The following is a 288,358-nucleotide window of genomic DNA, read 5'->3' on the forward strand; positions in this document are numbered from 1 at the left end:
ACGAGGTGCATGGGGTGTCAGCACACATGAGGTCTGGAGCAGGTCCTCCAAAGACGTCTGGGAAAACCAGTGTGCATGAGTGCAGAGACTTACCTGTCAGGGTTTGGTGTCAAACTCCTTAGATAGTAAAACCTAAGCCAGAAAGATTCAGCTACTCCAGTGAAAACCATAGGTTATGAATAGAAGGTTGATTCCCAGCATAGCTCTCAACAGTACTGTGTATGTTCAGTCATAGAACAGGACCCTGATACAGCCAAACTCCATGGCATAATTCTTTGAAAGGGGAAGGAAAGCTGTGCTTGGGACATGGTTGAGAGACGATCCAACTCTTTACCTTTCATAAGGGGAAAAATAAAATCAAACAACAATATCTGAGTTCAAGAGCCATTCATATATGTGTGATGTTTGGAACTGGAAGGGCTCATCAGGAGCAAGTGCTTCCTGTTCTAAGGGGTATGGATGTCCAGGGTGATACTGCCTGATGATTTTCACTGCATAGTCATCGGGTAGCTTCAGCTTTCTATCATTATTATTATTATTTATACAAAAGGCCTTGGCATAAATAAAACAAAGCCACTCACATTTGTGTCTATCCACATGTGTGTATATCGTCCAGCTTGATTCTAATGATGTAAAGGGTGGAGCCTGATGAGAGGGATTTCAAATGCTTTGATGAAGAAAGACAGTAGACTCGTGGTTTGCAGAGAAACCATCACTAACAGAATATAACACCGGACAATGCGGCTCAGCCTCCACCGAGTCTATGGGAAACACAGGAGGAAGGAAAAATGGGCTAACAACCAGGACCTGGCCTTGAGCCATCAACCCTTCCTCACATGTTCGCTGGCTCAAAATTGGTGGGTGGTTTTATCATTACTAATGGAAACTATTTCCCCTGGTCAGGAGCCACACTTCAGAGCAGCCACATGATGGCGGGGAAGGTGGAGGCACAGTGGGACTTGGCTATGAAAAGCCTCCTGCCTTCCTACACATTTTCTTAACGTTTTTTTGAAGTAGCAGAGAGGTCCATTTTTCAAAAGGTCTCTAGCATGTATTTTGTGTTTCTCCAAGTTTTTACTCTTTCTTTTCTTCTTTTAAGTGATTTTAGTGGACAAACATTGCTAAGAAAACACAAACAGAAGTTCTACTTGAAAAAGAAAAGCTTGGATTGTAAGTGCAATTCTGGGGTGTTTTCAGTGTCTGATGGCACCCTACTCCCATTATAGCACCCAGCAGGTTCAGAGATGGCAGCTTCATCCCCTAATGCATTAACAAAGACCCCAACAGTTGGTGGTTACTTCTACAGGATAGCTCCACAGCCCCAGCTCCCATCCTGACCTCCAGGAACACCCCCCACCCCATTCTTCATCTCTCCACCAGGAGCAAGGATATGATTTTGCTTTTGATTTGCAATCGTACTGAACATCATGGGGGGAAAACCCACAAAGACTCAGGTGACACAAGCAAGTTTGGGCCAGTGCAGTCACTGAGTTAATGGGTTCAGGCAGAGGTCAGAGCACTCACTGTTGACCCTAGGGGTCATCCTCCCGAGACACACACACACACACACACACACACACGCACGCACGCACGCACGCACGCACGCACGCACGCACGCACGCACACACACAACTTCTATGCCCTTGAATGAAGTCTTTAAGAATAGGGGACAGCCCTTTCTGCATTTTCTTCTTCTCTGTCAGCTAGTGTATCCTTTGTAAAAGGCTATTCTCCCTCCCTTGGGTAGCCTTCAGTCAGAGTCTATTCACATGCATAGTAGCTCACCCCAGGCAAATAAAAGCCAAAGAAAACCAAGATACCACTTGCACAGTGAAGCATGTGCACAGCTGTATGAACCTGTGTCCTTCCTCATCCACACGTGTGTCTGACAGGTATGAATCCGCCTGCCTGGTAGGAAACTGCCATTGTTGGGTTTGGACACTTTTCAAATGGGCAAATGCCAGTGTGAGGGGATGACCAGTGATGAGGAAGCGACCCAGAAGGACTAAGAAAGCAGTGCTGTCCTGAAGGCAGTGGAACCGGCTACCTAACTTCAAAACACAAGACTTCCCTTGTCTGTCTGCCTTCTATGGGCTACTCCCATCAGGGCTCATTTGCACAGCAGTAGCATAAATTGCTTCAAGATAGATCAGCTGGCTGAGTTTTGGGTTCACTGGACAGAGGGAAAGTACCAAGTGACAACAGCAATTCTGTGTGTGCTAACATATAATGGTCTCCAAGATACATAGCCAAGAGGCCAGCTGCATGGCAGAGCAGGCGGAAATATTCAGACTTGAGAAAGGGAGTCAGTGGAGAACTGCCTTGGTTCTGTCCTCCTGTCTTGTGACTTCTTAGGTGTTACTTTTCCAAGAGGTTAAAACTGCCTTGGTGAATGCTTTCACATAACACTGTGACTTTCAAGTCAGTCAGGACTCAAAAGAGGCCAGCTCCTCTATACTGGTGACAACAGCATTGCCTTGCCCAACAGGAAGCTGGGAGAATGCAGAGGATCCTATAAGGAAAGGTTATCCAGATCCTGGGAAATTCCTCGGAGACAATGAGGAAGCTGACCTAGGTCATCTTAAAATCTGGGTTCTAGTGCAAAGACCTGTGATTTTCATTTAATCTGGTTTATTTCCCCTAAGAAGCAGGGAGAATGCAGAGCAGGGCTCCTCATACGTTCTCTGCAGCCCACCAAACATTCTAGAGTCACCCATTCAAAATAATTATACACAGAATCATTATTTACATATACTCAGAGCACACAGTTTATTGAACATTTTATGGAGACAGCTCATACGGCAGGGCAGGTCTCACCAGTGTGTAACGTGAGAACTCTGGGCAGATGGCTCTTTCAGTCTGGACACTAGAAATCCGTCTCCTTCTCTCTGGGAAATGTAAAGACAGCCATGAAACCATGGATTTATTCACACATCAGACAACCAAAGTGCACAACAAGGAAGAGTCCTTTCCTGCTCTGATTCTGTGAATGAGTCCTACAACAGAACGGAAATATAGCTTAAAAGCATTAAAAGAGAAATCAGGAAAGAACAGCATTCTAAAACATCCTTAAAATGCTCAGTCCCTAAAATGCTGATGTATACTGAGGTCAGAATTGACATGCAGAGTCACAGGCTGCAGAGATTTTTGGAGAAGAGAAAGAATGAAAAACCAGACAGGGATGACATGAATTATTGAGATTGTGTCTCTCCTCCAATGAGGAGGAGGCAGTGATGGGAACACTATCTTGTGTTTATTATAGGAAGTTCCAAATGCTAGCAGCTCGTATATTTTATTTAAAAAAAAAAAAAACAGAATAAACAAAAGAAACACCAGCCACACACACACAAAAGAGGCCCAACGCATTTTGCATTCGACTTAAGACTGTTTACCAGTGAAACACACACTCGCTAAATGACTCCTGCTGATTATTTTCTGAGCACCTCGCCATACAGAAAATAGAGACAGCGCTTTAGGAACGTCTGCTACATGGATAATGAACAGAAGGCAGTTTTGTACACATGGTTTCACTATCACAGACAATAAATTCTTTGAGGCCATGTAAGAGACCCAATAGGAAATGGCATTTTTAAAAAAATAAATGCTGCACAGGGGGGGTTGCGGGGTAGCCAATGAATTTAGTTTACTTCTAAGAAGCAAAGAGATGGGCGTGCAGGCAGCCCATCCATAAAAAAAGATGGAGGCCTCTCTGTGTTACAGAGAGAGCTGGTGAGTGGATATGTGGAGTGTGCAAGCTAATTCGTCACGTCTGCAAGTCATGTAAGCTCTGTACTCTTGTTAGCATGGAGCCTTAATGAGATTGTATTAAAAGATTTGTTTTTGTCTCCCATAGTTGGTGTCTTCTGAAGGGAGACAGAAAGGAACGGGTACTGTTTCATTTCAGCTTTTGAGCATCAGGGAGGTGAAACTGCAGCTGATGGCTAGTGAGGCTCATCAGGATGCAGGCGAGGAAAGCAGGGCAGAGCATCTATCCTGTACCCACATCCATTAGCAAGATGATTAAACCTGCATCAGCCTCTCACTGCAATACAGCAACTGTAATAGGGTATTGCTATGGGATCAATGCTTCCTGGTTCAAAATAAACAGCAGCGTTTAGGCGGCAGGGCTCAGTGCCCCACAGTCACTCTCCTTCCCAGCGACATCTTTTCATCAGTGGAATCCACACTGTGGCAACATTCCAAGTAGCATGACTACAAATATTTGTGGTGAGGTGAATAATAGCTATGTTTAGACTGTTAACTTTTCTTCCTTTTCCGTACAGCAGATGCACATATCTTCTAATGCATTAATTCCATTAATGAAAAAAAATTAAGGTAATTATTGTATTCACTGAAACCACCTCTCCTCCACCTTCCCAGTATCTCTGAACTGTAACACACAGATGCTTGTGTGTTATGCCTTTGAAATTTTTACATATACCTGTGTACAGGGAATAAATGAAAACAACATCCATAGTGCTGTGGAAATGGCGCCTGGCTCCCTTGTGGACCCCAAATAACAAATATTCTTAGTGGCTGAGCCTCAAGTATTGAGCATGCAGTGACTGTTAGAGGGCTGGGAGCCAGGCAGTGATCCACTCACAGCCCCCAAGCTGCTTGCACCCTACACTCCTGTGACCATCACCTGTCATGCATTTTTCCACAGGTTTAGAGACAGCCCAGACACCATAAGCACAGCTGCTTTCAAACCTCAATAGGCCACTTCTATAATGCCAATTTTAATGAACTTCTCTCATTCACATTTAATTTACAAGGAGCCTCCAGACACAGCAGCCTCACCTCACTGAAACACAGTGGTAATTTTCTTTCTAAAGCTTCCATAATTCCCCAAGCACATGGGCAGTGAGCGAAATGGAAACAACCGTACACATTCATCATGTGGGATATGTTTAGGCCACACCAGAGCCCTGGCTCTTCCTGCTCAGCCAGGAAACAAAGGTTGGATCAGGGTGGCAGACAACAGGTCTGGTGAGCTGAGGAGCCTAAAGCAAATACCTCCCGCACCTTGTTCCTTCCATTGATTTACAGATCTCTAACAAGCAGTGCTTTAGCACACACACACAGGCTGGGGCTAATTTAGTTCAGAACTAAAAGGTTGCCTACCTTAATGCAGTGGGGCCTCTGTACCCCTGGTGTACAGCGCAGAGATTATCATGGAGTGTTGTGAGGTGTTCTGCAGTCAGGGTAGCATTGACAAAGGTTCCTACACTAGTAGTTTTGTGCGGGGAGAGTAAAGGTCTCCTCTACATCCAATCCGGCCAGGGAGCCCTGAGGGAGCCTGGGGCCATGATCCCAGAGAGTGATAGCAGTCCCTAGCTGCAAAAGGCAGGCATCTAGAGGCATCTGTCTATGCTCTGCAGGAGACTTTTAAACACAATTGCATTTCTGCTAGGCTTTGAGGAGCAGTTATTCTCAGGAACAGCAAACAAGGCCAAGTGTAATTAGGATGAGTCTGGTGCCTGTCTTCTGGTTACTTACAAAGTTTTACTCATCCCCTCTATCACAGTAGACAGGGTCCACAGGAGACACAGCTAGGACAGTATGGGGACATGAATTTCTATACTGGAGAAGGCCTGGGGAGGAGAATGTCATCCATGTGTACAGAATGACCTAGATCACAGAATCAACTGTCCTGTGTCCCTGTCTCTGCTTTAAAATAAGGGTTTTGCAAACTGTAACTAGAAATCTGCACTCGGGCCAGTTAATTCTGAAAAGCCTGAAAATGGCACTACATTTTGGCATGGACTCCCGAGTTTGAAAACACCAAAATCTGTGTGGAAAAAAAAAAGATGCTGATACCATTTGGGAGCCGTCAAGCTGTTACACACAGCACATATGCTACACACAACACACATGCACACACAGGGCTTGTTTTCAAATTAATCTGAAGGGCTATTTAGCTCTGGCTGCATTCAGTTCTGTCTGACTCAACACAGCCTGCAGGCTGGGTACTGCTATCTTCACACAGCAATGCTGTTCCTAGGATTTGTTTGAAAGCAGTTAGCTTTTCACGGCTCACTGGAGGCTCTTCATCCCCCCTTCTGTGTTATGTAGGTATAAGCCGTCTCTCTAGGCATAAACTGTCCACTGGTAAAAATCAATTTTGATTTTATCAGTATTTATTACTGCTGGTGCCAGCAGTTTAAAAGACCAGAGAGGGAAAACATGCAAAGTAGTAGGAGAAGAAAATTAAAGCCAAGGCCTCACGCGGACGGATAATAGTGCTCGCTGTCTCTGAGAGGTGCTCTGTCTCTCTCCAAGCTTAAATTATCAACTTGGAAATTCAATCAATAGCAGTTGGTGGGAATCTGCTACTGTGTCCATCTGTGGGCATTGTAGCTGGTACTTCCAAAGCCAGGACACCTAACAAGGAGAGCAGTGGACCTCGTGACCATGGAGGACCTGTCCTGGCTGCCTCACGGTTGCTGTCCCACTAGCTCTCAGCTTCACACCTTCCAAAACACCTGACTCTCTGTCCTCTGGACAGCAGACATGTGGTACAGAGGGACACTCTCCTCCTCTGTGCTTTACTCAGGATTTTGTGCTCTGAAATTTTCAGAAAAGACACCCCAGATGTACACAGCAGTTAGCTTTGTGCTCTTCTGAGTACCCACATGCAAATACTCTTCCTGCCAACATCTCTCTTTCAGCATTTTTTAGTGACAGGGGTGACTTGGGAGAATTAACCATTCTGCCTAGCTAACCTCCCGAGAGTTCCCATCGTCCCCCTGGTCAAGAAGCCCCAACAACTGCCTGCCACACTTGGCCAGTCATCTTTCAGAGGAAGGGCTCCTGAGGGCCAGACAAAGGAAGGGTACCTTTGTATCTGGAGTTTTTGTTGTTGCTGCTACAGAGGTGTCTGCAACCTCTGGCCCACTAAGAGCATTCTGACAGCGTACACACAATCATCTTCCACAGCCCAAGCCATGGCAGCTCCCAGACACGTTTTAATCTCGGCCGCTGGGTATGCTTCTCAAGAGTTTTTATGGCACAGAGCCATCCCTTAAGAACACTTGCAGACCCTGGTTCCCATGTCATAGAGCTAGGTGACACTACAGGTGACACCCAAGGTCCTGCTGGAGGCCCTGAGTTACTCTGTTCTCAAAGTGGCAAAAATATTATATAGGCAGCACCTTAGACTGCTGAACCTCAGTTCACCAAGGGAAGCAAAGTAGCAGCTCAGTCCTCTCAGCTCAGCTGTGCCCTCCCTTCCTCAGGTACTTGGAAAGGACCTGGAAACACACTAATAAGGGACAGACCAGGGCTGCTTACCACCCAGTGCTGTCTCAGCCGTCTCCAGGTTCCAGCTGGCTACTTAGGCACAGCAGTAGTGTGGTCCCAGGTGTCTGGGCCAGTCTTCCTCTAGATGGGCTTGTCCTCTCAGACCCAGGCCTGTCACTGAAGGGCCAAGGTCACAGAAGGGTAAAGACAGCCAGCCTGAGATGGCTCCTGCTGTTAAGCTGAAGCCAACCAAAAATATAATAATAGAAGTAACAGTAATATATGTGTGTGCGCATGTACACAGATGTGTGCAGAGTCAAATCATTACACATGTGTTTCCCACTGATAGAGCTCATTTTAAAATCAACCTTCCATTGCACGCTAACGATGATTGATAATAACCCCACACACAGCAAATGTGACAAAATGACAAAAGGACTCTTAATTTGGGGCTTTATTTTAATCTCTTCCTTTAAGATGCTACATAGTTGAGCAGAACTGGATCGGTCTTTTATGGCATGAAATTAATTCACAGTCAAGACTCTTCATCACCAGCAGATGGGTTTGCTGAGGGGCTCCCCCACGCCCACCCTACCCCCTCTATGCTCTTCACCCTCTGCTGCCTGACTCATTCATCTTGAGAAGGACAGGTCAGACCTGGCCTATGTTCTCGAAGGATGAGTAGTAGGGATAGTGGGGAAGAACAATCTAGAAGACTGGGTAACCCAGAGCTGACTGTCATTACAAAGCGTGTCCCTCCTCAGGACAGCTGTTACTGACCTACAACGAAGAACTTCCTGACTCAGAACCTCCCCATCCCTCAGACCTCCAGAGCCAAGAGCCATAGAGCCCACAGCAGCAGCAGTTCTTCACTGGGGATCTGCAGCACTCCCTGCCTGTGCTCTGGTGGCAGCAGGAACACAAGATGAAATACATGAAATAGGTTAGATATGTACCGTCCATCTCCGCTAACAATGGTCTCACTACTCAAACCAATGGTAATTTAGCTTGGTCCCTTTGAGAGAACAGAGCACAGACTTTGATTTCCCCTTGTTGGATCCGTCAGTCCAACTAATGTCTCTCCCACACGACCTACAGGTACACAAGACATGGCCGCTGTACAATGCACTTTGGCTCCTGCAGCTTTGTAGGCCTGAAGAGACAATGCCTGGTCGGAACAGCAGGCCCAGGGAAGCCACCTGGGTAAGAAGAGACAGCACACCCCGCCTTGAAGGGCTCCTGCTCCCATGGACCAGTCCCAACATGTGAGGCAGGGCTTCCTGCTGTAAGAGAGGTGATCTAGCGACATGTGCCAAGGCCTACCCGAATTTAACGTGACAGCTACAAGATGCCACTGTGGTTAATCACGGTGTCCGTCCTTCAGCAGTGGACCATTCTTTCCCCATCCATTTCCTATACATCTTCAACTTTCTAAAAGATCATTATATTATGCTATATTTGTGTGTGCATTTGTGTGTGCATGGGGAGGGGTATTTAAAGGCAAGACCTGTGAGATGCCGTCATACATTAATTTCTTTTTACGCATGGTTATGATAAATTTAAATCCCATGGTGTGGAAGATCGATCCATCAATCCAATCTGCCATCCTCTGCATGCGGCCTCTACAAGGCAATCTTCCCTATAATGACACCAACAATAAAGAACAAAACCACCAGAGCCAGCAGCCTGGCACTGAGGCCTTCCTCCTTCCCAGTGGCAGCCAGAGCGGCCATGGGGCTGTTGCTCGGCAGCGCCTTCCTCATCCGAAGCCCGTCTTCTTCCTGAGGAAATAAGGGTACATTTCAGAAGGAGCTCATGGCTTGGAAGACACAATCTAGCCAAGCACACTATCAGGACCCTCTTGGCCTGTGTTCCTACCAGAGCTGCTGGCACACTTTCTCAACCCCCACCCCTTCCTCTCTCCTCCCCTCTTCTCCTCCCTCCCTTCCTGTTCCTCCCCCCCCTCTCTCTCACCAGCCTGAAAACACCCTTTAGTTCTCATTAACCACAGATGGGCAGCCAGGCCTTTCAGCCATGTCTCAGCCTCACCTCTGCCTACCTATAGGTCTGACCTCTGCTGTGTCTTGAACCTACAAGTTTGTTCAGTCAACTTGTCTCTGAGTGAAATCCCAGGTATTCCTAAAATACAAACTACAACCAGCTGTCTAGTGGGGACCTACATACCCTACAGCTCTGGTGGTTTGAAACAGGTCTAGGTAGGCTGTCAAATCAAGTATCCCTTTGACTTTTAAACACACACTATGAGCATCCACTGTCACAATAGGTAAAGAAGAAACCCTTCATTTGCCCACCACAAATACCTTCTAACATGTAGCTTCTGGTTTTCAGGCACATAGACACCAGACCATACCCACCATGGTCCCCGGGACAGGTGAGAAATGAGGTGCCTGTCTTCCTTTGCTTCTGGCCCTATAGTATCCTTTGGCCTTCCCTGGGCCCCGGTGCTGCACAGGGACAGTGCCAGGCCACTCTATCCTGATATCCCCCACATTGCTGACACTCTCTGTCCTTTTCCTCTGCTTCTCTTATCTGCCCAATGCCACGTGGGGTCTCCCTAAGACCCGCAGCTCTCCACGGATCTACTAAGGACATGGGTTATAACCATTACTGTCTTGTCTGTCCCTCAGCCCCACTAACAGGAAGCTCTCCAGGGTACCTGGCACACAGCAAATCTCACTAGACAAGAAGGCAGTGTCTAGCAGGATAAAACACCCCTCACCGCCCCACCCACATGCACATCAAGATGGCTCTGACATTATTTTAGAGATATTCTGCTCGTGGGCAAGACCAGCACCACAGCACAGTGATGAATGAGCTGCAGCATTCGCTTAACTTAAAAAAAAAATAATGGGCACAGCAAAATGCATTTATTTTATTGGGTTTACATAGAAGCTATCCCTACCTATAGATCACTTTAAATGGTGCAGAACTGTTTCGGAAGAGAAACAAACTCAAAAAGCGGCTTCTGCAAAGACGCTGAGGCCAATTCCAAGCTGCCATCCTCCTGCATCTACCTCAGAGCTAAGGCAGGGGAGTCGGCTTACAGAAGTGTGCTATGTGCGTCTGTTGCCACAGCAGGCAAAGAGGGGAAACCTATTACATGCTTGGGTGGTGTCATCAAGATTAAGAACAAATAGGCCTCAAATTTAAGCTGCAACAAAAGTTCCTATACTCAAATGTTCAGGTACATCCACATCCAAGACAGACAGATTCACACTTCTCCAACTGAAGTCAGCCAGAGAGGCTCAGCAATTAGCCCTGAGAAATGGGCCTGGAGTCAACCTCATGCAAACTGTGTGGACAGCAACATGGGGTGCTCAACCAAGGGAGCCTGTGGCCTCCCTAGTCAGCCTGACATATCTACAGCCCAGCCAAGTACCCGGGCTATTGTCTTGTTTCCCCAGCACACCAGCCCTCTCTGGGCCAGCATGGTGCTTTCTTTTTACTACCATGAGAACAACCTGAGGAGCTTCTAGTACCCAGACACACTTAGACTTCAAGACTCACTTGCCAACGTTCAAACAGTAGGGCAGGACTTGGCCTCTAACCAACATCACCCTGGGATGGGGCATAGTAGGCTCTGACAATGCCTATTCAAAGAACCAGCTCAACTTAGACCAATAGGGGTGGGAGTGCAATGGGTGCTTTGGTAGACACCAATTTGGCAGGTACAGTCTGAAGACCCTTTTGAGAGCTGGAAAAAAGCTCTGCAGATGCAAAGAAACAAACCAAACTCTCTAGGTTCCCCCTCCCCCACTTCCCAGCCAAGATCACTGATCCCTGTGAGGGTGGGCATTACCTTGAGCTGCCTGCTCTCCTCCCGGAGCCTCTGCACCTCCCCCTGCAGCCGCCTGCACTCTTCCATCACCTTCTTAACTTCCGTGTCATCGAGGGGCGATGTCAGGGACTTAGCGGTCACCGGTGCTTCTGTCTTGGATGCACTTGTGGGTATAATTTTATTTATTTCTACATCATGCTGTTCAGACATAAATAGGAGTCCAAGTGTCACCAACTATGTCAGAGAGGATTTTATGCAAAGTCGTCCTCGGCACACAAGACACAAGGCAGCATTTCATCCACACTGTACAATGTCACATTTACTGTTTAAATGGATCACTTTATCTAATATCTTGATAATCTAAAGCTACTGGGCCCTAGAAACTATGAATAAGGGCAAATACTGAAGTTGGGCTGAGGCTAATACTTCAAAGAAGGAAAAAAAGGACTATGCATATTGCACTATCAAATTCCTGCCATGCAGAAATGAGCATGCTGCAACTGTGCAAGCTCAGCAAGTATCAGCTGCATATCACCTCTGCAGGAGCTGAGCATGCCAGGCCGGGGGAGGGGGGCGTGCGCTGGGACGGAAGCCCAAAGAGTGCTACAACAGGCCACCTACAAGCAGGGCTTAGAGTAACCACACCATGAGTGAGTCGGCACAGTTGTGTTGGGTGTGTTGAGGGTGTCACACACTCCTCTGTTTCCCTGCATAAAAGGGGCCAAGGTACCCTCTTGGAGGATGAGCCAGTCAGTGGAAGCAGGGCCAGAAAGTAAGCATTCAGGATGGTCCCTGAGGTTCTGGGCAGCAATCTGAAAACCAGGCACCTAGCTCTATCCTGTTCATTTCCCACCGCAGAGACAGGCCTGGAAGACAGAGCCCAGGACAAGTTCACTTATGGGGCTGGGGTCGGGATCCACGTCTCCTTGCTTTTAAGTTAACTTTCCTGCAACAGGATGCTATTCTCTCTCCATTCAAAGAACTAAGACGCCAGTAGCTGATTACAGAGCAGAAGAAAACACGACATAGTTCTGACCCCAATCAACAGCATTCTTGGTGCTCATTACGATCATGTGAAGAAATACTGCAGAGCATTTCCTTGTCCCAGCTCCTGCCATCACTGGTTCTCAATGAGGGCAAAGATGAAGTACCACAGGGAGAGGGGGCAGCCAGGGAAGCAAGGGACAAGAAGGGCTTCCAAAGGGGCAGTGGGCACACAGCAATGTCTGTGAAAAACTGGAGGTACCCTATCGTCTGGAGAGCAGGGTCTGGTTTGTGTCTGACACTTCACAGTACACAGGGTGCTGCTCCCCAGTAAAAAAACGCCAATCCAGCACAAAATGCCAACAGCACTGGGGCCAAGAGAATCTCTCTCATCTCGAGGCAGACCTGCACTGAAGGGGTGTGTGGGGATAGGACAGAGGGATGAATGCTCAGGGGGACACTGACAAGCATACTCTGAGAGGTGACCACCTGCCCGATGGATGATAAAGGCAAAGTCTTCCATTTTGGTCTTCCCACTTTACCACCCCAGGATTCGTGACCTTGGGAGCCAACAGGCAGCACTTCTCAAGGGGAAACTGTTTCCGGCAGCTGCCTCCCCAGGGCTGACTTTATAAAGCCTGTCTGTTGACTTCAGCTTATTTTCTTCTTCACACATTAGAGGGAGGAAAATAATTTGCCAACTTAAATCTTGGTTTCGCAGGAGACAGCATGCAAATAAGTATCAGCTTGCAGCACTCGATCACCGCTAACTAGAGACATACTTACTGGTTTAGCGTTTTCTGCTGGCAATTCAAACACACATCTAAGTTTTGAATCCATAAGGTCTTCCGGTTTTGCCTCCTTCCACTAAAACAATTTAAATTTAATAATCAGGATATTATCAAGCTGCTGGAAGAATAATTCTCCTCCTATAACTGACAATTTCAGAAAAATACTCTTAATGAGAAAGCCCTGATGTATATCAAATAAAGAACTTAAGTCTGCTGAGATTTCAATATTTTTAACATGACAAGATTAAATGCAGTAGCTCTCCTGAATATTTATCACACTTTGCAAACCCCGCAGTCTTGCTGCCAGGCTCCTCAGCCTGTCCGAGATCACCCATTGCTGCTGGGAGGGCAGCAGAGGCCCAGGGGACACAGCTGAGCAGGGCCACCCACCTTCTAACAGTAATTCCAAGTTTTCTTAAGAAAAGGGAATTTATACGGCAGGGCAAATGCTACCCAGAGAACTGGAGGATGAGTATCTAGCTTACCTTGGCAACCGCCAATGGGGCACATTCACCATCCACCATCCCACTTCTGTGATGGCATCAGGATGGCCCTGCCCAAGCCACCCCAACCATCAGTGAGAGGCTTTTCTGGTATGTGCCCCTGAGGAAGACGGGAATCCAGGAAGGGTTGAGAATGACAAGCCAGTAGAGCAGCAAGGTGACAACTCAGAAAAGGGAGACACCCATCCTCACCCTCCCAACCATGCATGGCAGCCAGGGCCCTCAGTGTGTCTGGCACCAGAGCACTGCCACCTAGTTGTGGCACAAGCAGTCAATGGGACAGCATACCCCCACTCACAGGACCCTAAGAGCACAGAGCTACACAGAAAGACACCGACACACACCTGTTATTCTGTGCAAGGCCCATGATTGTGTGCCCACATGTGTGTCAAAGAGGATCATGGAAGGGCCAGCTCTGGGTACTCAATGCTGGTCAGCAAGACATTCTCAAGTAGTCTCAGAGACCTGCCTACAAGCAAACTACAGGGCAGACAGACTTCCACGATGTCTGAGCCAACTCATCAAACCACCCCAAAAGCTGGACAAGCCAGCAGAAACGTCCCTTTGAGTAGGGGGCCATTCTTACTGCCAAATCCGAATCTGAATTTAATGAGGAAATAATGAAAGCACTCCAAGCCCACCAACCGGGACCCTAAAGCCGGACAACTCAAGGTGCTGTGGAAATAGTCACTGGCTGCTTTGGAGTGCCCAGAGAGCATTGGACAAGTGAGCCTCTTTAGGCTACTGATGACTGCATAGAGTACTATGTAGTAACAGCGTCCTTGCTCTGCAGTGCTCAGGGATAGCCATCTTCCTGTAGGCAACTGGCACAAGAAAGCCTATGACAGCCTAGGCAGTAAATGCTCACACACATCGAGGCAGAAGCAATCAGCCTCTGCTCTCAGTTTCCTGCTTAGTGTCAGCTTAAGAGTAACACAGGCTCTCTGAGCATCAGGGCCTGGTGTGGGAGAATCAGCAGTCACCTGCATCCGCTCAGCTTTTACTCAGTGGGGCATGTCCACAGTGCCCTTCAAAATGTGCTGCCCAAACACTTAAAACAGTTATTAAAGAACAACCCACCGAGAAATAAAAGACTCTTTATTAACCTGCAGCGCCCAGCCCTAATTGCTTGGGTGACGTGTCGGGCGTGGGCACACACTCCTCAAAATCCTGTGGGCTGCATTTTTATGCCCAATTCACAGGTGGCCAAACCTCAAGAAGCATCAACAATGCCTGCTTAAAACAGACCACAGCAGAAGTAAATGCAGGCCTCAGCTTCAGATGAGGACAGCCAAGCCCCGCCCTTCCAGCTACACCACGGTGAAAGCCAGACCAAATCCACGGCCTGTCAACGGTCCACCGTCTGTGCCTGTCATGTATCCCTTCAACATACAGACTAACACAACACAAATCTGGAAACGAAAGGTCAGAGAAATGCCCGGGGTCTGTCTTATGACAAGGTCTCGCTCCAACTTAATACTTGACTCAACCTTCCCTTTCTGCCCCAAGGCAGGCAGGCACCAATGAGAACAGCTGCTCTGCTTTCCCAAGCTCAAAGCAAAGCCTGAGCCATGAGTGAGATGCCCCCCTCCCCCCACCCCCACACACAGCTTGGAAATAGACAACTGCTGACATGCTGTCTCTGGGCTGGCCAGATACTGAGGGCCAGTGCCCGACGTGTGTGCCTGACATCAGTGTGTAGCACCCAGGTCCTTGTCACCTGGAATGGGTAAAGAGCCACCTTTGGGGAGAATTGCCATTATAATCCCTCTTTTCCTGAAAAAAAATCAATACTATAAAATATTGTTTATTTATAAAAACAAAGGCATCTTAATTTTACCAAAATTAGGGACACTGTTAAACGTGTACTCACACGGGGGAGGAGGGATGGAAATGAAGGCAATTAAAGAACAAAGAAGCAGGCTCTGTTCAGAGACAGACAGAGCAGATGCTTAGTGTGAACAAGACCCAAGCTCCATCCTCAGCCAAGAACGGGAAGAGCTATGCTGACCAGAACCAAGCAGAAGAGGGAAGCAACACCAGGCAGTGTCATGGGGGGGAGGGGCATCTCGTATTGAGCACTCCCTTCTGGGTGTGAGGGCTAGGGGCAGGAAGAAGCTTCCTGATATGGAGAGCACACTCTGCTGGATGCAGGAGAGGGAGGAAAGGGTCCATAAGAGCAGAGAATTGACAAGTTCAGTTCATCGAGTCAGAAAAGAACAGCCATGTAAAATGTTAAAGCTATTCATCAGAGTTAGGAAGGCCGTACAGGGACCGAGGGCACGCCTCCTAACAGCCCGGCGCCCTGTCAACAGCAGAAAGGCATGCACCCTAGTGGGCTGGAGAGGAGAAGTGTTCGTACTTACTACTGCCTCCATATCGGAAGTGTCAGGCGGAGCAAACATAGACTGAACCATAAACTTGTGTTTACTTTTCTCATTGGGATCATAATCGAAAGGCTGTAACATCACTGAGAAAAAAAATATTTCATTAGGAGGGTCACAATGTGGTTATCAGAGTCGTTTGTCACGTAAAACAGCTTCCCAGTTCTCCCATCTGGACCCTGAGGAAGGACATGAGGCAGCAGGGATGTGTAGCTCCCCCCACCCCTCACCCCCCCACCCGTTTTGCAGGTCAGCAGCTAAGGCCAGAAAAAGGGGGCTGTCACGGCCTGACAGCAGGTGCCAGCTGACCTGTAGGCCATGTCTGGAACCTGGGTGTCTGATTTCTTATAGAAAGGTTGGTTGTGCGTGCCCATAAAGCCACCCCAACCTATCTTATAGCTCTTACTGAAGACATAAAACGGGAGAAACACCAAAGGCCTATTTTTCTCAAGAAAACATTGCCAAATGATATTTTCAAGAAAGAAAACAGAATAACTCAAATCGTTTTAGGATGGTTTTCGCTTCTCTCCACCCCATTTCCCACGCAGCTCATCAAGGTAAAGCTTGAAATATGATTTTGCCAATAGAATTCTTAAAAGCTGGATTTCCCACAGCAGGAGGAACAATTCCAGCTCCTGCCCCACTCCCACCCAGAACCCAGAGAACACTCACCCAAGGCACCCCGCTGTACAGAGGGAGTCTTGTATTCTGATTCACTTCCTTGGACCAGTTTCCCCGATGACCCAGGCCAGGCCCTGTTATAATAGGGCTGTTTGCTGCACAGCTTTTGTAAACCTTGCCCCTAGCCACCATCCCTGAAACCTAAGTTCACGGTCAGGGGGGAGCTGCAGAGAGTCAGTGTGGGCCCTAGCGTCTCAATACCAGAAACTGGCTCCTGCTCCCCGGCATTATCATCACCCTTGGTCCCTAAGAGGCAGGTACTGCTGTGGGAATCTGATTAAAAAACCAAACAAAACCCCTGAAATATCACCTAGTTTCCTCAGCTCACAAACCCACACACACTCAAACCCAAAGATCCACTTCATAGTTCCTGCTCTCCATGCACCAAAGGATCTCAGGCCTGTCCTCTGCAGTCTGCCCGATGAGACCTTTCGCCTCCTAGATAGGTCAAAGACTACAAGGGGCTCCTGCCTGGTGGACTCCAGGGTCACATTCCCACACTATGGACCTGATCTGCCTATAGTTGGTGGCCCACACCTTTAATCCAGCACTCTGGAGGCAGAGGCAGGTGGATCTCAGTTTGAGGCCAGCCTGGTCTATATAGCACATGAAAAGCCTGGGTCAACCCTAGCACTGAAAAAAAGAAAAGAAAAGCAAAACAAAGAAAATACTTCTCGTCCGCCACAGAGCTGTCTAAAGATGCTATTAACTTGCTGTCTGGGGGACACACCCACCTTGACAGCGATGCGGCACACTGAATGAAGCAGACATGAGAAGCGGCCTATTAAGACATCAGATTTGCAGAAGCTGTCAACAACGACAGCCTTCCAATTTCTTGAGAATAGCTATTTCATAAAAGTATTACTACTAACATGCAATTGATGGATTGTAATTTTTAAAGAAATTAGTCATTTTTAAAAATTCCTAATATAATAATTATCACTATAGCTCACAAAGACCTACACTCTTTGGGGTCTTCAACTGTCAGTAACACAAAAAGTTCAGAGACTACACAGCATGGCTGCCATATACACTGCCTTCCTGGCCCTCTTTAGAGGGACTTGACCGGACTAGTGCCTATGGACTAGTGCCTATGGACTACGACAGCCTTTCCATAGGCAATCTGAAGAGAAGCAAGCTATCTGCACCTATGTTTGAGCCACAGTGGCAGGGTTAAAGCCAGCAGCGAAGATCTGAGCAGGCACACACCTCAAGGCCAACTGCAGCTTTGCCTACAGCCATCACTGCCCCACTCCTGGCCTACAGCACCCTGGCCTACAGCTTCACTGCTCAGTACCATAGTGGAGGGCCCAGAGAATCCCCTGATGGCAGGGCACACAGAACAGGCCTAGTGGTGGCCGGTCACACTTCCTGAGTCAACACACATTAATGTTCAGGGCCCCGGTGATGCTGACCAGAGAACCTCAGCCAGGAATGGGAACCAGGGCCTCTGGAGTGCTCTTCTAGGAAGCTCTGGGCATAAGGTAGAAACTTGCCCCTCCCCCACTGCAGAAACAAGTAGAGAAGCATCTGTCTGCCTCCACCAGCTGTCCTTTGTGTATGTGACAAGCTAGGATCGCACCCTGCTTCACAAGCCTTTCACGTACACCGCCCAGTCCCTGCTCCTCAGCTGCCACCATCATGTCACATCCAGTTTCAGTAGAGACTTTATGAGAACACGAAGGAATAAATGTTGGTCAGCGCTAGCTCGTTGCGAATTGTGGCACAAATTATGTACTTTTTCCATGACAGGCTATAAAAGAGCTTCCCATTAACTTAATTTATTTCATTTAAATACCAGAGACACTGATGATAAAAACCCTAAGTGAACGTCCCTCCTTTCAGAGCGCATCTGCTGACAGAACATTAAAAGAGGCCTGTTACCAGGAGACAACCTGGGCTCAGGCACCCCTCATCCACACTGTGCTCAGGACACAGCCTGCTGCATTAGCCACGGAGGCAGGACCCTTGTGAAGAACCTTCAGGGACATAAAGAAGTGGACCAATCATACCGGACTTCCCTCAAAAGAGGAAAAACCAGGTCACTTAAAACACACACTGGCTTAGAAAACGACGAGCTGATTAAAGGCAGCATAAAGGCTGCTTCCGGGAAGCTGAGAGTCACAGGCCGTTTCATGTACACCACAGTGGGTCAGGCAAGTGAGTAAGGAACGTCTAAAGAGCCCCACTGCTCAGTTTCTGAATCTCTCTTCAAGGTGTCTCCACATTTGACGAGCCACAACCAATCTGGCTCACTCAGGCTCTGCAGACTTTCTCTGTTTCCTACCGAATTAGCTTTTTAGACCCAGGAAGACACAGGACAGCCCCCACAGCACTCAGATGACAACTTCCTATGACAGCAGTTACTTCCCAAGCAGAATACACCAGCCTAGTTGCTCATGCCCTCTGGGCCTCCTGCTCCTTTCACAGTCCTCGGGTCAGAAGAGCATGCCCTACCTACTCAATGCCTTTGCAGCAAGGTCAGCGCCACTGCCCTCTTTTTAAACAACAGAAGACAACCTTGAGCTTCCTTCTCACAGCCAGGGTGGTCAGCATGGCTGTGAATGCTAGACTCTAGCCTGAGACAACTGGGTAGCTCTCACATGAGTAAGTTCATTATTTCTTTCAGAGGTCACAGTGGCTACTTTCCTGGGCCTCTACTATTCAAACCAAACAGATACATAATTAACTTCACCTGGTTATAAGAAGGTTGCTGCTCTATCTGTGTTCTCTGTGGGCCTCTCTGGCTCATATGCTCAGCTCAAGTAACAAACACCTGGCAGCCTGCTCCTCTGTGCAGAGGCTGCATTGCAGCCCTCAGCCTTTCTTCAGGATCAACAGAAGAGAGGCATGCAACAGGCTGTGTAGACCAAACGGCAAGGCCATCACCCTTCCTTCCTTACAAAGGCTTTCTCAAGTAACTAACAACAGAACACAGCCTGGCCTCTCCTTGTGCCTCCAGTATAACTGTGCACCCTGCGCCCCCTTCAAGTGTTAGCTGATCTCAGGGACCTGTGAGCCAAACCTCTGAGGACTGACCATCTGCAACAGAGACCAGTGTGTCCTAAGGCAGGGGCAGTTCCCTGTGCCTGCTTTCTGAGTGCTCACAGACAGTACTCTACCAACTATCTGCTCCTTTCCTTCCTTTTTGCAATGAGTTAGCAGTGAAGTCACAAAAGGTAGAATAGGACTTCAAGGGGAGCCGAAGACACCGCCCACAAGGACAGACTGAGGGAACTTTCAGCACTTTCTGCTGCACCAAAATATACAGACTGTACTCCTAACTCACCTTGTAGAGCTAAAGAGTACCTTTCAGCTAAGGATCTCTTGACCAGTCTAGGTCAGGCCCTTGGGTCAGATTCATAAAAAGATGGGAACAGTCTTCCTAAGAAGCCTGCATCCTACAGCAAGTTCGGAAAGGCTGTAAGCACAATTAAGCTGAGTTTTTGTGGTAAAATATTTTAAGCCATAATTTAATCTGGTGAAAAGATTAGAGACTTATCTTAAACTGCAGCACAGGCTGCTCTTATCTGGGAGTGGTGAGGACGGCTCATGGAGGCCATCCAGTTAAAAGGCTGCGCTTGATTATCAGCGCCTTCCAAAGCAAGGACCTGTTCCAAGGAAGGCCACTGCTGTTGAAGTCCCCATGGTAGCCCTCTTGTCCACACCGGAAGACAAATGCCAGGCTTCTTTATCAGCAGGTTAAGTACACTTCTGCCCTGAGGCTCAACACCTGAATGCTGCAGCCCGCAGCTGCCTGGTCCAAAGCCAGTAAATTGTAACATTCACCCGAGCCAGCACCATCATAAACGGATTAATTATCAACTGCAATACTACCCGCTTACATTAATTGACCAACATCTCCATCCCAAGGGCTGCTGGTGTGCATTCTGTCCTCGGCGCTGCACTGAAAGAACTTTATATCTAAACATAATTAAAAAGAGCTCTGAAGGGACTGTCAGAAAGCAACACGCCCCCTCTGCTCCGAATTCCAGTTCAAAACTCAGACACTGGGAGTCCTGCGTTTAGCTTTAATCTACCTTTAATCCCAGGGCATACTGAGTAAAGTGAGTCTGTATCCAGATACTGGAGTCTTTAATGACTCTGCCCACGCCCCTGTGGATACTCTGCATGTGTAATGCACTCGGCACAGGGGCAGGCAACGTGCACAACCGAACTGCAGATGAAAGCTCACCACTTTGTGGGATTAGAATTCACAGAGGTTATACAAATACTAAATTTAATGTCATATTACAGGAAGTCTAAGTATTTCTGATGGGCCCATAATTCTACCTCTTTACCTGCTGTACGTGCTGGCAAACATGGTCTGGAATAGTAATGAAAAGTTCCTCATTATTAAACTGCATCATTAAAAACAAGATCTGCCACCACTAACAGCCTTCTACAAAGACATCTTCAGAAATTACACGCCTTAGAAAATATTTCCCTACCGTAAGTTTAAAAGATACTTGGTTCTGTAAGCTAGAACTCTGCCCCCAGCCCCCGGAGAGATGAAAGCAGAGGTTCTCCCCTCCTCGTGACCTCCCGGAACTCTGCTTCCTTCCTGCGGGCTCATCTCCACACGCCTGTGCTGCCAAGGTGCAGATCCACAGGTGCAAGCCCAGATCCGAAAGCTAGTGTGCATCAGGAGCCCAAGCCCTGGCACTCTGGGAGCAACTGCTAACTGGGCTGTCTCAGAACAAGCAGACTGCTGAGCGACACAGAAGATAGAAGACAAAGGAAGGCCCAGAGCACTTCTACTTGGTAATGTCCACACGTCACACTTTATCCTCTTGTCCTGCTGTAACTGGACTGCCTAGGTTAATGACAGGAACCCCATGCACATCCGCTGTGTTCTGAAAGAAGCAGTGCAACTCAGAGCTTGAGCTGTGGAGGTAAGACTTAAGGGCCCCTGAATGTCAGGTTCCTTGGGAAGGCAAGCCCAGCACCACAGGGTGTGGCTGGGGAACCACTACCCAAGGCTGCACAGCCAAGATGCAAAAGACAATGCCTTTAAAGGGCCAGCCCCATCCCCATCACTCCCATTCCCCTCTAACCCCTGCTCCTTCCTCCTCCTCCCCCAGCCTCTTACAGGAATGATTTATAGCCTCCTCTAATAGCTAGCACCTCCCAGGGGTCTTCAGAAATGCAAGGATACACTAGTTCTGTCCTTTCCAGGGCTCCTGTGACACTCTAGGTACTAAGTAGAACCGTGCTGATACAATTTTAAGTTCATTTGATGATCACCACTTTGTAAATTACATATGAAAATTCACTCATAAGCAAACGTGCTTTATAGGAATTCAGAGACCATGCATACATAAAAATGCATAGAATTCTTTTGCTTTCTTAAGGCAATGCAAATAGTACACAACTCGTCTCCACTCACAACTGGTTGGCTTTGTGCATGTACAGTGGCAACGGCAGAATGTGTGCAGGTGACCAGGCAAGATGTCAGCCAACGGCTCAAGGACAGACCTAGCTTCACACCGAGGTTTCCCAACCTATCAGCTAGTCATAGGTGGGAGTGAGCAGACGGGGGACAGTGTTCTGCTGTGTACCTGCCTTCTCCAGGGATTCTGGCTCACCATGTTGTCACCCCACTAGCTGTATTCTTCAAGGAACAGGCCTAGACAAGCACAGCGCTTCCCAACCCGAGATGTACATGTGTAAATTGTGACTTCTGTACACCCAGCACCTAAGACTGAACAGGCTGTACCACTCTCCTGGTCCCCACGAGACTACCTCCAACAGAGAGGGGCTCCACAGCAACTCTTCTCATGTGCCCTCCCACTGCAGCAGGGGAAAGCTGCAAACATGTTCTGTATTCAATCATTCCTCCTGCCTCCCCAGCCCTATGATGCATTACATTTCAGACTCATTCTCAGGCAGCCAACCCCTGACCCGGCGAGGCAGCAGCACAGAACCACAGAAGAACATACGCCTCTAACACAAATAGCTGACAGTCACATGACAGAGACCATAGGACAGGGAAGGAGCACATCCTCACTGGCTTCTTATGTTCTAAATCTGCAGAGGAAAGGAAGCCTCAGCACAAAAGCTGCCTTTGACAAGGAGCCACTGATCAGTCAAAACTCTCCTGAGATAGAAAAAAACTTGCTCCTGGTGAAAGATACACACACGAACACATAGGCAGGCATGGACACATATGTACACACACAGGCACTCAGACCCCCCCCACATTCATACACACACATGCATGCACACACACATACACAAATACTCAAGACACACATCATCGGTAACATTCATTAGAAGGCACACATATACTACATAACTATCTGCAAAATTATTTTATTCAGATAACCAGACTGCCTGTTTCATATGAAAATTGGTGATTTTCATCTGCTAATAAACTCACATTTTCTGAAATGTGTTAATAATTGAGAAATTGGCAGATGGTGATTAAAGAAAGGAGCAGGCCTACACAGTTCAACACAAGGCCCTTTGGCACTACACAAAAGGGGGTCAGGATATAAGAATCCAGCTTATATACCCTAATCTCAGGAAAATCATAGGACACTCAGAGGTATCAGATGTCATATCCTGACCTCTCCCTATTTCCAGCAGGCCAGATCCAGAGCGCTGGCTCTGTCAAACACTACTCCAGGATTCAAAATGGGCACAGAATAGAAGGGACAATGTGTCCTTCACAGTGCACACAGTGGGGCTGTGTGGGGACAATGTGTCCTTCACAGTGCACACGATGGGACTGCGTGGGGTCCAGCAGTGGGAATCCTTCTACAGGGCTGGCTACCAGTTAACTGCTCCTGACTAAAAGTCTGACTCACAAGTCCAGACCCAGCCTTTCGACTCAGAGAGGGACACACAGGGGGAGCTGGGGCAGGTGCTCCATAATGAGAGGCACCACCAGAGGCGAGGAATCTGAGTCTGAGATAATGAAACACCTTGTATCTTTCCAAAGAGGTGAGTCATTTTCTTTTAGGTGTCAAATGAATAGCCAAATGGATCACAATCAAAATCTACCATGGAAAAACCCAGACAGGCACTCACTTCAAACGAGAAGTGGCCTCTAACGATGCCGAAGCTGGGGACACTGAGTCACCGGTGTCTAAAGGACATGCACTCCCCCACAGCTCCTCTGAGCATCACGAGTTCTAATGATACAAGTTCACCAGTTTCTAAATACACTTAAACCCTGACATATCACTCAGACTTTCTTAGTTCTAAGACTCAAGTCTCAATCTGGGCACCACCAGCATCTTTTCAGAAGTCAGCTTTGGAAATGTATACAGTCTCCCAGAGAAGGGGGACATCAGTACACACAGGGCTCACAGCCTTGCCTGTGCACCTCCTCAGATTTCAGGGGGCAAAGTGGACCTCCAATTACTAGATGGCATGAGCAATGTTCGAAAGCATTTAGCATTAAGGAAATAATGCTATTTAGCATTCTCCCACAAAGCAAATTTGTTACTCAGCCCCTTCTGATTTGTAAAGGTGCAAATTTAATTCTAAAAGAAGAGAGTCCCTGCTCTACAGCCTCCACTTTAATTCTGCACAAGCTACTAAGGTACAAAGACTTGGGGACATAAATTGTAGAAAGTCAGAGATGATAAGGCACCAAGTGTGATACCCAGTGGTAAGACAGGAGAGGTAGAGAAGTCTGTAGCTTCCTGTACTACCCCTGAACTACCAGCTGAAAAGGCCCTGTGGATCTGGGGCCTCCAGAACTCACCCATGACCTCTAGGTACAGGACTTACCAGACACATTGAGAGAGGCCCCGGCATCAATGACCCCACTGTTGGGCCGCACGCAGTACCTGCGTGGTGCTGTGGTCTTCACTTTAAAACACACATTGCGGTCTGTTGGGTTGCCGAGCTTTAGGTTGGTGGTGACGACATCAGTGAAGGGACCTACACGGAGACACAGAAACTGGTTGGTGTCCTGTGAGAAGAGTAGGAGCTCAGGAAGACAGGAGACCTTTGTGAGAAATGAAAAGACCTAGACACACCATCTAAATCCAACAGTCACTCAAGATCAACACTCACTTCCACGGAACCACAGTGGAATCTGGCAGAAACTGTACAAAGGACCAGGCATGGGACCCAGTGACTATTAAGAGCAAAGTGTCAGGTGGACTCTGGGAGGGTAGTATTCTGTAGACAAAAAAACTCCTCCAGTGTGTCTGTAAGGACAGCCAACTTCATTCGGAGCCCTGCTAGCAGCTCTAAGCACTGAGGCTCCCAAGAAGCCTGGAGCCACGTTTCGTGGCCCTAGGCTGTTGTTCATTACTATTACTTATTCATTTCCTACTTTATTAGATTTTTTTAATTAAAAAAGTAAAAACATGCTTCTTAAAACAAGCCAGGCATTAAAAGATGTATAAGGGAGTTAATAAGGTTTCCTGTGTACCCGAGGTAACTAATGTTAATCATGTGGGAGTGTGTCTAACCACCTATGTTTAGTAGCAATGTACAAGGGTACATACCACACAACTGTTTCTCTTTGGCTAATTTACACCCGAGCAAGTGAACATTTGATCACGAGGCTTCTTAGGAGTCAACTGGGGAAAGGTAAGACCTCTTTTTCTTGTTGTGTGCACATGCACGTGTGTGCTGACAGCTGTGTGTGTGTGTTGCTATGGAGCTAACCCAGGAACCTGTGTGTATACCCAGTCTCTGAGTCGCATCCCCAGGCCCACATCCACTTCATGTTTACCTATTTTCAACAGGAGTGGCCTATCTTTGTTTCCTATAGGCAGGCTTTCCACTCCTGCCTTCATAGTTACGAGAAAGCAGGGGAGGGGACTCTGTTTCCATGGTTACAGAAAATATCTACTAGCTCACCTGTCACATCTCAGAAGGCCCAACAGACACTTGATGGTGTGCTCTAAATGCTTGCAGTGACTCTCAGCTGCCGAGGGCAGGATTATCCTTTGTCCATCTCAGTCCCAGCCCCATGTCTAGGCTCAGTAAAGGTCTCCAGACACATGCACCAAGAAGAAAACTACTCACCAGTTATTTTCAGAAAAATGAGTGCTTCAGGCTAGCTTCCTCTGAGGTACTCAAAGTATGAAATAGCCACTGAATAAAAGCTTAAACACAATGACAGCTGAGAGGAAGGGGCTGGAGTCCAAAACCCACAGTTCCCCCAGATCCCAGTGCAGCTCTAAGGAAGCACTGAGCTGTCCACGTGGGACAGATGTGAGCATAAGACAGTTCTCACATTTGCTAATGCACAATCTTACCTGTAAGGAGCCCCAGACAAACAGGCTGTGCCTGCAACCTCACTGTGCCAAACATGAGCACTCCCATCATGGCTACTCAGCTTGGCTCCTTCGCAGTGGTCACCAGCCACACTCATGCAACTTCAGAATGGAAGCCTGGTGCCATCTCCATACAGGAAGCTGGGGTAGGTGACAACTCTGTGATAGTACCTGCTATTCCACCAGCTCCTCCTCTACTGGTCCTGTGGCTGCACCTCACGGCCTGGAGGGATGCATGCACACACTGCAGTACATGTGGTAAGATGGCTGCATCACCTAGTGCTTGACAATCATTTACCTAGAAGCTCTTCTCATCAGGAACAGCACCATGAACATCTACACACTTGGAGGGGTCTCCTCCAGCTTCCTATCTTTCATGAAGCCTTGACTCTGGTCCTCTAGGAACTAGGATAAAGTCAGGAGAGAGGACTTCCTGAAGGCTCCAAATGTAGCTACATCCAGAACTGACTTCACTGCAAACCAACCCCTTTCCCAACTGGGAAAGCATGGGAGACAGCTAGCCTGTGGCCCAAAGGGTTTGCAGCCACAGGGAAGGAGAGCTAGATGCTGAAGGCAACAGTTCTTGGCCTCCAGAGAGAAATGAGATACTTGGTGATGAGACTGTCCGGGGCATGTGGGATAGCAGATCTCTGGAATCCTACCCATCCCACCTGCACTGCATGTAGGCTGACTCATGGCAAGATGGGAAGGCTGATACCCCTTTACTTAAGGTGGGGATCACTTCAGTAAGCACAGTCTATAAAAAGGAGAGCTAAAAACAGCTCTGCTTTTCTAGGGCCAAAGAAAGCGGTAAGCCCTACAAGCCTGCATGGGTACAACTTGCAGGCATGTACCTCATAAAACACACCAAACCCTCATCTGCAAATGTGGGTCTTCAGGCAGGCAGGGAGTTCTGAGGGGAGGAAGTCGCTCATGAAGGGGCCCATTTCCACCATTTCCAGCATCTATAGGTCTATAGGAAAAGGGCCAGGCATCGTGGGTCATGCCTATCATCCACGAAGGTGGAGGTGGAAAGATCAGAAGATGAAGGTCATCTTTCGGAACATGGCAAATTCTAAGCCAATCTACAATACAAAGATAAGCCCTGTCTCAAAAAAAAAAAGAAAAGAAAAAGAAAAAGAAAAAGAAAAAAAGAAAAAGAAAGAAAGAAAGAAAGAAAGAAAGAAAGAAAGAAAGAAAAGAAAATATACAGAAGAATCATTGAGTCTCAAGAGTGTGGACACACTGTCAGATCAGATTATCACCATGGAGAAGACAGAACACTTACTATGCCCACAGCAGTTTCCAGAGTCTCCCCTTCTGCTCCCCCATTAAGCTGGGGTGGGGAGCCCAGTTGTAGACTTCACCAATATCTCCTGGGATTCTATAAACATAAGCTAGATTCTACTGACTGAGCACACTGTGGCAAGTTACCCAGGTCTGCCTATTATGTGGCAATATAAATGGTATTTCAATTTACATGAATCACATAAAAGATGGCCTAAATTATTAAAAGACAAGCAATATTGGTAACAGTGAGGGGGATAAAATAAGCTGTATTTCTCCCCTAGCATCCCGCCTTGGGTCTGGGCACTAATTTGTAGGACTCTGGAGGGAGCCATGCTGGAAATATATGCAGTGCAGTCATCACTGGTAGAACAGCAAAGTCTCATGGGTAAAAATCAAGGCATTTTGCAAAAACAGGCCAATCCCCTTCGCCCCACTCTGGGCAATTTACTTCAAGAATTTTATTGAAAATAAATTCGATTTGAGTAATTACAGGAGATAAACCATGTTAGTGCTTGCCTTTCCCCTGTACTAATGAATTAGAACACACAAAAACCTCAATAAAAATGATGGGAAGGCTTATGAGCATCATTCAGATTTTTCCTAGTCACTTTCATTTCATAAAACTGCCATTTCCATTAAAGCATTATGTAAAAAATGGGATTTTATTCCACAAACATGCATATTTATCACCAATGAACTTAAACACTGCTTATAAAATACAGTCAATTTTACAAATGAAATCTTCAAAAGTTAAGTTTTTTTTTTCTTTTAAGAGATTGAACAAAATGATTTGTGTCTCCAGAGTGGGAGCACTTTAATTACTTTCTTCCATGTCCTCTATCCCTTGGTCCAGATGTCTGCGTGAAATTAGAAGCTCCACATCTCCCAGCAAGAATGAACATAGAGAAGCAACCCCAATCTGGAGTAGACTCCCAGTGCGTTTTAGCATTCTCTTCTTCTATGTAACAGGCTGAATGGAGTCTTTCTTCCCTTGTACAGCTGTGTGCACCTGCAAGCATTTATTAAGGTTGATAAAGATGCTCATAAAACAGCACTCACTAACAAAATTAAACTTCTCCACTTGTTCTTGAAGGGATTAGGTCCAGGCAAGCATGGCATAAACCACCTGCACCCTCCCCAGGCCCTGTGGCTTGCCTCTCTGTCTTTTTAAAATTACTTAAGAAAGATCAGAGTTTCACCTGATGAGGAAAGCAAAGATCACAGGCCCAAAGAAACGTGCATGTTTGTAAAAGGCGACGGGGAGGATGAGTCTTGTGTTTCAAGTCACAGGATACAAGCTCAGATGTAAAGCTCAAGTTCAAGGGAGAAGGCTCCAAGCACAGAAGTTCTCTCCAGACACAGTGAGACTCAAACCAGGAACCAGTGGCCCACATGTGCAAGAGGATGAGGCAGAAGGACCGTGAGTTCAAGGTCAGCCTGAGCCACATAACACACACTAGGAAATTCCAGGCTACAAAGTAAGATCCTGTCCAAACAGAACAAGAGGCAAGAAGTCTGGATGAATTTACCAATCAGGAAAAATCCAGGGAACACAGAGTGTTTCCCTGAGCCTTAGAGATCTGAACACTTTTGGTGACTGTTGCCCAAAGAGCATCATTAACATGGAACTCCTCCTGTTAGGAAATCCAAACACCAACTTCCCAAGCCAGCCATGTGAGAGTTCACATTTGGCAACTATACAGACCACAGTGAGAAGTTTCAAGCCTGTTTTAAGACTCTGACCACATGTTGGAAGAGGAGAAGATTTTATTTTTAACATAGCAATTCAATCCTACTAGAAAGTAAAGATTAGCTTGTCTAATACAGCTGGGCATGTGGCTCCCTCTTCAATCCCAGCTCTCAGGAGGCAGAAGCAGGAAGATCTCTATCAGTGAATACAAGTCCAGCCTGGTCTACACAGTAAGTTCCACCACCCAACGCTACATAGTGACACTCTGTTTCACAACGAATAAGTAAATCCTAAGACTCCCAAAAGGTACTATGAAAGGGAATCTAAATGACTTGGGTGACTTTTCAAGAAAAAGCAAGGTGTAATGCAAGGAAGAATCAGCAATGAGCTGGACTTCATTAGAATTTGAAGCCTGTGGGCTAGGCAGGGCTCTGAAGAAGGAGTGCCTAACACTCAAGAAGCCCCGAGCCTGTCCCCAACAGCGTAAACAAACAAACAAACAAACAAGAAGAGAAACATCTGCCCTGCTGAGAAATATTGCCAACAGGATGGAAGGACAAGAGCCACAGACCAGGAGGGCTGTGTGTAAAAGATGCATATGATAAAGGCTCACCTGCTGAACATATGTGACGTTCAACAGCAAGGAAACATGCCACTGGGTTTAAAAATGGACCAAAGAGCTTCAGGCATCGCACTGAAGATGGCCAGAGGAGAGGGTTAAGAAAAACACAAACTGAAAACAAGGAGGTGTCAGTGCTGCCTTCCAGGCATGGCTAAAATCCAAATGGGAGGACTCCAGGGCACGAGGCTTCCATTGGCGTTTGGGGAACGTGATCTAAGCAGCCACCTTGAAAGACAGTCAGGTGTTTTTTTTTTTTTTTTTTTTTTTTTCTTTTATGGTTCTATTCAGTGTTGAACTGAGGGCCTTGCAAATGCTAGACCAGGACTAACTGAGCTGGGTGCCATCTCCCTGGTATTCCCATATTGTAAATGAACAATGTCCACCACAGAAGCAAGACAAAGTCCTTCAGAAGGAGAACACGATAAACTATGAAACATTCAGATGCAAATAATATTCCCTATAATAATAATAATAATGATGATGATGATAATGATAGGAAGGAGGAGGAGAAGTGATAAATCCATGGAAAGGTATGGCAGGAACCTGAACTCATAATCTAAGTGACAGTCACCATGCGGCATTCTGGAAAGAGCACATTACAGAGAGGGTGAACAAGTTCTGGGCAAACAATGAGCACCTGCCAGCTGCCAGCAGACCCAAGGACAGACAACAAACTTCAATGGGCAGCTGCACTGCTGGGGGCTCCCTCTGCTGCAAGGTCTCCCGTGAGCCACCACTGTCTACAGAAGTCATGTGTTATAAAAGAGGAGTGCCTGGCATGCTGCAGCCATGGTACACTCCCAACCGGCACTGGGACTCTGAATTCCAATGCACATGGGCACAGGTGCCCAGGGAAACTCACCGACTGTTTGCTACAGGAATCCCTTCTCTTCCTCTCGTAGAGCTCATGAAATCTTAGTTTATACATACACATCTTTCCTGTGTAATTTATCTCCTGGTGTGTTTTCAAGCCTTTGGAATTCACACTGCATGTACTGCCACACAAGTTACACACCAACCTGACATGTAATATACAGGGTCTCAGCCTTCCAGACAGAAGCTTAAGTTATCAGCCTGGCTGCAGCTGGAGACTACACAAAAGGCTGCATCAGTTTCCTCTCCTACAAACACTCCCTCTCTGTAGCCCTCCAAACAATAAGTGGTCACATTCACTTCAACCCTACAGAGAGCCTTCAGGCAGAAGCAAAGACTTTTGATGGATGTTGCTGGGACAATAAAGCAGTCCTTGAGGTCTCAATACAATAGACTTTGTACATGGGAAAATACATTAAAATTGGGAGACATGGGCCTTTTAAAGTCAAATCTGCTGTTTATGTTTACCCTGCCATCGCCAGTTTTCACTGAATACCAAGCCCTGCCTGGGGCACTGCCTGACGGCAATGCCTATGCTTGTTCCACTAGAATGGAAACCACAAACACATAATCCTGCCTCTTGTTCACACTGGTGGTCAGCACCGAGAACAATCCCAGGAGCAGTACAGCAGCTCAGCAAGGCTGGATGAGGAGGACCAGGCAGAGGACCCCAAGGCTGGGCTCTTTCCCAGGTATCCCCTGGAGTGTGGCTCACCTTTTAACCTCCTATTCTGCATGTTTGCTTCTGTTTCCATGGATTGCCCATCCATCACATCTAGGCCTTGAACAGGCCAGTGTGAGGTTTTCTATGCTGCCAAGTGTGCTACTAGCAGGAGCAAATATAAAGTCCTTTCATGTGTGTATTGTTCTCATGAAACGGTCTGTATCAGAAAGGGCTACTGTCAGAGCTCTTCAGTTTTTAAAGTTTCCTTCCTTCTAAAGACAAAGAAAGAACAGGCTTAGTGCACTTTCCTGTAATCAAAGGAGGCTAAGAGGGAAAGAGGGAGAGATTGAGGTCAGCCTGGGCTCCAAAGTGGGACACTGCTGAGGATGAAGGAGCGTGCGGAGCGGTATCAGGTCAGACAGCATGTTCACAGAGGGTCAGCTCTTCAACAACAGTGAACTCTCCAGTTGGTTTTCCTACATCTGCCCCTTGACTGATCATTAGTTCACACATTAATTCATTGCTTTAGAAGCATTGCAGCTTGGCAGTGGTAGCACACATCTTTAATTGTAGCACTCAGGAGGCAGAGGCAGGCATATGTCTGAGTTTGTGGCCAGCGTGGTCTACAGAGTAAGTTCCAGGACAATCAGGGCTACACAGAGAAATCCTATCTCAAACAACAACAATAACAACAGCAACAATAGGAAAAAAAATAAGACAGAAAAAAAAAAAACAAAAACAAAACAAAACAAAAAAAAAAAAACAAAGAGGACCACAGGCCTCACATGGACCCACAAGTTCACAGAGGCCCAGGTCCAAATCCAGAGTCCTAACCTCAGCAGCTCATACAGTGTCCCTGGCAGCCAGGAATGACCTGGAGGCAGCTGTCCTATACAGTTCTGGCCAGCCTGGGTCTGGTAATGCCAAGCAGGGCACCGTGGCTGTGAAAGACTATACCCACCTTGTGCAGATGGTAGTCAGCCTGGCGCAGATAAACCTTGCCCTTGATGAGCAGTGAGTGGGTAGGGTCCTGGCAGGAGGAGTCCCTGTAGTAAAACTGGTAGGCTCGGAAGAGATGGTTGGAGTAGAAGGTGTAGGAGTGAATGAAGAATTCTGGTCCTGGGTGAACCTGAGTTCAAGGCCAGCCTGGTCTACAGACTGAGTTCTAAGACCATCCAGGGCTACAAAGAAAACCTGTCACCAAAAAACAAAAAACAAAACAAAACAAAACAAACAAAAAACCCAAAGAAACAAAACCCACTAAAGCATCACAACCACTATGTTTGAAACAGTACAGACTGAAACCCAATTCCATGGCTCTTATTTTGAAATAATCACATAAAGAACCCTACATATAGACAAAAATGTTTCAAAGAAATTTTAGACCCAAAGTATTCTAAACTAATAAAGTACCCTCCTCAATATCCTCAGGAGACAGGAGGCTGCCAAGCCATGTCACACCCATTATTACAGCGGAGGAATCAATACCCACAGCTGTCAATGACAGGGCCATCAAAGGGACCTAGGCCAACTTGGCAGAAGTAGATGACAACCCCCTACTGGAGGCTCACCTGATTCCTAGCTTCCTAGCCCCCTTAAGCTGCCTGCCTGTGGGTCCTCCACGGTGGGAAAACTGGAATGCAGCCAGCACTCTCTTAGCTTTAAAAGCGTGTGGTCAGACTCAGGAAGCTACCTAGAAAACACAAGGTGTCAGGCAGGAGGGGTGGCCCAGGAAACAAAGGAGCTGAGACTTTAGAGAGAATTCTTGTGCACAACACATGTACTACATCTTACTGAAGGAATATGACAGCCATTTCAAAGAATGACCTGTGTCTGTATCTCAGCTGTGTCTGAAAAGCATGTTGAGAAACACATAGCTCATAGCTAGCTGATGCAGAAAATACAGAAAGAGGCCACAAACTCCTCTGGTGAGTGAGGAAAAGCAGGAAGTGCGGGCTGGCAGCCAAGGAGTAAAGACACCTAAATTACTCAGTTTCACTTAGCTTACTACAGAAAGGTTTAAATTAAAGTTATCGTGCATTAACATATAGCTACCCTGCATCTGGGACTTAATCCATTATCTAGCTATTTCTATGTCTTCTACATAAAGAAACCTCCTGTGGCCAGAAGTGATGGCACATACCTTTAATTCTAACACTGGGAAGGCAAAGGCATGTGGATCTCGGTAGTCTGAAGCTAGCCTAGGATACATAGTGAAACCTAGTCTCAAAGAAAAGCTATGAAGTATGAGGTCCAGACTATGGAATGCTTCTGCAAGAAGGCTCATTCCCAGAACATCCTGTGGGTACAAAAAATTGTCCTAATTCATTGGCTATCCAAAACCAACAAACTTTAAGGCAATACTCATTATAATATAATTTATAAAAGTCAAAGTTCCTGCTTAGAACATATTCAGCACAGCAGTGGTCTCTGTAATTCTAGAACTTAACTTCCAACTTTGATAGTTGTTATCAGTATAAGAGATACCCTCGCCTACCTAATGATAGACATTGCTCAGATCAGTCTGGTGGATCACTCCTGAAATTATACTACTTGGAAGGCTGAGGCAGGAAAATTGCTTTGAGTTTTAAACCAGCCTTGACTATAAACCACACCCACACCACCACACCCACATCACGCACTCACGGGCGTGGGGGGCAGACAGACAGACACAGAGAGATAGACAGACAGACTTGGTGTGATATTCTGGGGTTTTCTAAATAAAAAAAATGGCTGCCTATATACAGCATAACCCTTTATACTTCTTTAGGACATCCATCAGGACAGACCCAATGCAAGCTGAATTTTATATATCCATCCCCAAAAGATCTTCAAAAAACAAATTTTCCTGAGCATAATCTTTACCCCATCAACTAACAAACATCTAGTGATTTTTCTCTATATACAAGACCAAAAATCCATATTCACTATAACCATATAGAGCAAGCCATTCCCTATAAACACAGTCTGTGTGAACAAAGGGGTCATCTGAGGGACACCCACATCAGAGGCTAGAGGGATTGCAAAACGAGGATCCCAACTTCTTTGGGTTGCAGCTACTGCAATACAAATAATGGCTCATGGTATATTCAATCTCTCGGGCTACAGGATTCCCCCTAGTTGCCCCTCTTCACTACAGACAGCACAGCCCTTTGAGAACATGGCTGGACTTCTGTGTCTCTACTCAACTGGACTTCTCATGTCACCAAAGTGAGAAAGGGTAGCATGTAGCTGGTTGGTTAGGGTGGATTCTGGTCTGGTTTCCCTGATACAGAAGAAACCTAAGTAGCCATTCCAAAGCTCTCCTCTCTGCTTTGGCAAGTATACTCATTCTTCAAGGCTCTGCTCAAACACCTTCTATTTTATAAAGGGTTAGGGAAGCCCTCCAACCAGGAGAGATTACTCCTTATTATTGTGCTCTAACAAGCTGCTGACTTCCATGTGTGTGCAGCCTGGGTCTAGCTTCTAGGCTTCCCAGCCTACTATCCATTTCCCATCTCTATGGGTATATTTCTTTACATTTGTACTTGTCACACGTACCCAACCTGCCTGAGACCCACTCTTCTCATGCTGCCCCTCCCCAAATCAGTTACTTTAGCTCCTATCACCAGGTTGCCAGCAGGTTCTGAGGGCTCCACCCTCAAGATAGTCAGAACCTGAGTACCTCTCAGCTTTCATTGCTGCTACTCTGGCCCATCATACCTGTCTTTCTTGTTCTGAAGCCCAGATTGTCACAAAGCTCCCACACCTAGTCCAAATCACCAGATATAACAGACAGGCTGTTTTAAAAACAAATCCCTCCAAATCTTCTTCATACCCATCACAGAACATTCTCATCTCTCCAGCAGTCTCCTCGTCTGTGCCCTTAAAAGCTCACCTTACCCCTCTGTCATTCAAGTTTCAAGGCTGCTGCTATTCCTTAACCTCAAGGGCTCACTGCCACCTCCTCTGCATTTTCCATTCCCATGGTCTAGAATATCTTCCCTCAAATATCTCAGGTTTACACCAGTTGTATATAGGTCAGCCTTTCAGCTCAAATATCACCAACTCCAGTGAAGTGGCTTACCTAATGCCCTATTTAAAATGGAGCCCAGGGGTCAGGATACAGCTCAGTGAAAGTACATAAGTCAACCATGGACAAGACCCCAAGTTCCATTCCCAGAACCACAAAATCTTTTAAATATTTTTAAATGTAAAAATAAAACAAAAATCTTCTTAAAATTTTAAAATAAAACAAAAATAAAAATAACTAAAACACATAAAAAATAAAAAGATAAAAACAGAGCTGTTCCTAAACCCTTTAACTCCTGCCTGTCTTCACTTAGCATTCATCTCCAGCTGACACCAGAGTCCAATTTTCCTCACTAGAAGACGAGTTCCATAAAAAACAAAGATTCCCCAGGGTGTCCTTCATAGGAGCAGAGGCATACTGCAGGCAGCAGGAATTGGCAAACTAATAGTCCAGGCTCTAGGTTGAACTCTTAAGCTAGAGAGATAGGCACTACTGCCTCCCAAGCAAATGCTAGAGATGAGACAACTGGTCTGCTGGAATGGAGGAGCCCATCCGGAACTAAGACTGGGAATGAGCATGTGACTGAGACCAACATGGACTGTCTCTAAAGTTCAAGTATGGCCTGAGTCTCGAAGTCTATTATAAGTTCTTCACACTAACTTACATTACTCTCCCAACACAGTTGATATGTGATACAAGCTTGAAGAAGCCAAAGAATGTTTTTGAATAGAGAATTTTCAAGGCCACATTTCAATTAAGGATTTTCTGAGCCAGGCCTGTAATGCCCATCAACCTAGGAGGCTGAGGTAGGAGCAGAAAAAGCTCAAGGCCTGCCTAGGCAGCTTAGAGACACTTGTCTTAAAATAAAAAGTTCCCTTCCCTCACAAAGGAAGGCTGGAGATGGAGCTCCACAGTATAGCACTTGTCTAACATTCATGGGAGCCTGTCAGTCCCCAGCACTAAAGAAAGGAGAGTCTATGCAACAGTTCAAAGTGTAACAGAAGCAGGAAGACTGAGAACACCGTGCTACATTCTGAAGGGTATGTGCAGAGAACAGACTGGTAATTTACTGACTGAAATAGACTGACAGGTGTGAGGAAAAAGGGAATCAAGGATGTTTGTCTAACTGGACATGAAAGCATTCCCAAGACACGGGATCACATACAGGGGTAAGAATCACCAAGGAAGGTGGGACAGGCTGAGTCTACAGTTTCCATGACAGCCAAAAGAGCCAAAGAACCTCCTGGAGCCACAGTAGTCAGGGCTGATTAGCCAGGTGAGGATGGAAAGAGAAGGGCTCTCTTCAGGGAAGGGCACCATGAGTACATATGGAACAAGGATGGAAGAGACAGGAGACAGACGAGGAGAGGCCTGGAGAAGAATCAGAGAGTAAGAAGCTCTGGGCTGAATACACTGTATCCAGTCAATGGACTGCACACAGCTGAGCACTGTGCCAAGCACAAGGCTAGGGGAGGAAAGAGACAGGCCCCCAACTCACACCAAACACCAAGGAAAACACACAGGGTCAAGTGTAAAGCCTCATACTGAAGCAATGAATATGAGAGAACAAGAGAGCGAGAGGGAGGGAGGGAGGGAGGGAAAGAGGGAGGGAGGGAGGGAGAGAGAGAGAGAGAGAGCCTCAGAACTAAGCAGGAGAGCAGGGAAGATGGTCTGTGTAGAAGTCCTATGGCCAAAGAGAGCACAGGCTGGAAGAGAGATGACACTGACCAGGTGGGAAGTGACAGCCATACTTTATCTGTTAAAGATTCAATTTATACTCTACTGGCCACCAGACAACGTTAACAAGCTTAAGCAAGATATGATCAAATTTGCATTTCTGAAAGTTGTGCCAATGTGGAGAAAGACAGGCTGGAAGATCTGTTAAGATAAGAGGCTATTAGTCAGCCAGAGCAAAACGAGCATACCACAGAGGGAACAAGGTAGAGGGGGCCATGGCAGTCGCTGTCTCTCTAGGCTGCTCAGTGAGATGAGGAAGAGATGAGGGCAAGGAGAATGTGGTACCAAGGGCATGAATGCTGCAAAAGGAAGAAAGTGCCCAAGTACCACAACAGTGGACACAACAGGATGTGCCTCAGGCTGCCCTGAACTCGCCACCAGCTTAGTTGTTCTGGGCACACCACATACAGAACCTTAAGTTGCCCTCTAGCCATAGGAGGGACCACTTGTCACCAAATAACTCATCTTGTCCCACTTCTTTGCTGAGAGCTCACATAGAAAGGCTCAGGGATCAGCTAGGAAGGACTGTGTTGCACCAGGAAGGGACGTTTACCTCAGACAATGCTTTCCGGGTGCACTCTTCCACTCACATTTATTCAATCTCTGCAAGCTGAAGAAGCCTCTATCATTCCAGAGTTCTGCTGACACCCAACAGGGGTTTGAAACCCCCACTCTCATACAGGGTTTCTGGGGGAGGCAGTTGTAAGTACTGAGAACCCTTACAGAATGGGCTGAACAAGGGTTGGTGCACATGCTGCAGTTACTAGCATCTGTAGGGTCAAAAGATGAACTAACATTAGGAAATTACACCTGAAGGAGTGGCAGGTTTCTAGCCACTGTGCTGAAGTCACATCAAAAATCTGGAAGGGGTTCTTGCTCTAAGTGAAAATGCAGCCAGGATGGATTTGTGCCTGCAATGCTCCCATCAAGACTCAAAAGACACAGGCTTTGTTTAAGTTGAACCAATCGACCTTTCTTGAATCGATTATTCAAGACTACCCATGCAAGTCTTGTACATAAATTTTTAAAAAAATAGCAGGGCTGGAAAGGTGGCTCAGCAGTTAAGAGTACTACGTATTCTTCAAGAGAACCCTGGTTTAATTTCCAGCACCCACATGGCAGCTCACAACTGTTCTGAAACTCCAGTTCCAAAGGATAGGACATCCTCACACAAATGTACATGCAGGCAAACACCACATAAAAATAAGTAAATCTTTTTAAGAATTAAACAAGGTAATAACTTTAAGATAAATTACTCCAATAGCCATTCCTTCATAGCTGTAAACTTTCCACGTCACTCTACAGAGAATGAAACTGTGTGAACCAGCACGAAAGAACTGTCAGCAGTGGGGTTGGGAGACACATATTAAATATCCTTTTAGAAAACCAATTTTGACCAGTGAGTATGTATTTTTAATATTGTATATAAATAATAAAAATTTTCTTATAAGACTATACATTTTAACAGCAGTGACTCCAGACACCCCATGCAGGGGGAGGAACCCCAAAGTACCCATGAGGGTCTGTTTCCAGCCAACAACAGCTTCTGTTTAAAGAGTGCATTTAGCATTTTGAAAAATGGAAATTCTAGGAGGTATTTACTACCACACCATTACTATTTAAGATAATGTTGGGATGACCATCAAGTTCAGTGAGCAAAGGTCTGTAAGCCACTCGTTTCTGAGGCACAGCTGCCCTGGTCGCCAAGGAAAGGCTTCAAAGAAGCAGTGAACACGGCCAAAGCTCTCTGGGTGTGATGTGTTGACCGTGCGTGGGCCTGGAAGGCCCTGAAATGACAGAAAACGAGACATACCGGCACTATAATGCACCCTTGTTTTAGTACAATTCAAGGCTCTTACTTTATGAAAGACTCCACGGCAAGCCCATCCTGACTAATGGAAGGCTCGTCTGTGTTCATCTTCTGTCATCTTGCAGACAGTAGTGACCCTTCCAAGCCAGGTCAGCCTTCAAATGGCAAAGTTTTTACTAAATGAAGAGACAGAACCGTCTGGGAGGAAGTTCTTCATCTTAAAACTCAAGTTGCTACTTCTAACATTCTCTGGAACTTATTCCCTAGTCCCACCTGTCATTTCCAACTACTAGCCGAAGACTGTAGGCGTGAAGTACATCTCTGTGGAGGAAAGTGCAATAATAAAATATGGTGTTGATACGGTGTAAGAGTCGGGTTCTTTAAGAAGCATCGGTTCAGACTTAATTACTTTGATAAGTCAACCCAGGGATGGAAAGTTAATAGGGAGCCGCCAGGCTGCCCAACACAAGCCCTTACAGAGAACCAGCCTGCTTCCAAGTACAAGGTCAAGGACTGCACAAACATTTTCAAGAAAAACAAGATAACAGAAAGTTACCTTCTAGTTCATTTCTCTCCTAGGGATAAGGTTTCAGAAGTAAGTAGTACTGTCAATGAAGATTTAAGTTTGACTCGAGCCCAGTAAACTTAATGCCACTTGCTTTTTTGATGAGCAAGCTGGTTAATAATTAAAAACATGAAGATGATCTATTCAGGATGGATTTAAACCACGGCCATAAAGAACTTTAAGCATGCTGCTGACATTTTGTTGTGCTGTAAAGCAGTCTGCCAACAGAATCCTGAAATGTTAAGGAAACCAGAGCTCTGACCCACTGAGCAAGCAGTGGAAAGGTAATTACTGCCAATGAGGACTATATCCTCTGGCTGGGAAACTGCTCGGATCACACCAACTCTACCACCAAGACCAATGAGCCTAAGCCTCTTCTCTCCATACAAAAGACAGTCTACGCACAACCTTAGAGTGCTCCAGTACCTCTGCCCAGGTACTTGAGCTGCTTCTGACTTCCCATATGTCACTGGCTTTGAACCAGCTTTTGCCAGAACAAGGCAAGGAGGCCTCAGACCTACAAGGGGCTAGTGCCTCAACCCAATGAGGGGCTTAGCTATCATTCCCAGCTATGACTTCAATAGAAATTGGGGTGGAGGACTGATTCCTAGACAATGACCCAAAATATACAAAACACCACACACCACAGGGGAGATCTGACAGAAAAGAAAGGAAAAACAAACCTTTGAGAGGTCGGAGGCAGACACAAGTCAGAGCTCCCAGGAGGATGAAAGAAGCGGTCAGACCCTACAAGGCCTAGACAGAGAAGAGAGAAGGGAACACTCCTTCCACAAGCTTCTGAAGTTTTCCACTCTCTCAGAAAGTACCCTCATCTGAGAGAACTTCTATTCTGACTCCATAAAAAGAGCACATAAAGATCAGGAGTCTAGGAGACCCCACATACTCAATGTCTTGCCACCATTAGCCTTTCTCCTCTGGGTGTTTACTGCAATGCAATGTAGCATGGTCCATAGAACTAAACAAAACACAGAAATGGGTGGGATATTTTCTTCTGTAATTGTGTGTGTGTGTGTGTGTGTGTATGTGTGTGTGTGTGTATGTACGTGCACATGAGTTGTTGGAATCAAACCAAGCGCCCACTACCACTGACCTATAGCAAACTTCAGCCGTTTTTGTGCTTGGTTTTATTTTATTTTTGTTACCTTTAAATGTAGTCCAATCTGATCATGAATTCACTATCTTCCTGCCTTAGTTTCTAGAGTACTAAATTACAAGCATGTGTCACCATGTCCGGCCTATAGCACATTTAAATTAACACATCACACAAAATTCCCAAGATTATGACCAGTACTAAGTCCCATGGCATCATCTCCAACTCAGTAAAAGATCCACGGTTCCCTTAACGACAAGTACTCTGATTAGCTCGTAAGTGTAATTCATTTAGACGAACCTCAGAAATCAGAGTCATTATTCTGGGTAACATGAAGGAGACCAGTTAAATCTGAAAGTTTTCACCATGAAATGAATTCCATTAATACAATGAGCCAATTTACTGGACCTCTCATTTTACTGTCTCAGCACTCAGCTTAAAGCAAACAAACCAAGAAACTGAACACCCCAGTTGGGCTTGGTGGTGCTGAATACAATCCCAGCATCAGGGAGCTATGGCAGGAAAACCAGTCAGTCCATACCAGCCTGAAAGGCTTAGTGAGATTTCATGTGCAAGGCAAGGGCTCCACACTCACACATGGCTGACACTCACAAGATCACCATCAAGTCTCCACACATCCCTGGACAACTCTTCCAGAGCAAGGACATTTGGACACCAAACCTCTGGACTATCTCCTTGGCAACCAGTGATGTTGGCTGGAGAAGTGTCACCTTCTTAGCACCACCACCAACCCAAAGCTAAGAGAGCAAATGGCAGCCAAGGTCACCCACGCTGAAATGGAAGAGCTGAAACAGTGGTGTCGCCTCCTTCAGAGGCAGTAGTGTGTGAGGGCTTCGGGGCATCAGCCCGAGGAAGGTCAGTCAAGTCATCACACTTAGTGGGTGTGTAGACCTGACTCTTGTGTACTAGCCAGTCTGGTCCTCTACTCTGACCTGCACTTCCTAACCACAGCATCCTTAAGAAGCAAGTACTCCAGCTTTTGGACCTCTATGGCCATGCCCCAACACTCCCACTTACTTCCCCCTGGCTGTCATTGGACATCTGTAGGCAGATTCAGTGATGCTCTGTCACCATCTGACCGCCCATGCCCTGGGAAGTTGTTTCCCCATACTCTCTGGGTCTTTTTTAATCTGCCCTCTTTTTCCCTGCATGCAAAGGACAGGTGGGTGTCCGGAGAACAGCAGGCGAGAACAACCAACTGAATTTGAATTGTCCTGGGTTCTGACACACGGAGTCAGACCAATGGGATAAATGTGCCATGTCACGGAGAAGAGCTTCAGACAACTCCAATAAAGTTATTTTGGCTACGGTCTTCCTTTCCCAGTTTCCCCCTCCAGAGAAGCCACTGAGAACATCACAGGAAGTCAAAGATGTCCCTCAAAAAAGTTAGATCCTGACAACCCCTTCTCCTAAACTAAAAATATGTTTATGTAAAAGTGCATTCAGCCTACTTGACCTTGCTGAACATCACAGCTCATCTCAACATGCTCTAGACTTACATCAGACTACAGGTGTTGAGTCAATAAAACCAGCACCGGGGATGCAGAGATAGGAGGATCATCTCAAGACTGAGGTCAGCCTGAATTGACCTCAGAACATGAAAACTACACGTCTCAAAAAGAGAACAGCAGTATGGCAGCTCAGGAGGCAAAAGCACTGTTGTGCAAGACAGGGCGGAGGGGATCTAAGTTCAATCCCTGGCAGCCACATGAAGGACAGAAATGATTCCTGCAAGTTGTCTTCTGAGCTCCACACACACACTGTGATACACATACACACATACCCCACATACAATACATAAATGCACAGGAAGTAAAAACACATGCCAAAGAGCTTACGCACGCCCACCACAGAGATGGACACTTTGTAGACATGGCAGGATGCAGACACACAAAATAGACAGAGCTATGGTTATAACCTGATGGCAGCTCACTGTTTTGCAGTCATGCATGGGATCACGCAACACCATACGTAACCTGGAAAAGGATCAGAATTCAAAGTTCCAAATAGTTGCTACCAAATGCACACCACTTTCTTGGCACTACTAAGTGGGATCCCGGCAAATGGGGGAACCTCTGATGAAGATGTACATTTAAGTGGATGCTTTTATTTAAAATTTTTGTATACGCGTCTGTGTGTTCACAAGTGCGCCAGGTTGCGCCTGTCGGAGGTCAGAGGACAACGTGCAGAAGTTGGTTCTCTCTTTTGATCCTGTGGGTCTCAGGGATTAAACTTAAGTCCTCAACCTTGGCAGCAAGAGACTTTATCTGGTGAACCATCTCTTCAGTCCAGTGTTAGGCTGCCTGAGGTTTGTGTTTTCAGGTTGACCAAAGGGCCTTTGCTTCCTTGTAAGAAGAGTCTGCACACTCTGAACCTGGAAGGCAAGGTGAACAGCCACAGCTTTGAAGCATTTCCCAAAAGTCTGTGGGTACAATAGCTAAGTGTCTGACCGCCTGAAATCAGAACTCAAACGTGACAAACAGGGAAGGGTTGAGATCCTACGCGAATTTCCAACAGCAGAGAAACGGGTGACTCTCAACCACCCAAAACCGTGAGCACCCACCGCGGGCTACGTGTAGGCGATACACAGAGGATCACATCAGCCAACCTAAAGTACACTTCCACAGAGTCCGGCTTCATCGTTTCCTTCTTAGTACTTACCACCGCCTGCTGCCATCTTGCTCACTGGTTGTTGAGCTTTATAGGCCTCCAGTGTAGTCTCATGACTTAAAACATGCAACGGAGCTAGGAACGGCCGGGCATGGACCCCCTTGCCTCCTGGCCCTTAACATTAATGAATGTAAATATACATACACACACACACACACACACACACACACTTGTGTGTATATACATATTTATATGTACCTGTATGTATACACACTATCTATAACATGCATATACATACTGGGCATACATATTTGTATAAATGCACCTTTTTAACCACCTGTGCATGCTTGCATGTATAAAGTGCACCCTTATACTCAAATGTATACAGAAAGTGTACTACACAGAAAGTGTGCACAGACTTTGTGGGCTGTAGCCCCGGCAGCTGGCTGCCCCAGGGGAGCTGAAGAGAAGGGTACACAAGCCGATTCCATGCACAGACTCCACATGCATGCATTAGGCGCCTGGTGCATGCGGGCCTCAGGCGGACAGTGTCCTGCCCTCAGGGCGCGTCCCTTCCGGAGCCGGCCGCTGAGTGACAGCTCCCGGGCCGGCCGCCCTCTTACCTCGGAACTTGAGCTCGTGCTGTGGCTCGAGGCTCAGGACCTGCTCCACCTTCGCCATGGTCCTCCCCGTCGGGGGCGGCGGCGCGGGCGGGGGGCGGCGGCCTGGGTGGCGGGGCACAGGGGCGGAGGGCGAGGCCGCGGTGCCGGGCGAGTTCACGGCACGCACGTACGTACGCACGCACGCCCCGACGCACGCACGCACGTACGCATGCACGTAGCAGCTGCCGGGCTCCGGCAGTGGCCAGAGGCTGGAGCGGTAAAAGGGAGATTGCGCATGCGCATGAGTTTCTGGGCCACTGCGCAGGCACAGTCCGGGCGGCAGAGGGCGGAGCTTCAGCGGAAGGGGGCGTGGTCTCTCGAGGCTTGGGAGGAGGGGCGGTCTCCAGCTAGAAACTGTTCAGTAAGAGCCTGCAGGGAGAACTGTTGTTAAGTGCTTTGCTTAATAATAATAATTAACAAGAATAAACTTTCACTTCCCCCACCCCGCATGTGTGGTGCCAGGCTCTACTGAGCCTGAATATAATAAAGTACTTATTATTCTTACAAACACAATGTTTACGGGTTAGTGATATGTGCCAGGCCTTGTGACAGTTCATAAATAACAATTATAAATATAATAAACTGGCAATTATTGTTTGCTTATTTCGTGCCACTCTGCTGAATGCTTTCAGTAACTGTCATAAATAAAAGCTATTCTGCATTCAGTGTTTACCAAACCGCAAAGCGCTGCACTGAACCGTTTGCTGATAGCATTATTTGTTTATGCAAGAAATATTTAGAAATACAATAACCAGTAAACGACCCGCTTCACACCTTGCTAGGACCTCAATGAGAGAATAAATAGTTACACATATAAATCACATGATTAAAAGTGACTGGGAGCCTAGCTCTATCTAATGCCCAAAATAAGCCCTGCATGCTCTTGTTAGCATGTGACATAGTACATTGTGTAACATATACTATGTAAAATAGACCTTAATAGCCTCCTCATAAAACATTTGTATATGGAGTAAACATGACTCTATATGGCAGGAATATCCATGTTGTTCATGCATTTCCCATGTTCTATATACCTGAGCTTATTTCTATAATAAAAGTTTTCAAGGGGTAATCTCTGTCTTTTAGCTTATGCATCTAGTCCATTTATACTTATTATATTTGCCAGTGTAACTGGATTTATTTCTGCTACCTTATGTTGATTTTCCTGTTGGATGTACTGGTTGTTTTGTTGTTACTGTTGTTGTTTGCCTCTCATTTCTTGCTCTTCAGAATTGTTTTCCTCTCCATCTGTTCTCTCCTATTGCTGCTTCAGCGTTTATTTTTTTAACGTGTATACTAGTTTTGCGAAAGTCTAGCTTTTGAGACATTTTTGTTCTACTCTCTTGAAGTTTAGGGACATCAGTTCACCTGCTCCTCAATTATACTCCCTGTTGTACTTTTGAAGGAAACACATTTCTCTCAGCCTCCATTCTGTGTTTTGCCACACTGCCTCTGTGTTTGTCTAACTCTGTGGGCTTTCTAAATATGTTGACTGAGTATCTTTTATCAAGCGCAAAGCTTTTCAGTCAATATTTTCCTTACTTTTATTCTTTGTTGTTGTTGTTTGCTTGTTTGCTTTTCAGACAGGATCTTTTATATTCCAGTCTGACCTTAAAGTCACTATGTAGCTCAGGATAACCTTCATTCTCCTGCCTCCACCTCCCAAGCAAGGAATTCCAGGTGTTAGCTTTCACACCCAGTGCATGCAGGGCTGAAGCTGGTGCTAGGCTGTATGGAAGCCAGGCACTACCAGCTGAACTATGCCTCAGCCTCTAATTCTCTGAAGTAGGGGCTCACTGTGTAGCCATGGCTAGCTAGAACTCACTGTATAGAGACCAGGCTGGCCTCAGGTCACTTTACTTTTATTGTTGTTGTTGTTGTAAATTACACCTAACACAACACCTCCCATGTGCCATTTTCAAGAATCTGGCCCAGTAATACTGACCACTTTCCTGTTTGCCTGTAACCTATTGGCTCACCCATCCCAAACATTCATCTTGCAAAGCCGAAATGCCAAGTCTCTTAAACAATACAGCTGCATTCCCTCCACAGCCCCAGCCCTTGGTAGTCATCATTCTGTTTTCTTTTCTTTTCTTTTTTTTTTTTCTTGTCTCAAGTTGATTTGTAAAAACAGCATAGGACACTGGTCATTTGCAATAGTGTGTAGGTGGGTGTCACAGCAGTCTGTCTGTCTGCACTTTGGCAGGATCCTTCTCTATGGAGCCTTCACAGGGGCCTGGGCACCTTTAGGGGCCTGAGCTGGAGCCGAAGCCTGGGCCTTAGCTGGAGCTGTGGCCTCTGCCTTGGTTTGAACCTTGGGCTTTGGGTGGCAGAGCCTACGACCCTTGGGCATGTGGCTTCGAATCCTCTTCCCAAGCTTGGGGTGAACAATGAAAGCCAGACGGCTGAGTTTGTGGCTGGGGCCCTTTGGCATCTTGAGCTTGAAGGCCTCAGGCTTCACAAAGGCCTTGATGGCCTCTGCGCATGCTCTCACTGTCTTTGCATTCTTGGTCTGCATCTTCTTCAGGCCTTTCTTGTTGTGCTTCTTGGCAAAACACATGTTCCTCAGGAACTAGGGGTCAACCCCCTTAAGAGATTCGTGTCTTTGTGACTGGGGTTTCTTGATGCCATTCCCGTGCCATTTACAAGACTGGTTGTGTGTGGTGTGGTTCTTAGACTTGGCCATGTCTGCACGGTAACCCACGGTTCCCTCAGCGCCTGGGACCAGAAAAGAAAGAAAAAGGCCTGCAGTGCAGCACGGGAAATAGAATCATTCTGTTTTCTGTCTGTGGATTTGAGTGCTCTGGGTACCTAGCAAAAGATGTGGGTCACAGTTTGTGACTGAGTCACTTAGCACTGATATCAGAAGAGGCTGGGGTGGGAGCTAAGGGGATGTGGGAAGGAGGGAAGGAACCGCTCACCTCCCTGGGACATAATTTGCTTCTCTTTCGGACTAAAAGTCAACATTCCTCCACACAACTGATCATCCATGAACAAAGTGGTCCTCTCCACAGAGGACTAAAGGAGGTAATTATTCTGATGCTAACAGAAATGACCGTGGTGATAGATGTTGCTCTCCCCAAATTCCATGTTCCGGTGAACTGGTAACCCTATGGACATTTTTTATATCAACAGAACATAAAGTAATACTTTTCAAATACAGACATGAGGACATCAGGTAAGTGGGTAGCAGCAGAGTGGGGGAAAATCTATCTACCATAGATATCATCTGATGGCATTCTTGGCCATTTGATTGGTAAAACCTAGGGGTCTGTTCTAGTGGTCACAGAAGCTGTTAGGTCAGGTGAAGAAGGCAATAGACGGTTGTCAGGAGGCATACCATGTCCTGTGGTGATTGGCTCAGGATCCGAAACCTTCCCACCTCTCCTCATCACTGAGTGTTTGCTCAGTCAATCGGCCTTGGGAGATACAGCTTTTGTGCAAGAACTCTGGTTCACATGATAAGAGCCAAGATAGCCAGAGAGTTAAGGTGCGTTTCCCTGAAGGCACCTCAGACAAGGATTTAAAAAAAAAAGAAAAGAAAACTAGCAAAGGTGTGTCCTTTGATAGAGGCACCCCTCTCACATACCGTAATTGGAAGTGTGGACCTCAGATGGTCCCTTACAGCATCACTGATCCCTTACAGCATCACTGACACAAAGCACAATCCAAATAAGATTTTTTAAAAACTTAGTTTCAAGCTCTATTAATCTCTAAACCTTGTAATAAATTGCTTCCTCTGAGGAATGTAACTCAAAGCCACAGGATCATGTACACAGTCGCTGAGAAGCCACCTAAGTGTTATCAGTCACGGGGAAGGCGGGAACCCATGCCGGCATTCAAGGTCCTCCTGGTCTACAGAGTGAGTGACACCATCTAAGAGAAACTCTCCTGAAGAGCACAAACCCATGACTTGAGCAGGCGCTGCCTTTTTTCTAGGATTCTGTCTAAGTACTTAATATACTTACTGACTTTGCCTGTAGTCTGGCTCATCTTGAATTTTCTGTACCATTGTCAAGCATAAGGCTTTACCTGAGCAGAGGTCTCTGAGGGGAAAGGAAGCTCTTCAGGCTGTTGGCAGCAGCTCTGGCCCGTGTCTCCCTGCCACCACTGCTGACAGCATGGTCCCTCAGGGCTCATCCATTGTGCAGCATGTGTGACAATATCGCTTTCAAATGCCACCTCAGCCTCTCACTCTTAACATCTGGAATTCCGGTTGGCATTTTTATTCATGATTTTTTTTTTTTTAACTGTAGGTTGTTTTCCCGAAAGGGGCTTACAAAATGAGTCCAGTCGTCATCCCCAGAATCTGGAAAGGACAGGATGTACTGAGATGTCTTCTGCTAACCAGGAAACTTCTGTTTGACCCTGCCAAAGTGCTTGTACTCATGGCTGTGTATGGTGTCATGGGTATTAGCATCAGACATCTATTACTGGGGCTTGATAGGCAGGGAGTAAAGACAGGAGTGAGGAATAGAGAGGGAAGGGAACGGGTACAATAGTCCCAGTTTTTCATGCCAGCCTTCATGTCTCTTAAGATAAACACACTGCCACCACTGTCATTATTACTTACTGGATTTGGTTTTCCCATGTACCTCAGCTGGCCCAGAAGCCACATCATAATCCAGGTTGGCTTCAGATTCGTGATCCACCTGCCTCAGCCTTGTGAGGGTAAATGTCGTAGTCTTGGATTATTACCCTCAGGTCCATATACTTGCTGGTCTGACTTTCTTTCCTCTGTTTGTTTATTTATTTAGGCCCAGGATGCTCTTAAATGCTAGTAAGTGCGGTACAGCATACAGTCCAGGCCTCTGGATTCCACCCTGACCTCTCGGATAGCTCAGATTGCAGACAATTCTAGACCTTTCTTTTGGGCATTTGTTGCCCCTTCAGCTACCGGTAACCCTCTCCATTTTTCATTTGTCGCTTACAGTGTCTACAAGTTCTGCCTTGTCCCTTTATCAATCTGGTCAGGTGGTCAGGTGGGTTTGTAACAGACTTCATACTCCCCTTCCCCCAAGGTGTGACAATAACACAGTGTTAGTGTTGGCTTTCTAGGTACTCAGCAGTAACAGTACCCAGATCAGTTTGGGGGAAGGAAGATCATATAGAACCTGAGCAACCTGCCACAACAGCCACTTTGTAAGTGGACCCATTGAGCAGGCAGGGACACAAGGGGAGAATATTGTCCACTGAGTGTCTGCTTTGTTACTATAGAACCACTGCTGCAGATGACACCTTCTTATGGCATTGTCCTACCCTGAGGAGCATCCCCAGACCAGGTGACCAGACTTCTACATCTCTACTCTCTGTCCACAATCACACACTGCCCGTGGCCATGAGGCTGTGTAGTTGCTCATACCCCTGTATTCCTGTTCCAAGCACCTGAGGTCATAACTTTGTGTCCATTCACCAATGGCTCCTGTTGTCCATTCACCTTTATTCCTGACTGTGCACCTGGACTTCTATTCCATGCACCTGTGCTCTAAGTATGCAACTATGTTCCCGTTCCATGCACCTGTGCTCTGAGTATGCAACTATGTTCTGTTCCATGCACCTGTGCTCTTCCTGTCCATTTAGCTGTGTTCCTGGCAATAGACCTATGTTCCTGCTCCATGTTCCTGACCATGCACCTATGCGCTTGACCATGAACCTCCTGGCCATACACCTGTGTTCGTGACTATGCACCTGTGCCCCAGGCTATGAACTTGTGTTCCTGTTTATGCACCTGTGAGCCTGACTACACACATGTGCTCCTGCTCATATACCTGTAACACTGATTAGCTCTGCCCCTTGTTCATAAATCTGCACTTCTGACTGTGTCTCTGTGCTCCTGTTTACCTCTCAGCCAACACTAGTAGACAGCCACAAATACTCTTGTGATTCTGACACATGGTGATGTCCAATTGAACTGTTCCTATGCAAGCCTGTTAAATCATGGGTGTGATTTTCATCTAGGTTGAAAGGGTTGCTTTTCTATGGGATCCCCGTTTCTCTGGATGTGATTCAAGCTGGAAGTACAAAAGCTGGAGCATGTCATTTGCTTCCCATAGCTGCTCCATGGCCTCAGAATAGCCAGCTGTCCCTCCCCAGGTCCTACAGTCTTCATTGCTCGATCACTACAGCAGCTGCAGGGCACTCCACATCTGTGGCAGATGACTATATTGTGCAATTGGCAGTGATGCTGGTACCCAGTGTTTCATAAAAAACTGGCTTTGTAGGAGCCAGAAGAACTCTCATTTGTAGTGTTAAGATCTCTATAGCACATTTACTCCTACCACATCGATCAACATCAGTCAAGCCAAGTAGATAGTAGATGTGTTTGGTTGGCTCTCAGTAGATGTGTGGACCCCTGTTGGTGCCCAACTCAGCCAGACTCTGTTCCTAAAGCCACACAGGAATCTGAAGATATCAAAAGGTGGAAGAACTCTGGGGGATACTACCATCCGTAGGGCATGGGAACCCACGAAAGAGACAAAAGACCGAGACCTTAAGTGAGCGTTCAGAAGAGCCTCATGGAGGTGGACAGAGTCCCAAGAAAGAACTGTTGTCTTACCAGGGCCATGTTGCCTGATATGAGAATGCCCTGAGGCTCTGTTGTTCCTGGGAAGATGACAATCAACACCCAGTCATCCCAGATAGCACACAAAAGACATACTAAAGGAATGAGTCTACTCTCTTACTGCAAGCACATCTCGTGACTCATTTAGTTTAGAGGGTTTACTCACAGGAGCATAGATGGTGGGTTACTTACAGGGACATGGATGACTCAAGACTACCACAGCATGAGTAACAACTCAAGTAAACTGTATCCCTGGAGCTGCTGGTCCAAATTTGAAGCATCCCCATTGAAGAGGCCCTTCCCCCTCAGCGGGTTCTTGATGCTTCTATAACCTTAGGGAGGGCCTTGTGAATTTTATAACTTTCTGACCTTCCAGAAGCTTGTAAGTTTTATGGACTTTCTTTACTTTGTAAGTTTCCTGAACTCTACCAGATTTCCTCCTCCCCCAGGGTGGGACTGCTTTGATGTGGAGGGGGAAACTCACACAATAGGTTACTTTTGGGATGATAAGAAGCATCAGGAGACTGAGACACTGTGCTGCTGGAAAAGGGGCCGTTGCTAAGCTAACAGTGACAGACATGAGCAGCAAGTCTTTCCCATGCCTTCCTTCCTGCTGTAATGTCTTTCTTAAGTACCTGTTCTGGTAGAATATGTCAGATAAGACACAGTAGTTGCACCAGTTCCGCATCTTCTACCCACTTTCCTTTCTTTAAACATGATAAACATATTTTTCCTTAATTTGAGAGCATGTCTCTATATAACTTGGTCTTGCGTTCTCCATTCCTCTGCCTCAGCCTCCTGAGTCATGGAATTATAGGGGTGGAGCTGACATTGCAATTACTGACCGCCCTGTAGCTTAGCAGCCACAAACCTCACAGTTTCAGTAACAACCAGTTGTGGGTTTTTTTTTTCCCTTCCCTTACACTGGCAAAAGCCGGATGGTGACTCTCATTTGTGGGCTCTTGTTGCTGCCCGTCCATCACGCAGGGCAAGAATGCGAGGGGTTGGTCTCATCGTATCCATGGTGAGGAACCAGAGATGATTGCTGGTTCTCAGCTTGTGTGAGCTAAAACTCCTGAAGAGAAGCTGTGTCTGCAGAGAATGACAGGCTAATTAGAATCTCAGCAATGAGAGGAGATTGGAATGTTGCAGGTCCAAGGGCTGCTTCCTTATTTCAGGCTAGTTCTAGGCCTCTGGAATAGCCAGCCCTTCCTTCTCTGCCTCTGAGCCAGAAATAACAGCCTGTGACTAACAGGTAAAGACTGTTTAGAATCTAGTAACTTAGCAGACTACTAGCTTCCACCAATTCAAGCGCTAAGAATGTTGCAGATGACATCATGGGGCTATGGAGAAAGGTCCCTCCATCTCACTGTGCCTCCTTCTCTGCTGTACCTACCAATGTATTTTAACCTTGCTCTGATTATGCCTTTCTTTGTTCTGTAAAACTATAAAAAATTCGTAAAACTGCTTACACACTGGGACATGGAATTTGGGGTAACCTAAATCTGTATTCCCAGGCCATGGCCAAACAAAATGGTTCTTTTAAATGAGAATTCTTTTAGATTTCTTTTTCTCTTTTGTGATGACAATTGCTTTCACCTTCTATTTGGTCCAGGAGCCCAGCCCACAGAATGGGGCCACCTGTGTTTAGACTGGGTCCTACCTCACCTGCCCCATCTAGAAGCTCCCTCATTATGAATACTCAGAGGTTTGCTTCTTAGGTGACTCCAGAGGCTGTCTAGTTGATAATCTTAAGAATATGACTTGTTTTTAGGGATGTGTAGGGTGATGGTGGTGTGTGGTTTTGTGCACATGAGTACAGGTATCCACAGATGTCAGAGGTATCAGATCCCTCTGAAGCTGGAGTCCCAGGAGGTTGTGAGCCCCTTGACATGGGTGCTGGGGACTGAACTTGGGTTCTCTGCAAGAAAAGCTTGTACTCTTAACTGCTGAACTATCTTTCCAGCCCCGAGTGTTTTTCTAAAGACACCTACAGGCTCAGGCATCCTCTGTGTTTTGTTATTAGTCATCATCTGTCTCAGGCAGGTCTCCAGTGAAAATGAGAAAGTGGGAGGAAAGGAAATACAAAAGGTACAGTTGAGAAGAAAAAAAAAGACAAGAGGAAGTTTACTGCTGAAGCCAGGGCTTGTGCTGAAAGACATAAGAGGAATGGGGGTGGGGACTGCCGGTCTGTGATGAAGAGAAGAGAGAGAGCCTTCAAGATCCCACTCAGCCGAGTTAGGAAGAGACTTTGGACTTCGAAGTTGTGTTGAGACTGTGGAAAACTATTGGGACTTTTGAAGTTGGACAAGGTACATTTTGTATTATGATAAGGCCAGAAGCTATGGTGTCTAAGGTGTGTGGGATGTGGTGGTTTGAATGGTGATGCCCCTCATAGACTCATAGGGTTGAATATGAATATAAATATAGGGTCCATAGTTGATAGAACTGTTTTGGAAGGATTAGGTTGTATGGTCTTATTAGAAGAGGTGTGTCACTGGGGACAGGTTTTAACATTTCAAAAGACTCAGCCCATCCTCTGTCTGTTCTTTCTATCTATCTATCTATCTATCTATCTATCTATCTATCTATCTATCTATCATCTATCTATCTATCTATCATCTATCTATCATCTATCTATCTATCTATCTATCTATCTATCTATCTATCATCTATTTATCTCTGCCTCATGGTTGTGGATCAAAATATGAACTCTCAACTGTTCCTTCACTTCACCACCTGAACCTGTAAGCCAAACTAAACATTAAACAAATTAAGCCAAACTAGAACATAGAAGTTGCCCCAACTATGCTGTTTTATCGCAGCAGTAAGAAAGTAACTCAGACAGTGCTGATGGTAAAGGAGTGTTCTTGCTCTCAGGTTTCTATCCTATTGTCCTTGAACCAATCCATCCCTAAGACAATAGAAGTTCTTGTGAGCAAAAGAATGGCTCATGGTCCAGGGAAAGAACACAGGAGACAAGCCTTGAGATAACAGACAGGACCAGGGAGCAAGGGGTTTCTTCAAAAGCCAAAACAGTGTGAGCAAGAGCCAGCTGAAGGAGAATTCCAAAGCTTAGAGGGTCTGAGTAACAAAGTCACATGACATAGCAATGGAGCTTAGCAGGAACTGCTAGCTGCAAAAAGAGATAGCCTTTTGTGAGCTTTAAGCCAGCCTGGCCTATTTGTAGACCCTGTGTCACAAATTTAAAAAAAAAAAAAAAAAAATATATATATATATATATATATATATATATCACATATATACACATACAAATATAGATACAGATGCAAACACACACACACACACACACACACACACACACATATAGGCAGTCAATGCTAAGCCTGATGGGTTGAGTCTGACCCTTGACCCCTGACCCCTGACCCTGGGACCCACATGATGGAAGGAGACAACTGAGTCAAGTAAGCTGTCTTCAACCCTTACCCCACCACCTCCACCCCTGCCCATCAATCACCAATCAATCAATAAACAAATCATGTTTCAAAAACAAAAGTAAAGAAAAGAAACTCTAACTCTACAAATAAATAAAGGGCTGGACAGAGCCTGGTTTCTACCCTTTGAGCTGTGACCTCATATCAGGATGTGCAGCCGAAGGCAGGTTTAGGAAAATTTGGGCAACAGGAAAGGATTCCTGAATTCAGAACCAAACACAAAATGAATGCAAGGTGTTTCTGGCTGCGATGGCTTGTGTTTCCACACGAGGCCTTGGTTCTGAGCTCGGGACAACCACTGCTGGTTCAGCTCTTTACAAGCTCACGGCTGCTCACTCACTTAACCTGAGACATGGTGCCTCAGGGTTGAGACTGTGAAATGCTACAAGTTTCAGTGCTTTTCCTGTGTGCATAAAAAACAAAACAAAACAAAACAAAACAAAAAAAAACCCAAAAAACAAAACAACATCCCAAACCATCTGCTCTTGTAGAAAGTGAATGGTTTGATTAGGAAAAACAATATTTAATATGTTCTAATGTTACTTCTCAGTCTGTGTCAAATTAACGTATGTTTGTATAATATCATGCTAGAATGTTTGATTTTAAAAATAGCACATACATACATATATATGTATGTATGTACGTATTCATGTTTGTGTAGATGTCGGTCTGTTTTTTGAGGCAGTTTTCTATAGCCCAGGCTGTGTGGCTGTGTGGCTGAGGCTAACCTTGGATTTCTGAGAATGCCACCTTAGCCTCTGAAATGCTAGGATTACAGGCATGGACCACCAGGTCCCACAAACCAAACAAACAAATACAACACTGTTTGACTTGCTGACTTGTGTGTTAGAACTGTTGGCTGTTAAGAAAGCTCAGCAGGCAAAAGCATTTGCAGCCAAGCCTAACTACCAGAGACTTATCTAGGGAGACCCCACCATAGATGGAGCAACTCACACTCATTATCCTCTGACTCCTGCATCCTACTGTGCACACGCACAAACATGTGCATACGTGTGGCTACATGTGACCCCTCATGCAAATGCACACACAGAATAAACAGATGTAATAATAAAACTTAAAAATTGTTATACGTAGTGGCACACCCTTTTAATGCTAGCACTAAGGAGGCAGAGGCAGGCAGATCTCTGTGAGTTTGAGGCCAGCGTGGGCTACAGAGTGAGTTCCAGGACAGCCAGAGCAAGACTCTGTGAGCCAGGCATAGCGGCTCATGTCTCTAGTACCAATGCGAGGGAAGCTGAAGCAGGAAGTTTGTCATGACTGTGAGAGAGAGTCCAGAGTGAGATCTTGTCTCCAAACAAATGAAAATACAACCATCGCTAAGTGAATTCTGACTTGTGATTAGGATAGACTTTCCAACAGTTTCTGAAATGACCTTAGACACTCCTCTACCATTGGATACTCTGCAGTTATGTGAAGCAGATTCTCAGAATTGATCATTTTAATATCAAAATATCAATCTACTCTGAGAAAAACAATCTGCAAATACTTGTTCACTCATTCATCCTTTTAAAAATGTACTGTATGAGTGTGTGTCTGTGAGTGTGTGTATGTATAAAATATGTAGTGTATAAAAATGTGAGTGGGTGTTTGTAAAATGTAGTGTGTGTAAAAAATGTAGTGTGTATGAGTGTGTGTGTGTGTGTATAAAAATGTAGTGTATGCATGTGTGAGAGTGTGTATGTGTGTGTGTGTGTATGTGTGTGTGTGTGTGTGTGTGTGTGTGTGTGTATGTGAGTGCTCATGCCATGGCACATGTGCGGAAGTCAGGGGACAACATTTAGGCATTCTCTTCTTCCATCACATGGGTTCTGGAGAGGGAACTCAGGTCGTCAGCTTGGAGGCAAGCACCTACACATACTGAGTCAACTTCCCAGCTCCATAATTTCAGTCTTTTGTGGGGAACAGGAAATTGATTCTCTCTGTATCCCTGAATGTCCTAGAACTCGCTCTGTAGACCAGGGTGGCCTCAAACTTGCCGAGATCTGCCCGACTCTGCCTCTGGAGGGCTGGGATTAAAGGTGTGTACTATTTAGCCCCCCAGCTCCAATTTAATTCTTAATGTAAAAATAAATGAGCACTGTTATCTCAAAATCCAAGTTCGCTTTCATCTTTAATATGTGGTTAAAAAAAAAAAAAAAAAAAAAAAAAAAAAAAAAAAAAAAACCTTGCATGTGTACCAAAGAGTTTTTTTCAAAATACATCTCTTTATGGTTTTCTTTCAGGACGACTTTGTTTTGTATACCTCTTTCCCATGCCTGTACACCTAGAGTCATGTGATATTTCCCAGGTGACAAGGGATTATAAGAGGAGATCATGACAGAGGCACAGAAGAGTTTCAAATGTGCCAGTCAGAGGAGTTGGGCAGGACCTTCCTGTGGAGTCAACAAGGGTTGAAAGAAACTACAAAGTAGCTTTGAACAGGCCTTGGTCAAGGTCAAGATCTAAACCCACAAGGCCAGTTGGTGGAAGTGCCCTTGGTGACAGGATGTGACAAGAGGGAATACTGCCTCTAGTCACAGCTTTGACACAAGACCAGAGTGGAGTGACACACCTTCACTCCCAGCTACTATGGGGACTGAAGTAGGACCATCACTTGAGTCTAGGAGTTCAAGACCAGCTTGGCAACTCAGTGAGGTCTCTGTCTTGAAAAAAAAATAATTTAATTAAATCAAATCCTAAGAGAAATCTCTGGGAGTTTGAGGCCAGACTGGTCTACCCAGTAAGTTCCAGGGCAGCCAGAGCTACATAGTGAGACCAGACAGGACTCCTGAGACCGTCAAGGTCACCCAAGAGAAGTCGAAGAGGCTGACACAGCCCAGAAGAGCGGAAGGAGACATGACAACTTACGGTTGTGTGAGAAAAGGACATCCGGGGACAGCCGAGGAAATCGGTGTAAAATGTGGAGTTCAGCGAACAATAACATATTACTCGTGTTAATAATGCCTCATTAATTGTGATAAATGAGCCACTCTAATGGAAGGCTCCAACAATAGGAGAAATGGGGTGTTGGGTAACAGACAATCTCTATTGTCTGTAACTTTTCTGTAACTCCAAACTCTCTCAAATTCTAAAGGTCTCATTTATTTTCTCACTTCAAGGATGGGTGCATGCCAGGCCAGGATCCCACTGCTCAGCCGTACTCCCTAACCTGAGGGAGAAGAAGGGCTTTTGACACAAACTCTCACTATGTAGCCAGACTGGCCTGAAGCCCGCACTTCTCTTACTACAGCCCCCGAGATGACAGGATTGCAGTACCACCACATATGGCCCCCAAATTTCTTTTTAATTTATAGAAACTCACCAACACCATGCTAGGCTCTGGTTGGTGAGCTCCAGGAATCCACCTGTCTCTGATCCCCAGAACTGGGATTGGAAGCACTCTCTACGACACTTACCTTTAAAAACAACAACAACGAAAACCCTCTGCTTTTTCACAATTTCATATATATGTCACACGCGCACACACACACACACACACACACACACACACAACTTAATCTGATCATAGTCCCTCCATGAGATTCTTATTCCCTTCCCACTGAACTTGTCTTCCTGAGTCCTCTTTCTACTCTCACATCTATTTATCTACTTATCTATCTATCCATCCATCCATCCATCCATCCATCCATCCATCCATCCATCCATCTACCTATCTATCTATTCATTTATTTAAATACACTTAATTATTTACTTACTTATTTGTGGTCCACTGCATTTAATTATGGCTGCTCCCGTGAAGATGGGGAACTCACCAGTGGCTCTAACACTAAGAAATAATACTCCCCTCTGAGTCCCTCCCACCATGATGGAGTGAGTGTTGATGGGCCTAATCTTACACTAGTAGCATTGTGGCTGTGGGTTCATGGGTACAGCCTTCATGCCACATCTAGAACAACACATTCCTTCTTTCCCTCCGTGGAGATAAACACAAATACTCAGAAGATGGTTGACACAATGCCCACTCAGCAGAGGAGCAGAGGTAGGATACCTATAGAGGTTAGGACCTTTCCAGCCCCGGACTTTGGATGAGCTTTGTGGTACCAGGCAGAGGTTCCTCCAGTGGGGGCAGGCCTCAAATCAAATCAAAAAGTGATTAGTTACCCATAGACAGTTACAACACTGCTGCTTCTGTAGACATATCTTACCAGGCAGGTTCGCATCACAGGTCACAGGGCTCACAGATACGCAAGACCATCAACTCCCTACTTGGCCCCCACAAAGGCACCTTCCTAGCTTCCTTGCCTCCACAGGTACTCCAAGATCTAAACATTCAAAGTTAGGATCCTCATAGGAAAGAGAACATATATAACACACACACACACACACACACACACACACACACACACACACACATATATATATATATATATATAACATATATATATATATATAACATATAACTCAGTATAATATTTTCCAGTTCCATTCATTTTTCTGTGAATTTAATTTTCCCTCCCAATTGAGTAAGATTCACTGTGCGTGTACCACATCCAGGCTGATTCCAGTCTCTAGGTATCATGACTAGAGCATGCTGTTCAAGGGCCTCTGTGGTAGGGCTATAAAGCCTTCAGGTGAATATCCAGAAGTGGTAACTCTGGGTCATAGGGCAGTTCAAGTCCTTGTGCTTGTGAACCGTGACTTAGCCATCTCCCCATCCTCCAAGTGGTATCACTCTGCAGGCCAAATTGTGACCATTGCCCTGTGCTGACTGGAGCCACTGATGCCCCAAAATGACTACAGCTGAACCATATCAAGGAGACAGGTGGCTGTTGAGTTTGTCTTCATTGTCTTCAGCCCCTTCTCCCTCTTTGGAAAGTCCCTCCCCTCGTTCACATTCACTTATTTGTCTTATGGTTTTCCTTTGTTTGCTTTGAGACCTCACTCTGTAGCCTAAGCTGGCCCAGTCCACACACTGTAGAGTGGCCTACAGAGGTGTACAAGGGCACCTTCCTAGCTTCCTTGCTTCCACAGGCACTCCAAGATCCAAATATTCAAAGCTAGAATCCTCATAGGAAAGAGAACATATAGTCTTTCTGGGCCTGGGGTGACCTCACTCGATATAATATTTTCCAGTTCCATTCCATCCTGGCCTCATAGTCAGGGTAACCCTCCTACCTTCTGCCTTTTGCATGCTGAAACTTGCAGGTACATGCCATTATACTTGCTTGCCTTCCTCTAAGTGTTAAGTAAGATTTTGTATAGAATTTCACGTGTTGTGTGTATTTGGTGTGTGTGTATGTGCGTGCGTGTAGGTCACAGGGTGTCGTTCCCCATCTTCCATCTTGTTTGACGGAACAAGAGTCTCTCTCTCTAGTTCTTGCTCCTTATGATAGGCTGTCTGGCTCCTGAGCTCCTGGCGATTCTCCTGTCTTTGCCTTTGCTCTCCCAGGGGAGGCACACTGCATTGTTGTGCCTGGCTTTGCATGGGGTTGGGGGACCTGTGCTGAAAACATCAGGCATGCACAGCAAGTGGTTTACCCACAGAGCCCTTAAATAGAATGTTCTCCCCACCGCTCCTGAGCCATGCTTATTTCTCTGCCCTGGTATTTACTGTTTGCATTGCTTCAGAATCTACTGTTTGAACATCCTGCAGTGCATACATTTATTGTGTTTATTTTATTCTATTTTTGCAGTCCTGGGAATTGAATCTAAGGTCTGGTGCCTGTAGACAAATGCTCTTCCGTTGAGTTACACTCCCCCCCCCCCAACAACAGTAGATGTGTTTAGGCCGGGCTGTCAGTGAGAGCTCCCTTGAAGGAAAAAAAAAAAAAAAAAAAAAAACCAACGTGATTACAATCCGTGATGAATGGCAAAAGAGATGAAAAGAAAACTGAAAAGAATAAATACACTTCACCTTGGAGTCTTGGAGAATGATACGCTCAAAAGATATTTTAAAGGGGGTTCAAAAGTCACAAGAAATGGCTGGAAAGGTGGTTTAGTAGGAAAGGGTTCTTGCTGTGCATACACTGCATGAATACACACACACAGAGACACACACACACACATTCTGTATGGTGCAGAGAATGACCTGTGGCCACCTGTGCTTCAATTCCGAGTGAGTGAGTTTATTAAGTGCACAGCAAACAGAAGTGCATACACAAATACCAAAAACAAACAGCGAGGAACAGACGGAGAGGCAGCAAACGCCATCCAGCCAGGAGCTTACAACACACAGGATGTGTGACAGGAGTGGCCAGATTGGGAGAGCAAACAAAGGGTAACCTCATCAAACCAAGGCTTACAGCATCAAGCAGAAAAGGCCCGGAGAAGCCTGTGGAGGCAGCTGCTGAATTCTGGATTGAGAGTCTGGAAAGAGCAGAGTTCTCTTTCCATGGCTTCCTCTTTCTCCTGCAGTTCTTTTTATAGTGTGGGGTAAATAAGTACAATTTAAACAATATGGCAAGGTAAGCCAGTCAGGGTGACACATGCTGTTAAACCCAGGACTTGAGAACAGAGCCAGAAAGGGGCTCTGTGGGTTCAAGGCCAGCCTGGTCTACACAGGGAAGTCTAGGCTAGCAAGATCTGTATAGTTAGACCTTGTCTTAGAAAAAAAAAAAACATACAAGAAGGGTCTTGGTGGACAGAAAAGACAGGAAGGAGTTCTTTCAGCAGAGGAATGATCTATGCAAAAACCTTGGGATTTAGGGGCTCCCGGGGACATGCTTGTGGAAAGGCAATGGGCAACGGCAGCTTTCACATTTAGTTAGCCCGACTATATGTCAAGCATTATAGTAGCATGTATGCTGACTTTAGGTAGCTGCTGGGACACCCCAAACCATCCACAGGGCTTGAGCTCCCTGTTCATCTTACCACTGCGAAGTCCTGACATCCAAGACTGAGTGTGATGGGGCAGCCATCAAGGTGCTGTCAGCCTAGAGCTTGTGTGAGCCTTGAGGACATATTTGTTAGCATCTTCTTTGGTTCACAACCACTTTTTCCATGTGAAAAATCCAGGCAAGTGTTACTCTGAGTCTTCCATTATTTGTGTCAGGGCTCTGCCCAACCCTTATGCATCTTTCTTGTCATGGCTTGTCTTTGTCCCCGCTCCCCTCTATGTGTGTGTGTGTGAGAGAGGGGGCGGGCTATGTATGTTTTGGAGGTCAAAGGTTGATATAGAGCATCTTCCTCTGTCGCTCTCCAAATTGTTTTGTTTTTTTCTTTTTGGAGATAGTCTCTCACTGAACCTAGAGTTCACGAATTCAGGTAGAAATAAGCTTGGCCAGTAAACACTAAAGAGCCCCCCGACTCTCTTGTGCTGGATGACAGGTATGTGCTACAGGAGTATGAAGCTCAGGATGGGAATGACGTGCTGCACAGCTACAGAACACCCGGCCCACGCACGTGGCTTTACCTTGGCCACAATGTGTCCCAATATTGCCTTTGGTGTGTCTCCTGCAGCCTAGCACCTGAGGAACCTGCCTAGTTCTGATGCTACCTTCTGCTTTGATTTATAGGTACCTACTCTGTGTGCGTGTGTGAGTGTGTGTGTTTCTCTGTGTGTGTGACACACATACATGAATGTTCACATGTGCTCACAACCCACACACAAGCACAGGATGTATGTTTGTGTTTGTGTGTGTAAGCTAAAGGAAAACCTTGGGCCCTGTCCCTCAGGCGCCACAGGCCTATTTGTGAGGCAGGTTCTCCCACTGTCCTGGAGCTTGCTGAAGGAGACAAAGCTGGCTGCTCTGTGAACCTCAGGGAGATACGTGTCTTTATTCTCCTAGTGCCCTTTGCACCCCAGCCCCCTTTAATGTGTTCTATATACCATCTTAGGGTTTCTATTGCTGTGAAGAGACACCATGTCAATGACAACTCTTAGAAAACATTTACTTAGAGCTGACTTACTGTTTAGAGGTTTTTGTCCATTGTCATCATGGTGGGACACATGGCAGCATCCAGGCAGGCAGACATGTTGCTGGAAAAAGAGCCGAGAGTTCAACATCTCAATGGGCAGGCAGCAGGAAGAGACAGTGACCCACTAAGCCTGGCTTGAGCTTCTGAAACCTCAAAAGCCTGCCCCAGTGACACTTCCTACAACAAGGTCACACCTCCTCATTGTGCCACTCCCTGTGAGCCGATGATGGCCATTTTCATTGAAAGCACGGCAGTACCAAAACTCAGGTCTTCATGCTGGCAAGAAAAACACTTTACGAGTTGTCCCCCAGCCTTGCCATCCCCCATTAAGGACTCAGCTGTGTAATCCTGGGCCATCTCCCTATACCTCAAGGTCCTGAGTGGCCATGTCTCCCACACAAGGTGTGGCAGTCATGGGTATGGGGGTCAGAGGGGACTTTTCTGGGGAGCTATTGTTCTGCCTGCCTCACTGATCAGCCTTCACAAGCATCACAGCCACACGCAGGTCCATCTTACCGAGGTAGGACCGGAGGTGGGTGAAAGAGAGAAACTTGGGCATCACCACAAGGCATCCCGGTAACCAAGTTGTGGAAGCTAAGGCCATACGTCTGGAGTGTCCTCTGGTTCAGATAGCACACAAAAGGCTTGGTGTTCCAGTTGTGCCCTTGCTGTGTAGCAGGTGAAGAGGCCAGGATACTGAGAAGGGCAGCCCAGCTGGGAATGAAGGCTCCTGTTACTCTCCAAGGTCCAGAGGGTTTTAGTGTCAGAGATCGGACCTTTCTTTGCCCCTTCCCCTATCCTGTCCTTTCCTCTCTCCCCTTTCTTGTTGTGTGTGATGATGATCAAACACAAGTCCTCTTGCAAGCCAAACATAGCTCTACCACTGAGCTACATCCCAGTCCTAGCCAATGTTTTTGTGCAGATAAGCAAGAGATGGCCAAGCAGCTCAGCAGTTAGGGCTGGGGACAGCTCCGTCAGTAAAGAGCTTGTCTATGCAAGCATGCGGAGCTGAGTCTGATCCCCAGAACCCATATAAAGAATTCTGGCACGATGGTACCTGCTTGTAATCTTGGGGGGGGGGCTCCCTGAACAGACTAGCCCAATAGGTGAGCCCAGGTACCAGTAAAATGCCCTGTCTAAAGATCAAGGTAGATGGTGCCTGAGGAATGACACTGAAGGCTGCTCTCTGGCCTCTACATCCACGTGTACCATGTACACACATACCCACATATCTGCCCACAGATGTCGTCTTCCAGACCTAACCTGTTCCACCTGTGCTTAGCTTCCAAGGTCAGTTGAGAAGGGGCACCCTGAAGGTTGGTCGGGCCACGGCGTCATTCCTGGACCTTCTATTCTTCCACACCTTGTCCTGAATGCACAGTTCAGGCTTTTTCCTCCTGTTTCTCAGTTTGCTCATCTGCATAGAGGGCCCAGGTTTCAAACGGCCCCAGGCACCTTTATTTCTCTCTTGCTTCCTTCTCTTTCTGATCTATTTCCTATCCTGGCTTCAGAAAGCCTCCCAAGCTCCTGGCCGATCCACGTGTTAATGTGCACACGGGTGTTCTTGGCAAGAATCTGGTTGTTAGTTTGCAAGCTGACAGTCATGGGGACCTTAGTGGTTAAACAGAATTCGTTGCAGAAGCTTCCGGCTTTTACCCTGTGCAATGGTTAAATTATCAGTGTGGCAGAGTCTAAAACGACCTAGGAGATGACAAACCCATGAACAAGCCCTTGGTGGGGTTTCTGGTCGGGTTAGTTGAGAAGGAGAGACCTGTCTTATATGTGGATAGCAAGGCTCTCTTGGCTGGGGTCATGGAATAGAAATAAGAAAGGGAGCAGAGCTCCTTCTGTTTCCGACATGGCTGCTACAAGACTAGGATGGCTATGCCCTGGCAGACCGCATCTCCAAACTGTGAGCCAAGAAACACTGTCTTTCCCACAGTGCTTCTGCAGGCATTGTCGCGGTGACGAGACCCTGGGGAACGCATGTGGACTATTCCTTTGTGAACAGCACCCACATCTTGATATGCACAGTGTCAGTTCTTCGGTAAACCACCTCTGCGCCGACCAGGAGGCCCAAAGACCGTGTCGGAAACCCTGCCTCTTCCCCTCGGAAACCCCGCCTCTTCCCTTCTGTGCCCATCATTTGAAATAAGTTTGTGTTCTGAAGTATGTTTTTACATCTTCAGAAAAAAACCTCTTAGGAAGCCCGGTGTCCCCGCAGTGTTTCCTCATACCATCCGCTCACACCAGCCCGCTGTATCTGTACAAACCAGCGAGCCAGCCCTCGCCTGGTTTCATCAGCCACACTCGGAACTGTGGATAACCATACCTGGCCCACTCACTGTGGGATCCAAGCACACACACGTACAAATGGCTCTCTTGAGAAGATGCCCTGGGATCTGCCTGCTGGATAAGGTCGTCATAACAACCATAACCACTCACCACATCCAACAGGGGCTCTGGCTGCCTGAGCGCTTTGGTCTGCTGTGTGTACGTTTCACGTGGGCAGCGACTCCAGTGTTTTCTTTGTTGCTCAGTTCAGGACCCTGAGGCATAGGGAGTTCTACAAGTTGGCCTATGGGAGTGAGAACCTTAAAGCAGAGGCTGGAGACTGGTTGTGATGGGCTGCAGGGCAAGAGGGTGCATTTCAGAAGGGGGCCGTGTACTTAGGTATTGTCTGTATGTCTGCCAGGAAATGGGTTCCTGAGAGGCCACCATTTTTTTTTTTTTTTTTATATGAGTACACTGTGGCTGTTTTCAGACACACCAGAACATTATAGATGGTTGTGAGCCACCATGTGGTTGCTGGGAATTGAACTCAGGACCTCTGGAAGAGCAGTCAGTGTTCTTCACCGCTGAGCCATCTTTCCAGCCCGAGAGGCCACCATTTTTGTGAATTTAGTTTTATGGGGGCAGAATCTCATGTATCACAGCCCAGGCTGCCTTGAACTCCTTACATAGCCAAGGCTAAACTTCAGCCCCTTATTCTCCTCTGTTAACCTGGTTAGACTCTGTTACAGGCATCTATCTCCATGCCTGGCTTTATTTTTCCTTATTTTACCCCCAGCCCCATCTGCAGTACAGAGTGAGACCTGTACCCAACAGACACTCAGTGGACGGAGGAATGAAAAAGGGAACTGGGGAGATGGCCTAGCCAGTAAGAATGCCTGGACCACAAACTCAAGGACTTGAGTTCAGATTCCGCTGCCTACATGAAATACTGGGCATGCTCTGTAGAGCACAATTGGGACTGGCTGGCTGTTGACATAGCTCCAGGTTCAGTGAGAGACCCTGTCTCAAGGGATTAAGGAGGAGGTGCTGAGGGACAGAGTAGGACACCTGACATCGTCTGTAAGCACACATGTATGAGGGCATACACACCATACACACATATTCATACACACATATTCATACACACATGCACACATATTCATACACACATACACACATATTCATACACACATACACACATATTCATACACACATATTCATACACACATATTCATACACACATACACACATATTCATACACACATGCACACCTATTCATATACACATACACATATATTCATACACACATACACACATTTTCATACACACACATTCATACACACATACACACACATTCATACACACAGTGATAAATAAAACCTCTAGGGTTGCCATGTCAAGACAAAGCTGATCTTAGTATTTGTTAGTACCTCAAAGACCTGGCAACTCAAGAACAAGCCTAGGTGGGTTTGGGGGTGATCACAGACAATATGCTTCATAGACTCTTTAAAAGGGGGTTCATGAGCCTCTCCCCAGGAGACAAGGCCCCTTCAGACCTGGGCAGGAGGACCTGGGAAGGGCTCCTCCTCAGCTGAGGGTTTTGATGGCCTAAGTGGCTTGGACAACTGTCCAGAAGTTCGGGACTCTGTCTCTGGAAGAAAGCTCTTTCCTACATCTAGCTTTCTTGGACCCTTCTGCCGACTGAGAGAAATCAGAGATGGATTTCTGGGCTCCATCTCTGTGCTTTGCACGTAAAAGGTGTTCAATAAATGTTTGATGAATGAACGAAATAATGTAATTAAGAATTAGAGAGGGCGGGGGTGGAGGGAGGGAGTCTTTCAATCCTTAGAATTTGTCCCCAAGCACCCAGAAGGCCACATTTGCATACAAATAATTGATATTCTAATTACAAATCATTCCTATTGATTTATTAAGCAGATCCCCAAAGAATCTCCAGATGATAATTAGATTCTCTCTCCTTAGGGGTGAGGGAGGTGTGTTTACCTCTGTGGGCGCCCCCACCCCTGGGCAGCATGGCAGAGCTGCTTGAAAAATGCTTTGAGCAAGCAAGAGAGCATGGGCGGCAGCATTGTGGAGAGAGGTCTCAGGGCTCCACAGCTATTGTGTTGGAGAACAGGAGATGCGCCCAAGTGTGTCTGTGTGTGTAGGGGAAACCCTGGTGACCGTACTCATAGTGTTGATGCTTGAGGGGGTATGTGCTCACACAGGATGGAGAGACAAAAGGCAAACAGCAAGGTAGGCTGACTGGTCCCAGTGGCTGGGAGCAGGACCTAGACCTATCCTTGCTGTCTGTGTGCCCCTCCTGGTGAGCTGCTGAGGGCACGGCAGTAATGCATAATGGCTTAAAAAAAAAAAAAAAAAAAAAAAAGGATTACATATCCAGTGTGAGAGCACACCAAGAGCAAAGCCTCCTGGGTACATATGCAGATCAGGAAGCAGAGGCACAAGGAGTTCCAGGAACCAGCCCAAGGGGAATGAGAGTCACTGATCGATTGCACTGACATCTGTCATTCATGTCACTCTCAGTTTTTTCCACCTTCATCTCCTCTGTCCTGATTGGATGCCTACCCCCATGGTCCCTGAGAAGAGCTACAGTGCCTTCAGATCCCCAGCTGTTGAAGGGCAGCTGAAATCTTGGAATGCAGACAAACATACGGACACAGAGATCCAGGGCATGAAGAGTGACCATGACAGACATAGGCCATGGCACGTTAAAGCTCTCTCTCTCTCTCTCTCTCTCTCTCTCTCTCTCTCTCTCTCTCTCTCTCTGTTCGAGTCTTTCTGCTCCTAGGAATGCTCAGCCTATTGCTCAGTGACTGACAGCATGCAACTTTTCTAAGGGAAAACCAGGAGCTCAGAGATGATGCAACTAATACCGGTGCCGGCATGCAGCATCAGGAGACATGTCACATATGTCCTGGAAGAACAAGAGTGGGTGCTAGCTGCCTCAGCCCCCGTCTGTCCCTTGGTCTAATGCCAGTTACCACCAGGACCGGCTGCTTAGGTTATTGGCAATGCCTTGCAGATAGGGAGCCCATTGACATACCTATAGTGTGGACTTCTGGGCAATCCTTGGGGAGGTGAGAGAACACTAGAAATGGGGTACACTGATTGGAGGTAACTGTGGAAAGGCGTAGATGTAGAAAGGATGTAGAACTTTGTCCAGGCGTAGATCCTGTGCAGCCGTGTGGACTCGCACTTTGCATAGACCATCGAAGGCAGACAGCAGTGAGCTGGTGGCGTGTCCTGGCGCCACGGTTTTAACATCAGCACTTGGAGGTACAGACAGATGGATGTCTGGGCTCACGGGTGATCACTGAGGGGGGTCTTGTGTGATGTGTATTTTGTGTATGTTCTGTGGGTCAGTTTGGTCCTTAGTGTCACCCTTCATGGGGAGGGGAACATAGGAAGTTCATGTGTGTGAGAGGCGGGACCGCCAGAGGAACAGAGGCCATGGGGCTGGCTGATGTCAGTGGGGTGATTCATGCAGGAAGCCTCACTATGCGGATTTCACTTAGCTACCCACACCTGTTGTCAATATGAGGGGGCAGGAGAGACAGCTTCAAGGGCTAAACTAGGGTGGGGCTGAAGTTGTTGCATGGTGAGTGTGTCAGTCACTCGTCATATATGAAGGGCATAAGTTCAACAGTTCTGCTGGTGACCTTCCTGGGTTCCAAACATACCATCAGCATCCAGGCACCAAGGCCTGCAGAACTGGCCCATCACCAGTGTCCCTAACCCTGAAGACATGCCTCCCTCCTCAACCTTCAAACGCTGTTAAACAGAAACAGACGATTCTTGGCTTGTAGCAGCAGGAACCACAAAGAGTAGTAAATATCTTGTTATTATTATTTTTTTTCTAGGGGAGAGGGCCCACAAAAGAGCTGTCTCCCTTCTCTTTATTTCTCAGAAGCTTAATTCCCTACGGGGGCCCTGATTTGTTTGTGCTCTGATAATGCATGGTGTCTGTCTGGACTCATGAAGACCTGTCCTGATTTCTCATTTATTTATCCCTCTGAGCCCGGGATGTAGGACTTTGCAGCGGCAGGGATGTTTTAACGTTTGACAAACCAAATAATAAACAATGATGGATCAGCACAGGAGCGGTGGTACCAGGGAGGGGAGGGAGGCGACCTTCGGTTCTCCGTGGCTGTCAGCTGCTGTGCCATCTGCACTGTTCGCAGGGCTCCCCGCCTCTTCAGCTGTTCTGTCCCTTCCTGGCTCCTCTGCTCCCTGCTCTGAGCCTCAGGTCTCCTGATGACACCCCTCCCCTGATCCTGTTACTGGGGTTACAAGAAACATTTTGTCTTTTTGTCATTTTTCTCTATAATCTAAACATTTGTCTTTTCTTCATTTTGTGTTTGTGTTGTGTACACAGGCCTACGTGGGTGTATCTTAGAAAAAAAAAAGAGACAGTATTATGAAAAATGAGGAGAAGCTTTCATATCGTTTAGACTCATACAGAACCAATAAAGAAGCGCCCCACGGACCTGTGGTGGAAGAGGTAGGTGCCCACCGTACATGGCCCTGTTATGAGCAATTGCATGCCAGGCCTGAGAATAGAATATGTGTGTGTGTTGTGTAAGTGTGCACATGGGTGCCTTGTGTGCATGTTTGAGGTGTATGTGTGTGTGTGTGTGTGTGTGCACATCTGTATGCATGTGCATGTGTGTTTGTTTATGTGTGTGCCCACGTGTGTTTGTGTGCAAGTATATATGGTGTTTATGTGAGTGTGTGTGTATGTGTGTGTGTGTGTGTGTGTGTGCGTGCTGATTGATGCTGATTGACAGACACTTGGCTTCTAGTCATAAAGTTTGCATCCTCATTTAGCAAATAAATCCATTCACCAAAATCAGATGTGGTACCTCACACCTGTAAAACCCCTAGTGCTTGGGAGGCTATGGCAGGAGGATTGTCGTAAGTTCAAAGCCAGCCTGCGTGATACAGTGAGTTGCAGAATAGCCTGAGCCATGTCTCAAAGAAAATCCACATGCCAGATCACAGAAGAGGAAACAAATGCTATGTGTGTGTGTGTGTGTGTGTGTGTGTGTGTGTGTGTGTGTGTATGTGTCCCCTAATTCCAACTCCTAGGAGGCAGAAGCAGATACAGCAGGACTTTGAGGCCATCGTGAACTCTAAAAATGGAAGGAGGACCTGTGTGTACTAACTGCCCTAAATTATGTACATGGCTTAGGAGAGTCCCAGCCTGGAAGCCAACAGGAAGGGTGTTTGTGCTTGGGGCAGTATCTGAGAGGAACAGCTTAGGTCTTCCCCACAGAAGCTTTGTAGCCAGCCACTTGAAGGCCATTACTGTGTTGAGTCCTTGCATACACTTGACTTTTGAGACAGGGTACAGGGTGTCATTATGCAGGCAAGGCTGGCCTGTAATCCACTCTAGAGCTCAGAAGACTAGCCTTTAATTTATGGCAATCCTCCTGCCTCAGCCTCCCAGTGCTGGGGTTACAGGTGTACACCCCTGTGTCTGGCTCTCAGCAGGGCCCCTCTGCTGGCTCTTCCTTGTTGCCAGGTGTCTGCCTTTTGGGGGAGAAGCAGATGGTCTTTATGTCTTCCTACAGAAGCATCGGAGGCTTCAAACCTTGCTGTCCTTTCTGCAGCCACCAGTTTCTGGGGTGTCATTTATAAACACTGCCTCTCAGCCCCCCACAATTCTATCACCTGTTACTTTCAGGAGGAATTCAAGAACAGGAAAGAAAGCCCACTTGGATCCTGATCCTCTAACTTGGGGTTCATTTGTGTAGCAAAGAGATGTGTGAAAACCCACTGTCTATCCTAGACAGGCTATTTGGTGCCTGGGCAGTGTGGGCACTGAGAGCTGCTTCCAATAGCCACCCAGCCTGTTGACAGCCTGTGGCTGGTTCCCACTACCAGGCTTCGTCTACACAGGCTTCTGACAAATAAAAATGACAAAACAAAACAACTTGGAAGTTAAAGTGTGTTCTCATTTATATTCAAACAAGCCCTGGCTGACCCCCTTTTCTAGGCTGGAGACCTACAATGTGGATGATAGTATACCCCCAGGTCTCGTTGTCCTGTCCCCCTAAAAGGGACATTAACATCAAATTAACACTCTTGACTTCTCAATTTTCTCCTTAAACAATGCTCTTTTCTAAGGGAGTGGAGCCTTGGTAGCTTTTTCATTTTCCTTTCCATATATGTGATTTCGCAGAGACCTGAAGCTTCATTAGACACTAAATATTAGGAAAAAGTGACCCCCCACCCAGTGTCCCACCCCATTAACAGCAGTGTCAGAGACTGGTGCACCTCTGTGCACACTTCCCAAAAGGTGGTCTCCCAGTTCCTACCTCGTTTCCAAGGAAACGTTGAAAATAAATCTAAAGTGACTAGAGGTCTGATGAAAATCATAATTAACTAAGCAATTCATCTTGACAAGGTGTTGCCTGGTAAGGTGTCCCCCCACCCCCCAGCCGTAATTCTTACAGGCTCAGCCAGCAACTAAACAGAGAAGTGGTAACTTCCTACTCCTGGAGAGTATATTCTACAAGCCTGAGGATCTGGTGTCTGGCTTCCCAGCTGACCGACCATGGCTATTTTTCAGTGGGGAGTCATGACTTTGAACATTATTATTAAAAGATAATGTTTATCTTTTTTTTTTATCCTCCTCCAAACTTAAAAGATCCATGTTTTGTAATTTGTCATCTCAAAGGAAGTACATTTAAATTCCAATGTATTAAAAAAAAAGAAAGAAAGAAAAGAAAGAAAGAAAAAGAAAAAAAGACCTATCTGCAAACAACTCTGAGGTTGCCAAGAAACCTAGACAGGTAACCCAGCTGCTGTGTGCTTCCAGGCAGGCAGCCAGTTGTGAAGACCCAAGCCATTGTTCTGTGCACTAAAGACGTCCGCTTGTTTGGGGTGGGGTGGTGGTAATCTGTTTCTTCCTTTTCCTTGCTTGGGCTCCTTCTGTTTCTCTAGGCGTCTACGGCCCTGATGCTGGCTCCCAGAGTAAGTGCTGCCTTGATGGGCCAGACACTAATTTGTTCTCTTCGTACGCGTTTACACTTCTCTATCCCCTTGCTTCCATGAGGTGTTAAGATAGCTTGAAAAGACCTATGGCAAAGGAGGAAATGAAAATAAATGTGCCCTGTAAAAAGTTTTACACGCTGTTCCTAAGCCAGCTCTAAACTTTATAGTGAAACAGAAAATGCTCCAGTGTGTTCGAGCAGCTGCAAGTGTGCAAGTTTGTATGTGCACGTGCACATGTTCCGGTCTAAGGATGACTTTTGGTTTGAGATGTGATTTTTCACTGGCCAGGGTTGTAGGCTGGGCTGTCAGGGATCTGCCTGTCTCTGCCTCCCTAGCGCTGGGATTACAAGCATAAACCACAGCTGACTTTTTATAGTGGGCTCTGGGGATCAAACTCAGGTCTTTGTACTTAACTCAGCTGTCTTCCCGGCCCCATGGTTTTGTCTGTCTTCTGAGGCAGAGTATTACTGTGGAGCCCTGGCTGCCCTGCAACTCTCTGTGTAGAACAAACTGGCCTCGAACTCAGATATCTGCCTGCCTCTACCTTCCAGGGGCTGGGATTAAAGGAGTGTTTCACCATGACAAGTGGCCATGGTGATCTCGAATTCTAGGCCTTTCATCTTCTACCTCCTGAGATTTCAGGTGTGTGGTACCATGTTTATTTTGTGCTGTGCTGTGTGTGGAGCCCAGGGCTTCAGGCATGCTAGGGGAAAACCAGACAACTACACTTTGTGGTTTTTGTTTTGTTTGTTTGTTTAATTGATTTTCATTGATGAGAAGTGTAGGAGGTTTTTAAAATTTTATCTGTGATTTCAGAGGCTGTGTAAACACTTTGAAGCCTGCAAGGTGTGGTGAGGATTTGGTTAGCTGGTGAAAGCATTTGCCAGAGCAGAAAGAAAACAAGTTTATTCAGCACACTGGGTGGAGAGCAGAAGGCATGGAAGTGACACAGTGGACAGCCCTGACTTCTTAAACATGTATTGTTCTCTGAGACATGAATTTGGGCACATCTCTGACACAGCATGCATGAGGAGGTTGGAGATCAACTTGGAGGATTCGGTTCTCTCCTCCCAGTGGTTGTGTTTTGAAAATAAGGGCAATCATGTGCACAGTAGGAGCTTGCACAAGAATAGATTTATTTACAAAATAGGTGCTTGTCGCCCAACCTCTCTCTTCAGAAATAACTACTGCTGGATGTGGGGTAAGGACTTCTAGGCTGTAACCAGGGAGACTGAACAGTAGGGATTCGCTGCTAGTGGGTTCTATGGAGGGGCCACCTTAGCAAAGTCCCTCTGATAAAGAGCAAAAACTGTGTATAAATACCACATGCCTAGTGGGAGCTAGGGGCGCAACTTTGAGGATGTGCCCAAGAGAAATGCTATGTGCACACCATAGAATGCTCATTGCAGCAGGGTGGGGGCTCACACCTGTCACCCCAGTATGCAGAGGTAGGTGGCTCTTTGTGAGCTCTGGGTCAGCCAGAACTACAGTGTGAATTCTAGGATACTCAGCACTAGAGTAAGATCCTGTCTTAAACCCAAAACAAAGCAAGCAGCAGTAGACCAACTAGGCAACCAGGAACACTCATCAAGGCATCCCCATAACAGCAAAAATCTGGAAGCAACCCAGCACCTATGGATACAGGATGGACAGTGCAGGAGTCTGTTTACAGGCAGTGTTCTATAGAGATGTAGGCAGGAGTGAATGTGAGTGCTTCGTGCTATTCTGACTCAAGGCCAGATCCAACAGCACTCATAGCTGGTGCACGTAGATGATGTCTCAACATACACGCACACAAAATGTGAAAGGAGACAACAGTTCTTTGCTGTCAGAAAACCAGAGCTGAAGACGTGCTCAGCCATGACATGCTTGCTCTTCAGGCATGAGAACTTGAGTTTGATCCCTGGCACCCATGAAAAGGACATGGGGGACAGAGTGTGCTTGTCTCCTCAATGATGTGGATGTGGAGACAGGAGGATGTCAAATTTGCTGGCCAGCCACTTTTACCACATGGTGACCTCCAGCTTGGGCAAGAGATCTTGTCTCAAAAATTAAGGTGTAAAACATGGTTGAAAAAAATTCAGTGCTTTCTGGCCTTCACATGTGTGTGTGTGTGTGTGTGTGTGTATGTGTGTGTGTGTGTGCCACCTGACACCAGACACCAACCTTCCACCCGATACCACAGACACACCAACCTTCCACCTGACCCCACAGACACACCAACCTTCCACCTGACACCACAGACAAACCAACCTTTCACCTGACACCACAGACACACCAACCTTCCACCCAAGATCACAGACACACCAACCTTCTACCTGACCCCACAGACACACCAACCTTCCACCTGACACCACAGACAAACCAACCTTTCACCTGACACCACAGACACACCAACCTTCCACCCGATACCACAGACACACCAACCTTCCACCCAAGACCACAGACACACCAACCTTCCACCCAAGACCACAGACACACCAACCTTCCACCTGACACCACAGACACACCAACATTCCACCCGACACCACAGACACACCAACCTTCCACCTGACCCCACAGACACACCAACCTTCCACCCAAGACCACAGACACACCAACCTTCCACCTGACACCATCACTACCTTCTCAAACTCCATGTCCCAAATCTGTCTCAAATGTCTTTGGAATATGTGGTTAGAAGGATATAAAGAGTGAAAGGTATGGTGTACACAACCAGAAATCCCAATCCTTGGGAGTGTTTAAATCATTAGACTACACAAGGAGAATCCATCTCAAAACCAACAGAGAAGAATTGGAATGAATGCCAGAGAAATACCGGAGGCTGAAACATGCATCTGTAAACATAGCATTTTATTGACAAAATGTTTACACCATTCTTAACAGGAACTTTTTCGTGACAGAGCATGCCACACTCTATAAAAGCACACGGTGGAAGTCAAGCTGAAGAAACATTATTCCAAAGTGTGCCAGACCTACTGTCTGCAAACAGAAGTACACAGAAGAGAAATCTTACAACAAAAAGCAAATGGCTGAGTTTTCTTTAACCGGCATTTACAAACAAAACGGACATCATACAGTTTACATAGACTTAGGTCCAGCCCAAGATCAGACTGCAAAAATAGTCATTGAACACCCATACAGGCTTGGCAAATCCTCACCACAGTACTGTGTTACAGGTAAGCAGGCAGTATGTCATTTGTTGTGAAGCCACCGTGGCTTTAAGTTCAGGCTATTTAGAGTGCTACCAGGCTTGGGACACCAGGGGCAACTCCATTTTCAAATAGATGCTATTGTAAAAGGCACAGGTTGCTTACTCCTGGCACTGGGTCTTGACAAGGGATGGCACTCTCAGGACAAAAGAAGGATTGCTGGTACAAGGGCTTAGATTGTCTTTTCTCTCTAGGTGTCTGATCTGGTCTTTTAAACCCTCTGACAAGTGCTCTCTCAGACTCCGTGGGTTCTGATCTTTCAGCCTATCGTCCTATCACCAGCAACAGATCACATTCTGTCAACGTAGTTGCCTCTGCCTTCTACAAGTCCTGAGGGCTCTTTCCCCTACAGAGAAGGGTGCGTCATCATATGTGCCGAGGTGGCTGGGGCAGGGAGCCTGAAGGAGAATTCCCTGCCAATCCTGTGGAAGGCAGGTGGTAATTTCTGAAGGTCAGGGTGGTGATTGATGATGGTGTAAGTGACTCACGATGTAAAATGATGAAAAGACTGAGTGGGTCGAGTTAAAAAAAAAAAAGGATCCTTTCCAGGGCATATAGTTCTGTCTACAACAGCCTAACAAATGGTTTAGAAGTAGAGCTTCGATCAGCTGCTCTGACTACCCAGCTGCCAATCATCCTCCCCCTGCCAAGCTGCCTGGTCCGTCTGGTATCACCGGCATGACCCAAGTGGAGAAAGTTTCATGCACCATGCAGTAAACTTCAAACAGGGATGGGAGGGAAAGAAGTTCCCTTGCTTCCAAGCCTTTCCAACGGGGCGGGGGGGGGGGGATTACTTAAGTATAAATGCCAAGTGTTAGAGAAGGCCCAACAATGTTAGGAATAGTCCTCAAGGCAAACAGTACCGAGGGCAGGCCTGGCAGTGCCTAGGGTAGGGAGCATCGGGCAGGCTGCAGCCGCCAAGCGCTGACTCAAGCCCGGCCTCGTGGAGCAGTGGCTGGAGCACACTGCCGCCTTTTGATGCCTGGGGCCTCCTTGACAATGCTAGCTCTGAGTAAAGAACATGGGCTCCGTGTGCAACATGCTATTTTGAAGATGACTCTCTCCAATGGACCGCTGCAAACAACCTGCTTCCAAACACTGGAAAATTCCCGAATCAAGAAGTGGCATGTGGAAGCCAGCAGGCTGTTTCTACTGTGCGATTAAGGAGGACATTAAGACCCGTAGTTGAAAACTGTCAATTAAAGAAGGCTCTTTAAAAAAAATCATTGCTGTCTTAGGACTCCCTATTAACTGGCAGACAGAGCTTGGCACTTAAGGCCTGTCTGTGGAGAGCTACCCGGGTTTTTGCTTGTTGTAATTATGTAGCATTTTGATGAGGCACTGGGCACCATAAAATGAACGCACAGCAAATTAAAACATTTTTTCTTAAGTTTGTTGGACATTATGATTTTAATCTCACCATCTACTACTTATATATTCTAATCTTGCTATCTAAAATGTTCAACATAATGAAAGGCATCGATGGAAGGCCTGAGACTTTTTTTTTTTATTATTAAACTTCTGAATCCCTTTTTGTTCTGAAGCCAAAATATTCTAGCACATCTATAATTGATTGCTCTCTGAGAGGAAAGAACACAGATATTAGTTATTTTTGATAGTACAGACCATCAAATTAAACATGATGCATGCTGGTGGAAGTCCTAGCTCCAGAGAGTAAATCGCTCTCCTCTGTGCTGAGAGCACACTGAAGGACGAGCTGAGAAATATGACGATTCCAAGCTCTATTCATCTACCCTTTGCAGCACATCTAATGAACTTCATCACGGCAGGTCTCTTGCTCATCACCTTCCGAGATACAGAAGGGAGGCTCCTGAGAAGTGAAGTAACCTTCTAATATTTTTTAGACTTTCATTTGCACATAAAACAGGACAAATGCCCTGGAATTCCATTAACATTTCTCGAAAATCAGATAATCAAATTGCCTGGTTTTCTATTACTGGAAGTCGAGACAAGCCTTTCTGCTGCCACAGGAAATTCACTGAGGTCATCCCTCTGAGTCTCAGGCTAAATTCTATCTGACCCTCCTTTTCTAAAGCTGCAGAGTGCTGTTTATCCTCTACATTAGGACATTTACTGGTGTGGTGTGCTGTGGTGTGGTGTGAGAGTATAGATCAGAGGACAACCCATGGAATTCTTCTCCTTCATTATGTAGGATTCAGGGATTGAATTTGTGATCAGCCTTCATAGCAAGTGCTGACCCCAAAACAAAAAACATACTCATGGCTATCTTAAGCTTTATCTTATACAGTATTGAAGCCAAGGAGACCAAGCAAGACTTAGTTGACAGCTTGGATCTTGAAGGTACACTCCGTTTATTCCTTAGAAACCGATAAGCTGTTAAGAGGTGGAACATATCTTGAAATGCTGCTTGTCCCTTCAGAACAAGTTTAAATGAAGGCTTCCAGGGGATTCCAGGGGCCAGCTACTACCATGGTTAGCTGTACCCCATCAATGTCTTTTGCAGCAGAAAGAGACAGAAGGCAATGAACTGTTGTCTTCTGGGATGTGGAGGCTGATGTGCTGGCATGCAATGTATCCCAAACCAAACCCACCTATTCAAACATGGTACTCTTGAAACAGAGCAGCAGGCCCTCTGGTCTGTCAGCCTGGGATGCCAGGAGACAGCTACCTACTACAAAACATCTTCAGTACTGTGTCTCTTAGAGTTTTAGAAAGCCTTCAAACCCGTTTACCTCCTGGAGACAAGGAATATATGTAAGACTTACAGAGAAGCCCTAAAATTAAACAAGGGTCACCCCCTCCCTTTTATCTATTAAAAAATCCGTATGGCAGCTAATCTCAACAAGGACACTGGCCTCTTCAAGTAGCCAAGCCTCTCATAAGAAAATTTCAAGCCTCTGGCCTGGGTAGGCAGTGAAGGGACAGGAGCACAGTGAGAGGAGGCGGACACTTTAAACGCCATCATAGATGGGGAACAAGGACTGGGTTAGTTTAAGAGGAATAAGCCTCTCGTCTGCCATGTCCAGCACTTGTCTTCGAGGCAGCTGACGAGCGGCAGACGGCGTCTCACTGGGAGGCAGAAGGGCTTGCAGTAGGTATTTCTCCCCAATCACTTCTCAGCGTTTACACTGAAGGACACTTAATCAGCTCTCAGGCTACGTCCCTTTAATCACCAAATGATAGTTAATTAGTTATCCCAGAATCAGAAAAACACTTATGTAGGAGGAGACATGGAGAGACAGTGGTTCCTAGGACTGGACACCTGCAAGGAGCTTATTCCAGTTCCTCTGAAAGAGATCAATACACACCGGCAGTTAATTAAAGATCTTCCCTTCTGTTCATTCTTCAAAGTTTTAAAAAATGGTCCTGCGTCACAAGGGAACCAAAGATTTTTATGGAGGGGCTATGTCTTAACGTCTTTGGAGTCTGGCTATTTCTCTTAAAAAACAGCCAGGAAAACAAGGAATGTACATTAGATTCCTGCTTAATCTAAAATATGGTCAATAAGCACTATGAGTTGGTTTTCTTGCGCTCTTAAGGAGAAGACAGTAAGTGGAGATCTCCCTGTGCTCACCGAGCAGAAAGGGTAGGCCTGACAGAAATGTGCCAAGCAGGACAGACTGGTGACAGAGAGGGCGAGGAAGACGCGAACATGGCGTCTATGCTTCTCATCCCGTCGAAAGACATGAAGCTGTGCTCAGTCATTCCCTCCATGTGACACGTGAGGGGAGACCAGTCATTGGATGCTGCAGAACAGACGCAGAGGTGTCTTCCTACACTCATGTGCCACGACAACCGGAATTCACCCAACTGTTCAGGCCAAGAATCTATACCATCTTTTGGTGAAACGAGATAGAAAAGGCCTCACACGGGCAGCCTTGTCCACATGAGCCAAGTAGCACTGTATTTGTTTATACAGAGGTGCTCAGACTCTGACTTCAGTAGGGATAAGCAACTTGGGATGTTTACAAGGCCTCACTCAGATCATCTGGGCTGCCATTCATTCCATCAAACCCTCTGTGGCTTAAGCAAGTGGGGGAGGGGCATAAGGTAGTAACAATTGTTTTTAAAAGTTTTGACTGTTCAGTTAAGGACAGCTCTGAAAACACAATTTGGTTTAAAATTCAAGCTGTTTCATTTCCTATTTAATCTTGTAAATTTCCTTCCCTTACAATACCCGGGCTGGAAGGGTGCCAAATTAGGCCAGGAACAAATTTCCAGCAGCTTCACTTGGGTGCTTTATTTTTAGATTATATTAAAAACCTCATTAGGCTCCTGAGGGAAAAGAGTGTGAAGCACTAACAGAGGCAAGAGAGAATAAAGGAGGGAAAGGTGGGCCGGGCTGTCAATAAGCAAAGCACTCTTAAAGCAGGTGGTCCAAGCTCTGTGGAGGACCTAAGAGGAGCTCACTCTTGCCCAGGGCTGCAAAGACCAGGCAGGCTGTCATGGAGGCTGTCACGGAGGCGCACGTCTTTATTGCCACTTCCAGATGGGACACAGAAGGGGAGGGAAGGAGGAAGGAAGCTTCGAGCTAAGTGCTCCATGCTTCTACACAAGGTAAATGGGTTTCAGAGTCTCCTGTGGACAGGCTGAAAGACGGGTGGGCACACTGGAGACTGGGCATGGGACTAAATAGGTACTGAAAGGAACTCAAGTTAGTAATATATTTACATAATTTATAATTTTTTAAGCAATGGTCTCATAAATATAGACTATAAAAATTTACATATGCTAGGCAGCATACAGTTGTCTTTCCCACCAAAACAAACTGGGCAAAAAACCAAAAACAAAACCATCCCACCAAAAAAGTCATTTGCTTTGCTCTCTCCTCTTCTTTTGAAACCACTGCCCGTCAGTTTAGACACATGCAACTCAACTGGCTCCAGGTAGCTTCTCTACCCCATTGCCTGGACCGTGAGCGTTTATGTAGAAAGGTGACCATAACTAATGTGCGTGGGTTCTCACATATACAGAGTCAGAAGCAAACCCAAGGTGAACCAGCAGCCGCAGTGGTGGTGGCAGCGGTGTTAATTTACTGTGCGTGAAAGTGCTTTAGAGACGGTGGGAGCAGTTCCAGGAACACCCATCCCTCTACTTGTAATCACTTCCCACAGCTTAATGAAGAGACTGACACTAGAGATGAGGACCAAGGAGATGACCATCTCCACAGCCTTTTCCCTTAAGATCCATGAAAGTGCTCATTTCCCTTTACAAATGATACATGAAATCCTGATTACAGAAGTACCAGCAATTCAGTCCTACCATCCATATCAGATGCTCCTTTCAGCTAGGTTGTCACTATGCCAGAGTCCACCATAGTAGTCTGCAGGCAGAGACACCTGCTGCAGTCTTCGAAGAGAACCAAACAGACAGTTCTCTGAGTCCTGTTTGCATAAAGAGCATGAGGCGGTGGCAGTGGCAGGGCACGGCTCTCCTGCAGCATCCAGGACCACCTGCTTCTTCATCAGGGTCAGGTCCTGGGTCATCAGCAGCAGCTTCGCTTTGGCTCCGATGGCTGTCTTCGGAGTTTGAAGCCCTTGCCGCCAGACGCCGGGTTGGCATCAGTGGATGGAATTCTCCTACCTGCAGCAGAGAGAGATGGAATGAGTTCGGTCTCAGACACTATTTTGGCAACACAGCCTGACAGTTTCAGTTTCATCCAGCTTGGTTCATCCAGGTAAGACCAGCAAGATGACAGGAACAGAGTGTGCTGCTTCACCTGAAGCAGAGTCACCTAATGCTGGACCCACAGGACACCAGCCACAGCAAAGAACAAAACATCGCCACAGCACCAGAAACCACAAGTCTTTCTTTCAGATGTCTCCAGCTCTTAAACTAGCATCTTATACTTCTATTCCAGGAGCCAAATAAGGATGCCACACAGTAGTTAGTAAACTTTTTAAATAAAAAAAAAAATTAAACTGTACCTGGCACTTTGGCCTCCAAGGATGGTCACACAACACACAGTGCACTGCTTTTGTTCTGAATAGTTGAGCATGTTCACAATCTCCTAGACTAACCACCCCTCTACTGATGGGTGTCGATCCCAAGCAACTGTGTGGTGGGATTACAGAACAGGAGAGGAGCCAGGGCCCTGTTCTACTCCAGGGCATTTATCTGCATATGCACCACATTCCCACTAACTACCTTGTGCACTTTAATGTCTGACAGGTGCTGCCAACCTACTTTCTGAAGAGCTGTGCATTATCTTATATATCACAGAAAAGGGCAGGCTTTACTTCATGGCTGTGGGGCTAATGTTGACTTCAAGAAAACCACCAATGACTTTCCACCTGCTTGAATGCTGTGGCTCAGGCTGCTTGTCCAAAGGCTCCTGCCCTCCTTTCTGAGCTATTCCAACACCTCAAATGCTACCAGAAAACCAGCACCAGCTGGCCTTGTTTTCCATGGGACTGGCATCCTTGAACTAGACCCCGAGCCCTCAGTCTTGCTTGCTTTCCACTATGACACCCCCATATCTAGTGGCACAGCACTGGGAAAAGGCTGACTGTTTAAACTAGGAAAACAGACAGGTCTCTCTAGCACAGCTGAGTGAGGGACAATCCCTGACAACTCTGTGGGTATGACTGCCAAGTCTTGTGAGCTGTAACCTGTGTAGACAGGACACAGAATCACTTCTACATGGGAAGAAAGTGTTCTCCAATTTTCCAAATGTGTTGCAAACACTGCTGTGAATAAATCACAAATATAGTCAACAGTCTCTTGAAGGTCACTGTCACTACGTTTTTCTCAATAAATAGAAACAGAAATACAGCTGGTACCACAGAGGCAACTGAAATGTGACAAAAGATTTCTAAACAAGTGTTTTGGAAGAAGGAGACATCTTTATGGTCTGGGCACAGCCAAAGGTTTCTAACGCTGGAACTGTGCTGATCATAAAGGAAAATAAGGACATAGTTTAGGTTAAGCAGCCAGCTCACTGGAGGATTAATTGAGAAATCAAAGTCAAACCAAGGGGAAGGTACTTCCAACATAATCAGCCAGGGCTGTATCCAGAGTAAGGCACGAGTCATTAGGAAGGCAGGTGGGGCTAGGTAGGCAAGGGGACAAGAACTCTAGAGAGAAGGTAGAAATCTGTAGACGGACAGGTGCTTAGCTTCAAGGTAGACATGGTACTGCCGGTCCTGCCTCTCTTACAGACTGACAGGGAAGAAATTTCATACACCACCTCTGTGGACAGCAGCTGGCACAATTACCACTTTGCAAACTGTTTGGCAGTGAAGTCACAACGAGGACATGCAAATCTAAGGATCCAGCAATCTTTCTCTCGGGCGCAGAGATAACCAAGCAAAATGCATCCAGATGTTCCCTAGAGGACACAGGATGCATACAAATGTTCCCCAGAGGACACAGGATGTTCAACAGTGCAGCCAGTAATTACCCTAAGTCAGAAACAACTGCCCAGTGTCTTGTCAACAGCAGAAGGGACAACCACATTGTAAACAGTCTCCATTTCTTCTTTTCCCAACTGTGAGTTCAAACACTAACACATACCAGCCCTGAGACTATCTGCATTTGTAAGATAATGTAAGCACACATATAGAATAAGAAGTTGGACACAGAATGGTAAGCAGGCTGGTAATGGAACCCAGCTGACAGAGTGAGTACTTGCCTGGCTCATATGAAGTCTTGGGTACAATTCCAAGCACAGCCCAGAGCATGAGACTTGGTGGGACAAGTGTATTCTAGGAGTCATGAGGGAGGGAGAGGAGGCTATCAGGGTCACCCTCAGTCACAGAATGAGTGTGAGGCTAGCCTGGGCTACAGGAGATGAAGACAATGGAGGAAATAAATACAGCAGTAAAATGCTGGCACACCTCTCATCCCAGCACTTGGGAGGCAGAAACAGGCAGATCTCTGTGAGTTCGAGGCCAGCCTGATATCTACATAGAGTTCGAGGCCAGCCTGGGCTAAATAGTGAGATTCTGTCTCAAAAAACAAACAAACAATACAAATAAAACATGGGAAACAAAAGCAGCTATCAGGATGGGTTATCCTTTGGGTAACAGCTGTGAGTGTCATACACAGGCTGTGTTCTGAGACAATGCATTGCTTTATGCTTCGAAACTGCCCTTTCCTGTATGTACATTATGTTTCAATCCAAAGCCTGTATGCCAGGTTCAAGTTATCTGACAATACTCACTGAGCAAACAAACAAAAAAAAAAAAAAACCAAAAAAAAAAAAAAAAAACCAAAAAAAAAAAAAAAAAAAAACCAAAAAAAAAAAAAAACAAAAAAAAGATTTCTATCTCTGTCTGGTTTTCATCTTCTTACTCACGGTGTGTACTGTGTGTCGTCTGTCTCTTTCTCTTTGCAGTGCAGGCAACTGAACCCAAGGACATGATAGGAAAGTCACCACCACAGGGCTGTACCCTGCTTGTCGGGGTTTGGTATAAGGAAGTGTTGCTCATACAGTACACTACCTTTATTTTTAAAACTAGAAAAAAAACCCAAAACAAAACCAGGGATGGTTTCAACAGATGACACGCTATATGTAGACATTGAAAAGGCTGTGAAGTCTGCTGACAAAACTTAGGCTGCCTTTCAAGAACAACCCAGGCTACCTGCTACTTATCAACACCATGTCTTAACCCTGAGATGAAGAGACGCTTGAGTGAGCCAGTGGCAGACCACACTGGCTATTTGATGTCTGCAAAAGACTCTAGAAAAGTTTAAATTAATGGCCAAAATGAAACAATGGAACACATACAAAAAAATCTACATCTTTGAGCTATCTAAACTATCACAGATGTGTTCACTCTTAAATTCTAGTAACACAAGATGAAAAATCAAACAGCCCTGATCTCCAGACCCCAGAGGGGGCCATCTTCTGTGACCCCAGCTATGGGTGCTGCAGCCCTGCTTCCTTGGGTGGCCCAGCATGGCTCTGATGGTTCCTGCAATTCATGATCTTCACCCTCACCAAGAGTCCTTCTAGCTTCCAGCTACTTTGGATCTTAACCCAAGGGCAGTTCATGGGTAAATGCACTGTGCTTGGTTGACTACTATATCTGGGAGCTGGCTATGCTCAGTTAAAGCAAATCATCCAGCTCCTCGAGGCCTACACTGTCAGGCCTCAGCTCCCGTCCCTCTCCCTCAAAGAGACCTTCCTCAGCCGTCTCCCTTCATCAGGCCTCAGCTTCCAACTCTTCCCCAGAGGGGCTTTTTCTTACATCTACCACAATTGCTTTCTTCATATTTCTTATTATTATGTGAAATGACCCTATTTATCTGGAGTTCACTGCCTGACTCCCTCAACAGAACATGCATTCTCAGAGAGCAAGGGCTGTGTCTATCTTCTTTAGGCTGATCCCTTGAGTCTGGAACAGTTCCCAATAAACATTTTGATGAATTTGAATGAAATGAATAAACACAGATGTGATATACAGAGAATCCCAAGGCTCAAAGCAGCCTCTTCTCACTGCATCATCCTGTTAACACAAGTGGTTGAGAAGTAAGAGAAGGGGAAGAGGACTGACCCTTTCCTTGCCAAGGGCTAGTTTTGGAGGTTTTCTTACAAATAGATCAAATACACATTTCATTTCCCTTGAGGTATTTTTTTCTTCTCTTCTTCTAGAAATCTTTAGTACTTTTAACTCTGTGTATGTCTGCATACAGGTATGAGCACAAAAGCACAGCTGTGCAGAGACCAGCAGTGTTAGATCTCCACGTGCTAGAGTTACAGGTGGCTTTGAGCATGATGTGGGTACTGGGAATCAAACTCAGGTCCTTTGGCAGAGCGGTATATGATTCTAACCACTGAGCCATCTTCCCAGACCTTATTTTGTTCACTTCTGATGGTTTTGGATGAGTAAATGAGACATATTTAGAAGAGAAGAGCACAGAATGGCGTCAACACTGAGAGGTATTCTTTCTGTAAAGGAGGTTACCATGCAACACCCAGAAACCCCACATGACACATACTGGCTGTTCTCATCTGCTCAAATGTCTTTTCCTGGACAGTCTCAGAGACTACACCAAACAAGGTGAGACTTTTAACCACAAAGAGAATTCTGTTTGTGTTTGCCCTGAACAGAGGAAACCCACAAGATGCTGAGATACTTACTAATTTCTATAAAGAGTTCATTTATGTTTATTGCATTTTTTGCGCTGGTCTCTACAAAGATGGCATGGATGGAATCGGCGTAGTCCTTAGCATCTCTCTCCATGACTTCTCTGGAAGGCAACAATTGCTAGTCAGAGGTTCTGTCCCTTAAGACCTCCCTCTACCCCTACGTGAACAGAAGGATGTTTGGATCAGCTGTGGCATGAGCCCAGGCAGCTTTTTAAAAAAAGATTTATTTATTTACTTATTTATTTCATGTATGTGAGTACACGGTCACTGTTTTCAGTCATACCAGAAGAGGGTATCAGATCTCATTACAGATGGTTGTGAACCACCGTGTGGGTGCTGAGAACTGAACTCAGGACCTCTGGAAGAGCAGTCAGTGCTCTTAACCACTGAGCCCTCCTAGGCAGTCTTTCCAGTTACAGGATCTTCCTGATAAGGTTTTCTAAAACTTCTATATATTAAACACCACCCCCCAGCCACCCCCCAAAACAAAGCCAAGGCCCTTCCTTTGGGAATCAGATGTGATACACAGAGACTGTCGATAAAATGGACTTTCTGTACTCAGGTACTGTGTGTGTCATAGCAGCCTGGGGAGGCAATGATCTCAGATAATGTCATGTGTGATACCACTAATGTTAGAGTAAATTACACACCTGTCTACATGGAATATAATTAACTCCAAATGCCTTAACTCTTCATTTTATCTTGAAACTTCAGGGCCAACCACGTAACACAAGAAAATTTTCAATGTCAGAGATAAAATAAAAGCTAGGCTCTTACCCTGGATGTGGCTCATTAGAAAAGGAACACACAGTCGGCACGGGAATCTCTCGTCTAATGACTCACCTGACATCAGTGAGGTCGCACTTGTTCCCTGCGATGGCAACAACAATGCTGGGGGGGCCGTGCTGGCGAAGCTCTCTCACCCAGTTCTTCAGGGTGGAGAACGTCTCCTGCAGTATGGAAACAGAGTAGCTAGAGGCCTGAGAGACACAGGATGGCAGCTAAGGAGAAATGAATAGAGTCTTACCTCTTTTGTGATGTCGTAGACGATGATGGCTGCTGCTGACCCTCGATAGTACATCGGTGCCAACGCTCGGAACTGCAGAGGGAGAAGCAGCAATGAAACTGGACAGCCAGGGAAAGATGTCCTTTTACCAGACTCTGAAGCCCATTATCCCTGCACAAAAGGTAATCTTTCTCTGAAGCCACAGAAGATGCCATAATGCTTTACAGCAAAAGAACCCATAATTACCAAAGGCAAAGACAGACCGCAGTGCAGGAATGTCTCAGAAGACAGTCCAGAAAACAGCTCTATAGGAATTGAATATGGGGCAATAAACAATTGTTTCAGCTAAAAAGGCTTTTTAATTGAACTCAATGTTGTAATTCCCAAATTCATTTGTTCAATAGTCCTTTAAACTTTGGCTTCCCAAACTAAGGAGATAAAAACATGCTGTAAATGGTTCTCCCGAGAAGCGGCTGCATTACTGGGTGTCAAAGAGATCACACTGTAATCTAGATGTTGATTGTCCTAGACATGAATGCACATTTAAATTCACTGCTTGAATGAGTTTGCAACTTGCTTTTCTGACATCTCCATGCATAGGTCTCATCTCTCTTCTATAATGTCACAATGCAAGCAGTTTCTGTCTCCACTCACCACACACTAGAGAGGGATACAGAAGGCAAAAGGACTGTCCTCAAAGCAAGGGTAATTCAATGGATGAGTGTGGGATAGAAAATGTGAAGCTCTTTCCTCACTCAAATCTGAGTCTTGGGCAAATGTCCCAGTGTGGTGTTCCCCCACCAAGGGTCATAACGTCATCTTATACCCTGGCTTTGAAGCCTGGTCCCCAAGAGTGATGCACCATCTATACACTGCATCTTCCTCCCTCCCGTTGTGGGGCTGTGTGTTCTCTCCTCAGAGAACACACAGAACACACAGAGCATTCCTGTGTCTTTAATGTCTCTTAGTTCATTGTCACCCTTCTGATAAAGTAGTGACATTTGGACTGCAACCCCCATGAAGCAAGATGTATGAGGTCTGCTACATGGCACTTTTGCCACCTCTTCTCACTCAGTGGGGCGCTTGGCTCTTTTCATCTGAGAATGGATCTGCTATGTCTAGACACAGATCTAGGGCTTTGTTGCAAATCTGTTCAATTTTTAAAAATGCCCGTTCCTTTCTCCCTCCCTTCTACAGTAAGTAAGGCATTCCCAGCTGGTCTTGAATTTATGATGTAGCTAAGGATGACCCTAAACTGCTGATATACCAGCCTCAGTTTCCTGAATGAAGGGATTATGGGTATAACCACTGCACCTGGTTTATGTGGTGCTGGGGATCAAACTAGGCTTAGTGCGCCCAGTCCTAGCCCTCTTCTCTTTTTAGCTATTCTTCCCTGGATTCCTTATTAGGTGGTTGTTCTCAAAACTACAATATAACTTTCTCTAGTCCATTTCTATTTCAAGTGCTTCCGATGGATACTAACAGCTGAAAGAACTAGCTATCTGCCCAGAGGCTGTGAAGAAGAAAAGAGATGGTGTCAGCAGCAGTGCCCCTCATCGGTCAGCAGGACTCTGTGGCCATCTCTAGGGCTGCTGCTACTCAACTTTCACTCTCACCTTCCCAAGTGGACTCTGATTTTGTATCTGGAAGATGGCTGTGGCAGATGGACTTCCTTGCACACCTACAGTGTGCTACAGACTGTCCACTGGCCTGCCTCCACTGCTTCTGAGTAGCCAACTCCACTTACATTGTCTTTTGGTATATGGTATATCTTTGGCTGATTGAGGATTTTTTTCTACATCTTCAGTGTTTGACTAGAGCCCCTGTATTTAAAGGTTTGTTGAAGCCCTTAGACGTGAGAGTTGATGTTTCACCAAAGTGGAAGAATTCAGCCTTCAACCATGGGAATACCGTCTTTCTCCTGCACCCCCATCACTTTTCATCCCTTCTGGGTGCTGGTGCTGCTGAGACTGCCCAGACTTTTCTGGCCCCCCCTTCCCTGCTCTTCCAAGTGACCTGTTGTATTGACACTGTAGCTTTCAGTCTTCACATTCCACTCTATTCTTTGTGAGCTTCCTTTCTGCACAGCTTCCCATCTGCAGTCAGTCTGCCATCCTGTGAACCTTTGGGCATATTTAAAGGCCTGCTTTCAACCCTGGTCAAGATTCTCATCACAGAGTCATACTCTGTTCTCAATTCTCCACACATGTAACAAAGGACAGCACACTAGCCAGCTGCCACACTGTCATTTTGGAGTAGTAACTCTCATCATCTTGAGACTGATTTTGAAGACTGTTAGGATGGCTACACTAGGACTGGATCTGAAGTCCAGGACACTGTCTCTCTTCTGAATGAGATGCTCTATCATAATGCTTAAGAACTTTACCAACTCCTCTAACGTGCCGACTGCATTCACGCTCCAGCTGTGGTATAAGAGGCAGCAGTCAGTCAGTCTCTACTCAGTCTTGTTTTGCAAAATCCCCTCTGTGCATTCACAAGGCTTGAGGAGGGCCCGCCTTTCTGGGTCTTATCTTTCCAGGGTTCCTCTTGCTCAGATGCTCTAGCATCTCAGACATCTCCTATTACCATAGTCTTAAGACAGTTCCTGGTTGGGCAGTAGTAGCACATTCCTTTAATCCCAGCACCCCAGGGGCAGATGCAAGCAGATCTCTTTGAGTTTGGGGCCAGTCTGGTCTACAGAGTGAGTTCCAGGACAGCCAGGGCTACAAGGAGGAACTTTGTTTTGAAAAACAAAAACCAATCAAACAAAAAAGACATTTCCTGCTTGACTCTTTGCTACCCCATGCTCCAGTCCTGGGAGCTAGCTGGGTGTCCTGTGAGGCCTGAGTCCTGCCTGGGTATGCTGCTTTAGCCTTGCTTACTGGTTGTTTGGCAGGACTTTCAAACAGCTACTTTGTAAAGTATTATCCAACACTTATAAGCCAAGATGAGTGACATTATAGGCCATTATGAGTGATACTCCTGTGCTGACTTTGAAAGTCTCCCTGTTGTTCTGACGAAGAAAGAAGACTAACAATGATAAGGAGATTCCAAAGATGTCATCCCCAAATCTGGCTCTGGACTAGGGGCCAGCAAGCTTTCCCATTGTGGACCAGACAGGAAACAGCAACAGCTCTGTGGCCCTCTCACTTCTGTCACAGGATTACTGTGGAATATAAGCACAGACAGTCAACAGACAAACATGGTTGTGTGCCAATAAAACTTTATTTATAAGAGGGGGTACCTGGTTCAACATGGCCCACGGTCTGCCAATCCCAGCTCTTGATGCTCCTAAGCTGTTCTTGTCCTAGCACTTACAACTGCTTCTGCAAATACTTAGAAAACTGACGGTCTCTACGCTGTTTTGACCTCTGTGGAACAATGAGCCGGAGGAAGCAGAGGAAACAAGAGTTGTGAACACAGCCATTACAGATGAGCCATATGGGCAGGCAGCACTGGGGATACTGCCCTGCACTTATGGTGGACTTACGACATACACTCATGTTAGCCATCTGTGTGTGCTGAGTTAAGAGGAACAAGATAGGCTCATTCAAACTGCAAACAGTGGACAAAGCACTCATAAATGCTTAGTCTTAAGAAAATAAACATAACTGTGAAAACAAGTTTCATTTAACCCAGCATTTGAGAAACCTTGGGCTTAATTTTACAGCTAGGAGCTGATTTAGGATTTAGAGTTGGCGAGGAGATGACCTGGTGAGCTGCTTGTGCTCGGAATGTGCAAACACAACATGGGACCTTTCATTTCACAGTGGACTCTCCCAAGCCTCATAGAAACAGTCACTTTGAAAACACATCTGAGGGCTCCAGTCTGTTTTCCTAGGTGCTTCTTAACCTTTTGATATACAAACTGTTGTCTTCTGGGCCCTTCTTTCCTTTTCACGTAGCAAGCTCCCTCAGTCAAGGACTCAAATACCACTCAATTCTTCCTTGCTTTCATCAACTTAGTGAAATCACTCTGTGATCTGTGGAAACTTGTCAGAAAAGCCATCATTCAGAACTACATGTAGCCACAGATGTGAGGGTCAAATGGGGAGGGCACCTGTTCAGTTCATCAAAAGCCTTTTCATTCTGCAATGGTTTTGGGTCGCTACCAACAATCTCAACACTACAGAGCTAAGCAACAAACATGTTCACATCAGAGACTTATTTATCACTGGAGTTATGTGAAACCCACAGTAGGTAGAGGTGGTCTGTCCTTATCTGTCACAAGGTAGACCACCAAGCAGAGACAAAAATACTAACATTGAAGCCAGGTACTGGGGGCTGTGAGTACCAGAAAGGCAGTCCCTGCCTCTCAGAGGCCACAGTCTAATGCAAGACAGAAAAATAAGAAAATAGGTGACAATCTCACGGTTGAGTGCAAACAAAGTTGAAGACAGAGTTAATCTGCTACTGTCTAGCTAACTCCTGGGCATTAACTTGCTCTCAGGTACTGGGACCACAGCAGGAAGCAAGACAGCATAGGCACAGCTCTCAATATTTACATCTCAGTGAGAGAAGCTATAAATAAAGGCGGAGAGCTGAGCAGACATTACCATTTGTAATGAGTGTCTTAGAAATGAACAAGGGCAATGATAGAGAATGAACCTGAAACCCGACTAAGGTACAGGGAGGTATGGAAAACTCTGACTCCAACAGCTGGTAGGAAGCCTATGAGTGCTAGAGGAGGCATGTGCTAGTAATAAGGACCAGTACATGTAAAGGCTTGATGGCAGGTATGTGTAAGGACCCACATGGAGGTCAGAAGGCAGGGAGAGCAGTGCAGCAGGACACATGGGCTTTGTGGGTCCCTTAAAACATAGCTAGAGGTAAGGATCAGCAAGAAGACAGTAGAGTCTGACTGTTGTTCCCCACAATGTCTGGGTTCTCATGAATAGTGACATGGGTCAGGACTGGGTGGGGGAAAACAGGGACAGAAGTCAAAGGCTACAGAACACTTGAGTGACAGTGAAGGCAGCTGAAGGTAGCAAAGTGGAGAGCTGAAGAAGTGAACGGCCAACAGCTGCTGGGAGGAAGGCAAGACAACCTCCAGATCTGAGTGTAAAAAGCACCGCTTTCTGGCAACAGAGGTGTTAGGATAGCTTCTCTCTGTGTGACAGAGGGAGGTTCCAAGGCTGGATGGTTGAAGGATGGGAAGACAAACAATAGGATACAGAGCTGTATGCACACTGGAAAAGCACAAAAGCTGACTGGCAGGAAGAGGTAGGGCGGAGTCCAGCTTTGAAGACCTAGTTCTGAATGTATCCAGGGATAGATCCTTGAACTAATCCTGAAATCTGGAGCCCTGGTCATGTCCTTCTGCATGGTGACAACTGGCTACACATGGTATTCCTCTCCCGATTCTCTTCCAGCTTCCAGATCTCCTAGTTAAGGCCTCTATCCAACCTTTCAATATCTCCTGCCCAGCTTTGGGCTGCAGGATGGTACTTCAGGGAGGAAGGCCGGATTGTACCACAGAGCAGCACTATCTACTAAAGAGCCAATTGGAAGTGGGCAGGTAAGAGGCAGGCAAACAGCAGGCAGTCACAGTCCTCAGGCTCCTATGACCGCTTGAGTAGAGTGGAGGGGTATGCCTAGGCATTCATTCCACGTTCATAGTATAAAGTCACCATGATAAAGGAGCATGTGTGGCAGCATGTGAGCATCAAACATGTGAGGGGGTAACTGAAACCTGGGATCCAGTGCAAGGACACACCTGTCACTCCTAGGAAAAGTCTAACACAGTTCTAGGGCAGTGTGTACACACATCCAGTAAAACTCTGAGTGCAATGCCTCTGCAGGATGGAAGAATGATGGTGATTGCCATCCTAACTTCCATTCTACATGCACACAAGCCACCAAAACAGAAGGCTAGCAGCTTCTGATAAGTGGCACACAGATTTCAAACTGGAGGCAGCCAACAACAAGGCTGAGGCATAACCTCTGCTCAAATGTACAGTGAGACACCAGTGTGGTGTCCCTCCATTTGTTGGGGTGACTCTTGTCAGCTTCTCTGCCACACAGTATCGTGCTGCCTTAGCTAAGAGTGTGACGACAAACCATTTTTCTTATAACTTCTCCTGTCAGGTGCTGTTTCGACAGAATCATCTGAAAACTATACCTTGGTTGAATGATGGGGTGACTGCTGCAGGTACCTGATCAGGAAACTGGACTTAGTGTCCAAAATGGAATGAGGCAGAGGGAGGCTTCTGCTTCTATGCCCCATTACATGTCTTTTCCTGCTCCCCACTTCTTCAGATCTCAGCCCACTGCAGCTGCAGCTCTCCACTGAGGCAAGGACAGCCAGAGCTACAGACAGGCTCCCTGTCAGGCATTTAAGTGTCTGTCGCAAGGCAATGCATTAGCTAATCTGTCCACTTAAACCTCAAAGTTTATATGCTGTAAAGTTCCCTGTTTTAGCTTTTAAAAGGGAGCTATAAATGAGCTATGCCTAATTTCCCCTTTCTACCACTAATTCTTTTACATCTTTACTGGAGGACAGAGCCCCAAATCACACACTCTGCTCAAGGAACTTTATCAGGCCTGTTAGTCAGCATTTACTTTAAGACACTAAAAAGTATAAAGATGCCCTCAGTGCCCATTATCACTTTCCTCGTCAGTGGGCTTCGTGGCTCTAATTGAAAAGAAAAAGGCTGGCCCACGCAAATGGAAGGAAATGTGTCTCTGGTGCAAAGAAGTGAGGAACGGCGGGCAGACGACAGGGACGATGACAGTTTATCTGGAGCTGTAATTTGGTTTGGGCCTCGGAAAAACATAGTAAATTAAAGAGTGACTTACTCGTTCTTGTCCAGCTGTATCCCAGATTAGGAATTTATGTAGCTCATTTTGGTACTGGACAGTCTTGGTCATAAAAGATGCCCTATAAAGAGAGACCTAAATGATCAGAATACAGCTATTTAACACCAGTGTCCACCCCAGTTGGGATCATCACTTAAGACTCAGAACTCAGGATCCCATCTCCCCATTATATCCTCACCATGGACCTCTGGAGTGCTGATGGGTAGCCAGACACTGGCCGCAGCCTTTGCTAAAATAAAGCATTAGGCTCATCTGCCTGACAGAGGAGGAAGCCTAAGAACAGAGAGTCAGGTCAGTAATGTCTTAGCCTCCCTCGTGAAGTACAAGGCACTGCCATTCAATCAAGTGGTTGTCATAAGAAAACTTTCTTTGAAACAGGGCTTATTTTCTTTTATTCTTGTGAGGCTGTTTGCACTGTGTGTGTGTATGTGTGTGTGCGTGTGCACGCTCGCTCTTGCACTCGCATGAACATGTGTTTCTTAAAGATGGGTTTCCCTTTGTAGCCCAGGCTAGTCTTGAATTCACAATCTTGCTTCAGTCTCTCAATGTTGAGATTATAGGCCTGTCAGCACGCCAGGCCGAGTTGTACTCTTGAACTATACCCCAATCACTGCAATCTAGACAATGATTCAATGGCTAGACATTCTCAGGCATGCCTGAGCCTTAATTAGAGGTAATCTTCAGGAGAGCACATTAGAAGGACTGCTGGAAGACTACTGAGTGCCTCAAGTATCAGAATTCTTAGAAATACTTATGTAAATTCATGGCCCAGCAGGCAGCCTCCCAAACCCCAGCTAAGGTTGGAAAGTAAGTGGAGAAGCAAATCCTAGCTACACTACAGGTATCATCTGCCCCATGCAGCCCCAGGGAAAGTCTTGTGGTAGAGGTTCTCCATAAAGTTCAGGTATTAGGAATTTTTGGTGAGTTACTCTGACTAAATCAACAACTAAAACAGCATCCAGACTCCTCACTTCAGAAAGACCTAGTAGTCAGAGACCACATGGTTTGAGAGAAGAAATATCACATGTTACTGTTCAGGAAGGGTTCCGTTGAAACTATCCAACAAGTCCTAAAAGCTTGCCACTCAGCTTTAATCAACAATGCTGTGATGTTATGTGAGTATGGCAGCAGGAACCATTCCTGCTGGATTGAAAGCTGAGGAAGAAAGATGCAGGGATCAAGAGCTGCTTCCTTAAGCTCAGAACTCCTGCAAGTCCTCCCTGCCTTCAATCAGTTCCTTTAATGAAAACAGACTTCCATGAGTCAGAGGACACAGACCCAGCAGCACTCCACACAGCTCCCAATGCACATCCTCCCAGGATGCCCACAGCTCTTCCTCTGTAGCTGTCACTTTGCTGTCCTGGAACTTAGTCAACATTTACTGTGGTTGCCCACAGGCTAACTGGAAGTCACTCCCCAAACCCCAACATAAAGAACAAAGTGTCATGCAAACATCAGGGAATGAGCACAGGTCAGAGAAGGCTCTGCTCCAGCTTGGCCAAAACGTAGCAGAAAGAAGTGGTGCTGTAGGGCAGGGCTGCCTTGCTGAGGGTTCTACTTGCCTTCTGCTCAGTTAGCTGCCTCAACCCTTGTGCCAGACACAGGCTTCAATAAAAACCTGGGGTAGCTGCAGACGTTCACTGTGCTCCATCATGGTCATGAAAGCCTTTGTAATTCGCTGTGGGGGATGTCATAGGACCTTACTGGGTGGTGTGGTGCTCACTCATGGGTTGGACCTCCAAGTTCCAGTCTGTCACTCTCTCACCTCTCCTCTGAGCTCTTAAGATGTCTCTTTATTCTATAGTACCAAGCATCCTTGCTGACTGCAAGAGAGTGAAATCCTGACATCTCAAATCACTTTTATCCTTGACATATAGATTTGGTGTCTCTCTGTAGTGTATTGGTCTACATGTAGACCAATATCAAACTTGGGAGTGATGTTGCCTGTTGCTTCTCAACAGTCCCTGCTGGGCTCTGGGCTAGCTACCAGGGCAGAGGCTGCTTACTGAGAACAGGACTTGTCATAACTGGTCTAACTATACAATGGAGACTCTTTACCACACAATTCAGTGTCTAACCCTACACTGGTACCAACTTTTAGGTTGTCAGTCATAGACTTGAAGCCTGCCTTTCACACCATGTGACCATGCCTGTCTTTTATTTACTTGCATCCAATTTTGTGATAAGAGTTGTCTGGGTCTTCGTTTTTATATTTAATCTACACTTAAACCTCAGCTCCTGAAATAAATCCTTAAAATCAAACCCTAATCTTTGGGTGACTTTACTCCAATTTCCTGCTATCATTGCTTCAACTCTAGGATCATTCCTCTAATGTTCAAGTTAAATGACGCAGAGGGTATGATAACTTCAGTGTCTTGTATTTTGAAAAACAGGCCCTGGCTCCCTGCCATTCAAAGGATACATTTCTATTTCCCAGCCTGCCATTTACTCGTTTGAGAAGCTTATTTTTCACTACTAAGCTGTCTCTTTTCAGTCTCCCCGGCAGATCTTATTACCTCTGTAATCTAAAGTCCCTACTACATTATTTCTTAAAGCCACAACACCTTTCATATGCTTCTCCATTTTTCATGACATTCTAAAAATATGACTTGCACGCACATCAAATAGTCACGATCTTCGGTTCCCAATGAAAGTACTTGCTACAAAAGTGTTTTAAATTTTTCTTTAACTTCAGCAACTTGTTTACCTTGCCTGGAATACAGATGTGCAATGGCATCACTGCAGACTCCCTACTTTGAGATCTTTCTTGTGACTGGCACACGAGGTGAAGCTACCTCCTTGTGCATGCTGCAGAGGAACAATTCAGCACACTGTCAAATGAACACCCCAGATCTCAAGGTTACATATGCTGACAAGGCACTGCTAGACACATACCAAGATGGACATGAAGAGATGAACACAGATGACCCTTACAGTTCCTCTAAGAGAGACAAAGATCTTGGGAAGGTGAAGAGCAGTGCAAGGAGTGTCTAGGGCTCAGAGGGGACTTGCTGAACAGAGGGAACATCAATCTGGGGCAGTGTCTGTAAAGCCTAGATGTAGCCTGTGTGTTGTGGTCGATGGTTATAATCTCAGCCTTTGGGAGTCTAAAGTGGGAAGACCTTCAGTTCTAGCAGAAGTCTTAGGAGTAGCCACAAATGCTGTAACAAGCATGCACCCTACAGTGATAGCTTTCTTACCATTTTCTACACTCATTATCTGAGCCTAGCCATGTGTAAGGGCTAGCAGGCCACACTGCAGCTGCCACCCACTCACACCAGTAGGTGCAAAATAGACTGTTCTCTAGGGTTGTGTTCATCCCCTACAAATTCTTTATTTTCTGCACCTTGGTCACATGTTCACAATTTTTTTTTTTTTTTTTGGAAAATATTGAAAACCTAGCAAGATATTTATTTAAACAGAAAAATATATAAGGAGTTTGGTCCCCCCTTCCCTATACTTTTAATGGATAACTTATAATACTTTCATATCATAAACAATAAGTCAACAATGACAACACAGCTAGCTGCTTCAGCTAAGTATATCAGCTGCTGTCATGCCCTCTTCCCATTTGCTTGCTTGTGTATAAAACTAGAATACGACTAAGCTTCTGGACTGTGAATCTTCACCATCTCTGCTCAGGGTCAGAGCCATGGATAGGGCTGTTGAGATCCCAGGTCAGAGAACTGGACCCCAGCTGGAGCACTGTGTTGTTGCCTATTGCTCCAAACACTTGACCTTTCAAAGTCTTGTACAAACACTGGTAGGCAAGAGGAATAAGACCTCCCTACCGTCCTTGAGAAACTCAACTGGGAGGGCAGGTCAGGGGAACAGACACTTTAGAAGATCCTTACAAGGTTTTTCACAAAAGGTACCATGAGCAGCCAGAGACAGGCAGTGACTTTTTTTTGTTTTGTTATTTCAAGCCATAGTTTTTCTGTGTAGCCCTAACTGTCCTGGAAGTCAAGAGCTGGGACTAAAGGTATGTGCCACTGTGCCTGCTTCAGAAGTCATCTGAAGATGGAAGTAGAGAGACTGCAGTGATTGATGAACTTGGAGGATGGCAGAAGAAGCCACAAGAGCACAGTCACACTTCCCAGAAAAGCAAGTGAGCTGACCTTACAAGTTGGGGCAAGTTAGTGCACATGAGCATAAGTAACAGGCAAGCACATAAAGAGCACAGTGGAGACTAGAGCAGAGAATGAGGACTGGCTGCACTAGTAGCAGCCTGGCCTAGGCTGGGTTCCATAGGGAGGAGCAGCTATAGTGTTGTTAAGAGGCCAGAGAAGGCTTGGGCAGGGAGGAAACGCTGGGGATGAGAGCTAGTGAGCTAGTGCCTCTCCACAAAGGTGATCTTTCTGCCTTGGCTGCTCTCTTTGTACTACTGCAGAACAAACACCCTAACAAAAACCATCCCTTCTTTTTAAACCAAGCCTTATCTAAACATCAACATTGGCAAAATCAAAATACTTGTAGGTTTCGTGGACTAACTTCACTTATTACTTACTGGTGTTCCATCTAAACTCAACCATGTGCACTACTTTAAAGATCAGAGCTAGGATTGGCCACGCTGACAGAAGAGACACTACCTGGTGTGCTTAGAAGGTGCACTCACTCACTCCTAGGTCCTTAGTGGCCCATGGTGTGTGATGGACCGTACAGGGCAGTAGATGCAAGAGCAGCAACTGGGGAATAGTAAGCACTTTGAGAATATAGACAGGGCCTGTCGAGATGGCTCAGCAGTTAGGAGTACTGCTTTCTCTTAAAGTGGATCCAGGTTCAGCTCCCAACCATCTTAAGTCTAGCTCCAGGAGAATCTTCTGAACTCCACTATGTGATATGCACAAATTCAGGTAAACACAAACATATGATCTTGGACAAAGATGGGCAAGGCTTCATAGGTAGAGGTGGGAGGTAGGGACAGTTGGCTGTGACTGGTGAAAGGAAGGACAGTGATCTCAGCTCTTCTGAGGCAGCTTTTCAGGTGCATAGGCACATGTGCAATTCAGCTGTTTCCAAATTGTAACTGCAGCCCTCAGGCTTCTGCAGGTAATAAAATACTGAAATGCTTCAGCGCCTCACAGGTACAAACAGGGAAGTACTGACATCCTCTTCTTACTCCTCCAACCAGTCTCATCCTCCCAGGAAACGACTTTATCAGTTTCTTCGGAAGAACTACAAGTTATATGAGCACATGTAGTAGACTCTCTGAACCTGCCTTCCTTTTGAAACCATGAAGGCAACACGCCACACTGATTCTTTCATTATACACCACACCTACCTCACCTGAGATAGTATGAATATGCATGTTCAAGTTCCTTCACTGCACTTGATACAATAGTAACACTGTCAAGGGTGTTAGCTGTAGTTTGGAATTTATAGATGCTGTCTGTAGGACTGAGTCCTGGAAGTGGAGTGCTGGGCAAGACAATCTCACACTGGGTGAGATGCAGAGTTTTCCAGCTTGGTTGATAAGTTTTGATAGCATGTGCCAAGAAATGAGTCAACTGACCTTTCTTTATCTAAACCATCTTGTGAAAATGAGGAATAACTTTACAAGTGTTTCCCAAAGATTCATGTATTTAAGGCTTTGACACTCAGCATGATCTTACTGGGATATGCAATGAACCTTTGTAGGTCAAAAGGGACTGAGGATCCCTAACTTCTCTTGATTTGCTTTTCAACCATGAGGTCCCAGAGCCTACTCTGCTATATTCTTTCATGATGCTGTGCTCAGCACAGGACAGAAGCAACACAGAATGGGGTCAACTGAACACCCAGCGCAGCCTCCAAAACTGGAAGCTAAAAGAACTGTTCTTACCTTTTGTAAATGAATTAGCTCAGCTATTTTGTTATAGAAACAGAAAAAAAAAAAAAAAAAAAAAAAAAAAAAAAAAAAAAAAAGTAATCTTTCTGTCCCTATAAAGATGGGGCTTAAAAAAACTCTGTAATATATTGAGGTATTGTCTTGGTTAGCCTTGATTATAAACTTGACACAGCACAGAAAAGTCTAAGAGGCTGTCTTGAGTGATATGGGAGGGGCCCATCCCATCATCCTTAGGTAGTTAGAGTTGGGGTGTAAGAAAACTAGCAGAGGGGCTGGAAATAATGTTCAACTGCTAAGAACATTTCTTGTTCTTCATAGCACCCCAGTTCAGTTTCTAATACCCCCAACAAGTGTAACTCTACCTCTAGGGGCAGACACCTTTTTCTGGCCTCCATAGACACCCCCTCAACATATACTTACACAGGAAGATACTCACGCACACACATGCACCCCCCATACTAAAAATAAGCAATCTAAAAAAAAAAAAAAAAAGAAAAAGAAAAAGAAAAAAACCCCAAAGCTCTGAACATGAGCCTGTGAACTAGACAGAAGGTGAGCCAGTCAGTAGTGCTCCCCTCACCCATGCCTCCTGTCCCTCAGTGATGAGCTGTCACCTGAAGTAGTTGAAACAAACCCACTCTTCCCCAAGTTGCTTTCAGTCAGAGTGATTTATCACAGCAGTAAATGAAATGAGAACAGTTGGAATTGATGTACAATAAAATGTAGTATAATATTTTCAGGCCAATGAATTTTAAAACTTCATCGTCTCATATAGCTATCACCCAAAATAATATAGTCACAACCGTTTTGAGTCCTAGAAATCTTCCTCATGTACATTTCCAGTTCATTTTTGCCACTGAACTGATCATGGAGTGAGTCTGATCATGAGGAACCGAGTTTGAATACACAGTACCATATAGAAAACTGTGTGTGGCAGGCCGTGTCTATAACCCAGCACTGACTAAAGGAACCAGGTAGATCCCTGGGGCTCACTGTCCAGCCAGTTTGTTTCAGGTTCCAAAGGAGACTTTCAAAAGAAAAGGTGAAAAAAATTGAAGAAAACTTTGATGTTAACCCCGAGCTTTCACATGCAGAAGCACACATAGCATGTTTCTGGTGCTACTCTTATGATCAGGTTTAGCAATGCTTGTGTGTGTGGTTATATACTGAGTAATGATATCCTTTTTTAAAGACCTCAATCAAGTGATAACCCTTCGGTCTTCAAAGCTTGGACTCTCTGTCTCCATTAGAGCTATTAGGTTGGATTTTTCACACCTGGAGAACAGGGTCTTCATCCCTGTTCAACAGGAAGAAGCTTCAGAAAATGCAGGATTAAGGGACTGGAAAGTGGGTGTGGTGATTTACACCTATAATCCCAGCAGCTGGGAAGCTGGGACAGAAGGATCACTGCAAGTTTGAGGCTAGCCTGGGTTACATACTGACTTGCAAGCCAACCTGGGCCACAGAGTGTGACCTTGTGTAAAAAATAAGAACAAACCTTCAAAGAGATTATCTAAGTCTCAAAAAGAAAAACTGAGGCTGAGCATATGTAAGGAACCCCTCACATCACATGTAAGGAACCCCTCATATCTACTGCTGGGAAGATCTCTTTAGTAAGATTATGAACTGTGCTTACAGTCAAAATATGTTTTGGTTTTCAACTTAAGTATAACAAGGCTTTCTTTGACCTATTTTTTTTTTTTTTTTTTAATCTAATAGCCTGGGAATCTGTACCAGCCACTCTGTAAACCACTTTAAAGTCTTGCAGCCAATAACAGGAATAAGTGAACATTTCCTTCCAAACTTTTACATCTTTGAACAGTGTAAATGGATGTGACTTCCACAGCTACCAAATTCCCATGAAGAGCAACTAAGGCATTGAGTTGTAGCTCTGCAGAGAAGCGGAGGCTGCTCTGAGGTGTACAGTACCATCCTTCTCTTACACGTCCAATAGTCACTCTTAATGCGTTTACATCTATATTTTAATAACATATTTAATAATATTCAATAAACACCTAGTCTGCTTCAAAAACAAAACAAAACACCCCCAAACCAAAAAACCAAACTAACCAAGCAACAACAAAACAGATGAGGCAATGAAATGGCTCTGTGGAAAAGGTGCTTGCTGGCATGCCTAAAAACCTGGTTTTCTCTGTAGGACCCACGTAGGAACTTTAAATTGTCCTCTAATCTCCCCACACAAAAATAAGTAACAGTATTAAAAAAATTAAAAGGTACTAGGCATGGCGTGTTGATTGGGATCTTGGAGACAGCAGACAAAAAGATCAATTGCATTAAAGATAAAGAAGTGGAAACTGAATAAGCCTCAGAGAAAAATGACAGATCTGGAGCCTTCACGGTTCAGCAAGCACTTTGCACACATAGAACTTCCATACCACACAGGAGACAAGGAGATGGGGCAGGAACAAAGCAAAACAAAACTCTTAAAATCACTGTTATAAAAAAAAAAAATCACTGTTATAAATGTCCAAGTTTTTGTAAAAGTCAAACTTCAGGTTCAAGAAACTTGGTGAACCCAGGGAGCATTATATATTTTGTGTATCAAGATAAACTGGCCACACAAGAGATAGATAGTGGGTTCCCAAAGCAGCTTGAGTGACATTACAGACAGACAGACAGACAGACATTACAAATGTGGAAGACAGAAGCAGGGTGAACTGTTTAACAGAAACACAAATACCAGGGACCAGCTGACAGTGGACTTTAAAGTGCTTGAAGAGGCAAATAAGAATTGGCCAAGCCAGAGTATACATCCTTCCAAATGAGGTGAGAACCTCTGCAGGCTGTGAGGATAGGGTCCACAGGGCTAAAACAGTACTTATAAAGGCAGATGATGTGACTGTCATGGTACCAAGGCAAACTCTGAAGGGAGTGCAGAGCCTAAAACTGGAATGTGGACTCAGCAAAGCACCTACAGGAGGTTTGTAAGAAAGAGCAACTAGTGCTCTAATCAATACTGCCACAGGATGGAGGGGGAGGGATAACACCGGGACAGCAGGAGCTCATCAGTGCTGGCTAAACTTACACAGCATTAAATACTGTGCTTGAGGAACTAATGGGCCCAAATAAAACATGGGGCTTCAAGGACAAACCTATAATTAATTTTAGTGGATCTAAAACTTGTCTTAAATCAACACCCTCCTACTCATATTAATGTCTTGATGAAATAACACAATGCAATTAAATGAAACAATTGCAGCTGGCAACGTGACCCGGCCATGAACATATTGAATATGTCCTTAATATCCTTATGCATCATAATCTTTTTCTTGTGAAGGCACTGCCATTTAAACACAAGCCCAGAAGCACAATAGCACATGTCTGTGGTCACCACACTCAAAAGTGTGGGGCAGGAGGAATGTGATTTTCAAGCCAGCCTGGGCTACATAAACAGTTTCAGATCAGTGTGTGCTACATGGCAAGACTCATTCTCAAAAATAACATAAAAGCACTTCCAAACAGCAACAAAGCATCATACATTTGAAGTACTTAGCACAGAATCTAGGTGAAAGATGGCAAAAGGAACCAACCATAGGGTAGAGAAAATGGGTGTTCTAAGAAGCCAAACCCTCCAGTAAGAAAAACAAATAGCATGCCTTCTTCAACTTGCTCAGTGAAGAAGTTGAAGCTCAAACTGTTTAAAGTAGCAGAAACAGGGAGAATCATCACAAATACGGGGTTAACTTTGAAAGCCTCACTGTGTCACATGACTAATGGGACCAGCAGGACAGCTCAGTGAGTAAAGGTGACTGGCAGGTGAGCTTGCAATCTGAGTCTAGTCCTCAGGATTCAGGAAAAGGTGGACAGAAAGAACCAGATCCTCAAAGCTGTCTTCAAAGTCCCTTTACAACAGCTACAGCATGGACCTGGTAAGACAGCTATTCAGTCAGCAAAGTTTTAGTTTGCATTTTACTGCTTTGAACAGACACCATGACCAGGGCAACTCTTATAAAAACAACATTTAATTGGGTTGGCTTACAGGTCCAGCTGTTCGGTCCATTATCATCAAGGCAGGAGCATGGCAACATCTAGTGCAGGAGGAGCTGAGAGTTCTACATCTTCATCTGAAGGCTGCTGGCAGAATACTGACTTCCAGGCAGCTAGGATGAGGGTCTTAAAGCCCATGCCCACAGTAACATAACTACTTCAACAAGGCCACACCTCCAAATAGTGCCACTTCCTGGGCCAAGCACATTCAAACCACCACACTTGCCCTGCTAAACTCCAGTCCCACATGGTGTGGTAGAATATGCTTACAATCCCAAGGCTGGGAGGTAGAGCAAAGGGGAATCCTCTGGGATGCATGCAAGTTGGCCTCACCTAATCAATAGGCCCTAGTGAAAGATCTTGTCTCAAAAGTAAAACCAAAGATGCTCAGGACTCTTTGTCAGTTTGTATTTCCAATAAAACAGTGGAGGAGGGTGGTGAACTTTGGTTAGAGAGAATTCTTACATACTACACAACATGTAATAATGTATTTATTTATAATTTAGTCTTTGTTCAATAGATCATGTATTTTAAGTGTAATCAAAGTCAACAAAAAAGGGAACAGATGTACAGAAATGCGATTCTCAGACTGTGTGTGTGTGAGCTTGCATGCACGTGAGAATGGAACTTAGGAGTTCTTAAGTATTTTACTACTGAGCTGTAACCACAATCCTAAAGGTGTAATGAACTGTAAGTGAAGGTGGAGCTGAAGGCTAATGCCTGTAGTTATAGCATTTGAAGATGAAGCCACACAGAGGCTTACCATGAATTTGACACTAGTATGGACAGCATATATATGTAGATTTATTTATTTATTTATTTTATTTAATTTAATTTTTTTCTGGGCTGGCCTTGGCTACAGCATGAGAAACTGCCTTAGAAAAAATCTAGGACTGTGTGACAATTTGGATGAGAATGGACCCTGTCAGCTCACATGGTTGAATGCTTGGTCCACAGTAGAAGTGTTTGGAAAGGGTTAGGAAGTGTGGCTTTGGTTGAGGAAGTGTGTCACTAGGGTGGGCTTGGAGGTTTCAAAAAGCCCACATTAGGCCAAGTGTCTTTTTCTCTGCCTGATGCCTCTGGATTAAGATATAAAGCTCTTAACTAGTGCTCAGGCACCATGTCTGTCTGTTTCCCCACCATAATGATAACAGAATAAACCTCTGAAACTGAAAGCAAAGTACCAAATAAATGTTTTCTAAGAAATGCTGTTCATGACGTCTCTTCACAGCAACAGAACAAATAACTAGCACACCCTCCTAGCACAGGACTGCACATGACCTTAGTTAGGAGACTCATAGTCAAAAGCCAGCCTGAGCTAGAGTATGCTGAAGGCCAGCTGGGCAACTTGTGAAACTCTGTCTCAAAATAAAAATACAAGACTCTGGGGATAGAGGATATAGCCTAGTGTGTAACACTTGCCTAGAATAGGGTTCGATACCTAGCTTCAGGGCTAAGATGTAAATGAAACATGTCCTGGGGAGGACTGAAGGGAGTGAGGATGCCTTGTAGACTGTAGCAGATAGTCACTGAGGAAAGCCATGCACAATAGTCCTAAATCATACTAGGGGCTCTATAGACTAAAGGTCAAAAATCACAGAAAAATCCATTTTATAAGAAGGAATTAAGTTATTTCTTTTCTTTCTGCTCTAAATAAAGTTTCCATGAAGTAAGCTAAGTAGGTAGCTATTCATGGAGCAGTGACTGGAGTGGGGTGCTGGTTGGTGTTGGGCATGTGAAAACAGGATAATAATCCAATTGGCTTTTCCTATAGTGAAGGGTCAGTCTCTCAATCAGGCAGCAAGACATCCTCCAACCACTGCACCCCCATGCATCTCCAGGACTTCCACCATTGCACCCCACCATGTATTCCACCACTGTACCCACCATGCATCCCCACAACCTCCTCACTGCACTTCACCCACTCACTCCTACACCAAACAACTGGCTGTTTCACGGTACTAGGGCAGACTGTGGGACCACTATATAGTCAAACAGCCCTTTTAAACAACAAAACTATTTGGACCTACAGAAATAAATTTAAGCACAATTTAAATCTATTTATTTTCTAGTTTAAGAACTTGCACATATTTAGCCCAGCTCTTCAAGGTACACTGTATCATCACCCTGAATGTTAATACAACTTCTACCAATAAAAGTGTATTCCCATGAATGGGGCGAGAGCACCTCAACTGCCCAGCCAGTCCTTAGACCTGCTGACGTGCTGACAGCTGTCTTGTCAACAAAGCCCCAGCTCAAATCACATGCTACAGTGTGCTGTCGTGATGCCTCTTTTCAGGCTGGTCAACTTTTCAGCTTCTCCTCAATCTTTCAGCCCGTCAGATTATCAACCAGCTGCCAAGTCAAATGTTTCTCAATCTTGGTTAGTCTGATGTCATTGTGTAGGTTGTAACAGAGGTAGATATGGGTTATGTAATAAACTCAGTGTGTGGAGGTTCTAAGACATGGCACTTGTCTGTACCCGTGTGAGATGGTCCTAAAGTATGTATAACTGTATCAACAGAGGCCACAGCAGATGACTCTCAAGAGGCCAGAAGGCACTATGAATCCTACCCTGCCTCCTTTTCTCCTGCTTCCATGTTGTGAGGGCACTCTAGAAACTCTGGGGTCAGGCTTATATGTTAGAGAACCAGGATGATAAACAGAGCCCTCCAGTCATAGCCACATAATAAGCACTCTTTAGCTCTGCCAGTCGCCAGGCTACTTGGATTCCTAATCCATAGCAAACATGATGTATGAAATGCTTGTTGTTTGATGCTACTAAATATTGGGCAACAGTTACATACAATGTATAAATACAGTAATCCACCACTGAAAGGAAAAAAAAGTCTAAGAAAATAAAGTATCAGGATAAAACTCAAGAACCAATCTTGACAAAAATGTTTGCTCAACTAGACACACAAGAGACCATCTCCTCTTGGTAACTGGCAACTTCAGTGAACAACATCATTCCATACACTACTGATTACATTCAACAGTACAGAGCAAATGTGCTCTTCAAGGCTGAGGAAAGGCAAAGATGTTAGCTCTTAGAACTGTCTTAAGCTAAGTCTGTGAACCAGGCACGAGGAAACAACAACTGAAAACATCCAACTAAACCACTCTCAAACTAACCAAAGAGCAACAACACTTTGTGATGACATGACCATCACTCCAAAAGCCCACAAAGCACACCTATGAGAATAAATGGAGGTGCTATGACTAAACACCAACAAGGCCAATACATAAAAAATCAGTAATGATCTACACAGAAAAAAAAGAGCCAAACTATTTTCACTCAACTAAACAGATCCATCAACTAAACAAACAACTAAAACCCATTAAACATTTAGAAGATAATTTAAAATACTTCCAACATTTCTCACATTAAAAACAATAAAATAGGGCTGGAGAAACAGCTCAGTGGTGAAGTGGCCATATTGTACTTGCAGAAAACCCAACACAAGTGTGTATGACACACACTTCAATTTTAAAAACAAAACAAACAACCCTATGAAGCAGTGCAGAGAAAATGCATAAGGTATGGGGAGAGGAGCATGCTCATGCTCAAGGACCAAAGAACTCAATATGAACAACGTTGATTCAAGTGCTGCTAAATGGGAAAGAAGAGCAACACACAGAATGAGGAAAATTTGACTAATTCACAGTAATGAAAGATTTTAATCCACTTCTCTCTGTCAAAACGCCAGGGAGAGTAAAAGGAAACAAAGCACCCACCCCCAACCAGGAGCAGGAAAGGTCTGCATACAAACCCAGGACATTGCTGAGACCACTTCATGAAGGAAGACAGCAAGCACATCACACTGGATCCAAAGAACAAATTATAGAATATATTCTCTCATTTTACAACAATTTTGTCAGTAATCCAATAAAAAATTAACTAAGTTATTCCACTTTCTGAGATTGAGAAGCACATATTTAAATGACACTTGGATCAAAGATAAAGCCAACAATAAATCAGAAAATATTAGAATTGAATGTTAATAAGGTAACAAAATACACAGATTTGCTGAGCTGGTGAGATGGCTCAGTGCTCTTGCAGAGGATCTGAGTTCAGTTCCAAGAACCCATGGCATGCAGCTCACAATGATGTGTTAACTCCAGCTCCAGGGGACCTGACACCTCTAGTCTGTGGAGCACCTGCAGTCACATACATATACCTACACAGACACATAAATAAAAATAATAAAAAATGTATATTTTAGTTAAGGTTTGACTTAAAAGATACATACCTTTTAAGTTGTGTTCTAGGGTTTCTACTGTTTCTATGAAACACCATGACCAAAAGCAAGTTGCAGAGGAAAAGATTTACTTGGCTTTAGTACATCACTGAAGCGAGACAGGTCAGAAATTCTAACATAGGGCAGGAACCAGGAGGCAGGAGCTAATTCAGAGGTCATGGAGGGGTGCTGCTTACTGGCTTGTTCAAACTGCTTTCTTTTCTTTTTAAATAACTTTTTATTGATTCTCTGTAAGCTTCACATCATGCACCCCAATCCCACTCATCTCCCTGTCCCTTCATATATACCTTCAGCCCCATGCACTCTCTCTTCCCTCAAAGAAAATAAAAATAACAACAAGAATATACAAAATAAAACATGTACAAAACACCTGGACATGGAGGCTTTGACGTGTCCCACTGTGTCCCACACATCTTTCCTTACAGATGTGCATTCAGTAAGTCTTCAGAGTCTGGTCTGAGGCCCCTGGCTTCTGCTACTCTATCAGTACTAGATATACACCAGTCTCCTCATGTTGCTGCCCCGTGTCATGGAGACCCTGCAGCTTTACAGGACAGGCCCTTTCATGCACTCCAGCAGTTCATAGATGAGGTAGATTTTTCAGGTAGGCCAATTCAACCTGGATCTGAGCCTGACCCGTCAGCTCACCAGCTCTCTTGTGCAGCACCAGAGGGTGATCTTTCAAATACTGTCCTGCCAGCTCTCTGGTGTTCATGGTGGGGGAGGAGGTAACTGGCTCAGCACCATCCCCCTGCACCCCCACTGTGCTTCACAAGGGAGGTGCAGGGCCTTCAGTTTACCTGCTTTCTTACAGAACCCAGAAACACCAGCTCAGGGATGACTCCACCCATGACAGAAAGGGCCCTCCCACATCAATTACTAATTAAGAAAACACTCTATGAAGTGTGAAGACAATCTTATGAAGACATTTTATCAACTGGGGTTGTCTCCTCTCAGATGACTCTAGCCTGTGTCAAGGTGACATAAACTTAGCCAGCACAACATGCAACAAAAGACTAAATGTCTGACGAAAACACTGATAGAGAGCAGGAGCTTTCATATACTGACCAAGACAAAGATATGCTACAGCTGACCAAAGGCAAGACCCACTCAAAATGAAAGGGGGTGTCAGTAGGAAGCCTGGCAGCCTTATGCTGATAAACTAGCAAGATGGAAGAAGTCCACAGAAGAGTTAACGCTGTTAAAGAATGCAATCTATCAAAACCAGAGCCAGAAGTAACAGACAATTTGCATATGAACAATCTTACCACTATGAATGGAATTCACTCCTTAATTAACTCTATTACATAAGGAGTGCTTGAAGCCCAGATGGAAACACTGACAAATCTTACTAATCATTTAAAGAATAAAAAAGAGTGTTTCATACAAGCAGTGTTACTGAATAATCGTAACTTTGATACAAATCTGACACATGTTCAAAAAGGAAATGACATCACAGTCTCAGTTATATACATGCATATCCTAACAAGTAACATTCAACTAAAGCTAAGTGTAATGCTCAATACCATCAATGTGAAGGGATCTAGAATAACTGAGGAGACAAGCTTCTGGGTGACATCTGGGAGGAGTTTCCAGACTAGATTAACTGAGGCTGATGACCACATCCTAAATGTGGGTAGCACTGCCCAAGGTTGGGTCCTAGACAAGCACAAAGTACACTACTGCTGCTCTGCAGATACAACTGGCTACTGCCTCCTTTAAGTTGTTTCTTGTCAGCTATTTAGTAACAGTGACAAAGAAATTAAAAAAAAAAAGGCACTGAGAATTAGGTTTGTTGTTATGATAAATTTGACCAGGTGATTTGCAAGCTCAGCAAATCTGCAAGAGGAATATAGAGGAGTCAGCAGCCGTACACTACAGAGACCGTGAGCAGACCCTGCTGTGTGTCTAGAAGACCAGAATGCAGAGACATGTGAACAATGAAGACTGGCTCAGGAAATTTCAGAGAGAGACTAGGAACTGGGCTACAGGCCATTAAAATTATATTCTGACTATATTCTGCCTGGGTCCTGAGAACCTTATTGAAGCTGAATAGAGTAATTTCAAGACAAGAGAACATTCAGAATGTGGCATGATTGTTCCTGCTATCTTGCTATGATAGCTCTTATTTAGATCTTTTACAGTGAGAGAGAGTAGAGTCATGAAAAATGCAAAGTTCAGTGGGGAAAGGATATGAGGACAGCCTGGGAGAGAGACACACACATACATACACACACACACACACACACACACACACACACACACACACACCACATATAGCACACATAGACAGACACAAACCACACAGATAGACACATACCACATAGATAGACAGACACACAAACACACTCCACATATAGCACACATAGACAAACACACACACACCACATAGACAGACAGACAGACAGACAGACAGACAGACAGACAGACAGACAGACACACACACACACACACACACACACACACACACACACACACGATCCCAGAGGAAAGATGTCTGAAGGGGTTTCCTTCTGGAAAACTGGGGAAATATTCTCTGGGGTCAGCATACAAGAGACTGAAGCTGAAGCAACTGTAGCTCAAGGAAGCAAGGCTACACCTGAGGCTCAGAGCAAAATCTGTCAGTGATGTCCATGTTTTATAGGTATGAAAGATTATGGAGTCCTGTATCAAGAGGTTCCAGAAGTCACTGAGGCCAGTTGTGTGGCAAGGTCAGAGTTCTGCAAGGAAACTTTTAACAGTGTTGGTACTGTTAATGATTACTAGAACTTCACAAGTTGGACTGGAAGTTGAACTAGATGCATTTGGCACTGTGAGATGGTTATAAGTAAAAGCTGCTAAGGGGTGGACTTGTGATGGTTCGTGTTTTTAATCTGATAGGATCTAGTATCACCTAGGAGACAACCATCATGTCTATGAGGACTTCCAATACTGGGTTAACTGAGGATGGGGAACATGAAGGTTCCCAGACTAAAAACAGGGGAAAGAACAATTGAGCACCAGCTTTCTACTCCCTGACTGCAGATGCAATGTCACCATGGATTATGTCACCTTAAATTGTTAGCTGAAGTACCCTCTCCCACTTAAGATGCATCTCATCAGGAATTCTGCTAGCTGTGTTTCCCAACTTTCCTAATGCTGTGTCCTGTTAATACAGTTCCTCATGTTGTGGTGACCCCCAACCATAATATTATTTCATTGCTACTTCATAACTGTAAGTTTACTGTTATGAGTTGTAGTGTAAATATTTTTGGAGACAGAAGTTTGCCAAGGGTTGTGACCCACAGGTTGAGAACCACTGTGTTACAGCAACAAGGAAACTATAGGTCACTATCTGCTTGGATGCTATAAAAGTACAACAGTGATACCACATGGCATGTATTTAGCCTAGTCCAGATGGAAAGACATGCTCATCAAGTCAACACGACCAACTTAAATAGATCCTAGCAGATGAGGAAAGAACATCTTTTCTGAACAATTTGGTAAGGGATACATTCCATAGATACATAGATAGTGAACACATCTCCCAGTGCTACAGTGAAAGCTCTCCCAGTGTGACTACAGCAGTGTCAGAGCACCCACACACTACTCCTTTCTTTTTTTTTTTAAAGATTTATTTATTTTATGTATACGAGTTCTATAGCTGTATTCAGACACACCAGAAGAGCGCTTCAGATCCCATTACAGTTGGTTGTGAGCCACCATGTAGGTGCTGGGAATTGAACTCAGGACCTCTGGAAGAGCAGTCAATGCTCTTAACTGCTGAGCCATCTCACCAGCCCCTGAACTACTACTTCTTATCAACATTGTTAAGGAAATCCTCTGGAGCCTACAAAAATAGAGAAGCAAAGTCAAAGGCATAACAAAGTCCATCCCAGATGACAGAAAACTGCAAAGAAAACATAAAAACATTGCATAAGTAAGTCCATAAGCAAATTCAGGAAGGCTACTGGAGAAAAGTTCAAAAAACTAAGATGTAGCTCCCTATGGTGGTACATACTTTTCCACAGTACTTTCAAGACAAAGGTAAGATGTTTCCAAGTTCAAGGTCACACAGGGAACCCTACTACAACAATCAACAACAGTAAACTGGGAACCACTTACCATTTTCATAGCAAACTAGTGTGTTAAAAAACATCAAGGTCCTTGAAATAACTGATGACAGATGTGCACATACACTAGAGAGGAGAAAACAAAGGTCACAGACACTTTAGATAGAAGGGTAATCCATAGTCACAAACTAGGATTCAGGATGACCATGTCATTCTCTAAACGGCTTTGTAAATTCAATGAAAGGCCAGTCAAAACCACAGCGAGGGTCAGCATGTTGGTGTGTGCAAAAGCAGACAATATGTTGTTAACATTTATATGGAAATGTAACCTCAAGCAGCCAAGACAATCTTGAATAACAGAACACTCAGCCAACGCTGGCCATTGTAATTTATTATAAAGATTAAAAAAAAAAAAGAGGGGTTTTAATATTGGTAAAGGATGGAGAACAGAAAAGACTAAAGGCACCTATAAAAGACTACTGCACAGCAAGCTCACAGCAGCATCCATGAAAACAAAACACAAAAGCCATAGAAGGTGCTTATAGGCATCAACAAAGCATGAGAAGCCATGCTATTGTCTGAACACAAACTGCGAATCACAGACTGTAACCCTAGGCAACAACCATTTTCATCTTCATCATCATAAAGGAGGTAGTCAGATAAGATGGCAGTGGAAATAAAATGGAATTGTGGACATGGGAAAAGGCAGCAAGATGGCAGACTTAAACCAAACCACACTGACAGCTACTATACACAGAGAGGGTCTAAACTAGAGCCACCACATTCCTGGTAAGGACTGAAATGTAGCCACCATGACTGAAGACCCTAATTTTACATATGGCTAGTAGCAACTCTATTTGGTAGCATAGATCTAAACAGCCCAAGTATAAGGAGCTCTCCATGAAGCCGTAAAGGTGAAGTCAATGCAAAACTACTTGAATGCAATTTTCGAACTTGCTTGAAATACATAGCTATCAAAAGGTTAAGGTTAAGATATGCAAAGAGAATGCAGGGAGCTGAAATTAACCAAAGCACATCCAGAACAAGAACAAGCATTCTTACAGGGGAGAGGGGCATTGAGAAAACATGCTACACACACTAACATTCAGAATCCAGGCAAAAAGAAAGACTAAAAAGTTAGAGCAACAGACAAGGCCTCATACAGAGTTGTTGAAATACACCTTTCAGTTCGGGTAACAGAAAAAAAAAAAAAAAGGATCATACAAAACGCCCCTATTGAGCACATAGTTTTGTTAACATTCATACATCAAACACCTCACAGATCACTTCAGAGAGTAGTAAACACAAAATTCTCAAGGATGGAGCATGTTCTAGGCCAAAAGGAGGATATATATATATATATATATTCTCCTAAAATTAAAATCAATTTCTATTAACTCAGGGTAGAAAGTCATCCTTTGCCAGACAGAAGGAGCAGCCGCTTAGCTTAACTGTAAAAAGGCCAGATGAGACTCTTTTGCCACAAAGTCAGGAAGACAAAGGTGTTAGCTATCCTCACCTCAACAGTGGACCCTAACCCTCACCTAATTATACTTGTCCACTTGGTGTGATAAAGAAGCAGAAGAAATCAAATATGTATAAACCAGAAAGGAAGAAGCAAAGTTCCTGAATAGTGATTGACTGTGTACCCAAGAAAAGCCCAAGGAATTCTCAAAAGTGTTCCTTAACTAACCAAACTCAGCAAGACCTAGCCATGTGTATCTACATATTATTAGTATGCAACTAAAATTAAAGTATCAGACAGAAATTGGAGGATTTTGAGTTTTAGGATAGCCTGTGCTACACATGGAGACCCCCATTCCTGTACTGGCTGGTTTTGTGTCAACTTGACACAAGCTGGAGTTACCACAGAAAAAGGAGCCTCCCTTAAGGAAATGCTGCCATGAGATCCAGCTGAAAGGCATTTTTTAAATTAGTGATCAAGGGGGAAGAGCCCTTGTGGGTGGTGCCATCCCTGGGCTGGTAGACCTGGGTTCTATAAGAAAACAGGCTGAGCAAGCCAGGGGAGCAAGCCAGTAAGTGACATCCCTCCATGGCCTCTGCATCAGCTCCTGCTTCCTGACCTGCTTGAGTTCCTGTCCTGACTTCCTTTGGTGATGAACAGCAATGTGGAAGTGTAAGCTGAATAGACCCTTTCCTTCCAAACTTGCTTCTTTGGTTTGTGCAAGAATAGAAACCCCGAGTAAAAGAATTTCAAATATCCTGCTTAAAAAAAAAAAAAAAAAAAAAAAGCCCCCCAAACAAACCCAAAATATTCTGAGATAAAATATATAAGGCTTGTACAGTGACAACTAAAAGCATTATCAGGAAAAGACAGAGAGAGAGAAAGAGGGGCCGGGAGGAAAGGAGAGAGGGTGAGAGAAACACTCTGAGACCTAAAGAACAGAGGAATATTGTATTCATGGATCAGAGCCAACACTTTAGGTTATCAATTTACCCCAAACTAGTCAAAAGATTCACAGTTGGATTTTTAGTAAATGCTTGAAGAATTAGGCACTGTGTCCCTAAGAGTTTAGACACAGATGCAAAGAGCCTGTAAGTACAAAACAAATTTGAAAAATATTACAATTACATGACTACTGGATTTCCAAAGTAAGACCTTCCCCACATAGCATCCCATCCCTGATGGGAAGTCCAAAGGCCATTTACTAGAACAGCTGTTAAGCTCCACACTGTAATGCCTAGAGTGACCATAGGAAAAGCATCACCTTACACCAGCAGACACTAGAGAAACAGTCCTCAAGCCAATTTTAGATAGAGGCTATGGAACTTCTAGATCAAGAACCCATTTTAATCCCAGGACTTGGGAGGCAGAGGCAGCAGATCTCTATGAATTCTAGGCCAGCCAGGGTACCTAGTGAAACTGTCTCAAAACATAGAAACAAAACCAAAACTAAGAAACAATCTAGAGCATAGGAGAAAATACTTCTGATTTTGGGTGTTCGGGGCACAAGTCAATGTTATGAATAGAATATAAAAATCCTTCTTCAGAAGACACTGGAAAGAAAATAAAAAAGCTATTGATTGCATGAACAGCACACTTGGAACTAGGCAAATATTTGAACAGACAGGAGTAAGTGCAGGAAAGGTGAGAATGCCCAGGGGTAGTGGGGAGATAGGTGGCTGGTATCAAAGAGGACTGACAGATTTCAACTTTCACACTGTCCTGAATGGAACATACAATACTGTGAGTATTCTTTTGTTTTGTTTTGAGACAGGGTCTTGCTATGTAGCTCTGGCTGGCTTTAAATTCACAGATCCTTCTGCCTTCTTTCTCTCAAGTGCTAGGGTTAAATGAGTCACCACACCTTGCTGGTATGAATGTTTTAGAAAACGAACAGCTCCTTATGAAAATTAAATAAATACTTAGTATATGATCCAGAAATGGCACTTCTAGAAAACTCTAGATATATACCTGAAAGTAAATTTATGTCTAAATAGATGTACTTTATTCATTACAGCAAAAAATTATAGACTCTGATGGTTTATCAGTTAGCCAATGAATACATTTTGGTATCCCATGCAATGGAATTCTACTCAGTAATATAAAGGTACACACAAGTAATGCATTCAGTAACATGAGTAAACCTAAAAGAAAAAGAAAAAAAAAAGCTTTTAGAGAAAAAAAATATTATCAGACGTACATAACCAACATTGAATTCATCTAAAATTAGAAACCGACTGGAAGAAGCTTCTCTGGCCATCTGGAGTAGGGGAGGATGGGGCCGAAGAGATCAAGCAAGGGGAGGTGGACAGATTCAAAGTGAGAACTTTGTTCACCAGACGACCATTCAGAGTGCAAAGGCTTGTCAGAGAACAGGACACATAACTGCAGGACACAGACAAGCAATATCTGATACACAGATGACAGTGTGATACTCCAAAGGCAGTGAGAACGATGGGCAAACAACCCAAGATCTGAACAAACGTGACATTGTACACATTTATGTGCTTTAGCCCAATTCTCACAAGAAATCAGAGCACTCCCAAAATGCAAATGTAGGCATAAAGAGATTAAGTCACTTAACCAAGCCAACAACAACTAAGTACAATGAGAGCTAGGAAATATGCAGCCAGTTAGTATGAAGGTGTGCATTTAAACATTTGCCATGTTGTGGCTCAATGACAGACCTGTAATAGCAAAATGGAGAAGAGAAATGTACAGGAGGTAGGAAGGAGGACAGCTAGGCCCTACATTTTAAAGAGTCAATCAGTAGATAATGCCTAAAATTGGTGGTAGTAGTAGGAGGAGGGGGCACAGTGTATGTAAGCTTGTGAGGAGATCTGGAGGAAAGATCAGAAAATAGCTGCACGCCATGGCAACAGTGGTTGCCTCTAAGAAATGGGTCAGAGTAGACACTGCTGTTAGATTAACTTAAAAGCCCTATGGCACAGGTCTTTCCTGTAAACCCCCTTCTCTTTAAAAGAGTATCTTGTTATGTAGTTCAGGTTGGCTTGCAACTTCTCATCCTCTGCCTTCAACTTTCAGGGGATACCCAAGCATACTGGGAATAAAGCTCTTAGAAACATACAAAAAAAGAATTAAAGTAGCAAGTCTGAATAACTCTGACAACTACTGAACTCTGACAACCCCAGCCCTTTGCTAAACACTTTATCTGCATTATCTCAAACCCTGCAAACAATGAGGTGGTCTTGTTATACCCTTGCTTGGGTGAAGAAACAGGTTATGGATTTAACCAGCAAGTGGCAGAATTGCGGTTCTGAGGTGTCTAAGTGCCACTGTGAAGGCCTCCATGTCAGGTGACAATTTGGGGTTTTGGATAAGAACTGATGCTTTGGCTGGGAAGAGGTGGCTGGACTTCAGCATCTGAAGACAGGCTAGTCCTGCTCCCTACAAGGCAAAGAGGAACAGAGGTCCAAGTCTCTCAAGGGTTGTTCACAAGTATGGTCACAAACATAAAGAGTTCCCAGGTGTTCATGGGCCACCTGAGGGCACAGGCTACCTAGTGAGCACAAGCTATTCTAGGTTGGTTCTTTGGTGTTGTTAATGGTGTAGGACCCACCCACATGCTCACAATGACTACAATCTCATTATTCCAACACACCCAAGGGACACAATGAGTTCTTAAGGATTACTACAGCTCATCACAGTGATGATTCTAAGGAGGCCTCGTCCTCCTCCACGTGTTCTCTGCAGACTGAATCACAGCTTGTGGTTGTCTGACCAGCTACTGTTGACCTTTATCATGCAGTTCCTATGCTGCATCAGTGACCTCTCACCAAACTCCACAAAGTAGGTGTAAATCAGACTCCAACAGAATCCTAACCAGTGCTGACTGAGGTAGGTCCCTTATGGAGGTTCCAACTCAAGTCCACAAACAGGAAGATTCTTTGTAGCCAAGACTCCTCCCTATTCCATAACCCATTTGAGCCATTAGAGAGCACACATTTAGGAGTGAGGGACTTAGGAGTAGAGGAAAGATAGATACCCACCTCTCTAGAGAGCTAGTCAAAATCATGGGTTGGAGACATGGGTCAGTGACCAAGGAAAAGGCCTGGAGAAGCTGACTTTGAGTTCTATGACCCAGGTGAAAGGATGCTTTGGGACAAAGAGGAGGACATGATTTGAAGAAGCCCAGAGTTTATTTCAGGAGTAGGGGAGGTCAAGGGGTACCAGTGAAAGAGTGCAGCCATGGGTGATGGAAAGGAAAGAAATCAAAGGTACTGTACTCCATCATGCCTGCTCCTTCCCATCTTTAAGGATCCATGCCTGATCCCTGTCTCATAATCTCAGTGGCCATTCTTTCAGGGCTCACTCTGTCCTCTGTCTTTGCTAGCCTCCTGACCCCTCCTCTGTCTGGTTCTTCAGTCTGCTAGGCTGGCTATTCAGGGTACTCTTTACCACCCCTCACTGTTACCAGCAGATATACTTCAATTCAAATACAGACTTCTTTAACTTTCTGCCAAGTACAAGCCATTCAAGTTTCAATAATTAAATGTCAATGTTTCTAAGTGCTCCACATGGGCCCTGAAGTAACCAAGCATGCTCAGAGAGGTCAGGGCCCACCATGTGCTGACATCAGAGAGATACTAAAGAGTCATTTTCTGCAAAATAGTCATAGAACACGTCTCTCTCTTAACCTACCAGGAAGCTACATCCACACCATGGCAGGAACAGAGTGTGTCCAAATCAGAATTTAGCAAATGTATTCTGAAAAGTGCCAGGTAGACATATGATGGCTCATACATGCCCTCACAGCACAAAGGGGACTGAGTTAGCCTTGGCTATAGAGTAATTTCAGGCCTGCCTGGGCTAGAGAAGACCATGCTGCAAAAATAAATTAATAAAAGCGCCAGAGTGTCAGGTGGGCAAATCCTGGCTTTGTGTGCCACAGGACTCTTGCCTTAAGTCAAGACAGAGGCAGGTGTGACTGCTTCAGTAACATTTTATTTACCAAGAGAGAAGGCAGAAGACAAGGCTACAGTTTGCTGACATCAGGTTTAAATCACCAGTGCCCAGAACACTTTACACATGGTTGATACCCCATAAATGAAGTAACATTTTGAAAAATACTCACTGGGTTGCTGGGTTTGTGAGAAGAAAGATTTAGTGACATGCTGGGTGGAAGTGTGTTGACAATGAGCTACAGATTAATAGTTGAGAAAGTGGTGGGCTGTGATGCTGCTGGAGGACAGCAGGGTAGATGGGTAGCAAAGTTGTTGGATGAAGAAAATGAGGAAGAGTTGGGAACCCAGCACTCTAGAGAGGTACAGGTTCATGGGGCTGTTACTCCTAAGGGCAGAAACAAGGATAAAGGAGGAGGAGACTCTGTAGTCTTTCCTATAAAATGCGTCAAGACTATAGCTGGACAGAGTGGGAGCCTGACTGAGACAAGGCCAAGAAGGTTCTCCTGGCTCTTCTCCTGATCATCTGAGTAAAGGAGGCAGTGTCTTAGCCCTTGTGGGTTCTGAGGTTTCAGCTGTGACCTGGCTGTGAATGAAGTAGGGCATTCACTGATTCATCAGCACTTATCTTGTGCTTCACTTTGTAGTGCAAGTTTCAACAAGCCCTGCGGAGCATGAGGTGATACTTTAGACACACGGACACACCCAATTCTTCTGGAAGGGTTCTGTCTTAACTGCAGACACAGAAGTGGATTCCATCTCCATGCCCCAAACGCATAAGAGACCCAGAGATTTTAACAAATTTTCAAGCAGCAGTCTCGTGAAGTTTCCTTCACAGTTGTAAAATATTTCCATATGTGGCGCAAAACCATATTACATCCTGATGATGAATGACATACAACTTTTCTTTAAAGATAGGAAACCAGTTGATTAACAAGAAGTGTCTAGTCATTACTTAGTTCTACAAACTTAACATAGTAGTAGATCCTACAGAGCCCAGGTTCTCAAAGAGAAAAATTAGTGTTAATCCCATGGTCACCCTGTGACAGACAGTTGAATAGTCAGAAAGATTTTTGTTAAATCTGTAAGAGGCTATGGAGATGCCTTAGCAGTTAAACCACCGTGCTCTTCTGGAGGACCAGTTTCCAGCACCCACAGCAGGCAGTTCCTAACCACTTCCAGGGAGAGCTGAGGCTTCTGGCCTTCAGGGCTGGGTACTCACATTCACATACTTACACTCAGACACACATATGTCTAATCAAAAATAATGAAATCTTCAAGAACTCTCTAGTCAACTTCAACAGTCAAAAAAATACCAGACACCTGACAAAAAAACCAAAACCAAAAACAAAAAGCCCCCAAACCAGAGCCTAACCAACTAACCAAAAAACTACCCCAAACCAGAACATTTCTAAGTTAATTCACTAATCACTACTGTCACCAATGCTACAATGTAACATTTTTAAGTTCATTCACTAATTACTACAGTGTTTAAGACAGTTTGGGACCAATTCTACTTCTTCAAGGACAAAACCAGGTCTGAACTGAGATACCCAAAGAGCTGCAGCAAGATGCGCTTTCATCTGCTCGATTTCAAGGTGTAATTGGGTCTGTAAACTCCTGTGTCAACTGATTCTTTTTTCTATGTTGAAGTTCTTATTCCCAAAGTTTGAAGAGACTTCTCCTAGGATACAGCAAACCTCACTGTATTCTCTCAAGTCATTTTGGAAATGTCGAGACTCAGCAAGACAAAATTTCATTGAGCTCAAGACAACAGGAGTTATAACAGTAACACATTTCTGTTTGAGATGACATTCCATGCACCCTGAGATAGACAGATATGAGTAAATAAACTTGTCCTCTTACCCTATGGTTGGATTGATATTCGGATCAAAGCTGTCTTCCACAAACCGCCACACGATGCTTGATTTACCCACGCCCGTATCCTGAAAGAAAGTAGGATGGGTGACTAAGGAAAAACTAACTTATTGGTAGACAACCAAAACTACTTTGTGGCATATAGTGGGGGATTTCAGAAAAAGCATCTCCATCTGTAGATGGAAAGATACAACAGGCTTTTGTAATAAGTCAGTGAAGTAATTATATTCCAAAATGTATTATGGGGGCCAGGCACAAGAGTGCATGCTTTTAATTCCAGTACCTGGGAGACAGAGGCAGGCAGATTTCATAGTCTATGAACTGAGTTCAATGCCAGTCATGGCCAAACAGTGAGAAAGCTTCTTGAAAGTATTGGGGAAGGATTTTGCAGTTAAGACACCAGGACCTCTAGCAAGACCCATGCTGGCCTGCCTAGTGGTACAGGACTGAAATCTTAGCAAATCTGAGAGGGGGAGGCAGGAGGGTTCCAAGTTCAAGGCCTGCTGAGGCTGGGATTTCAAGTCCCTGGGCAACTTCTTGAGATCCTGCTACCAAACAGAAGCAAGCAAACTGGGGACACACAACTCAGTGGTGGGGCTTACCTGAATGTACAATTTTAGGTTCAATCTCTAGGACTAAATTCCTGCTCCCTCCCAAAGGCAAAAGACTCTTAAGTTTCTGTTCTGTGTAAAAAGTGACCAAACTCACTGGCCTTCTAACATATACCAGTAAAACTATGCTCCCAAGTTAGGGAATAATCCGGGATGAACCCTAGCCCCACCCTGCTGAGGGGCAAAAACCATGTAGTTATTGGAAGTTTTGTTTTCAGTCATTAAAACAAAAACTCAAGGAAGGTGATCATCAGAAGGCTCTGAAAAGGCCACACTACTGTGAGAGGACCGGAAGCTGAGCCTTCAAAGTCCTGGAGGTTTCCTGGTAAAGAACTCCCTGCTAGAGAGAAGAGCAAACTTTGGAAAGTAACTCTTGCAGAAGTGTCAAAGACTTCCCAATAGTTCAGAACCATCCCACATTGCTCAAAGGAGGCCAAAGGTGCTCATAAAACCTAAAGACCTGCTGGGGGGTTAACTTTCAGAGACTTGGATAACTTTAAAGGTGTCCCTCGCAAAGTTGTAAGGAAACTACCTGTGGGCTACTTCACTGTGGCATACAAAGAGGGTGTCCCTCCGGGGTGCCGGGGAATACCCCATACATCCAGGCCTTGGGTGGGGCACAATCTGGTGGTCCCGCCTTCCTAAGGGTCTGCGGGGGGGGGGGGCTGCGTCCCGCGCAGGGCGTAAAGAGGAGCAAGAGGTCCTGGAGTGCCCGGGCCCGCCCACCTGGCCTCCGCGACCTTCGGGATCCGGCCCGTCGCTACTTACCCCAAGTAGGCACACTTTAAGTTCCCTCAGCGCCATGGCCCGGGAAACAGGGGTGCGGGCCCGCCGCCGCCCTAAGTTGAGGAGGGAGAGGCCCGGCCCAGCACCAGCATCCCCCGGCGCCGCTGCCTCACCGCCAAGCCCCTGATGCGCACTCGGGGCGGCCGAGCGTCCGTCGCTGCCCTTCTGTCCCGCCGACCCGTCACTTGTCCCGCGGAATCACCTCAACAGCCCGGACACCGCCTTGGCCTACCGGGCGCCACAGACGCCGCCATCTTGGGACGCCAGCCGGGTCACCTGACCTCCCCGCCCACTTCGGCAGCCACCTTCTCCGTGAGGGCGGGGCGGCCGGCTCGCGGCTCACAGAAGGGTAGGCGGACCACCGAGGGGCGGAGCCTCAGCGTCGCCCCACCCTCCAGCTCCGCCCAGCCCCATCTTCTCTAAGGAGTGGGAGGAACGGGGTGGGGCGTAATCTTGGAGTTACCACGCCTCTAGCTCCACCTTCCACCCATCCCAAGATGGCGGGTAAGTGGGGCCAGGCGGGTGGGCGGAGCGCGGCGAATGGGCGTAACATCTGGTCTCGCTCCGCCTCTGGCCCCGCCCTCTAACATATCCCAAGATGGCGGGTGAGTGGGTCTGGGCTCCGGGGGCTTTGGCGGCTTCCCTCCACTTCCCCGAGAGCCCCCTCATCCCGCCCCCGCGATCCCTGGGCTCCCCGCTTGCGTAGCCCCGCGTAACTATTTATGTGTCTTTTGGTTTTTCTGAAATTCCCCCTGTACTTTGTGGACTTGCAGGATGACTTAGACGACCGTAAGTAACAGTTGGGGCGCCCCGCCCCTCCTTGGGTCTCTTTCAGAGGACTGTGGGGTGTACTTAGATGGGGCGGGAGCCTCAGATGGAGCCTACTTCGAGCCTGCTTCCTCAGGTGGCCTTCCTTCTCAGGCTACGACTTCGGTCTGTTGGAAACTTTGTATTCCTGTCACTTTCTCCTCTAGCTGCTCTGGGAACTGTGAGAGGGAAAGCGGGAAAGCAGGTCCCAACCTGGGAGGAACCTTCTTGGGTTCTTAGTTAGGGTGTGGGAGCTGCACTTGTGGGCCTGGCCAGCTCCATGTCTTCAGCCCACTGCTTCCCTCGTTTTAAGTGGGTCTCTTCCATTTGATCCTTCTCATCCTCTATGTTTTCTCTGGAATTATTTTAAAGGACAGTAGTTGAGAGAGATGCCACCTTCGAAGTGCAAGTTCCAATTTGTGGTTAACGGACAAATGAAGCTTTAGCTTTTCTATCCAACACATTTTTTTTCCAGTGCCTACCTTTACCTGCTTGAGCCATTTGCTGGGTTTGTGGATTTACAAAGATGAACTAGAAACAACCACTATTCTCTAGATCTCCCTTCACAGGCCAGAGGAGAGCAGAAAAAAATACCAAACCCAAGGAGGCTTGCTGATGGTTGAGGCCAAATCACCTCAAATGATACAAATCACCAAAGTCATCTGGGGCTTCCTGAATCCCAGCCCTATGAGTTACTTCTGTCCTCTTCCCTTCCCTACCTGAAAGTCCCTAGTGATGGAGTTGCTGTTGACTGAGGAATTTTAGTAGGCCATTGCAGTGTTGAGCGGGGTATGTGTGTCAACTCTATTAGTGTGGCACGACAATTGGAGAGAGGATAAAAGGGAGTGGTGAAGAGACCTGGCTCTTGAATCAGATATTCCTTGGGTGACATCTTGGGTCACTTCAGTCGCAGTGGGATCTGGGACAGGTTACTTAGAGCCTCTTTGGTCGTTTACTCTGAAAAAACGATAGCAACCTACCTCACAAGTCTTTTACGGATCTGAGGCCAACCTGGCCTGCATAGAGTTTCAGGCTGGCCAGGGCTGCGTAATGAGGGATTTTGTGAAGATTAAACCATCAAAGGAGGTGACATGAGTCCTTGTGCACAGTAAACATTCAGTAGATGTTGGCTGCTACTCTTGGAAGTGTGTGGGATTAGCCTGTCTTCCAGATAAGGCTGAGAATCAGAGCGGTCAGTGTCTCATCTAGTAAGCCATGGATGTTAAAGAAGACAAGTTGATTCCTTCTGACTCTGCTCTGTTTATTTCACTGTGTAGACTGACCTTACAAATGCTCTTCACCCAGTAGCTAGGGCATGCCTGTCAGTTTGGGTGATACCTTATCTCCTTATCTAAACCATTGGTTCCCAATGCCCTGACTCTTTAGTACAGTTCCTCATGTTGTGAAGACCTCCAACCACAAAATTATTTTTGTTGACACTTCATAACTGTGTTTCTTCTATGGCTATGAATCATCATGGAAATATCTGATATGGAGGTTATGTGATATGGGGGTTATGACCCACAGGTTGAGAGCCATTGAAAAGGACTTGATGCTTCTTGGTATATGTCAGGTTCTTGTGGGTAGGTTGCAGGTCATCCTTTTTATAACAAGTCCTGAATGCATAGGTACAGTTAAATTACTGATAACAGTAATGGATTTTGGGATTTGTCTGGTTTACTTCATGATTCTTGATTAAGTTTGGCTAATCTCAAGAAGAAGGCATGATGAGGGATGGATGTCTTGCTTCTAAATCATTCATAGTCTCCAGGCCAAAGCCACACAGAAAAAAATGGGGTTTTCTAGGATTGGCTTGCTGAAGTATCTGAATTCTCTTGAGAGTGTCTGTAGGGGAGGTCATCTTCCTCTGTTTTTTCAAGTGGGGTTTCGGGTGGCAGGGCAGGGTACTTCAGAGTCTGCCTGAGGGTTTCAGATGTTGGGGTTTGCTTATAGTGTGCAGAGGCTGAAGAGGTGTTACTGTTGATAAGATCTGTTCATCCAGTTAGCATTTAAAGGTATTTAAATGTATACTGGGGATGGATGAATGGGAAATGAGAGGGCTCTGTGGTACATATGAAAAAACCTAAGAGACCAATCAAGAACACACAGTATGTGGTCATATAAAAAGACCTAAGAGACCAATCAAGAACACACAGTATGTGGTCATATTTGGATTCTCGGTTGAACAGAACCACTGTGAAAAGAAAAAGCATTGGAGTGAGATTGGGTATTAAGTAATATTAAGAATTGCTATTTATTTTTTCAGCAGTGATAATGGTATCATGTTTTTCTTCAAAGGAAGAGCCCTGACAGCAATAAGCATTCATGAGTGAAATGATTTGGTGTGTGAAATCAGCTTTCAAACTCCATAACAAATAGTAAACAAGATGTTGGGAGGAGGGACCCACTAGCACAATGGCAGACTGCTGAGACTTGGAGAAGCTAATAGCTGGGGACTGGCCTTTCATTTTCCCGTACTCAAAATTTCCCACAGTAAAAGGTTTTTAAAAATGAGATGAAAGTGTCACAAATGATCAGACGTTTGCAGGAGGAGTTGGAAGGCTGGATTTCAATTCTGAATATTCTGTGAGTTATTGTAAGATGCATTTAGCTTCAAAAGACCCTTGTGTAAAATACATGAGTGTTCTGGAGACTGCGTTTCTTTTCAGGTGTTTAGTTTTCAAGCTGTGTCAGTGAGAAGTTGGGAGAGGGCATATTTCTATTTCTGAGAAAAGCAAGGTGCCAATAAATGATGTCTGGATCTTTGGTGGAAATAGGGTTAGCTCAGCTTATGGAATATAGATAGTCTCTGAATCCGAATGCTGGAGGGAGTGTTGGCTGTTCAACCTTGAATGAAAGACTTCTTCCAGAACAAAGCACACTGCATTTCACCTACACACTGTGTCTGTGACAATGTTCTTTGCAAAGACTGCAACTACTCGGGACCCCCATTGTGGGCAGAGTACTAACTTGAGCCATAAGTGCAGCCATTTTCTTTGTACAATATGAATTTGATCCAAACACTGGTATCTGTTTTTACTAAAATTTTTCTTCCTGTCAAGAAAAATAATTTAAGAACTAGTTAAGGATTCTAATACTTGAAGAATAGAGCCAAACTCAGACAGTCGACCAATCTTTAAATTAGAAACTGACCAATATGTATTTACCCATGAACAATCAGATAGTAAACATTTTTGGCCTTTCAGAATAGAAGGTATGTGACACAACTGAAGTTGCATACATGACCAACCATAAACTACATATATACACACAAACACATACACACACACACACACACATACACACACACACACGCAGATCCATCCCTGTAAACTATACAAAAACATGCATACATGACCAACCATAAGCTACACATGCACACATACACACATCCCTATAAACTATACATATACAAACACATGCACATATGCGTCCTGATAGAAATCATGCTCCTTTCCCAGCTTATAACCCTAGAAGGAACTGTAAACCACAAAGACAAACAATGCACATATACCCCAAATCATATAAACCATACAGCCATAAAACACATGAACACACCCCAAAACAACCATATATGTATACACAAACACACACACACACACACACACACACACACAAACACACACAGTAAACTACACATACCACCAATCACTCAAAACATACCCATAAACTTTACATACCCCATATATATACACACACAAACATATACCATAGGTTATAGAAAAATATTTATAATCCTCACATGCATATACACACATACCATAAACTGTACATACCACCAACCATACAAAAGTACACCTGTAAATTTCACATACCATATATGTACACATACACACACATATCATAATTCATATAAACCACACACACACACACCATAAATCAAACATAATACACACACACCATAAACCACAAACGTACACGTATATGTGTATTTGTGTGGGCCTGGCTGTGTGCTGGTGAAGTTGTATCAACACAGAAGGACTGAACTTGTCTCAGGGCAAGTGTTTTGTTGATGTCTCCATGAAATGAAACTGTCAGTGTTGGAGCAGAGAAAATGTGGCTGTTGTTAAGCTGGGACCACCTGTTGGGTTGTCTTTCCTGCTGGGCTTAGTGAGCAGAATATTGTTTGAGGACCACTACTTGGTTGAACAACCTTTGACAAGTTACTCACACTTGACATCTGGTCTCCTGTGGTTGCTGGGGATGAAGACATCTACTCTTTCCTCTAGGTGGATGAGCAGGCCAGCGAGTCCAGCATGACTCCCTTACAGCCTGATGCAGTCTCATTCCACTCGGGCACCTAGAAGGCAAATAGACGATGTTAGGAAGTCCTGGAGATGGTCTGTGTTTGGAAAAAAAATGTCGGTAGCATTCTTCATCACGAAATTAAAGTCATTTTACAAAGAAACTTTAATAAAATTCTTAAACAGAATTTTTGCAACATAATCTAAAAAGAAAGCTGTTGAGGGCTGTAAGGCTGGGTTGGCAGTTAGCGATACTTAATTTTACAAAGGTTCAAGTCTCAGCATCTGCATGGTGGTTCACAGAAGTCTGGAATTCTAGCCCCGGGGGACCCAACCTTCTTCTGAAGTCCTCAGGCACCAGGCATACACCTACCTGGTACTTGTATGTACATGCAGACAAAACATAATAGTGATGATGATGATGATGATGATGATGATGATGTTGCTTTTCTCCTGGTGCTAGGGATGGAACATGACCCCCTGCTTTGCATGTGCTCTGCTACTGAGTCACACCCCACTGTCTTGTTTACTTTTGAGTTTTGCAACAGGGTTTCCCTGAGTTACCCAAGAAAGTCTTACATGTGCTGTATAGGCCTTGAATGTTCCATCTTCCTACCCCAGCCTTTGGAGTGGCTGTGGTTATAGACCTGTGCCACCAGGCCTGTCTTACAAAGTGGTTTTGCCCCTCAAAATGCTAGTTGGTTTTAGCCCTGATGTAGAAGTTTCAGAAGGTGGCATGCAGTTGACTTCCTTGTCTGGATAGTGATTCTTGCTTGTAACAGATGTTTCACTGGCCCCTCCAACATGATCTAGGCCTTGAGAGGTGCTGGGGAGGGAAGCAGAAGAGACCCTTGCTCCCAAGATGTTCCTAGCTGAGTGGGTGACAGACAGTGGGGACAGTTGAGACTCAACTGTGTTTCAGCCCAGGTGAGAGAGTGATCCAAGAGCAGTGATTTATTCTGCTGCTGGGAAAGGGAGGTCACATTGGAGTTGAGTCAAGCTGAGGAAGGCAGTAGGCATTCTGGAAAGTGTGTGGTAAGACTCTTTCCAAATGGCCTCCTTTGTATTTGATCTGATGGCAATGTGGAAGAGTTGGAAATGGGGCGTGGAGGGGAAGGGTGGGGTGACATTGGGAAAGAGTGCTGAAGGCTGCAGGAGAAGAATCTACACCTTCACCAGTCAGATTTGGGTCTAAGGAGAAGGCAATAGAAGGTTCTGAATATTTTGCTTGACCGTCTTCATAGGAGGCTCAGGCAGGAGGGGCAGTTACTTACCAGGCAGAGGTGCAAAGCCACCATTTGTTTTTATTTATTTGTTTCTTTCTAATTGTGTATCTGTGTTGGTATGTAGGTATGTGTATGTGAGGACAGTGTCCATGGAGGCCAGAGGAATTAGATTCCCTCAAGCTGTGAGCTGCCCAGAGTAGTTGCTGGGAACTAAGCTCTGTTCCTTTGAAAGAGCAGTATGTGCTCTGAACTGCTAACTCTGCTCTCCAGGCCCAAGGTGTCATTTCTTTAGGACTAATGATGTGAAGCTCTGTTCTGAGTGCTTCTAGCAGTTTAATTACTTACAGGGCTGGTAAGATGGCTTGGATCAAGCTTGGTTCTTGTTGCCCATCCTGCTGGCCTCAGTTTGGTGTCTAGGACTTGCACATAGCAGTAGGAGAGAACATCTTCAGATTATCTTCTGATCTCCATGCTTGCTCCATGGTACGTATGCATGTCCTCACAAACACACATAGAAGTAAACAAGGTATAACCCCACTAGAGCGGGCAGAAGTTCTGTTAAATAAACTGTACAGGTACTGTAAGAAGTTAGCACTTTCTATCCAGTACTGTTGCTGAGCAAGGCTGACAAGGGATGAAGAGAGGTAAAATAAGTTATTCAAAATAGTTTATACAATTTAGTGAATGGTACCAGGGAACCCCGATGCAGAGTTTGTTCCAGCCACTAACTATTGGAGACATAATCCATTCATCATACCTGTACTACAAGTGCATTAAGTCTTAGGTACTACAGTAGGCATGGCAGACCTGGCAGCGAATGGGTCCAGTGACAGAGACCAGTGTTCAGCAGGTTAATAGTCTCAGGTTATGGGAAATGCTGTGAGGACAGACAGTCGTGAATGTGCTCCAGAGTGCCAGGACAGCCAAGTGTGGAGGCTTGTGTGTGCACTCCCCACATGTGTGAGGCTGAGGCAGGAGAATCCCAAGTTCTAGTTCAGTTGAGACTTCAGAGTGATACTCTCAAAAAAGGGAAACAAACCAAAACAGAAAGCCAGTGCCAGGCAGTGGCTGGAACCTGGAGGTTGGTTGTGTCAAGGGGCCAGAGAAAACTTCTCTGGAGCATTGTGAAGGACTCTTGAGACTGCAGTGAAGGCAGAGATTTCCATGTGAAGAGCCCAAAAAATAGTTCACAAATGACCCCTCAAGGTCAAGGACAAAATGTGTAGTACCTGGTGTCCAGTGAGTGATGAGCACAGGCTAGGTCAGGGGAGTGGGTACAGCCACTTCACATGTCCCCCAGACCCCTGCAAAGGGACATGATTGCTTTCTACTTAGGAAGTCGTGGGGAGCCAGTGGAGAGCTTGAACCAGGGTATGACTAGAGCTGAACTGTTCTGTCAGGAAAGGACTGTGAGTGGCTCTGCAAACCAGAGAAGGGGTGAGTACCATGTGCTCTCAGGCTTCCTAGAAAGGACATGGGCGTGACACAGGGGATGAGGCTCATAATGATTTCCAGTAAAGAGTGGCCTCAGAGGTGGATTCCATGGGAAGCCTGTTTGATCTCTACACAGATTGATGTAGATAGGCTAGATGCCTATTCTCCTTGTTCCCAAACTCTGCCACCTTTGGTAGCATTTGAAATGGGCGTGACCAGGTGACTTTTTGCTCATCAGAATGAGTTGCGTTGGCCTTGGGTTGTCATGGTCAAGCACAGCAAATGACACTGGGCAGCACTTAGAGAAGAATGCTTTGGGCAGTGGAATAAATAAATGGATGCCAAGATGGGTACTAGAAACAGGTTGGCAGTTGAGAGAGAGACTTAGTGATTTCAGTGACTGAGTGCTCAGCACAGTGAGTTGGGAAGACAAGGGAAGTTTAGCAGGTGAGCTGAGGCCTGTTGGTCAATGGCCACCTACTGAGTGCTTACCAGGCAGTAATAGGCATTGGGTATGCTGGGGACATAGCCTAGCAGGAGAAAACACGAGCACACCAATTCAAGGAGAAGCTGAATGAGAGAGGCTTTTCTTTGTGATTAGAAGATTCCATTGGCACTCATAGTGTTTACTCTGAAAATTTCAAAACCATAAACAATGCTCCAGCCCCCAGGATTTGGATGACTCAACATTCCACTCCTGTTTGTGTCCACTCTTGGACACTATCTCCATGTAGAAATCAAACACGCTTCCCACAAAACTCCTCATGGGGGTGTCTTCAGCAGCAGCTCCCTGACAGAGTTAGACTTGAGCCTACTCAGATGTCCACCAGAGTGGAATGGCTGTAGCCTGGGGTGCAGTCACAGTGTGAAAGTTTTGCTTTCCAAAAGGAACCAGGCTGTAAGGACTCAGACCGTGGTTCTGGTTGGCTAGCACAGCTGTCCCGGCTGAGGGTGCACGAAGGGCAAGGAAGCCAGGTGAGAGTCGTAGCTTCTGGTGAAGGTCTCTTGATTCCTCCAGTACTCACTGGATAGTCATTGCTGTCTGTGAAAACCCTTTGCATGTATAAGTATTTGTGTGCACATGTATTTGGGCACTTTTCTGCCTGTCATGCTTTACATCATTTTTAAAAAAGGAATGGTTTAAAAATCAGTCTAGCTGGGCATGGTAACACATGCCTTTAAACCCAGCACCTAGGCAGCAGAAGCTGACACATTGCTGTGAGTTCAAGGCCATCTTGGTCTACATGGTGAGTTTCAGCCCAACCAGATACATGTGTGATCCTGTCTCAAAAAAGCTGAAGAGCAGGTCTTAGGTGTGGTCTTAGTATCAGGAACTGGAAGGGGCAAGACAGAAAAGAAGGAGGAGCTGGGCTAGGATTGGGTTTTGTCTTATTTTTCTACTGCTGTGAGAAGACATCATGACCAAGGCAACTTATAAAGACGTTATCAAAGGCTTACAGTTTCAGAGACCTAGAGTCAGTGGCCATCATGCAGGAAACACGGCCTTAGCACTTGAGCAGTAGCTGAGAGCTCATATCTTGGACTATCAGCTCAAAACAAACAGAGCTAACTGGGAATGGCTGTGGCTTTTGAAACCCCAGTGACTCACCTTCTCTCGCAAGGCCACATCTACTCATCTTCCTAAACGTTTCTACCAACTGGGGACCAAATATTCAGATACATGAGCCTATGGGGGCTGTCCTCATTCAAACCTTTCAGGCTTCATGAGCTCTGAAGGCTTCAGTCTGTCCATAGAAGAGTTTGTTTCTGTCTGGGAGAAGTGTGACCCACTAGCAGACTGGCCAAAGAGAAGCAAGTCTTATTGGGTTAGAACTTCTTTGGAATAGTTTTAACAGGAAGAAGATAGAAACCTCCCTGCTTCAGAGGCTGGTGCCATCTTTTATGTCCTTTCCGTCTTTTTAAATGTGTCTCAAGTCTGACTAGTGAATTCATTGCGTCTTTAAATAATTGTGCTCTATTTATCAGTACCGTGTCAATGATGAATTACCTTCTTCAGGTTTGCCCCCCAGCCAGTGGGTCTGCAGATAAGTTGAGATGTGTCACAACAAAGTGAGGCTTAAGAATTGCTTAGATGCAGTGATCTCGCCAATCAGGTAACCTGAGTAAATGTTTTCCATTGACCGTCAGTGTAAAAGTCACAGTCATAAATCACGACAGGTTTTGGAAGCTGTGATTAAAGCCACAAATCAAAGAAGAATCTCCATGTATGCATGGTGTAGAAAGGATGGCTGCTCATGAATTAAGTTGGCCTTTTGAGCCAGCCCAGTGCATGGTGTTAGGCATAACTGTCAGTGGCCCTCCAAGATTTGCTGTGTAAAGAAAGCACTGTGTCCAGTGGCCCTGCTCTCAAGAGCTCATAATCCAGCCTTCGGGGTCTTGGAGGAAGACAGTGACACAGACAAATTTTGTTCACACAACTTGCCTTTGAGTTCAGTTCAATCCACAGGGGCCCAAACGAGCCAGTGACCAGTCAGAAAGGTTTTTTTTTTTTTTTTTAAATTTGGCAGGTCTGGTGTAGCTAGTAGAGGCAGTCACCATTTAGGGTTTTGTATTCATTCTTGGGACTTGTTAGGGAGGGAGAGAGAGAGCCCCTCAGAGCAGCAGAATGGGGAGTGGCTATGCAACTCTCCCCCAGATCCCAAAGGACTCTTAGAAACTTAGTTATCGTTCATTGACAGACAAATGAAACCCTCTTATATATAATGGTTGTTTTCATAAGGTCTTCATTGTACCCTTCTCCCTCCCTCCCTCCCTCCATTTTTTCTTTCTTTCTTTCTTTCTTTCTTCCTTCCTTTCTTTCTTTCTTTCTTTCTTTCTTTCTTTCTTTCTTTCTTTCTTTCTTTCAAGTACACCTTGGCCAACTTAATCTACTACTTTGAGCTAGACCCAGACATGGTGGACCACGTCCGTCATGCTCTGTCCAGTGTCCCCTAGTGCCGTGTCAGAGACAGGATATTGGATCGTGTGGATAATTGGTCTGGCCCAGGGTGTCATATCTCACACAGAGTTATAGTGACAGAATGACATGTTGAATGGAGAGTCGTAAATATTGGGACTGCCCCGAGAACGGATTCTTAATGAAAATGCTTGCTGGGATGGACGTGCTGGAACATTCTGCCTGCAGCCTCAGCCCTGCTCATGTCTGGACCAATAAAGGAACCTCATTGGCTTTGTTTTATTGTGTTTATTTTTCTTAACCTTTCCACTTAAAACCAATTATACTGTGGATACTCAGGCAGGGTCTGGTGGCTTCCTGTGAGAGTTCCTGTATCCCTGGATCAGAGAAAATGACTGTCCTGCCTCTTCTGTGCTCCTGCTTTATCTGCAATGTCCTTTCTCTCCCTAGTGACAAATCCTCACTTGATCTGAGGGCCAGCTCAGAGATCATTTTGGTACAGGAAAGCTGTCTCTGCTCCCCTCTCCTAGCGGGACTCACCTCTCGTTTGTGTGTGTCATTTCCCTCGGTCCTTCCCGTACATGACTGAATGCTTGGTCCCCAGGAGCCTTTGCATCTGGGGACTCCAGGGCTTTGCTGAGCCCTGGGTGACTGGATGGACACAGTGTTCACAGTACATTTGCTGTCTACATACCTGCTTTCATGCTAATTTTCTGATTATTTTCTTCTGTAAAATTATCTGATGAGTTTCTTTTCTTTCTTTTAGATTTGATCTGCTGTCCTATAGCCCTGTGAAGCACATTTCTCTAACAATAGGCTTAGGAATTGGTTTCTGTATAATCTGCTATAAGAAGCTGGTATCTCATGAAGGGCAGTGACTTCTACCCAGTCTCTCAGGGTTGGATGCATGTGTTCACTGGAGCCTCCTGTCCCACTTGCCCAACAGTCTCCCCCCACACCCACATCCACCTCCGCTCAATGGTGAAGGTATTGACAGTAGTTAATTTGGTTTTCTTAAGACAAATGTTGAGTAACTAGCATTGTGAAGGATAATTCCCTTTTTCTCACTTATAGGTTCTTGGGTTTTGTTTTTTTTTTTTTTAATTTTAAATCATCAAATAGTTTTGTTTTGTTTTGTAATTGCCGAGCTTTATGATCAGAGGAAAATAAATCTTGTTATTCTTTGCAAAATGGATACAACCTCACAGATAAGATCTTGGTTTTGGTTGTGTGAGCTCAGAACTATGTTGGCATGGCTGAATGGTAGAAATGAGCTGTCTGTCTGAGCCACTGATGTGGAGGGCTGAGCTTGGAGCTCTTTCCTGTAAGGCAAGTAACAGCCATAGCTTCTGACAGCAAGGACCTTGGGCAAAGTTCAGTAGATACAGGGCATGCATGTATATGTGTGTTTGTGTGTGTGTGTGTGTGTGTGTGTGTGTGTATGTATGTAGATATGTATGTTTATCTGTGAATGTGTGCGTGTGTGTATGGATGGATAGATGGATATGGATATGTGTGTATATCTGTGAATTTGTGTGTGTGTGTGTGGTGTGCACATGTATCAAGTACCATGCAGTAGACAGAGACTGGTTGCCAAACACATGGGATTCTGGGAAGAGAAGCCTACTTGCAGACCACACTGGCCCTGCTGAGCACTCACCAGCCGCTCTTTCCGGTTCTGCTTATTCACCTTTTGTTGCAGAGTTAGTGCTGTCCAGTGTGAACCTGGCCTTGGAGATTTGTTCTTGATGGCACATGAACCGAAACATGATTGGTATTGGTTTATTCTCGGTTTTAATCGGGCCAGTTGATGTGAAGTTACTGTTGGAAATTATTTTCTTCAGGAAGGCTTGCTTTTCTGCATTATTTTAAGCTTTCACGAATGAAGCTGGTAACTTTTATTCCCCAAATGCAAAGCATACAATGAAAACAATCGAACAAGGAATTATTCATATGCTACTTCATATTTCATGCCTGACCTGAGTACTTAAGATTCCTGGTGTTTATGTGCAACCTGGGCTTGTTGGCTCCCAGAATAGTTGATGCCCCTGATACCATCATGTAGACCTCACCCCTTGTTCCTGTCAACAGTTACCAGACTACATGCCATCTTAGCTGTGGCCGGAAATGTAAATCCCAGAAAATCCTTTTAAGAGCCTACATCACTTCACGGCTACCTCCATCGCCAGGGGACATAGGCAACCAGCTCGGCGGGTTTTTACCATTCGCTCATTCATTCTGCACCTTTTATTGAGTGTCTGTGTGTGCCAGGCATATCAATGAGCTCATCAAAGCATTGTACTCTGTGGGGGAGGGGGAGGGGACACAGCTGATGAACAGCAAACATGCAATTTTTCCTTGTGAAGGTGAGGAGTTTGCTGGAAAAATAGAAAAGGAGATGGCATGCAGACAGTTTGTTGTTATTGTTGTTGGAAGAAAGTTATCTGAGAGGATATCTAGGAAAGTGTGTTCTAGGCTGAGGAAACAGCCAGAGCCAAGCCCCAGTGACAAGAATGTGTTTGGCTTTGGTGGTAACAGAAGGTAGGAGTGAGGACTTTCCCCCTGACCAGAAAAAAAGCCTCCAGGTAGACATGTTGAGAGCTTGAGCTGCTTGGGTGTGACTCAGCCACAGGGACTTTTGTCATGCTGTCCTCCACCCTAAAAGGGAAGGAGGGATGCTCCTGGCATGTGGGGTATGAGGCACCAGGTGCTGTTGGTGCGGTAGGACCCGCAGCAGAGAGCGGTCAGACCTCAGGAGTGCCCATGTGGATACAGCCTGCTCTGTTATTACTGAGCTCATCGGTTGTTGATTGATTTAGTTTGTCTTCAGAGACATAATGAATAGCAGCAGCAAAATGTCACGGGGAGGTGACTCACCTCAGCACCTGGCCTTCCACACTGAATCTGGTGCTGGCTTTCTTACCACAAGGAAGGACAACCTCAGACTCATTTGCTTCCAGTTAAAACCAGGTGCTGCACCATTGTCAAAGGACCAGTGGTAACTACCTGGGTGGTGGGTTAGCTCAGCTCCTGGAGGGTCTTCTGAGATTCAGAGGGTCCAGGAACTAACTGGTCCACACAAGACAAATGCTTTATAAAAGAAATGAGTTTTTGGTACTTGAAATAAGAGGTGCAATTCTTTTAGGTATGAATGTGACATTATTAGTAAAATTATTTTCTTTGGATTACATCAATTCAAAAATCAGTTACTATGTGCCATTTTGTTATTTTTACTTTATCACTGTATAATGTGTATTTTTCTTCATATCAAATACATTTGAAACCATTTTGAAGCCATTTTCATATACAATATGAAGGAAATAAAATAACATCATTAAATCCTAGATAGATGTTGCTACTTGCAAGATTTTTTTTTTCTTTTCTTTTCTTCTTTTCTTTGAGACAGGGTTTAGTCTGTAGCCCTGACTATCTTGGGCACTATGTAGACCAGGCTGGCCTGGAACTCCTAAGAGATTTGTTCGACTCTGCTTCCCAAGTACTGGGATTAAAGTCACTACACCCATCTTGCCTGCAAGAAATTATTCACAGAGAATTGCTTTGTATTAAAAGGAAGATTATCATTTTAGGAGTGATGGCACACACTCACCTGTAATCTAAGAACTCAGGAGGATCAGGAGTTAAAGGCCAGCCTCAGGTACATGAGACCCTGCCTCAACAGGAAAGACAGATAACTAACTAGTCTTAGGAGAATGTTTGAGACACATTAGCACCAAAAGAGCACTTTCTTTAATTTCATTGGGGAGTTAAGATAGAAACAACTCTCCCCTTTTGTGATTTAATAACATTTAAAGTGTCTTGTGCATGTGTGCGTGGGGAGATGCTGTTTTAAGCTGTGCATGCCCTGAGGCACTGCCGGCCACATTGGCACAGGGCTGATGATCCACACTGCAGTGTGAGTGTTGGGCCCACTGGTGGCCTGCTCACTGCTTCTCTTTGCTTCCATTTGGCCACCAGCAGTGAGCAGTGCAGAGCTGACTTAGGGACACGGCTGTGAGCCCGACTCAGCTGTGTATAAGACTAAGATTACAAGTCCTGTTTTGAAAATAGACAAAACTCCCCCCTATAATTCAGAGTCGCTACTGTTTCAGGTCAGTTTTGCCAACTGTTAAAACTGGCTTCGGTCGTTCCCTTCTCTACGTATCTAATATGAATTATCACATTTTTACTCTACTATGCCCATTGTTAGAGTGACTGACACTTGACAAGTTAATCCACATTATATTGAATGTTAGCATTTATTTTATATAGCAGCACTATGGTAGTTTTGACCTGTTTCCTGTTTCTCAAACAGAAGCATGTTAATTAGAATCTGTGCTTGCTGTATACCTCCCTTCCCCAGTGTAGCTCCGGGTGGTACAGGCTGCATGCCACACCTCTGAAGGCGAGATTCTCACCTTCTTGGAGGCTGCCTGACTGTCTGAATACTGCCAATCAAAGCCTCAGGGGACTGATTTCTACAGAAATGAGCTGAAGTGTTCCAGGTACTATATGATAGGCCAAGTGTTTAAAGGCAGGCAGAGCAGGCCTCGGCAGGGCTGCTGTTGTGTGTGTGGGGTGAGGTGCTTAGTCCATGGTGGAGCCAGTGTATGGGGAGTGATATCTCCCTTCGGACTAGCATGTGCCCCTTCAGATCATAAAGGTAACGGAGAGGAGAGTGGCTTTCTGAGCATGCACTCATTTCTTTTTGAAGACAGAGGTTTCTAAATGGTGCCACTCGATGCAGCCTGCTGTTTCTTCAGCATTTGTTGTGTCTGTGTGTTAAAAAACAAAGTGTTTCTGACTTTTTTTTAACCTGACAGTGTCTATTTCATCTCATTTCTGAAGGCAGTTCCACTGGCTGTCAAGCCTTGCATTGACAACTTTTCCTCTCAGGCCTTGGATGATGCAGCTTCAGCCTTGCTGCCTTCATTTTGTGTGAGAAGAGGACAGCCAGCCATCAGTCCATGTGTGGAGTCTTCTCTGCTGCCTCCACAGTGATCATTTTGGTTTTGGTGACAGTGGTAAGATGCTCCTGTTTGCCTTCACGGGGTTCACCAAGAGCTTAAGGTTTGTATGACCCTAATGAGATTTGGAGAATTTTGTAATCTTTAGTGAATTTTAGAATTTCAGATGTTGTTTTCAATTGAAAAAAAATCTTGTCTATGTATGTGTTCTCGTACGTGTGTTTATATGTAAGCATGTGTGAACACTATGGCACAAATAGGGGTCAGAGGAACCCTCCGCTCCTACTTTGTTTAAGGCAGAGTCTCTCTTGTTTGGGGTTAAATTGTGTGCTCTAGTCAAGCTGGTCTACAGGCTTCTCGGGCAGTCTCCTGTCTTGGTTTCCCATCTTGTAACAGGAGTGAAAGGATTGCAGACAAGACACCATGTCTAGCTACATGACTTTGTGGTGACACAGGCCACCAGGCTTGAGATGCTACCTATCTTACCTTCAGAACCATTTTTCCCCCTAAGGATTATATTTTTGTTGAGATTTCATTTCTTTTCACAAATTATCGACACCTTTATATTGTAGGTGTAAGGATTGCCTTAAAATTCTTTGTAGTCCCAGCTTGTGGGTTCTCTTAGTGTGTTTAGGATTTTGCTCATGTTTTCCCATTTTCTATGGACGTCAAGGTGTTGTGTATCATAGAACTTGCGAACTCCAGAGTGGTTTTTGTGTCTCACTTATCAGACACGTCAATCAACCGGGCAGAGGTAGAAGACCACCTTGTCTTTCCACAGTCTTCAAGTCTTTCTGTGCTGCTTGAGGTTTTCACATGCATTCATGACTCAGCCTCTAAGCCCAGGCAATGGGAGAACTCACCGCTGAGTCTTCTCTGAATGTTTCCTTTCGGAGACCCTCTCCAGCCCCCCCCACCCCCCATTTCCAATGCTGTGCTTAGCCTTGAACTCTGCCGGAGAAGCATGAGCAACACCAGCAGGATATTGTGGTCAGTGATTTAATAATAATAACAGCAGATAATATTTTTCAAGGAAATTGTTGTGTCAGGAAGAACAAACTGAAGGCCCAGAAGGAACAATATTTACTGACCAGACAGAGAAGTGTTTAGTAAATAAAATAGCTGCCACCCGTACTTTCTGGATAAAGAGATTCCTTGTGAGGGAAGGGGCTCTTTTTCTGCACTCCAGGAAAGTTCCGTGGTTCTATCTTGATAGATCAGTTGTCTTTTCGCTGCCTTGTTAAGTAATAAACCACCATTTGTCTTTCCTGGGATTGGTGTTTGGGATGCTGGTCTTTATCAAAAGTGAGGACCAGACAAGGGATAGGGGAGGGTGGGGGGCTGCATCAGGCAATCTCTCTTCTGTGGCTGTACAAAGCAAATGCTGGAAATACCATCCTGATAAAGCACCTAGCAAACGACTGCCAGAGTTGCTTGTGTGTGTGTGTGTGTGTGTGTGTGTGTGTGTGTGTGTGTGTAGAAACCTCTCAATTACTGTGGCACTCTGAAATAAGATGTCTTCAGAACCCAGTGAATTTCTGTTTATAAACTCTCTTCTCAGAGTCTGGTGGGAGAAGTTGCTCAGGACTTGGGAACAGATCCACACTTGGAGCATATAGTTTCCACACTCTGCAGGAAACAAATGGGGGCAGATAGGGCCGACCTTTTTGAAAATGCCAACCTGTAAAGCACTAACAGGAGTCTAAATCTCAGCACTTCAGCTTTGTAGCAATTCTAAATAAACCTGTGATGTGTCTGCATGCTGCCAGTTCTTTGGATGCTTTTAAAAGTGGCTCTCCTCTGAATGTGAGAAGTGGGGTGCTGAGTCTGTCATGCAGTAAGTCCCAGCTTGCGGAGTAGTCCCACATGCAAGCATGTGTGTGTGTGTGTGTGTGTGTGTGTGTGTGTGTAAGTATGTACACATATGTGTATGTATGTACACACATGCACACACAGGGTCAGGCTTCTGGTTGGTGGGGCCCTCCTTACACTATGGGGATTTCTGCCTCCACTTGTTTTCTTCAGCGCCACGTTCCTGTTTACCAGTGTCTGTCTCTGTCTTTTAGTCCTCTCTGTAGTAGGCCTGGGAGTCACCCTGCTCAGCCTGTTGCCTGCAGAGGAAAGGGCAGCTGGAAGCCAAGGTCACCCCAATGAGTCTGTGAGAGTCCACACACCTCTCTTGTCGATTGGCCATGATCCATCTTTGTGGATCGACCTGTGCCTGGACCTTCATTGCTTCTTCTCTTTGCATGTGGTGCTCTACAGTGCCGAGTCTGACTTTGTTATTAATTACTCAGTTGTACTTCCTCAGGATGACTAGCCATCTTTTCTCCAACGGGTATCTTTTCTTTCCCTCTAATCTCTTGTAGAATCCTATTGGTCTTGCCTCAGGCCTCAGCTTCCCATCTCCAGGGTCCCAGTTGTCCTCTGCTGCTGTCTTCATCCCCCCGAGCAGTGTTGTGGCTAATTTCTCATATCAGTCTTCCAGTTCACTGACTCTCTCTCGAGCTGTGTCTAAGCTGCTACTTAAGCTTCTTGTGGAAGGGAGTTTTCATTACAATCCCCAGTCCTCACACCTCAGGTTATTTTCCTGCCTGCCCCGTGCCTGCTCAGACTTCACTGTGGTGCCTACCTTTGAAGATGCTGTTCATTCTGAACAGGGCTACACTCATTCTCTTGGATCTTGAAATGTTTTGCTGCTGAACTGAGGATGCTCATTTGTCTTCTGTACCAACTCTTCCTGTGTGTACTTTGAGAGACATAGTACTTGGTTTTCTTTGAAGTAGTTTGGTGTGTTTCCACATTTTGAGTTATATGTATTTCATTAGGAAAGTTCTTCCTTTGCTCTTGCTGGAGTGCCTGGGCTTTGGGGGGAATCAGGACAGCCACCTTCCTAGCAGCTCAGCCTGTGGCACCTGTGCTCACAGTTGTCTATGTTTGTGCTTCTGACCTTGATGGGTGGACTGGCTTCTTCCTGGCCCCAGGCTGACTGCTTCTTGTTCTTCAGCTGTTTTCTATTGGAGTCTTGATTTCCTAGTTACTGACCACGAACTTTATCTCTATGTGTTGTCTATGTGTTTCTCTGTCCCTGTGTCTCTTGCTCTCTGACAAGGTCTCACTCTATAGCTGACCTGGAACTCACAATGTAGCCCAGGTTGGCAATCCTCCTTTCTCAGTCTCTCAAGTGGTGGGATTACAGGTGTGAACCACTCTGCCTCTGGGTGTCTAGATCTTAAATACTGGTTTGGGCATCAGTTTTGTTGAATGTGATTTCTAGCTTCGTTCCTGGCCTTGGGAGAGTTCTTTCTCCCTCCCATCTTTCTGCTTCTCTGTTTTAGAGTATGATATTGATGTGGTGTGGGTGGGGAGGGGAGGGGATTCCATTCTCTTAGCTCTTTTGTTATGTTGTTGGAGATCTTAGTAAACAGGTTGAACTTTGTGGTCCAAAGCCTTGGGGGATGAAAAAACTGATGTAGACTAGAGATCAGATTGTCAGTTTAATTTTTGTTCTTGGGATGTTCAGTCTGGGAGATTGGTAGCTTCCCACTGGACAGACTTCGGTAAGAACTCGATGGTTTTTCTGGCACCGCTGGGACAAATAGGACTTTCTAGCCAGCAATGCAGAATGTATCTGCATTCTCCCACATCCTTACAGTGGGATGAAGGTCTCTGACGACCAGACACCCCTGTGATTTCCTAACTGCTGTGCTTCCTCTGGATCCCAGCTGGGTTTCAAAGGACGTTTGGGATCCCAAAGCAAAAACACAGACCAGAGCATAAGGAATCTCATGTGCTGAGTTGTTTCATCTTGGCAGTGTGGCAAACATCTTACCAATCTTAGGCAGGGCAATCTCAAGTTCAAGGCCAGCCTACATATTATACTAAGTTCAAGTTTTATATAGCAAGACCCTGCTTCATAAGAAAACAAAGTTCATATAGAGCAAGACCTGTCTCATCAGAAAACAAAGTTGTTTCCTACACAGCAACTCAGCAGCACATCCAGATGGAGCTTGTAGCCCTGTAGGGCTTGGCCTGGAAGCAGCAACAGAATGAGGGCTAAGGTCTTCTCTGTTGGTTGATTGTTTTCCTTCCTTCCTTCCTTCCTTCCTTCCTTCCTTCCTTCCTTCCTTCCTTCCTTCCCCCATCTCCTTTTCTTTCTTTTCTTTTTCTTTTTTTGAGACAAGCTCTCTCTATATCGCCTTTGCTACCTGTTTTGTCACCCATAAGCACCTTGCACTGGTCACAGCTCATTTACAGCCTTGCCCCTTAACACCAGTCACTGTCACTGGGGCTTGTGTTTGGGACCAAGCACAGCCTTACTTCTGTGCCAACCATCACAGTCTCTGTGCTAGACCACCTGGTGGAAATGGCCACAGGTTTATCTGGACTCCATTGTGGCTTGCAATAGCAAATGGCTGGGTAGGGTTTCAGCCACCCTGCCCGAGGCTGCCTTTAGGACCAGGCAGCCAGTTTTGATCTTTATGTACTTCTCTCTGCAACTGGGGGATGCTCATGGTGGCTGGCATCAGTGTAAGGGTGGCCTGGCTTTGCTCAAGGTAGCCAGGCTGAGTCTAATGGCTGCTAGTTAGGGAGCTGGACTGCCCCATCCCAACAGCTTTGCCTCTTTACAGGAAAATGAGTCTGGAGTGCTTACAACAGACATTTGCAGAGCTTTTTACTGGCTGGCCATGGCTGTGACTATACTGATGCCTTAGATGCACGAGCGACCCAGGGAGAGTGGCTCTTCATCTGTTACTGCGGCCACACTGGTCCTTTCTCCTGGGTAAATAATTACCTAGGAGTAGGGATTAGAGGGTCACATGGTAAGTGCTGTTAACTTTGTAAGACACTTCCAAGCTGACTTAGGAGCAGTACCAGTTTGCCACTCTGCCACTGATGTCTGAGAGGTCCCATGGCTGCATACATTTGCCAGCATGTTGATGTAGTCATTAAAAACCTTGTCTTTGTAATGCGTGTGTAGCATGACCTCACTGTGGGTTTAACTGACACTGACATAATTACCCAGGATGCTGTTTAACTTCTGTATTGAATTGTCTGATTTTTGTTTTTGTTGCAATGTGTAACCTTTATGCAAATCTCTCATTAAACGCCTGTTTTGCACTTGTTTTTTAGTTCTGTGCACAGGTTCTGCTTTCAATATTCATCTTCTCTGGGTTGGGTGATGGTGGGAGGAGGGAAAGATCTCATTGTATAGCCCAGGCTAGTCTGGAACTTGTAGCCCAGGTTGTCCTCAGATTTATTGCAACCCCCTTGCCACAACCTCCTGAGTGTTGGGCTTACAGGCATGGGGCGCCTCATCTGGCTGCCGCTTCTCCTGAGAGAGGGTTGCCACGGGGCTGAATGTGTCATTTTTGTTGCAACATGAGCTTTTCCTCTAGTGCTCTAAACTGTTTACTGCTTCTTGCTTTGAGTTTGTCTGACCCATTGTGAGTTAATGACCTTGATGGTGTGTGAGTTCGAACACTGCTCTTTACCATCCGGTTACCTTTGAGGAAACTGAACTGGTGTCCAGGTTTGCAGATGACTGTTTCTCTAACCGTCCGCTATACAGCATGATTGTTCTTATGCTAGTCTTTTGGTTCCCTCAGTAAGTCTTTGCCCTTTGAAACTGCTTTGAGTGTTCTAGACACTTTGAGTTCCTGTGTAAACGTAGCAGTGTATTGATTTCTACACAATCGATTGCTAGTTTTTGATTGTGATAGCACTAGGCTCATTGTTAAATTTGGAAGAGGTGATGTGACAGTGTTGGGCTTCGAATCCCTGGAGTACCTGACCCCAGTCCTGTCCTGGCATGTCTGTGTCATTGCTCTGTCCATTCCTATACTTGATACCTGGGACTTTTCTGGTTTTGATAACATCCCAACTGGTATTTTAAGAATTTGGGCGTTGGCAGTTGGAACTCAGGTCCTGTGGATTGGATGGCCCGCCCTTTCTAGCCTATCATCTTCCTAGTCCCCACAGCTGTTCTGTTCTGTGTATAGAGTTGTGTCCTGCACTATCAAATACTTATGGGCTTTAGCTACTATGTTGTGATTTCATTGAGGTCCTTGGCATAGCCAGGCTTTGATGGTGAATGGGGAGGTCTTGCTCTTTCCTTTCTAGTCTGCCTGCTTTTGCCTTTTTTTTCTGGTCTCGGTGCCATGTATCATTGCTACAAAAGCATGGGCCCTACAGTGTGTCATCGGTGGTTTTGCATTAGACATAGGTTTTGTTCACCTTGCTGTTACTATGTGTGAGTTGCTTGTGTGTGTGTGTGTGTGTGGTGCAACCATGAGGGTCTGTATGTATGGGTCAGAGGACAGTTTTGAGCAGTCTGTCCCCTTCTTCCATTGTGGGTTCCAGGGACATTCAAGTCGTCAGGCTTCCATGGTAAGGGCACTCGCCCTTGGAGCCCTCCCAGAGGCCCTGCAGTTACCTGGATCTTATAGACATTTTGTTGAATGAGAAACAGCAGCCTCCTGCCTCTGTTCTCCTGTTTCCATTCTTCTTACTGGAGTGGCTTCTGTGTTCTGTCAGTGGACTACGTTTTTAACTGAGTAAAATCTTCACTGTGTACATGCTGGCAGTGGCTGGCAGTGCAGCCTGTCCTTTCAGTTGTGTCTGAAGGTCTGGTTAGTATGCTGCCGGAGACATGCCCCTGCTTAAGAGCACCCACTGCTCTCAGAGGATCTGTGTACAGGTTCCCAGCCCCCACACCATGCTGCTCACAACCGCACAGACTTAAACATCTAAAGCTTCTCAGATGTGTATACTACCTTAAATTTTGAAGGCTGCTACTCTAGGTACAGCCGGTGTCTTCCAGCTCTGTATAGCTCTGTAACCGTGTCTTCCTGTTTTCCTTTGCTCTCTTTGGTGAGAGGTCTGTTCTTCTGTTCCTTTCTGCACTTGAATGTCACTTCTCCCATCCTGCCCTCAGGTACCTTTGTGCCATTTTGCACAGAGCAGGACTGCTTGAGTTTCTGAGTCTGTAAGCCTGTAGTTCTCCTCAGACTGACAGTGCAGCCACTTCTGTCCTAGCCTTCCTGCAGGCCCCACCTCGTCTTCCCTTCCACCACCATGCATCTTATTTCTCACCATGTGACCTCTTCGCTTTAGTTGGGACAGTTTCCTGTATTACTTTTTAAATCTTATTATTTTTCTGTGTATGGATGTTCTGTCTGCAATATATCTGTGAACCATGGGTCTGGTGTCTATGGGGGCCAGAAGAAGGTGTTGGGTCCCTTGGAACTGGTGTTACAGGCAGTTGTGAGCTAGTCTTCTAACCAGTGAGTCTCCTCTGCAGCCTCCTGCTGTATCTCTTGAGTCCCCCACTTTCCCAGTCATCTGACTGTTAACTTATTTCCATTTATCTTTTGTTTTCTGTTGTGTATTTTTCACTCAGATATGCGCTGGGATATTATTTGTATTTCAGCTTTTCATGGGTTCTATGAAATATATCTATTTATTCTTTTAACTGATGATTAAAGAAAATTTTCTATTAATTTCATCGGCTCTGGGCAACTGTGCTTATTTCTTTTTAGTGGTTATTATCAGCTTGGCTTCTTTTCAAACTTGATAATATTCTTTTGCACTCTGGACACTGAAGAATTTTTGTGGTCTACAGACCTTTTTAAAAAGCCATAGAGAAACCTACTATTGCCAAAAGTTCCCAAGATATGTACATATATGAATAGAGCTGAAATGGAATTTATTTATAATGGAGGAGCAGGAAATAAAACCTTCAGTACCAGGATGTGGTTCTCTGTTTTTGGTTGTTGGCAATGGGATTCCATAACCGATGCCTTATAGTTGCCAATGCTTTGATTAGCTGCTTCAGAACTTGACAGTCAGACCCTGTTCCTGAAAACATCAGTTACTTGGGTCATGGGATGTGGAGAAATTTGGCTGGTGCTCATCTGGAAGCTCCATCTATACTGGGTGGTATCTATTGTACTGGAAGGCACTGTGTACAGTACTGAAGGAGACCACCCTCCACCAATTAGACGGATTAGACACCAGCCTCCCCCAGCTGTTAATCCTCCAAGATACGATGATGACCTACCTGCAAGTTGTGCATGCTGATGCAAACAGTTATGTGAGGAACGGACCATGTTTCGATGGGATTTAAGACCTGCTCCATGAGATGGAACCTCAGATGACACCTGACACTGTCAGTGGTTCTAAGAACCTGAGACTAGAAATGTCATGGGCCTCAGGGAGGCCTAATGTAATCATTCTGCTAAAGAAACATAGCAAAAAAGTGACTGTTGCTGACATATTGCCACAAATCAGTCCCTTACTCAACCCTCTTCAGAGAAACTGCTTCCTGCAGCAATTAACATAAAGACCCACCAAGAAAACACAACAGTGTGGGAAATAAGAGACTTTGGAGTGCCTAGCCCAAAATGGGGCATCTATGTCACACCCTCCCTTCAAGACTCTGGGATCTATATGGAACTAGGAGTGAAAGAATGTAGGAGTCAAAGATGGAGGACAGCAGAGATGGAGGACAGCAGAGATGGAAGACAGAGATGGAGACAGAGATGGAGTACAGCAGAGATGGAAAACAGAGATGGAGGACAGAGATGGAGGACAGCAGAGATGGAGACAGAGATGGAGGACAGCAGAGATGGAGGACAGCAAAGATGAAGGACAGCAGAGATGGAGGACAGCAGAGATGGAGGACAGCAGAGATGGAGGACAGCAGAGATGGAGGACAGCAGAGATGGAAGACAGAGATGGAGGACAGCAGAGATGGAGGACAGCAGAGATGGAGGACAGAGATGGAGACAGAGATGGAGGACAGCAGAGATGGAAGACAGAGATGGAGGACAGCAGAGATGGAAGACAGAGATGGAGGACAGCAGAGATGGAGGACAGTAGAGATGGAAGACAGATAGAAGACAGCAGGGCAGTTGCACATATGAATACAACATGACCTGCACAATCTCAAACCTGAAAAAAGCTAGCATGGAAGAGGGAGAGGAGTGTCAAGTCCCCCCATGGGGGAGGTAGGGGTCATGTGAAGTCTTACTCTTAGGTGAAGAGCTGTTGACAGGGATTTTTTTGTTGGAAAGGAAAAGATTATTTTTTTCAGTGGTATTTGTAACACTTGGTATAGTGATCCTACTCCCAGGATTAGTCAGCCAATACGAACTGGACTTGATGAGTTCAAAAGAAAGATGGACATACAGACTTATAGACAGAGAAAACATGAAGGAATAAGTAAGGGGGACATCTGGAAGAGGAGGATAGGTATGTTAAAAGTACATTGTATGAAGTTTTCAAAATATAATATGAATATTGGATCATTTTACACTGAACAACAGAAGAGTTTGTGTGGTTAGTTGCTGCATTATAGGAGTTACGCAGTATGGTAATTACTCGAGACTGCATGACCTGTAGCTTTTATTCGGTGTTAGTCTCATTAGTATTTTGCAGTGACCACTCTTCTGAGGACTGACTCCAAGGTCTTTAGTTTTCTGATGAAAGTGTTTCTTGAGTATGAAATGGCAAGTTCTCTGCCCGAGAAGCATAGACGGGTCCCAAGGGCTCTTGCGTGTCAGGCTCTCCTTGTGCCCACAGCTCAGTCTCTGGGTTCCAGAGCCCTGTGTGAGCTCTGCCCTGTGTCCTTGTCAGATCCATGGCTGTTCCCATTCATGTGGGCTGAGGGCTGCAGTTTCCGGACCCCTGGGAGGGGCTTAAGCATGTGGAGCCACTTAGCTAGCCAGTGATCCTGCAGAGAAGTGGCATTTTAATATCTCCCCTGCCCTTGGCACCGCTCACACACACATAAACACACAACTAATGTACAGTACTTGGGCCTGGGAAGATAAACCAAATTACATAGTGTTTGCCCATCAAGCATGAGGACTTTAATCAGATCCCCTGCAACCACTTAAAAGTGAGGCTTGGCCACACTTGGTTGTAATCCCACAGCCATGTAGGCAGAGGCAGGAGGATCCCTGGGCGTCATTGGCCAGCTGTTGTAGTTGAATCAACGAACTTCAGGTTCAGCAAGAGACCCTGCCCTAAAAAATAAGGTAGAAAAGCAATTGAAGAAGACAGTAAACACAGACACATGTATATACACACAAATGTATACTTTATTAAAATTCTGTCAGGCAGATTAAATTTTTAATAAGTTCTAATTTCTAACTAAAAAAGTTGAGAAAACTGTAGCCAGTGCTTGAGGGGAAAGTGACTGTCTAGGCAGTGGCTAGCCATCTCTTCTACACTCTTATCAGTCACTCCTCACTTGGCCACAGCTTCCTCTCTGCCAGGTGGACGCATCTGCTTCTTCACGCCTGCAGTGTGACTGGCACAGACATCTGACTTTCAGTGCAGAGCACAGCGGGGACCACACTGGCACCTCCAGAGCAGGACTAGCCGGGAGGCAAGTCTCTTATCAAAACTAGCCCAGACAGGTGTCACCTGGGCACAGCAGCGTGTTTCTTCATCTTGGTTTGTTTTGGTCAGAATAGAGGGGTTCAGCAGGGGCTGGGGGCCAGGAGGGCTCTGCTGTGTCCTTTTCTCTTCGTTGTACACAAAGTCTACCAGACTTTGTTTGAAAGAGTTTGATAATTTGTTTGTTTGATAAGTGGGTTTCAAATCCAGGTCTTTCCCGCATACCTTACTTACCCTTCTAGTAGATCCCCTCTTCTCCAGCAGGAATGAGACAAGATGGATGCATAATAGGAAAAGTGTGGAGCTGGGGTAACAGGTGGTTATAACCTGCCCGATGGGGGTGCTGGGAATCAAACTCTTGACCTCAGCAACAGCAGTGCTTGCTTTTTTTGCCTGCTGAGCCATCTTTCCAGCCCACTAGTAGAATTTCTTTTTAGTTTACTTCTTTAGTTTTATGCACATTGTGTTCTGCCTCCATGTGTGTCTGTGTGAGGGTGTCAGATCCCCTGGAACTGGAATTACAGACAGCTGTGAACTGCCATGTGGGTGCTGGGATTTGAACCTGGGTCCTTTGGAAGAGCTTTTAACCACTAAGCCATCTCTCCAACCCCTAGCAGAAAATTTTAATAGTGCTGTGTTGTACATAAAATTCATGTTTGTAGGATGGTATCACAGTTTATGTTAAGGCCTGGTCTAGTCACTGGGACTTCTTAGACAATACCCACCTAGGAGGCCTCATCTGCTTTTTCAGACTCAGTTCTCCTGAGGGTCAAGATTTCTTCCTAAAGACATGGGTGCAGGGATGGAGAGTTGGCTCCGTAGTAAAAGCATGTGTTGTGTGTTCTAAAGATCTGAATTGAAAGGCAGAAGGAGAGAACCAACCCTTGCTAGTTGTCCTTTGACTTCCATATGCACACAGTAGTGTGCCTGACCCCCTCACTAATAATAATAAATGAACTGCTATAAAAATACCAAGGCATGGATGTAAATCCTCATGTTTGCAATATCTTCTCTTGTTTTGTCCATGCCTAACCAGGCCTCCTGACGCTAACCTCCACTGACCCTCTGGAGGGTGCATGCTCACGCTCAGGTGAATAGCTTCCTTCTGACAGCCATGCATCAGTTTGCACTATGTTTTCACTAACGTATTTAACCCAAGTGAAGAGGACAGCTGGCTGCCAGGCTTGGGAGGGAGCACAGTGCATAGAGATGACAGTGAGGACAACTTGTGTCATCCCCACTGATTGGGATAAGGCGGGTGCCTGGCTGGGAGACAGTAGTAGGAAGGGCTACTAGATGGCATGTGCCCCACCAAAGCTCAGTGAATCTTGAAGAGGAGGCAGACAGGATGCCAGAGGGAGGACGGAGGAGTGCTGTGAGTGTTGTCTGGGTACAACATGGCAGTGGCACTCATGGACTAAGAGCAGCTCTGGTTATTCCACAGAAGATCAGGACCAGCCAAAATCCCAGCATGTATGAGGTAGAGAATCCTCAGGGCCCACCCTGTTTTGAGGAGTTATTGGCAATGAATAGTGCCTGGGGAGCGTGAATTCTTCTTTTTGAATTGTGGTCAATGGTAGGTTTCCCATGTTCCATCCCTTCATATGGGAGTTACTAGCTGGACTTAGTGGGTTATCACAGAAAAAAAAGACATGAAGTTAGACAGAGGCCATGTTGAAAGTAAAGGAGAAAAATGGATAGATGTTTTATTTTTGTATACCTATATGAAGTTCTTAAGAATAACAAGGGCTGAGGAGGTGTTTCTATCAGTTTAGTTTCAGCCACACAAACATGAGAACCCGAGTGTGAATCCCCAGCACCCTGAAAGGCCAGGCATGGCTATATATATTTGTAGCCCTCATGTGTGGGAGATATAGGCAGTTCCCCAGAGCTCATAGCTTGAAAAAGGAGCCAGTTGTGCTACTGGATTCCATAACATTCCTGTCTCAAAAGACAAAATAAAAAACTGAGTCATGTCTACTAGGTACTGCCTTTCCTTGAGTCTTGCCTTCTAAGTATTACCATCCCCCTGGCCCATCACAGGTACTTAAAAGATAACAGCGATTGATTTGTGTTTATGTAAGCATATGCTTACACGTATGTATGTGTGTGTGCATATGTGTGTACATGCCTGTGGTAGCCAAAGGTCTGTTGTAGATGTTGTTCCTCAGTAAATGTCTACCTTGTCTTCTGAGACATGGCCCCCTCATTGGCCTAGTAGTCTACAAGCAGCATAGAATGGCTAGCTATTGAGCCTCAGAGATTTGCCTGTCTCTGTCTCCTTAGCCTGAGATTACATTATTCTCCATCATGCCTGGCTTTTGTATAGGTCCTGAGGATTGAACTCAGGTTCTTCACTGACTGAGCCATGTCCCCAGACCCTATTACTTTAATTGTTATGACTACCTAACAATTTTTCTTACTATCACCAGTCCCAGAGAGTAGTCTCTTAGTGATAAGTCTTTAGTGTGTGTTTTATAGAAAGATTTTTATGGAAAGTTTATGTTAATTTGGTGGTTAAAAGTTCCCTTAGAGAGATGCATAGTTATAGAGTGGATTTGCTCATCATGTGATTAAGGACCATCTCCTGCACACCAGGCATTGTGCTGGGCATAAAAAAGTCCGTAGTGAGTGCTTAGAGGCCTGCCCAAGGGAGCATCTATTGCTGGAGGCCTCACTGCAGAGAGCTGAACTATAGGTCAGCCACATTGGTGCCATTGGAGCCTTTGACATGGGAGGAGCTGGTCAGGGGAGCTCCTGTAGAGATGCTGCCCACTAGCAATGACCTAACAGCCCAGGGCAGAGGAAAAGAGAAACATCATCTACAGAACATCTTGGAGATGAGAGAGCCAGATGGGGTGCAGGAACAGTGGAGACTAATAGTCAGGATTGGCCAGGTCACAAGGTTGGAGAACAGATCTCACAGGTCTTTTTATACAAAAACTCATATGTTCCACCACTCTGATGGTGCAAAGTAGGTTTACATCATGGTGTCCGAAGTGCTGAGAATGGCACTCTCTGGTCACACAGCTAACCAGAGGTCCTTCATGAGACTCCTGTTCTAGGTGCATTGACTCTAGGGCCTGAGCCTCAGCTCACCTCAGTGCACTTCTCATCCTGGATGGACTAAGGGACCTGTGGGAGGAGCCTTCTTGAGTGTTGCCATGTGAATGGGTGGGATTTGGTACCAGAGTATATGAAATCCTGTGAGCACCTTAGACAGACAGGATTTAGGGGGCACATGACATTGAATGCTTGCCAGCAAAGTGAAATTTATTTTTTAACCTGACTTTTCAGCATATTAGAGGAGAGATACATATTCTCCACAGAGATGGGTGCTTGCCGTAGATGTTGATGGGAGCCATTTTCTGTTGGGATACTGGCCCCTGTCATCCTTCTTTTGTAGTTGCATAGCTGTTGGCTCACTTGTGAATGGCTTCTAGAAACTTACACTGGACAGTCCAGCCACAGGGGATGTCTTCCTCAGTGTGACCCATCACTGTTGATGGCACCTATAGACAAAGTTTTAGAGTGTTTTCTCTTCTTGTCTAGATGGATTTGAAGATTGTGGGAAGGTCGTGGCTCTTTTAGACATCCCTGGCTATGATACCGGGCTCTCTGTACTAACTTGGAAAAGCACGTGTTCAGAGAGAGTATCTTTAGCTGGTAAGCAGCATCCTCACACCATTGCTATGAGAGACTCCAGAGGACTCTTGGGTAAGGTGGGCTCCAGCTGTCTCCAGGACATCTTGGTTCTGTCTACAGAATCCTGTCTTCTTAGGCTTTCTTTCTCCCTTAATTTTGTTACTTTGGTGGAGCCCGGAATCAAGTTTAAATCCTTGTATACGCTCCCGAACACTCTTCCTCTCTGAACACTCTTCCTCGCTGAGCCACAGCCCGCTTATGCATTGTTTTTGTTGTAGGCTGCCATCTGAGGAAAGGAAGAATGTGTGAGGGCTTTGTGTCCTGTGAGGTGGACTTCCAGGTTCAGCTGAGGGCTTGGTCATCATTCCAGTCTTGTATGCACTCACTGTTGCTCTGTTGCAGGACTGACCCACTCCAGTCTATCTTGCTTGTAGCAATGACCTTGAATTGGTTCTTGAAGAAATCAGGAGCTGAGGCTGCCCAAGCTCCTCTGGACCGGCACACCTTGATCTCCGTCACCTCCTGTCTATGCATTTACTCTGCCCCTTGGCCTTTTCTCTTCCCATCCTCTATCCCCACACGCTCATGAGCGCCTATGTCCCTGAATCTTCGTCTGGCTCACTGGTTCTTCCCTTATAAACCTTAGTAGTGAGCATTCAGGGATTTTGGTTTCCTTAAAGCAAACCAAACCAAAAACAGAATTAGCATAAGAATACATTTATTTTCTGTTTTGTTTTTGTCTCAGATGTGGGAATATGGGGCTGTTTTTAAAAAGGAGCTGACTATGATTTGCCTCATGCTCTAGCAGAGACGTGTTATTGGCAGCTGCAGCTGTAAGAACAGTTTCTGTGATTGTATGATATTAGGAAATCTGGGAACTTTTCAGAGGTTATAAATGCTAGGGCACTGAGAGGAGAAGTTGGTCTTTCAGGGTTTTCTTTCTTTTCTTTCTTTCTTTCTTTCTTTCTTTCTTTCTTTCTTTCTTTCTTTCTTTCTTTCTTTTGTGGTACATTAGATTCAAGGCTCTTTATCTCCCCCTCCCCACTGTCTGTCTTTCTTTCCTATCTCATGACTGGGGGTGAAACTGGGAGAATAAAGAATAAGAAAAAGAACCCACAGAGTAGCAAAGAGCAGAAACAGACCTTAGCTCATTTCTTATCCTCAGTATCTATCCTGGCCAACCCACTTTTCAGAGAGCCAATGGGCTCCCCAGAGTCACACAGAGCGAAACACACCACCCTGCTCATCAGGATGGCCTTGGCTTTCTTACTGTTTTGTTTTTGTTCCCACACACGCTTTGCAGGAGCTTAGCAGTTCCTAGAAAACAAGTAAACCAGACAGCCAGTGGGCTCCTGATGGAAGCTTCCATCCACCAGCCAACTGATCCATGACGAACGCAATTCTTCCGGCCCTTCTGTTTGTGTTGTAAGTTTTTCTCTACTTTCTCTGTATATGTGCTCGTGTGTGTGTGTGTGTGTGTGTGTGTGTGTGTGTGAGAGAGAGAGAGAGAGAGAGAGAGAGAGAGACAGAGACAGAGACAGAGACAGAGACAGACAGACAGACAGACAGACCGTGTTTCAGGAGTAGCAGTAACCATCCTCATGCTCCCTCTACTTTGATCCTTCCACTGCCAGCACCCTGCCTTGTCCCCTTCAAGTTCTCTGTGCCCTAAGTCTGTGAGTTTTCCTTTGACCTCTGATGGCTGCTTATACCACTCATACCACTGTGTCCAGGATTGCTTTAGTTGCATCCTCCCGAGAAGAGGCCCCTCATTGTCATGCTGTGAGCTCACGTGAGGCAGTGACACTTGGGAAAATGCAGCTGCTCGAAGTCTTGTCTGTCATTTGTGTATTTCTGTTTTGTTTTTGAGACAGGGTCTCACTGTGTAGCCCTGGCTAGCCTGGAGCTCACTATGTAGAGTGGGCTGGCCTCAATCGAATAAAGATCTATCTGATTCTGCCTCCCAAGTGCTGAGATGAGAGGTACCCCTTGCCCAGCTAATACTGTCATCTAATATATAGATTTAATAAAGGTTCCCAGCTGTCCCAGTGGCACCATGGGCTGTTTTTCTGTCCAGAAAGGAGCCCAGCACCATGTGTTTTATTTAAGCTTTGCACCCTTGTACTGCCCAATTGTGTCCAAGTCTCTCTGTGCCTCTTCTGAAGCTAACTCTCTTTTCTTTTGAAACACTTCAACTCAACCTCAGATCTAGAGCTGATTTTGACATTGTTGATGTGTGCAGGCCATTTGTTTTGTAAAATCAGCCTGGTTGACCTGCTCTCAGATTCTAGTGAGGTCTCAATTCTGTATTATGCTTCTGTGTTTGTTTTTGTTTTTGTATTTTAGATTGCTAGGTACTAGGCGGTTTTGGTTTTTGTATTCTACTAAACTCTCTTTTTAAAAAACCTTTTTTTAAGGCTGGGGATGGTGGTACACATATTTAATCTCAGCAGCTGGAAGGCAGAGGCAGGAAGATCTCTGAGTTTGAGGCCAGCCTGGTTTACAGAGTGAGTTCTAGGACAGCCAAGGCTACATAAAGAAACCCTGTCTTCAAAAACAAAAACAACCCCCAAACCTTCTTTAAGACATCTTATTTCGTGGGACTGGGTATATAGTTCATCAGGTAAAGAGCATTGTTGCCTGTAAGCATAACATTTATCCACAGAACATTAAAAAGCAAATCTTCCAGACTTCCTTGCACTGTGAGATGCGATACATAGAAGGTGGGAAAACACATACGTGCCAGGTCTGAAGCAGTTTTATGAGGCTAGCACGGTTAGTGCTCATGTCCTTCAGTGCTCTCGGCTAAGATCCCAGAGCCCAGATGCTCATCGCTAAGCTGGGTTTTCATGTGAAACACATTTTTGCCTTTCTCGTCCTTGAGTGGCTGTCGCTGGCTTTGCAGAGTACTTACCTCACTGCATAGCCTGCCTATGCCCCACACTTTACCTGCAGTTGGTGGTATCAGGTTTTCCGCTGGAGCCAGTCTGCTGGTGTGGCTGTGCTACATGACTTCCTGTTTTCTGACAGTGTAGAGCCCTATTCATCTGGTGCTACTGGTCATTTCTGTCCTTTATACTCCTGTGTAGATTTTAAATCCAGCAAATTGTATTCTAACAAAATAAAGCAAAACACAGCACCAGTTTGCCAATTTGGAGGGCCTTGCCCTCTTTATAATATTGAGAATCCAATCTATTGGATTCTATATGTTGCCTGCCTTTCTATTTATTTAGGTTTTATGTTCCAATAAAACCTGTATGCGTTCTCTATAGAGAAGATTATACTTCTTTTCTTCCTTTGGTAACATCTGAATTTTTACATTGTATAATTTGTTTTTTACTTAGTCAGCTTTTCTTTGTGACTTGGGAAGCATCCGTGTAAGATGTATTTGTGCTTGTGGTATTAGAGGTTTTTGTACATGCTCAGTCAGATCCACTGCCTTTGGGTCTGGTGTAAGACAGATAAATGATGGAGGGTGCATAGGGGTGAAGCCACATACCTCATGGTGGTCAGACAGAAAAGACAGAGACAGGAAGAGACTGGTTTCTCACTGTCTTATTCCAGGGCGTGTTCCTCAAAGACTTAAACTTCCTTCCACTAGGCCTTTCCACCTAACATTCCACTCCTAATAGTACCTCAAGTAGTGACCACACACCATACACACAGACGATGGGGATCGTTCACACAAACCCTAGTGCCTCCTGAGTAGTGTGTAGGTTTCTCTTCAAGTTGTTTTGTAGAGCCTTTGTGTGGTTTACCCACCAGTGAATGTGAGGCATATTTGTATTGTGTTTCTATTTTTGTTTTGATATGTTGTGTCATTTATCCCAGGCTAGCCTTCAACCCATTGTGCAGTGTGCTGAACCATCTGAGCATTCACAAATGCACTTGCCATTTTCAAGTACTTAAAACGTTTTAAATATCTTTCTGCTATTCCTGCTCTCATTTATTTTGTTTGTGATCAAAGAACAAACCTTTTTCAGTTCTTTATTTTTTTAATTTACTTTTTAAACTTATTTATTTATGTCTCAGCATGGAACATATTTGTCTGGAACGAATGTTGTATGCAGTATTTGGGGGAGAATATCTTAAACATTTATATCAGTTGGGTTAGTTTGGGTGGAAGCATTGTGCAGGCCTTCTGTGTTCATTTATTTCCTTATTGTATTAAGCTAATTTGTTGGTGTGCCTATGTGGGTGGATGCTTGAATGCCACGGTGCACTTACTGAGATCAGAGGACAACTTGAAGGAAGGGCTCTTTTCTTTCTCCTGGGACCCCAGTGATCAGGCCTAGTTGCAAGCAACTTTGCCCTCTGAGCTGCCCTCTTACTTTTACCATCACGCACAGAGCTGCCCACAGCCTTCCCTCTCCTCCCCTGTGCTCTTATGGGCCACCGCTGAGTGGACGGAGCTCACATGCTTGGCTGCAATTGCTGGTATCACACATTCCTTTGTCGACGTTGTTGGTTCTAGGTGTATACCCTGCTAGCATTGTGTCTTTTTTAATGAGTTGCCTGGTCTACTTGTTGTTTAGTGTCTTCATCCCCATTTGTCTGGTATTAATTCATGCAGTCCAGCTTTCTTTTAATTTTGCATGGTGTTTACATGTATACACTTGAAGCTATGTTTCAAAATTCCAGCTCTAGTTACTATGGAAGATGTATGAATACAACTTGCCTTTTGATACAGTTCACTCATCTCTACTTCTTAATTTGATTAGGCAAGTCCAGCCAGTGGTTTTCATGCTACATGTGTCCCAGGATAGCCGTAGCTGTGGCCTCCCATGTTCACAGACAACATTATACCCCAGCATCAGAAGGCTGGGCACACCCTGATAGATCAGCGACATCAATGCTGCTGTCATTGCGGCTTGTTAAATCAATCCATCTTGCTGATTGCCTTCTACTTATCTAGTGCCCTTGGGTGCTCAGCACCTGCTGCTCCATCTCACTGAGCACTTGGGTTGACGGGCTGGCAGTTAGTCTGTCCAAAAGGCATGGCCTTCCTCATTGTGTTAGCCTTAGTAGCTGAGGAGGCACTTAGAGGCCTGTGCTTTGGCTTGGTTCATCCACAGTGTTCTCCAGAGCACTGGCCCAGGACCAGCTGTCTGCCTGTAGCCTTCCCATCTGCATTCTGTGTCTGGGGTCTCTCTTCTCTCTTCTTCCCTTTCCTTACGAGGGCAGGTCCCTTGTGCCCACTTGAAGCTAGATGCAGATTTGCCCATCATTCTGTGGCTTGGACAGCAGATTGGGGATCTTAGTTGCTTGATTTCCCCTGGGAGACTGGTCTGAATGAGGTCCAGGGAAAGTAATCAGTTTCTTTCTCCATAGTGTCTATTTCGGCTTTCTCAAGCTTCCTGGCTGCCAGAGCTCAACCTTTTATCCCCAGGGTGGTATCTGTTTCTTCGGACAGCTTGTACTAACAGATTTCTTCCTGTGTAGTGCTGGGCCAGAGTTCTTCACTTTGAATCCTCAATTTGTAGACTTATTTTCTTCAAAATCTGAGTTGGAGGGTCTACTTCAGTCAGCTGTGGTGCACAGGGCCAGTGCTGGGTGTGCTCAGGCATCGTCTTGTCTCTGTCGAAAACTGCTCCCTCTGTTGATGTGTGCACAGCACGCAAGTTGCCTGTCAGGAGCATCCCGTGTGACCTGTTCTGCACCCATCAAATGTAGCTCGAGCATCTCTGTCTCCTGATAAGTCCCCATGTTCCCATGTTTGACCATCATGGTCCAGCCCCCATGCCCTGCCCCTGGGTCTCTGCAGCCTTCTGACCTGCTTCCTGATGTTTTCTCATTTTATTTCCCTAGAACTAGGGAAACAGATTAGGAATCTCTCTCTTTTTTTTTTTCTTCTGTCAGTACTTTCATATCTTTTCTGAACATTGTATGCTTTGAGCATGTGTTCACCAGTGAATGGACCAGATTTTTTTTTTTCTTTTTTGTGAATGATGCTTGTGTGTATTCTTTGGAGCCTCCGTGTGTAGCTGTGTCTTCATCTCCTTTGGCTGGACACCTAAAAGTGAAGTTGCTGGGTAAAGCAGGGAGGGTTTTCCCCTTTCTGACTGAGGCTGTTTTCTGGATCACTATACTGTCTGTGCTGCTGCCTGGTTTGCTTTTTTTTTTTTTTTTTTTTTTTAGTTCTTAGTACTTGTTTATTATGTTTTATTCAGATAGTAACACTAATGTTCCTAACACACGCTCCCCTATACTTTCCCTATGCTAATTTTCTGGCTGTTAAGTAAAAACATTTTAAACTCAACAATCAGTTTATAGCCACTGTTCCTATCAAATGGTGATATACCAAAATCCCAATTCTCATGAATTTTAACACATTCAAAGCACATTATTTAACCTAAAACCGAAAAGCTGTGCCTTAACTTTATATAAAAAGATAGCCACATCAGTTTAATTGCATGTGATGCTACCTCTCCAATTTATTAAAAATTGTAGTAAGCATAATAATAAAAGTAGTGCTCCAAACTCAGGCTGTGCACGGGGAAGGCACTATAAGAAGACATAGAGACTGCCTTGCAATTCGAAGTACGGGTTCCTTCAGAGACAGAGAAATAAGAGGACAAATCCAGCTGTCTGAACGACAATTCACCCTACACATTTTATTTACGGTTTTGTTCACTGTCTTAATGTGGATGGGACCGCTTTTCTACTTGAGCCGTTGTAACCAAAGCAAAATAACCTAAGTGATACAGAGTGTGAAAATACAGCATAAAGATACAAAAATGGACATGCTAATTCTACTTAGGGATGTAATTATGGTGTTACAGTTTTATAGTCCACAATTATGTTTAGGGATCACACAGACAGAGATCACTGATTTAAATGAAATGCATAAATTTGTAGCAAAGCTTTGGAGTTAGAAAAAAACCAAAGAAATTACCAAAGAACGTACAAATTTAATGCTTATTCCGCTTTTCTGTCGTATTCCTGGATTTTTTTCACTAGTGTTACATGAGGAAAAAAAACAAAAGCAAAAGGAATGAAAAACTGACATCAGAATCACTGATGTTTTCAAGGAGGAAAGCAAATGAATTAACATCTAGCAGCCATCAGCAAGAGGACAGCAGGGACAGTGCTGTGACAGGAAACAGAAGGCTGCTAGACAGCTGTACTCAGACTCTCACACCAGCAAAACCCCCTCCTATGTGGAGTGGAACAGAACCAGACCTCTTCCTGCTAAGGTGATAGAAATGCAAGTTTTTTTCTGGAATGCTGTAGAAAGGCAGATATGTTTGTCGTGGTGATGCTAACCATGACAAAGCAGGCCAGGAACACATCTGTGCATTCTGGGGTGACGTATACTGTAATTCTTTGATTGGGATAGTGGACACACTAGCAAACATTGGGGGTGGGGGAGGAGAATGGACACAGACGTAAAGACAAAGGCGAATGAGACTTCTCTTATATCTTAGCAACGCTTGGATGGAATCAACTTCCTCGCAGTCCACTCTGCTTCAGCGAGGCTTTGATTCAGCTCCCAATCTTGATTGCATGACGCAGTCTCCTGTGAGAATGCTCAGGTGTCTTCTTAAACATCAAACCTATTTTTAGTGGTGGAGCTGCTCTCTGTAGCTGTGTCGGTGTGGGACTGATAACCAATCACTATCTTTGGAGGAAGTCTTACCTTTCCTTGTACACCCTCCCTAAGTGTGTGACTGCATCTCTGTTTTCACATTCAGTCGTCCATATCACTATCTTATCACCTTTAGCTGTAACATTGACAACGGCTCCACAGACGTCACCACTGTAGTCATCAAAAGATTCACCAGTGTCTTGCCAAAATCGATCGAGGTCACTCAGCCTCTGCTGCCTATTCAATGTAATTAGCCATCGTCCTATCTATTTGTTTTTCTCATCTTCCCACATAGGCTCAATATCATCCTTAAAAATTGAGTAGTCACAGCCAGGTATTAAATTCTAGACAACTGGATATGGTCATATAGAGCCTAAAAGTCTTCAATTGTATCAAACTTGAGATTAATTGAAGGTTTGCTTTTATCATTTTTTAAAAACTAGAGTGCCCACCTGTTCTGTAGAGGGTGTTTAATACAGTGCTCTGGGTTAGCAGCCTCCTGACTGGACGCTGGTTTTTCCTCTTCCACAGGTGGGAAATTAATGGTACAGGTTATTTCCAGTTCCACAGTCATCATCTTAGATCGATCTGCACAGCCTGTGTGTGTGTGTGTGTGTGTGTGTGTGTGTGTGTGTGTGTGAGTGATTATGTTTTGCCTTTTCACTTTCTGATTTTGAGATAATTTTGGGTTTATAGAAGAGTTGCAGATGTATTATATGGTAAGGATTGCTTATGATGTTCAATTTGACAGAATCTAGGAGACAAACCTCTTTCTTAGACTGGTTTCATTAACTGAGGCAGGAAGACCCATTCAAAGTGTATGCAACACTTTCTGTGGGCAGAGGTCCCAGACTTTAAAAACACGAGACACTGAGCTGGGCATCGGTGCTCTCCTCTCTCCTGACTGTGGATGCAGTATGACCTGCTGCCTTATGTTCTTGCCTCCAAGGTATTCTGGCCATGACGCCTCCCCTTCAAACTATGGGCTAGAACAAACTTTGCCTTCTCCATTTGTATCCATATGTTTATCACAGTAATGGAAAAGTATCTGATATACATAAAGAGTTCTCAACAACTTGTGCTCAGCTCCTCCTAGTGCATAACCCTCAACCAGGGATACTTCTGCTCCTTCCTAGGCTGTCTCAGAGACTTTTCTGGGTGCCACATCTTAGGGGTCAGGGAATACTACTGACACCTAGTGGAAATAAACCAGGGCTGCTGCTATGTACCCCGAGATGCCCAGGGCAGCCCAAGGCAAAGAATGATCAGTCCCCAGATGGAGCTGTGCTAAGGATAAAACCCCCACTCCAATGCGTATGTTGGATGTGAACTGTGTGCTTGTGTGCAGCGAGCAGGGAAAGTTGAGACACTGCTCTGGCAGCGTCCCACAGTGGTTCACTAACATGCCATGGCTGTCCACTAGAACTCTCTCTCTCTCTCTTGAGCCAGACTTCCACCCAGGGCGCCACGTCAACAGCTGTTGGATCTCTTTAGTCTCCTCAAATCTTTGACAGTTTCCTGGTATAGTCTTGTTCTACATAGATGATTTTTGAGGAATGGTTCTGAGATATTTCATAAACTGTCTCCCAAGTGGCTTTGCCTGCTGCTTCCTAGTAATTAGTTGGAGTCATAGAACTTTGGGGAGTGTAATCCAGAGTCAACAGTCTTCTGTTTGCACTGTAGGAAGACTTCTGTGATGTCAGCATGCCTTTGCTCATACAGTTTAGATGGTGTGTGTCTGGATGCTCACGTTCTATGTTTCTGAAGACTTGTGAGGCAGAGACCTCCCTTGTGATTGAATCAAATAAATAAATACACAATATGTTATAATTGTAAGTTTTAAAGTCTAATGATGTTATTCAGATTTAGTTTACATGTTCTGCGTGGTGCTGACAATGACCTACAATAGCTGATTTTTGTTTCAGTGAGTGTTTTAATTTAAGTGTATAGTAAACAAAAGCATAGAACCAAATAGCAAGGAGCAGATAGAGAGGCCACAAACATCGTGGAGGTGGGAGCTTGGAACACACAGCATGGATGACTGGGGTTGCTGGGCTCAGAGAGCAAACAAAGGGTAACCTCATCCAACTGTATAACGTCTGTTGCATATGTGTGGTGGTTTGAGTAAAGACAGCCCCGTACTCTCATATACTTATGTGCTTGAATGCTTGCTCACCAGGAAGTGGAACTGTTTGAAAGGTGTGGCCTCGTTCGAGGGAGGTCACCAGGGGTGGGCTTTGAGGTTTCAAAAACCTTGAAAGGCTCAGCCTCTTTCCTGAGCTATGGATCAGGTTGTACCCCTCAGCCACCCACATTCCTGTGCCATGTGTACTGCCATGTTTCCCACCATGATGGTAATGGACTAAACCTCTGAAATGATAAGCAAGTATTCAGATAAATGCTTTCTTTTATAAACTTCATGAGAGCATGTATTGGTCATGGTGTCTCTTCACGGCAGTAGAACACTGACTAAGACCATATACCATAAAGTTCTGTATAATGTCCATAACATACAGTTCACCAGTAGAGCATTCTTACACATGTCAAAGTTTACTGGTATGGTGTTATTACATATACCATACAGTTTACAACTTTCAGATTTCTAGTTGATAGAGTTTAACATAGTCATATAACTGTGTAATATTCTGCAAGGAATTTTGAAATTTTCTTACTACCTCCAAAAGAAATCCCGTTGCCATGACTAGTTTCTACTCACATGGCCTCAGTCCTCTACCCTTAGCAGCAGGAGCCTGTTTTTTGTCTCCACTGTGCATAGCAGTGTGACCCTGTGGTTCATGGTCTTTACTCAGCCTGTTTCTAGGGCTCACCCATTTGGTAGAACACATCAGGTCTTCATCTTGTCCACCTGTTTGGCAACTGATAACAATTCAGGCTGATTTCAGATTTTTTTCAGTTGGAATAGCATTGCTTCTACTGTTTGAGAGAAGATTGAAGGGAGGGTGCATCCTTTCTGTTTTCCCCCAGTTATGGCTTCTCTCCTCCTCCCAACTTGGTGCTGTAATTTGGGGAAAGAGTTTCTCACTTTAATGACATTTTAAAATTATTTTCTGGGCTGGCTCAGTGGTAAAGACCACTGACTGGTCTTCCTGAGGTTCTGAGTTCAATTCCCAGCAACCACATGGTGGCTCACAACCATCTGTAATAGGATCTGATACCCTCTTCTGGTGTGTCTGAAGAGAGCTGTAGTGTATTTACATATAAATAAATAAGTCTTTAAAAATTATTTTCTTATAAAAGAAAATAATATGGATTGTATATTTTGAGACTTTGAGGTTTCAAAAACGTTGCTAACCAAAGCTCACACTGGCTTTTTCCCTGGATTCATTTTCTTTTCAGAAATTTTTATGGTGGAGCTCCCAACATTAGCTTTCCAGTCCGTTTTGTATTAGTCTCCGTGCATGCTTAGGTCATTAATTAGACAGGAGTTAGGTCATTGGTTCCCAGTGTCCGTTTACTCCGGCATTGCTTTCAAAAAGATGTTTTCTTCCCCTGTTGACCTTTGTAAAAACTCATTGGTGATGTATGCCTACGCCTATTTCTAGACTCCCACCATGACTTTTATCTATTTCTCCTTGTAGTTTTATTGATTTTTACTCTGTAGCTTGAAGCTGTGATATTTAGTACATAGACATTTAGGATTATTATATCTTCTTTATAAGTTCACCCCTTTATCACTGTGGAATGACTTCATCCCTGATGATGTTCTCTGTCTGACTTTGAGGTAGCCACCCTAGCTTTCTGTAACTCCGATTACTTTTCCACTTTAAATATATGTGTGTGTGTGTGTATTAGAGTGTGTTTCTTGTCAGCAGTATATTGTTGGGTCTTGGTGTTGTAGCTGAAATGTTGGGAGCCTTTGTGTTGTGTATTGACTGTGCTCAGGCTAACGTCCTGCTGCTTGAGTTACTTGTTATAACTCTTTCCTCTTAGGGTCTTTATTGGCCTTTTCTTGGTTTAATGGAATTTTTTATGAATTCAGTTTGTCTTAATAGTTTATTAGTTATACTTGTTGTTTTGCTGTTTTAGTGGTTTCTCAGGCTTGACTTATTAGTGGTATTTTCCTACTAAACAGTGTAGTAAAATTATACTAGTGTGCTTTCATTATTGTCTTCTGGTCCTTTTGCTGTTTTGTCTTCCATTTTACATATACATATACACACATACAAATATTTATGTTCTAGAAATCCACAATTCATTATCAGTTTTATATGATTTTTTTTCTTAAAGAGTCTTAAATAATGAGATAAATCTTTACATGTGGTCATCATTTCTACTGATTTTTATTCATTTATTTAAATTCAGATTTCTATTTGGTGCCATTTTCCTTCTGGTTGGAGGATTTCTTTAATAATTTCTTAAAGTTCAAGTCTTTTTAAAATATTTAATAAAGCATTTGTGTTTCCTTGTCTTGAGCTGTTTACATTGACTTCCTGGGCTTGTCCTGCTCCTTGGAAGGCCTGCTCTTGTAGTCCCTGCTTGGGTCTTACTTGAATAGAGGTCTTGGCTCCTTGCTGATGACTGAGATGCTCACAGCACATACCTTTCGCCTACAGTAGCCGTCTCATCTTTACAGCCATGGTGAGCGCCTCTTGTGTTTGGTGTGTGGCTCAGTGCTGCCTGCTGTCTGTGAAGGCCTCCTTGGTCATTGTGTTGCTCTGCAGCTGCAGGATGCCTCCCTGTTCTGCCTGTCTCAGGGTCCAGTGATCATGTTCCTTTCCTTAAATAATTGCTGCCACTGACCTGCCCTTCACCACTGCTGTCTTGACCAAGCCTTCCTATAGCTGTCCATGCTTCCTCAAAACAGTTTTGTGGGCTCATCCTGTGTAAAGTCAATAATACTGACGGTGGAAGAATAATCATAGGAGATTCAGGGAAGTGCCTGATATAAAGCAACTCCCTCAATGTAGTTCCTCATTCTTCAGACCATGAGAGGACCGGCAGGTGCTCTCTAGGTCTCCTGTGTTTATTGGTTACCTGTCTCCCCACCCTATATCCTCTCAGGGTTTTCTCCCAAGTCTGTGTAGGCCTAAAGAACCCATAAGTACAGGAGGGTAGGGGCTTTCCTGTGTCACGTTTACTCTGTCTGCTGGGTTGTGTCCCAATTCCTAGAGGGCTTTGGTTGGCATTAGAGCCACCATCTCTGGCCTGTGGTCGTCTCTGACCTCTTGGATGGACATAGCTGGCTTTCCTGCTCAATGGCCCTCTAGTATTTAGCACAGTACCTACAACATAGCATCCTGTAGTCAGCCCCCATCAGTTAACCAACTGCGTGAGTCTTCCATAGTCTGATCGTTGCCAGAGGACTACTTGGTGTCTTGAGCTGCAGTCACGAGGACTTTCTGGCAGTCATGGAGGTGGCTGTCTGATTTTCAGAGGATGCAGCTTTGTTTAGTTCTTTTTTTTACTTGTACATTTCTTAAAAATTATATACTATAAGTACTAGCCAAAATTTCAAGGCCTTCATATTAATCATCGAGTTTTGGGCTGTGAGCGACCGTAGATGGATTTTTGTCGTGGGGAACACTTCATGTTAATCAGTGAGCTTTGGGCTGTGAGCGACAGTAGATGGATTTTGTCATGAAGAACAGACGTCTTACTTCCGAATGACTCAAATTGACCTTATTTTTGGAACATCAGAGTGACTAATGTGACAGAAGCCATTTGCTCTGGCATTTAGACCTTTTGTGTTTCTTGAGTTTTGCCGAAGTGCTGGTTGCTAAGAAATACCCAGTCAGAGCTGCCCTCGGGTTAGAACAGTCCCAGTCCTCATTAGTTCTTCTCAGCCGTGATCTCTGGATTGGTCCCGATTTTCTTGCTCTTTCTACCTCTCTATGATTGCTATTCCAGGAGAAACCACGCTGCAGCACAGCAGACGTCCTGACGTTGCCTGTCTCCCCACCCCCCACCACACAGTAAAGATAAGGAGGAAGGCCGAGTGGGGAGCTTGCCAAGCCTGACAGCTGCCCTGAACCCCATTCTCTGCACTCATGATGAATGGAGAGACGCTTCAGAAAGTTCCAGAAACCTGAGGCCTTAGAATTTGATCATTTTAGCTGAAGAGAGAAAAAGAAGCCTTCCATATAGCTCCCATATTAGTTTAAAATATTCATATGGATGTGACACAGTGCTTTTAAAAAGGCCCAAGTGGATGTTTTGAAGCTTTGAATGGATTCTCTTGGTAAATGAATCACCATTTACAGTGCTGCAGCAATTATATATTTGTGTTAAATTTAATGTGGCGTACTGGAGCTCGAACGCTCTTTTGTTTAATGCTTTGCCTTAGAAATAATTGGGATGCGTGGATTGTGGGGGAGTGCATTTGTGAAAGAATTATTTATAATGTATACATCCCGGCTGGAATTTAAATAAGCACAACCCATAGGTCTGGCAGAGAAGCCATTAGCTGTAATGGCTTTTGGACGCTGGCCCAGCATGCAGACTTGTTGGTCCTTTCTCCATTTGTATATGGCTTGTTATAATAGACTTGTCATCCTCTCTTCCCTTTATGTTTTATATTGCTGTGTGGCTTACGAGCTTTTTAAGCCTGTCTGTAGCATAAATACTCTAAATGGGAAATGATTTTTAAACTGCATTTGTCTAATTTTCTTGATGAAGTATTTTAGTAAGAAAAGCTAGAAACCATTCGTATATACCATGTCAGATGCTTGGCTTATTCTTAATACAACTTTCTCTGTCCCATTGCCATAGAGCCCTCTGTGTGGACTGAGCTGATGGACCACATCCCTCCCCTTGTTGCTTTCTTAGAGAAAGCAGGTTGGGTTCTCTTGTGCTGGTCTCCCAGTGCGTTGTGCCTGTCCTAGCTCGGCACCTCGAGGATCCAGACAGCCAGGTGTGATCTTTGCTACCGATGATCTCATTAGCAGAGTCTCTCCTGCTGTTATTTAGGTAAAAACCTTGGTGGAGTTAACTGTCTGAAGCAGGTCTTCTCACCTCATGGGAGAAACAGACCGTAGACCTTCCAAGGAAGAAAGTTTTCTGTTAGGGACATGTTGAGACACACCAGCAGACAGTATAAAGGCTGTGTTCATTACTTGCCTGGTCATTGGCATTTACCTTACCCAGATGGACTCCATCACAGAGGCAAGCACAATAGTTAGCATGGCTCTCTGACAAGTACAGAGCTGGGGATGGAGTTGAGAGGTAGAGCACTGGCTTCATGGCACAGTCTTCCGTACTCCGCATGGCGAATACAGAAAAAGATGTGCCATTGTTGTAAAGCGCACCCTGCTTACCCAACCTGACCACTCTGTTCTTACTACTAGCCTGTCCAGTGTCTCACCAGCTTGTGTTTTGTTTGGGTCTCTGTTTTTGAGACAGGCCAGCCTTCCACTTGCTGGGTAGTGGGTGCTGACATTGACCTCTGTGTTCTCCTGCCTCAGCATCTTGACTTTTCTCGATGATCCATCTGAGTGTAAATACAAACAAGGTTGGCACATTGGGCTTGCATAAGTTTCTTAAGTCTCTGAAGCTGGTAAGGACTGTGCCTCTCTGCTTCTCTGCTAGCTGGGTATTGACTGAAGAGCCGAGGATGTTTGTTCTGTTGACCCTCCCATCCCAAGTGGGCAGTTGCATCTCTAGCATTAAGATTCCCTTCATCCCAATATTTTCAATAAACTAGGCATTGAGCAAGCCTACAGTTTGGTCAGAAATGGGTTTTCTGTTCTGCAAGGATTCTTCAGAGATGGTACCTATCTCTGTCCTGGGTCAAGGTAGGATGCACAAGAGCTCCAAGAGCTTCTCTCTCAGATGCTGAGTGTGGCTCCTGGGTACCAGTGATGTCATCTGACAGCAGTTCATCAGTTTGAGCAGCCATGGTCATCCTCACGGAGACCACTGTTTCTTTGTAGACTCTATGGCTCTGACACTTGAGTTCTGTCTTGCTCCTTGGTGTAATGAAGTCTCAGGGAGGAACTTTTCCTCTGCTGTTTGTGAGAACTCTCGAGATCTGACTATATAGGAAGGTGAGATAAATTCTTTATTTTCTTCCTTTACTTACTGGTTTCCAGGATGTTAGTTGGTGTCTTAAGTCATCTCAGATGACCACTGATGCTCTATCAGTGGTTGCTGTCATGGTTTCTGAGGGCAGTGAGGCTTCAACGTGGAGCCTGCACTTCAGTCAGCATGGGCATTGCTCTTTCTCATAATCAGGTTGTTTCAGCTCTGGCTTGTGGGAGGCATTATTCTAGAATCTTCTGACATTTCTAGTAAACTGATAGTTTACCTCCAGCTAGAATTGACTGCTTCTTAAAGAATCCATGTTCCTTTTCTGGAGAAATGATGAGAAACCAGAACATGGATACTAGGGAGCTCCTGGCTGTGAACTCAGTTATTACATCCAGAGACAAGTAAAACTCCACTTGGGGATAAAAGGGCTCTTACGCTCTGAGTTTCCTGTCCATGTATATTGTCTTCACCTTATACAATGTGAGTCTTATGTGGTAATTTACATATATTTTAGTGTTAACCTCATATCACTGCATACAGTTACTGGTGTGTGCATGCATGAGTGCCTCCCTGTGTGTGTGTGTGTGTGTGTGTGTGTTTGTGCTGCCGGGTCCTACTCCTGCCTGCTAGACAAGTGCTCTGCAACGAATAAGCTGCATCCCCAGGCCTTGTTTTACTATGGATCTTTCTGAGCTGCCCAGCTTGGCCTTGAACTTTCGACCTTCTTGTTTCAGCCTCTAGTGTAGTTGAGAAAACCTGTACTTACCACCAGGCCTGATAGGTTCTCCTCTCTTTGTTGTTGCTTGTTTGAGATTGTGTTTTAATTATAACACTTCTCCCTTCCTTTTCCTCCCTCCAAACCTTCCCACATACCTTTCCCCAACTCTCCTTCAAATTCATGGCCTCTCTCTTCATCCTTTATTTATTTATTGTTGTATTTCCTTGATTATACATGCATATTCCCAGATATAATCCTTGAGTCTATATTCTGCTTTTTTGAGACAAGGTCTCACCATGTTCCTCAGGCTGGCTTTGAACTCTTGGGCTCCAGTGATGCTTCTGCCTCAGGATTCTGAGCAGCTATGCTCAGCTATGGCTGTATACATGTTTATCTTCAAGAGTAGCGTAACTTTTACATTTTGATCCAACTCATTTTAAATGTTCACCCAACTCCCAAGCTAAAACTTAGTGTATTTGAAGACGGCTTATTTTCCTCTCTTTCTCCCTCCTTCCTTCCCTTTCTCCATTTCTTCTCTCCCTCCTTCTCTCTCTTTCTCCCTCCCTCCTTTCCTCTCTCCCTTCCTTTCCTTCCTCCCTCCTTTCTTCCCTCCCTTCTTCCCTCTCTTTCTCCTTCTCTCCCTCCCTTCTTTCCTTCCTTCCCTCCTTCTCTTCCTTCTTTCCCTCCCTCCTTCCCTCTCTCCCTCCCTTCCTTTCTTCCCTCTCTCCTTCCCTCCTCTCTCCTTCTCTCTCTCTTCTGGGACTGCTTCCTCAGTCTTGTTGCTTTCCAGACAGTGCCTCGTGTCCTGTACTCTGTCTTTCTCAGGTGTCTGTGCCTCCCTTCCTGCTGCTCTGCCTGCCTTCCTGTGTGTCATGTGTCCTATGCTTGGGACAGTGACTCACTGTGGGTCTTGCTCCCATTTTCTTCCATGTCAGCCTCTGGGGATAGGAATAGCCCATGTACAGAGGGACACTGGGGACCCTCTGGTCTTTTGAATCTTTGACATTGTGGAAGGGATCTGAAGGATGGTGCAAACCTGCAGGCCCCAGTTCAGTACCTAGACCCTACATAAAAAGGCTTGATGCAGAGGAGTGTCTGTAAGTCCAGCATTCCTGTGCATGGTGGAAATTGAGACAGGAGAGTCACCCAAAAGCTCAAGAACTAGTTACCCTTAAGTGTGTAGCACAGTGGCAGAATCAAGAAGGATTGCCTCAAAAACAAGGTTAGAAGAGAGAACCAACTCCTGACAGGTTCCAGATTTCACACACGGCACAGAATGATGCACCACGTATATGTGCACGCATGCACATTCAGTGAAGGAAGCCTCTGTCCTTTCTGTTTGTATTGCTGTATTTCACAGATAACTTTCCGTACAGGATGTGAGTGTTTTAATTTTTAATGGCATACCATGTTTAGATTTTCAGGAAATTCTAAATATTTAGTTTGTGATTTTTCTTGATTTGCTGTTCTTAGAAAGGACAGCAGTCATTTTTAACTGTTACCCAGTGTGACAGAAGGCAATGGAGTTTTCGGATAAGGAGAGAGCCGTGGGTATTTTGATTATCTTTGCATTTTCTCTCCCAGGAGTCTGACATAACGTGGGGTGGCTCCTTCCATCCGTTCATTTGCTCTGACAGTTCTGAGTACCCATTAGGAGCCGAGCGTGTGCTATGCCGTGCCTGAGGATGCAGAGATGAGCAGGACAGATGTCTGCCCTCAGCAAGCTCGTCTGAGGGACACAGCATCCTCCTGCTTCTTCATCTCCACTGGCTCTCACTGCTGGTGTCTCTGTGCACTCACTCTTGCTCCTCTGCTGGCTGTTCATTCCCTCCTGGTGTGGTCTTTAAAAGGAGACTGTGTGGGGATTTGACCTTTTCTTGACCTCTGTCACCTATCTTTGCATTGTATTTGTTCCAGAAGGGTGAGGCAGAAGTATGCTTTGCTTCTAGGATTGAATCTGCTGATTCTGCTGAGGAGACGTCAGTGACTGGGAGGCCCTCCCTACTGCTGCTTCCCTGCACATACCACGTGTCCCCTCACCACCTGCTGTGCCCCTGACATTCCACTGAAGCTGGCCTTCAGCCCTCACAGCCCTGCCTTCCTCTACAATGCTCCTGCCTCACCTTGTGTCATGTGGGCCCTTGATTCCACAGCCCCATCAAGTCTACCTTCACGCACCTCTGTCCTGCTGCTGTGCTTTCTCCTGCCGCCCTCTCAGATTCACTTCACCTTCCTGGTTCCTGGTAGGGCTTCTGCCATCTGGCTCTGCCAAGGCAAGGCCAGCCTAGCTTCTTCAGTTCTTGCTGCTGAGCTAGGTCTGCGGGAGGGAGGCCTGTCATGCACTGATTGGTGCCATTGGAAATTTATGGGCTCCAGTCGTGGTTGGACGTGCAGGGCTGCATGGCAATCCTTTCCCCTGTCCCTCATCAGCTGTTTCTCCCATTATCCTTGGCAGTTCCCTTAGACCTTTGCCATTCTCATTAGGCCTCTCACCTTGCCCTGCCTTTAGCCAAGCAAGTGACCTTGCCTTTTACATCACGGAGAAAATAGAGGCCTTCAATCTTCATCCCTATTGCAATGAACAGAACACCATCTGATGTATTCAATTCCCCTGAGCTACAGCCCGGGAACTCTGGAAACCCTTCCCCCTCCCTCCACATCCAGTCAGACCCACACCACATTTCCATTGTCACCATCATGAATGCATAACCCCAAAGACACCCCTCTGTTCCTGTCCTTCCTCCTTCAAAACCAGAGCTGTGAAAAAGTTGAGTATACTGAGTAGTTTGGGGGGCTGCCTCTTCCACCCTCACCCTACCCCACCCCATGAAGGCCTACTCACTAGAGTAGCCCATGTCTCCTAGTGTCTTTCTCTTCTCCCCTCCCCTCCCCTCCCCTCCCCTCCCCTCCCCTCCTCTCCCCTCCCCTACCCTCTCCTTCCCTCTCCTCCCCTCCCCTTTCCTCTCTCCAATGAGCCTCCACCTCTCATAACAGGTACTGGCTCTTTGGGAGAGCATTGGAATTCTGACAGTGACCAGAGTCCTTGTTGGTCAGAGTTCTAGTAGTGACATGGGTGGGTTTGCCCCAAGCTAGGGTAGGTGTCTTATTCTGCCAGACTGATGAGTCTGTTCATTGGTGGGAACTCTTAGCTGTGAGCCAGTCCCACAGGTAGGAAGTGCTGCCTGCATATGTAGTATAATTCCTAAATCCTGCAGCTGAGCTCACATGGTCCTGTGTTCCATGTCTGCTGTGGGTGTCTCCTATGCATCTCACCAGCCTGGTGAGTATGGCACCTTCCAATCACTCCTTGCCTCTTGCTTCAGATGGCAGGGAACTAGGGTGTGGGGTGAGGCTGTAGCTAGCTACCAGAGCAGCTGCTCTGAGCCTCACCTGTCTGTCTGGGGACTGTCCAGCTACTCTAGAGTATCCATGAACTTCTTGCCTATCATCAAATCTAAGCCCTTCGCTGTAGTAATCTTTGTGACCTAGCTTAGGATCTGGCACCTGGTCACAGTCTCTCCAGGTTCTGTAGAGCTGGAGAGTTCTGAGGAAGCCTCTATCCTCAGCCGGCCTCACCCAGCCCTTCTGCCCCATCTGACCATCCTCTGATGTGGTTTTACTCTGCTTGTTCTCAGCTTGTGTTATTTCTGTGCCTCAGTTTCCCTTCTCTTTGCTTCCTGTCTTTTACCTCATTTCCTACAGCAGATCTCTTTGAAAGAAGATCTGAAGCAGCTCCCATCTTGTCCTGCTCAGTTTGGGCAATGTGACTCCCTCTGCCTGGGCCTGTGCTCTGCGTAGCTGCTAGACGTGGAACTGTTGAACTCGGCTAATGGTCTCATTGGAAGATCCAGTGCTCTTGTGTTAAAAACAGTTTCGACTTTAAGATTTCCTTGACAGATTTAATCACTTGAGAGAAGGGCCATAAAATAAACACCAGTCTCCTCCCGATTTCTGTAACAAGTGTTGGCAGTTGTGCTTTTGCTGTTGAGGTTACAGCAGTGGTTACAAGTGCTCTGTACTCCTCAGCTGCTGCAGAGCACCGCCATCCTGTATGCAGTACTGAGGAGGGTGTTAGCCCCGTGCACGGGGCATGGCTCTGCTTGCTGTACTGCACTTGCTCCTCTCTCTGTGTGGCAGCCACTGCTCTAGCTGTACAGTTCTCAGCTGTTGCACTTGTACCCTCGGCTCAAATCTGAGCCAGTTCACTTGTTGGCAGCCTCTCTGGACCTCTTCTAGATCTGTGTTCAAGGTGCCACTGTTACTACTTTGGGTTTTGAGATTGGAACTGGATGCCTGCTGCTCCACCCAGACAATGGGAAGGAACAATGACCAGATGTGTCTCTTGACCCTCTTAGGGCCTTGGGCTAGGATTCTGTACACACCCCTTCTTGTCCTGTGGCCAGGGCGACTTTGGGGACAGCGGGAGCCAGCATCCATTTGAGCATCATGTGTCCTGACTACTTTTCTTGACTGTATCTTGAGAGGTCTTTTACACTTTTGCCAGTCCTCTCGATGGCTTCTTTATACTGGTGCTGAAGTGTGTGCAGGCAGACACGATGGAGCTTACTCCCGCCGTTGCATTCAACCGTTGCCTGAGTTATGCAGCACTTTCCTACGTTTTCCAGCCATTATAGTCAGTCAGCACCTTTGGGTTCTCCAGGTTGGTGGTAGGTTTAAATGTAGCCACATGCATTGTTGTTTGCTTGCTTGAGTTGAAACAGGCTGGGCTGTAGACTGTAGACTGGGCTGGCCTGGAACTCACAGTGGTCCTGTTGCTTCAGCATCTGAAGTACTGGAATAATGGACGTGACTGCCCCCCCCCAACCCCCCACCATTACATACTTTTGACTTACGGTGCTTTCACCTTGTGGCTTTATCCAGAGTCGTTCCAACACTATCTGGGACCTCTGTATTAGTGTTCAGTCTCACAGGTGAAGAGACTGAAGCTCAGGTTGTGAACAATGGAGCTCAACATGTAGATCCCAGGACTGGAGTCAGGAAACCTCCAGTGTCACCCTAACTGGGACCAGTGTCCTCCCATTCCCCAGTGCTGTCACCTGGGCCTCAGACAGCTGAGTGTTGGTACACTTGTTTGCTTTGTGTTCTTGTCTTAGGTGTTCTTGGATCTGCCACATGGCTCCAGGGAAAACACAAGTGAGAAGCACTCTGACCTCCAAGGCCACTGCCATACGTGTGAGTGATGGTGCAGAAGACAAAGGGACAGGAGAGACCAGAGTCCTGCAAACTGGCCCTGCTCTCTCTACCCTACCTGATAGTTTCCTGTCTTCTCTGTTTTGGTTGTTGGTAGACCGGGCAGTATCAGTGGTCACCCTTAGCTTCTGTGATCTTTCCTAAGCAGGGTTCCCACCTCCCCTTCTCTTCCCTGGCTGTAGGGTCAGCCAGGAGCTCCTTACCCAAGCTTATCCTTTGGACCCACTGCAGGTTGCTACTGTGATTCCACACTGCGATCTTGTCATTTCTATGCTCTTAAGCCCTTGGTGGCAGTCAGTGGTAGGTGTATTGGTACCCAGAGGCCTTAGTGACCTCTGACCTTTCCCAGGTTCACCTAAGCTTACCTTCAATGCCTGTTGCATGCAGGTTCCTTCTGCTCCTGTCATTGGAACTTGTCACATGCTCAAAGTTCATCTTATCCCTTTGAGCATGCTCTTCTCTGAATCCAGACTTCCTTCCCCTTGCTGCTTTACTGGTTTCCTGGGGTGACTGTAACAAAGAACCTGGCAGCTCAAAGCCCTGGGCCTATGAGCTCTGCAGAGAGGTCCCAGCAAGGTGCTGTCTGGAGAATCCACCCGCCCTGCCAGCGTCTGTGATTGTGCCACAGATGCTGCCACCTCCAAATTCCTTCACATGTTCTCTTCTTGTCTTTCTCTTGTCATAAAGCCTGTGATGGCATTTATGACCACTGTGCTGATCCTGGCTGACAGCAGGGTCCTTGGTTACATTGTTAAATATCCTTTTCTAAAGACACATTGGAAGCCATTCATTCTCCATCACCAAGGCATGATACCATATAACCCAGTTTCAAAGAGGAAAGGTCTGTTTGGGCTCTTGTGCTAAGAGGTTTTGTGCCATGGCCAGTTGGCTCTGTTGCTTTGGGACTTCTGTGGAGTAGAACACTTTAGCAGGGAGTGTATGTGGAGCAGAGCAACTCAATTCATGAACAAGATAAAAAAACTGCTGGTGCACCCCATGTGTAATTGGTGTGCCCCCAAGGCTGGCACAGAACTGTGTGTGTTTCATGGCCTCCTCATGTCTTTAGCTCCTGGCACATGGCAGCTCCTCAGTCAGGTTGACACTTGACCCATCAGAACAGGACCCAGTCTTGTCACTGTGCTAGCTAATATTGCTAAGGCATCACTTCTGTTTACTTCTGGGGCCTATTACAATTTTGTTGCCTTCCTCTCCTGACAATGGGAATTTTAGGTGCTTTGACTAAAACAGAAAGAAAGAAAGGAAGGAAGGAAGGAAGGAAGGAAGGAAGGAAGGAAGGAAGAAAGAAAGAAAGAAAGAAAGAAAGAAAGAAAGAAAGAAAGAACAAAAATGTCTCTAGCTGCCTCTAGTCCCTTTGCACCTGCTGGTAATCCACTCCACAGTGGCCACGGACGAGAAGACGAGAAGCATCTTAATTCTGTAGCACGCTCGGCTGTGGCAGGGCTCTTCCAGACAGCTCAGATCCTGGGTGTGGTGGGCCAGGTTTGCACAGAGCAGGAGTAGATGCTGGCTTTCATTCTGACACCTGTTCCAGTGGGCCAGATGCGTGTCCATTCAGCAAGTTCCAAGAGAATGAAATGTCCTGTCACATGCTGCCTGTGCTAAGGCTGTGCTGAGGACAATAGGGAACTCAGACATGGTGCTACCCTCCAATGTCACCCTCTGGAAGTCACATGACAATTATGTGTGTACACAGAAAGTGTACATATGGGAGAAATAGCTGTACCAGGAGGTGGGGGCTCCCTCAGGATCGGGGGCAAAGGGCAGACCTAGGAGTGTGGAGAGCTGCTGGGGTGGGGGGGTGTCTCCATCCTGAGAAGTATCGACCCCATCTCCTGCTTCACCTTCTACCATTTCCCCTCCAGGTCAGAAAATCCAGCCAGGAGGTGCTATTGGCCCTTTTGGAGCAAGGTCTCATTTTCCAGTGTGACACTGAAAGTCTGCTCCCAGCCATGATGAAGCATGTGGAATGGAGGCCATGAGTGGAAGCCTTCCTTGGGAGTGGCTTGCACAGCTGGTGGCTAATGCAGGACTTGAACTTCGGCCAGCACTGTTCCCTGAGTAAGGTAAGGTGGTCAGAGCTCATTCAGCAAAGTTTCATGGGTGACCTTCATCCTGCCTGTAGACACACTCATTCTTGGAGTACCAGGGCTGGAGAACTCTCAGCCAGGTGAGTGTCAGTCACCAGCTACTCACTCTGTTCACACTGCTGCTGGGCAGGATGCCCAGTCTCACAGTAAAGCTCAGCCTAGGGGCATGGGGCTTTGTTTCTCAAAGTCTGGGGCCTTCGTAGTGTGTGAGGCAATGTGTTACACAGTACTTAGTCAAAAACCTTCAATACATCTCATGTGTTTTATAAATGACCAGGAGGTATGTGAGCAGTAAGCAGCCTCTGAGTGGGTGTGGAGGCACACTTGCGGGAGCAGAGGAGGGTGTGTTCAGCATCTTGCCTGCCATGTTGGTTTTCCATGTAGCATCCAGTGGTGTCAGGCTACATGCCATTATTAAGGTACTGGGCTTCCTCTTTCCTCCTTCTTCCTTCCTTCTTTTTTCCTCCTTCTTTCTTACTCCCTCCTTCTTCCTCCTTCCTTTTGTTTCTTCCTCCCTCCTTCCTCCTCCTTCCTCTTGTTTCTTCCTCTGTCCTACCTCCTCCTTCCTTTGGTTTCTTTCTTTCTCCTTCTTCCTTACTTCCTCCTCCTTCTTTCCTCCTTTCTCCCTCCTTCTTCCTTCCTCCCTCTTTCTTTCCTCCTTCCTCCTTCCTTCTTGGTAGGTGATGAGCAGTGCTGTCTTCTGCTGTACTTAGCCAGTGCCACAGCCCGGCCTTGCTCATTCTCTGTGTTCAGGGACCATCATAGACCATCATTTCCTTTAGCTACTGCCCCTTCACTGCCCTGTACAGATGAGGCTTGTGCGCTTGACCCCTTCTGCGAATTATGGTTCAGAGCTGCAGGATTGGTCCAGCCTCTTAGGAAACAGTTTTGCATAAATGGTTTTAAGTCCTAAGCCCGAATGATGAGTGTGGGGCGAGCAGATAGCTGGTCTCTTGTTCAGAGAGGAATGACGTGAGAGGAAGGAGTTATTTTCTTCCCCAAAGTGCAAAGGCATTATATGCATGTAGCTAAAAAATTATATTGCAGTGTCAGAACATTTGGCAATTATTCTTCATTTATATAAAAGTTTTTTTTCAACTATGCGTTAAAGGTCTGGATTCTTAAACTAATTTAATTTTTTTGCATATTCCATATGTTTATAAGATGAATCAGTCTGAGGAATAATTGATTATTAAAATTCAAATTCTCCAGGGTTCTTTTATAAATTTCAAGTTTCTCTACAAGAAATTTAATTTACTTTGCAAAATGAACCTGGATAATAGCATTTAGTCGGGGTGTTTGGCAGTTGAGCGGTGAACTTTGCCAAGTAGATCTCCGTTTTCATTTAGAAGTTGGTCCGATGGGTTTTCAGGGTCACAGCTGACAGTCAAGCATCTTATCCCTGAAGACTGTTGATGCTAAGGACACCACTGCTGAAGGCATTTCTGCAGGATTTTATTTTATTTTGTCTCAAATACTCCATTCTTGTCAGGAGTGTCCCCCCCCCCATTTCTTTTTCTTTTTTTTTCCTTTATGGTAGAACCATATGGAATATAAAATAAGCTTCCATAAACAATCTCCACGGGGCATTTGCAGAGGAAATTGGTTTCTGGTTTGTGACTTGAAGCTATACTGTGCCCTCCTTAGCTCTGTTCTCTCTTGTGTGTCTGGAGGGCTTGTTTGTCTTCCCATGGATTCCACAGGAGACGAAGGTGCTGTGTTCTTTGGCCCAGCTGTGCTTCGATCTAGTTCTTTTCCTGGAGCCTGGAGGTTAGGAGGTCTGAACACCAAGAGCTTCGGGCTGTCGCCTTTTCAGCTGAGAAGTGACAGTGGATGTAGCATGCATGTACTTTTGTTTAAGGAGGAAAGGCCCACATATGTGTTGTGGAACTCCCCAAAGAGAATGTTAATGTTGTCTGGTTCCATGGGTAGTATCCCAAACTCTGTGGTAACTACTCAGGAAGCCAACTGAGCTGGGTAGTGTCTTCTGCTCTCTGGGTTCTCCGTGTACCCTGAGTGTGAACATTGGGACATCTTTGTATACATAAGCACATGCCAACTCAGGAGGAGACTGCTCCTTGGGAAAGGACTTGTCACATGGATGACATACACATCTGCCTTTTCCTCAGCTTTCATTCTCATTGGGAACCAGAACTAGTCAGTTCTGTTACCAGCAGCTTAGGTGTCTGCATGATTGGGACTGCGAGCTAGCCTGCTGTACCTGTTAGACCATGAGTGGAACTGTGAGCTAGCCTGCTGCACCAGTTAGACCATGCAGCCTTCCTGGGGGACAAGGGCTCAGCTCTTGTTTTATCATGTGTGCACACAGTGCTTTGTTCACATTTCCCTTCACCTGATCACAGTAACACCCTCCTCTCTGTGGTAACAGGCTGCTGCCTGTCCTCTCACTTAGCAGTTGAGTTATGAAGTTCCATTTACCTGTCCCTTGAAGTGGCCAGCTCTGACCTGGGGTCACTGTGGCCTTGTGCCATCAGCACCTAGCACAAGGCCAAGGCCAGAGTCAGTGCTGAATAAATGTTAGTTGTCCGATGAATGGATTGGTAAAAACTGTGAGAGCTGTATCTTGTAATTATATCTAGACAGGATAAACAGGCCACTGGAGACCAATTATAATTCCTCTTGCTTGCAGGGAGGCCATTAGCATTCTGCGATTATAACTAATTGTCAGAAGCCTGGTTTTCTCTCAACACGTTTTCACAGTAAGGCTTCCTCATTTTTTGTCGTCATCCCTATTTTGAGCTCATTTTTATTTGTGCATTTACTTAAGAGGAATGCTGTGGTTATGGGCTGCAGAGAATAGTTGGCTCCAAGCAACTCAGTGAAGATCGTCATTCTACACGTGTGGTTCCCAGGGCTGCTGGGATGTCATGTCTCCTCACTGTGTACTGCCTTCTAATGACTCTGGATTTGTCTTATACTGTGTAGTAATAAGGTCATGTGGGTGTGGTGGTTGGAAAGAGTGGAAAGAGATACAGGGAGCTCTTTAGTTGCCTGTTGCCCTGGATACAGAGGTCTCACATCCTCATTTATTGTGGCTGTCACTGAACAACTCTGCTAAGCATTACATCAGAAGCATGTCTCCTCAGAGTGTGAAGACACAGGCCTTTTCTGTATTTGTGTTCTGTGCTTGAGTTACTCTTCCCTCACCCCAATTAGGTTTGTGTGTGTGTGTGTGTGTGTGTGTGTGTGTGTGTGTGTGTGTGTGTGTGTGTGTGTCCTGCTTCTCTTGTCTGTACAAATTCTCCACAGAAGATGACTGTATTACCCACCCAGAATATTTTACTGTACTGTGGCAGGGCTGTGTCGCTGAGAAAGACAGAGCTTGGAGAGAAAATGCTACCTTCCCTCGCTCCCTCCTTTCCTTCTTTGTACTTTTTCTTGTGTATTTATTTGGGGTATTATTTCTAAAAATTTGGAGGTAACCTTTTTTTTTTTTCTTTTTTTGATTTTTTTTTGAGACAGGGCTTCTCTGTATAACAGACTGGCTGTCCTGGAACTCACTTTGTAGACCAGGCTGACCTTGAACTTACAGATCTGCCTGCCTTTGCCCTTCAGAGTGCTGGGATGAAAGGTGTGCTTCACCATGCCCAGCAGGAGGTAGCTTTTTATTGAGCTTTCTGGAGAGTAAGAAGAATGTGAACCTGAGCTCCCATGTGTTCTCCCTCCCCTTTCTCTAGGAGCATGCCACTTTGGTTTGTGTCATCCTTTCTCTTCTGTTCACATACACACATGCATGTATAGACACACACACACACACAGAGAGAGAGAGAGAGAGAGAGAGAGAGAGAGAGAGAGAGAGAGAGAGAGAGAGAGAGAGAGAGAGATGATCCATTTGAGGTTGACTTGGAGGCATGGTCATTTGACATTGCCCAACACAAGGGTGTTGTCAGTCTCTCTTGGCCCTGAGTCCTCCTGTCTCTGGTGTCCTGATCTTAAACAGTTCCCGAGTGTTTGGATTTTGTAACTCGGGAGGTCTCAACACAGTCTAGGCCAGTTCCTTTATAGAATGTCTTTCATCTTGGAGCTGCCTAGTGTTTTCTCAGGTCTGTGTTAGCCTCTGCTTCTCTGGACAGGGCTGTCATTGACTTGACATGCTTCGGCTGTGTCACAGCAGGAAGCTCAGGGCCCAAACCCTGTGACCCTGTGATGCCTTTTTAGGTGTAGTGAAAGTCAGGAGAGTGCCTTACTTTTCCACCTTGCCCACTGGTCTTTTTTCTGCCTAACTTGTATTTGTGAAGTGGCCCTTCAGAGAGGTTTGGTAAAAGACTGTGCACCTTTTGTCCTCTTAAATTCTTGTTAGTTCACCAGTCAAACCTGAGGCTCTGGAGTTTTCTTTGTGACATGACATGGTTTTGGTAGAAGACAAGGACTTCATTTTTGTTTGTTCTTCTGTGTCATTGGGTAAATTGGGTATGTAAGAAAGCCGAGCTGACCTACTTCATCTGCAGACGGAGGTTTAGGTGTTCACTTGCCCCGCCCCCATCCCTGTGGGGTAGAGCCGCAGCGCTTCTGCTCCTCCATCTGTGGGTGTGGCTCTCAGTTTCACTTGAGAGTTTGAGCCTTACTTCCCACTTTTCCTCCATCCTACTTCCTAGAGCACAGCTAACTTGGGTGTCTCTAACCTGGTAAAGAAGGAAACATTGCTTTTAAGCCCTGTCTTTTCTGCTGTATTTAAAGTAGCAGGTTTAGTGTTTATGTCTTTCTAATTTATTAACCTTTATCACCATGGAGAGTTATTTATGCTTAAAAGTTTCTCCTTTAATGAGTCCATGACTGAGTCTCTTCTGTGTAGACTCATGGTTCATGTCTTTTAATTGGCACACCTAATATATTTTGCTTACTGTAGTGGTTGACATCTTAGGATTTATTTTCACCTCTTGCTATCTGTTTTTATTTTTCTCATCAGTTTTTGTTCTTTCTTTGTGTATTGGAGTAACTGAATGCTTTTTAGGATTTTAATTTTAGGATTTAGTCATGTGTTTTAAACCACATGATCATCTCACTAGATGCTGAAGAAACATTGGACAAAATCCAACACCCCTTCATGTTAAAAGTCTTGGAAAGATCAAGAAATGAAGGCTCATAACTTAACATAATAAAAGCAATATACAACAAATCAGTAGCCAACATCAAACTACATGGAGAGAAACTTGAAGCAATCCCTCTAAAATCAAGGCTAGACAAGGCTGCCCACTCTCCCCCTACCTATTCAATATAGTACTTGAAGTCGGCAGAGCAGTTAAACAATAAAAAGAGGTCAAAGGGATACAAGTCGGAAAAGAAGTCAAGATATCACTATTTGCGGATGATATGATAGTATACTTAAGTGACCCCAAAAATCCCACCAGAGAACTCCTACACCTGATAAACAACTTCAGCAAAATGGCTGGGTATAAAATTACCTCCAACAAATCATTAGCCTTCCTCTACTCAAAGGATAAATGGGCAGAGAAAGAAACTAGGGAACCGACACCCTTTACAGTTGTCACAGATGATATAAAATATCGTAGTATTACTCTAACCAAACAAGTGAAAAATCTGTATGACAAGAACTTCAAGTTTCTGAAGAAAGAACTTGAAGAAGATCTCAGAAGATGAAAAGATCTCCCATGCTTATGAATTGTCAGGATTAATATAGTAAAAATGGTCATCTTGCCAAAAGTAATCTACAGAGTCAATGCAATCCCCATCAAAATTTCTTAGTTCTTCATAGAATAAGAAAGAACAATTTGCAACTTCATTTGGAGTAACAAAAAACAAAACAAAACAGAATTACAAAAAACATTCTCAACAATAAAAGAACTTCTCGGGAAATCACTATCCTTGATCTCAAACTGTATTACAGAGCAATATGATTAAAAAAACAAAACAAAACAAAAAACAAACAAACAAAAAAAAAAAAAAACGAGAGGTATTGGTACAGCGACAGGCAGGTAGATCAGTGGAATAGAATTGAAGACCCAGAAATGAACCCACACACCTATGGTCACTTGATCTTTGACAAAGAATCCAAAACCTTCCAGTGGAAAAAAGATAGCATTTTCAACAAATGGTGCTGGCTCAACTGACGGTTGGCATGTAGAAGAATGCAAGTTGATCCATCCTTATCTCCTTTGTACAAAGCTCAACTCTAAGTGGATCAAGGACCTCCACATAAAACCAGATACACTGAATCTAATAGACGAGAAAGTGGGAAAGGGCCTCAAACACATTGGCAAAGGAGAAAATTTCCTGAACAGATTTAGACATTTTAATATCTTTGTCAGCAGGGTCTCTCACCTGCTCTTAACCTCTGTACTGTTCTTTCTACATGTTACATTATGAACCAGAAAGTGTAGTTTTATAATTTTTTAAAGAAAAAACTTGAAGAAACTTTTAAAAGAATGATATAGCATTTCATATAGTAGGTTTACTATTTCTGATGAGTCTCTTTTCTGTCATTTTCTTTCCATATAAAGCACTTCCTCCAATGTTTCATGCAGTTCTGGTCTTAAAAGAGTCTTTGCTTCAGTTTTACTCTAGTTTTGCTTGTTATAGAATTGTGGGTATACAGGTTTGTTTCTTTTCCCTTCTAGACTGTTAAAAACCATTTTACTGCTGTCAGGTCTCCTGTTTCTCTCTGACGTCAACCTTCATTCTGCTTTTACAGACAAAGTATCTTCCCCTGCTCCAGGCTTTTCCCCTCACTTTTCTTCTCTTCCTCTTCCCCTCCTCCTCCTCCTTTTCTTTTCTCTTTGGGTCCTAACAATGTCCATCCTACTGTATACTCATTGAACAACCTAGATTTTACTGGGTTTGTGGAGTTAGGGGCTTTTGTTCCACATACAAGCCTTCCATTGTCTTTTCTCCAGGAGTCTGGGGTTTTGAAGGTATACTTTAATCCTTGGTTTTAGCCTCCAGGTCTTTGTCCTTTGATGTTTGGCCATTGTTATGAGACTCTGGTGGTTGTCTTCCCTGCACTTCCTGTTTCTCTGAGTGCTCCCTACCTTCCCTGCATGTGCAGTTCAGAGTTTTTTTCAGTGAGACAGGTAGAATGGAGTCCTGACCCTGGGCTCTCCTTTCTTTGCTTTTCTCCTCCCGCATTCTTCACTCTTTTCAGCTTTTCCTCAAAGGCTCGAACCTAAATTCTCAAACAAGTAAGTGTATGTAGCATTTGCTCGGAAGCTCACTTTTTCTGCTCAGGGACACAGCACGAGAAGCTTGCCCACCAATAGCTGTGTGGAACAGTGCTACCTGAATAGCCTGTGGCTGTCTTACTTCAGATCAGTTGGTTTGTGTTTATACGTGTGTTTGACATGTTTCAGTGCTGGCTGCCTCATCTGAAAAGTGAGCAAACATAAAAAGGAGCCAGGGATGACCAGTAGTGGGCACATAGTGTGGGTCAGTGAGTTGCTAATGGGGCTGCAGACGAGCTCGTATCTGGGTAAAGTTAGGGCAGTATTTGGCCTCTGTTGATCATCTAACTTGACAGAACTCAGAACGTTCCCTGCATTTTCCTTCCTGAGTATCTGTGGACTAGCTTCAATGCAGGCTTCTGAGGGTTGTCTTTTTGATACACATGATGGAAATGCTTCTCTTGGGACATACAGATGATCTGCAGGATGGTGTCCATGCTGACCAAGAGCACAGCTGAGCGCCTGCTGCTGCCTCTATTCTTTGTGTAGTGATGGGAAACGCTTCCAAGCTCGAAAGGTTTGAACATGAGACACTAAAACCTCTTTTTAAGCCAACCCCCCTTCCCCAGGTCTGCCCTGCTAGAGTTTCTGTCTGCTCTGGGAGGGAATGTGGCTGGTGGTCTGCAGTGCACACCATCACAAGGTCCTTCTCCACCAAATGCATTATGTATCAAGATCAATTAGGAGCCAGGAAACCATAGAAGTGGGTGCCCTCTGGTAAATCCCCTGTTTTCAATGCAGCAAGCACCCAGCATGGCGCTGTGTGGGCGATGGGCCTAGTACAGGCTTGTTAGCTGTCTCACTAGAGGAATAATTGCTCTCAGGGATCCTGCTTGTTAGGTTTTACAATGTGTTAAGATAAAAAGAAGGACAAAGAAATGATGGTGTGCCTCTGCCCCTCACAGGTGTGTGCCATGCATCGTGGTGATATTTGTCTGTTGGACAAGAAGCCACTGAGAAATTTTTGGTATGTGAAATTTTTCAATCATAATTGCTACCACACTTCCTGGTATGCTTTTCAAGTCTGGCTAGCAAGTGGGTGGGCACAGACAACCAGGCCTCTCTGCTGCTCCTGCTCCTGGCCGAATGTTCAGGTATCCCCTGTCTGTCTGCATGCTTCCTGCTGCCTCCCACCACCCCATTTGAAGCTCTTCCTTGCCCTAAACTTGCATATGCTAGGTATGTTTTTCTTGGTGTATGGCTTAAAATCTAGAAGCTGGTCACTATTCAGGTCCCCTCTCATGACTTTTCTGCCATGCCTACAGTCACCCCACATCTGCTCCACTGCTGGTCTGGTGGACCCAGCTCTGCCTGTGCAGCTCAGCTGGGAGGCCTCTAGGTTTACAAAGTTCCCATGACTAATGTGGCAGGGCAGGTGCCATATCCACAGCCTCCACAGGACTTTTGCTTCTTTGGGGTAGTGGCTTCTCTCAACTGTATTCTGCCTATTTGATGATACCTCACATTCTGTTAGCTCCACTGGAGAGCTCTGGCCTTCTTGCCTGACCCAGACTCACCTGGCCCACCTACTGTAGACTATTTCTTGTTCACCCCCTGTAGCCTTTTGTGTAAAAGACCTGGGGAGGGTTCCTCAAGGGCAGGGACCCTGTGTGCTCATCTGTGCCTGAGCCACTCCTGGGCTCTCAGACTGCACCTCCCCTCATATAATGTTCTAGCTGTGTGGCTGGAATTTAACCTCAAAGAGGATCGTCTCTAAACTGATTTTTAAATTTCAATTCAGAAGCACATGTTTCTTTTATTTAAGATGTAAACTATATCAACAAACACCATCATAGTCCAAGACTGGTTTATTGTGGGCTTCTGCTCTGTAGACACTGAAAACATCAGCATCACGTGTCTCTAGTAAGGGTATCAGTGGCCAGAACAGCCATTTTTCTGTAGGTGGCTCTTCCCACTGTCTGATCACACTCGGACTGGTAAAACATTTTAAGCTAAGTGTTTTACATTAGGATATTAAAATCAAAACGTCCTTTAAAGGATAACATTTAAAAGATATACTCGCCATCTTCATCTAGCTATAAATGAGCATATGTCAAAATTATATTTAATTCATTTGCTAATAAAGGAAACCAATATATATATATATATATATATAACAGCCGAGCTCAGTGGAGAGCTCCAAAGCACACATTCACAATCCGAGCATGCAGCCCCCAGTGGCTTACAGAGGACTGACTACACACAGATGTGCCTTCCTCTGGATAGAGTCTGCATATCAGGAGACAGAGCTTGTTCCCATTCTGCCGCACCCTGGAGCACAGACTGGCCTCCGACTTGCAGTCCTTCCCCTTTGGCTCTGAGTGCTGGGCATCCAGCTGTGAGCACCAGGTCTACTCTGCCTTGTTAGCTCACTCTCCACCTTCCCTTTCTGCCTTTGGTGTGCATAGTAAGATCTAGACGGCGTGAGATCAGAACCAGGGTTACTGAAGTCTTAGAAGCTTTGGGGCAGATACTAAGAAAGAGGAACGTGCACAGCATGGAAGCCAGGATTCAGAAGAAAAGTCTCTGAGTGCCTTGCTTTTTTCCCCCTGTGCTGCCATATGCATGCTGAGCATTGTCTGAAGGTCTCTGTGTGCTTCATGAAGACTAGTGTCACATAGAATTCACAGTCCGGAAACTTGGAAACTCTAGTGTGGGGCTATGCGCCTCTTTTCACTTGATAATGGTCCATTTGCCTTTTAGGGAATGGCTGGGGAGTAGCAAACTTGACTAGGTGTGTTGGGCTAGGTGGGTGGGGTCTGCCATCTCTGTTCCTGCCTGGTTCCACACCTGCTGGCTGCCGCAGGTCAACAGTGTGTGCTCCTGTTCCAGGGGTACCAGGCTGCCTTCCATCACTTTGTTTCCAACTTTGCAAACCCATCCAGTGCTGGCCTGTGCATTTGGGAGCATCAGGCCACTGAGGTGGAGTCTAACTTTGCCCCTGGATCACCCAGGCCCAGCAGCTGCAATGCCACCTTAGCCGAGTAAGCTCCAGCCAGGACGCTTGGCACTGCCAACCCCCCTTCACCTCAAGCATCCACCTAGAATCCTAGCAATTATCTCATCTCCAGCTTTAGTAATAGTGACCTTCTGGGCAAGATGGGATATTAGAGCTTTAATTATGTAAAGAAGCAAAAAGTAATTGCAATAACGATTTCGAAACATGACTGCCGGGTTATAAATAATGAAGCTACCATGTCTCCTCAGTTTAGATAAAATATTCATTGAGGGTGGTGATTAAATAACCTGTAAAGAAAATTGTCTCTTTCTCCTTGATTAATGAAGTTCTTCAGAGAATTTACACAGGAAAAAAGGTGAAGTCTCCCAGATGTACGCTTGTGACACAGGACATTCTGTTTATACAAAGGCCCATCTCCGTGTGCTGTGTTGACCCCGGCTCCTTTGTAGTGTGGTGGTTGATCTGTGTTTGTCATGCCTGCCCTCTGAGGATGCCGGGTACACAGCACCAATGTGAGTGGTTTTTACACACACCCCCGCCGTCAGTGCTTCAGAGCAGTGTGAGGCAGGACTGTGTGGGCAGTTGACACCTTTGAGTGCAGATCCTCTTCATCCCCCACCACTGTGAGCGTGCAGGCGGCAGTCCTGGGCACTGGCACACAGTCAGCTCTTCTTCCCTACATAGGCTTTTGTCCCAAAGTCTGCCCCCTGCTGGAGCACTCATAGATATGAAGTGGAGGCCGGCTGAGTTCCCGAGGGCTGTTTTCAGTGCAGACCATTGTGGGGCAAAGTGGGGTTGGCTGAAGCTGGAGGGTTGCAGTCTTCTGACAGGACATGGCAGGTGCTCATTCAGGAAAGTGTGGGGATTCTGAGGTGTGGGTGCTGTTCTTGTTTCCTTCCCGTGTGCTTCATGGAGGTGGGAACTTGCTTCCTCCCTTCACCCTAGCTCTAGCACACCTGTGCACACAGAGCCAGATGAACTTGAGCTGAGACCAGTCATATGCACACCAACTCTTCCACAGACAAAACAGAAAAGCACCCAGGGGCCCTTCCTCAGCCAGGGCTGAAGTGATAGAAATTTCTCCAGGCAGCAGTCCCCAAAGCTCCCTGATGTCAGTGGCTGCTTCAGCAACAGTTATCCTGAAACAGTTCCAGAGGCTTGTGAGTGATCCTGGGCCACTGGAGGGGAGCCACGGTGGGCCTGAGGCTGCGTGTGATAGTTGTGTGGCCAGGAGTGAGATCGAGAAAGTCCTTCAGAATTTGCAGGGGCATCTGCTGCATGACTCAGACATTCGAGGTGAAGGCAAGGTGTCTGTGTGTTGTGCATGGCACAGGCCTGCTTCTTTGCTCGTGTGCTACTGTGTGCCTGTGTGACCAGTTACACGTATGCACTGGGGGTCTGTTTAGCACAGTTTAGTATCTCTAGGCAGCCCCTGTTCAATGTCTGGCTTCCTTGCTCCAGGCAGCATGTGCACAGCCTGGAGGGAGCCCTAACAGAAAAGGGACAGTGCTTGGGCACATCTGTGCTGATAGACAGTGACATCATTTCCTAAATTATGGATCCTTTCTGGCCATGAACATCTCAGGGTGGCCTTCCTTTTGGAACCCATAAACTCAGGTCTTCACTAAGTCCTAAGGTTTCTTTCTTAAGCAGATAGAAAAAGCACGACTTCTCTGAGGTGTTTTTATTTCATGACTAATGCTCCCATCAAGTGTAGGAGCTGGTCTCCACATCCCTTTGTTGTGCAACCCCAGTTAGTCCTCAGCAGCTCTGCAGTGCTGTGCTTCAGCTTGCCCCACGTGAGAGAAATTAGAAAAATAACACTTGCTGCTGTTGCTGGGCAAAGGTTTGTGATGCTCTGAGGGAAGGAAATGTGAAGACCCAGTTCGCCCCATGATTAGTCTTTGTCTGCCAGTCTCTGAGTAAACGAACCCGTGATTGCCGAAGGGATGAACAAGTGGTCCAGTTCTGCAGGCTGCAGGCAGAGGGCTGGGGTAGAACGCAGCTGCTCAGATTCCCAGTAACAGGAGCTGATCAGGGCTGGCCAGCAGTGACCCTTACAGTCTGGTAGAGGGGCTTATGTAGGCAGCTCTGTCTAGAGTGTGGTGAGGACCGAGAGGGAGAGGTGTCCAGAAGAGGCACCAGCAGGAAGCTGCTCATTTTGGGGGTTAGAGAAGATAGAAGGGGATCCTCAGCCTGCAGGTCCAGAGGATCAGCCCTGTTCCTGGGAAGCCATTGTTTGCAGTGTTCTGCACATGTTTACATAGCTAATTTCTCACTAAGAAAGGACTGTTAGCTTTTCTCAGATCTCAAGGGGGTCAGTAACCCCCAGAGATTCAGAAACAAATGACACATTTCACATTCTGGCTGTTACAGAGGGCCTGGTGTGCTGCACTTGGGAGGTAAGACTTATCCTAGCACAGTGGGGAGCCAGCTACAAGCTCTGAGCATTGGAGAGAATATTTGTATTGTAGGAACAGCATGCAAGGGTGGGGGTAGGGCATGTGTCATGTACACTGGAGATGGAAATGTACAGTTTTAATTTGTGCAGAAAAATAGGTGAAGTAGGTACTTTGAGCAGCCACACTAGTGTGTAAATAAAAGTACGTGTATGCGCATGCATATGTGTGAATAGGAGGGGGGGCAGCCATCCTGCTTTATAAATGGGGCAACAACACCTTTTATAGAGGAGGGTGGCCTCTCAGACTCCTTTGCTCTGTAACCCCACTTGTCCTTTTGTGAGAAACCGTGGTGTTGCACTGATTTCTTTTCTTATAGAAGTGGTTTGAATCCAGATGTGCTGCTCTGTAGGTTGATGGGTCATTTGGAATGGTCAGATTAGTGGCCAGCATCACAGCTGGGAGGGGGCTCATGCTGAGACTCCAAAGTCTAGGCACTCTCCAGTTATGAAGGAGGTGCCTTTAGGAAGAACCCCATTCCTGGGGCCAAAGCTTGGTACATATCCTTCTCAAATGAACCTAGGATCTACATTAAGTTATTAAAATCTTTAAAATTCTTTTGAGATAGGCTCTTACATAGCCCGAGCTAGTCTGGACCTTGTTTTGTGATAGAGGGTGACTTCGAACTTCTGATTTTTTTGCTACTGCTTTCCAAATGCTGGGATTATAAGTGTGCATGCCAAACCCAGTTAATGGGGTGCAGGGAATGGAAAACAGGAGTTTTGTGGATAGCGGGCAGACAGTCTGTTGACTGAACTACATGCACAGCCCCATGTAGGTTTTAGAGCTCTTGCTGCTTCTCTTCCTGCAGTTCAAGTTGAGGTATTATCTGCCGTGAACCTGAGAGCCAGCAGACGCAAGGTCTGAAGGAAGAGCCTCTGTCAGCTCCCAGCCCTGCCTCTGACAATCACATGCTCCTGTCAGCTTCATCATCTCAGGATGAGCACTCCGTCCGCGGCCAGGATATTACAGAGCACAGTAAGTGCTTGCTCTGTCCCTCAGCCTCTGAGGATGTGACAGAAATCACAAAGCTGCACTTGCTTTATTAATACATCCCTGCAGAGAAGATAAATGGCAAATTTCATTTCATTCTTAAGGTCATGTTTTGGATAACTAGACAACCAATCAATCAGGTGATTGATCACCCTGAATCCCTTCCATGGGAACAGGGTGGGCACCAGAAACAATGCCGGGGGGGGGGGGGCGGGGGGATGACAGGCAGTGCTCTTGGGGGATTAACGGTGTAAATGTCCTGGGTCATTGCTGGCAGTCACTTACATCTCTAATAACAGAAGAGGGTGAATTCCAAGATGGTGAAGGCCATAGAGAGAGAGAGAGAGGAGTGTGGCTGGCTTCTTGGTTCATAGGCATCCTTTAATACCCAGCTGCATTGTGATGCTTTTTCCCGGAGGGGAGGGGAGACCTGGATAAGCTAGTGTCACCTACTTTCCATCCTGCAGTCTGGAGTCTGCCCCTTGTGAAACCAGAAGGGACTGGACTTTCTTCTTGCTTGAGTCTCTAGAAGCTTGCTGAGCCTCATGATACTGACCTTAGTACCTTCCCAGTTCTTGCCCAGCTTGCACTTGTACCAACGAGGCGGTGCCTTTCCACTCCTATGAGCTAGAATGCGCCGGCCTTGCCAGTGCACCGTCATCAGGACCCATGTGCACACTCCTCTGCTGACATGGCTGCTCATTTGCTTGTAGTGATCATTGGTCACTCCCATCCTAAGCCTGTCCAAATGAAGCAACAGTGCATCTGAATTTAAATAGTTAAAGGTGATGTTGAATTAGTAAGAAATAGTAAGATGTCCTGTGTTGCTAATGTCTCTAGAAAGATCCAAGCAAACTGGCCTGTTACCTTTGTCACTTGCCTGTAGAAACCATGGGTATAGAGGAGAAAGGTCCAGTCTAGGCCCTGGTGGGCTGTAGTTGTGTTGTGGCTTCTTTATCAGAGGCAGAAATGACAAAAAAGGAACAGCCACACTAGCCAGGTCTTCTGAGGTGTGTGTGTGTGAAAAGCTAAGCTGGTGGGGCTGCAGCTTAACACTGGGGCTCAGATGAGGTCAGCAAGGGGCAGTTGCAAATCAAGAGAAGAACAAAAGAGATGAAAGCGTGGAGGGGAGAGCGCCCCTCTCATAGGCAGTGCTCAGGGGTAGCGCTGAACTACGCTGCCTGTTCAATGTCAGCATAGGGTACTCACAAGAATGGGGCCTGGGCAAGGATACCCTATCCCAGAAGCCCTCACGTTGCTCTCCCCATGTCCCTACCTGGCCACAGCTGTAGGTTGGGTGCAGATGGCAGAGTGGTTTGTAACATGACTCCTGAGGAGCTAGGGTTCTATAGACAGGCGCACACCAGTGAGTTGTGAGTGCCAAGCACCATCCAGTGTGCCACCCTACTTGGGTGTCATTGGAGAAATGAGCACACCATACTGGTGGTATTGAGTTGGGCTGAATTGCTTACAGCCCGAGTTAGCTCTGAAGTCAGTGGTGCACAGTGAGCAACTGCACTGGAGACTAGGGCAGGGTTTGTTTCTAATGTGCTGAGTTTGATTCCAGCCAAGGCATGTTAGTGCATGTGGATCCATGTGTAGAATTGGAGGCATGGTACCCAAAAGAAACCTGGGTGTCTGTCCTATCAAAATGCTACTGTTGACATGTTTCCTGTTCACATAGCATGCTTCTCTGTAAACACTGGGCACTAAGGTCTAAAGAGCATGCTCAGAGCAAACACAGCATCTATTGGGGTATTAATTGACTTCTGGATCATATATTGAGCTGATTTGTCAGAATCCATTAAGACAATAGACAGTATGACATTTCAAGTACACGTTGGAAGTCCGTGTGATGGTTGAAGTGGAAGGTCAGGGCCATCTCAGCTAATGTTAATCAATGACCAGAGGCTGACATGTCACCCTTGGGCGTTCTTACTCATTTTAATTGTTAACCTAATGTAAAGGTTCATCAGCACACATTAGGAGTGTTTGTACATGTGAGAACTCAGAACTGTTTACTGAGTAAATACTCCCCTGCTGGCCTCATCTTTTCTCTTCAGGTCACTGCTCCCTCCCCACCACACCTCCTACCTGCACTGAGGCCTGATTTCTAGCAAAAGCTAATGGTGCCTGTTGTGTCCTTTCTGAATACTCACTTCTGCCCCTTCTTCTGTAGCCACATTAGAGGCCGCTAGTTGGCCATACAACAGAGGCCATGGCCTTAAGATGCAGATGGTGCAAGCCCACCTGTGGGCATCCCCATCTTTTAAGTGTAAGCAAGGTGCCTTTTATAAGGCAGTCTTGGCATTGGGATTCAAGGCACCTTCTGCAGGGCACTGGCAGTGACTGGACCACATGCAGGTTCCTTGATGGGGTGGATGAAGATACTGTTCTCCTTTGGTGTCAGTTTGTAACATGTCCCATCAACTCTACAGGATCCAGCTGAGCCTCCAACTGGCCAGTGACTGTCTGGAGGCAGAACAGGGGCAGGAACAGACTCTTGAAAGGAATGAACCTAACAGGTAGGTGTTGCAGTATCTTTTCAACCCAAATAAACCCACTCAATGAAAATACAACTCAGTAATTAGGAACACAAGCTGCACATCTGTATTGGGCAGATTTACCACTACACTGTCTAGTCCCCTCCTAGGAGATTCCTTATCACTTGCCGTTAACCGTCCTGTTCCTGATCCTTCTTCTCCTTCTTCTCCTCTGACTCCTCCTCTTCCGTTTCCTTTCCTTTTTCCCACCTCCTCTCCCTGTCCAATCATGTATTGACTTAACATAAATCTAGAGGCAGGTTTGTTCCTTGAAACAAAAGTAAAGGACAAAAACCCCATAGTGCCGAGCCTTTAACCTTCCTTACAGTTCAGTTCTTGAGCAGCCACTGAAACCAAATATTTTTCTTCTGCTAGAAGTAACTATCTAGTTAATTATGTTGATAATATTTTTGTTTTAAAATTCATTGTGAAGTAGTGTTCAAAGTGCGTGAAGCTCAACAGTAAGAGGGAAAATGATCTCACACTGTTCGAAAATAATTGCTTCCCCTTTCTTTGGTAGAAAAATTGTGTAAGCTTCTTTTGTTGGGCTATGTTTACGTCCCTCTACCTTATGGATTGGCCCTGTGCCATACAAAGCCCCTTAAATACTTTAAGTCATTATCACACGTTGGTCTTCCAGAGCCAAGTATACACATGTGATGTGTTTACACTGAGGGACGCCCCAAGATCTCCTGACAATCCCAAGGGTAGGCTTGGGCCCAGCTTCCTGGCCTGCGGTAGAGGATGGTCTCCAGACTCTCCTCTCTGACAAGACTTTGTTAGCTATGGGACAGCTGACTGCAGGCACTAGTGTCCCTCTGGTTGTCCTTGCCTCTCCTAGGCTTCACTTCGACCACCAGCCCACTGGCTTCAGCCCTTCTTGCCGATGGGATGATTTCCTTTCTCCTGTTTCCTAGGATATAATCCCTCAGCCTCTGCTTCATCAGTTCGTTTCCATGACTGAGCCAGATAGAGCCCAGACTGTCGACACTATGTACAGCCTTCCTGGTGACCCTGACCCTCCGCTGGCAGCACTGGTACTGCCTGAAGGGCACGCACGAAACGTTGGCTTCAGAGGTTCAGGTAAGAGGAGCTCCCACAGAGGCCTAGAGAGGGGAGCACTGAGCAGCAGGCCTTGGGCCTACAGCGCAGTTTGTTGGCCTGACTCACGTAGCTGGGAGCTGGCTTGCTTACTGCTCTCTGGAGAAATGCTGGGAACGTTGAATTATTTTTGCTTGTCGTGACTGGTGTGTCGGCTGTCACCCCTTGTCTTCTCCATTCATGAGCTGGCAGTGACCCTCGGGGATCAGTTGGCAGCAGCTGACCTAAACAATCGGGATAACGTGCTTGTAAGAGTCCTTAAACACTGACGACTTCCCATAGGTAGGAGAGGTGTTTGAGAACTGCAGGCATTCAGGCCTTCCTGCAGGCTGGTGGGTGTGGCGCTCGGAGGCTCTGGGGCAGTGGATAGCAGCTGTGTTTCTCCCATCTTGCAGGTGAAACACGACTGCAATCTGAAAGTGACACCTGTGCTTCTTCTGTGCTCAGAACCTATAGGACTGTGCTTCTACAAAAGGGGCCTGGATGGTAAGCCCTAGGTTCCTAGGAGTGACCTGGCTTACCCCCTTCCCCTTAAAGAAACAGTGAGTATAAAAACAAGGCCTCAGAAGTTACTTAGAGACAAATTTGTTGAGCGGCTGTGACCCAGGGTTGTCTCTGGGGACTTTGGTGGTCAACCCCATTCAGATCCTGCCTTTCATTATAGATGAGGGGCCTCAGCCAGAGGGGCTGCAGAACTATTATGCATTGAACACAAAGACACATCTCCTTGGATGGGAAGGCACAAGGGTTTCAGGCACACGAGGTAGAGAGGGTGTGTGGGGTGGGGTAGGGTCATGTGCTTCCCCACTGGAGGAAAACCAGGCATTGTTCAAGATGTGCTTGCACTTGGTGTCAGCTAGCGCACGCTTGAATGTGCAGCCTCACGGGGTCACACGTGCCTGCTGTTGTAGGTAGCAAGGGATGAGGGAGGCAGGCTTTTTGGCTTGCAGAGAAACAAAAGGGGTGCTGGGGTCATGTTGAGCCTGACATGGCATTTATGGAGGTGTATTTTCAACAGTTGCTTCCTGAGGATAAGAAGAGAGAGCACCTCTGCAGGAGCTGGGGTGACAGCAGCCGCAGCAGCAGCAGCAGCAGCAGAGTGAGTAAACACCTACCTGTGGCCATGAGAAGCAGGTCAGGGAGAGACGCTTCAGGACTAGCAGAACAGTGCTCTTTGGATAAAGAGATTATGTTTTTATTACGGTAGAAACAGAATTCCAGAGCTCTGAGTGATATATGTTCCCCGTCTCTGGGGAGACGTCCATTTTCACATGAAGACAAGGCTGAAGTCACCCTGGCACTGAAGTGCTCCTGCTGTTCTATAAGGCAATTTATTCCAAGCAAATAAAAGATGAGTCACCCATTCTTCAGTATTTCCCTTTGAATTGGTGTGGGTGTGCAAAGCTTTCTTGAACTTTCTTCTTGCTGCCTTCTCTGTAGGACACATGGCACCTCATACACTTGAACATCCAAAGAATATTGGGCAGTGTTGAGGTCTGGAAAGATCTCTCCTGGATGAGATAGCTGTTAAATAAAAATGCCCCTCATGCAGCTTTCTTGCATGCACCCCATCTGTGTGAGGTACTCCTCACTTCCTGTTTTGCAGGTAATGAAAGGGAGCATGGGTCAGTGCCTCTTTTCTAGGTGGAGAATGTGCTTAGGGATGTGAGGGATATATGTTTGTGGGGTGCTCACTTGGGCTTTTGGGGTTCTTTTCTGTATCTTTAGTTCGTTTTCTTTCTTTTTTCTTAGCTACAAGTAGTCATCTCTCAAATAGTCGTCTTCCTGAGGACAGCCATCACGCTTTCGCAGCTATTTAGGATACGATTTGGCCGGCGCCAGGAGCACACTGGAAGATTTTCTCTTTGCTGTGAGCTTTAATCATTATCCTTAATTTGAGAGACTGAGGTTTAGTCATTATGTCATGTTCTCAGCACACTCCTGCAAAAAAAAAAGAAAAAGAAAAAAAAAGAAAGAAAAGAAAAAAAACTGGGAAAAACAAGCCCGGGCCCGGCGCGGCGGCCCTGCGCCCCCTGGCGGCGGGTGCTGGACGGGCCCCGGGCGGCCCGGGCCCTATCTCCCATCGCTTGGCTTATTGCAGCGGCCCGGCCGCGATAAGGGCTGTGCGCCGCGCGATATTGGCCTCATTTTCCCCCCGCAGACGAGGGGAGCGATATGAAGCCTCTCGCCGCGGCCCGCATCCTCCCCGCCCTTTTTCATTTCCTCTGCCCGCGTCCAAATCACACCACTCTCTCACCCGAGCCGAGCGGGGCCGCGGCGAGCTAGACAGAAAGAGCGAGGGGAAAACACCTAGCGAAAAATCGAGGGGAAAAAAAAGAATGAAGGGAAAAGACTTAGCGAGAAAAAGAGAGGGAGAAAAGCCTACCAAGAAAGAACGAGTGAAAAAGACCTAGCCTAGAAAAGGCGAGGGTTAAAGACCTAGCGAAAAACCCGAGGGGAAGAAAGAGCGAGGGAAACGACCTCGCGAGGAGACGCGACGGATAGATCTAGCGAAAACTCGAGGGGAATAAAGAGCGCAGGGGAAAAAAAAACAAACTAGCGAGGAAAGGCGCAGGGGAGAGACCTGCTGAGAAAGAGCGAGGGAGAAAACCTAGCGAGGACGAGCAAGGGGAAAGACCTGCTGAGAAAGAGCGAGGAGAGAAAACCTAGCGAGGACTAGAGAGGGGAAAAAGCTGCCGAGAAAGATCGAGGGGGAAAAAAAAAACCCTAGCGAGAAGGAGCGAGGCGGGAAAAAACTGCCGAAAAAAATCGAGGGGGAAAAAAAAGCTAGAAGGAACGAGGGGAAAAGACCCGCAGAGAAAGATCGAGGGAAAAAAAAAAAAAAAAAAAAAAAAAAAAAAAAAAAAAAAAAAAAAAACCTATGGAGACGGAGCGAGGGGGAAAAATACCTAGCGAGATGGAAGGAGAGGGGGAAAAAAAAAATAAAACCTGCCGAGAAAGGTCGAGGGGAAAAAAACCTAGCGAGATGGAACGAGGAGGGAAAAAAAAGCCGCCGAGAAAGACCGAGGGGGAAAAAAAACCTAGCGAGATGGAACGAGGAGGGAAAAACCTGCCGAGAAAGATCGAGGGGGAAAAAAAACCTAGCGAGATAGAACGAGGAGTAAAAAAAAAAAAAAAAAAAAAAAAAAAAAAAACCTGCCGAGAAAGATCGAGGGGGAAAAAAGCCAGCGAGACGGAGCGAGGGGAAAAGGGCGAGCGAGCCAGACGGCTAAATGGGGAAAGCGCGCGAGGAAGTGTTGGGGAAACGAGGAAACAGATTGAGAAAGAGCGGGAGAAAAGGCTAGGGGAAAGCGGTGGAGAAAGAAGAATAAAGGGGAAAGAGCGAGCGGGAAAAAAAAAGGAACAAGGAGAAAGAACAAGGGGGAAAAGGCGAGGAAAAGAGCGCGGGCGCCGCCATCCGCCACTCGGCTCCTCGCTCCGGCTCGCCAAAGCGGCCGGGGAACTCCTGCAGCCAGCGGCTGCTTTTACGTGGTCTGGTGTAGGGCAGACTTTTGTATTTCAACCATAACCGTTCGCTGGAACCTCAAACCCACGCCCTGAACGCCCGAACCCCTATTTTACAAAGCGCTCGGTGCACAGTGCCCGGCGGGCTTCGGCCCGCCCGCCGCTCCCGTCGCTCCCGCGGCTCCCGCAGCCGCTGCGCCCGCGCGCGGCCAACAGAGGGAAGGAGCAGGGATGGCTTGGTAACTAACGTGGTAGGGGTCCCTCTACTTGTGCTTGCAGGCAACACTGATCCTGATGTTGGATCTGTAGGACCCCAGCGACATTCACGACTACCTGAGACACGTTTCCCTGAGACAAGTTGTGCAAAGTTTCTCAAGTGCGCTGCATTTCACTGAAGCTAGTAAGGAGCCGGCCTTGCCCGCAGCACATTTGTGTAAATTCTGTTTCTATCCTAACTTCATTATTTTTTTTTTCTGGGCTCTATTTGTCATTTTCTCTATAAACCCAGCTTTTATTTTTTGCAGTTAGAAGTCATATTGTTTCATCAATTTTCAGGATAGCCTTATTAATTTTGTGCTTTCATAATGGGAACTGTGCAGAAATCATTTTGTATATGAAACTCTTTAAATAACAGTGTAGGATATTTTTGTTTGTTTGTTTGTGGATGTGTATGTTTGTGGTTGAATTCTCCGGCTCTGTAGAACAATCCATACTGAGCAAAGCCTCGGGCAGAAGAGAAAATCCTGCCTTTTACGGATGCCTCTCAGCCCCGGAGAAGAAGACAGTCTTACTTGAAAATAGTGATTTTTAAATTTCTTCATGATAATGAAATTTTATAAAAATGCCATGCCCTCAAAGGCAACAATTTCGAAAGGTGATGTTTTTAAAACCAGACCCCCTTCTGCTGTATGTATTTGTCTAATGTTACTGCCCGTGTGCTTACCGTTTCCCTTGGAGAGTGTTCTGTGCATGTATGTATTATTAAGACCTATTGAAAATCTGTCTGCATGTGCTAGTGAGAGCTGAGGGAGATCTTTCTCGTGAATTGATTGTGAAGGTGGGCACGGACATGAGGATGCCTGTGCTGTGCAGAGCACAGCTTGTAATTGCCTCAGCCGCCTCGGCAGCTGCAAATGGCTCGGCCCCACGGCTGCCTCTTAACATTGCTTGCAGGTGGTGGCGATGCTGCGGATGTTCTGCTCCCGCGGTGCCTGTGTTCTGGGGCTTCGTTTCATCCAGGAGCCCATCTCGCAGTTCCGCCACTGCCCTGAGTGGGCTGGAAGGCCGGCTTTTGTTTGCATCTGCCGGGTTAGCAGAGCCACGGGAGAATCTGCCTGTGGATTCCTTCTCCTTACAAACGCTGGGGAAAGGAGAATCTACCTCTGGATTCCTTTTCCTGACAGAGGCTGGGGAAAGTTTACTGAGCCTTGTCATCTTGTAGGAAGCTGATGAGCTCTATGAGGGACAGTATCCTGTCCACGGTTACCCTAGGCACTTCACACTGCAGACATGGTTGGAACCTACTGTGTACTGTGTATCCTGAAGACGAGATCACTGCAGAGCCAGCCCACTCCTCTTACACGTCATCTGGATGTACCTGAGTGTAGAAACCCCCCTTTTCACACCCCAGCTTTCAAGCTTTTACCCCCTCGTCTTCTCAATAACCCCCTCTGACCAGTACCTTGGAAATGTTAGTGCATGTGTGTGTCACAGGGTGGTGGCTTGAATGTCAGCCATCTTGACACATCTTTTTCTCAGGTAATGGCTCCTGAGCATGGAGCATGGTGGGACATGATGGCATGCCTGTTTGTCTTTAAGGATAATTATTTAGGCAAAGCATTAACCCTAAATAGGCCAAGTGACCCAGTCAGGATCCCACTAGATGTGGAAAGTCATGGTTTTGGTCTTGAGGATTTTGTTCCCCCAAATATGATTTTAATCATTTTAGCGATTCTTCATGCTTTCTTCTGGCACCACAGAGGCCAAAGGGGTGGTGCACCATCTACAGGAGCTGTGCTGACAAGCAAGTTTTGAGCCAGTCCTGATCCCAAGCTGGCCTGGTAAACAATTGCAGTGAATGGACTCACAGGCGCCCCCTGTTGGAATAAAGGGACATAACCGGTATTTTTCCATAGCGCAGTCATCTGTGAAGAATGTTCACACCACTGAGCTGCAATGCTTTTTCGTTGTTGTTTTTTGTTTTTGTTTTTGTTTTGTTTGTTTTTTTATTTTTGCTTTTAACTACTTATCGGAATTTTGGAATTTAGAAAAATGTGAGAAACAAGAAATGATACCAATTCATTTTGTTTAAGAAAAACCAATAACATCTTTTTTTTTTTTGAGAAAAAATTATTAAAAATGTAGAAAATCCAGGAAAAACACAATGCAAGGGAATGCTGCTTCTGAGATAGTGTGCCTCACAGATGTGCTATCCCTGTCTGAACACAGCTCTTGGAAGAAGGTACTAGGGTGATGAAGCAGATCTAGATAGAGCAAGACCCCGCTGGCCTAGAGCCTATTTCTGCACCGTGCTGTCCCATGCCTGTCTGGCCTGATGGGATCAGCTGTGAGAACAAGCATGGCCCAGAGTCTGTCGATGACCCTGAGACACTGTTACCACTGATGCTGCCCTTCCAGGGAACACTCACTAGAACCAGAGTCTGTGCACCTAGCTCAAGTCTCCACTCACTTGACCCTAAGATGTTCAGTGCCGCCACCACACTGGTACGGAATTAGGATTCTCTCACCCATAAAACAAGGCTATTGTTGCTCTCCAGAGCCAGTCGTGAGAAGGAAGGAAGGAGTGCCCTTTAGGCACTCTGTAAGTTGGGGGGCAGTGTACAGACGCCACTGCTGAACTCAAGTAGGCATGACTAGCCTTCAGAGACTTGAGCCGGGGCCAGCGTTTGGGTTAGCCTGTCTGCCAGTCCCTGTCTTCAAGGTGGGGTTCTGAACAACTTCTTATTGCCCCAGTGTGTACAGTATGGTGGCATTGTGCAGGGTGATTGGTACAAAGGACCAGCCACTGTACCACTGAAGAAACTGGGTTCAGAAAAGCTAAACAACTTACCTGAGGCCACAAACTGACCAGTTTGAGTTTCAGATTTGCACCTGCCTGGCTCCAGCACCCACGACTCTCCTCTGCACCTTGCAGACCATGTCAGCCATTCCTTGGCAGTGAATTACAAAAATTATAAACTACTTATAACTCAGTCCAGTTCTTGAAATTTAAAAGTCCTCGGTCTGTCTGTCTGTCTGTCTCTTGTCTCTTAAACCTACAGATTCTGAAGTAATGTCTATGATTACAGAAGTGTGTGTGCTTTGGAAACTTGAGAAAGTCACGCTGGGCTGTCATTTCTGCAGGCTGTGCTGAATGGAGAGCGTTCCTGTGGACCAGTTTGTGGAGCATTTGCTTCCCAGCCTCCTGAGCTGGTGTTCCATCCTGTGCCAAATGTGGAGGTTCTGCTGGCCAAGGTGCTGCGGCAGACACTGCTGGAGAAGGATATGGCCTTGCTGGCTTCTCTGTTAACTCTGGCTGTGACAGGTGGCAGCTAGGTCTCCAAAGAATCACAGCAAGCTGGATGGTAGTACACTGGAGTTACAGCTGAATGGGGTGAACATAATCCCATTTCTTAAAGATTTCCCAGATACAAACTGTCACACTGCTTTCTAGATAGCGAAGGCATTTATCAGTTCCTGTTATGATAGGAAAGGAAGCCAAAGTCTGTCTCAGAGCTGTGCCAGTGTGATGCCTCTGGACTGGTTAAGCCTTGGGGGTGCTGCATACAAGCCGTGTGTCTGTGCTGGCTTGTTTCCCCACCATCGTATGGGCCCATTTGTTCATTTCCAGCCTCCTCTCTGTCCTGCTTGCCACACGCCAATGCTCATGAACCACAGAGCAAGTTGCATGCAAAGGTTTAGTTACTTTAACTTTTAAAGCAGGTATTGCTTCTAGCAGTCCACCATTAAAAATCTCAGAAATACTTTTGGAATAAGGTTTTTTTATCATCTGAAAAGATTTAGGTACAAAGATATTTTTGAAAAATTTGTCCAGGGTCTTGATGTGGCCTAAAAGACAACAAAACTAGGATATATTATACAACACAGTTCATGGCACAGGGAACTTCAACTTTTTTCTCCTTGGCATATTTTAGAAATGCTGAGAACCATCATCTTGAAATTGTTGAACAGACTCTTGGCTCTGCAGTCTGATCAGACCAAGATGTTTCTTTCTTTTCTTTTTTTTTTTTTTTTTTTTTTTTTTTTTTTTTTTTTTTTGCTTCCTTAGAACCAAAGATGCAGAATACTATAGACACAACTCTACTGGAAAACTAGAACTAGCACCCTGTGATGACTGCTTGGGGATGAACCCAGTTAGTTGTATTAAAGCTTCTGGATGAGGCTTCTTTCAGGGACGGCAGCCTAGTGCTGCACACCCCTACACTTTGTAAAGAGGTTGCTGTGGGTCTGGGTACCAGTGGCTCTCGGGCTTCTTCACTATCAGCTGTGGCCAGCAGTTTGTTTTCTAGGGAAGACTTGTTACTCAAAACCTCCCCTCAGAGCCTGGTACAGTTGCTCACATCTATAACTCTAGCACCTAGAAGGCAGGAGCAGGGAGATCAAAAGTTCAAACCAAATACAGAGAATCCTAGGCCTGTATGAGGTACTTAACAAAACCCTGTTCAAGGAAACAACACAAATACAGCTCTCCTTGCCAATAAAGTAATTTAGTAGAAGCTTGTAAGTATTCTCTGGGCTTGCTGCCCTAATCCTCTCTCAGAAAATGGCATTTATGGCACTGTATTTTCTCTCCGGCTGAAATACTATACATGTGTAAATAACTTGACAGGAGGAAGAGCTATGGATGTAACATAAGCCTCTGCAGGGAATAAACATGTCACTTGAACTCTCGTCTGCTTTGGGATCGCTGCAGATGCAGCTCATTTTGTGGCCGTTTGAAGTGTCCTTGTAACAACAGTCTAGTAAAGAACTGACACAGCTCTGTTTTCTGGCTCCCCCTGGGTATTGCACTATATCTCTAGCTCTCACCCTTTCCCTAATTCAGAAACTGTGAAAACATGTGTTGGTCTTTGATAGTAGCTAGAATCGTGAGGCTGTTTAATGTAGACATGTCCAAGGACTCGGTGGGTGGGCTGGGGCCTGATGGCTGAGATAACACGGATACTGGTTACACTTCAGACTCGAGAAACAAAAGGAAAAAGAAGAAATACATAAATAAAGAAGGAGAGAAGGAAAGGAAGGATGGAAGGAAGAAAAGAAAGAGAAAAAAAGAAATCATACTTTAAACCAGAACTTTGTACAAACAGCACTGCTTCCGGGAGTTATGTACTCTTTACATTGGCTTAGGTACACAGAACTTAATTTCCTACTTTTGAATTTCAGATGAACAAAAAATGCTTGTCCAGTTTAGACACTTTTCATTAATTATCAATCCTGTGTTCTGTAAACATTTGATTGTGGTTCTGTGCCGGTGTCTGTCCCTGTTTTGTGTTTTGGTTTTAACAAGGCAAAGTAGTAGATAGGCCATGGGACACAGGTTCTTTTTAAAAAATATAAACTTTAAAGTCATATATTGAATTTCCTGTTATACAGGATACCCCTGCAGGTCCCCAAATACTATCGATCTTGTTATTTAAAAGGAAAAGAAGTCTGTTGTGCCAGTGAGAGCAGGCGGTATATAAAGATCTCAAACACCAAGCACAGGCAACAATGGGCTACCTTAGCAGAGTTAATTCATTAAAGTTAAGAGACAACAATTAAAGCAAAAACAAAACCTGACACACACTGTGTTTGCCAAGTGTCTACAGTAAGTGCATGGGACGTGGGCGGGGTGTGGGCAGGGCTTGTGCGGCAAACAAGCTTCTATTAAAATCTGTTGGTCTAAAGTAAGGAAAATTATTCAGCTAGAATCTTGGATTCTTTACAGAACACAATTTTCTATAAAGAAAAGCAAAAAGCCAGGCAGTGGTGACACACGCCTTTAATCCCAGCACTCAGGAAGCAGAGGCAGGCAGATCTCTGATTTTAAGATCAGGAGACCCAGGGCTACACAGAGAAACCCTATTTCAAAACAAAACCCAATAATAATAATTAATATTTAGTGTTCTGAGGTAGAATCTATGTACTGAAATTAAATTAGCCATTTATGATAAGACTAGCCTCCTATCAAGACCGTGGCTACTACAGGACAGCTAGGGAACTTTTCTGAGCGGAGCCTTGGGATCAATGTTCAGCACTGCGGGGGGGGGGGGGGGGAGTAGGGGGAGGACTATAAAGCCCAGCCTGTTCACTGTACACACTATAGTTATCCATCATTTGGAATGAGCCCCTGATATAAAAGGATTAAACCACCCTCCCTTTATATCACCTTGAACTGCTTGTACCTCTGTCCCCAGGCCGTGAGTGGCCTGGATCACCATGCCCTAGCCCAAATTATTTTAACTGCTGCTATACAACATGTATTTTTCAAGTTTCTATTTTGTTCGTGGTAATTAGAGTTTGTGAAGGGCGTCCTGGCTCCCTGCCCCTTCCCTGGTGCTTCCTCCAGGCCCTAAGGACCTTGCTTTGGGTCTGGCAGTTGAGGGCCTCCACTCTCCCAACCCCGCGGTGTGAGCTCTCCCTTAAAAGTTTCAAGCCTAGCCTTCCCATCAAATGTGTCCCATACTTTTATTCCTCCGAGGGCATATGGGTTTGATGCCATTTCCACACAAGCCTGTTTTTCCCAGCGTGCCCCAGGTCTGCTTGGATTGCAGACCTGGGCCACATGGCACATGGCCACAAGCCTGGTGACTACCATAAAAACTGGGCCCAGCGTTTCTCCCTAATCATGCAGACTGCCCTGAACGGACAAGAGGTTCCCCACAGGGCTAGGAGACTGGCGAAGGCCGAGGAGGAAGGTGGGGGGGAGCCATCTCCGGAAGCGCGGGCGCCCCTCTCCCGTCCAGGGGCCCCCAAGCGGGGGCGGCGATGACGCGCGGGATGACGTGGGCCATGCAGAGGGCGGCGGACGTGGCGGGGGCGGGGGCGGGCGCGCGGCCGCCGAAGCGGCAGGGGGGCGACCCCAAGGCGGGCTCGAGCCCCGCTCAGCCCTCCAGCCGGGCCAGCGCACGGGTTAGGAGGCACACAGGGGACCCGCTTGCCTCCACTGCGTCGCCAGACTTGGCCCCTGACGTCTACATCCTGCGGGTGAGGCTGGAGGAGACTGGGGAGCTGTTCCGCGTGGCCAACTGCCGCAGCGACATGACAGTGCGGGAACTCAAAGAAGAGCTGGACCTGATGATCGGCATCCCCTTCAACCTGCAGCGACTGCATTTCCTAGACCAAGGTGGCCCTTGCCCGACCCCTTCCAGCTCCTCCCCACGCAAGGCCCCCCCCCCCCCCGGCCACTCCTCCCCAAGACACTTAACTACCAGAGAGCCCAAGGTGACCAAGTCAACCACCCCAACCACCTCGAACCCTATCTAGAAAGGCCCCTTGGAGCACTGGCCTACTCAAGGGTTCCTAACTCCAAACACATGGGTGGGTGTCTTATTAAATCCCAAATATAAAGGTGAACCTGGTTCACACGAATTGTCTGTCCCAGGTTGCAATTGGCCAACCTTGAGCAAGTCCAAGCTACTCAGAATCTCAAATCTTGAAACCACAAGACCTTCCAGGCAGCCTCTTGGCTTTGTAAGGGAACCCAAGCCCCCAAGACAACCATGTCTACCTAAGACTGAACACTTGAAGGAAACCCAGACCTCAGTAGACCCCACCACCATTTCAAGGGCAGGCCTCCCCACCCCTCAGTCCCAAGAGAACCTGGATCCAAAACAAACCCTAAGTGGTGAACACCAACCAAGTTCCCTAGCCAGCTTGTCTACGCAAGCATTTCAGAAGCTGGGACAAACCTTGCTGGCCTCAGATCCCCAAAGGCAGAGGACATCTGCCTAAGATTGAACCCCAAATCCTCAGGCTGAAAATAACTGTCTCAGAACCCTAACCCTAAAACTCAACTGTCCACAAACACAGAAGCCACCTAGACTTGGGACCCTCAAGACCCAGGATAACGATGGACAAAACTGAACTCAGTCTCTAAGCTAATTAGGAACCCAAGTCCCCTGTCCCCAATGGCCACTCAAAAATACTAAACAAAATTCTACCCACCTTAGGAAACCCCAAATCCAGACCAAGCATGACCAAATCTTCAAGCTGATGACTCCAAGCTTTCAGCAACTGTGTCTAAAACTCAGATCAAACTTTCCCCTCCTGGAACTTCAAACCCAAAACAAAGCTGAATGCCCAGATCTCCCTCCCACACTAACCACTATCACACACACACACACACACACACATACACACAGACACACACACACCACCCCAACTCATAAAAACTATACATTCTTTCAAGGGTGCTAAAATTCAAAATAAAACCTGCCAGTCCTACAACCTCAAGCCCAAAACATACCTACTCAAGGCTAAACCCTCAAATCTCTCAGGCTAACCACTACTGCAGCTCCCCAAACTCTCACCAACTGTGCATACAGAGGTACTAAAACTCAAAGTGCACCTTGCTTATCCTGGAACCCCCAAGCCCAGAACAAACCTGAACCCTGGTTTGAACCTCAAGTATGTAGGCTAGCTAAGAGGATTTGAGGATCTCTTAGGACCCCAAATACTCCACCAGCTTACTCACAAGGATATCAAAAGTAAAACAAATACTTTCCACTTCGGTACCCTCAAATCCAGGCTATACCTACCCAAGACTGAACCCAGAATCTCCAGACTGGCTATCACTACTTCAGAATCCCAAATCCTCCAGCAGCTGTGCTTACACGAGAACACTGAAAACCCAACCCTTACCTACCTTAAGGCCCCAAATCAAAACTAGCCTGACCAAATCTGAGCCCCAAGTCCCCCAGGCTAATCATATGACCATCAGGACACCATTCTCCAAAGCTGTCTCCACACAGGGATACCAAAGCTGAGGCAAACCCTCCCCACCTCAGGGTCCTACAGTCTGTCAACACACTGCTGTTTGACCCTCAAATCCTCTCAGCTGCCCCTGGCCACACCAGCACCCTGAATCCCAGAGCAGACTCTGCCCACATCTTGAGCATCAGCCTATGTATCTACTTCTGAGGCACCCCTCCCCCCAGCATCAGCACTCATCCATACAGCCGAACGCTAATCTACATAAGAATGCTAGATCCTAAAATGGACCTTGTCCACAGCTGGACCCCCACATCCAAACCCAATTTTGTCCACCTCTAAAAGCCATCCCTCAAGCTCCCCATGAGTACAGCAGGACAGCAGTCCAAGCCAAGTATCCCCATAAAGGTTCCAAGGATTCAAGCTCACGGGAGGACCCCCTAAAATGAAGTCAAGCTTGCCTCTCTTTAGTTTCCCACTCTCAAGAAAGCCATGTGTTCCTTGGTTCCTCAAAGCTGACACCAGCTGTGTCCCTGTGAGGAAATGAAGATCCAACCCAGCCCTGACTCATGAGGACCCCCAAACTAAGTACAGATCAATTAGCCAAATCTATCATATCAGAATTCAAATTCAGAACAGACTCTATCAATAGCAAGACCCTAAATCCCAAAGAAGAGCTGTCTGATTCCTCTCAGATGCTTACCAACCAGAGCTGCCTAAACAAGTCCACCCAAAGACCCCAAATCCTGCCACAGATTCCTCTGAAACCAGTACCCCCAGCCAGACAGCAAGACTTGCTCCCATGGGAACCCCAAATACAGAGTAAGTCTTGCTCTCACCAGGACCCTAGAACTCAAAGCAGACCTTGCCCATGATGATAACCCCCCCATCTTGACACTAACCTAGTCTCTCTCTGAACCCCAAGTTGCAAGCTGTGTCCTTCCCCACACTGGGGGCTCACAGGGAGCCCACTCCTTTCAGTACTCTTAAATCTGGACCCCCTCCCATGAACCCCATATCTAGAAAAATTCCATGGGGAGGTACCCAGTGGAAGCCAGAGGCTCTACAGCCTGTCTGCCCTTCCTTCAACCTGAGGACATGGCTGCCCCTGTCCCCATTCTCTACAATGGTTAGGATATGAGAACAGGATCAAAGCCCCTTGGTCTCCATCATCTCCCTACCCGATGGAAATCAATGCAAAAACACTTCAAGAAAATGGAGATTAAAAAACAAACACAAAACAAAACAAAAACAAAACAAACAAACAAAACCCCTCTGGGCTGCCGGGTAATGTGAGCAGCCAGTATCCCAGAGACACTGCAGAGTACTGCAGGGCCCGGGAGGATGGGGACAGCTCTGCAAATAGTCTGTCCCCACGCTCAGCTTTCTCAGGCACTGGCTGTCCTGGGCTCAGTTTTCTAATCCGGAGAGCAGAGCCCCATTAGCTTTAAAATCCTCTGTGCGGTTCCCCAGTGGACAGGAATGACTGTGCAAACTGTGCAGGCAAAACCAAAAGCACCCTTCTTCGGCACTTTCAAAAATAGGTGTTTTCCGTGGCACATGGATTTTCTTACAGTAGTTGAAAGATGCTCGTGTGTGTGTGTGTGTGTGTGTGTGTGTGTGTGTGTGTGTGTGTATGTGTGTGTGAATATGTATGTGTGTGAATATATGTGTGAATATATATGTGTATGCATATGTGTGTGAATATATGTGTGTGCGTGTGTGAATATGTGTGTGTGTGAATATGTGTGTGAATGTGTGTGTGTGTATCCTTTGAAGCTTTATTTAGCAAATAGCTGTGTTTGAGCCTGTCTACAGCAAGCATGATATGAAGGATGGGAAGTATAATAGGGGACTGTGCAGTTGTCGTCCCCTCCCCCAAGGAATCTGAAAATTATATGTTCTCCTAACTCTGGACCCCCTTTTGTTCATTTATTCTCACCAGTAAGCAATAAATTCAAGCAGGCTGAGAGAGAAGTAGTGGGTGACTTCACAGTGATGTCACAGTGCTAAGACTCAGCAGTCACTTAGCAACTGTTGGAGGCTTGACCCCTAGGCTCTGCTGGTTGACTGTGGCTGGCACATCTGCCCACCTCCAAGGTTGCAGAGGGAAGGGCATGTGAGATCATGACATCACGATGGCCTTGTCTAAACTCGCCAAGCAAATTCATGAGCTAGTACTGCCCCTGACGATCATTTATCTGCTAATTAGTAGCACTTGTCTGAGCCCAAGGTAGAGGTTGCTCATCTGCAAAAGGGGATAGGCTAGGGATTGCCGTGAGGGAAGACACACAATTATCTCTCCTAGATATTTACCAAATGGTTGGAAAGTCAAGTTGTCTTAGAACAGTGACAGACCGACCGTCTCCCATGATCAAATAAAACCTTAATTAATAGATTTGCTGACCAGCATTGTGTGTCCAGTCCTCCTGAGAACATGATCATCAAACGGTGCCCACAAGTCTGGAAGGAATCAGACCTTGTCACCTCCTATCCAGGCCTAGCCTCAGTTTGCTCCCCGTGAGACAAAGAGCCACGTAGACTGGAGGGTCATCGTGAGGATTCAGTTCAGGCATAGAGACCCAAAAATAATTATCAAGGACCCAGAACATTTGTGGATTCTGGTCACCTGGAAAGGGTACTAGGGCAGAGGGCAGATTGTTGTTGCTTATGAGCAAGCCAAGTCAGCTGTGGTTCCTAAGATAGTAGGTGACCAAGAAAGAAATATGTGTTTTGAGAAACTAAATACCACTACCTTTAAAAAAAAAAAAAAAAAAACCTCTCCTTGCATAATACCTCTTGAGCTGTCTGTCTTTCCCAGAGTATGGGTTATATTATTGTTATTATTATTATTATTATCATTATTATTTATTATTATTATTATTATTATTGAAGTGGGATCTTATGTATCTTCAGGGTAGTCCTGAACTCCTGATCCTCCTGTGTCCAGCTCCCAAATTCTGGCATGACAGCTGTATGCTACCCAGCCTGGCTGAGCCTGGGTTTCTGGATGTGGGTTCATTGTAGACCCCAAGAATAAGATGTTATCCTGGGCCTGGGAGCTCTGACACTCCAGTCCAAATACAGTGAGTGCTGATATTTGCTTCTGAGGTGACCATAGGCCCCTAGGGGGACAGCTGTGTCCCACAATGTCTGGGGAACATCCTTGACTACAAGAGCTAGGTAGCGGTACAGCTGATGTGTCATGGGCACAGGTCGTAGAAACCGTGGTACGTGGGATAAAGTTACCTTGTTGAAGATGTCAGTTAAGCTCCTACGTGGAAAAACCCTGATGTGGGCTGCCTGTCACTTGCTGGATCTTTCAGTCACTGTCACCCCTTTAGCCAGCTAATGGCCCTGCTCCCTGGAGTTGGCGTTGGGTTGAAGGTGTAGAACTTGCTAAGTACGCTGTCGGGCTTCTGATGAATAGCTCAGAGTTAAGTAGTTCTCTTTGTAGAGTTTGCCTCATAAAGCGATTTCACTGACTCATGGATTTCTCCCCAACAGGACAAGCTGTAATCACAAACTTTTATAAATCATTGCCATTGTGCGTGTAGAGGATTTTTTTCCTCTTCCATTTTTGGGTCCAGCTTCCATCTGAGCTGAGCCAAATTAATTTTCTAAAAAGCCTTAGCGCACTGAACAGGCTCCTGCGTGACCATCAAGTGAGAGACTCCCCCCACCACCACCACCATTACCACTTTGCTCAAGATTTTAAAAGTATCTTTGGATGATTCAGGGCCAGATATGGCCTCAACCGATGCCGTGACTCCTCCAAGCCCTAATTTTGTTAAGAGGGAAAAATTGTTCCTCACAGGGATTTTGATGGATGACGCCACGCTGAAATTCTACGATGTCATTCCTGGGGCGGTTATTTCGTTATGTATCTGGCATTATGATGGTTGGACAGAACTGGTTTTGGCTGCCGTGGAAGGGGACCCCAGTAAGGTGGTTTCATGCTTCTTTCAATATTAGGGGGGCCAGGGACCCTAGTCCTTAGCATGGGGATTTGAATAAAGACCTCTGCATAGGGAAGAAAGGTGAGCTTCCTGCATAGGGCAATTCCAGACGGTCTGGGCCTGTGGGTCCCCTGGGCTTGCTTAGTAGCAGTCCATAAACTCGCTCACTCCACCCGCAGTGGCACCCAGGTGGTACATTTTTCTAGCCACGTGTTGGTCAAGTTGGAAATCAAATGTCATCCTAGTAAAGAGCACAGGGTGGTAGCCCAGTGCTCAGAGGCTTGTGCGCCATGTATGTAAGTAGCTGACATACCCGGGAAGGTTCTGACTTGGGAGTGGGGGGTAGGGGTCTGGCACCCTTGGACAGCAGCTTCCACCTGTGTTTGTCAGGCCTCCTGCTGGGTCACCCGTTGGCCCTGGGGGAGAATGAGAAGGAGTGTGAGAACTGGAATGTTTACCCATCTGTGAAGATGAATGGTTGGCACAGGGGCAAGTGTGTGCCCTTTCTTCAGTAGACTTTGAGGATAGAGCTCTGAGATTTCCCCAGGGGGAAGAGGACGTTTCCTGGTAGGACAGGGTTCAAGGAAAGGTGAGGTGCTAGGATGCATCCAGGAAAACATGGGAGGTGACGATCTCTGTATCACAGACCCCAGGCCTGAGGAACAGGAGCAACGTCTATCCAGCCCCGGCTGTGATGTGTCTTCCACCCCTCTGCATCCCTGGTTTCCTCTCTTTCCTGGAAGTTTAGTCAGTGTCCTGCTTATCTGCTGCCTGAGGAGAAAAGCATAGCCCTTTGTTCCCTGCTCAGACCAGCACCCCTCCACTCCCGCTGTGCACCTCAGTTAGGATTAAGTCAGCTTCCATGTGTGGTGGGGTGCAGGTCATGCTCTGGACACAACCTTGACCTAACTTCTTTTACCTAGATGTCATGTCTTGGCATCAGTGAGGATACCTTCTACCGGACAGCGAACTCCCAGCATTTCAAGGGGGAGCAGTGGAGGCAGTGGACTGCCCAGAGGGCATTTGTGGCCTTGTACATCTCTGCTCACAGAGGTCATGTGGACGCGGTGCAGTATCTTCTAGAACTTGGTAATTCCGCAAAAAAAAAAAAAAAAAAAACCTGGCCTGACCTGGTTGGGAGGTGAGAATGACCCATGTCACTCCAGCAATGGCTCCCTTGGTCCCAGTCTCCTCACCCACCAAAGCCTCTTGCTAGGCTCCTTGGGCTCACTCATCGGGGCTTTGTACTTCTCTAGGCCAGGTCTGTAGAGCATTCGATTGTGGGGCTGGGGGTGAGGGTAGGGGGTATCTAGAGGACGCCCTAACCTGGCCTAGGACCCAAGCAGCCCACACTCAGTCTTCAGTCTTGCCCCTCCCGAAGTAGATTCCGCAGTGGTCCAATGTGACCTCACCCTGGGTCTCCCATGGAATGGTCAGCAGGCTGACTGAAGGTCCTTTTAAATAGATGCTCAGCCACATTCTCTTTCCATCATGTTTCCACTTAAGTGTGTCTGTCTGTCTGTCTGTCTCTCCAAAGCTGTGGTCAGCACTGTGTCTGGGCAGATGTCTGGGAGGAATCTTTTGCCCTCCCTGGCTGGGGAAATGATCCCCCTGACCGAGAGACAAGCTACCATATACCATAGCTTCAGAGAACCCACCCGAGGCTCCCCTGGGAAAAGGAGGAGGGACCAGCAAGTGCCTCTGGCTTTCTAAGCTGCTGCCTCTGTGTAGGGCCTCTTCCCTTTCATCTGCTGTCTTGCTCAGCCCCAGGCAATCCCTCCCCCTCTTCTACCAGACAGGATGGGGGACAACTCAACTGTCCAAGAACGTACTGGCATGTCACATCTCTGCCACAGAGCTCAAGATGGCTGGGTGACAGCACCGTGTTTTCTGCCATCCCACACTGCCTTTCTACGCTTCTCTTATACAATGAAAGATGGGGCTTTCACAGCACAGCAGTCCTTTAAGCCCATAAAAAGTCATCTTTGCTCTGATGGAACTGGGATGTATTTGAAGGCACCTGTTAGAAAATGATGGCCGGCTTTGCAAAGTCTTCCGTCCTCTGCAGCTATCATCAGGGCTTGGGGGTTGGTGGGAGGGAGGCCCATGCTTTGGAAGCCTACTTAATCTTCACCTCACCGACCAGCCACATAGCTTAATCGGTGGTGGCAGCCGCAGTGCCAGATGTGATGAGTTGAACTGCATTGGTGTGAGTGTTGTGATTTTTGTTACCCAGAATTCAGTTCCACAAGTCCATGCTGGACCCCTGTCATTAGCCCTTATGTCTTCAGGAGGTGGCTAGTGTCCAGATCTGTCCATGCTCTGGCCGCCATTTCCTGCCTCCTCCCCGGTACCTGTAGCTGCCTTCCAAGGATAAAAGCAGCAGAGCCCAAACCATGTGTGTTTCTGACCTCATGGATCTTAGGGGGAGAAAGACAGCCAATGATTACAAAGGATGAATCCCATAGCCAGCCACATATGGGATGCATTCAATGCAGTGCCTGCTGAGCTTGCATGGGGGAAGGTAGGGGGTGCAGGGAGGAAGAACTAAGGGAATTAGTGAAACCCTAAAAGGGGGAAGTGAAGTCTAGAACAGGAATAGCACGTGCAAAGGGCCTGGGGCACGCAGTAGAATGGTGTAAGGTCAGGAGGTACATGAAGCTGGTGCTTTGGAAGCCAAGGCAATCAGTAGAAAGCTCAGAGAAGGGATGGAAACAGTGTTGCCATGAAGAGATGCCATGAGATTAGGCAGACAAATCCATCAAAGAGCAGCAAGATACAGGAATATGCTTGAAACCAGAAACTGGAATGTGCTGTTTGCTGGGTGCCCCCTGGGGACCAGGCTAGATGGGAGAGGTGATGAGCTAAGGGAGGCCACCATGTCCCTGGGAGCAGTATCAAGTCTTCACTGTATCGCTGCCACCTTCCTGTCACATGGTGCGACTCCTGGCTAGGAGAACAGATCACTCCAACCAGTCTTTTTAATCTCACAGGAGCGAACTGCCTGGCCAAATCACCCCTGGGCAGGACACCCCTGCACGTGGTCGCAGCCATGGGCAGGATAAACTGCATCCAACCCTTACTGGAACACGGCGCCTCCATCCACGACAAAGACCTGAAGAGCGACACACCCGTCACCATCGCGCGGCGCCTGAAGCGTGGAAACTTTGAGCGCAAAATGTGCCTTCTCTACTGGACGATCAAGTCTGGGAACAGGGACCCTGACGTGGTAGCGAGGAATGCTTTGGAGAAATCCAGTTCCAGGGTCATGGCCAAGAAGGGCTCATGAGAATGTTTGCCCCTCACATGACCCTGGAGCGACCTTACATCCTCCCCACCGTGGCTCCCATGACACTCATTAGGGAACAAAAGAAGGGACAGATCTAAATCAGACACCAAATTGGTTGTCCTCTCACTAGCATCTCTGGGAGGGTGTAATGGGGCAGGTGAGTTAGTCTCTTTTGTAATCCATTCTGTCCCCCACCATGCCGACAATGCTAGCCTTTAATTTTAAGCTCTTTGTACATTTGTGCCCAATCACACCGTTTGGGGTGATGGTAGCCAATTATCCCTCCCTTCCGAGGCCCTCTAATGCACCGGCATAATGGGAGTAATAACAGGCACGATAATGGTGCTCCCGTTACCACCGGAGCGAGCTACGTCAGGAGGTCACGGGCAGCGTAGGTTGTGAATTTGTTTGTCAAACCCATGTAGCTAACCATTTCCGTTGCCAGTGATGGGACAGAGTGTATAGACTGAGCTAGCTCTTGGGGGAGGGGGTGGTTGTCTGATGCTTGAGTATGGGGAAGAGAAGCCAGGAGTGGGGTTTGTGGGCCTCCAAGCAGACTTTCTCGAGTGGTTCATTTCTTATCCTCATGGGAAGGAGGTATGTGACCTTCAGTGGGAAGAAAACAGCCCAGGAGACAGAAGAGAGACAGAAGAGAGAGAGAGAGAGAGAGAGAGAGAGAGAGAGAGAGAGAGAGAGAGAGGCTGGCAACCTCTTCCTGTGGTCCCAACCCAGTGTCTCCACAGCCTTCCTGCTCTTCTCCCACTTTTCCCAGCACCTCCTCTCCCTGGGAGCCCGTCATTGGCCCTAGGCACTATGCTGGGCACAAAGATCCACACAGTTGGGGACAAGCATTTCATTTTCCCCAATTCAATTAGACACTTGGCTAGACATCCACAGCCTTCGGTGGTGACATTTTCTCAGTCTGGGGGCAGGATCATTTAGACACGCTCTTGGGCTCTGGACTCTGAGGACATACCATTAGAGACAAGCTCAATACATTTCATTGGACCTTAGACCACACCGTAGACCTTGTTGTGGGGGTCAGTGAACCAAGTGCAGGCAGCAAGCAGGGAAACAGAGGCTGAGGCCCTATGCCTGGAAAAGAGCCTGGGGACCCAGCACCAACAGGAAGGCAGGGCAGAACTTAGCTAGATTGTTCTAGAGTGTTCTGGAGCAGAAACCTGACTTTCATGATAGTTCAACTCTTGGTTTTGAAAGATTGCATTGAAATTCTGAAGAAGCAGGAAGGTATGAAGGTACGCTCTGGGGTGCTAGCGCCAGGAGACAGCTACTCAACTGCTGGTTTGGCTGGGAAAGTGCTCGAAGTAACCTGAGTCCCATTAGGGTCACTCCCAGTCTTAGGACTATAGTGCAGGGGCAGCCACAAACCTTATGGTGACATGATGTCTACCTTGTCACTCCTGGTGGGTCATATGTTTCCCTGTTTCCCTGAACCTTGACATAAGTCCTGTAACCCATGGACGTGTCAAAGGTCTCTCGGCCCTTCATCAAGTTACCTTGGGTAGGGCTGGGTGAGGGGCATTGCACCCTGGCTGCCCTTCCAATGTCCCAATAACAAGACCTTGCTTTAAAATTAATGGCGTGTGTTTCCTGGTGTCATAGCAGGTATGACCTTTGTTCACAATGGTCTTACACTAGCCGACGTGGCTGTGCCAGGCTCAGGCTTCTGTTTGACAAATAAGAGTCAGGAAAGAACATCTCAGCATTGGGGATGTCAAGCTGAGATCTTATTTTTTTGGCAGGCACGCTCCAAAGTCAATAGGCAGATATTAAAACAACCCCAATCCATCGGGTCAGGTCACTTAGCTAATGAGGTGTGCGGAGGTAGGGTGACTTACTGGTACCCTTTTAACAAGTGGAGTCCCTCCAAGTCCTGTGTGTGCCAGGAGCTTGCTAAGCAGTCTTTGTTATTGGAAGAGCCAACCGCCTGGCACAAGGACCCACACATTTGGGGACAAACACTCCATTTCCCCCAATTCAATTAGACACTTGGCTAGATATCCAGCAGTGTCAAGCTTTTGGTGGTGACATTTTCTTCAGTCCAAGGCAGGGTCACTTGGACATGCTCCTGGGCTCTGGGGATACTCCATTAGAGACAAGCTCAACACCAAGCCTTAGGGTACAGCTTGGGTGCGGAAGGCTTCCCTAGCATGAACAAGGCCCTGGATCCAGTTCCCAGCACCGAGAACGTACAATGTGCACTCCCCTCTCCCGCAACACACACTCTAGCATGTCACACAGAAATAAGCCCTCATCTCCGGCTGTACGGGATATGTCAACAGCTACGTGGTCTGCCATTGGTTGATAGATGGTTACTTTGGAGCTCTTTCCCCATGCATGTTTTGTTGTTCATACTTCAGGGGCCAACAAAGGGACATCAAAGGGGGCGTTCATCGTCAGTAGTTCTACAGGACTGGAAAAACCTTGCTGGCCCTTGTCCTGGAGCAGATCTGGAATGTAGAGCGAGTCGTGGACTGCTACATCCTGGAGACAACACATGTATGGAGAGGACACTGGTTCCATTAAACCTGTGCCCTATGATGGCCTTTCAGTCACTGGGGGCTTCACTTTGTGTGGTGTTGGAGACACAGTGTAGGGGACAGTGTAGCCCTCCAGGCTCAATCTCTGGGTAGGTCTTCACTCCCCTGAGACAAGGGTTCCTTGTAGAGAATAGAAGGGGGGGCGCGTCCTTTCTGAACCAGGTCCCCAAGGTTGCTGACATTGGACAACAGCCCCCATGTCATTTGAAATGTTGGTTGGGAACCCTGATGGAGCACTGGAAAAGGTGGTTGAACCATCAAGGGAAGAGACAGAAGAAAACCTACTCGGTGTCCTTTCCAGTTCTACTCTACTTCTGGCCACCAAACTCTGATGGGCAGTCCTTGGTCCTCAGTGCCCTGGGAAGTGTTATGGTGTGTCCTTGGTGACCCCCCTCCCTTGGCAGTTTGGAAAGAATTCTGGAAAACCAGCCCCACAGGCTGACACAGCAAAGATGACAGTTTGCACTGTACCTTGCTCCCATTTGGCTATGAGGGTTCTCAAAGTCAGTGTCCAGTGGCCAGCATGGCCCATCCCCTTCCCCGAGTGAGTCTCTACCCTTTCTTCCTCATCCACCCTGAGGAGGTGGCCTCTGTCACAGGAACCAGTGCAATGGGAAATTTAAGACCAGCAACACAAGCTATAAGTTAGAGAGCATCCTGCGGGGCTCACTCTGGACTGAGATGGCGGGCCTAGTCTCCTGGCTCTTCAGCCTCTGGTGCCCCATCCCATGTGTCATTGGCAGCTAGTAGAGCTGTCCCCATGCACCTGAGTCTTTTGTGCTGATCTTTCCTCTACATTTACATGCTCAGGGTTTCCAGAAACCTGTAGGAAAACACATCTCTCTTGACCCTGCCTGGGGTTATGCTGAACACTGGGCAGGCTCACACCATTGCAGCCTCTCTTTGAATCCTGCAGGGCAGACCCAGAGAGCTTTGCTGTGTGTTAGCCTCCAAGCCTGTCCAGCCTCCACATAAGACCCAAGTAGAGCCAACTTCCATAGGCAACCACGTTCCAATGATGACATTGTCTTATCTTCTGCATGCTATGGGTTAAAAGTGTGCCCCGCCCCACCATGTGTGTGTGTGTGTGTGTGTGTGTGTGTGTGTGTGTGTGTGTGTATGTGCAGGCATGGGTCTTTTGGGCCACACAGAGAGCACAGCTCCTGTATGTGTTCCTTAGATACTGTCTACCATTTACTTTTCAAGATAAAGTCTCCAGTTGGCCTGGAACTCACCAAATAGGACCAGGCCACCTGAAAACCTCCAGCATCTACTTGGCTCTGCCTCCTCAGCAAAGGGACTGCAAGTGCTTTGCCTACCACCAGGGTAGATTTTTTTCTTCAAAGATTAAAAGAAAAATCTATATGGGTGTTTTGTCTTCACGCATGTCTGTGCACCACATATGTGTTTGGCGCCTGCAGAGGTCAGACAAGTGTGTTAGATCCCCTGGAACTGTTGTTACAGATGGTTGTAAGCCACTGTGTAGGTGCTGGGAACTGAACTATGGTCCTCTGCAAAAGCAGCCTGGTGCACTTAAGCTCTGAGCCATGTTTCCAGGCCCCATGCTGGATTTCTTAATGTGGGTTCTGGGGCTCAGACTCAGGACCTCATGCTTGCAGAGCAAGCATGACTGATGGTGCCATCCCCCCCCAGCCTTCCTCAACATCAGCTGTGCAACCTCAGGACCAATGGCCATCTCCTGAGACCCTCAGCTTCCACCACCCATATCATCTGTAGGTCCCATCCTTCTACACAACCAGTCCTATGGGTGGAAGAAACAGCCCGTGGGAATTGCATGGCACATTGACCCCTTGGTGAGCAAGAGGGCTGTTTTGACGTCTGCTTACATGTGCTTTAGAGACTTCCTCTGCTCCTAGATGTGTGGCATTAGACCAACCAGGGGCAGCTCTTGGGGTCTCATTTGCCTCATGTGGAGTGCTCGGGGTAATAAAATCTGCCCCTGTTGCCACCAGAGAGATGGAATGCCTGGCACAGAGCAGACACTTGAAAAATGGCAGGCATCATTCGTATTATTATACCACCAACACTTAATTTGCTTAAAATGTTTTCTCCCGGAGAATCGATCCCCTCCCGGATTCCAGAGAGGCTCATAAATTCTCAGCAAACCTTATACAATAAGAGTCTCCATCCAGAACTAATAATTCCCAAAGTGGGAGATTAATAATTTCCCGTAAACTTGCTGGTCTGGACATTAAGTGGTGGAAGGATTTCTCAGCAACTCTTAGAGCGCCCCCAGGCCAGAGCTGCTGCAGAGGAACTACAGGCTCTCGGCAAAGGAAAATTCCAGTCTCCAGTCCCTGCCTCCGCACTGCGCATTGAATACAGAGGCAGCCAGCAGAGGGCACAGAAACCCATTAACATTTAGCAAAACACCGGGGTTTGTGTTCTGCGGAAATGTCAGGGATGCTGCTATCTGCGTCACTTGAAAATTCAAGAGTGGGGCTCAATTTGGGGGGCTCGAGGGTGGCATTTCTGCCTGCGCCCTGGAATTGTCTGCAGAGTGGGCATGGGGGACATGTGCATTGGCCAGGGGGACACATGTATAGCCCTCGAGACATCCAGAAAGGGGTCTGTTCTCCATCTCTCTAGGGGTACACATCTGGCCACAGAACAAGAAGACCCAGTGTCCCATCTGCCCCAGTCAGGCACTGCCTGTGTTCCCACAGTATCATCCTTGACTTGTTTGGTTGCTATACATTCTAAATTTAAAAAAGGAGAAATGAAAAATACCAAAAACATCTGGGGCTTCAGTGTGTGTGTGTGTGTGTGTGTGGAATGTGTGTGTATGTGTGCCTGTGTGCCTGGGAAATGTCACAAGGATGTTTAGAGAATTACATATCCTTGCAAGGTTATAATTCACCATTTCCTGTCCAAATGTCCAGTCTAGTCCCAGATTCCCAGTGTTGCAGAAGCCCCAGGGTATAAGATGTTTATATATGTTGAAATCACTGGCCAAGATGGCAAGGCCTTGGGAAATATTCCCCAGTTCCCAGCAAGGGGGATGTTGGGGGGCACATTTTGCAGCTGTTGAAAGATGGTAGAAGGTTGGAGGGATGTGTTTACCGTCCTTAGAGAAGGCCAGAATTCATTTCCTAGCTCCAAACCACCTGTAACTATAGCTCCAGATGCCCTCTTCTGGACTCTGTGGTCACTGCATGCATATTCCATAGACTTGTGCAAACAGTACATAAACACATTTGCTCTCACACACTTTTTCATTAAAAAAATCATTTGAGGGGCTTGGGATGTAGCTTAGTTGATTGTGTAACATGTGTGAGTCCCTAGGTTCAATCCCCAGCCTTCTAAAAACTGGGTGTGGTCATAAGTTCAAGGACATTCTCGGTCACATGGTAAGCTCTAGGCCAACTTGGGACCCTGGTGGGCTCTTTTTTAAAAAAAAAAAAAAACTTGATTTTTGTCTTGTATACTGTAAGTACAGGCCAAGGAATTGCCTAGGGTTGTGACCCTAAGGGTTGGAAATATGTACTTGATCCCCAACTTACAATGATCAAGGAACACCCTGTGCATGTCTGTCCATATTGATTTAAGAATAAAGAATGATGTTAGGATGAGGGCGGAGGACCTGGGTCCATCCATATTACATTGAGGATCAGGTTTGATTCTCAGAAAGCAAGCAAAAAGCCAGGTTGGCGAGACTGGACATCTCAGGGTCTGTTGGCCAGCCATCCCAGCCTGTTTGTGAGTCCCAGGCCTGTGAGGGCTCCAGCTTTAAGTAGCAAAAAGGATGGAGCCTGAGGAGAAGCACTGCAGTGGACTTTTGCCCTTCACAGATGTGTGTGTGTACATACACATGCTCACAATACACTTTACACATGCACATGTGTACACAGAAGCACACATGTGTACATATGCACACACATGCATATACATACACATGGGTGCACACACATACACATGCATGCACACAGGAGGACACACACATGCACACAATATACCTTACACATGCGTGTATGAACACACAGAAGCACACAAGTGCACACATACACACACATGCATGCACATATGAGCACACACATACACACATGAACACACATACACATGCATATACACTTACATATGCACGTGAGTGCACACATACACAAAGGCACATGTATAATACACAGAGACATACACACACACATGTACATGACACACATATGCACACATACACACTAAACAGTCACACAATACACTCACACAATGCATGTATGTGCACAAACACATGCTCATACACATGTGTGTACCACACACACAAAAAGGAAGAGGGAAAAAGACCCCTCCCACCATAGCTCTTCAAAGCTGGAGAATTTTGACAATGAGCCCTTCAAAGGCATTTTTGAATGTGTATCCTGTGGAAGCACACAAAGCACTGAGGTGGGCGGGGCGTGGAAGGATTCAGGAGGTGCTGGTCAGTCAGGTTACCCTGGGTATGTTTGTGGGGCTGAGCACCATCATGCCGTGCAGATGGAAGGGTGAGCAGATGTGTGCTCAGACTCCCCAGAAATCTTTCCCATGGATGCTTAAGACAGGTGCAGTAACAGGAACCCGTCCCCAAAGGTTCCAGAACTTCTTTTCTTTTTGCATTTTTAAATTGGATATTGTATGTATTTACACTTCAAATGTTATCTTCTTTTCTGGTTTCCCCTCTAGGAACCCCCTATCCCATCGCCCTTCCCCTTGCTTCTATGGGGGTGCCCCCACCCACCCATTCCCTCCCACTTCCCGCTCTGGCATTCCCCTACACTGGGACATCCATCCTTCACAGGTCCAAGGACCTCTTCTCCCATTGATGCCCAACAAGGCCATCCTCTGCTACATATGAGGCTGGAGCCATGGGTCCCTCCATGTGTACTCTTTGGTTGGTGGTTTAGCCCCCTTGGAACTCTGGGAGAACTTTTTAAAGCCCTATTCCTGGATTCTGAAAGGAGACCCTCCCAGACCAGCTCAGAGCGAGCTTCTGCTAGGTGAGGTTATTGGAAAATGCTACTGTAGGCTGGTGATGGAGCAACCACCAGGTGTCGCCTGGAGACCACAGATGAATTCCCAGCCAGCGACTGGAGGCCTGCCAAATCCCCCATTTCTCCCTGCATTTTAGACCCTTGTGTCCCAGGTTTCCCCACCCTACTCTCATTTCCCCACCCTATCGTTTTTATCTTTGCACAGCTGAAAAATCGTTCTTAAAACACGTAACTTTGTATTTTCTTAATATAATTTTATGTAGCCTAGGCTACTTGACTCCTTCTGGACTCACGTCTCCCAGTTTGATGACCTTCCAGGGGTTTAAGAATCATGGTCTCAGGGTTAAGGGTAAGAGAGAGATAGCTTTAAAAGAAAAAAATACTATGTTGCTTTGACTGCCCTGGAATTCACTATGTAGCCAAGGCTGGTCTTGAACTCACAGAGACCCACCAGCTTCTTCCTCCCAAGTGTTGGGATTTAAGGTGTGCACTGCCAAGCCCTCCAAACAGAGGGATGCCCAAGACCTTTCAACTGTAACGAACATTTTAATGTGAAGAGAAAGGCCAAGTCTTGTTCCTCCGCAGAGTGTAAACTGTGTGTGGGCACAGTAGGACTGCAATTTAAGACATGCACACATCAGAACCACATCCAGCTTGGTGCAGTGAAGTTCTAGCTGGGGTTCTGAAATGAGCCCATAGAGTGTGTTCCCACCTGCAGACAGAAAAGTGTTCCCACACTTTGAAAAGAAGTGAAAAAAGAAATGACAAGAGCATTAGCCACCAGCAGGTGGACAAGTGCCATGTGCTGGGGGCAAGGAGGCATCCGACTCTCTCCTTGCTATCCAACAGACAAGAGGTCTGTTTTACCTCAGTAAAAGTTTTACCTCAGATGTGCTGGGGCCCATCTGGGGCTCCGTCACCACCTTTCTTACTTCCCAGCCATCTCTTCTACAGACAAAGCCAGCCATATAGCTTCTTTAAATCATCCTGGCCCTCACCAGACCCCTGCTGCACCTCTTACGTAGCCTTCTCTGTCCTGGTTTTTCCTTTGTGTGTCCTTGTGTTTAAGGGTGTATGTGCTGGTATGTGTGGAGCCCAAGGTGGACATGAGTTATCTTCTTCTCTCCTTTTGGCTGGTGAGATGGCTCAGCAGATAAAGGGAGCTTGCTGCCAAGTCTGATGGCCCGAGTTTGATCCTTGGGACACAGGCGATGTATAGAGAAAATTGACTTCCCCAAGTTGCCCTCTGATCATTTCCATACGTGTGCACCCCACCACCACACACAATGAACACAACACTGTAAAGAGAATCTCTCAGTAAAGGGAGCCTAAGCTTACCGACTCAGACACACTGGCTGACTAGCAAGGTTTTCTCCTGTGTCCATCTCTCCAGGGCAGGGTTTACAGGCGTGTGCTACCACACACAGCTTACATGGATGTCTCAGCCTGGGTTTCTACTTCTGCACCAACATCATGACCAAGAAGCAAGTTGGGGAAGAAAGGGCTTATTCAGCTCACACTTCCACATGCTGTTCATCACCAAAGGAAGTCAGGACTGGAACTCAAGCAGGTCAGGAAGCAGGAGCTGATGAGAGGCCATGGAGGGATGTTACTTACTGGCTTGCTTTCCCTGGCTTGCTCAGCCTGCTTTCTTATAGAACCCAGGTCTACCAGCCCAGGGATGGCACCACCCACGATGGGCTGGGCCCTTCCCCCTTGATCACTAGTTGAGAAAATGCCTTACAACTGGATCTCATGGAGGCATTTCCTCAACTGAGGCTCCTTTCTCTGTGATAACTCCAGCTTGTGTCAAGTTGACACAAAACCAGCCAGTACAATTGATTCTTTGTCAACTTGACACACAAACACATCACTATTAGGCCTCGACCCTTACTTTCTTGTTCATCCCCAAGATCTAAATAACCTTAAGAGTCCCATAGTCTTTACAAATTGTTACATATTGAAATTGTAATACCTTTAAAACCTCCAGTCTCTTAAAAGTCAGTCTTTTTACAATTCAAAGTCTCTTAACTGTGGGCTCCACTTCTTCCTGCAAGAGGGAAAAATATCAGGGCACAGTCACAATCAAAAGCAAAATCAAGCTCTAACCATCCAATGTCTGGGATCCACTTACAAACTTCTGGGCTCCTCCAAAGGCTTGGCTCACTTCTCCAGCTCTGCCCTTTGTAGCACACACTTTGTCTTCTAGGCTCCAGCTGCCTGTTCTCCACTGCCGCTGCTGTTCTTAGTGGTCATCTCATGGTACTGGCATCTCCAAAACACTACTTTCAGTCCTGGGGCACTAATTGCAACTGGGGCTGCACCTTCACCAATGGCCTTCCATGGCCTCTCACAGTGCCAAGCCTCAGCTGCTCTTCTGACCTCTTCATGCCTTCAAAACTAGTTCCACCTGGGTGACTCTTACACATTACCAAGTCCAGCCACAGCACGAGGTACAACCTTGGCTATCTCTGAAAACAGCCTCTTTGTGCTCTCAGAAAACAGTTCCCAGAAGATTTTACCTCAGTGATGCTGGTCTCTTCTTAATCATCACTAATTTCTTAGCTCCAGCTGACCAGCATCAGTAGTCCCAGTAATACAAAGGTTTTGCTTTAGTAGTTCTGGTATCTTGTTAATCACAGATGATTCTTCAGCCCCAGCTAACCAAAACTACAGAATTTTCACAATCAAAACAGCAAAAGCCCTAATAAGAGTCTTTAGTCTTCCCTCTGAAATTTCGAAAGCCATGCCTCCATTCCAGTAGCTCTTGTAGCTCAGAGTTCCAAAGTCCTTCCACAGTCCTCCCTAAAACAGGTTGTCACAGGAATACCCCACTATGCCGGTACCAATTTGTCTTAGTCAGGGTTTCTATTCCTGCACAAACATCATGACCAGAAACAAGTTGGGGAGGAAAGGGTTTATTCAGCTTACACTTCCACATTGCTGTTCATCACCAAAGGAAGTCAGGACTGGAACCCAAGCAGGTCAGGAAGCAGGAGCTGATGTAAAGGCCATGAAGGGATGTTACTTACTGGCTTGCTTCCCCTGGCTTGCTCACCTTGCTTTCTTATAGAACCCAGGTCTACCAGCCCAGGGATGGCACCACCCAAAATGGGCTGGGCCCTCCCCAATTGATCACTAATTGAGAAAATGCCTTACAGCTGGATCTCATGGAGGCATTTCCTCAACTGAAGCGCCTTTCTCTGTGATAACTTCAGCTGTGTCAAGTTGACACAAAACCAGCCAGTACAATGGGCTCTAAGGATCTGAACTCAGATTCTCCTGTCTGTACAGCAGAGGTAGGAGGCCACCATTGTTCAATACCATCCCCAGTAGGCTTGGGGAAGATGTACGTGAGCCAGAGGAGAGACGAGCCAATGTAAGACACCAAGGTGAAGCACCGAGGAGGGTTCAGGACAAAGGACACATGGCAGGAAGTATTGGTGGGCATGTGGGGAGTTGGCCAGACTCTGCTAGAGTGAGCCATGAGAGTCTTTGGAAAAGAGCCTGGGACATTTTTAGATATCACAGAGTTACTGTGAGACCCTTCAACCCTAGTCTATGGTACACACCAGAGAGAACTTGAGCTATACTGCCACACAGAAAAGCACGTACAGTCATGTTTGTAGCACCTTTGCTTACATAATCAGAAAAATCTAGCCACCCAATTTGAGGGGGATAGTGAAGGAATATTCATACAGGGGATGAGTGGATGAATACCCACACCAAAAAAAAAAAAAAAAAAGAAAAGAAAAGAAAAGAAAAAAAAAGAGCAAAACATTTTAACTAAACCCAATTGAATGGGTCAAATCCAGTTACCAGCTACGAACAAACCCCACAGCTATGGGACCTTAATACTGGTGGCCAGTGGGAGAACCTGCCTGGAAAGGCAGGGTAGAAAGTGAGTTCAAGCTGCCTGTAAGCAGGGTGCAGATGTCGGGGCATCTGATGGAAGTGATTAGTTGTTTTACAACAGTAGAGAAACCTCTAGATTGTGCATTTTAAATGAGCAACTATTGGCACATGAATTTTGTCAATGGCCCCAGAGTTCTGTTTATGTGTATTCCTGTGTATTCATTCTCAGGTGTGTGCATGTGTGTGTAAGGCAGTGGTTAACATTCAACATCTATGCTGGCTTGACTCATGTGGACACAGGGCAGAGGGACAAGGACAGAAGAGGAAATCCAGTGTTTCACTCTAAAGCGTTTGTGCCAGGGCTAGGGTCTTAGGGCTAGTCTGTCTCTGGAAGGTGAGGCTTCAGCATGCTTGGCTGTCACATGGCCCATGGCTGTCACATGGCCCATAGATTTGGGTGCCCACCTTGGGATCCTGAGACCACTCCAGTGTCTGAGTTTCCCTTCAGAGTGCTGTGAGGTGTAGCCTGGTCTACTCTTCCTAGGTCAGCTCCGTAACACACTTGCTTCTGCGGTTCCTTCCAGACTACACCCCCACCTCACCCCATCCCCACCGCCCTGCCGCATTCACCGGACTTGTCCCAGAGGCATTAAGTACTGAAGAACTTCCCAGCCTTCTTTTCCAGATGTTTCCAAGCTCACGAGGGGAGGAAGTGAGAAATGCAGAGACGCCAGATAATTTAATATCATCCTTACCCCCGCCGTCATAGTTGGGGTGATTTATCTTGAGAAAGGTTCTGGATGGTGTACGGGGGCGGGGGCGCCATCCCCCCTTCCAGGAAGTGTAGAATTAGAGTGGGAGGAGATGACTGTTAACAGCTGCCAGATTCAGGTCCAGAGGGAAGTCTTTGACCTCCTGGGTCGCTTCAGACCCTGTGACCATCCCTTTGAGGGGGAAAAAATATTTTGCCTGGCATCATTTGTTGTATATATTATACATCAATGTATATATATAGCAAAGAATTTCAAACTCTTTGGGAACAAGAATCCCAGCATCCTGTTCTCACATGTTCAGAACAGAGATGAGGATCAAATTTAGCCAACACTGATGCTATAGGACACGCATGCAGGGCCAGAGCTCTTGGATGTTCCCTTTTCCCAGAGCTGGCGGCCAGATGGACGTGCAAGCTTCAGGGTTTGCAGAACTCCCCTTCCTCTTGGACTCTCAGAGGTCAAGCCTAGCCTGTGGCAGATGGGAGCTCAGTTAGGGGCCCTGGGATGTTTGGGGAGAGCCTCTGTGGCCTAGTTCTGTAGAGAAGTGAAGCCACGAATTTTGGGGGGACCCTATAGGGCACCATTGAATCTTCAAGTCACCTCGCTGCCTCCCAGCCAACTCCTTGAAGTATTTGTATGTCAATCAAAGCTGAGGCCTGGTAGTCAGTCAACCAGACAGCTGGGAATTAAAGCAAGGCCAGGGTACACAGGTTCTAGAAAACATTTAAGTGGAGGGGTTGGTTGGGGTGAAAGCTTCACTCTCTTAGAGTATGTTGGAGGGAGAGGCATGTTGTGGCTGCAGTCTTTGTTCTCAGTCACAATCATCCTGTGAGGCTGGAGGACAGAGAGTACCTAGCTTATGAAACCTGACCCTAGTTGCACCGGGAGTCATTGGCTATTCTGGCCCAGATCACATGTGTCTTAGTTAAGGTTTCCATTGCTGTGAACAGACACTGTGACTGAGGCAACTCTTTTAAAGGACAACATTTAATTGCAGATGGCTTGTAGATTTAGAGGTTTAGTCCTTTACCAAGGTGGGAGCATGGCAGCATCCAGGTAGATGTGGGGCTGGAGGAGTTGAAAGATCTACACTTTGCTCCAAAGGCAGACAGGGAAAGACTGGTACCCACGTGGCTAGGAGGAAGGTCTCAAAACCTACACCCACAGTGACACATTTCCTCCAACAAGGCCACACCTCATGATAGTGCCACTTCCTGGGCCAAGCATATTCAAACTGCCACATTCTGCTCCCTGACCCCCATAGGCTTGTTCAAACACGTGAGTCTGTGGGGACCACACCTAAATATGACATAATGCAAAATACATTTAGTTCAACTTTAAAAGTCCCTTTAGTCTATTGTATTGGCAACAATGTTTAAAAATCTAAAGTTCAAAGTCTCTTATAAGATTCATCTAATTTCTAAACTTTTATCCCCTATATAAAATCAAAATAAAAAAAGCAGATCACATACCTCAAGCACCACAGGCTATATATTACTATTCCAAAACAACACAGTGAGGAAATCCTGGATAAAAGCAAAACCAAAATCATCTGGGCAATCCCCAAACTCTGTACCTCTATGTCTGATGTTAAAGCTGTCTTCAGATCTTCAGCTTTTTCCCTCTTGGGCTGTTTCCACTCTGTTAGCAGCTTTCTTCAGCAGGTATCCTATGGCTTTGGGATCTCTAGCATCTTGGGGTCTTCAAGGTAACTAACTTCAGTGATTCTTGTTTCAGTGTCTGGGATCCACACATGATCTTCTGGGCTCCTCCAAAGGGTTTAGGCCACATATCTACCTCTGCCCTCTGTAGCACTCTAGGCTTAGGGAGACCCACTCCACTGCTGCTGCTGTTCTTGGTGACCATCCCATGGTACTGGCATCTCCAATACACTGGGGTCTTCTGCTGCAACTAGGCTTCACTAACAACCTCAAGGGACCAAGCCTCATCTTCTTTGCATGACCCCTTCAGTCTTGGGCCATCATCAGCTGCACCTGAGGCTGCACCTTCACCAGCGGCCTTCCCTGGCCTCTCACAGTGCCGAGCCTCAGTTGCTCTTTATGACCTCTTCTTGTCTTCAAAACCAATACCACCTGAGTGATTCTCACACATTATCAAGTCCAGCTGCAGCATGAGGTACAACCTACTACCTATGTGGGCTAGGAGGAGGGTCTCAAAGCCCATGGCCACAGTGACACACTTCCTTCAACCAGGCCACACCTTCTGATTGTGCCACTCTCTGGGCCAAGCATATTCAAACCACCACAACATGGCACGGTGACCAGCCAGAGCCCAGCACAGGCACCCCAGGCTGATTTGCCTCCTCCCAGCCCCACCTCAGAGCAGCGCCCCTTCCTAAACTTCCCCACTTCCTACATCTGAGTCACCTCCAAGGGCTGGGGTAAGCCTCTCAGAAAATTCTTGGTGGCATAGTTGTTAGTATCTCTCACCATTAGAATGATTGCTCTGTAAAGACAAGAGGCCATGTTTCTCTTCTGCCTTGAGCATTCTGTGACTCCCTACTGCCCCTTGGATAAAAAAAAAAAAAAAAAACAGACTAAAGGCTGAAGTTTTGCAGGCTCTCTGCACTCTAGTAAGCTCTTTGTGGATCTCACTCTGGGTCACATTATACCCTTCTGGGTCTCAGTGACGGGCAGGTTCTCTAGCTCTTCCTATTTTCCAGCCTGCGCAGGTAGTTCCCACTCGCTAGGCTTCCCTACCTCTCTGTCTAGCTGTCCCGATATCAATGTCTCTGACGTCTTCGTTGCTTTCTCAGCTTGCTCAGCTCAGGTGGAATGACTGGGAACGATGCAGCCACCTTGTAATCTTTAAGACAGAGAGATTTTCAGAGATTCAGCTCCCATCTTAAGACGTCGTGAACCAGCGATGGCAGGTGCTACCGTGTTTTCCCAATGTCACCTTAGTGGGCTCTTCTGTTATTTTCAACCAAATCTGGATGGACACAGTCACTCTCCCTAGATATCCCCCCCCCCCAAACAAATGTCTACGAATCTACATACGGGAGTTCAGCTGCACGGTGCATTTCTGCATCCTGGGTTTTATGCTGGATGTCACTCTGTCAGATCAAGGCTCCTGAGAGAGGTCTGAGCTAGGGGGACACAGCTTAATGAACTGAGGAAAGGGCTGATGTACCCCGAATTCACACATTTTTACCATTGACTTTGCAGGCTCCCCTGAGCCTGGTGCTGATTTTCCAGCCTCTGGACTTAGGGCGTGGCTCCAGCTCAGAGCAGAAAAGAGACCCCGCCCTCTGGGATCCCCCCTTCTCGCTCCTATTTCTCCAAATGCTGTTTCCATTGCTGTGAGAGGGACACACCACTACCTGAGAGGTGGGAAGAGACCTGGGAGCAGGGCCCTTCAAACCCCACTACAACAAGCAGAACCCTCAGCGGCCTACAGATGCATGAGCCACACGCATGCTTGGTGCTGACGGCTGAACCCTGCAATTGGCTCTTTCAAAGCATTAACAGAACGTTCAGCAGGTCTTAAAATGTGAGCCTTGTCTTCCCACTTTAGCAAGAGACAGGTCGGCTTTGAGATAGCTCTCCTCAGCAACTCCGCAGTGTAAGAGCCAGGATCCTCGTAGTTCTTAGTCTTAACTGCTGAAGCTGCTGCCTTGTCTCCAAGCATCTTATCCGAGCTCACAGCATGCCAGGAAATCGGCTTGGGAGGCAACAAGAGCTCACATGTGGGAGGGTAAGTTGGGACCAATTAGGCAAGGAGAGGCCCAGTACCAACGTCAATATTACGTGCTAGTGACTGACTGCTGTAGTAGTCTGGTGAGGGAGGAAAGCAGGCAGCATGGGCTGGGCCTGAGCCCAGGGCCCCTTCCTGTCGAGGGACTATGGGCAGAGAACACCAAGAGCGGCAGGGAGCTTGGTATTTTGAATTCATCTCAGGAAGCGTCCTGGAAGGAACGGCCTTTCAGGGTTGGGTAGATCCTGGCTAGGCTGAGGCACAGTGGTGGTGATTCAGGCATGTGTCTGGCACATGACCAGCTCTCCCTCTTCCCAGGCATGTCTCTACGTGTGTGGCTTGAGATGCTGGGCCTGGACAAAGGGGGGAGGGGTCGTCTTCGTAGGCCCCTGCAGCTGCTCCAGGGCAGAAGCTTCCAGCTTCTTATACCCAGGACTTGGATCCAAGAAAATAGTCACCTCATGGCTCTAGGTGCCGAGTCTGCCGTGCAAGACCCTGGCTGGGATCCTGGTCATTTCTCTCCAGGGCAGGTGTGGCCTGGGACAGCAATCAGGCACAGATGGACACTCTCCTTCTCCTGCCCCCCATCCTGAGGACACATGGGGCGGACCCCAAGATCTCTAGCAGCACAGGGATAAAGTCACACACAGTTTGCCGCATCCACACCAGAAGATGCTGGCCTCAGCATACGTGGTCCTTCCTCTGTCCTCAGCTCCACCATGCTGAACTCTGGAGTCAGAGCCTAGTGGGGAAGGGCAAGAAGGGTTCACATAGCTCAGAAGGAGGGTGCTGTCCCCATGTGCAGGCCAGTGCTGTACACGGTTCTCCTGGGTGGAGACAGGTCCCCATGTGCAGGCCAGTGCTGTACATGGTTCTCCTGGGTGGAGACAGGTCTTCCCAGAGGCTTTGCTGCTGTTCCTTCAGAGTATACTTGTGGGAGGCGGAGTCTCCACTCCTGCGGTGAAGCCTCTCTGGGTCCTCCTACCTCTTCTGTCAATGGCACCTGTGCCACCCGCTGTGCCACTTGCTCTTACCAGCCAGTGGGCACGAGTGAGGCCATGCTCACAGCCCAAATGCCAGTGTCCTGCTTTGCTTATTGGTCCTTCTGGGGTCTCGGAAAATCCCGTAGACCTCCTCCACCCCAGACAGTTCTAGGGCCTTATGGCTGTCAAACGCATGCTTCTGAGAGGGTGGGTATGTCGGCCGCCATTGCCCTGTGCTGGAGACACCAGGTTCTGCCACGGGCTGAGGTCTGCGTGGGATCTCCATAGGGTGTGCGTAGCTCAGAGGGAGGTGCTGTGAGAGTCTTCTGCCCCGCCTACTTCCTCTTTCTCCACCTCCTGAGCAAGCGAGGGGCTGTAGGAGGTGGGGCAGAGCTGTGAGGGTGTCTGGCAGGAAGCACCTGCTGGTGGGTGCTGGTGCTCTGTTCTGATGTCCCCACAGGTCTCGGGGCAGTTGCTGTGGCAGGCAGGACTCGGACACTTCTTCGTAGCCACTGCCTCTGATTCCCCTGCAGGCCGATGTCGGTCTGTGGGCTTCTTTCAGGTAACTAAACTACCATGGACCCTTGTGAGGCTGGTGTACTCACACGAGAAAGAACAAGAAGTCTTCACAGCCTCTTTCTTCACTGGAGGAAGTGGGCAAGGTGAGCCACAAGGCTGAGGGGACTCCTGCATGTTCTCCAGAGACAAGAATGGCAGGCTGCCCACCTAGGAGAGTGAATGGCAAGTGAATCCCCAGTCAGTCTCCTGGGGACACATCACCCGCTAAGCTCCCCAGCATGTTTGGCTAATGGCTACTATTGTTACTTAGCTCAGCTCTCTATGAACACCCAGGAGCAGCTTTCTCATCGGAGTGAGTGAATGAATGAATGTGTGAGTGAATGAGTGAGTAAATGAATGAGTGAGTGAATGGATGAATAAGTGAGTGAGTGAATGAATGAGTGAGTGAATGAATGAGTGAATGAGTGAGTGAATGAATGAGTGAATGAGTGAGTGAATGAATGAGTGAATAAATAAGTGAGTGAATGAGTGAGTGAATGAATGAGTGAATGAGTGAGTGAATGAATGATTGAATAAATAAGTGAGTGAATGAATGAGTGAATAAATAAGTGAGTGAATAAATAGGTAAGTAAATGAGTGAGTAAATGAGTGAGTGAGTGAATGAGTGAATGAATGAGTGAGTTAGTAGATGAGTGAGTGAATGAGTGAGTGAATGAATGAGTGGGTGAATGAATGAACGAGTGAATAAATGAGTAAACGAGTGAGTGAATGAGTGAGTGAATGAATGAATGAGTGAATGAATGAGTGAGTGAATAAATAAGTGAGTGAATGAGTGAGTAAATGGGTGAATGAATGAATGACTGAATGGATGGATGAATGAGTGAGTGAATGAATGCTTCAATGAAGAAAGAACCTCCCAGTATCACTCATTCATTCCTGGGTACTGCTGGTCCAGGAAACCTTGTCACTCTCAGGGGCACCCTGGCTTTCAGGGCTCTGAGGAGTGAATGACACAATCAGGTGTCCCTGTCTCTTCCTTTCCCGAGCACAGGAAGCTTCTTACGCTCCGTGCTCTCTCTCTGCATGAGCGCTCACCCGTGTCCGTGAGTCTCCACTGCAGGAACGCTCACCCGTGTCAGTGAGTCTCCACTGCAGGAACGCTCACCCGTGTCAGTGAGTCTCCACTGCAGGAAGCCCCAGCGTGGGGCCCCCAGAGCTCAAGGCCTACAGTGAGTAACTTTCTCCGTCAAATTTCAGAGAAGTTCCTATTGAGCTACCTGGTCACACGCTCATCCCAGACTCTGTCCCAGCCAGTCATGGTGACAATCCCAGCAACAGGGAAATGAAGACAGAAGGGTTGGGAGTTCCAGGTCAGCCTGAGCCACATAAGAAGATCCAGACTCAAATTAAAAGACAATTCTTGTGCCCCATCAGGATAGGATACTGTGAATGGCCATTGGCTGATGGTCCCACCCTAGTACACACACACACACACACACACACACACACACACACACACACATACACACACACATACACACATACACACATACACACACATACACACATACACACACATATACACACATACATAAACACACACACATACACACATACATACACATACACACACACATACACACACATATACACACACATACACACACCTACACACACATACATACACACATACATACACACATACACACATAAACACATATACACACATACATACACACATATACACACATATACACACATACATACACACATACATACACACACATACACACATACACACATACACACATATACACACATACATACACACATACACACATATAGACACATACACACATATATACATACACACACATACACACATACACGCACATATACACACATATACACACATACACACATACACACACATACACACATACATACACATACACACATATACACACATACACACACATACACACACATACACACACACACACACACACACACACACACACAAAAAAAGTGTGGGTTGGGGGTGGAGCATCCTGATTGACACTTGACCACAGATTAGAGGGAAGGAACAAAGAGTGCATATCCTCATTCACTATATTACTTTATAATTAAAAGTCACGCGGTGTGCTCCCTACCTCAATCCACTTCAGGAACCAAACGTGTAGCCACTTTGAGAACCTGCACAGTTCTTGTGATGTGTGGGTTTTAAAGCTAAATAAAATAAAGCAAAAAAAGAAAAAGAGAAATGGGGGGATGATGGAATCGGACAGTGATCTCGCAGGAGTGCATTTAGCTTTTAGCTGCCCACACGCAGAATGCACGGCATTAACTCTGAACAGCACCGGAATAGGCTTTTTCAGCCATTAGGGACGGAGATTTGGGGACACAACTCCAACAACACCAGGCGGTACATGACAAGACTGTCCTCCCGCAGCCTGAGACAAGCCATTAGTGGTTTCAGTGGCTGCCATCTCGCCTTATTACCACGGCAGAGAACACTAAGAGTCAACTCACCCTCTGCAGGGTGGCAGACGTGGGGAAATGGTGATCTCATCTGAGCTTGTGGCGGTGTGAGGACCCCGGCTGCAGACGGGCGCCTGTGCAGTGGACATGTCTTCTTTTGGCCTCCGTGATGCCCTGGGACTCCCTTGATATGTTTGTCACCCACTGGACTCTTGGAATCCGGAAAACAAGCGTGCTTGCTGTTAATTCAGCAGGCGAGTCTTGGGTTCGTTGTGAGTGCTCTGTGCCCTGGCTTTGCTTCCCAAATCCCAGGCTCCGTGCCTCTACACCCAGTCCAGGCAATGGGTCTACACCAACTCACCAATACCTAACTCTATATATGGTTGGTGACCCCAAACCGGAAGAGTCTATTGCTTGTCTAATAAGATCTAAAACCAAAGAGGTATAGATCAAACAGCCAAGGCCCACTTACAACATCTGTCTAAGCATGCACACACACACACACACACACACACACACACACACACACTCACACACACCTAAGAGTGTGTGTACCCCCCAGAATGGTACCCAGTATGAAGGGTGAGTCTGGAAGCCCATGTCAGCTCTCCATTCCCTATGGGTGCCCTCCCTCAGCACCAGGTCAGCGTTAAGAAAGTCTCTAACACCCACACCCAGCAGCATAGCATTTTCCAGCTCCCCTCTGCAGAATCATGGTGGTCTCCAGCCCCACCATCCCAGCATCATGACAGTCTGCTGCTCCCACCCCCACAGCATCATGGAGGCCTTCAGCTCCTCAGGTGTCTGAGTAAGAGCAGCTTGGGTACCACAGCCTTGGCGGGCCTCCCATGAGGCTGTTTGCTTATGTGAGGTTTGTTCCCCATTTGTCCTTAGGTATGAGCCAGTGATCATCACCGGGAATCACGTTCCTTATAGCATTTTAAAGAGGTTTTAATGGGCTCATTATATCAGCTAGTGGGTTAAAACAACGCCATCTGTCTTCTGACTTCTTAGATCTCATCTGGGCTGGGGTTGCTCAGAGTCGGTGTCAGAAGGGCAGTGTCCTCATCTGAAGGCGGGAGGTTTATACCTCACCTGCTCGGCTGGTGACTGCTTGTTTCCGCCTAGCAGGGGATGCAGTCATAGGGGTGTGTGGCAGGGAGTAGGGGGAAGACAGAGGGACAGAGACAGAGGGAGACAGAGTGGAAGAGACAGAGAGAAACACACAGAGAAGAGATAGGGAAGGAGAGGACACAGAACTTAAGCAAGCAGCAGGCCTTGGGAGAGAACCTTCTGTCACTGGGGAGGTGTCCTCGGAGGGTGTGTGGAGAGTCTTCTTTCTGCTTTGTCAAGGGCTCTGACCATGTTACACTACCATGTGTCCACAGTTACCAGAGGACAGGCTAATGGGGGCATGGATTTCAAACCTGGCAAACTGTCAGCCCCACAGAACCTTCCTCTGCACAGACTAGCGGCCTGAGGCATTTGACTACAGGACAGACACACGACTAAGATACAGTGTTTTAAATGCTCCCACTTTGTAAGTGCATCAAGGAATGGAACAAGCCCCATAGATTGTTTTTTCTTTATTGACCAACTGTGTTTTGCCCCCAGGGTTCATGAATACCATTTTCTTGTTTGCTTAAATACTTTAAAATGAATATATTCCTCATTAATTCAATATCAACTCTGCATAGGTCACTCTAATCAATGCTCTTTAAAAGAACAAAAATCCAAGTCAATAGATTTTTGTCTTCAGGAAGAACTTCGGGAACATTCTGAGTTTGTACCTTCCCACATTTGTTTAGTCTCTGCCTGAGGTCAACCCTACCTCCCCCTGGCTTCTAGTATCTGGGGATCCTTGAATATCCAGAGATCTCTGCAAACACCTACAGCACGGTGCCCCGCCCCATAGGCCAGCTGCCGATCTTGCCTCCCTCCCCTGTGAGTGTTTGAACTCAGTCCCCTGACCTCTGCATTATGGTGCCTTTACATTCCTGGCTTCCAGGAATGCAGTCATGTGGTAGCACCTGCCAGAGCAGAGACCCCCTCCCAGTCCTTAGTGCTCCCAGAGAAGCTGTGGCCCTCTCCAGCTCACTGTAATAAGAAGGGTGCTCACTGGAGCCACTGTGAGAACTTTGAAAGGGTAGCAGTTATGGAAGGCCCAGTGGTGCAGCATTCTCTCTGAGCGCAAGTTTCTCTACCAAGGGAGAGAGCCAGAGGATCCGGAAGACTTATCCCTAGGTTTTGGCCTTTGGGGTCTATTAGTGATCACTTTGAAAAGGCATTGTGGGTCTAAGGACCCAACAGGCCACAGGACATGTTTGTGTCGCCTCTGATCTCATTAGAATCCTGCCTGGTTTGCTGAGCAATGACACTCCAGGATCTTTGTCTTGGATCAGGCTCAGCCGGATAAACAAGGCAGGAGGAAGTCTGTCCCGAGAGATTTGGTTGGCTTAGGTCAGGTCTGTCTGGACAGGTCTGAAACTCATGGAGCTAACCCTGAGCACAGGCTGGCCTCTTTGTATGGTCGCAACAGTGCCGGGGGGTGGCAGCTCTGTTTCTTCATAGAGCTCCAGGCTGCATGTAAGGACTCTCACCTAGTTGGGCCTGGCCCTTGCAGGATGTCCAGGAAAAATCTGTATCAGGTCAGCTGATGGTGGGCTCAAATCACAGCTCACCAGGGACACTTCTAAATCATTGTTTGATCCCCTAACAGGGACCGTGGCCTTGCCAATTTGACATTGAAAGAATCCTTCACTATCTCCCTTTGGAAATGTATCCCAAGATCCAATGAGATGCTGAGAAACAATACAGATATAATACACATATGTCTATATTGACACTGGTTCAGCGTATAGGCCCATGTGTAATTAGTAGGAGAGCTACATGTATTTCTGTGTGTAATTTACACGTCTGTAACCCCCCATCCTGGAGCCAGATGGGCTGCTGACTCTTTCCTTTGGAAATCATCTCTGCACAAATGATTTAGGCATAATTTATAGGCTTCCCCCAGTGACAAGTCTTGGCCCATATAATTAGCTGTAATGATAAATACAAATAAAATATGGGATAATATGTGGCCAATTACCCGTGCCAAAGCTATAATTCCATCTGTGGGGATGATAAACCACTAAGAGCTGCACAGTCCTGTGGGGTTGGCTCCTGACACTAGAAATCACCCGACGGCTGGCCATGTGGCATGAGGTGCAGTATTGTGGTGGCATCTGAGGCTGCAGGGAGCTGGGAGATGAAGCTCCAGGGGAAAAGGGCTGGAGCTGAGTCTGCCTCTACTTGGTGAAGCAAAGGGACAGGCCCGCTAAGCTTTACATAACATTGCCTTGGCCTGAGCAATCCAGGGACACAGGCCAGGCAGCCAAGCAACGGGAGCCTGAGGCCTGGTCATGAGCAGCTTAACTCCAGGCCCCAAGTAGTGGTGCCACTGGAGGTGATATTAGGGGAGGTTCTGTAAGTTCTTGCTGTGAGGACCTTGTGGGACATGACAGTGTCCCCAGAATAAATGAGAAAACAGGTTCAGAACCACCAGTAGCTGCTGCACAGCTTGGTAGAGATGAGGGGTCGGTGTGAAACTGGGCTGCTCTTATTTCTCCGGGACTCTGAACACTTGATTAAAGTGGCTCTCCCTCGGCCACCCCAGATTGCAACTGGTGCGCTGTAGGGCCGGTGAAAGTCAGGGCAATAACCCCAATGATCTCAAGTCCCCATCCCATTATTTGGGGAAAGTTGGACACAGGTAAGTCAAGGACACAGAGATAGGGTGAGTGTCCTGGGGTGGGGGGGGCATCCTAATACCACTGCAAAAATCCTCAGAAGAGGGAAGAGAGGGAGATCTTAGACAGGAGGATGAAGTGACAACCCTAGGTGGCAGGGATGATGATGCCAGGAATCTAGCAAGCCACACCAAGCATTAGCAGAAGTTGGCTGTGGCAGGCTCTACCCAAGAGCTATAGGAAGGGGCAGAGTCTGCTGACCCCTGGTGTGGTGATTTGAGTAGGTTTGGTCCCCATAGATTCATGTGTATCAGTGCTTGGCACCAATAGGAGGTGTGGTCTTATTGGAGTAGGTGTGGTCTTGTTGGAGGAAGTGTGTCACTGTGTAGGCGGGCTTTGAGATCTCCTGTGCTCAAGCTCTGCCCGGTGTGGAAGAGCGCCTCCTCCTGGGTGCCAGTGGAAGACAGTCCCCTTGTGTTGCCTTCAGATCTAGATGTAGAACTCTCAGCTCCTCCAGCACCAAGTCTGCCATGCTTCCCACCATGACGGTAATGGACTGAACCTCTGGAACTGTCAACCAGCCCCAGTTACATGTTGGCTTATACAAGAGTTACCTGGGTTATGGTGTCTTCACAGCAGTACAGCCCTAACCAAGACACCCGCTTCAGGCTTCTGCTCCCAGGCTATGGGAGGCAGGCTTTGCTGTCTTCATACTCCTATTTGTACTGCGTGCCACACAGATGTGGGCACCCATGCCAGTCAGGCATATAGCAGCTGCTTGGAGCCACCTCAAGAGCCCCAACATGCCTTGTTGCCATTGGAAGTCACTGTATTGGGTCTCTATGATGCTGTAACTATGTCATTGGCTCAGAGACTTAGGATACCTGGCCTCATCGTTTTAGAGGAGGGCACCTTGCAGCGTCACCAGATTTATGTCTTGGCAACCCTGTGTTTTTTCCTAGAGGCTCCAGGGGACATCCCCTGTTGTACTCGACTCCTCGGATCTAAACAACTGCCATCTTGGGGAGTTTGCTTGTCAAAGGTCATCTCAGCTGGGCTTGTCAGATGGCTACGTCATTCTCCTACAGAGGAACAGGGAGTATTGTGAGACCGCCAGAGTCTCCGGGCACGTGTTTCACAGCACCTACTGTATCCCACTCTGTCCTAACTGCACGAGGCCTTGGGGAGGGCACAGAGCATTACAGGCCAAGACGGATAGGAGCGGGATTCCACGTGTGTAGCTATGGGACAGCAGCCCTTTTTGGGGGAAGGTTACCCACACTTTTGTAGGTTACTCTTTATTCTATGCTCTGAGAAAGTCCAATAAACTCATTGATTCCCTGGAGTGAATTTTAGGGGGTGTCTCCATCTATCACTGGGGCCTTAGGACGGAGGGGTTGCTTATGTGTGCCCCTGGGAAGGAATCTTAGCAATGGCCCATCCCTTGGCTGTTCCATTTTCTAGAGGCTGATGAGGATGGGGAAGAGGGATCTGTCTCCTGGCCAGGAGCATGAGGAGTTCAGATCCTGAGCCTATGGGAGTCTGCGGGGTAGTGAGGAGAGGAGGGAGGAGATGGGCCAAGGTTAGTATAAAGGAGACACCACCAGGCCTTGGGCCCAAAAATATAAGGACATGCTGAATTGAAATAAACGAATAGCTAACAACCCAAACCACACCTGTAATCAAGATAAATGACATCTTAATGCAATTTTAAGACAATCAACATGAATGCCAAAAAAATCTATGCAAACAAAATAGCAGGGCTTTAAATAAAGACAGATGCATTATGGCATTATGCGCAGCAATATTGGAGCTGGAGGCAACAGGAAAAAAAATCATTGAGAGGGTCCCGTATTTACCGAAAACTTCAATATTTTATACAGCATGAAGATGTTTGCATTGACTCTAGAAAAGAGTTATTCGCAGAGTGCTGATTTTTAGTGCATCTGCTTTAACTTTCTACCCATTTTTCCCCATGTTTGGTGGTAGATGGCAGACCGATGACCAGCTACCCAGAAGGACGCTCCCTGGGTCAGTGCCTTCCTGTGAGTGTGTGCACAGTACCTGCTAGGCAGCCAGGATGGGCTCTCCCTCAGCGGGACTCTGACTCATGCAGTATCACAAGTCTCCAGTAGGGGGAAGCATGGCACCTCAAGTGGGCCTGGGCCAGGGGCATTCCGTTCCTACAAAGGGTGCCCAGAGAAGAGAGGGAGGTAGAAAGCTGCCGAAAACCCCTGCTCTGGGGGTGGGGGCCCCAAGTTCTAGTTCTGGTGAACTGTGTGGTTTTATTGCATTTAAACCGAGAAGAAATGGAATTAACACTGTTCAAGGTTGAACATTAACGCAATACCAGGCTCACCACAGCCAGTCTGGACAGACTCTTCTTTGTGAATACGGGTTGGGGTGGGCTGGTCTCTGTCGCACCCTGCAATGTGGCATTCTGCCATACCTTGTCTATGCCAGTGGGGATGAGGAGCCCTGGAAGGCCTGGGGCACGAGTACCATATTCCAGCCAAGCCTTCAACACAGTATTCCTGCCACACAGCAAGCAGGTGACAGGCGACATCACCCAGGGATGCTCTTGCCCCTTCTGGGGTCATGATGGAGTACAGTGCTGTGGTCTTGGCCAGCTTCAGACTCCTGGGTCTTCCTCGATAACACATGTCCCCACTGAATGACATCTTTGCCTCCCGTAGGACATGCAGGCAGGGTACCAGCTGTTAGTTTGTGGGGTGCCGACTATGGGCCAGGTGCTGTGGAAAGGTTCCATGGGGTTCACCTTTCCAGGGTCCGGTCTAACTGCAAGGCAGTGGGGACACAGGGCTGCTAGGCTGAAAGCCAGGGTGAGTGATGGGGAAACAGAGGAATGATTGAGGTACCAGAACGAATTCCTCTTAGGTGATTCCTTAAGATAGACCATGCACGGGCAATGAGGTGTTTGGGGAGCCAGGGCCTCTTGCCCTGAAAGAGCGGCTCCTACTTAGGTATCCCGACTCTGGGGAAGGACTTAATTTTTACTGTTTGTGTTATGCCCTTCACATTTTACTCATTTTTTTTTTCTGCAGAAGGCAAGAGTACATCCTTCAATAATTTGAAAGGAAAAATCATGAGAAGGTAAGATGGGGGGGGCATTTAGATGTAAATAGACCCCAGATCCATGAGTTCTCAGTAGGGGGCTGCAAGAGGTTCTGTGATGACCTGCAGTTGACTGGGCTCTGCATCTGGGGTCTGCCTCTGTCCCCACTGGAGAAACACAGTGAGCCCAGAACTTCTGTTGCAGTGACTGGCCACCAGCCAGGAGTCCAGCTTACTTTACTAGATCCACGCAGCCACCCCGAGAGGGAAGTCTTACTGTTTTATTGTTTTCTCAGATAGCAGAGACCTGGAGATAAATAGTCCAAGGTCAAAGAGTACAAAGGACTTTAGACTCAGAATTAGTTCAGAGCCAACTCTTGACACCCTTTAGGATGTTGTCCCTTGGGGTTCCTTGTTACTCTCACCAGCTTCTGGCTGGGGACAGTCACTACTGACAAGCCTTTGCGGTTAGAGGGCATAGTGTCCTTCAAGGGATGAGGGACGAGACCCAGGTTCCTAGATTTGTCTTTCCTTCTTCTGCCATCTCTGATGGGGAAACTGAGGCTCAGGGAAGCCAAACCATCATCTCTTCCTACAGTGAGTGTGGTTGGCTTCTGGCCCTGTTCCACATGGATAGGCTTTGAAGTGCTGGCATGCTTTGGGGACCTATGGGGAACCGCGAGCACCTTGGTGACCACACTACTCTAGCTCTTCTCTTCCCTAAGGATCCTCTACCTTCCAACCTTCCCTGTTCCCTCTGCTCATCATCCTCTCTGTCCCCTGATAGACTCTCAGATCAACAGTGACCACAGCAGGGGTCCCGAGAGGCTCCTTTCCAGAACAGGGACCCCTTCTCTCACAGCTTTTGCCTTAGGGAGTGGTGCAGTGTGGGGCTCAGCCTCACTTACACAGGCATCTGTCTTGGGCGTGGGATAGCCTGAGCTCTCAGCGGTGGACTGAGGACCTTTCAATTGGCCAAAGGACGATGCTGGAACTCCTGGACAGGGCCCCATCTCTCACAGCACAGAGAGACTTTGGACTGACTTTCCCATCTGTGCCCAGGACTTTTCCTTTCCTAGCAGATTGGAGATCTAGTCCTCCTCCTAACTATGCAGGTGGCGATGATCCTGCCTAGGCTCATGCCCCAAGTCCCATCACAGCAGAGGCCAGAGCTTAGCAGATTGTCCAGGCCAAGGGGGAGCTTGTGAGCATGGCTCTGGGGGTGAGTGAGGGACATTAGAGTGGAACCTGGGAGAGACTGAGTTTGCTGTGCTTTCTCCAAGAACATGAGGACAGCATGTGGCTATAGGGCTTTGGAGCTGCAGGTGTGGGGCAGGCCTGGGCCTTGTAGCTTTGAGGCAAGCCTGTATATATGATCCAGGTCCTGTATGTGTGGCGGAATTGCCTCTTATTTGGTGAACAGGAGAAGAGAGGATGCTGGGAGTCAGGCAGGTAACAAGCCCTGACAGGTGGGCTTTCTTTCTGGTACCCCTCTCCCTTGGTGCAGTCCTAAAAAGCAGACACAGTGAGAGAGGAGACAATGTGGAGGACATGGGAGGAGGGGACAGGGAAGGTGGCAGTGATGGCTGGCTTGTCTGTGGGTGTCTGGCTAGTGACCTTTCGGAGGAGTGGATTCAGAAGTGACTGCTATTTGTCAAGGTGCAGTTCGAGACATCAGGTGGAGTTGCTACCTCTGTGAAAAATGTCAGGCCCCTGCTGTCACTAGTTGTGGAGAGTGGACGCAGCAGGATCCAAGCTGAGATCCGACAGGCTCCCGAGGAAGTGTGTCCTCAGAAAATGCTTGCATGTCTACTTATTTGTTGATATGGTAGCCAGTGACCTGTGTGTGTGTGTGTGTGTGTGTGTGTGTGTGTGTATACCAGTGCGCCTGTGCATATGCATGTGTGAATGTATACGTATGTGTGCATCTGTGCAGGTGACATGTGGGCCTGTGTGCGCACTGCCTTTCACCCTGGCTGGACTCCTTCATCAGGGTTTTGAGGAATAGACAGAGTAGAAAACAGGGTTTCAGGTATTTTTCTTCCAAGAAGTAGTTTTGGGGAAACTAAGAGTAAGAAACAGTAAGAGCAGTGGGTACCGGGTTGGGGTAAAGTCTGAGGATTTGGGAGTTCTGATGCCTGACTTTGCTTTCTCTCCAGAACAGCATGACATTTGTCTCAGTGGCAGGATCACCTGAGGGACTGTGCCCTGGGTGCCAAGGCTCTGCTGCTCCACAGGTACCCTTTGACCTCTGCCCCCAAGGCCCCTTGAGTCTTTGCAGACCAAACCCCAGGGCCAGTCGCTGGTTTGCCACAGGCTCAGCCTGCTGGAGCTTTAGTGTGGTCTCTTGTGCCCCGACGTGCCTGGCTGTTTTTTGCTTACACTCGGGCTCCAGTCTCCACTGTGCCATTCGAAGTGTGGAATAAAGTCAGAGTTTCTTGAGCAATAGCTGGTGTACAGCAAGTGTGCATGGTACACAGCAGGTGTTCATGGGATACAGCAGGTGTGCATAGACACAGAAAGTGTGCATGGTACACAGCAAGTGTGCATGGTACACAGCAAGTGTGCATGGAAACAGCAAGTGTGCAGTCAAGGCTGGCTCTTGCTGTCTGTATTCAGTAGTGACTGACCAGGGTGCACTTCTAGATTCCTGGAAGCTTGGCCTCATGGAAATGCTGAGGCCCTGGGGAGGAGCCAGTTACAAGTCCTGTCTCCCCAAGCTGTGATGAGGAAGCAGAGCTCTGGACCCTTGGGCGAGTGTGTAAAGGGCAGGTGTGGCGGAACATCGGAGGCATGTGGTGAGACCAGGCTGTGTGCCATATTGCAGAAAGCCTCCTGGGATGGCTCTGTGGTCTCTAAGGATGACCTGGGGATGCTTGTCACCTGATGAGAGCTCACCCTGCCAGCGGTCTCAGCAGTTATCCCTAGTGCCTTCTGCAGTGAGTCATAGAGCCTCACCTTTAAAGAAACTGAAGCCCGGAGCCACCAGCAGGGACTGCAACCTTTAGGGTTGGTGGTCAAGGGACCTGCGTGTGTCTCTCAGATACCCTTCGAGGGAAACGGTCTCTAGGAACACTGGCCTGAGGTTTCTGCTGACAGAGTAACTCTATGAGACCTTAGTGCCTGGTTCCAGTTCCCCAGCCCAGCCTGGCCCCCTAGTACCCAGCCTCATGTGAGCAAGTGGAGGAGATACACAAGCCCAGGCTAGATCCCGATTGGCCAGCATGCTCATATGTCTCTTTGTCCAGGGATGGAATCAGTCACCAACTGGAGCAGTTTTGGATGGATGTTAAATACAACAGAGATGTCAATGGGTAGAGAGACTGGGGTCCCTTTGGCAGATGCTGTTGATGGAAGGAATAGGGTCTTGGTACTGTTGTCTCTCTGGGTATGGTACTCCCAGGAAGAACAGAGAGGACCTATGGCTACCATGGCAGGTAACCAACTTGGGAGTGCTGGAGGGTGTGGCTCACTAGAGTCCACAGAGTCTGGCTCTCTGGCCCATCTCCCTGCATTGTTCAGGCTTCCCCATCCTCATTCTCCGGGCTGGAGGCCCAGACGGGATACCCACAGGGTCTTTCCCTTCTCTTCCCCGTGCCTATGTCCAGCACTTGTGGCTTTTAGAGCATCTCCACCCCGTCCGCTCTTTCTCCTCTTCATCTCTTCTGCTTCTCTCTCTCCTCATCCCCCATCTTCCCTACCCTACCCTGGTGGCAGCAGATGGGGGGAGTAGGACTGTGCTGCCTGCAACCAACACCCCTACCCCAGAGCCGTGTAGCAGGGTGTGCTGGAAGGGTAGGCATGTGGGACTGGTTGCACTCAGGGAGGAGCAGGTCCACAAGTCCTCAGAAGAGCTGCAGCAGAGGGGAGGACGGTGGGCTGTGGGGACAGTAGCTTCTCCAAGGATTCAGGAACACCTTGGGGGGCCTTGGGGAATTCTTCCAGAACACTGAGAAGTCAGTTCTCTTTGAGTGTGTTGCTGTTTAAGGGGATAAACAATCATCGTTATCTGGGTTGGTTACAATCATACCCCTATGATCGAGGGTTGGTTGTACCTCTATGAATGAAAATTTCCCAGTGCTGGTTAACTTTGTCCATGTGACACAAGCCAGGGCCATCTGAGATAAAGGAGCCTCAGCTGAGAGAAGGCCTCAGCAAGATTTGCCTGGAGACAAGTCTATGGGCATTTTCTCGATTGATTGATTAATGATTGATGTGGAAGGACCCAGTGCCCTATGGGAGGTGTCTTTCCTGGGTAGGTGATCCTAAGTTAAATAAGAAAACAGAGTAAGGCACGAGGAGCAAGCACCCCTCTATGGCCTCTGCTTCAAGTGTCTGTCCCCAGCTCCCTGCCCCAGGTTCTTTTCATGGTTTCCCTAATGGACTGTCACCCATAAACCAAATAACCCTTTCCCTTCCAAGTTGCCTTTGGTCATAGTGTTTTATTACAGCAATAGGAACCAAGCTAATATGCCCAAGAAGGGGAGGGGTGCTTGTGGACCCACTCGAGTTTCCCTTCAAGCCTGGTGTAGAGAAACACCCTGTGCAGTGGAAGTCTGGACCACAGACTCGTCTTGTGGACATCTTACAACCTGAGGCTGGGCCTGAGCTCCTAATTCAAAAGTCTGGCAGGAAATCAAACATAGCCAGCAGACACACGCATGTGATATTTTCTCTGTAAACCCCTGAACCTGAGAGAAAAGCACAGCCCACTGTCCCAAATGTGCAGCCTGGCGAATTTTTACAAGCGCCGCACAGCTGGGTCCCCAGGGTCTTGAGTAAGAATAGAATGTGACCTGAAGCGCCCTCTCCCTGAACCCCTCCCGGCTGCCACCCCGCAGAGACCCCAGCCTGACTCCGGCAGGTCGATGCTGTCTCCGCACTTGATATAAATGGAAGCAGACAGTTCGTTCTTTTTCGTGTCTGGCGTCTTTGGCCCCATGTTCTGCGGATTTATTTTTATCTTCAGTCCCACCATAGCAGGGTTCCTGAGGCTAGGAAGGTTCCCACAGAGATCTTCTGGGTGGCGATGGCTGGCTGACAGAGGGAATGACCAGCTGACCAGCTGACTTCAATGGATGGCCAAGGTCTAGGTATCTGGTGCTGGGGAGGCAACTGAGCCAGAAAAACGTTTGCCATGCAAACAGGAGGCCTTGAGTTTGGGGTCCAGCACCTGTGGGAAAGGCTGAGCCTGGTGCTTCTGATCCCAATCCCCGGCAGAAGACAAGGATATCCCTGAGGCTGGCTGGTTAACTTACTTGGTGAGTTCTAAGTCATTTGTAGACCTTGTGTCAAAAGTCCAGATGAATGGCACTGGAGGAGCTCCTGAGACTGGTCCCCGGTCTCCATGCTTACAAACACAGATGCACACATGCACAAAACACATATGAGAATAAGCACACACAAGAACAAGTGTACTCGTGTGAAGACGCACACAGACACACGCAGCTGGCACATGATATAAGTGACATGTCTAGGAACTCGGAGACTATCTGAGGGGAGAACTATGTGCATATAACACAGAACTGACTATTTACAAACTCCAGCCATTTTGGTAGAAGTTTACTCTGCACGAAGTGGCCACTTGGCGGGGTGGGACTTGGCATTGGGGGTTCACAACATCATTGCAGCCAGTTTCAAACCGGTTTGTCGCTCTGAAGCCCCATGCCCAGCCTTGACGCCCCCTCCCCTTAACACAGTTTCTGTCCCCATGGATTCACTTACACTGGGCATTTCTCACCGCTGAGACCCTAGGACAGGAAGCCATTGTGTTTTCAAGAGTCTTGCCTCAGATGCTCACCACCTGGACACGTGTCATTTTTTTCTTCTTCTTTTGGCTTATGGTCACTCCAACGCATTTTTAAAAAAAAACGAGGTGAGCATGGCTGGCAGACACGAGGAACCTTTGTCTCCACCCCTGTTGTCACCCAAACCCCCTCCTCCTAAGGAGAAACCATCAGAATTAGTCTTCCCCAGTGTTTGCTTTTGAGTTGGGAACTGTTTGACAGCAGGAGAATCTCCAATTCCAGGTGACTCGCTCTGAGGTTCGAGGGGAGGGCAGAGTGATATGTGACAGGGTAAATCATCTTCAGGCAAATCTGCATCACTATGGTAACAACCATGGGCTGAGGTCTGTCACCTCTGCAGTCTGAGGAACCTGTGGGCTTAGATGCCTGGTATTTCATGGTGTGTCTGTCCTTGCTGTTATCACAGGAGGACGGGTTTTTTCATCACAAAATACACTTAACTCACTCAGAAAGGGAAGTCCAAGGTTGATGGCTCTGTCTGTACAGCCTTTGGTGAGGGGACCCTTGTTGGCGTCACTAGGTCTAGTGGACAGCTTTGTTGAAGTGAGGGAGGGGAAGCCAAGACTCCTGCCTTGCATGTGGGGACACTGGGGAGGGACAAAGGGATACTGTGTGGGAGGAGAGATGGATGCTGGGATAACGTGAATTTTTGATGTGTTCAGTTTGAAGTGCCTCAGAAGGAGACATCAGAAAAGCACTCAGAAATATATTTATTTGAGAAGGTATGAGCTCTTGTCTCCGGCATAGTTAATGTGCACCCCACTTAATAATTGAAACAACATTTAACAATGGAGAGGTGTTCTATTTTTAAAAACCAAGTTGTTTGTTCAGCTTCCTTTGGGGGGAAAGATGGAACATCTGGCCTCAAATTCACTCTGGAACCTAGGTGTGCACTGACCTTGCAGCCTCTCGAGTACTTAGAATTTTAATTGTACACCACCAGGCCTGCCCCGTTTTATTGTCTCTTGGTTTGAGACTTCTTAGTTCATTTTCTGTTGCTGAGACTCAGTAACCCAGGTAGGGTGTGTAATAGACAAAAAAGGTTTGAGTTCACCGTTCTGGGGGCAGTAGGTGGAAGGGCTGTGACTGGCGAGGACTTTCTTGATGACCACATCCTAGGATGTGTCGGTCCACCACATGGGAGGTAGCATGCACAGTGCTGTCTATCAAGGCTCTCCCCCGCCCCCCTGGCAAAGCCCCCAAAGTCAGTCATGGGGCCTGATTACTTTGCCTGGTCCTCACCACTTCCAGATGCTGTGGTGGGATTCTGCTTGCCCTCTGAATACCTCACCGTGAGGACTAAGTCCCAGTACTAGTGTGTCCACAGCACAGCCGAGGGTGATTCCTGATGTACCAGCCAGATGTGTGTTAGGCCTCAGCAGCACTTGGGTGTATTTCCAGATTTGTTGGCTTAAGTTTTGAATCTGCTCATATGATTTAGTGTGTGTGTGTGTGTGTGTGTGTGTGTGTGTGTGTGTGCGCGTGTGTGTGTGACACATGAATACCACAGCATGCATTCAGAGAGCACACATCAAATTGGGGGAGTTGGCCGTTTTCTTCTATGTGAGTTGTGTGTTTGTCAGGCTTGGTGGCAAGCACCTTTACTTGTTGAGCCAGCTCGCCAGGCTGTATGCTTCTATCTGGCATGCTAATTACCTTATAAAACCAGGAAGAGAATGTTCCGATTCGCCTTCGCCTCCAACTTGACACAGCCTACTGTCATCTGACAGGATAAACAGCAGCCGAGGGACTGCTTGTGGGGACTGGCATTATTAATTGGTGCAGGAGGACCCAACCCAGTGTGCAGCATTTTTCCCTGGGCAGGCTGGCCTGAGCTGGATACATTCAGAGCAAACCAGCACGTAGTGTTTCCCCATAGCCTCTGCTTCTGGTCCTGTCTGAAGTTCCTGCCTTGAGTTCCTGCCCTGGCTTCCATCAGTGGTGGAGTATGACCTGAAAGTATATATCAAATTAGCCTTTCTGCCCTGGTGGCTTTGGTCAGGATGCTTTATCATAGCAACAGAAAAGCAACCAGGAGACAGAAGTTAGTCCTGGGGAGCGGTGTGTTGCCGGACAGAGTGGAGACACAGCTTCCCATGCCTTAGAGCATTTTATTCAAGGATTATAGAGCTTTGGGCTGGGAATGTCATCTGGTGCTCAGAGCGTGATGCCATTACTGTGGGAGCTTGGAAGACACCACTGGTGAGAGACGAATGAGTTTATGCAAGGACTTATTAAGATTTGGGACCAGGCTATTTCTGTGATAGTTTGACGACTAATTTGTGGATGTTGGTCATGCTGGGGCTGGAGAGTAGGCTGTGATTAACAAGAGACCAGCACCACCAAGGCGAAATCTTCTGGGGATTATCTCTTTGGGGTCAGCACACAGAAACTGCGATCCAGGCACCACAAGCAAGTTTGAGGTAGGGGGAGGTAGAGGCAGAATGACTGGGTGAGATGAGCTCTTGCTGATAGAGAGGTGTCCATGGGCTAACGATTGGTGTGGGAGGGCTCAACCTGACCTCACCGCCCATGCAAGTAGTATAAGAGACCAGACCAGCAAACAGCTTTCCTCCACGGCTCCCGCCTTTACTTTGAGTGTTTAGCCTGGCTTCCTTCGGTGATAGACTAGGATGTAGAAATTCAAGACAGTTTCCTCCTCAAAGAAATAGAGTGGATTAAGATACAGACACCAGAGATTGCTCTCACCAGGGACAGGAGGTAGGCTTGCCAGGATCTCGTTTCTGGGCGTGGGGTCAGAAGTCTGTCTGCTGTTTGGCCACACAAGCTGCTTTTGGTACCAACACCCCCCTCATAGGTCTCGTCAGAGTGCAGAAGGGGAAATGAGGGAGACTCCAGAGGGTTTAGAGCTCAATTACGCCATTTGTCTGTGCGGCCCCAGAAGCATGTGAAAAGCATGCCTGCCTTCCTCATGGAGGCAGGTACAGTGAGAGGCTCCTTCACCCCGCTGCTGCCAGCACCCGGGTCTCACGGTTCCGCTACGTGGAGATGCCCTTGAGCATGCGCACAGGGTGGCAAATGGTTTCATTGAGAGCGTGAGAGGGAGAGCAAGAGAGCCAGAAGGGGAGGGGAGGAAGCTGGGAGACGGAAGTCAGCTAACCTAGGAAACCACACCCAATCCCCAGGGTCATGCTTAGCCTCTGAACTGGGGGATGGAGATGGGGTTGGGGTGGGGGAGTGGTAGCTTCCCATCACACTCCAAGGGAGAGACAACACAGAGCCTTGAGGACAGAGGGGAGATCACTGCGTTGTTTGGAGACTGCCTGCCACAGGGCTCAAACTGGGCGGTCCCAGATGGAGGACATTTTGGTCTGAGCTTTAAGGAGGACTTTGTTTTGTTAGTTGCTTCACCATGAGTCTTCCCTAGTTTGGGTACTAGATCCAGATTTCATCTGGGGAAGCATCTCCCTTTGTTTGACCCCCAATCCCATCTATTGTATTAAGGGTAGAGCCAGGTGAGATCTAAGCCCATTGGTGAACATTTTGGGGACCACTCTGACTGGCTCAGGAATAGACATGCTATCAAATCAGAGCTGATGGGACACAGTGAAACAGTGGTTGGGAATCCTGGGAAGCAGTCTGAGAATAAGGAAAGGTAGGAGCAGTTGCAGCCCTCTGTGACCATGGGGCAGTGAGCTTGTCTGAGGGTGACACCACAGTATTATGCTGACTCCTATTGGTTTCTTCCTGTTCTCCTACGGGTAGTTACAATGCATCATGGGAAGGGATTATTGGCCCAAAGGAGCTAATGCAGTGGTTGAGTCTATAACAGAGGCAAGAAACACTCCCAGCCTTTGAGATGAACAGAAAGCAACTTCCTCTTTGACTGCTAGTTTGACACTCTGATTACCTCTGGCCTTCGTGGGAACCTAAGAAATCCTATGGTTTAACTGCGCAGAGATGTAGCTAGAAAGAGTCTGATCAAGCCTAAGGAAGTTGCGCAGAAAGATCCTGTCTTCTAGAGACAGTGAGCCTTTGAAAGCTTGATCAAACTACTCCTGAAGTTTGACATCCCCCTGGGCTTCCCAGTTATGAGATAATACACTTCTCCATAGCTTGGCTGGCTTGGGGTAGGTTATTTTTTGTTTATAACCAACAGAATCCCTGAATAATCCATCCCACAAAGGAAGGCAGGGATGAACACTGCCACAATGTTTTCTGTGACAGCAACATTTTATTTCTAAAACTTCATCATTTCCAAACTCCAAACCGCACCAAAGCCCAGGAGTGCTTATTTGGTTTGACACAAATAATCATTTGGGGACAAAATTCCACCAAACTGACATTTGGCTCTTTAGAGCCTTCGTTTTGGTGTGTTTTAAGTTTCAGTAAAATGGTGGGTGCCGGAGAGATGGCTCATCAGCTAAGAACACTTCAGCTCACCCACTGGACTCAGGCCCAGCTCCGCCATGGTATCTCACAACCATGTGAAACTCCAGTCCCCGGGGAATCTCATTTTCTTGGCCTCTGAGGGCACTGTACACACGTTTTACACAGATATACACACACAGTCACAATACCTTAAAACATTTTAAAATAGGAATGAGTTGAATTTCGTGGGGCTGAGCAGGCCCTGCCATTGGGGGTGGAGCTAAATAGTGTACAGTACTCTCTGAAATATGATGACTTCAATCTCTCAAGAAATCTGTTCTGGGGCTTTGGGTGGCTATGTCCCTGGGGACAGCTGTCCTTGTTACAGTACTTATGAGATGGTCCCCCTGACTTTCAGCTTATGGTCAATCGTACTCCCTTATAACTCAAACACAGGCATTTCTAATTGATGTAAGGCTGAAACATGCTCGAATTGGGTCTGTTCTGAGTCCCTGATCCAGGGCTGTTTGGCAGCATTTTATAGCCGGTTCGTTTGGGCTGACTTCAGCTGGAGGTTTATTACTGAAATGATGTCAGTATCACACGCATGGGTTCACTAGCCAAGTCTCGACCTTGGAAATGCTATGGTATTTTACAGGGTGTGGTGACATTTATAGGCCTGCTTGGACACCCACAATGAGGTGGATTTCCATAGATTAAATGTCAAGTTTGCAGTGGTCCAAGGTAATTGAATCCTGGAGCTCCATCCACTTCAATTTCTCTACTGGGACCATTGCCTTGGGGCCTGGGTCTCATTAGGGGCTAGTGAGCACAGGACAGTCTGCCTTGTGCCAGGGGTCAGTCTGGAGCCCAGGAGAAGCAGGTGGGGTAGAACGGTGGGGGTGGAAGCGTGCAGCAGTGAAACAAGACCCCCAGAAGGACAGATAGTGTTCATTTCTTTAAATTAAAGCCCAAAACTAGGTGGCTAGTTGATGGGTGAGTTATTGCAGACAGACAGTAGTTATTGAAGACAGACAGACAGTAGTTATTGCAGACAGACAGTAGCTATTGCAGACAGACAATATGCTGGCTAGTTTCATGTCACCTTGACATAAGCTACAGTCATCTGAGAAAAGAAAACCCCAATCGAGAAAACGCCTCCAGAAAAATCCAGCTGCAGGCAGACCTGTAGGAGACATTCTTAGTGACGGATGTGAGTGGGCCCAGCCCATTGTGGGTGCTGCCCATGGGCTGGTGGTCCTGGGGATCAAGCAAGATAGTGAGTAACACTCCCCCATGGCCTCTGCATCAGCTTATGCCTCCAGGATTTCTGCCCTGTTTAGTTCCTTCCTTGGCTTTCCTCAGTGGACTGTGACCCAGGATATGTGAGCCAAATACCCTCCCCCATCCCCCAGCTGCTGTTGGTCATGGTACTTCATTAGAGCAGTAGAAACTCTAAGGCAGACAGCTTCTGCAATTGCAGGGGTTTCCCAGATTTGAAGACATCTAAGCACGGGCTGGGAAGACCCTGAGTACACATGAGAATCTGAGTTCAGATCCAGCACCATGTAAATTCTGGGCACTACGGTGAGCACCTATCATCCCTGAACAGGAGGGAGAGGGCGTCACCGGAAACAGGAGGATTCCTGCAGCCTTCTAGACACCATAACTAGCCAAATGTGTGAGCTCTCCATTCAGTGAGACATCCTGTCTCGGAAAGAAAAATGAATAGCAGCTGAAAAAGAAACCTGACATCCCCCTCTGGCCTCCACACGTGCACACATATGTGCACACACGCCATCACATACAACACACATTCTCTACACAACGCAAACACATCTAGATATTGACAGGAGCCTGACCGTAAGGTTTGGTTGCAGTGAAACTTTCCCTTCACAAGGACTCTGGGTGAGTGAGGAGAGAGCCACATCCATCTTCCTCCTCATGGGCGCAAGCATCACTGGATGCAGGCATCACCGGATGGAGGTATCACCGGATGCAGGCATCACTGGATGCAGGTATCACTGGATGCAGGCATCACCGGATGCAGGCATCACTGGATGCAGGCATCACCGGATGCAGGTATCACTGGATGCAGGCATCACCGGATGCAGGCATCACCGGATGCAGGCATCACTGGATGCAGGCATCACTGAATGCAGGCATTGGGTGAGCCCAGTGATAGTTACCACAGAGACCCTGAGTTTTCCTGTGGGTCTCACATGCTGCGATCCATTTATTTCTACCACCACTATCTGATGACCAGGCTACTTGGTCTAGAGGATGCTGTCTTCAAGAGCCAGAAATGGATACTCTGGTTCCTGTTAGTTGGAAGTTTAGACAGATCCAAGAACCTTCTTTACCTTTTAAGTTGGTGTTCCATGTAGCTCGGGCTGACCCCAAACTTGCTATGTAGTCAAGGATGACTGTATGCACCCCAGTGCTGGTGTTGCAGGTGTGCGGCACCACACGTGGCCTGCACAGTGCTAGAGACAGATGTGGGGCTTCCTGCTCTGCCGGTGGAGCTCCAGCCCCAGCTGCAGTTCTTCCTAGCTTTGTGGGGTTGTTGTTGCACAATGGCTGTGAGGCACACAGACAACAAGAAGGCTGCTCCTTGCTGTTCAGATGCAGGTTTTGATTAAGAGTCAGAACAAATTCCGAGGTCCTGGGAAGGCCGTCTCCACTAAGGTTCGTACTGCCTCATGCATGGAAATCCATGGAAACATGACCCTCCATCTGCTGAAGAGGAGAAGGGGGGTGCATGTACACTGGTGCTCTTCTGGCCTGCCACCTTCACTATGGGGACACCTGATCACAGGAAGGAACATGTGCCTTACCTGTAGAAATGACTGAGGTGCCAAAACACTGGATGGAGCAGGGGCCAGCTTGGCCAGGCATTTGGTTGTTCAGTCTACGTCAGGCTGAGTGTCTGCTGGCTGGGGACATCTCCAGAGCCATATGACTGCTCCCCCAGAGATAGCTGGGTGGGAGACAGAAGACTGTGCACTAGGACGGCAGAAGAGGAGAGCGGTGTGCCTGCTGTCTTCCTGTCCCAGGTGGCTACTCCACAGAGGCACAAGGTGGCAGCCTGAATTTAGAGTTTATCACTGATGAAGGGAAGGATCTGGAGTCAAGGTTGAGAGACACCTTCCCTTCGGAGCTGGAGTGGATGCAGCTCTCTGGTGGGTGGCTGGCGAGTTCTAGCCATCCTTGGCTTAGAGATGTTCTTCTCCAGTTTCTGAGGTTATCTGGCTGTAATGCAACGTGTGTGTGTGTGCCTTAGTGTGTTTGTGTGTGTGTGTGTGTGTGTGTGTGTGTGTGTGTGTGTGTTTGTGTGTGTATGTGTGTGTGTTTGTGTGTATGTATGTTTTTGTGTGTGTATGTGAATACGTGTGTGTGTGTGTGTGTATGTGTAAGTGTATGTGTATGTGTTCTCTTCTTTTTGGGAGGCTCAAAAGCCTAGGATGAGCTCATCTTAGTTTGGCTGACTGCATTTGCAATGACTTTATTTCTAGTTAAGTGCATGTTTAAAGAAACTGAAGACTTTGACAAATCTGTCTTGAGGGTGAGGGTGTGGTTAGACCCTTAATTTTCTCATGCCTAAGAAGCCATGGCATTTCCAGCTGTAGCTCTGGCACACATGGTGAATGATGACAAGGCCGTCATAGTCAGAGGCCTGACCCTAGCTCCCAGAGGCTGGAGGGTCGGCACCTTGGAGGTCAGATAGCTGCTGGTTCAAATCTCTGGAGGCTCTCAGAGAGGAGAGTCCCCACACGACAGAAGCTTGTCTGCAGGGCTCCTGGGGCTGGGAGGAGGCCAGCCATGACCATATGTGGATGCTCCAGATACTGGGGGAATTCTCTCCCTTTCTGTTTGGTGCCCAGCAGCCATGAAATTCATTTTGGGGAGTGGTGAAGGGGTGGGGACCCATGTTGAGGATTGGGACATGTCCTTAAATCTCCCTAAGAGGAGGGACTTCAGTAATGGCTCCACCAAATGACAGTTTTTCCAGCTCCTCAGCCAGTCATGAAGAGTCCCACAGTGCGGATAGAAGGAAAACAGGCATCTCACTGTGGAACAGATGATGAGCCATCAGAATCGAACTCCAGGTCTGGGGCTGGGGCTGAGTACTTGCCTAGCATGCAAGGGGGCTCCTGGCTTTGTCCTCAGCACCTGGTTTGGTATTTCCTGTTTATAATCCTAGCACTTGGGAGGTAGAGGCAGGCGAATCAGAAATTTAAGGTCATCCTCAGCTGTCTATTGGTTTTCACGCCAAACTAAACGCCACAAAATTCTACTCAGGAGACCAGAAGTAGCTCCCACAGTGACCCCAAGCTTCGTCTGGCATGGTTTTGAGGGCACAGTTCACGATATCCTGTCACCAGATGTTTTTCCTCTCTGCCCAGAAGGGAACCCCTCTCCAGCCTGGAGGACCAGGCGAGGAGTTGCAGAATTGAGCAGGGGGAGGGAGGACAAGGCTGGCTGCTGGGGGACAGGTTTCAACAGGGTGGAAGCGAACAGGACATCGGAGCTGTGGTCAGGAAACTCAGCAAGGAACTTTGGGAAGCCCACTTGGCGGCCCTGGTCTGGTTTCTGCCCTTGAAGATATGGACTTGGGGCCCTTGCAACATCTCAACTAGGAGCCTCAAGCTATCTCGTTCCTCCTGAGGAGCAGCCGGGTGTCTCACTGTCCAGAGGGGGAAGAGAAAGGTTTCCACAGGAGTTTCCTGGGGACTGAGTATAGGGTTGTGAGCATGCCAGGCAAACACTGCCACAGAGCTAACCCTCCCCCACCCGCCGGCTTTTTTTTTTTTTTTTTTCTAAGTTTTTGAGAGCCGGTTGTACTGGGTTTCCTAGGCTGCTCAGCTCACTCTGCAGCCCTGGTAATCTTAGAATCTGTGATCCTGTCGCCTCAGGGCTCTCGAGCGCTATGGTGACAGGCCCGTACCACTTTGGCTGATGTGGGACAGGTACTTTCAAGTGCTTCCTTTTCTTGAGACAATATGCCACCGTAACTCAGGCTGGCTTCAAATGTGATATGCCAAGGGTACCCTTGAAAGCGTTTCTTCTGCCATCTCATCCTGCATGCCGTGACTGCAGATCTCTAGCCATCCTAGTTTCTGAGGTGAGCCTTGGGCCCATTATATAAGCCGTCTACCAACTGAAATGCAACCCCAGCCGTGGGCAAGTGTGCCCTAGAGTTAAGTCATTATTGCTTCTCCAGGCTGAGGTTAGGAATTTCCATGGAATCAACAAACATATAAACAAACAAACAAAACAACAGGGTATCTATTTTACCCTACGTAAAATAGCAAACGGTTGTTCTTCGAAACTTCAGGGATGCTCGCCCGGGAACAGCACACACCCTGGCCCCAGACAGACGCTGGTGGTGCTCAGTGCACGCCTTGCTTAGGCCAGCACAGCTCTTGGGCATAAGCCCCTTTGCAGCTTTGGATCTCTGTGTACCGCTCCAAGCCGTACAGGGCTGGCACCCCAGACCGCCATCCGATGAAGCCCTGGGTGGACTTTGGGACTGGGGGCGATGGGAGAATCTGAAGAAGAAATGCAAAGAGTTAGTCAGAGGGAAGACTCCTTCCTGCCCGTGTACCAGGAGTACGAAGGCAAGAATCTCACACACGCCATCAAAGTGTGTACAGGGTGCCTATGGTGCCTGTGAGGCCTAGCATGGAGAAGACAGAAAAGCCAAGATCAAGCAGTTATGAGGAAAAACAACTCTCCTACCAGCTAGAGTCTGAGGTGTGTGTGTGTGTGTGTATGCATGTTTGCATGTGTGTGTGCATGTATATACATGTGTATGCACATATGTATATATGTATATGTTCATGTGTACATCTGTGTGTGCATGTGTGTATATGCATGTGTATTTGGGTATGTGTGTGCATGTGTGTGCACATGTGTGTAAATGTTTGTGTGTACATCTGTGTATGTGTGCATGTATGTGTATATGTATGTGTGTATATGTGTGTAGATTTATGTCTGTGTGCATATGTATGTGTGTGTGTGTGTACAGGCTAGAGTTTGGTTTTTGGGTATTCATTAAGTTTCTTGTCTGTTTCTGTGGTACCGCTCTGACCAACAGCAACCTGGGGAAGAAAGGGTCTGCCTGACTTACACTTCCAAGTCACAGTTCATCACTAGAGCAGGTCAGGGCAGGATACTGAAGTATAAACGACGGAGGGATGTTGCTTACCGGCTCATTTCCTAGCGTACTCACAGGGTCATGTTTAGATGGCTGTGTTATAAGGTTCAGGGCCACTTACCTAGGGATGGTGCTGCCCACAGTGGGCTGAAGCCTCTAACATCAATTGACAATCAAGAAAACCCCCATGTATGTTCATAGGCTGATGGGATCTAGGCAGCTCCTTAGTTGAGGCTCTCCTCTCAGATGACCGTAGGCTGTATCAAGTTGACAAAGCTAACTAAAAGGACAAATGTCTTAGCTGGGGTTTCTATTCCTGTAATAAAACATCATGACTGAAAACAAGTTGGGAAGAAAAGGGTGCATTTCATCTTTCAGCTTGTAGCCCATCATCCATGGAAGTCAGGGCAGGGACCTGATGCAGGGGCTGTGGGAGGGATGCTGCTTACTGGTCTGCTGCCCATGGCTTGCTCAGCCTGCTTTCTTTTCCAACCCAGGACCACAAGCCTGTAGGTAGCACCACACCCAAGATGGGCTGGATCCTCCCACATCAACCCATAATTTAGAAAATACACTCAGACCTGACCACTGGCAAATGTTATGAAAGAATTTTCTCAGTTGAGAGTCCCTCTTCTCAAGTGACCCTAGCTTGTGTCAAGTTGACAGAAAACTCTCTGGCACAGCGAGTGTCTTTCTCAGTGGCTCTCCACCTTGTCTCACTGAATCTGCAGCTCACTGTCATTGAGACAGACTGGCCAGCAAGTCCCAGAGATTTGAGTCAGGGAAGTTCCCCCATGGAGGAGCCCACCCATGGCTCTTGTTACCCTTTGGAGCACTGTGTGTTGCCTGAGTTTTCTCTTGACCAAGAGTCCTCTTCTTGCTCACCTCTGATTGTTCACCCAGCACCCAGTAATGGCCTCCCAAAAAGAGGATTATTTTTCAGGAGCCTCTGAAAAATGCTGGTTCCTGTCCCCAGTTCTTCAAGCATGCTGTCCACAAAACTCCAGTCTCTATGGTATGTGCTTTGGTAACCCTGAGGTGCAGTGGCCAGGGAGGAAGTAGAGGAACGGAGATCCAGGTCACTCATCCAAGACAACACAGGAGCTTAACAGTACTGCAGAACACAGGTGCAGATCTCAGTGTAAACCTGACACTCACCTGCTTTCCTGGTACTGCGTGTGTGTGTGTGTGTGTGTGTGTGTGTGTATGTGTGTGTGTGTGTGTGTGTGTGTACATATATGTATGCATATCTGTATGGACATGTGTGTGCCTGTGTATGTTTATGTGTGCACACGCATAGTTATGTGTGTGTTTATGTACACATGTTTGGGTTTATATGTTCGTGTGTGTGTGTGTGTGTGTGTGTGTGTGTGTGTGTGCACATGGCCCACATGTGCTCATAGGTACCTTACCAGTAAGGTTCCCAGACTGCTTGTGGGTCTCTTGTACCTTCCCAGCATGCCCTTGTCCTCCCCTCTGGCTGCTGGACTGACCACAGCTCGCAGTGGGACTTACTTTTCTCTTTAAAAATGGTCTAAAAAAGGTTTTACAAACCTTAATGTATTTGTCCATGGGGCTCACTGGACGGACACGGAAGTGGCTAGGCAGCTCAATCTTGGGCTTTGGGGTATGTGGCTCCTCTTCACCCTCGAGCAGCTGAAACAGAACCCCAGAGACCAGGACCTCAGGTCAAGGCTAGAATGTAGGCAGTTCATTCATCCCGGAAGGCCACAGGTGACAGATGGTACCAGTGGGGCTACTGGTCCCAGCACAAGCAGAAGGTGGTGGAAGTGGGAATCTGAGCCCCTGCTGAGGTCCTCTGACTACAATATTCCTACCATGGGACCAGAGAAGACTTCCGTGGTCAAGAATTCAAACTAAAAAAAAATGTCCGTGCCGGTTCCAAGACCAGGCTTTCCGACCAGAAAAGCACGCCCCACACTCTGGGATAATTTAAAGTCATTTAAAACTCCCTGGAAACCCAATTTAATTACACACAAGGAATATTAATATCAGATCACTTGCGAACAGTACATTATTAAGGCCCTTACTTTATGCATCAAATTTCAAACCGTATAACTGTCTAAGAATTTTTAAAACCTCATTACAAATGGCATAATTTCAAAGCCGTGCCTTGGGTGAGCCTCGGGTGGGGCTCCCACTGCTGTGGGTTACAATGTTTTGAACTGTGCGGTTCTGGTCACGGTTTCCCTGCAGTTGGAGTCTGGCTAGAGGTAGTTAAGTCACACACAGGCCACGCCTGGAAGCCCTGTAGCTATTATGAGTGTCTAGATAGTGCTTTTTATAAATGGGAAAGCTAGAAGTGAGCTTTGTGGGACCATTGGGACTCCCGGACAACTGAAAAGCGTTACCCCAGAGTTGTCTCGCTGCCCATGTCCCCACCGTCCCCTAGTTGTGACACTTGCCCCTTCTGATTCTGTCATGTCTGGCCCCTTGTAGACATGTGTGAACCACACTTTAGGGAACACCTGGGAGGGAAGACACTGTCTCAGTGACTCCTCCCAGGTCTCTTTGCCTCTAACCTGCAGAGGGTCCCACACACCTTTGCTCCACCCCTGCCCTCAGTCAGGTGACAGCCATCTCCTCACTACACAGAAGGAAGGCCTCAGGGTGAGACCGAGGTCAGCTGGCTCCTCATACTGGCATCCCCTTTGCCAGTCTGTGGCCGGCCATTGTACTTTGTACTCAGTGGTCTTTTTTATTAAGGTGGGCGTGCAGCCGCAGCCCCGTGCTGTGTAAGGCAAGAGCTGGTTCAGAGAATGTGCCTGGCACACACCTCACACCTTGGGAGTGCTCTGTGACTCCTCAAAGGAAGGATTTAGGAGAGCAGAAACAAAGCTGCATAGTGTGTGTGCACTGTGTGTATGTGTGTGCACTGTGTGTGTATTCATGTGTGGATCCATGTGTGTGAGTGTGCTTGTGTGCACTGTGTGTATGTGTGTGTGTGTACATGTGTGCATGTGTGTGTGTGTACCTGTGCCTGCACATGCAGATGCCAGAAGAGAGGATATCAGGTGTCCTGTCGCATGGCTCTCACCCACAAAGTCCTCAGCTTCTCTCAGTTCATTCCTGCTGATTGTCAGATGGTAGCCATTTATTTCCTGACATGACCGGTTACAACCTGGAGGCGGTGGAGGGGAAGCAGGCTCCTCCTGAACTCCTCAATTACCTCTTTCATGGAAGTTGTTAAATATCCCCACTTTGCTGGCCAGTTTTGCCGGGCTTCAGTTTCAGCCTTCAGACGGCATTTCCTGAGACAGAGAAACAGCTCGTGTGAGGTCGCCCGCCCAGAAAGGCCCTGTGTAAACTCCAGAGAGCATAAAGAACTGCTTACCTTTGTGTCCTGCACACTGATTGGCTAGTGGGTCTGTAGGGGTTGTGGGTGGGGCTGGAGCAAAGAAAAAAAAAGTTCCATGCTCTTGACAGAGCCTCTTTTAACTTACAAGGAGACCCCGGGCAAAGCAAGAGAGGAGGCAGTAGTGGGAAGAGATGGTACAGAGGGCATGGAGTGGGGTCAGGAGGGACTGGGGCCGGCTGCTAAAGAGGCATCTGAATATGAGCTCTCTTGCTCTGCATCCGGAGAGAAGGGTGCTTACTATGAGACAGAGAAGCACCCGTGGGGCGGGGCAAGGAATTTAAAAAGACTCTTGGCCCTGGATTCCAGCAACTCTGGCAAGTGTGAACTTCTTTAAATGGTGCCTCTGGATGCTCTACGCACCCACTCCAACACACCCGTGAGCTGAGCTGAGGGACAGCAGGTGACACAACGTGTTGAAGTCTGTAAACATGAAGTTCAACTTGATCCTTCAAGCTTTGAGCTCCTATTTAGGAATCAGGATCTGCACCCCTCCCCCATCTCTGCAGATTTTGGGGCCCTGACCAAGCTATATACTCTGGGCTCCTAGCTTAGAAAAGAGTCTATTCCTTTCTCTCTCTCTCTTCCCCTCCCTCCCCCTTCCCTTCTCCTTCTGTGTGAGTGTGTGTTCCCATGTGCAGCTCTGTGTGAAGGTCAGAGGTCAGCCTTGGGTGTCATCTTAGGCTTTTTATTGCTGTGATGAAACATCATAACCAAAAATCAAGTCCGGGAGAACAGGGTGTATTTGGCTTACACTTCCACATCACTGTTCATCGTGGAAGAAACTCAGCACAGGAATCAAATGCGGCAGGAACCTGAAGGCGGGAGCTGATTCAGAGGGCTTAAGAGAGGTGCTGCTTACTGGCCTGCTCCCCCATGGCTTGCTCAGCCTGCTTTTGTATAAAACCCAGGACCACCAGCCCAGGGCACCACCCATAATGGGCTAGGCCTTCTGCTGTCAATCACAAATTAAGAATAACGCTATAGGTTTGCCTGCAGCCTGCTCTTGCTGAGGCATTTTCTCAGTGGCATTTTCTCGTTTCCTCTCCAGTGACACAAGTTTGTGTCAAGTTGACATAAAACTAGCCAGCACCACTCTGTCACTCCTCAGAAGCCCTCCGAAGTCTTGGAGACAGGCTCTCTCAGGAGGACCTGGGCTCACTGAGCTGGTTGTACTGGCTGACCACCAAGTACCAGGGACTTGCCCGTTTCCTCCCAACCCGTGTGCAAACACTTTTCCAGGCTGAGCCCTTTCCCAAGAGTCTGTCTCCATGCATGCCTTTCCATGTTCTGTGTCTGAGTGTGTGCATGTGTGTGCAAGCCAGAAGACAAGACAGCTCAGCTTTCCCAGGGTTCCACGGTTTAAACTCAGACAACCAGCTCTTGCAGGACACCCCCACCTGCAGAGCCATTGCTGCAGCCCCAGAGTCTCATCCTCACGGAGATGCAGCCAACATGAGCTCAAACAGGAGCCATGAAAGCATCCGTAAAACTCCCTAAAGCCACATCAAAACGGAGCTGACATTCATTTTCGAGATGCCCTCTTCGGTAAGAATCTTTGAAGTTTGTCAGTTTTTCATTTCCAGCTAACCCAAAGTTTGACCACGTTCACTTCCAATGCTCAGGAACCATGCTGGATACTGGAAACCAGAGTCTGGAGACTCAAGAGGGCCAGTTGATAGAGGAAGGGCCTTTTGATTTGGGTCTTGAAGGATATGTAGGAGTTTGTCTGGTGGAGTTTGTCTAGTGGAGTTTGGTGGAGTGGGGAAGAAAGGGTGTTGTTTCCTGGGGGGTGTTCATGGGTGGTAATAAACACTTCAAACATCGAGACTGCAGTTTGTGGAAAATAACACGTTTCCACGTGTGAGACTGAGACACACTTTCCTGTAAAACAAACTTAATGACAGTTCTTCGCCCATCTCCATCCTCAGCCCCCTATCCCCACAGAGGTGTCACACAGATGGTTATTAGGAAGCTTGAGTGACAAGGTGAGCCAGAAGCCTGTCATCTCAGGTATCAGTTGGCTGCAGCGGGAGGGTGGTGAGTTCAAGGCCAGCCTGAGCTGTCGTACCCAGTGCTGATGGAGGGAGGGAATGAAGGAGAAGGAGGGACAAATATTTCTTGCATCTAAGATTTAAATTAGACTCCCTGTAGTGGTTAAAATGCCAAATAATGGAACACTATTTAGCACTCAAAAATACCCGTTACAGATGCCTGGTGGAGACAAGTCTTTCAGGGATTGGACTTTTTTGCTGCTGTTGTTGCTGCCGCTGTTTGAGACAGGTCTCACTGTGTTGACTACTCTGGCCTTGAACTCACAGAGATCCACCTGTTTCTGCAGCCCCACACTGCCGTGGTGCTGAGCGGTTTCTGCGCCATGGCTTCCCATGTCTCTGCAACCCCAAACCCGCGTGCTACTTACCTAGACTGCCCTAGGCTTGTGGCACTACACGCATTCCTGGATTTTTCAAAATTAAAATTTTCTTCTCATTTAAAATAATCAGGGAAAATCAAGAAAGGGCAAACCGTCTCTTCTTCGAGGTTGTCAAAAATTGGTGTTTTTATTTATTTATTTATTTATTTATTTTTTTAAATTTTCTATTAGACTCCTTCCATTCTTCGATGTGGGCAGGAGGGAAGGGTGGCAAGACTGAGGTATCCCTGTGACCCTAACGTTGACCCGGATTATCCTTAGAGCACCCCTGTTACTCCCAGCGGTCAACTGTCTTCTGGTCTTGGTAGGGAAACTGAAGCCACCATGGTGGTGTGTATGCGGCAGGTGAGAAGGGCCCAGCCCAAAGGGCCTTACCAGATCTCGTCCTGGGCCACAAGGTTCATGCGCTCTGCGGCCGTGGTGCTGAGCGGTTTCTGGGACATGGCTCCCAGCGTCTCCAAAAACCCAAACCGGTGGGCTCCTGCCCTAGACTCAGCAACCTCATTTGTAGTTCCGTTGCTGGGAGACCGGTTGCTGGGTAACACATGATGCGGAACCGGAAGCACGGCACACCTCAGGGAGAGGGTCCCTGGAGCTTGGCCCTGGCCTTCGCCCTTTGAGAGCCCAGTGGTCGTCCTGTCTCATGCTCCTTTGAGAGGCTTCTAGACTTAGCACCGAGATCCCCACTCCTCTTTGATACTGGGAATTGCTTCCAGGGCACTGCACGTCCCAACTCTGACCTACATCCCTAGCCCTCGTTTTTTTAACTTACTCTGTATCCCAGGCAGACCTGTGCTTCCGGCCGCTCCCGTCTCAGCTCCCTGAGTAGTAGGCTGGCTTGTACCATCAGCCCTGGCTCAAGGCCCTTTTCAAAACTTAAACATAGAGGTTGCAGTACTGATCCGGGTGCAGAGCCCCAAGAGCCCAGAGCTTGGTAATGTCTATTAGCGAGAGAACGAACCCTCCTGTCCGGACCCTGGGCGTCACCAAGTGGCGCTGCCAGCCACCTCCACTGCCCTCTGCACCGCCTCCACTTCCTTGCAGAGCTTGGCTAGGTCTTTATAAGATCTTGTAGAGGCTGACAAATCCCTAGCTGAAGGAAGGTTTGACACACAGTCCATCACAGCAGCAAAGTTGTGGCGGCAGGCATGAGAGGCAGCTGCTCACACAACAGTCAGGAGGATGCTGGTACTCAGAGCACGGCCTCCATTGATTCAGTCCACACCTCGACCTGCGGGGTGAGACTTCCTATATTTGTGTAAGTCTTCTCATCTCAGGCTACCCCAGGCAGCCAAACCTACAAAGCTTTCAATGCTGACTGAGCCTTGATTACCCTGGATAGAATCACCTTGGGAACTTCCTGTAGGATTATGTACACCTATGACCCCATTAGGGAACTACCCATCCTTGGACTTTGGTCACGCTGTCTTGGTTATGAAAAGAAGGCTTAATAATTTTCCACCAGCCTCAAGGAGGAGTAACCCCTCCGCTCCAAGAAAGAATGCTTCAATCTTGTCTAACCACAGTTCCTGAAATGTCTCCAGGGCACCAAGCAGCCCTCCCCCCCCCAGAAAGAAATGTCCCAACCATATCTAGACACCCGACCCTATTTCAGCACAGCTTAACCCCTGGAGTGTGGGCCGAGAACCCCAATATGGCTCAAGTTGACAGCAGCCAATCACCTTAAATTCAAATGACCCCACCAATGCTTGCATACCTAATCACTACCACTATAGCCCGCCCTTTACAAAATGTATAAAAGCTGTACGAACAAGAAGTTTGGAGTTGCTTCTCTGGATGTAGGCCACCCCAGCGTACTGGACTAATGAACCTCTTGCTTTTGTATCGATCACCGATCTCTCATCTCATTCATGGGTGTCCCCAGGTAGATAAGACTCAATTAGGACCTTACAGTTAGGTTTAATGTTGGGAGCCACCTGAGAGGAAAGGCCCAAGGCAGACTTGCCTAGATCAAATTGTCCCATGGATACATGGGGGGTTGTCTTGACTGGGAATGACGTGGAAGGTCCCAGCCCATGATGAACAACACCATTCCCTAGACAGGCAGTCCTGGACTGTAGAGAACAAGCCAAGCGTGAGCAAGCCAGCTGACTATGAAGGCAGCGCCTTACTGGGTGCTGATGATGTGGGCCTTGAGTTCCTGCTCTGACTCCCTACATGACAGACCGTGATCTGAAGTGGGAGCTGAAATAAATACCTCCCCCCCCAGTGTAGCTTTTGGTCATGGTCTTTGTCACAGAAGCAGGAACCTAGGGAGCTAGGCCACCCCCCCACCAGCAGCAGGATGGCAAGACATGAGACACAGGGTGCACACCATGTCCCTGGACACACACCTTGTCCCCAGTGCCTGTGGCCTGTGCATTATGGCTCCTAAGAAACCTGTTTCCCCACAGATCACATTTCACCCGTACCTCCTATCTACCCAGGAATGTTTCTGAAATGACTTGTTTTGGGGGCATTCATGATGGTTGTGAACCCACACACACCATATTCCACTGTCCTTGTGAGCCAAGGTTTCTTAACCCCCCCACCCCATCCCTTCCCTGGTTCCACAGCTTGAATTCCTTTCCCTCTGATATTTGAAACAAAACATTTTCCAGCTTCAGGCAGTTTTCTTATCTAACAAGTTTTTTTTTTTTTTTTTGGTTGTTTGTTGTTTTGTTTTTCTTGGCAAACTTGGTCTTCTGAGTAAATTTCAAACTGTGAGAAAGAGAAGGCAGAAGACAGGATTACTATATTCGCTGGCCACACATGGGAAACTCAGAAAATATTTACAGCTTTTAGGTTCACCATGTTCCTGTGTATTAATATTTTTGGCCTTTTCTCAGTTCTCTGGGATGGTTCATTTTTAATTTTTATTTCTTTTTCGTTTTTCTGATGCTTCATAAAACATTCTGACAACAGGAGCCAACTGCTTTTTTTTATTATTTTTTTAAGCTTAAACACTTTTCTTTTTTATTGGATAAAGGTTCTTTTCCCCCTTTATTTCTTTAACCAAAGAGCACTTTGTGCAGGAGCAGACTGCTCACTGAGAGCCGTCTGACAGCATGACTTTTCCCACAACATGGGTGATTATTACCTGTACAACAAAGGACTGTGGGCTTGGGTTGAAAACACCGTTTGCTTTGCACATCTAGTGGTTTGAGTGAGCTGGAATGGAAGGAGCAGAGAGCTTGTCTTGGCTTTCTGGGTTCAGACATCGACTGATACACACATACAGCAACACATACAGCAACATACACACATACAGCAACATCCATACATACAGCAACACATACAGCAACATATACACATACAGCAACATACACACATACAGCAACATGTAAAATGATTCTAGGGCCTTATGAAGGAAGGAAAGACCATCTGCCTCATGGGTCTCTAGAAACTCCATCATAGGTCCTTCCCAATTGGCCTTATCCATCTCTGCACCCATTAGCCCCCATGCCCCACCCTCCTACCCACCGACCCGGCAGGCTCAGGGCAAGTAGCTGCTTCCTCCTTTCTTAGGCCCTTCTGTCCAACTTGTTTAGCTCAGCCTCTCAGATATGGGAAAAACTTCAGTTCCTGAAGGAGTAAAGTAATCTGAGTCAGGAAAAGGCCAGCTTGGACTCAACCGTGAATGGTACAGCCTTGGCCATCTAAGGTGATAGACACCGGTGGCCCCTGCTTCCTGGTGGACAGCCATTCTACCAACCATATGTCCCACCCTGGAGGAGTCTCTGAAGGAAATGATCATACTCTGAAGGCCAGTGTCCAGTACTGACCTTGGGTGCAGATTCTTTGCTTTGCTCGATGCTTTCATAAAGCACCTGGCAAACAGGACTTAAGGGAGACAGGGCGTGATTTGGCTGGTGGTGGTATAGTGTGCCATGGTGTAGAGAGAGGTCCTGGTGACAGCCACATGGGGCAGCTGATGCCTGAGGGGTGAGCACTGGTGCTTAGCTCCCCTTCTTCTCCTGTTTTTATACATTCATTTATTTGTGGTAAGTGAGTGATTGTGTGTGTGTGTGTGTGTGTGTGTGTGAGAGAGAGAGAGAGAGAGAGAGAGAGAGAGAGAGAATGTTTCTGTGTGAGAGTGTATGTGTGTGTGAATATGTATCTTTGGTTGAGTTTGTGTCAGTGTGTATATCTGTGTTTGAGTGTGTGTGTCTGTTTGAGTATTTGTGTATGCACGCACAGGTCAATGTATACGTTCCTGCAAAAGACAAAAGACAGCTTGCCAGAGTTGGTTCATTCACGTCCTTTTAATATCTGAGTCTGGGAGATCAAACGTACACGCTCCTCTGCCAACCAAGACGACTCTGTTCAAACTCTTGTCTCTACTGTTGTTCTCCCCTGCCCAAGGAATGGCGCCGCCCACATTAGGCTGGGTCTTCCCACTTCAGTTAAATCAATCACAGACAAGCCCTGTGATTCGTCTCCTGTCTAGTTGATGATGAACATTAGCCATTAGAGAGGGGGCATGTAATGATGGCCTCATCTTCCCAGACCTACTCTGAGGGATGAGCAGTTCAGGAAGAGGTGCTGCCCACAAGGGTTCATGCAGGGAAAGGGATCATGAGGCTGAGTGGGGAGGAGGCCAAGTCACATTCTACCTCACAGGTGTTATTCTTTGTCACATATTCAGTGACACAGGGAGACCCCCATTTTTCTTACTTTTCTCGACAAATGTTACTGAGTCCTTTATATGTGTGCACCCCTGATACTTCACAGTGCCCAGAACAACCCTGTTCTGGTCTTCCAGAAACTCTCAGCCCAGCCAAAAAAGTACAGCTAAAGAGTTTTGTATGGCACCAAGGTTATTCAAACTCAAATAACGGTATGAATATTTTGAGGTTCTCTTACTGGTTGATCAGGGGGCTACCCCCAGAAACAATAAAAGGTAGTATCTCTGGATCTAGGCTTGGTGGGTTTTATAGGTTTGTCCATTGTGATGGTTTTTATATACTCAGTTCGGGGTGTGGCAGCATTAGGTGTGGCTTTGTTGGAGGAGGTGTGGCCTTGTTGGAGGAGGTGTGGCCCTGCTGGAGTAGGTGTGGCCTTGTTGGAGGAGGTGTGGCCTTGTTGAAGTAGGTGTGGCCTTGTTGGAGGAGGTGTGGCCCTGCTGGAGTAGGTGTGGCCCTGCTGGAGTAGGTGTGGCCTTGTTGGAGGAGGTGTGGCCCTGCTGGAGTAGGTGTGGCCTTGTTGGAGGAGGTGTGTCATTGTGGGTATGGGCTTAAGATTTTCATCCTAGCTGCCTGGAAGTTTAGCAGCTTTCAGATGAGGATGTAGAGCTCTCAGGCTCCTACTGCACCATGCCTGCCTGGATGCTGCCTGGACTGGCTGGTTGTATGTCAACTTGACACAAGCTGGAGTTATCACAGAGAAAGGAGCCTCAGTTGAGGAAATGCCTCCATGAGATCCAGCTGTAAGACATTTTCTCAACTAGTGATCAAGGGGGGAGGGCCCAGCCCATTGTGGAGGGTGCCATCCCTGGGCTGGTAGACCTGGGTTCTATAAGAAAGCAAGCAGAGCAAGCCAGGGGAAGCAAGCCAGTAAGTAACATCCCTCCATGGCCTCTGCATCAGCTCTTGCTTTTTGACCTGCTTGAGTTCCAGTCCTGACTTCCTCTGGTGATGAACAGCAATGTGGAAGTGTAAGCTGAATAAACCTTGCCTTCCCAACTTGCTTCTTGGTCATGATGTTTGTGCAGGAATAGAAACCTTGCCTGGACATTGCCATGTTCCAACCTTGATGATAATGGACTGAGGCTCTGAACCTGTAAGCCAGTTCCAATTAAATGTTGTCCTTATAAGAGTTGTCTTGGTCTCTTCACAGCAGTAAAACCCCAGCTATGACATCCATTTTTCATTGATATAACAAAATACCGGAAGCTGTTAAGGAAAAATGGTTCATTTGGTTAATAGAAGATGACATCACAACAGCTGGAGTGTCACTGGAGAAGTGGTGGTGAGACTTGAGGCTGGAGAGAGGAGGATCTGGTCTTGTTTCCATAGCCACCATCTCAAGTGAGAACTGACCTGTGCTCCTTCAGAACTAACCTAACGCCCTGTGAAGGGGACACCTACCGCCACCTTCTAGTAGACTCAGATTGTCTCTGTCGCTGCGATAGAAGAACTGACAAAGGCCACTTAAGGAGAAAGGATTTCTTCCAGTTTATAGATGAGGGGATTATTTCATTCATCATGGTGCCTTAGTGCTGTTCTGTGCCTGTTAAGAGGCATCGTGACCAAGGCAACTCAGGAAACAGAGTGTTTAATTGGGGCTTGCTTACAGTTGCAGAGGATTAGTCCATTATCACCATGGTGAGGAGCATTGCAGCATCCATGGTGAGAGAGATTTACATCCTGATCCCCAGAGAGACCAGAGGGGGGAGGGAAAGGGGATGGAGAGGGACAGGGAGAGGGGGAAGGAGAGGAAGAAAAGGGAGAGGAAAGAGAGGGAAAGGAAGGAGAGTGTGAGAGAGAGAGAGAGAAAGAGAGAGAGAGAGGGAGAGAGAGAGAGAGAGAAAGAGAGGAAAGAGAGACAGAGAGGGAAGAGAGACAGAGAGGGAAGAGAGACAGAGAGGGAAGAGAGGGAAGAGAGGGAGAGGAGAGGAGGAAAGGAGCAAAGGAAGGGGGAGGGAGAAAGGGAGAGGGAGAGACTAGGCATAGCATGAGCTTTTGAAACCTCAAAGCCCACCCCAGTGCCTCCAACAAGGCCACATATCCTAACCCTTCCCTAAACATCCCAGTAATGGGACTAAACATAATTTGATTACATAAGCCTCACTCAAACCACCACAGTGAGCAATAGTGGCTACAGAAAGGGAAAGGTACATGGCAGGAACTGGAAGAACTGGTCACATGACATCCCTAGGAAGTAAAGAAGAGAGAGTGAGGCTGGGCTCTGAAGCCTCAAGGTCTTCTAGTGACTTACTTTTTCCAGCAAAGCTCTGCCTCCAACAGGTTCCAGAACCTTCCCAAACAGTGCCACCTGCTGGGGACCATTTTTTAACATGAGTCATGGGGAGCATTTCTTGTACTTAATGCATAGATGAGCCAGAAGCTGCAGTGTGCAATGCCATCCAAATGAAACATTCCATTGTGGGAAGGCTCCATGAATTCAGGAAGTAAACATCTCAGAAGTATCAGAAGTCACTGAAATGTACAAGATTTACAAGACTCCCTAGATTCCTTTCTCCTCAAAGTTATGTGAGCAGCAATGGCTGCTAGTGGTGGTGAAGATACTCTACCTGCTGAGCAACCAGGGAGCTCCAGAGGTGCAGCATCTGTCTGCTATCACCCTTACTTGGATTTTCTGGGGATGTGCCTGCCTTGAAGGTAGCTATGATCATGTGATTAGTCAATGGCCATGCCCCTCTGAGCATACTCACAATGCTGTCTGTTTCTGGACATCACTTCTCACCCACACTCCTCCTGTAAGTATCCCCAGTACACTCGTAGATTTGCCAAGCTGGACTAACTTCAGTGCTTTCTTTGGTCTCTCCTTGATGTCCTCTTTGGAGTGAGGACACGTTTGTTCTGGTCTCGCCAGGAGAAGCCTCACAATCTTAAGCTTAAATGCTTTAGGAAAAATTGAAGCTGTTTGTGGAGAAAGGCCAAGCAGGAGATAGAGAGGAAGAGAGTGCTTTGATGGGTCTTGGGATGTCTGCGGACTCCTGACCCTGGGGTACTTTTGTTTTGCAAGTGGCAAGTGTTCATGGGAATCTCTGACCATTTCCCAAGTGAACCTTGTTCTCTGCCTACAGAAGGCCCTGTGCATACCTGGGCATCTTAAAATCTACTTTGTCCACTCCATCCATTTGCCCAGTCCTGGTTCTCAGAGGCTCTGTCTGCTTAGATTCCCACTCATCTGACCTGTGGACATTTGCTACATTGCTACTTTACACTAAGGTGTGGTTAAATTCCATGGTGAAGGTGTATCCCCTAGCTCACGCCCTGGAAGGAGAGATGAAAACCGCTGGGCCACCTCCCTCTCCAGGGAGCACCTGGCACCATGCTATGCTTTTCCCTTTAAAGGTTTCATTCCTGTACTGTAATGAGAATAGGCCTCCTTTTCTTCTCTCCCTCTCTGGTGCGTCTTTCCCATGGAGTTTTTCTTTAGCTAGCTTGAATAGTCAATTTTACCCAATATGGAAGCATTTGAGTCCTGGCCATGATACATACATACTTGATAAATGGGTTAAGGCAGCAGTGAGGGAGAGAAGGGGTGGGAAGTGTTATGCTGCTGTTTCTGCCTATATATAAGGGCCCAGAAGGCTCCAAAGAACCAGCCCATGTCCTCAGTGTGACAAAGCAACTGCAAAATTGGGGTCTGGGTTGTAGCTCAGTGAGTAGAGTGCTTGTGTAACACACACAGAGCCCCGGTTCCAGCCCTGACACTACATGAACTGGGTTTGGTGGTACAGCCTGCAAACCCAGAACTCTGACTACAGTAGGAGGATCAGAAGTTGAAGGCCAGTCTCTTCAGCATGGTGAGTTTATGGGCCAGCCTGGGGATAGGGAATCACAGCTGCCGCCGCCACCACCACAAAACAAACACAGACATCTCAAAAGTCCAGCTGAAGTTGATGTAAAGGAAGGCTCTGTCTTCTGCTGTCTTTGGGAAGACCTGGATGAGCCATCACAAATCACCCCCCATTCCAAACCTCTACAGCAGACCTCCTCCTGTGGCTCCGGTTAAACTCTTAGTGCTCCCCCTATGTCGTTTTCTTCAGAGGTGGGCATGCTGTACACAGAGAATCTTTCAAACCAGACAGAGAGCGTCCCCTCCCACCCCATCCCGCTCTCTACCTGTGAAAGGCAGGGGGTCTTAAGACATTTTAATGCCTTTCAGATTCCTCGCTCCAAATATATTATTTCAGTACAATAGTTTCTTTGCGGGAGAATTGCTTAAATGATTCAAAATGGATTTAAAAATATATTTCAAGTTTTAATTTTATGCACAGAACATTAATGAGCGGAGCGCCTTAGAGACCGCCTGTCAGTTTAACGTATCTGCAGAATTCTCAACGCAGATGTTATTCCATCTAAATCCTTTTAGAGGGAAGAAACTAGTAATTATTCTTTTTCTTAAGGGATGTCAGAAAATATATTATTTTGAAATTATATTTTGATCCCAGAGTTCTATTCAAACACTGTGAGGGACAGGGTCTGTCAAGTCACTCGGACACTGAATGTTTTTTAAAGTCCCAAGCGGAAGGAGCCCCTTCGTTTGCTTCATATTCCTTCTCCCCCACCCTTCCCCAGAAACCTCTATCACTGCCATGAACAAGAAACACACAACTGAAAACTTAACCCTCGCCATGCACGACCAAAACCACGAATCCCCAGACCGCAGCAGAGGGCTGGATCCAAAGACCAACATGAATGCAACGGTGATTAGAAAGGCTGGCTCTCCTGTTCCCCTTTGTCTGCTGGTGATGAGCTCATAATCTCAGTGTCTGAGAGACCTTGTCACCTCTCCAGGGGTGGGTGACTGAGGCTCTGTCATTCTTGTGTATGGACCTACATTAGCACTGGATTTGCTTTTCCACCCCCCCCCAAAGGATGCACACAGAGAACCTCAGGTGTCTCCCTCGAGGGTGGTGACAGCCTGTGGTCTGACACTTGCTCAAGTGGAGGCGGTCTGGGTTTGGAAGGGACACTCATCGTCAAGTGCCCAGCAGTGTGAACAACCGTCAAGTAACTGACATTTCCAAGTGTTTATCTGTAAAGGTGGAGTGTGGGGCAGAGCCACTGTCTACAGGACGTGTGGCACAAGGCTGAGCCCTCACTAGAGCCACCTCTTGTCAAGTTGATTTTTATTTTTATTGTTTTATTGTTTCCTGCCTTCTGTCCTGGTGGTTATTTCTCAGCTGCAGCCTGCACTTGGGGGCTGAAGTCAGTTTCTCCTCAAGCCTCTGGTTTATCTGCTGTGAAAACCTTAGTGTTCTAGCTGGGCTCCCAGCTACACTCACTGTGTGCCACCCCTACCTCATGCAGGCCTGTCATGGAGGCCTCGGCACAAGAGACTGAGCCTCAGAGATTGGAGGATTTTGAAGCTGGAGGCTCTTTCTCCCTGGGAAACCTTTCCACCTCCAGGTTTAGGGATAAGCCAAGCAGATGAGGTCCATTTTGCTAGATGTACCCTCAGCCATTTCCTGTCTAGGAGGTCAGCACATCTCGGTTTCAGATGTGGCAGGAAGAGACAGAAGGGCTCTCCCCTTGCTTTAAAGTCAAGATGCAGTGGGGGTTGTGAATTGTCATCATCCCCTGCTCCTGCCCCCGTAGCTTCCCCATGAACAGCATCTTTCCCCGTGGTCCACTTCTGTGGTCTGGGCACACCACAGTTTGTTGTCTGCTTCCTTGGGGAAGGACATTTTGGTGGCTTCCAAGTGAAACTGATGTACTTCCTTTGAGCAGGCAACCTGTTTGCCTTCACACCTCTGGGAGCTCAATCACTGAGGGACTGGGAGGCAGCTATGTTGACCTTTTATAAAAGTCAAACTGTGTTCTAGAATGTTCTGTCTGGCCTTCCACCAACAATGATTGAGCTTTTCTGGGGTCTCTACCAGGGTTTGGTCTTGTCTCTCTCCCCTTTTAATTTTACTTATCATTAGTGGTAGACAATCACTTGGCCACTAAGCCTTCCCTTTTAATAAGGAAATATTTTATTTGGGAAATAAAATTACTAAAGTAATACACACATAAATAAAAACATAATCTTGAAATCTGTGTGGAAGATTAAATACTCTCAGAATGGCTGAAAATTGTGGAAGATGGGGTGGGTAGCCTTCAGCAGAGAAGCTAGTGTTGGTAAATAAAGAACTTACTCTGCAGGCCCCGCCACAACTCAGGAAGCCAGTGTTCTCCAGCAAACGGGAGAAATGAGAAACCCATCACTCATGTAGACAGATAAAAGTTCTAGAAAAATCAAATAGGAGTACAATGCGGCAGACATGTTGCAAAAAAAATGGTGGGTGTTTCTGAGACTTTCTTTCTGTGATGAATCCAGGACTTTGTGGATACCTGGCTGACCCTGTGCCACTGAGCCACATCTCCAGCACCCGTGTTCATTTGTTTGTTTGTTCTGAAAGAGTATTTAGGTGTGTATGTGGTACAGACTGGCCTTCCAAGCACTGTGACTCACATTGTGTGTGACTTTTGATGTGCCTCTCCTGAACCATGTTATACTCCCCATCTGTCTTAGTCAGGGTTTCTATTCCTTGCACAAGCATCATGACCAAGAAGCAAGTTGGGAAGGAAAGGGTTTATTCAGCTTACACTTCTACATTGCTCTTTATTATTGAAGTCAGGACTGGAATTCAAGCAGGTCAGGAAGCAGGAGCTGATGCAGAGGCCATGGAGGGATGTTACTTACTTACTTGCTTCCCCTGGCTTGCTCAGCCTGCTTTCTTATAGAACTCAGTTCTACCAGCCATGTATGATACCACCCACAAAGGGCTGGGTCTTCCCCTTTGATCACTAGTTGAGAAAATGCCTTACAGCTGGATTTCATGGAGGCATTTCCTCAACTGAGACTCCTTTCTCTGTAGTAACTCCACCCCCTCCCCAAAAGCTTCTAATGTGATGTCACTGTGTTGGAGAAGTCAGCCTTCAGGCTTCTAGACACACAGTCTGTTTTGCCCAGTGGCCACACCTTCAGAGGGCTGCTCGGATCTAAGCAAGTGTGACTACTCCTGATGCCAAACTTCCCCAGGTTCCCAGGGTCTTAAAGTTTCATTGCTTTGAAGAGACAACATGACCACAGCAACTCTTAAGAAGGAAAATAATTAATTTGGGGCTGACTTACAGTTTTAGAGGTTTACTCTAGCGGGAAGCATGGCAGTGTGCAAGCAGACATGGTGCTAGAGAAGCCAAGAGTTCTATATCCTGATCTGAAGCCAGCAGGAGACTGTGCGCCACACTGGGTGTAGCTTGAACATAGACCTCAAGGCCCCGCCCTCATAGTGACGTACTTCCTCCATCAAGGCCACACCTCCTCATGTGCCACCTCCTATGGCCAAGCTTTCAATCACACAAGTCTATGGGGTCAAACCTATTCACACCCCACATCCCGTTCTGTTTAAATTATGTGGACTTGTCAGTGCAGTATTTAAAGATGCTCTAAAATATTTAGAGAAATTTGGTTGTTACTAATACCCCTTCTTTCCTTCCTTCTTTCTTTTCTCCTTCTCTCCCTCCCTCCTTTCATCCTTCCTTCCTCCCAAGCTTCTCAATTCTTTTCCAGCATCTCTTTTTGAATAATAGAGGGGGTTAATAAGCTGGTAAAGTCTAGAGACTGCTGGGAGAGACAATGTGGGTGTCTAGCAAGTTCAGATGTGGGATAGGAGAGTCTGGGACTCTTCTTTTCTTGCATCTCAGTACTTCCCTTCTAGATCCTGAAAAGCCTGCCCAGTGGCCAGTCACTGCAGGAGGCAGAGGGTGGGTGGGGCCTGGGAAATCTTTGAAACCACAGCAGATATCCCTGAATGTGGCTCACAAGCAACCTCAGGGATGGGCACCTGGGAAGACTTGAGCACTGGGGGAAGTGGGGCTGAGGACAAGGGACTCCTGGAGCCTTCGGTGACACTGGGGGTGGATTGAACTTGTAACAATGGTGCATTCCAATGAGTTGTCTCTCCAAGAATGCCAGAGGTCAGTGGCAATGTTTCAATGTCCTGATTAGATTTTTTTAAATTTAAAAATGTGTGTGTGTGTGTGTGTGTGTGTGTGTGTGTGTGTTGTAACATATGTGGCATCTGTGCAGCTCATCCCCCTTCATGTGGAGGCAATAGAAAGTGTCAGGTATCCTGCTTTGACATTCCAGCTTAGGCAGGGTCTCTCCCTGAACCTGAGAGGTCTGCACACAGCACCACTTCTATGTGGATGCTGGGGATTTACACGATGTTCTTATGCTTGCATGACAAGTATTGTTGTCTGAAGCAAAAATGTCTGCTTTACCAACTCAGGTGTACCGCAGGATGTTTTTCTGAAGCTGTCTTGTGAAAACAGACACTTGAGAGGGCACATGCTGTTTAGAAAGAATATAAATGAAACCCTACAGGACAGTGAGAGGACTCTCTTGCATCGCGATGCCGTGCAAACCTTCGCTGGTCTTCACTGGTCTTTACTTCATAGAGAGAAATGCTCCGAAGCACTTCTCAAGGAATCCCAGCAGATTCATGCTGATTCAGCGGATCCATCACTACTGAGTCATGTTTGGTGTTTGTTATTAGACTGGACTGCAGGTATCCTAACAACAAAGAGTGGACTCTCCCAAAGGAACTGCTTCTAAATAGGTTGACAACCCCCTTTTCTTAGTAACCTTCTTTCTCTCCTACTTCTGGTGGGTAGGATAGAAGGGAGGTTGGAGTGTTAAAGAACCCCAAATAAAGTAGGTTAAAAAAAAAAAAAGTAAAAAGAAAAAACAAACAACTAAGCCTACAGTTGCCAATCTCTCCAGCCTCTAAAGTCCTGATTTTTTATGGCATTTTTCAGCCACTGAAGTGTCCTGTGTGTGTGTGTGTGTGTGTGTGTGTGTGCATGTGCTCATGAGTGTGCGTAAGTTTCATCATGAGCTTGAGGGACACATTTTCTGCACTTACTTCCCTGTGCCTGTTTCAGATCTCTCCTTCAGATATGCTCCCAATACTAACCCCATCTATGCCTACCTAGTATCTTTCCCCCATATATCTAGTCAGGGAGCCGAGACTTTTGCCATGAGCTCCACCCATGTGTGTACATGTGTGTACATGTTTGTACATGTATGTGCAAGTGTGTGCATGTGTGTCTGCATGTATGTGTATATGTGTGGAGCACAGAGGTCAGAGTTGGGTGATTTTCCTCAATTGCTTTCCATCTTACTTTTAAAATATTTTTTTTTGTGTGTGTGTGTTCGTGTACCATGTGCACACAGAAGCCTGTGGAAGTCAGAAGAGGTGTAGGATCCCCTGGAACTGGAGTTACAGGTGGTCTTGAATCACCCACAGTAAGTGATGGGGACAGAACCAGGTTCTTTACAAGATCCACAAGTGCTTATAACCATTGTCCAGCCCCAAAACCCTTTTTAAAATTAGGGTCTCTCACAGAGTGTGGAGCTCAATGGTTTGGCCAGCCTGTGTGACTGGGGAGCTTCAGGGACCCAGGTATAGCTGTGCACCATTACACCTGACTTCTGTGGGCTCAGGGATCTGACATCCAGTTCTATAGCAAGCACTTGGGCTATCGAGCTGTCTCCCCAGCTCCTGTGTGTTCCACTTCTCTCTCTCTCAGTCACCATCCAAGGATAGGTGCCCAAGCTGCTCTACACTCACGAGCTCAGTACCAGGGACAGATGGCAGAAGTCAATAAGCTGGAGAGGTTCTTCCCCAAGGTATCAATGCACAGATCAATCCGAGAGTCCCACTTAGTATTTCAGAGATGGTGACAGTGGCTGTGTTAAACCTGAGAACCTTGGGGAGAAAAGACCAACTCCACGATTGTCCCATTAAATCAAGCTATATTTTGGGGTACACCAGGACTGGTCAGCGAGCTATCTCACCTTAAGTTGGGATTTGAGAGAACATCTCCTGCTGGCTTCTTGAGGTCCCTTTTAACTGTTTGCAAGTACAAGAGTGTTGGCTTTTACACATTTTTAGACAGATAAAATGAGCTGGGAGTGCCGGCACGCACCTTCAATCCCCAGAGAGGCAGGCGGTGGTGGCTCGCACCTTAAATCCCCGGAGAGGCAGGCAGATCTTTGTGAGTTCACAAGAGCTGGGTCTGCAGAGTAAGTCCCAGGACAATTAGAGCCAAACATAGTGAGACTCTGTTTTGAAAGAAAACAAAACAAACAAAGGACAGACAGTTCAATGAAAGAGAAGAAACAGTAAGGATATATGGCATGTGGCTGGTCACATAATGGGGTGCGAGGTTAGTGTAGGTTGAAAAACATGTTTTACACTTCACATCAGATCTAAGAAACAGGAACTTAATTACAAATAGAAACCTTAATTTGCACCAATGTAACACAGGACAAACAGGATCTTATTCTTAACTGACTTAACTGCAAACAGAACCCTTAACCTACAAGGTATATCTTTTCTGTTTTGGTCTCTGTCCTAGTTAGGGTTTCACTGATGTGAACAGACACAATGACCAAGGCAACTCTTACAAGGACAACATTTAATTGGGGCTGGCTTACAGGTTCAGAGGTTCAGTCCATTATCATCAAGGTGAGAACATGGCAGCATCCAGGCAGACATGGTGCAGGAGGAGCTGAGAGCTCTACATCTTCATCTGAAGGTTTCTAGGAGAAGACTGGCTCATATGTGGTAAGGAGGAGGGTCTCATTGCTCCACTCCACAGTGACACACTTCCTCCAACAAGGCCACACCCACTCCAACAAAACCACACCCATTCCAACAAGGCCACACCTCCTAATAATACCACTCTCTGGGCCAAGTATATTTAAACCACACAGTCTTCCATTAACTTGTAAGGTATACTCTGGAACTCAGTCTAACAGTTCCTCATAAAATTGGACATAGTACTACCTGAGGACCCAGCTATACCACTCCTGGGCATATACCCAAAAGACACTTCAACATATAACAAGGACACATGCTCCACCATGTTCATAGCAGCCTTATTTATAATATCCAGAAGCTGGAAACAACACAAATGTCTTTTAACAGAGGAATAAATACAGAAAATGTGGTACATTTACACAATGGTGTACTACTCAACTATTAAAAACAATGACTTCATGAAATTCTTAGGCAAACGAATGGAACTAGAAAATATCATCCTGAGTGAGGTAACCCAGTCACAAAAGAACACACATGGTATGCACTTACTGATAAGCAGATACTAGCTACCAAAAGCTCAGGATACCTAAGAAACAATTCATAGACCCTATGAAGCTCAAAAAGAAGGAAGGCCAGAATGTGGATGCCTCAGTCCTTCCTAGAGGGAAGAACAAAATACTCGCGGGAGGAAATACAGGGACAAATAGAGGAGCAGGGATTGAAGAAAAGATCATCTAGAGACTGCCTCACCTGGGGATCCACCCCATATGCAGCCACCAAAGACAGTCACTATTGCTGATGCCAGGTAGTGCTTACTGGCAGGAGCCTGGTATAGATGCCTCCTCAGAGGCTCTGCCAGAGCCATACTGATACAGATGAGGATGCTTGCAGCTAACTATCGGACTGAGCACAGGAACCCAATGAAGGAGCTGAAGAAAGGACTAAAGGAGCAGAAATGGTCTGCAACCCCATGGGAAGAACAACATTATCAACCAACCAAACCCTCCAAAGCTTCCAGGGACTAAAACACCAACCAATGAGCACACATGGAGAGACCCATGGCTCCAGTAGCATATGTAGCAGAGGATAGCATTGTCTGGCATCAATGGGAGGAGAGGCCTTTGGTCCAGTGAAAGCTCATTTTCCCAGTGTAGGAAAACACAAAGGCACTGAGGTGGGAGTGAGTGGTTGGGAGAGGGAGCATCTTTACAGAAGCAAGGCGGGGGGAAGGGAGTAGGGAAAAAGGGAATAACATTTGAAATGTAAATGCAGAGAATATCCAATAAAAATGAAAAAGAAACTTGCAAGGTACATTGTTCCTGTCTAGGTCTCACAGAAGCCCTGTTGGAGTCTCCCAAGGAGAAATCAGATTCTTCCACGTTGTCAGCAGCTGATGCTTCACAGAGGGAACTGGGTGGGGAGAGGGTGGCGTGGGAGCAGAGGGTGGCGTGGGAGCAGGAGGCATGAAGCTGGGGAAGATGGAGGAAGAGCTTACTGGGAGAGACAGTTGGAGTGAGGAGCACCTCTTGGATGTACTAATAACCTAAGGGTTGGAGAGTCAGTTGTACTGGATGGTGTTTTGCTAAGGCCAAACAGGTGAAAGATGAAGGCGGACTCACGAAGGAACATTTTGCTGACGCAGACACAGGAGAAAGGATGTTCTGCTAAAGCAAACGCATGAAAGGACACACGAGAAAGAAGCCTTTGCTAATGGCACATGTGAACTGGTCCACCTTACATTTTGTACTTGAGCTCCGTTTGTCAGGACTCCAAAAAGGAAATTTGTCAACAAAACTTCCCGTGGCGTGCTGCGGTTTCTAGCCACTTCCTCGGACTCGGGCTGATTGGCAAAGTGATGTCAGCTGAGACAGACGCGCATGCTGAGGCGGACCCCTGGAGGACACATGACGTTTGGACAGTATGAAAAGGATTTGACAGACATTGATGGATGCTGAGCTCGACTTGCTTAGAACAGAACCGTGCAGTGCTTGTGGGTCTCTCATCTTCGCTGATCTTCACGTCACCGAGAGAGGCACAGCCAAAAGAACTTCTCCAGGTGTCCCCCTTCGTCCCTCCTGCTGACTAGTGCTGAGGTCGAGGCCTAGCTGTCTCTTCTAGCTAGTGGCACCACTGTTGCTGATTCGTGTTTGCTATCCCTACTCCACCGAACTGGATCTATGAAGTAGATCGAGCTGCCCCTGCTGACCTGACCTGAGCTGCCAACTTCCAGACAACGCAGACGGGAGTTGCTCCCAAGAATCTTTCTAAACAGGTCCACTTCCCCCTTATCCTTTCTTTCCAACTACCTCTGGTGGGTGGTGGGTTAGAAGGGAGCTTCAAATGTTTAAGGGCCATCATGAGATGGCTCACTGACCAGTCTTCCAGAGGTCCTGTGTTCAATTCCCAGCAACCACATGGTGGCTCACAACCATCTGTAATGGGATCCGATGCCCTCTTCTGGTGTGTCTAAAGACAATGACAGTGTACTTACATAAAAAAAATGAATAAATCTTTTTTTAAGTAGAGTTCTTAAAAATATTAAAGTTACAAGGCCACACCTCTTAATCCTTTTAACGCTTTCAAATAGTGCCACTCCCTGGTAACTAAGCACTTAAATAGTGGAGCCTGTATTGGACATTCTTATTCAAACCACCTCAGCAACCTCGCAGAAGTCAGCATGTGACACACCAAAGTAGCAGCTTGAGGAACTTTTGGACACCAAGAGCTTTATAAGACTCAAAGTCAAAACAGGGTTTGGGCATCAAGAGGCACAGAAGAGCATGCGCTTACTGACTTGTCTGTGATCTCGGTTCTCGCCCTCTAGGCCAAGGAAGTGAACGAACGGATGGTTCTGATCAGTTTTATCAGCGACTGAGCCTGTACGTCACTAAGACCCTTCCATGGCTATACCCTGGAATTCAGTAGAGACTAACAGGCTGGTGGGTAGGGCATTTGGGGATGAAATCTACGATTGTTCACATCTCCGATGAAGGAGACCAAATGCCTGATTTCTCTAACCATTCTTAAGCACAGTCTCAGCACAGCTGCTCAAGGACACACTGGAACAGCGTCCAGCCATTCTGTAGAAGGATGTTCAAGGGCGCCTTCTCATCCCCACTCCCTGCTTCAGCGCTGGACCCTATGAGAACAGATTCCACTGGGGTGAGTGAGATTTGGCCTTTCTTGAGGTCTCGTTGAAGGTCTACAGTGGCTTAGATTTTGGTTTTGGCAGATCTAAGTGCTGACCACACCTGGAAGGAGGTGGCTCACACAGAAAATGGGTGATTTGCTGCACCCAATGAGGGCATGTGAAGGTTCGCTGACCTGGTGACTATACAACGCTGGGGCTCGAGAGTATTTATTGTATATTTGCCTTGAATGTGTTGAGCAGGTGCTCAGACAGTACCACCCTGTGGTTCCAATGCTAGTAAAACTTTAGTTGAGCCAGCCTATGAAGTTCCCTTTGAGGTGGGCTCAGGGGTCCAATGGTCACTCCACAAAGTGACAGATTATTTCCACAAAGTTAGGAATGGACACTGATATTCCAGCCAGGATGAATGAATTTTGGAAGGCTCGAGTTCCTTCCCAGTTCTCTTCCTGTTTTCTTCCTTCCACCCCTGGCATTTCTGTAACCAGAGAACACGTGGCAAAGAATTCTGTTATCAAAGGATCAACTCTTTAGAGATGCAAGCTTTTACTTATTTATCAGCTGCGACCTCTACATGGCTGTTAACCCATCCTGCAAACAGACATACAGACAGCTATCTGTCTACTACCTATGAATTCATCTATTCATCATTCACCAGCAATTCATCCATCCATCCATCCATCAATCCATCCACCCATCCATCTGTCTGTCTACCTATTGATCCACCTATCAATCCACCCACTCATGCTTCTACGTAGGTCCTATCCATGAACTCATCCAACAAGCCACCCATCAACTATCCATCCACCACACATCTACCCCTCTGTTCATCCATCTATCTATTGTGTGATCTATTGACCCACTAAATATTCAGCATATCTTCCCATCCATCAACTATCTATTCATCCACTCATCTATCTACATATATATCCAAGTCATCTACCCACTTATTAATGTATTCACTCAATATACAGTCACCCACCCATTCATCTGTCCATCTGTCTGTCTGTCTTTTAAGAAATGCATCATTTATCCATGTATCTGTACCAAAATATACAGCCATTGTCTCTCTCTCTCTCTCTCTCTCTCTCTCTCTCTCTCTCTCTCTATATATATATATATATATATATATATATATATATATATATATCCAACTTTCCTCCATACATCCATTTATCAATGCATACATGCATGATTTCATTCATCCAACACAAATTGAGTACATGTCACATGCCAAGAGAACCAAGCAACAAAAATATCTCCTGTTGACAGATATCCAGTACAGAGTAGAGACATTCAGTGTTGTTTTTGACTGAGTGTTGGATAAAGCCAATGGTATGCTTAACAAATGTGTCTGCATCTTCCCACCCTGGCTAAGGAAGAACTTGAAAAAAAGAAGGTCTTGAGGCTTGGGGGTAATCATTTGTCCTGCTCATAAAAATCTGTCGAGGCCCCTTTCCAACTGCCAGGGTGGCTAACTCCAGGTTTGGGATAATGAATTCCATGCTAGCAATGCTGGTGGCGGAAATGAAAACTTTGGGAAGGCATGTGTGCGGGCTGAGAGGAAAGGTGGGCAGGCTGCCAGGAGTAGGCAAGACAAAGACAAGGTCTGTTCCAAGGGTGGCACTGGGGCCCCTAGAGCTCACCACAGCAAGGGGGAGGGAGGAAGAGGGATGTCTGTGGGCCCCATTTCCAGTTTCTGGTTGTGGTGGGCTAAAGCCTCACTCTTTGCAGGACTAAGAAGAAAGCTGGAGTGTTTTCCTGTGGAATGCATTCTTGCTGCATGCATGTGTGCTGTGTGAGTATCTGTGTGCACATGTCCTTGCTGTGTGTGTGTGTGTGTGTATTCAGGCTCACCACAGCAGTTAAATGTGCACGTGAATGCTGACTTTGGATGAATACATAAAGGTCTGAGCATCCCACTGGGGTGACAATGAATTTGTATAGCATGTTCACAAGGCAGTGTGAGTCTGTGACCCCAAGCCTGAGGGTCACACAGGCTGGGTTTAAAGCAACTTCCACGCTTGCTGGCTATGAGTCCTAGTCCATGACTCACAAAGTCCTCACTGTAACTTCCACATCAATAAACAAGGACACAGTGGCCTTGAGGAGTCACCTCGATGAGAATGTAATGGAACAACTCACATCAAGTACCCATATTTGGAGCCTAACACACGGGTAGCTGAGGTCCCGGACACCCCAACTTAGAGTATCTTGCTTCAGCCATGTACACTGTGGATTCCATGCAAGCATCGACTCTCTACCCTCTCGTAGCATCAAGACTGAGGGTGTGCCACATAACCATCATTGCCCTGCCCAGGGAGGTGCTGATGTTGCAGACCTTGTCAACAGCTTGGTGGCCCAACACACACATTCACATCCTGATCCTGAGAGTGCAGGAGAGCCTGAAGTGAGAGCAAAGCCCCGAGCAGGAAGTGGGAATAATTCTTTGGGCAAGTCTTTGAGATCATGGCTCTGAGAGAAACTCTGTACTGAAAATATGTCCTTCTCTTGAGTTTTAACCTTGTTTCCAAGAAAGGCAGGAAACCTCCTCACAGTCTGTGGTCCGGCTTGTCCAACATTAGCTGCATTATCAATGAAAAAATCCAAGACTCCAGTAGCTATTCCATTCACAAGGCTGGCTGTCTCAGCTGGTCCTCCGTATGTGACAGAATTCTGAAGAATTCGAGGCAGATGAAGGAATAGACTTGCCAGCAAAGGCAAGAGCAAGCAGGCAAAGAACCAAAGCTCCCTTCTTCCATGTCCTTTGTATAGGTTTCAATCAGAAAGTGTGGGACGGTTCAAAGGTGGCTCTCCCCAACTCAGAAGATCAAGATTAAAAGCGTTTCGTCCCAGTTAAGAGAAATTCACCACAAGCATAGCCAGCCACTTAGCTTTTCGTTAATTCTACATGTAGTCAAGTTGATAATGAAGAATAGCTATCTCAGACAGCAAGTCTGTGAGTCTTTGTGCATCTTTCAGGCATGACAAACATAGCAACAGCATTCTGCTGTGTGCCTCTGCTGCCTTTGTGTGTGTGTGTGTGTGTGTGTGTGTGTGTGTTAGGGTTATCATTGCCATGATGCAAAACCATGACCAAAGCAATTTGGATAGGAGAGTGTGTTTAGCTTACATTTCTGTAGCACTGTTCATCATCAAACATCAAAGGAAATCAGGACAGAAACTCAGAGCAGAAACCTGGGGGTAGGAGGTTATACAGAGGCCACAGAGGAGTGCTGCTTACTGCCTTGCTCATCATGGCTTCCTCAGTCTGCCTTCAAACAGAACACAGGATGACCAGCCCAGTGTGGTTACATCTATCAAAAGCAGGCCCCCCCCCATATCAATCCCTAATTAGGAAAATACCCCCAGACAGCCTGATCTCATGGAAACATTTTCTCGATTGAATTTTCACCTCTTAGCTCATGTCAAGTTGACATAAAACTATCCAGTACAGTACGTTTATGCTTGAGCCTGTCTCTAAGCAGCATCTGTACAGTTGTTTGGGTTCTGTACTTTCTCTCTATGTGTCTGTGCTGGACACATGCGCTCTTGATTATCCAATCTGAGAAGCACCGCAGACCATAGCATCCTTGCAAGCCAAAGGACACCAAGAGAGTTCAACTTTGAAGAGTGCATGGACCATCAAGCAATGGGTAGTCAGTATACTGAGCTCTGAGGAAGATGCAGGGGCTTGGTCCTGCTGTGTATGCTTCGAGCAAACAGGAATGGGTGTGACATTCTACAAAAGTTCCAAGGAAGGAGTTAAACTTCAGCACCAGAGGCTCAGATTGGTACACAAGACCTAGTGTCTGGGTTCTGTGTGAATATGTGTACATGCATGTGTGCAAGTGTTTTGCACATTTTGCAAGTGTGTGCATGCCTACATGTGTGTGCCTTGTGTGTATGTGCATGTGTGCACATGTGTGCATTTGTGCAAGTATATTCATGATTATATGTGTGTGCATGTGAATGTGTGCATGCATGCATGTGTGAGGCTCAGGTTGATATGCAAGACCAAAATTTCCTAGTGTATGGCTGTTGTGTGCATATGTGTGTGCACCTGTATGTCTATACATTGCATGTGTGCAAGTGTGTGTGCACATGTGTGCATGCCTGTGTGTGTGCATGCATGCATGTGTGTGTTTAATGCTTGCATTGTCTAAGTGATTTTCCCTTGGTAAGGACATCTGCCTTCCCCTATATCTCCAGGGCTCGGCACCCAGTACATGACAGACATTTGTTCGTTGCTGGACTTTCCAAACCAAAAGGCCTAGATCACACAGGTATCCCTGAGTCACTGCCTAGCCATGAGCGTGCTGGTTCCTTGGGCTGAATTGAGACAGAGAAAGCTACGGAAACATACTGGGAAGAGTCTTCTGAGGTCTTTGCAGGCTTTAGGATGCAAGCAGCCCAGTTGGCCTGAAGCTTTGGAGTCAGGAGTCTGATGTGAAGCTTTTCAGCAGACAGAGACCGTTCTAGGAAATGATCAATTCTGCCCAAACAGGCACAAACACCTCCCACAGATGCCCATGCATCGGAGGACATAATTCACATTCAGACCCACAACCCCCAGCTTCCCAAGGTTTTCTAATGTCCTAATATAGAACCTTAGCTCCTGCCCCAGGGACTACAAGGCTCTCCAAGTGGCACCTTCCCACATCGCTTCTGTCTGCTTCCACTCTATTGACACCGCATGTACTGGCTAGTTCTATGTTACCTTGACATGAGGTATAGTCATCTAAGAGGAGAAAGCCTCAGTTGAAAAAAAAATTATCTCCATAAGAATAGGCTGCAGGCAAACCTATAGGCATTTTCATAATTACTGGTTGATGGTGGAGGGTCCAGCCCATTGTGGGTGGGGCCACTTTTGGGCTGGTGGTCCTGGGTTCTATAAGAAAATAGGTTAAGCAAATCATGAAGAGCAAGTCAGTAAGCAGCATCCCTCCATGCCTCTGCATCATCCCCTGCCTTCAGGTTCCTCTTTTGCTTTCTTGAGTTCCTGACTTCCTTTGATACTGACCTGTGATGTGGAAGTGGAACTCAAATACACCCTTCATTCCCCACCTTACTTTCTTTGGTCACGATGTTTTACCACAGCGATAGAAATCTTGACAAGGACACCACCCATAGGTACTCTCATCTCAGGTCACTCCACAGCATGCGATGCAGCCTTAGGTACCTTACTGCCTTTCTGAATGCAAACTCTGACTCTTCTTTACAATTTTGCTTCATTTTCTCTCCATCCACCTCCAACCCCAGGCCAGATACCCTATCAAATTATTTACTCATTCAATGTGAATCTGTGGAGTACCCACAGGTGACCAGGTTCACTGAGACTTTGGGATCAACAGTGGGCTGTAATAGTTACAACACTCCAGAGTCTCAGTTGACACAACAGAAAATATTGAGCCCTCCCATATGCTCCCTGTGTGGCAACTGAAGCTATGGGCATCACAGAGAATGGGAAGGAGAAAAGAAAGCATTCCTCTAGGAGACATACGGGGAGGGGACAGAGGGACTTTCCCAGAAGCCTCCATCAAAATGGCCGTCACAAACTCTGGGTCAGAACTGTATCTCACGCTCCCTTCTCCTGTGATGGAACCTGAGGGAGCAAGGCCTGCTCGCCACGTGGAGTGTTTCCAGGGGCCAAGGTTGCAGCTGAGAGTGGGTAAGAGACGCCCAGTCTCATTCAAAAAAAGCCAAAGAGGTCACCATTGGATTATAGGACTATAACCAGAAAATCCTGGGAAGGTGAGAGTAAGCAGAGACTGTGTTGGTCCAGAGCATAGCGTGGGGGGGGGGGTCCTGTAAGCGGAGAGATGGGTATGATGTTCTCAGGAGGGCACTGGAAGCCTTTACAAAACCCTGAGAGGAGGACTGAGAATTTGAAAGCCAATAGTGAAATTTGTTCCTAAGGGTTGGGCTCCAGAAGACCAGCCCTGGGGCAGTGGCTAGGAATTGCCACACCTAGGGAGCTTCACCTTTCTTCAGACCCACCCTGAAAACAGCCTTGACTCATCCTCACATCCAGAACCTTGAAGTTGAGGATGAGCCGGTTTCCTGCTGGGTCACTTAATCTCTATGGAAATCACCAGATGGTAGCACTGGGGAGGCACAGGCACAGTCCTAGGCTGTGGTCTGCAGCAGCCTAATGTACTTCACAATTTTTCAGAGACGTCAACTTGGGAAAAACCGGATTTCTCGGCCAAGCATAGAGAAAGAATTTCAGGAGGAGCCTGCAAGATGCAGAGTTAGAGGTTTGTTTTACTCGGGGTTTCCATTGCTGTGAACAGACACCATGACCAGAAAAACTCTTATAAGGACGACATTTAATTGTTGCTGGCTTACAGGTTCAGAGGTTCAGTCCTTTATCATCATGGTGGGAGCTCAGCAGCATCCAGGCAGGCGTGGCATGAGGATGAGAGGAGAGTTCTACATCCAGAAGAAGACAGACTCTTCCGAATTGTCACAGTGACACACTTCCTCCAACAGGCCACACCTTCTAACAGTACCACTCCCTATGTGCCAAGCACATTTAAACCATCACAGGACTCGTTAAAGTCAGAAAGAAAGGCTCACAGAGGAAGACTGGAGCATGCCCACCTGAGAACGTGGTGGGGTCTGCTGAAGTGGGGTCCTGGCTTACTTACTGGTTCATTTATTTTGTATGTAAATGTTTATTAATTCATATGTGCATGTAACAGCAGTGACTAAAGAAGAGGAGACTAAATTTGGGGGGAGGAGATGACAGGCATGAGAGGGGTAGGAGGGAGAAGGGGGAACCATACAACCATTTTTTTTAATTAAAATATTTTTGAGATTATAATATAATTACATCATTTTCCCCTTCTTTTTTCTCTCTCCAACCTTTTCTATGTACCCAAACCTTTCATTCATGTTTGTGGCCTCCTCTTCCTTAGTTGTACATATACAGTCCCCCCCCCACACACATTCACATACTCACACATGGACACACACAAGCACACACGGACACACACAAGCACACCCATGGACACACACATGCACACACATGTGTACACACACGTATATACACTCACACATACCACATGCACACACTCACACATATATACACACATACATACCCACACTCACATATGTACACATATCCACACATGAGCAAACATACCACATGCACACACTCACATATGTATACATACTCATGAACCCATGCACACATGTACACACATGCATATAGACATGTACACATGTACATATTGTACACTCACATATATACACACTCACACATGTGCACACACATGTACACACACTCTCACATACTCACACATGTACACAAACTCGTGTGCTGGCACACACACACATATTCCTCAATATATAAATCCCAAAATATAAAAAACCACAAAAACACTCAGTTTGTGTGTTACATGTACATGTTTTCAGGGCTGATCATTTGGTATTGGAGAATCAATTGCTATGCTCTTCTCTGAGGAGACAATTCCTCCCCCTCTCAGCATTCCTTATCTGCCTGTTCTTTGTCTGGAGTCGAGGCCTCCTGAGCTTTCTACCATCCATGTTAGCACATGCTAGCATGTCTATAGAGGTCATCCTTTTCCAAGTCTTGTTCAGGTAGCTATGTTGATGAGATTTCATGTGTCTAGCTTCTTTGACATTCCTCATGATCTCAGAGAAAACTCCCTGCTCTCTGGCTTTTATAATCTTCCTGTCCCCTCTTTGGCAATGATACCTAAGCCTTAGGTATTGAGTTGTGTTGCAGATATATCAGTTGGGGTTACAATTCATTAAAAGACATTTTAACAACGAGTCCAGGTTTTTAGAGAGAGATGCTTGGAGAATGAAACCTGCTCTAGTGTGGGCACAGGCTGCCTGAGGGACTCAGATGTCTTAACAGTAGCCATACCTACCACTTCGGAGGCTCCCATGTTGCATCTCAAAGCTATTAAGGAACTTTGTCTTTCTCTTTCAATAAGAAACATCACAGGGCAGTTCTGGAAATGTGTGGATGGGACTGGACCCTGATAGGGTGAATCCAGGATCCACTAGGGTTAGTAATGGGGTTGTGGCATGCCCTTCTACTGCAACACAATTTCTAGTGAGAGTCCTGGAAAACTTCAGGCTTGAAACTGCAAAACAACTACCCTTCCATTCACCATGACTGCTTTGCTTGGCCTATGGGAAGCAGCACTATTAGGAGTTGTGGCCTTGTTGGGGGAAGTTTGTCACTGTGGGGATGGACTTTGAGGTCCTATGTTCAAACTCTGTCCACTGAGGAGGAGACCCTATTTGTTGCTGTGAAGTGGAAATTTCTGGGTTTTTTGGAGTCTCAGTTGTGTCATGTGATGTTTTTCTGGCAACTGTCTTATGAGAGGATGCTTGCAGAGAATCTACTTGTGATGTTTTTCTGGAAGCTGCCTGGAAAAAGGGCACATGGTGTTTTGCTAGAGCAGACACATGATGTTTGGGAAGGATATAAGTATAATCCAACTCCTTGCTGTTCTTCACTGGGATTTTCTGAAACTGGTCTTTGCTGATGATGTTGTGGCATTGGTTCACCTTGCTACTCTTTGCTGATCATTTCTCATGACTTAATAGAGAGAAACACACCAAAAGAACTTCTCGTGATATTCTGGTGGCTTCTTGCTTCCACAGACTCAGGCTGATTGGCAGAGCTTAGAGGTTTCTTCTGGATGGAAATGCCAGTGAGGGTGCATAGAGCTGCTGCTGCTGATTCCTGTAACCTGAACTGCTGATATACTGACAGTGAAGATTGGAGTTGCCCAGAAGAACTCTTTCTAAACAGGTTCATATCCCCCTTTTGCCCTATTAACCTTTCCTTTCACCTACCTCTGGTGAGTAGTGTGCTAGAAGGGAGGGTAAAGCATTTAAGAACTCTTATTATAGTAGATTTTGAAAAATTTAAGCCTGCAGAGCTGCCTTTGGAAGACAGTCTCTTGGATGCCTTCTGATTAAGATGCAGAACTCCTAGCTCCTCCGACACCATGCCTGCCTGCAAGCTGCTATGTTTTTGGTCATAGTGACAATGGACTGAACTTCTGAAACTGTAAGTCATCCCTAATTAAATGTTTTGCTGTTGCTATGGTCATGGTGTCTCTTCCCAACAATGAGACCCTAAGACAGTGTGAGGGTATAGTACTTGAGGCAAAGCCAGCTGCCTAGCTGGTAGCTGAGCCAAACTTGAGCTTTGGCATGCTGGCCTCCAAAGGATTGTTCTTGTGACTCTTCTACAAGCATGGAGGAAAATTGGATGAGGTAGATTCTGATTCTGCCACTTGGGTGGACCTGAGAAAGGAATGTTCTAAGCCTCCGTTGACTGTAGGGCAGTTTGACAGATAATACCATCAACTGGACAAGATCTGGAATCACCTAGGAGACAAAACCCAGGTACATCTGTAAAGAAGTTTCTAGGCTGAGTAATTGAAGAGGGAAGACCTACTGTAAAGTGGCCAGCACCACTCCTAGGCTGTATCCTGGATGGAATAAAAGGAAGAACTGAAGCAAGTACCATCATTCACCCCTGTCTGCTTCTTGATGACTATCTGCCTTCTACTTCTGCTGCCATGCCTGTTCCACCATGACAAAACACCTTTGACCTGTGAACCACAGCAATCTTTCTTTCCAGAGTTTCATTTATTGGGTATTTTTGCCATGGCGATGAAGAAGAATAATGGTGCTGGTAGAAATCATAGCATCCCTACCAAGACAAGTGTGTTGGCAAAGCAGAGAGGAGACCAAGCTGAGTCCCTCACATCTCTGAACTCTTTTGTTTTCATTACTTGTTTCCTTATTACTTGGCTTCTTTGGGTCTGGGAATTGTAGCATGTACTTTATGGCTAATATCCACATATAAGTGAGTATGTACCATGTGTTTCTTCCTGGCTCTGGGTTACCTCACTCAGGATGATATTTTCTAGTTCCATCCATTTGCTAGAAATTTCATGATAACCTTGTTTTTAATAGTCAAGTAGTATTCAGTTGTGTAAGTATATGATGTTTCTTCATTCATTCTTCCGTTGAGGGACATATAGGTTGTTTCATTTCTGGCTATTATGGATGAAGCTCCTTTGAATGTAATTGAGCAAGTGTCTTTGTGGAATAGTGAAACATCTTTTATGTATGTGCATAGGAATTGTATAGCTCAGTCATAGCTCATTCCAAATTTTGTGAGAAACCACCAAATTGATTTCCAGAGTGGTTGAACAAGTTTGCACTCTTACCGGCTATAAAGGAATGTTTCCTTTGCTCCACATTCTCTCCCGCATGTGATGTCTTTTGAGTTTTTGATCTTAGACATTCTGATGAATGTAAGATGGAAATTCAGAATTGTTTTGATGCATTTCTTTGATGACTCAGGATGTTGAATATTTCTTTAAGTGCTTCTCAGTCATTAGAGATTTCTTTGTTTGAAATTTTCTATTTAGCTCTGTATGCAATTTTTAAAAATTGATTTATTTGGTTTGCTGGTGTCTAATTTCTTGAGTTCTTTAAATATTCAAATATTAGCCCCTCTGTTGGATGTCAGTTGGTGGAGATCTTTACTCAATCTGTAGGCTGCCATTTTGTCCTGTTGATAGTGTCCTTTGCCCTACAGAAGCTTTGCAGTTTCATGAGGTCCCATTTATTAATTCTTGTCCTTAGACCCTGATCTATTGGTGTTTTGTTCAGAAAGTTGTCTCCTGGGCCAGTGTGTTCAAGGGTATTTCCCCCTTTCTGTGTTTTTAGATTCAGTGTATCTGGTTTTATGTTGAGGTATTTGATCCATCTGAACATGATTTTTGTGCAGGGTGATAAGTATAGATCTATTTACATTCTTTTACATGCAGACAACAGTGTTAGAACAGCAACTTTTGTTGACGATGCTTTTGTTGTTGTTGTTGTTGTTGTATGATTTAGGATTTTTTGTCAAAACTCAAGTGTCTGTAGGTGTGTGGTCTTATTTCTGGGTCTTTATTTCCACCCCATTGATCAACCTCTATGCTTTTATGTCAGTACCATGCAGTTTTTATTACTACTGCTCTGTAGTAGAATTTGAAGTCAGTGATTGTGATACCTCCAGAAGTTCTTTTATTGGTCGGGATTGTTTTAGTTATCCTGCTTGTTTTTGTTGTTGTTGTTTTATTTCCATATGAAGTTGAATATTGTTCTTTCAAGGGCTGTAAAGAATCATGTTAGAATCTTGATGGGGATTACATTGACTCTGTAGATTGCTTTTGGTAAGATAGCCATATTTACTATGTTAATCCTACTGATGCATGAGCATCTTCTGATATCTTCAATTTCTTTCTTTAGTTACTTGAAGTTTTTGTCATACAGATCTTTCACTTGCTTGCTTAAAGTTACACCACAATGTTTTTATATTGTTTGCGAAGGTTTCTGTTTCCTTAATTTCTTTCTCAGCCATTTATCATTTGTATAAAGAAAGGCTACTGCTTTTTTTATTAGTTAAATTTGTATGCAGCCATCTTGCTGAAGGTGTTTATCAGCTATGGGAGTTCCCTGGTAGAATTTTGGGGGTGGCGTCTCTATACCATCATATCATCTGTGAAT

General features: G+C 46.4%; 4 protein-coding genes and 2 pseudogenes across 6 annotated transcripts; 2 read left to right on the top strand and 4 right to left on the bottom strand.

The window, feature by feature from the left end:
* Window positions 1-3,300: 3,300 nt before the first annotated feature.
* On the bottom strand, window positions 3,301-43,460 carry VAPB (VAMP associated protein B and C). The gene is made up of 6 exons (XM_080925688.1): window positions 43,261-43,460; window positions 24,128-24,280; window positions 15,686-15,789; window positions 12,812-12,892; window positions 11,063-11,239; window positions 3,301-9,023 (listed from the first exon to the last, which is right to left on the bottom strand). The coding sequence occupies exons 1-6, from the start codon at window positions 43,316-43,318 to the stop codon at window positions 8,865-8,867; spliced, it is 732 nt and encodes a 243-aa protein (XP_080781814.1). The 5' UTR covers window positions 43,319-43,460; the 3' UTR covers window positions 3,301-8,864.
* A 29,895-nt stretch (window positions 43,461-73,355) lies between these two features.
* RAB22A (RAB22A, member RAS oncogene family) lies at window positions 73,356-119,670 on the bottom strand. Its single transcript, XM_080925094.1, has 7 exons — window positions 119,400-119,670; window positions 118,009-118,088; window positions 91,586-91,667; window positions 84,809-84,880; window positions 84,625-84,731; window positions 83,773-83,882; window positions 73,356-79,268 (listed from the first exon to the last, which is right to left on the bottom strand). The coding sequence occupies exons 1-7, from the start codon at window positions 119,433-119,435 to the stop codon at window positions 79,171-79,173; spliced, it is 585 nt and encodes a 194-aa protein (XP_080781220.1). The 5' UTR covers window positions 119,436-119,670; the 3' UTR covers window positions 73,356-79,170.
* Window positions 119,671-120,139: 469 nt separating this feature from the next.
* Window positions 120,140-200,524, top strand: LOC308427398 (annotated as a pseudogene). Its single transcript has 15 exons — window positions 120,140-120,205; window positions 148,947-149,036; window positions 172,448-172,546; window positions 180,283-180,385; window positions 180,774-180,835; window positions 188,718-188,804; window positions 189,151-189,199; window positions 189,740-189,905; window positions 190,319-190,409; window positions 190,942-191,022; window positions 193,432-193,627; window positions 194,562-194,696; window positions 196,768-196,889; window positions 197,532-197,612; window positions 200,354-200,524. The product of its transcript is annotated as an uncharacterized misc_RNA (transcript).
* Window positions 156,605-157,226, bottom strand: LOC308426765 (eukaryotic translation initiation factor 4E-like; annotated as a pseudogene). The gene has a single exon. The product of its transcript is annotated as a eukaryotic translation initiation factor 4E-like (transcript).
* Window positions 200,525-200,648: 124 nt separating the features above from the next.
* ANKRD60 (ankyrin repeat domain 60) lies at window positions 200,649-206,294 on the top strand (the record flags this gene model as incomplete). Its single annotated transcript, XM_080924888.1, has 2 exons — window positions 200,649-200,733; window positions 206,137-206,294. 2 exons carry the CDS (start codon window positions 200,649-200,651, stop codon window positions 206,292-206,294), a joined length of 243 nt encoding a protein of 80 aa, XP_080781014.1.
* Window positions 206,295-251,773: 45,479 nt separating this feature from the next.
* Window positions 251,774-258,793, bottom strand: CIMIP1 (ciliary microtubule inner protein 1; the record flags this gene model as incomplete). The annotated part of the gene is made up of 4 exons (XM_080924827.1): window positions 251,774-251,932; window positions 254,095-254,196; window positions 255,731-255,812; window positions 258,726-258,793. 4 exons carry the CDS (start codon window positions 258,791-258,793, stop codon window positions 251,774-251,776), a joined length of 411 nt encoding a protein of 136 aa, XP_080780953.1.
* Window positions 258,794-288,358: the final 29,565 nt, after the last annotated feature.

The sequence above is a fragment of the Micromys minutus genome (assembly GCF_963924665.1).
Source record: "Micromys minutus genome assembly, chromosome: 11".
NCBI classification, from domain to species: domain Eukaryota; kingdom Metazoa; phylum Chordata; class Mammalia; order Rodentia; family Muridae; genus Micromys; species Micromys minutus.

Bases quoted from the DNA above. Each gene is read 5' to 3' on its own strand.
- VAPB (XM_080925688.1), bottom strand. From the start codon at position 43,318: ATGGCGAAGGTGGAGCAGGTCCTGAGCCTCGAGCCACAGCACGAGCTC. The intron at 12,893-15,685 runs GTAAGTACGAAC...AAATTGTTTTAG, and splicing joins CTTCCGATATGGAGGCAGTA to TGGAAGGAGGCAAAACCGGA. The intron at 9,024-11,062 runs GTAATGCCCACC...TTATTTCCTCAG, and splicing joins AGGAGAGCAGGCAGCTCAAG to GAAGAAGACGGGCTTCGGAT.
- RAB22A (XM_080925094.1), bottom strand. From the start codon at position 119,435: ATGGCGCTGAGGGAACTTAAAGTGTGCCTACTTGGG. The intron at 84,732-84,808 runs GTAAGACTCTAT...TCCATACTGCAG, and splicing joins TCTACGACATCACAAAAGAG to GAGACGTTCTCCACCCTGAA. The intron at 83,883-84,624 runs GTGAGTCATTAG...GTTGCCTTCCAG, and splicing joins TGCGACCTCACTGATGTCAG to AGAAGTCATGGAGAGAGATG.